This window comes from Mustela putorius, unplaced genomic scaffold (assembly GCF_011764305.1).
Source record: "Mustela putorius furo isolate JIRA1106 unplaced genomic scaffold, ASM1176430v1.1 tig00003858_pilon_pilon_pilon, whole genome shotgun sequence".
In the NCBI taxonomy this organism is placed as follows: domain Eukaryota; kingdom Metazoa; phylum Chordata; class Mammalia; order Carnivora; family Mustelidae; genus Mustela; species Mustela putorius.
Window position 1 is genome coordinate 2,868,960 of NW_025422010.1, and position 284,711 is coordinate 3,153,670.

Sequence of the window (284,711 nt, forward strand, 5' to 3'; positions counted from 1 at the left end):
AAAAGCATATGAAAGCATGGGCCAACTATATATGTAAATGTACCAATATACAAAGTGTAAGGACCTGTTTAGAAACTGTCCCTGCTCCCTTTCCCCCAGGGGATTTACTTGGAGTCAAGTCCTAGAAACCAGCTTCAGGTAACAAAGCCCAGATACAAAGGTGGGTCAGGGCAGGTGGAGACGTCTGATCAATGGCGGGGGGGGGGGGGGGGGATGCATACTGTCTCCCTGGTTACCCGGGAGTATGGGCCCCCGTCCTTTGGGCGCCAATCCCAATCAAGGCATAATAGGCTGGTTCAAATGTCTACTAGGGTAAATTGTAACTGAGTTGGTCACCTAGCATCACTGTGGAGTTTCCTATGTGTGTTACAATCTCATTGGCCACCTCTGCGTGGCCAGGTCCAACCGCATGGCCTTTGCCCTTAAAAGCTAGTCTGTGAAACAGAGAAGGGTCGCCCTCTCTTGCGAGGGGTGCGTCCCCGAACGTTCGGTTAGATTCTTGATGTTTGGCGCGAAATAAAGCTCTGCTTGACCTCCGCTTTGTATCAGTCTCGCTCCTTTAATCACGGACCCATTATTGGGGCATAACAAAAGAAATGTATATATCCTGTACACATGTAGAAAAGGTTCAAAGGAGGGGCCCCTGGCTGGCTCAGTTAGTAGAACATGTCACTCTTGTCTTGGGGTTGTGAGTTGAGTTCAAGCCCCATGTAAGGTGTAGAGCTTACCTCCCAAAGGAAGGGGCCCTGGTTTAGTTGAGTTGGTTAAGCATCTGCCTTCGGCACAGGCCTTGATCCCACGCCCATGCTTCTCCTGCTTCCTATGCCTCCCGCTTGCCTTGTGCTCTCCTTCTCTCTCTCTGTCAAATGAATAAATAAAATTTTAAAAGGAAAGAAAGAAAGGCCTAAAAGAATGACCACAACTGGAATCACAATTACCTCTAGGTGGTAGGATGTCTGTTTTGGTTTTGCATTACTATTTTTGTATTTTCCAAAAATTTGGTAAGTACGTTTTACTCTTAAGATCAGAAGGGGGAGAAAAAAGCTTTAATGTTATTTCAGGACACCCAAACAATTTATTCCTTCCCAAGTGCTTGCTTGCTGAGACCGCTCAGACTCCAGAGTGCAGAATCTGGGGACAGAGGCCCCTTCTCCTGGGTGCACACCTTGATAAAAAGTAAAAAGGCCCTGGGGTGCCTGGGTGGCTCAGTTAGTTAAGTGTCTGCCCCCTGCTCAGGTCATTCCGGGGTCCCACCATTGAGCATCAGTCGGGCTCTCTAATCAGTGGGAAGTCTACTTCTCCCTCTGCCTGTTGATCCCTCTGCTTGTGTGTTCTCCCTTTCTCTCTGTCAAATAGATAAATAAAATCTTTAAAAAAAAAAAAAAAGCACAAAGGCTCAGGCCAGACTTTGGGTGCCCCCCACCCTGCCCGGGCGGGGCCAGTGTGCTTGGGAGCATCCAGAAAGCTGATAGGGAAGGCCTCCCAGGGAGGGAGGTTCCAGCAGTAGGGCTGTGGAAGGAGCTCTAAGGTGGCCACAGGGCTGTGGAAGGAGCTCTAAGGGAAGCTGAGTGAGCCCTTGAGGAGGTCGGGAGAGAGTTAGCACTTCTGAGCGTGCCCCCGGTGGGCGTGAGAGCCCCTACCGACCTCATTCAGTCCTGAAGGTCTTTGTGATCTCTGAGGAGAGGCTGGGGGCAGCAGGAAGGCAGACAACACAAGGTCATGGCCAGTATGCTGCAGAACCCAGGCAGCCTTCTCCCAGAGAGTCGGGAACAGAGCTTCCCCACTTCTGGTCATCACCTGCTGTGGTAGGGACTGCCAGATAGCTGTGGGGGTGGTGATGGCTGTGGTGGTGTGTGTGTGTGCGCGCGCGCGCGCGCGCGCGCGTGTGTGTGTGTGTGTGTGTCCGCGTGCGCGTGTGCGCACCTGCGTGTGTTAGAGACAGATCCCGCGCTGCGTGGCTGTCCATGTGGCTGAGTCAGAATAGAATAGATGTGTTAGAATTCTGTGTGTGCTGGCACTTAGCCTCCAGCAGGCTTTACTGAAACCTCACGTCTCCCCAGCTGACCGGTTGGTTTCTTTAGAAGGTTAATACAGAGTCAGCAAAGGTTAATACAGAGTCAGGGGGTGAAGGGCACGGGGGTGAGGGGGAGGGCCTGTTCCCGCTGTGTGGCTGGAGCAAGGGTGTGGTATGTGCAGACGTCGGGGCGGACCAGGGGCCTCCAGGGCTGCACCCCAGGGTTTGTTCTCTATTCTTCAGCGGTAACAAGCCCTCGATTGTCTCTCGGGGTGGGGGCGGGGCAGTAACTGCATTCACATTTTAGCGAGGCCTCGGTAACTGCTGGAGGTGGTGTGTGTGAGCGCTTGGCAAACGGTTCCAGAGACCACGCTGTGCCGGCCCCATGGGCAACCGTCCTGCACATGCAAATAGGCTAATCTGAGTCTGATAAAGGGACTATTTACTCAAGTGTGGGAAAGGTGGAGGGAAAGCACAAAGGACTGGTCAGTGGGGGGAGCGAGCGAGAGCAGGAGCGTCTCCCCCCCGACCAAACCCCCGCCCCAAACCCCGCCCCGAGCCTGGAGGGAAGCGAGGAGGCTCTGGGTGGAGAGCGCCCCCTGCAGGAGCTGTGAGGTCGTGGCCGGCCAGGTGCAGCCCGGCGGATTAGCGAGGTCGTTAAAGCACCCAGAACTCACTCTCCTTCACCTTCCGAATCCCTGCCCGCTTACCCTGAGCGAATCCGGGCTGAAACCCCGCCTGCCGATGCTGAACAGGGTTCTGAGGGGGGCAGTGGTTATAAAGGGCGTCCGGCACCAGTGAAAGTTACCCTTAAATACAGTCAGTAGGTCAAAGGATAAATTACTGTACATTCTTTTAATGGATTCCAATATGTCTGTTTAAAGATTGTGGCAGATGTGTTATGCTCAGACCCAGAAAACAAGCAATGAAAATATATCAAACTATCTTATGAATATTTAAAATTATATAAATATCCATGAGTGTGCTCTTGGAAGCAGGGGAAAGAAGTCTGGTTATGTCTTGGAGCTGGGGGGCAGGGCTTACACTTTCAGGCTTTGCTTTACTGCGTTGCATTATTTGAATTCTTAAAGATGACCATGAAATGTTTTTGTAATTAAGAAAAAAAAAATCCTGGGGCGCCTGGGTGGCTCAGTCCTTGAGCGTCTGCCTTTGGCTTACATGATGGTGCTGGGGTCCTGAGATGGAGACCCGCATCGGGCTCCCTGCTCCGCGGGAAGCCTGCTTCTCCCTCTCCCACTCCCCCTGCTTGTGTTCCCTCTCTTGCTGTCTCTCTGCCAAAAAAAAAAAACAAAAAAACTTTTTTTTTTAAATCGTAAAATGGAAAGAAAGATGCTCTCTCGGGAGCAAGAAGAAGTGAAAGAGCTGAAGCGGAGGGTGAGGCAGGGAGAACAGAGGGCTCCTAGCCACAGAGAGGCCAGGGGGGGGTGTCAGCATGGACTAAAGCAGGGGAAGTAGGAGGGCCAGTTTGCAAAGTGCTTGCAACCCTCCTCCACTCCCTCCCCTCCCTCCCTCTGCCTTCCTTTCCCTTGGAGATGGCAACATGGCTGGAAGCCAAGGAGGCAGCTGGAATGGTTGGAAAATCAGTTACACACAGGGGACTGAGCAAATGTATTGAGGATAAAGGGAGCCAGGCTTTTCTCGCTGTTGGAGGAGAATTACAAATGTGGAAGGGGGGCAGGCCTGAGGAATTGGAGCTGTCAGAGTGAACTGTACGCGTGTGTAGGCATTGTATGCATGTGTACATATACACATATAGCATATATTGTATAATTACATAACCACATGGATTATATATTATATTATACAATATATTTGTATATGTGTATGTATATGTGTGTTTGTATACACACACATATGTTTGTGTGTGTGCCCTTTTCCCCAGCGCAGCCCACTGAGAGGGCCTAGAAGCCTTGCCATCCCATTAGCAACAAGTAAATCAGGTACCCAGACCCTCATTTCTAAACATCATCCTTCGCCGAAAGGAATTAGGTCTTCTTGAAGGAAAGGATGATTCCAATGTCAGTGGGGCACCTCAAAGATAAGAAACCACTTAAAGAATTATAGGGATGGAGCATTGGGTGGCTTAGCCTGTTAAGCACCCAACCCTTTTTTTTTTTTCTCTCTTTAAGATTTGATTTATTCATTTGTCAGAGAGAGAGAGAGCGTACAAGCAGGGGGAGTGAGAGAGCTCCCGCTGAGCAGGGAGCTCGATGTGGGGCTCAATCCCAGGACCCTGGGATCACCTCCCAAGCCAAAGGCAGATGCAGAGGACTGAGCCACCCAGGCACCCCCCAACTCTCAGCTCAGGTCTTGATCTCAGGTCTTGATCTCAGGGTTGTGAGTTCAAATCCCACACTGGACTCCATGCTAGGTATGGAGCCTACTTTAAAAATAAATAAATAAATTAATTAATTAAAATAACAGAATAATAGTGACATGCTAAAAGGAAATAAAGGAGCTCCCACCGATCATGTCAGGGACAATTAGAGCATCAAAATAAAAATAACTGAATAACCTAAGACTCCATGAGTCATATTGACTGAGGAGAAGGGAAAGCTCTTCCTTACAGTACAAAGCCAACCAATAAAAGTAGAGGGGGTGACGGAAATCAAGAAACCATCATTAAAAAAAAAAAGAAAGAAAGAAACCATCATAGTGGTAGATTGATCGAGGCTCGAGAATTCATGGATACTCTAAGGCTGGTAGGTGAAGGTTTGACGAGGAGCAGAATACTGCAAAATACAGAGTGTATTTTTAAAAAACAAAATTGGTTTCAACAAAATCTCCCCACCCCACGTGCTCTTCCGGCACACCCTTATCAGGTGGTGAATAGTTTCCCTCTCTTTGACTCTGGGCAGAGCATAGGGAGTCACTGCTAATCCAAAGAACATGGCAGGAGTGACCCTGAATTCTAAGGCCAGACGACGAGAACCCTGCAACTTCTGCCCTCATCTCCTGGAACATTCTTTCCGGTGTTCTTGTGAACTTTCAGAACTCCCTGCTTAAGCTATAAAAAGCCCAAGTCATGGGGAGAAACCACATGTTGGTGACAAGAATCCCCACTGAGCTGGTCTATAAGCCACCCCAGCCCAGGTGCCATCTTGGAAGCGGATCCTCCAGCCACCAGCCATTTAAAGACACTTCTGGCAGTTTAAGTCATTTCTGCTGAGGCCCCAGATCATGGAGGAGCAGAGACAAGGCTGACCTACTGTGCCTTGTCTGAATTTCCGATCCACAGAATCCAGAAGCACAATACAATTATTTTTGTAAAGGCATTAAATTTGAAGGTGGTTTATTAGACAAATAGAGACAACTGGAGAATTAGCAAAACCTCAGGTATCTACCCACCAAATACTTATACAGCACAAAGGAGAAAATGCTAACTTTCTGGAGGAAAAGCGCTGCAGACAGCAATTTGACAATGGAACCAAGGTTCCTATGACCAACTGAAGTTCCCATGATGATCAAGTCGTCTTGATATGCTGAGAATAACACAGTATCACTTCAGCAGCACTCTGACACGTCCTGGGTCTAGTCTCGAGGAAACATTGAACAGACCCATATTGAGACACTGCCAATTTAGCCAGGATATTTTTAGAGACCCACAAAAATATTTTAGTCTTTTTTAAAAAGATTTTTAAAATTTAGTTATTTAATTGACAGAGAGAGACAACAAGAGAGGGAGCACAAGCAGGGGGAGTGGAGGAGGGAGAAGCAGGCTCTCTGCTGAGCAGGAAGCCTGATGTGGGGCTTGATCCCAGGACCCTGGGATCGTGACCTGAGCTGAGGGCAGATGCTTAACGACTGAGCCGCCCAGGTGCCCCAGAAATATTTTAGTCTTAATTTATTTTGAAATCGGAAGAAATGAATGTTAATGTAATAAATGTAACCTAGATTATAGTCATCTTTGTACCAACACGGTATAAAATGTATTTTATTTTTCTTCTATAGAGGAAGGAGCCCACAAATGCAAAGGTGCCTAGGACCTACCACAGTCATCATGCATCCCTGCTTTGAGGACATCCTACAAAATGAAATGTTCCAGATGAGATGGAATCAGCACACTCCACCCTGTCTCTCCCACTGAATGTAGATATAAAACCCGCAGAGAAAAAGTAAATCATAATGGGCGCATTGGGGAAGAATGCCAGAATTCAAAGTGTTACTGGACCAGTAGTGAATTTCCTCCTTTTCCCAAACCTCAAGTATCCCCAAGTCTAGAGTCAACACATTCTGAAATCTGGAAATGCACGTAGCGTGAATGGAGAGCCCCAGAAACTAGCAGAATGGGAAAGAGCACTCTAAACATGGAGAGAGATATGGAAGAGGGGAAGATACCATTTTTTCCTTTTTGTCTTTTTTCCTGGTCTTTCTTTTCTCACCCTAGGCAATTTTGAGTTGATGGTGGCAGCAGCAGGGGGGCTTCAGGAGCCTAAATTCTGAGCAAGGAAAATCTCCACCTTTGATCAAAGGGGCTATGATTCCCAAGAGAGTGAGCTTTAATCTCTCTCTCTTTCTCTCCACCCCTTCCACTGCTTGGCTCTAGATATGGGTCCAGTCATGGGAGAATGTGGTCCAGGGGACCACAAAAGGGAACCAACCCCGAGGAAGTGGAAAGGACTGGGAAGATTGCAACGTGGTTTATTTTCTGTGTGGGTCTGACTCCACACCATGGATTTTGAAAACTAAACTAGGACAGACACCATCCGGGTCCCAGACTGGCCACTGGATGGCACATCGGGAGGACGGAGCTGAATAACCCTGTGAAGGCTTTGTAGATGGAACTGATACCAAATCACAACCCACAGAAAACGGGATAAAACTTGCAGCCTGAACTCCACCAAGTCAACTGCCTTTTTAAACAAGAATAACAACATTCTCACAGGATTTAGACAGAACACAGAGTCCCATGACATAAGATTCAGTGTCCAGGATACAATCCAATGATTTTGTAACAGTGAACGTGTATTACTCAGCCTAAAGAGAGCCAGGAAAATCTCAATTTGCCTGGCAAGAGGCAATCAATAGGTGTCAACGCTGACATGGCATAGATGTCAGAAATGTCTGACAAAGACGTTAAAGCGGTTCTCGTGTCTATCTGTATGCCAGTATGTGTTGGTGTCGTTTTAATTACTGTAGCTTCGTTGTAAGTTTCAAAATCAGGATGCATGAGTTCTACAATTATTATTTTTTTCTTTTTCAAGGCTGTTTTGAGTAGTTGGAGTCCTTGGAATCCCATGTGAATTTTAGGAGGGATTTATCTATTTCTGCAAAAGATATCATTGGAGTTTTGGTAGGGATTGCATTGAGTCTGTATCTCATTTTGGGTAGCATTGCCATCTAAACAATATTGTCTTTCAATCCATAAACATGGGATGTTTTTATGTTTATTTGTGTCTTCTTTATTTTCAACAATGCTTCGTAATTTTCAGCATACAAACATTTGGTCTCCTTACTTAAGTTTTTCCTAAGTATTTCATACTTTTTGATGCTATTATAAGTGAAATAGTTTCCTTAATTTTCCTTTTGAATCATTCATTGTTAGTGTATAAATATGCAATTATGTTTGTGCGTTGATTTTGTCTCCTGCGACTTTACTCAATTTGCTTATTGCTTTAACAGTATTTTGTATGATCTGAAGGGTCTTATACTTACAAGATCATGCGATGTGCAAACAGAAATAATTTTATTTCTTCCTTTTCAATTTCGATGCCTTTTTCTTTTTCTTGGCTAATTCCTCTGACCAGGGCTTCCGATAGTATGTTGAATAGAAGTGCTGAAAGCTCACATCTTTATATTGTTTTGATTTTAGAGAAAAAGCTTTTAATCTTTCACCATAAGTATGAGGTTAGCCGTGAATTATTGTGTGGCTTTTATTATGTTGAGGTAGTTTCTTCTATTCCTGATTCGTTGAGTATTTTTTTTTTTTAAATATTTATTTATTTATTTGACAGAGAGAGATTACAAGTAGGCAGAGAGGCAGGCAGAGAGAGAGAGAGGAGGAAGCAGGCTCCCTGCTGAGCAGAGAGCCCGATGCGGGACTCGATCCCAGGACCCTGAGATCATGACCTGAGCCGAAGGCAGCGGCTTAACCCACTGAGCCACCCAGGCGCCCTCGTTGAGTATTTTTTTAAAAGATTTATTTATTGGGGTGCCTGGGTGGCTCAGTCAGTTAAGCATCTGCCTTCAGCTTGGGTCATGATCCCAGGGTCCTGGGGTTGAACCCTGCATTGGGTTCCTTGTTCTGTGGGGAGCCTGCTTCTCTCTCTTCCTCTGCCCCTTCCCCCTACTTGTACTCTCTCTTTCTCTCTCAAATAAATAAATGTCTTTATATATATATATATATATTTATATATATAAATATATATATATAACATTATTATAAATAAATTACATTATTACAAATAAATTTATTTATTTGAGAAAGAAAGAGAGAGGAGACAGTGCACAGGGAGAGGAAGAGGGAGAACGAGAGAAGACTCTGCTAAGTGTGGAGCCTGGCACGGGGCTTGATCCCATGACCCCAAGATCATAACCTAAGCCTAAATCAAGAGTTGGATGCTTAACCAACTAAACTATCCAAGTGTCCCCTTTGTTGAATATTTTTATCATGAGGAGTATCGGATGATTATGTAGTTTTTCCTTTCAGTATATTAGTGTGATATATTGATTGATTTTCTTGTGTTGAACCACCCTTTCATTTCAGGGATATTCTCCCTCAATCATGGTTAATAATGCTTTCGGATTTTATGTACTAATATTTTGCTGGTGATTTTTCCCTGTATATTCATAAGGGATTTTGGTCTGTGATTTTCTTTTTTGTGATACCTTTATTTGACTTTGGTATCAGAGTAATACTGGCTTCATAGGATGAAATAGGAATGTACCCCCTCTTCAATATTTGGGAAGAGTTTGGGAAGGATTGGTGTTAACTCTTTTTTAAATGGTTGGTAGAGTCAGCCCTGTCAGGACCCCTCTCACTCTTGAGAACGTTTTTTGTATCTTCACCTGGTAAATTCCTTTCACTTTACTCACAAAAAAAAAAAAAAAAAAAAAAGTTTGGTAGAATTCATCGGCAAAGACATCTGGTTCAGAGGTTTTGTTTATTGGTACATTTGGTTTTTTGTTTTGTTTTTTATTTTTTAAGTTTTTAAAAGATTTTACTTATTTATTTGTCAGAGAAAAAGAGAGAGAGAGTGCATAAGCAGGAGGAGGGAGAGGGAGAAGGAGAAGCAGACTTCCTGCTGAGCAGGGAGCCTGCTCTGGGCCTTGATCCCAGGACACTGGGATCATGACCCAAGCCGAAGGCAACCACTCAACCAACTGAGCCACCCAGGCATGCCTGTTTTTATTTTTTAATTTTAAGTAGGCTTCTTGCCTACTTAAGCCCTAACATGGGGCTTGAACTCATGACCCTAAGATTAAGAGTCACATTCTTGGGGCTCCTGGGTGGCTCAGTGGGTTAAAGCCTCTGCCTTCGGCTCAGGTCATGATCCCAGGATCCTGGGATCAAGCCCCACAGCCCCACATCAGACTCTGCTCAGCAGGGAGCCTGCTTCCTCCTCTCTCTCTGCCTGCTTCTCTGTATGTCAAATAAATAAATTTGACATAAATAAATTGTGATTTCTGTCTGTCAAATAAATAAATAAATAAAATCTTAAAAAAAAAAAAAAATGAGTCACATGCTCTACCAGCTGAGCCAGTCAGCTGCCCCTGCTTACTGGTAGGTTTTGATTTCTGATTCAATCTCTTTACTTGTCACAGGTTTGTTGAGATCTGCTATTTCCTCTTGAGTCAATTTAGGTTATTTGTGCATTTCAAGGAGTTTGTCCATTTCTTCCAGGTCACCTAATTTGTTAACATACAGTAGTTATTCATAGTATTCTCTTAATATTCTTTTTCTTTCCTTAAAGTCTGTAGTAATTGCCCCAGTTTCATTTCTTTCTTTCCTTCTTTTTTTTTTTTTTTTTTTTGAGAGAGAGAAAGAAAGAGAGCACCGCTCTTTCCTCCCACGTGAGCAGTGCGAGGGGCAGATGGGGAGGGGGATGGAGAGACTCTCAACCAGACTCTAAGCTCAGCATGGAGCCCAATGTGGGGCTCGATCTCACAACCCTGAGATCATGACTGGAACCCAAACCAGTAGCTGGATGTGTAACCAACTGAGCCACGCAGGCACCAATGCTTCCCAGCTTTACCTATGATTTTATTTGTGTCTACTGTCTTTTTCTTTTTTTCTCTTTTGTCAGGCTAACTAAAGATTTGGCAATTTTATTGATTTTTCTCTTCAAAGAACCAGCATTTGGTTCCACTGATTTCTTTATTGTTATTCTACTCTCTATATCATTAATCTTCATTCTAATTGCTATTATTTATACTCTTCTCCTAGTTTGTTCTTCCTTTATAATTATTTTATTTTATTTTGTTTTATTTTATTTTATTTATTTGACAGAGAAACAATGAGAGCAGGAACACAAAGCAGGGGGAGTGGGAGTGGGAGAAGCAGGCTTCCTGCCAAGCAGGGAGTTGGATGCAGGGCTCATCCCCAGGACCCTGGGATCATGACCTGAGCTGAAGGCAGATGCTTAATAACTGAGCCACCCAGACACCCCTCTTCCTCTGTAATTCTTTTTTTTTTTTAAGATTTTATTTATTTATTTGACAGAGAGAGATGACAAGCAGGCAGAGAGGCAGGCACAGAGAGAGGAGGAAGCAGACTCCCCGCTGACCAGACAGCCTGATGTTGGGCTCGATCCCAGGACCCCAAAATCATGACCCGAGCCGAAGGCAGCAGCTCAACCCACTGAGCCACCCAGGCGCCCCTTCCTCTGTAATTCTTTAAGGTAGCCAATTGATCTGAGATCCTTCTTCTTTTTTAATGTAAGCATTTACAGCTATAAACTTCCCTCAGGGGGCTTCTGGGTGGAATGTGGAGCCTGATGCAGGGCTCCAACCCATGACTCATGAGATCAGGACCTGAGTGAAATGAAGAGATGGACACTCAATCAACTGGGCCAACCAAGTGCCCCTTAAAAATAAAATCTTAAAAAAAAAGAGAGAGAGAGAGAGAGTTTTTGGGTTTTGTTTTTGGGGTTTTTTTTGGTGGCCAAAACACAATCTATGCAGGAGAATGTTCCATGAACACTTGAGAATAATATGTGTTCTGCTGTTGTGTGGCATTCTATTTATATCAGGTCTAATTGGTTTACAGTGCTGTTCAAGTTCTCTATTTCTTTATTGTTCTTCAGTCTGATTGCTCTATACATTTTTTAAAAAGATTTATTTATTTATTTATTTATTTGACAGACAGATCACAAGTAGGCGGAGAGGCAGGTAGAGAGGGTGGGGAAGCAGGCTCCCCGTTGAGCAGAGAGCCCAATGGGGGGCTCGATCCCAGGACTCTGAGATCATGACCTGAGCCAAAGGCAGAGGCTTTAACCTACTGAGCCACCCAGGCGCACCAAAATTCTGTCAATTTTTGCTTCATATATTTTGTAACTCCTTAATACATATATACTTTATTTTTTTAAGATTTTTATTTATTTATTTGACAGACAGAGATCACAAGTGGGCAGAGAGGCAAGCAGAAAGATGAGGAAGCAGGCTCCCTGCCTAGCAGAGAGCCCGATGTGGGACTCAATCCCAGGACTTCAAGATCATAACCTGAGCCAAAGGCTTAACTCACTTTGCCACCCAGGCACCCCCATATATACTTTTTTAAAAGAAAGATTTTATTTATTTGGTGGGAGGGGGAGAGAGAGGGAGAGAGAAACCAAAGCTGACTCCATGCTGACTCCAGAGCTTGAGAGGGGCTGGATCTCACGACCCTGAGATCAGACCTGAGCCAAAACCAAGAGTCAGATGCTCAACCCTGCACCACCCAGGCATCCCTAAGTGCATATATATTTATTATAAATGTTATATATTCTTGATTTGTTAACCTCTTATGAATATATAATGTATTTCCTTGTCTCTCATAAACTTTTGATTGAAAGTCTATTTTGTGTGGTAATAATACAGTCACCCCAAGACTTTTATTTACTACTTTCATGGAGTACCCTTTCCCATCCTTTTACTTCCAATCTCTTTGTGTCTTTATATCTAATATGGATGTCTTGTAGACATCATAAAAACACATCTCTTTAAAAAAGATTTATTTGTTTATTTGAGAGAGAGAGAGCAGGAGGTGGGGCGGTAGGGAGAGAGAATCTCAAGTGGGCCCCCCAACTGAGCGTGGAACCCAACACTGAGCTCGATTTCATAACCCTGAGATCATGATGTGAGCTGAAATCAGGAATCAGATGCTCAACTGCCACTCAGGTACCCCAACAAGTTTCATTTTTAAAAATCTATTCTGCCAGTCTCTGTCTTTTATAATAATAGTTTAATACATTTACATTTAATGTGGTTACTAGAAAACAAGGACTTATTTTTTTATCAACTTTAGACAGTATTTCTTATTCTGACATTGAGGAATTAGCTTTCTTGTGCCATTTTAACCCTCATTTTTTCTCCCCTTATTTTCACATTATAGTTTTCCGTAGTTTATCACTGAAGCAACAGTTTGCATTTACATTATTGACCAAATAAACATTTTTCACTCAAGCTATAAACTACCTACAGTTTCTAATTGTTTCTCTTTTTTAAAATATTTCATTTTCTGAATACCTGGAGCTATTTTCCACATAGCAATAATCCTTCTAAATGTTTATTCCATAATTGATCAGTTCCCTCTTTTCCCTGCAGACCTCTATCCCACAGAACTATGTCCTTGTGCTCCAGTTTGGACTGGTTCCTCACTAAGCCTGGTACACAAATGTCCTAGAATTTCCTTTTGCTAGTCAAGAAGGATTTATTTTTTGTTATTTAACTATTTGTTTTTTGTGTGTTATATATCTGGATTGATAGATATAATCATATATATGTACAATGCTTATATAGATATATTACTCCTCAATTCCCCCATTACCATCACTTAAAAAAAATTTAGTTGATTTTTTTTTTAAGTGTGTCATTTTAATTCCCTTATTTTTTTCTTTTCTGTATTTTAAGTATTTTCTTAGTGATTATCCTGGGAATTATGATTAACATCTTAAACTTATAATAATTATAAAATAATTATAGAACTTACAAACAATTATGATTAAATAACAATTAAAAGCAATTATAAGATAAGATTATAAGATAGCAATTATAAGATAGCCTGGGTGGCTCAGTCAGTTAAGCATCCAGCTCTTGATTTCAGCTCAGGTCATGATCTCAGGATCATGAGACTGAGTCTCATGTCAGGCTCTGTGCTGGGTGGGTGTGGGGCCTGCTTGAGATTCTCTCTCCCAGGCACCTGGGTGGCTTGGTTGAGCGGCTGCCTTTGGCTCAGGTCAGAATCCCAGAGTCCCAGGATCAAGTCCCACATTGGGTTTCCAGTTCCACAGGAAGTCTGCTTCTCCCTCTGACTTTCTTCCCTCTCATGTTCTCTCTCTCAAATAAATAAATAAAAATCTTTAAAAAAAAAAAAAAGATTCTCTCTCCCTCTACCACTCACTTCCCTTTCCTCTCCTCCTCTCTAAAAAATTAATAAAAAACAAATATATGATAAAATAATTTGAATTATACCAACTTATTTTCCTTTTTTAAAGATTTTATTTATTGGGTGCCTGGGTGGCTCAGTTGTTAAGCATCTGCCTTTGGCTCAGGACATGATCCCACGTCCTGGGATTGAGCCCCACATTGGCTCCCTGTTCAGTGGGAAGTCTGCTTCTCCCTCTCCCCCTCCCCCTGTTTATGTTCCCTCTCTTGCTTTCTCTCTCTTTCAGATAAATAAGTAAAATCTTTAAAAAAAGATTGTATTTATTTATTTGAGAGAGATACAGAGTGAGAGAGAGATCATAAGCAGGGGGAAGGGTAGAGGGAGAAGCAGAATCTGCACTGAGCAGGAAGCCTGATGCGGGACATGATCCCAGTGGGATCATGACCTGAGCTGAAGGTAGATGCTTAACCAGCTGAGCCACCCAGGCACCACCCCCCTCAACTTATTTTCAATAGTATATTAACTATATTACGTTTTCAACTCTCCTCCTGCATATTTTTGCACAGATTACTCTTTATACATTGTATGTCCCTTAACATAAATTTATAGTTATTGCTTTATGCATTTACCTTTTATTTTTTAAAAGATTTTATTTATTTAAAACAAATTTTAAGATTAAAAACCTGTTTGAGAGAAAGAGCGTTTAACAGACTGAGTTGCCCAGGTGCCCCTATGCATTTACCTTTACATATATAAGAAAAAGAGGTAAGTTATAAGTCAAACCAAGAGTACAATAATATTAGCTTTCTATTTGCTTTTGAAATTACCTTTACTGGTGTTTTTTAATTTTTTCTGATATCTTCAAATAACTATCTTTTTTTTTTCATTTCAGCCTAAAGTACTCCCTTTACCATTTCTTTAAAAAACATATATATATATATATATATATATATATATATATATATATACTTATTTATTTGAGAAAGCATGATCAGGAGGGCCTGAGGGAGAGAGAGAGAGAATTTCAAGCAGACTCCACACTGAGGGAAGAACCCCACCCAGGGCTCAATCTCAGAACCGTGAGATCATGACCTCAGCCAAAACCAAGAGTCAGATTCCTAACTGTCTAAATCACATAGGTGCCCATACCATTTTTTATAAGGTAGGTTTACCCTAATGAATTCCCTCATCTGTTGTTTATCTGGAAATATCTCCATTTCTCCTTCATTCTTTAAAGGTAATTTTGCTGGATATTGAATTCTTAGCTGACAGTATTTTTCTTTCAAGGCTTTAAATTTGTCATTCCACTGCCTTCTGACCTGCATGATTTCTGAAGAGAAATGAGCTATTAATCTTATTTAGAACCTTTTGTACATAATGCGTCACTTCTCTCTTGCTGTTCAAAAAAAAATTTTTTTTTCATCTTTGAGTTTCCACTGCTTGAATATAATGTGTCTCAATGTGAAACTCTGAGTTTACTCTGCTTAGAATTCATGGAGTTTCTTCGATGTGTATATTCATATCTTTCATCAGATTTGGGAAGTTTTCAGTAATTATTTCTCAAATATTTTTTCTTCCCTTTCTCTCTCTCTTTTCCTTCTTGAATTCCTATAATGCATATGTTGGTATGCTTGATGGTATTCCAAAAGTCTCTATGCCTGTTATTTTTCTTCATTTCTCTTTTCTTTTCTTTTTTCTTATTTTTTATTTGACAAACAGAGATCACAAGTAGGCAGAGAGACAGGCAGAGAGAGAGGAGGAAGCAGGCTCCCTGCTGAGCAGAAAGCCCAATGCGGGGCTTGATCCGAGGACCCTGGGATCATGACCAGAGCCAAAGGCAGAGGCTTTAACCCACTGAGCTTTAACCCACAGGCGCCCCTCTTTTCTTTTTTCTTCATCCTTTTCTCTTATTGTTCCTCAGTCTAGATACTTTCAAATGTCTCATCCTCATGTTCAATGATTCTTTCTTCTGCCTCCTCAAATCTGTTCTTGAATCATTGTACTTTATAGTTTCAGAATTCCTATTTGGAACCTTTTTTTAATAATTTATTTATTTATTTGACAGATAGAGATCACAAGTAGGCAGAGAGACAGGCAGAGAGAGAGAGAGGAGGAAGCAGGCTCCCTGCTGAGCAGAGAGCCTGATATGGCTCCATCCCAGGACCCTGGGACCATGACCTGAGCCGAAGGCAGAGGCTTTCACCCACTGAGCCACCCAGGCACCCCAATTTATTTATTTTTAAGATTTTATTTATTGGGGCACCTGGCTGGCTCAGTCATTAAGCATCTGCCTTTGGCTCAGGTCATGACCCCAGAGTCTTGGGATCAAGCCCCGCATCTGGCTCCCAGCTCAGCAGAAAGTCTCCTTCTCCCTCTCCCACTCGCACTGCTTGTGTTCCTTCTCTCACTGTGTCTCTCTCTGTCAAATAAATAAATGAAATCTTTAAAAATTAAAATTTAAAAAGTTTTTATTTATTAGAGAGAAAGAGAGAATGAGAAGTGGGGAGGGGCCAAGGGAGAGGGAGAAGAAGACTATCCCTGAGCAGGGAGCTCAACGTGGGGCTCGATTCCAGGACCCTGAGATCATAACCTGAGCCAAAGGCAGACGCTTAAATGACTGAGCCACCCTGGGGCCCATGGTTTCTTTTCTTTTAAGTTTTTTTTATTTATCATCCAATGTGGGGCTCAAACTCACAACCCCCAAAATCAAGAGTTCCATGCTCTTTCAACTGAGCCAGTCAGGGATCCCTTTTATAATTTCTATCTCCTTATTGTTATTGCCATTTGTTCAGACATCATTTTCCTGATTTCTTTTTGTCCTTTTTCATGGTTCGCTTCAGCTCATTGAGCATGTTTGAGACAGGTGATTTAAAATCTTTGACTTATAATTCCAATGTCTGGACTTCCTTGGGAATGATTTCTGTCAAATTATTTTTTTCCTGTGAATAAACTATTTTCCTATTTCTTTGTATGTTTTGTAATTTTTTGTACAGAACTGGACATTCTGAGTCCTGTTTTGTGGTAATTCTGGAGATCTAATTCTCTCACTCTTTAGGGATTGTTGGTTTTGTTTGTTGATGGCTGGACTTTTCCAAGCTATTTTTGCAGTGTGAATTCCTTGTTGTGGTGTCCACTGAAGTTTCTCTTTCATTGTTTCTAAGGTCTGCTAATAAGCTGATGAAATTTACTTAAATGTCTGGCTCCCAAGAGTGGAGAAATAAATGTGTCCTATCTCTGTAAATACTATAGGAGTTGGGAAGCTGCTTCAGCCTCTGGGGTTTGAAACAATGGACAACCTCTTACTGGCCTCTTAACAATCAAAAGCCGCAATTAGTAATCAGACCTCACAGTCTTGATTTTTGGAAGACAAGGTTGTTGTTGATCACCTTGGGTCCAAAAGGCTGTGCCAGGAATGCAGGCTACAGTTCCTGCAGCTGCCTGCTGCAGGATAAGGGATAGGGATGGCATCTGCTACCATAGGAAAAAACTTAAATTGACTGAAATTTACCAGACTCCTTATCAACCCCTCCCCTTGCTACTGCAAGTGTTCTATTAGACTCCAGACTTCCTAAATAGTTGCTTCAGGCAGTTTTGCTACTTCAGTGGTTTCTGTAAATAGATGGAGTCCTGAAACTCCCTACTCTGCTCTCTTCTCTGATGTAATCTCTCGACAATTGATTTTGACAAAACTGCAAAGGCATTTTAATGGCAAAAGGACAGTCCTTTCAACAAATGGTATTGGAAAAACTGAAGCTTCATTGCAAAAACAAAAATTAAAATTAAAATAAGAAAGAACCTCAATCTAAGCTTCACAGGTTATGCCAAAATCAACTAAAAATGGATCATAGCTCTAAATGTAAAATGTAAACCTATAAATCTTACAGAGTAAAACATAAAAAATATTACTATATACCTATTAGAATAGCCGAAATAAAAAATATTGACAATACCATGTACTGGAAAGGATATAAAGTTACTAGCACTCTTTGATGTTGCTGGTGGGAATGTAAAATGTAGCGGAAAACAATCTGGCAGTTTCTTATAAAGCCAAATATATACTCACCATAAGACCCATCAATTCCTCTCTTGGGTATTTTCTCTAAGGAAATGAAAACTTCCGTTCAAAAACCGATACACAAATGTTTATAGCAGCTCTATTCATAATCACCCAAAACTGGACAAGAAAAATGTCCTTCAGCTGGTGAGCAAGTAAATACACTGGTACATGTATACAGTGGGATGGAATACTAGCCAGCTACAAAAATGAACAAACTCTTGAGACTCGTAACAACTTAGATGAATTTCAAAGTCATTATGCTGAATAAAGAAGATCATTGGAAAAGGTTGCATATTTTATTATTCCATTTATATGGCATTCTCTCTCTCTTTTTTAAATTCTTTTTTGTTTGTTTGTTAATAGTTTTCATTTATTTATTTGAGAGGGAGAGGTAGCAAGAGAGAGAGCATGAGCAGGGGGGAGAGTGAGAAGCAGGTTCCCTGTTGAGCAGGGAGCCCTGACATGGGGCTCGATCCCAAGACCCTGGGATTGTGACCTGAGCCAAAGGCAGACACCTAATTGATCAAGCCACGCAGGTTCCCACCCACTTTTTTTTTTTTTTTTTTTTTTTTTTAAGCAGGAAAGAGAGAGAAAGTGTGTGTGAGCAGTGGTGAAGAGGGGCAGAGGGAAAGGGAGGGAGAGAATCTTAGGCAGGCTCCACATCCAGAATGGAGCTCAATGCGGGACGTGATCTCACAACCTTGAGATCATGACCTGAATTGAAATCAAGAGTCAGATGCTTAACCAACTGAATCACCTGGGTGCCCCATGTGGCATTCTCAAAAAGATGAAACAGTATGGATACCCAGGTGTCTCAGGCCTCTGCCTTCAGCTTGAGTCATGATTTCGGGGTCCCGAGATTGAGCCCCACATGGGGCTCCCTGCTCAGTACGGACTCGGCTTCTCCCTCTCCCTCTGCTGCTCCTCCACTTGTGCTCTCTTGCTCGCTCACTCTCTCAAATAAATAAAATCTTAAAATAAATATAAAGGGGTAGCTGAATGCTTCAGTCAGTTAAACCTCTGCCTTCAGCTCGGTCATGATCTCAGGGCCCTGGGATCAAGCCCTGCATCACCGCCCCAGAGGTGGGGTGATAAAGAAGCAGAAGAGTCTTCTTCTTGAAGAAGCAGAAGAGTCTGCTCCTTCCTCTATTCCTAGGTTGCTGTCTCTGTCTCTCTCTCAAATAAATTAAAAAAAAAAGATGAAACTGTAATGGAGGAAAATACATCAGTGGGTTGGAAGGGTAAAGGATGGGAGGGAGTTTGACTATAGTGCAAGGGAACTTTTGGGGGGCTCGCTGAAGTGTTCTATAGCTTTATGGGGGTCATAGATACATAAATCTATACATGTATTAAAATCCATAGAGCTGTAAAAAAAATCCATAGAGCTGTAAATTTTATTTTTATTTTTATTTTTTAAAAGATTTTGTTTCTAAGTAATCTCTACACCTAGCATGGGGCTTGAACCCACAACCCCAAGATTAGGCTCTACCAACTGAGCCAGCCAGGCACCCCAGAGCCGTACATTTTATTTATTTATTTTTTAAGATTTTATTTATTTATTTGAGAAAGAGAGAGCAGGAGTGGGGTGGGGTGATATGCAGAGGGAGAGGAAGAAGCAGACTCCCCTCTGAGCAGAGAGCCTGATGCAGGTCTTGATCCCAGGAACCTGAGCGGAAGGCAGAGGCTAAACTGACTGAGCCACCCAGGCATCCCAGAGCTGTACATTTTATTTTATTTTTTTTTAAAGATTTTATTTATTTATTTGAAAGAGAGAGATCACAAGTAGGCAGAGTGGCAGGTAGAGAGAGAGAGAGAGGAGGAAGCAGGCTCCCTGCTGAGCAGAGAGCCCGATGCAGGACTCGATCCCAGGACCCTGAGATCATGACCTGAGCCGAAGGCAGTAGCTTAACCCACTGAGCCACCCAGGCGCCCGAGCTGTACATTTTAAAAGTTAATTTTACTGTGTGTCAACTTAGAAGATTAAAACAATTTAAAAATAGTTTACTAAACATACAAACAAAGCAAAAACACATGGTCATGAATGACAGGGAAAGACCAAGGACTGTTACATCCTGAAAACTAAAAAGTCACAACAACTAAATGCAACTTATGATTCTGGATTGAATCATAAACTGGAAAAATAAGAGGCATTGTGCAGCTGTCGGTGAAATTTGAAGAGAATCAGGATTGGATGCCAGTGTTGCCTTGGTGTTGAGTTCCTGATTTGGGTGAGAATACTGTGGTTACATAGGAACCTTCTTGTTTGGAAAATGTACTCAGATGTATTTAGGGATGATGAGGGCATCAACTCTTTAACTTTCCCTCAAATCGTTCATGAAAGAATTATTATAATAATTATATATTAATATATTATATATAAATTATATATCTTTATACATTATTTATAAATTATTTATCTTTATATATTATATTATATTGCATATATGTTATCTACTATATACTAATATATATTAATGTATGTTTATTAAGATACACTATATTATTATATGCATAAATTATATATATGTATATATGGAGAGAGGAGGATAGAAAGGAGATATGGAAGTTCTTATACTATTCTTATAACTATTAAGTTTGATATTATTTCAAAATAAATTATAAAAATCAAATACTAGTGGTGCCTGGGTGGCTCAGTGGGTTAAAGCCTCTGCCTTTGGCTCAGGTCATGATCCCAGGGTCCTGGGATCGAACCCCGCATCAGGCTCTCTCTCTGCTCAGCAGGGACCCTGCTTCCTCCTCTCTCTCTGCCTGCCTCTCTGCCTACTTGTGATCTCTGTCTGTCAAATAAATAAATAAAATCTTTTAAAAAAATCAAATACTGTTGAGATGAAGCTCCCATGCAGAAAAATTCCAACTAATTCTTGCAGCTACACGACCTGCAAGGAGAAGGAACGTGACTTCCCATTCCTTAAGTGTGAGCTGTGCATCACGACTTCCTTCAGAGTGTACTGTCTGGAAAGGGAGAAAAAAAGAGCAACTTTAACCGGGAGAAATCTGACAAACACTAACTCAGCCAGGTGATCAAGGTCAACATCAATAGTGATGTCATGCTGGTAGCATGTAGCCTTGATATTATGTAATGAAAATGGCACTTTAGCTCTTGTGGTCTTCCTTCCCAAAATGCACATATGAGAAAACCATTAGGCAAATCTCAGTTGAGGGAAAGTCTACAAAACACTCAACTAGTGCTCAAAACTGTCAGGGTCATCAAAAGCGTGGAAAGTGGGGCACCTGGATGGTTCAAATAAATAAGTAAAATCTTTAAATAAAAAAAATCTCGGAAAGGCAAAAGACTGTCACAACCACACAACGAGTAAATATAATGTGGGATCCTGGAACAGAAAAAAGGACCTCAGGTAAAACACTATGGACATTTTAATACACTATGGACTTTAATTAACAACAATGTATCAATACTGGTTCATTAATTGTACCAAATGTACACACTAATAAAAGGTGTTAATGACAGGAGAAACTCAGTGTGGGATAATAGGAACTTTGTACTATCTTTGCAAGTTTTCTGTAAATCTACAAAATGATGTTTACTTAAAAAAAAAAAAAACAAGCACTATTTAGACAGTCCAGTGAGGAAGATTTGGGTATGAATTAGATGCTGGGGTTGGTAAGGAGTGAGGTTGAAGAAGGTGTTTACTTTTTGGCGTGGGGAACTGAGAAAGCAGAGGGGCCCTTGGGTGAGCTGGAAACAGAGTGGGCAGGTGGGAAGTTCAAGGAGAGATTTGTAATGAGGGCCTGTGCTTGAATGCCGAACTGGTATGTGCAATTTGGACTAGAAAGGGAGACTCGGGTGAAGATGATGGCTACTCTGGGATAAGTACATCCTGTAAGAGGAGTGGGATAACCCTTTTGGTGGCTTGTCCATTCCCTCTTTCTTTCTGAGTACCCATTTGATTGGGGTATCTACCCTTCCCCATGCAGCTTGGTGAGGGTCACCCTCTTCTAGTTTTCAAGGGTAAACCTCGATTGGCTTAAGGCACTCATGGTAGTCTCCTTATTCCTAAAGATTTATTTATTTATTTTAGAGCAAGGGAAGCAGAGAGAGAGAGTCCCAAGCAGACTCTCTGCTGAGCACAGAGCCACAGGTAGGGCATGATCTCATGACCCTGAGATCACAATCTGAGCCAAAACAAGAGCTGGATGCTTAACCCACTGCACCACCCAGGCACCCCATCCTTCTTAAGGATGATTAGAGTGGGTAGGCATATAACCCCATCTGTCAATGAGGCATGAGCAGAACCCTGCCGGGTGGCTCTGTAGTTTCCTGTCTTCTAAGGAGACTCCCAAAGACACAAACCCTTTCCTGCCTTTGGGTAATGTAACACCATGGGCAGGCTGGACATGCTACAGCCATCTTCTTGTTTGCCCGAGGATGATGTCAACACTCAGAATTGGGTAGAGGCTAGAAAAGGGCAGAGAGGAGGAGTGAGAACCTTACCTGTGGGATTCCTGTTAGATGAGAAAGTCCTTACTGTTTATCACTATTTGGTTTGGCACGGCGGGGTCCAGAGGGAGGCAATGGAGGCACCTGTGGGATGCAACACTGAAAGAGGAACCCTCCCTCGGATGCTGCAGCCGTATTTGCCTGACGCCGGGAGTGATTGTCTCCTTAAATAGTGCACCTTTGGAGCCTCGAAAACCTCATCCTAATCCTGGCTCTGTGTGATTCAAAGTTTTCTGAACCTACAGCTGAAAGCTTCTATCTGGCAAGCAGAGGACACTGAAATTTAAGGAATGGACAGATAATGAGGAACCCACAAAAGGGGATGAGAAATAGCTGCTCTGTTTGGACCAGAGTGATGTTACATAATCATGGTGCCGGTGGCCAGCGCAGCCTTCAGCCTAATATTAAAGAAATTGCCCTCCAAGCTTGCAGTAGTAGCCATCTCATTTTCATGATTTTCTTTTCTTTCTAAGATTTTATTTATTTATGTGACAGAGAGAGACACAGTGAGAGAGGGAACACAAGCAGAGGGAGTAGGAGAAAGAGAAGCAGGCTTCCAGCTAAGCAGAGAGCAGGATGCAGGGCTCCATCCCAGGACCCTGGGATCATGACCTGAGCTGAAGGCAGATACTTAAGAACTGAGCCACCCAGGTGCCCCTATAGTTTGTCTTTTGATCCAATCTGAGATTTTCCTATTTTTATATAAGAAATTTAGCTATTTCTGTTTTTCATATTTATTTACATTTGCCTTATTTGTTAAACCTAGTTTAACTTCCATCCTCTAGTATTCTGGTGTTTCGATGTTTTGGTTTTTTAAATCTTCATTCTGTGGTGAAACACTGTCTTCAGTGATTCAAAAAAAAATTGTGGGGACCCTTGGGTGGCTCAGTGGGTTAAGCATCTGCCTTCAGCTCAAGTCATGATCTCAGGGTCCTGGGGTCAAGTCCTGCATCAGGCTCCCTGCTCAGTGGAGAGTCTGCTTCTCCCTCTCCCTCTGCCCTTCTGCTCTGCTTGTGTTCTCTCTCTCTCATTCTATCTCAAATAAATAAAATCTTAAAAAAAATAAAAATTTTAAATTTTTAAAAAATGTTTAAAGATTTTATTTATTTATTTAATTTTTTTGTGGGGGGAAGCCCACGAATGGAGAATGGGACAGAGGGAGAAGCAGACTCCCTGCTGAACAGGGAGCCCAATTTGGGACTTGATCCCAGGACCCTGAGATTATGACCTGAGCCTAAATCAGACTCTTAACCAATTGAGCCATCCAGGTGCCCTAAACCTTTTTTTATTATTTTTTGATTCAATTATAATTAACATATAGTGTTGTATTAGTTTCAGGTGTACAATATAATGAGTCAACAACTCTATACATTTCGCAGTGCTCATCAAGATAAGTGTACTGTTGGGCGCCTGGGTGGCTCAGTCGGTTAAGCAACTGCCTTTGGCTCAGGTCATGGTCCCAGCATCCTGGGATTGAGCCCTGCATGGGGCTCCCTGCTCAGCGGGAAGTCTGCTTCTCCCTCTCCCACTTCCCCTGTTTGTGTTCCCTCTCTCGCTGTGTCTCTCTTTGTCAAATAAATAAATAAAATCTTTTTTTAAAGGCCTTTTTTTCTGGTCTTTTTTTCTTTGTTCATTCATTTATTTTGGTTCTTAAACTCCATATATGAGTGAAATCATATGGTCTTTCTCTGACTGACTTCTTTCACTTAGCTTTATACTTTCTAGGTCCATCCATGTCATTGTAAATGACAAGATTTCATTCTTTTTTATGGCTGAAGTAATATTCCATTGAATATATACCATATCCTTGTACATTCATCTATGGAAGACACTTGGGTTCCACTCTTGGCTATTGGAAATAATGCTGCAATAAACTTAGGAGTACATGTATGTTTTCAAATTAGTGTTTCCATTTTCTTTGGGTAAATCCTCAGTAGTGGAATTACTGGATCATAGGATAATCCTCTTTTTAATTTTTTTAAAAGATTTTATTTTTAAGTAATCTCTAAACCCAACATGGGGTTTGAACCTACAGCCCCGAGATCAAAAGTCACATGCTCTACCAACTGAGCCAGTCCAGGCACCCCTCTTTTTATTTTTTTGCAAAAACTTTATACTTAGACTATTTTCCACAATAGCTGCACCAATCTGCATTCCCACCAGCAGTGCCCAAAGATTCTTTTTCTCTACATCCTTACCAACACTTGTTGTGTCTTGTGTTTTTTATTTTAGTCATTCTGACAGGTGTAAGGTAACTATCTCATTGTAGGTTTGATTTGAATTCCCCAGATGATGAGTGACGTTGAGCATCTTTTCAAGCATCTGTTGGCCATCTATATGTCTTCTTTGGAAAAATGTCTGTTCAGGTCCTCTGACCTTTTTTAAATAAGATTATTTATTTTTTTGGAGTTGAGTTGTATAAATTCTTTTTGTATTTTGGATATTAACCTATTATTGGGTTAATATATCATTATATTATTATATAATAATTGTAAATATCTTATATTTACAAATTATATTATATATTATTTATATCATTATATACATATCATTTGTAAATATCTCCTCCCATTCAGTAGGTTGCCTTTTGTTTGTTATTGATGGTTTCCTTTGCTGTGCAAAAGCTTTTTATTTTGGTGTTGTTCCAATAGTTTGATTTTGCTTTTCTTTCTGCTTTTCTTTCCCTTGCTCTTGATGTCATTTTTTATGATTCCTTGCTATTTCTTTCCATTTACAATGTGACAAAAGTGTCTGGTACGCTTCTTGGTAAAGGCTCTTGATTTTTGTTGCACGAATTATACCTTCCTTTTTATCTGTTATAATGATTTATAAGATAGAGATAGAACTTCTTACAGTGAAAAAATATATGGAAATTATACTACCTTTAAAATAACTTTTGGGGCGCCTGGGTGGCTCAGTGGGTTAAGCCGCTGCCTTCGGCTCAAGTCATGATCTCAGGGTCCTGGGATCGAGTCCCACATCGGGCTCTCTGCTCAGTGGGGAGCCTGCTTCCCTCTCTCTCTCTCTCTGCCTGCCTCTCCATCTACTTGTGATTTCTCTCTGTAAAATAAATAAATAAAATCTTAAAAAAAATAAAATAACTTTTAACTTCAGTGTATGTAAAACAAAGATTTAATAATTTGCCTTTTCTTTTTTCTTTTTTTTTTTAAGATTTTATTTATTTATTTGACAGACAGAGACCATAGTAGGCAGAGAGGCAGGCAGAGAGAGAGAGGGAAGCAGACTCCCCAGCAGAGAGCCCGATGTGGGGCTCAATCCCAGGACCTTGAGATCATGACCTGAGCTGAAGGCAGAGGCTTAACACACTGAGCCACCCAAGTGCCCCTATAACTTGTTTTTTCTACCTTCTTTATTCTTTTCCGGTTTTCATTGCATTAATCTGAGGTTAAAAATCCAATTTTTACAAATCCTCTTACTCAGTTTTTTCTTTTGCATTTTGTTTGTTACCATAGCAACAAAAATGATTTCAACTTATCAGCATCAAACAGTCTCTACTGAGCGTTGTTTTTATTCAGTTATTGCTCTATCTTTAGCTGGTTTCAAGGCTTATTGCCAGTTCTTTCCTCTCGTTTCATCATTCATGAGTTTCTGATTCATGTCTCAGTGGCTTATTATACAATTCTGAACAATTTTTGCAGAATAGTGAGTTAATTGGGTAGTGTATTCGTCAGAAACTCTTGTGGTTTCAAGTGACAGAGACCTACTTTAAACTGACTACGGTAAAAAAAAAAAAAAAAAAAAAAAAAAAAAAAAAAGAACATATTGGCTCATGAACCTGTCAAGTCCAGATTGGGTTGACTATGGCCTCAAAACGTGTCATCAGGAAATTGTCTCCATTTCCGGGCTCTTCTTTCTCAATCTTGCCTTCATCCTCAGAGGGCATTTTTCACATTGTGTCATGTTTCACTCCAACTCATACTCACTACCCTAGAACCCCAGCAGAAAGGGAGCACTTTTTTCCCAACTGTTTCTGTAAAAATCTGAGCCAAGTGTCATTGGCCTGGATTAGGTCACATGCCCATCCTTTGAACCAATGTCTGTGGCTCTTATTGGAGAGCCCTGGGTCACATCCCTACACTTGATTTGAGAGTGAGGCCAACCCTCCAAACCTCCTAAACCTCCTATGAGTATAGATGGGACAGTTCACCAAAGAAAAATTGGGTTGTTGCTTCCAGAAGGAAGAGTTGATGCTGGGCAGGCAAAAATAACAGACATCCATTGTTTTCTAATATTCTATAGTTCTATGAACTGTTACACTCTAGACAGACAACACAGAAGACATCCACGTGGTCAGCTGCCCATCTAAGCAGGGTTTTGTTTTTTGTGGTTTTTTTTTTAAGATTTTATTTGTTTATTTGACAGATAGCACAAGCAAGGGAAAGAGCAGAGAGAGAGGGAGAAGCAGGCTCCCCCTAAGTAGGAAGCCGGATGCGGCGTTCAATCCCAGGACTCTGAGATCATGACCTGAGCTGAAAACAGATACTTAACTGGCTGAACCACTCAGGTGCCCTTCTAAGTTTTGTGCTTAGATAGTGATTTCATACGGTCTCACAGTGTTCCAGAACCTACTTCTCAGCTTTGTGCTTCCAAGTGTTGGTTGCTGTCAGTGTAGCTAGATGGTTGTTCCCTCTGGGCCTGACTCATGCTAACCTGACTCAGCAGAGACTGATGTCTATCTAATTCCCATCTTAGAATAAATAGTGATTGCCAAAGGACCTGAACAGGGCTGTCCTCTAGTTAGTAAACTTTCCCTGTTGAAAACCACCGGAGAAGCCAAACTGTAATCATAAGGTTATTCAGTGCGCATGGAACCAGGCAAGAGAAGTTCTCTGGAGAAAATTAGTGGTTAGATGGATCATAGCATGATAGTGTGGTGGCTTTAAAACGTCCACAAATATGCTGAAAGACTGAAGAGAGAACATGTTACAGGAAAAGAGATAGGTATGTGGTAAGAAAGAAAGACAAGAGAGAACTGAGAGTAGTCCAATCTGGCCAAAACATGGAAGGTAGGGAGCGCAAATTAAGCAGAGTTGGGGTAGACGGGTGGTCAGCAAAGGCCTCACTCTCAGTGCAATGGGAAGCCTCTGATTTGCTTTAAGAAGGAAAGAGACATGGTCAAATTTGTTATGGAAAGATCGATCTGGGTACAAGAGAGGCATTTGGAGATGGGAAACACTGAAAGCAGAAAGACTAAGGTTATGGTGGTACTCTAGGTGAGAGAGTTGACACAGCAGACTTAGCAGAATGGCAGCAGGGATGACATGGGAATGCCTAAAACAGTGCTTTTCAAAAGTCTGTAACCATGTGTGATGCTTAGAGTTAATTAGACTTATGGTGATCATTTCACAATATTTACGCATATTGAATCATTACGTTATACATCTGAAACTAATGTGATATTGTATGTCATTTATACCTCAAAAAAAAAAAGTGCTTTTGAAGTTTATTATGCACACAGACTACCTGGGGATCTTGTTAAAGTGCAGATCCTGACTCAGTATTTCTGGGGTAGGGCCTGAGATGCCACATTCCCAACAAACTCCCACGTAATGCTGGTGCTATAGGTCCAGACACCATACTTTGAGTAACCAGGATTTCAGAAATATTATTATTAATTTTATTTTTAAAGATTTTATTTTGAAGTAACTTCTATACCCAACGTGGGGCCTGATCTTCCAACCCCGAGATCAGGAGTCAAATGTTCCACCAACTGAGGCAGCCCCAGAATTTCAGAGATATTTAAGAAACAGAATTTACAGGAGTTTGTGACTGGTTGGATTGGGCAGGGTGGGGGGGAGTTGGCAACCAGGGAAAATGAGTTGTTCAGGATCATACTCAAATTTCCAGTTTGAGTATCTGGGTGGTGATGCTATCCACAGATACAAGATGAGGAACAGGTTTGGGTGGGGTAGATAATAATAAAAGATAACATTTATTGAGTACTTGCTATGTTCCAGGTTGTTTACATATGTTGTCTTACTCTCTACAAAAAACTTACCAAGTAGGTACTATTGTGATCTTCATTTTAAGAGTGAGGAAACTGAGGTAGAGGTCATACAAGTAGTTAAGTGGAACTGCCAAGATTGAAACGCTCTGGCACTGAGTACAGACGTCCTTCAGCTAACCATGGGAAGGTTGGATATGTGGAGTTGAAACACCTGTGGAGATGTCGCATAAAGCTGTTCAGGTAAACAAGCTCGCCTGGAGTTCAGGCATGAGATTCTGCACAGTGGTTGAAGACCTGGGAGTAATTTAGGATTAGAGAGAATGAAACCATCCGAGGAAGGTTACAATCTACCATTCTGAGTGCTGTTTTGTTTATTTATTTGACAGAGAGAGACACAGTAAAAGAAGAAACACAAGCAGGGGGAGTGGGAGAGGGAGAAGCAGGCTTCCTGTGGAGCCAGGAGCCCGATGTGGGGCTCAATTCCAGGATCCTGAGATCATGATGTGAGCCAAAGGCAGACACTTAATGACTGAGCCACCCAGGCACTCCGAGTGCTGTCAGTCTTGTTGATTTTCCTTTTGCATTTGATTATTGCAAAGGAAGAATCTGGAAAAAAAAATAAAAATATATATTTTTATTTATTGGATAATGTTAGTGTTTGTTCTCAATATCCCTGAAATTAAAGAAAATTTCCAGATTAGGTCTTAAAGTTGGTTTCTGCTGATTAGTTTTTCTAGATCTCAGTGAATTTACTCAAATTTCTACCTGCAGTCAGATCTTTTCAATCCTAAGGAAAATTTTATTGTAATTTAAATTACTGCTTGTAGTTGATTTACTCTGTCTTCTTTTGAGGAGGGATGCCTATAGCTTGAATCTTCATGACATTCTCCTACTCATTTTTTTCTCAAAGAATTCCAGCACTTTGAGTATTTCTTATGCTTGTCTTCTATATTGCTGATTTGCTCTTCTGTGTTGTCAAATCTGCTTTTTACTGCATTAACTATTGGATTTTACTATGGTTACTATGGTTTAAATTTCATAATACTCTCCATTTATCTTGGTCTGTTCTTTAAAAGATGCAATGTACTCTTTTTTTTTTTTTTAAGATTTTGTTTATTTGACAGAGAGAGATCACAAGTAGGCAGAGAGGCAGGCAGAGAGAGGGGGGAAGCAGGCTCCCTGCTGAGCAGAGAGCCCTGTGTGGGGCTGTATCCTAGGATTCTGGGATCATGACCTGAGCCAAAGGTAGAGCCTTTAACCCACTGAGCCACCCAGGCGCCCAAAGATGCAATGTACTCTTATAATCAAGAATAAAAATAAGATGTATCTAAAACTGGGTTGTGCTTAGTGGACTAAATATACTTCAAAGGAGTAATTTTTGGCTCTAGCACTTTATTTCTCATCTTACATGCCACGTACCTTTTTCATACCAGGTTTTTAAATAATTTGCCTATTCAACTTGAGATTGACTAACTGAATTTTGCTGACCTCTAGAAGTCCAGAGTTGAGGGCTTTCAAGATCACAGTGTTGGACAATTGAGATGCAGGATCTTACATCCTTAGTTCCCCTCCAAAGATGGCCTGGGAAATGTTCCGAAGCAGTGGTTGTTTCATTTCTGTCTCATTGTCTTAGCCATTCTTGGTATTCACGGGCTTTAGGATTGATCTTTATTTTCCAACCTCTGGTGTTTGTGTGTACTTCAGGGCCCCAGTGTGTTTGTCTCATTTTCTCTAGATCTTAATATTTTAGTTTTGGTGTTTACACCTTTGCATTCTTGTTTTGGCATGTCCTAAGTTTCTACCCATCTGTACCAATCTGGGTCTCAGGCTCTGAATCTCCCTTTCTCCACTACCCTCTTACCCCTTACTCTGCTTTATGTTTTTCACAATATTTATCACAACTTGAGCATATATATATATATTTTAACCCCTCTTCCCTCCTTTCTTTCTTACTACCTATCTCCTCACTCTAGAATGTGGATGCCCAGGAACAACTTAGATGCTCAGCAAACAGTGATTGAACAAACGTGTGTGATTAGTGGATCCTGAGTCTCTCGCTTTAGTTTCAAACTTTTGTGTTTTACACTTTCTCAGTATGCAAATATCGTTCGCGGTCTCGGTCATGTCTTTCTGTTTCTGTCCTTGTCTCCAGGCCTCTAAGTTTGTGTGGGGGCCACCGAGTCGCGGAGGCCCGCCCCACGCCTGCGGCCGGCCTGTGGCTCCCCGGCGTCGTCCCCCACGCGCTATCCCACGTCAGTACCGGGCTCCCGGGTTTTCCCTGCCCCAACAGCCTCTCAGGCTCAGTGGTACACCTCTCGCTGTTGCCGATGCCTCGGGTTTTTTGTTTTTTTTTTTAATATTTTATTTATTTATTTGAGAGCGAGAGACAGAGAGAGATCACAAGTAGAGCAGCAGGCAGAGAGAGAAGGAGAAGTAGACTCCCGCCAAGCAGAGAGCCCGATGTGGGGCTCGACATCAAGACCCCGGAATCATGACCCCAGCCGTAGGCAGACGCTTAACCCACTGAGCCACCCAGGCGCCCCCTTAGGTGTTCTTCTGCGTCTAGAGAGCCTCCTCCCGCGCCAACTCCCCCACGAAGGCACGTGACCAAGCAGGGCGGTGACTCTACCGCCGCCGCAGTGCTCCGCCCCGACCTCGCCGCTTCCGCCGGCCCGTGCAGCCCCGCCCCCAGACGGTGGGGAGCCAATCCGCCTGCACGCTTATTGGATCCTCCCCGGCGCCCTCCACGGCGCGCGCCCCTCCCTCCGCCCGCTGGCCCGTCCGTCAGTCAGTCAGGCAGGCAGTCGGTCCGAGTGGTGGTGTCCTCTCCTGCTTTTCTAAGCGGTTCCGCCCTTGCTCCTTCCCGGTCGGCATCGGCAGCTGCCCTCGCAGCGGCGCGGTCCCTCCGGGAGGCGCGGCGTGGGCCGAGCGGCGGCTGCAGAGCGTCGAGCCCTTCGCGGCGGAGGCGGCGGCGGCGGCCCGGCAGCCAACATGGCGGCGGCGGCGGCGGCGGGCGCGGGCCCGGAGATGGTCCGCGGGCAGGTGTTCGATGTGGGGCCGCGCTACACCAACCTCTCGTACATCGGCGAGGGCGCCTACGGCATGGTGTGGTGAGTGTCCGCGCCCTCTCGCAGGCCGGGCCACGCCCGCCCACCCGACCGCCCGGGGACACAGCGGACGCAGCCGCGGCCTCGTCCGCGCCCCGGCCTCCGGGGCCGCCTCGACCCCAACCCTTGGTTTCACTGCGGTGGGTGCGCCGGCGGCCTCTGGCGGAGTCCGGGGGCCGGTCGAGGTTGGAGTGTTGCTCGCGGGCGTTTCGCCGACCGGCCTTCGCTTGCCGCAGGGAGGGGCATAGGGGGCGGAGGCCAGTACCCGCGTACCCCCCAGATACAGGCGTAGCGCAGATTTTACAGCCAGGATCTCCGGGAAGAGAACGTTAGGGTTTCCCGTCCCCGCATCCTCCGGTTCGCGAGCATCGTGGCTTTCTTCTTGACATCCGATTGTTGAGCCGGGAATTCCTTCAGAAGCTTGTCGGTGGTGGTGTTGGCCACGGTCTTAAAAGCGCTTCGCCTCGGCATGTGTGCAGAACGCAGAAAATAATTACCTTCCTCTCCTCGCCTGTATTCCGCGAACGGCTTTCATTAAATATCTTCAGTAGTGCTAACGGTGTTTTCCTGCGCAGGCTTTCTATAAAAAGCGTTAGTAGCATCACTGTTGGTTGTGAACTGTTTTAATCTTGAAGTTTTAAAATGGATTTTAATACCCATTTCATTTGTGTTTCAGAAAGGATAAGCCCGCACGGCTCTCTTGATTTATTAAAGAGTCGATTGGAGTTGGGCCTAATTTCACTTTTTTTCTTTACCCGGAGTGAGCTCTCTTACTAGCGTAAATGTATTCAGATGTTTTAGCCCAATAGTTGTGGACTTTCCCTGTTAATGTTTTAGTGGTCAGTAATTATGCAGCCTTAATAGAGTTCTTGCAGAATTACAGGCACTCTCCCTTATCTTGATCCATATTCCTCAGAAACGTTCGTGGTTCTGTTTATTAGAATTAACTATATTGTTTTGTGCTGATGAGGACTTAATGAAGTGTAAACTCCCTTACACCTGTTTTTCTTGTGAGTGTGCCTTGCGTTGAGTGAAGGAGGCAAACTAATATTTATTGAACACTTGGTGGCAGGTACTGTACTGGATATATCATCTCATTTTATTTGAACAGCCACCTCGAAGGAGTAAAGGGCTTGATACCCCTCTTTCAGGGGAGAATGTATTTTTCAGGTGAAGCAAATTCTTCAGGTCATACTACTGAAGAGCCAGACCTGAGATTGTAGACTGAGATCCTGTCTCAAATGCTGCAGCTCTGTTATATCCCGCTGTCTTTAAATAGTGTTATTAATAGCTTTAGAGTTGGGCATATTTTACTGTTGTAAGCAAGTCTGTTTTATAAATGTATTCAAATTTGAATGATTGTGATTGTAGAAATGCCATAAAGGGCATGTTTTAACAAGTATCTTAGACTAATTAAATTTTAAAAAGCTAATTAAATCTTGACTATTTTCATTCTCTTGAGGAGCAAAATGCTTCACATATGCAACTGTGAAAATTAATGTGAACTCAGAGGTTTAGGAACCAAAAGAGGAATTAAATTAGGTCAGGTCTAAAAGATATAAGGCCCTAGAAAGTACTGCCCATAGCATCACTTCTCTGTGATACATCTGATTGCTATTCCATCTGCTGGTAAGTATGCCAGTACAGGTGTCATGAGGTTCAGAGCTGCCCATAACAGCGTTCAGCTCTTTTTAAAAATTTAACATCTAAAATAAAGACTGAAAAAAATCTTTAGATTTAGAATACTTTATTTAATATTTATTTATTTAACAGAGAGAGAGAGGTCGATCACAAGTAGGCAGGCGGGGGGCGGGGGGAGGAGTTCATTTAAGAAGCCCTCCAAAAACCCAGCATTCTTAATCAACATTTATTAAATGCTAATAATGTGCAACACAGATTACATTCTTACTAAGATGAGGATTAAAAGCAATAATCTGGACCAAGGATTCTACTTCCAATTATACTGGTATTTGGAACTTAGCAAAAGAAAATTACTGTGAAAGTACTTGGCATCTCCCCCGACTGAGACTTGGAAGGTCAAATGTCTACAGCAATGATAGAAATAGTTACCGTATCTAAATTATTTTCAGACTAGTAAGAATCTCTTCAGAGGGAAAAAGAAGAAGAAAAAAAACCCTTTCAATTAAAGTATCCTAGGGGTGCCTGCTCTATGCAGGGCTCAGTCCCAGGACCCTGAGATCAAGACCTGAGTTGAAGGCAGAGGCTTAACCTACTAAGCCACCCATGCACCCCTAGGATACTTTAATTGAAAGGTGTTTTGTTTTTTTTTTTTTTTTTTGCTGGGTTTTTGGAGGGCTTCTTAAATGAAATGTTAATGTTTAAATAGTGATTTTTAAAAAATGTAATGCTTCCAGTCAGATTTGAAGATTTTCAAGAATTGAGAATTTTGCCCTTTTTTGTTCAGAGCCCTTTCTTAATCATTATATGGAGGGTATAAAGATGAAGAGTGGAGTTTGAGTTCCATCTTTTAAGAGTGGTTATGATTTTGATGGATGATAGGCTCAAATGATAGATTGAGCTGTGAAATCTAATCCTAGAAAAGTAGGTAGAAAATTGTAGAGGACTGTAAAGGCAAAACTGAATTTGCTTCTATATTTGTGCAATGAAGAAGTATCTATTATTTTTATTTTATTTTATTTTTAAAGATTTTATTCATTTATCTGACAGAGAGATCACAAATAGGCAGAGGCAGGCAGAGAGAGAGGGGAAGCAGGCTCCCTGCTGAGCAGAGAGCCCGATGTGGGGCCAGATCCCAGGACCCCGAGACCACGACCCGAGCTGAAGGCAGAGGCTTAACCCACCGAGCCACTCAGGCACCCCTAAGTATCCATTATTTTGAAAACAGGCAGTCATATGATTAATTCTGGGATTTTTGGAGTGTAGACCAACACTGGTGGAATTGATGGAGAAAAAACTGTGATATTACAATTAAGCTGTTTTAACTGTCTAGAGGTGAAGTGATATAGTGGTATTGGAAGGCAACAGATGGAGGTGCTGAGAGACTTTATTAAGATAGAATCCATTGGGTGGGTGTTCCTAAGTGGCTCAGCTAGTTAAGTGTCCAACTCTTGATTTCAGCTCAGGTCTAGATCTCAGTGTTGTGAGTTCATGCCCAGAGTGGAGGCTACTTTAAAAAAAAAGGAAAAAGAAAAAAAGAATTCATGGAGTGCCAGGATAGCTCAGTCAGTGGAGCATGTGACTCTTTATCTGAGGGTTGTTAAGTTTGAGCTCATGTTTCGTATAGAGATTACTTGAAAATCAAATCTTTAAAAAAAAAAAAATGAGCTCTTTATCAGAAGAATGGTAGAAAGAACGAATTACAGCAAGTATGGGAAGAAGCAAAGGATGATGAGGTCTAGAAGGGCAAGAGTCTTAATGAGGTGGGATTTGGATTTAAGAGGGATTTCACAGACAAGGATTTTTCAGTTTGGATATGGGTATATTTGTTAATTCCAAGGCTTCTAGTTTGGGAGTCTGGGAGGATGGTGTTGCTGTTGTTAGAGAAGAAATATACTGTAGACAAAGAAGGTTTATTAAGGAAAAATAATGAGTTGAGACTTACTAAGTTGTGATGACTGTAGGCCATTTAGGCTATATCCAGAAGGCATCTTGAAATTTAGAAGAGGGAATCTGGAGATGAAAATTTATGAAAGTGGTAGTCTTTTTTTTTTTTTTTTTTTAAGATTTTATTTATTTATTTGACAGGCAGAGATCACAAGTAGGCAGAGAGGCAGGCAGAGGGGATGGGAAGCAGGCTCCTCCTGAGCAGAGAGCCCAATGCGGGGCTCAGTCCCAGGACCCTGAGATCATGACCAGAGCCAAAGGCAGAGGCTTAACCCACTGAGTCACCCAGGTGCCCCGAAAGTGGTACTCTTGTGTGGATGAGCACAGATTCTTATCTGAGGTGATTGATGAGGTGAAATTGCAAGCAGTTGTGTATATTCATCTTTTTAGTAAACAATCCATACATTCAGTAGATTTTCAAAGGGGTCCATTGTCCCAGACAGGTTAAGAACTACTGAGGTAGAACAGGAAGACCACAGAGGTAAACCATACAAACTTTTAAAAAAGATTTATTTATTTTAGAGGGAGGGGGAGAGTGAGTGTGAGCATGCGCAAGGAGGGCAGAGAGAGAGGAAGGGAGTCTTAAGCAGATTCCTTGATGCGCGTGAATCTGACCCCCATTTCAATTTCACCACCCTGAGATCATGGCCTGAGCTGAACCCAAGAGTGGGATGCTTAACGGACTTTGCCATCCACATGCCCCCTTGACAAATGTGTGTATATATATATATGTATATACATATACATATATATATATGAGAGAGCACAATTGGGAGGAGCAGAGAGGGAGAAGCAGACTCTCCATTGAGTGTGGGACCTGAACCGGAACTCCCATATCATGACCTGAGCTTAACGGATGTTTAACCGATTGAGCCACACAAGCACTCCCCCTTGAGACATATTTTTAAGAGGTAGGCAAAGGAATGAGAGCCTGAGGACTAGTGAGACATGTTAGAATCAGGAAAAAAAATTGTATGAAAGGAAAAACTGAAGCTGTGTATGCTTGATCACTTATTAACCAAGATAAGTAAATTTTGAGTAAGTTGAGTTTGAAACACTTTCTGAATATGATTGGAGAGGTCATAGGGTTATCTCCATAGAGATACTAATTGAAGTAGAGATACTTTGAGAGTGGATAAGATTGGAGGAAAAAATGTGAGAACTGAGCCACAGGAATGCCTGACTTTATGTGTCAACAGAGGACAAGTTACAAAAGAGAATAGAGGAAGTGTGGCTAAAGAGACCAGTCAGGAGTGTAGATCATCAGAGAAGCCAAGAAGATTGTGGTCAGAAGGGATTAACATTGTATAAAGGACAAACAAACAATGCAATTTGAAGACAAATTATTGGACTTTGTGATTTTCAGCTCTCCTTAAAAAAAAAAAAAAAAAAAAAAAAGATGGCTCCAAGCAAAATTTCAGTGTGATCACCTTCTGAATGGTGCAATATCCTGTCTTACTAAGTTTTTGATTGTGGCAGACTAGTAGAACTACCATTTAGTCAACACTTTACTTTATATGCATCAGTTAATCCTCATAACCACACTGCAAACATGGTTACTTTGTACAAAAGTGAGGAAACTTGAGACGGAGAGATTGACTTGCCCAAGGACACAAGCTAATAAGTGATAATGCATCCCAGTCTGTCTGGTTCCTAAATGATACTCAACCAAAGATTAAAGTTGAGAAGGTATATTCTTTCAGTAATAGGAAGTACCTATTGTCTGCTTTTGCTTGTATCCCCTTTTAGCCTTGTATTTTTTATTTTTTAAAGATTTTTAAAATTTATTTTAGAAACAATGTGAATGGGTGCGGGCGTGAGTGGGAGGGGCGGAGGGAGAGAGAATCCCAAGCAGACTCCATGCTGAGCCTGTAACCCACTGTGGGGCTCAATCTCAGGACCCCAAGATCATGACAGCCAAAATCAAGGATCAGATGCTCAACTGTCTATGCTACCCAAGCATCCCAGTTTTTAGTCATTTTTTTATTTGTTAAAAGATTTTTTCTATTTGAGAGAGGGGGAGCACAAGTAAGGGGAGTGGGTGAGGGAGACGTTGACTCCCTTCTGAGCAGGGAGCCTGCTGCAGGGCTTCATCCCAGGGATCATAACCTAAGCTAAAGGCAGATACTCACCAACTGAGCCACCCAGGCTCACTCTTTTTTTTTTTTTTTTTTTTTTTTTTTTTTTTTAAAGATTTATTTATTTATTTATTTGACAGAGAGAAATCACAAGTAGATGGAGAGGCAGGCAGCGAGAGAGAGAGAGGGAAGCAGGCTCCCTGCCGAGCAGAGAGCCCGATGCGGGACTCGATCCCAGGACCCTGAGATCATGACCTGAGCCGAAGGCAGCGGCCCAACCCACTGAGCCACCCAGGCGCCCCCCAGGCTCACTCTTTACAGCCTTTTAAGAAACATGGGGCGCCTGGGTGGCTCAGTGGGTTAAGCCTCTGCCTTCGGCTCAGGTCGTGATCTCAGGGTCCTGGGATCAAGCCCCTCATCGGGCTCTCTGCTCAGTGGGGTGCCTGCTTCTCCCTCCCACTCTCCCTGCCTCTCTGTCTACTTGTGATCTCTCTCTGTCAAATAAATAAAATCTTTTAAAAAATAAAAATAAAAAATAAAAAACTTCCATGCAAGGTCATTCGCTCAGAAAATATTTACTGTGTACCTATTATGTGCTGGGACTCACATGGTCCCTGCCTTTTAGTATCCTTCAGTCCAAATGGTTGGATGGAATTGGGCAATAATAAAGAGAATATACCAGTCCATTCAGAAAGAATGTATGTAGTGCTATGAGAAAAAGAAGGCCTGAGTGATGCGGGGCTGTCTTTGTATGGCTTTATAGACTTTTGACCTGGGTGTTGAAGTATGAATAGGAATTCGCCTTGAGATATGCATTCTAGGTGGAGGAAAATGTACATGCAAAGCAACATACCAGGCCAGGAAAACCACAAGTTTTTTGGGATGGCAGGAGTGTAGTGTGTCTTTTTAGGAGAAAGCTGTTGACAGCTGTTGATAGCCAAATCCTGAAGGACATTGTTTACTGAGGAATTTAGACTTGATTTTGTAAGTGAGAGAGTTATTAAAGGATGGCCTTGTTTCTGCCAGTTCCTCTTAAATTTTGTGAATTATGTTCCCCTCTTTGTGTCTCTTATGCTTTCTACCTGCTGTGCTTACTTTCTTATCCTTCTTATTTTGGGCTACTCAGTGGGTGTGACTTACATCCCTTTTCCAGGGGCATTTTGAAATGTAGGTGGGTTTTGTTTTTTGGTTGTTACATTGGTTGGGGAGTATTATAGGCCTTCCATGTGTATATGGTGGAGGCAGGCATGCTAAACGATCTGCAGTGCATGGTACAGTCCCTGTACTAGAGCATCGTCCTGTCAAGATGATAGTAAACCCCTCTAGTCCATCCCCCCAAAACATTGGGCCCTGTTTAACTCTCGTGTTCCTCTGGCTCATCTCCTTCATAAACTTACCCTTATTACTGTTGGCTGTAGCATTCCCTCCTTTCCTGAGACTCTGTTGGGTATTTGTACCACCTGTTTGAAAGGCAAGACCAGCAGTAGTATATATCATCTGTAGAAGCTCAAGACTTACAAGTATATCTGGATTCAGATTCTTAGTTTTGCCTGTTAATTTTAAGATTTTATTTATTTATTTGACAGAGGGAGATCACAAGGAGGCAGAGAGGCAGGCAGAGAGAGAGGGGGAAGCAGGCTCCCCGCTGAGCAGAGTGCCTGATGCAGGGCTCATCCCAGGAACCTGAGATTATGACCTGAGCCAAAGGCAGAGGTTAACCCACTGAGCCACCCAGGCGCCCCTGCCTGTTAACTTCTAACAGTGAAGTGTCTTGTATGCATCTGGGAACTCAGTGATCTGGGCAGGCCATCTTACATGAGCAAATGAAAATTCAATGTTTCTGAACACTTACGAGTACAAGTAACTCAGTGAAATGAATTTTGGTATTAATAACAACCCTTTTGATGTGTACAATTCTGGTAGTTAGCTATGACTGATAACCCATTTCCGTGAATTGCAGGTTTTCACTTCTCAAGTATTATATGAAAAGTTTTATGAAAAGCATCTGCATTTTCTTAGAAACCATATATAATTTATTCTCTACCTTTTTCACATTAAGATACCTGCTAGTTAAAAAAAGAACTGATTCCCCAACAAACATCCAGAGCTGTTTCACCTTGTATCCAGTCCACTCTACCCACCCACCTAACCCTGAGGTGCTGTTTCTCCCCTTTGTTTCTCTTTCATTACTTGGGGCTCCCTCACATTGGAAAGCCAGCAGGATAGATATTCTCCAAGGTCCTTTTTGGATTCTCAGTCTTCAGTCTCTGTGTTCTGAATCCATGGCCAATAGGAGTTGGTTAATAGGGTGTGGGGTATACCATGGTCAATTAAGTGACATTGGTTGCATGCCTACCTTGTTTTAGGTACTATGATTCCAGGTTAATTTTCATTCTCATCTTTGAGATAATTTGCTTATTTATTTATTATTATTATTTTATTATTATTATTATTATTGCTTTATAGATAAGGAAACCAGGTCTCAGGTAATTTGTCCAAGGTTCACAACCAATAAATATATAGCAGAACTGAGATTTAGCTATATATACCCCAAACCTGTGAGTGAATGAGTGATAAATAAATAAATAATATTTATTGATTAAAAAAATATTTATTTATTTGGCTTTACTCTGTTACACCAAGCTACCTGAAAAAATGCTTCCTACAGCCTGGGTTCTTGACTGCATTGGCACCAAAGTATAAAATGATAATTGTTATAGATGACTTGGGTCTGTAGGGAGGTAGAAGAGGGAAAAACTGGATACCTGGAAAGGATGAGAGAGGTAGGGTTAAACTTAACCTTTAAAAAAAAAGAAAAAGATTTTATTTATTTGACAGACCACAAGAGACGGAACATAAGCACAGGGAGTGGGAGAGGGAGAAGCAGGCTTCCTGCAGAGCAGAGCATGACCTGAGCTGAAGGCAGAGGCTTAACGACTGAGGCACCCAGGCACCCCCAGGTTAAACCTACTTTTTATCAGGAGGGTAGTGTTGATTTCTTCTCATCTTTTCTACTTTCTTCCACAGTTTTTTCATTTCCATTTACTTAATAGCGTGTATCTGACCTATGTGCCCAGCAGTACGATCAAAGTGGTGAACAGAAAGAGTGGTTTCACTCTGTGGTGTTGACTGAGTTTGAAGAGCTGCACAATGCTACTGGAGAGCTTAAAAGGAGAGCTAGGGTGGTTTTGAGTAGTCCCGGAATATGTCCTGGCAGAAGTGGTATTTAAGTTGGGATCTGAAGAATGACTTGGAGCTAACTAATTGAAAGGTGGTATAAGGTGCTGGAGTGTTTAATGTACTACCTTGTAGAAAATGATTGTGGAAATTGAGTTTGTGATTAAAATTCAGGGATCCTTCCCATGGTAATGCAGGGATGGGAAGCGCATTTACAACGTCAATATACAGTTGTAATCGGGAACTAGAAAATAGACCAAGTCCCCTACCTCCCTCTGTCTTGATGTATCCAAAATCTTGCACTCTGCATTTCTGCATGGCTGGGGATTTTTTCTTTTTTCTTTTACCACATCCACATGCATTTGGCAGAAGAGAGCTTATCCTAGCTTCCTCAAGGCATGTGTCTTTAGTACGTTGACTACCAGAGGCTGAGAGCACACTCTGAATCCAATTCCTGGGAGAGAGAATTTGATCCAGCTTGGGATAGTGTCCATCTCTGGTCCAGTCAGCTGGTGAAGTCATTTGAAAAGGCTGAACTTCTCTAAGGGATGAGGGATGAGGTGGCAGTAGTCAGAAGATGTCTCCTGCTGAATGCTGACTTGCCAGGTTCAAGTTCTTGGTGCTGCTTCCCCTGCTCTTCTCAAGGCTGGGATTTTTCCTTGCCTTTTGGAGTCTGTGGGGAAGGAAGAGAGGAGAGGAGAGGGAGAAGTAGTTGAGACAGAAGAGCTTTGGGTTGCTTTTAGGGTTCTTTTGTTTTTCTGTCTCTGGTATAATGGGGGTGGCACCTAAACTGGGCAGTATCTTTCAGCTTTATTTGGTATTTGATACATATGTAGCATGTGTAAATTATGTAACCTAACAGTAAACACTTAAGAACCTACAACTCTGTGAGTAACTTTTTTTTTTTTTAAGATTTTATTTATTTATTTAAGAGAGTCTGCACAAGTGGGGGCAGGAGCAAAGGGAGAGGAAGAAGCAGTCTGCCCACTGAGCAGGGAGCCCAATGTTAGGGGTGGGGGGAAGCTCAATACCAGGACCCTGAGATCATGACTTGAGCTGAAGGCAGAGGCTTAACCTACTGAGCCACTAAGTGCTCCTCCCTCAGTGACTTCTTCTTCTTCTTTTTAATTTATTTATTTGATAGAGAGAGAGATTACAAGTAGGCAGAGAGGCAGGAGGGCGGGAGCAGGCTCCCCACCAAGCAGAGAGCCTGACGAGGGGCTGATCCCAGGACCCTGAGACCATGATCCGAGCCAAACACAGAGACCCAACCCCCTGAGCCACCCAGGTGCCCCTACCCTCAGTGACTTCTTGATCACATTGTTTTGGCCACAGCCTTCACTTCAAGGTTTAACTTCTTTCTGGAAGTCTATACAGTGGAGTGGGTAAGGGCATGGTTTTTCACCATTTGTATATCATATATATATGCAGCTATGGCAGATTATCCAGCCTGAGCCTTATTTTCCTTATCTGTAGGAAGGGAGTAGTGGTGTATACCTCAGTGTTGTGAGGATTAAATGAGGAATGTAGGTGAAAGTGCTGAGTGCTCAGTTATCTGGTTAATGCTCTAATCATAATTCCCTTGAAGTGAATGGGCCTGACAAGACCCACCTCAGTCTCTTGGAATATCCTTTTCTTTTAGAAAAAGAAAAATATTTATTTGAGAGTGAGTGAGTGCATGAGCGGGGAAGGAGTGGGAGGCGGTTGGGGGGTGGTTGTGGTGGTATGAATCTCAAGTCAACTTCACACCAAGCTCATGGAGCCCAACTCTGGGCTCAATTTCATGACCCTGAGATCATGGCCTGAGCTGAAAGCAAGCGTTGGATGCTCAATCCACTGAGCCAGCCAAGCATCCCATGGACAAATCTATTGTTTAAGTGGGTTATTCTTTCAGTTGTTATTAAACAAAAATAAAGCATCTCTGAGCAGTTTTTTAAAAAAATATATATATTTTTTTTTTTTTTAAAGATTTTATTTATTTATTTGACAGAGAGAGATCACAAGTAGGCAGAGAGGCAGGCAGAGAGGAGGAAGCAGGCTCCCTGCTGAGCAGAGAGCCCGATGTGGGACTCGATCCCAGGACTCCGAGATCATGACCTGAGCCGAAGGCAGCGGCTTAACCCACTGAGCCACCCAGGCGCCCCTAAAAAAATATATATTTTTGAAGATTTGGTTTATTTATTTGACAGAGACACAGGGTGAGAGGGAACACAGCTGAGGAGTGGGAGAGGGAGAAGCAGGCTTCCCACTGAGCCGGGAGCCGGATGTGGGGCTCCATCCCAGGACCGGAGGATCATGACCTGAGCTGAAGGCAGATGCTTAACGACTGAGCCACCCAGGCACCCCCTCTGAGCAGTTTTTATACTAAGCAGATCATATTTGTTTCCTTTTTCTCACATGTCCCCAAAATAATTTTTGAGAATTTGAAGCCATATCAGAATAGTCCTCCCTTATGTAAGAATCTGTTGTAAGAAATAAAACTGTGGTTAACAACTAAAAAGTTATAGGATATCCTAACCAAGAAAATTAATAGTTTCTTTCTAAGCCAGTCAGTGCCCTCTACACAAACTCCAAACTCTTTTAGCTCTAATTTTGCAACTTTATTTCAATTACTAGCTTTAATGGGTTTGTTATTCCAAGGGTAGGTACTCCCAGAGCCTTTTACCCTGGGTGTTGAAGAGATGGCCAGGTATGAGTCTGATGCAGATTCTGAGAATTCCCTTTAAGGCCAACTTGAGGGGTCAAACAGATAGAATATGAGGGTTGATGGGGCGCCTGGGTGGCTCAGTTGGTTAAGCCACTGCCTTTGGCTCAGGTCATGATCCTGGAGTCACAGCAGGGAGTCTGCTTCTCCCTCAGACCTTCTCTCTCATGTTCTCTCTCTCTCTCTTTCTCTCTCTCTCTCTCATATTCTCTTACATAAATAAATAAAATCTTTTAAAAAAATATGAGGGCTGCAGCTTCCACTAATTATCAGGGTCTCCGTTTTTGCAGTTTGGACCTTAATCTGATTTAACAAGCTCTTATAAAATGCTGATATCTCGGGGTGCCTGGGTGACTCAGTGGAGTAAAGCCTCTGCTTTCAGCTCAGGTCATGATCCCAGGGTCCTGGGATCGAGCCCCACATCCGGCTCTCTGCTCAGCAGGGAGCCTGCTTCCTCCTCTCTCTGGCTGCCTCTCTGCCTACTTTTAATCTGTCTGTCAAATAAATGGATAAAATCTTAAAAAAAAAAAGCTGATATCCCACTTCCAGGATGTAGCTGTGTTCATCCTTTTAAATGAGACTGATTTTTAAAAAATTGACCAAACCGCAAGCGAAAGGAAGCTGTATCTAGCCTTCATTCTACCTTTTAAAATAGCTATATCAATACACTATAAAATTCATAAAATTTTAAGTATTCTGTTTAATCATTTTTGGTACATTTACAAAGTTGTGCAACCATCACCACAATCCAGCTTTAGAACATTTCCATCATTCCAAAAAGTTCCTCCTTGTCATTTGCAGTCAGTTCCCACCCCCACTGCCACCCCCAGGCCGCTCCTGATCTGCTTTCTGTTTTGCCTCTCCTTGAACTTTCATGAAAATGGAATCATGCAAGATACATTTTTTTGTATCTGGTGTTTTCTTCATTTTCAGTGGTTTTGAGATTGATCAGTGTCATTGCAAGGATCTGTAGTTTCTTGGATTTTTTTATTAAATAGCAATTACCTGAATAGATACACCAGATTATGGACATGTGGAAGTTTTTGGGTTTTGTCTATTATGGATAATGCTGTTATACATTCATCTGTAAGTTTTCCTGTGGATATTTGATTTTATTTCTCTTGGTTACTTGGGAGTTGCTGGGTTATAGAACAAGTGATAATGTATGTGTGTGTTTGGGGAGAGGATGGTAAAATGATTTTATTTTAATCCATAACAAGACTACAGATTAATTCACTGAACAAATATGAATACCCTATGTATGGGCCACTATTCTGGGCACTGAGAATGGTGTGGTAAACAGAACTTAGTCCCTGACCATGAGGAATTTACTCTTCAGTGGAGAAGGTAGACCAGCATTTCACTTACTAGTATGTGCTGTGAAGAAAACTTCTATAAAATAGGTTAAGAGTATAGAGTAGAGGGGTACCTGGGTAGCTCACTTGTTAAGCGTCTGCCTTTAGCTCAGGTCATGATCCTAGGGTCCTGGGATCGAGCCCCACATGGCGCTCCAATCTCCATGGGAAGCCTGCTTCTCCCATTGCCACTCCCCCTGCTTGTGTTTCCTCTCTCCCTATGTCTGTCTCTGTCAAATAAATAAATAAAATCTTTAAAAAAAAATGTAGAGTGGAAAGAGGAAGGCATTTTTTTTTTCTGTAAACATTTTCAATGCTACACATTTAAATTTTTTAAAAAGATTTTATTTATTTATTTGTCAGAGAGCGATCACAAGCAGTCAGAGAGGCAGGCAGAGAGGAGGAGGAAGCAGGCTCCCTGCTGAGCAGAGAGCCCGATGTAGGGCTCCATCCCAGGACCCTGAGATCATGACCTGAGCTGAAGGCAGTGGCTTAACCCCCTGAGCCACCCAGGCGCCCTTTAACAATTTTTTAAAAACAGTCTGAAATGTTTAGAAATATTGTAAGGACAGTACAAAGAAGGTATTTGCCTGCACCACTTGAGAGTAAATTGCTGATACAGTGCCCCGTCTCACCGGAACACTTCAGTGTGTATTTTTTTTATCAAACAGGGAATGTCTCCTACATAACCATAATATAACCATCACTATCAGGAAATTAACACTGACACATTATTACTTCCTACTCTTTAGCCAGTGTTCAGCAATCTCATTTCATTTAGTTGTCCTGTCTTTGGTCTCCTAGCTGGAGCAGTTCGTTAGACTTCCTTTGGCTCTAGTACCTTGACTCTTCTGAAAATTGTTGTATTTTTACTTTTGAAGAAAGACTATTTTCAGACTATTTTCCAAAGTAGATACACCATTTTACATTTCTATCAGCAGTGTGTGAGGCATTCTAGTTCTTCACAGCCTTATCAAAATTTGGTTTAGTCAGTCTTTTTGATTATATCGTTATTGATTGAGTATTGTAAGTGGTATTGCATTATAATTTTACTTTGCATTTTCCTCATGACTAATGATGATTTTTTCTGTGCATATTAACCAGTTGTATATCTTAATTGATGAAGTGTCTGGTCCTAACTGCCCGTTTAAAAAAAAATTCTTGTCTTTCATTTGGTTTTGGTATATATAGCTTTGCTCTCTCCATGTTTTCCTTTAATAAGCTAAAAATTTGAAGCATAATCCAAATCTAATCTTGAGGCAACACCAGAAAAATCTTGCTCTCTTGCTCAGATAAAATCTTTAAAAAAAAATTTTTTTTTTTTAATTTTTAAGTGATCTCTACATTCAGTGTGGGGCTCAAATTTATAACTCTGAGATCAAAAGTCACATGCTCCACTGTCTGAGCCAGTCAGATGCCCGATTACAAGTAATTTTGAAAAAGAGAAAACTTAGTACAATCTTATTTATAGAAGAAAAATTTTTAACTGTACAGCTGAAGAAAATAAAACAAAACCAATGTATTTCCCAATTAATATCTAAATTTCCACTGAACACAGGCTTACAAAGTGGGGAGCAAAACCTACAGAATTTACTGTGGCCACCAGGTTTTATCTTGAGTCAGAGTTGAGGATACTGCTATTTATTCCCTCAAAAGAGATGTGAAAATGTTTAGTTTGGGGCTTACTTAAAATGTTCCTTCCCTTTTCAATCTGGCAATGCAGACTTATCTTCAAATAAAACTTTATTTCCTCCATTAAATCATCTTTGTTTCTGTTCCATAGTTGAAGATTTTTTTTAGACCAATGTAATCTTTCCCATAAATCAATTTTTGCAAGACCATATAGACATATAAAAATGCTTGATATGATGTTTAACATCAGCAAAAAAACAGTTGACAGCAACACTGGATTAATCTAGGACTGTTGCTAGGAACAATTGTCCTCTTTTTGGGGATACCTGTCCCATATTTGCTGATGTTTTCAAGCATCCTTTTAGGACAACTCTGATTCTTTACCATCCATGTGATGATAAAAGTGATATTCTTTAGAACTGTTGTAAATTCCTTCCTTAGTCCAGGAGGAGCTGGAAAGAAAGGACATTTGTGATTCTTGTCCACTCTGATGTAACTGCTCAGAAGAGCCATTTATTTCCGGTCTCCAAGAAAGTGTAAGACGGAATGGTTATAAGAAGTTTATAGAAACTTCAGGAATGTTTTTGGTTACCCCAGCAGGCAGAATGTAGTTTCCAAGACCTGGTAAATGTCTGTGTAGCAACCTAGAATTTAATGCTAATCTATACAAATGTAAATTGGATGATGTTTTGTGGCTTCTCATGGTTTCTGATTTAAACAGGAAAGTCTCTCATGCTTCCCTACTAAGTAAGCTGCTGGCATTGCGCCGAGGTATATTTTATTTATGGAAGGAAGTATCCATCACTTCCTATTTTTGTTTTTTAACATAAATGGGTGAATTTTGTCAAATGTAAACTTTTCTGCCTCCGTGAAGATGATCCTGTGATTTTTCTTCTCTAGCATTATATCCATATTAATGGATTTCCTTAATATTGAACCTCCCTTATATTCTTAGAATAAATCCTGCTTGGTTAGGCTGTATTCTTCTTTCTTATTTATTTGATAGAGAGAGAGATATCACAAGTAGGCCGACAGGCAGACGGGGGGGTGGGGGCAAGCAGGCTCCCTGATGAGCAGAGAGAGCCCGATGCTGGGCTCGATCCCAGGACCCTGAGATCATGACCTGAGCTGAAGGCAGAGGCTTAACCCATTGAGCCACCCAGGCGCCCCTGTATTCTTCTTTCTAATGTACTATTGGATTCTGTTTGCTAATGTTTGAAGATTTTGTGTTAATATTCACAAATGGTGTTAGTCTACTATATCTTTTTTTGTGCAGTCTTTTGGCAGGTGTGGGGGTTACTGTTACACTTTCTTCATAAAGTGAATTTGGAAGTTTTCTTTTTCTGTGTTCCAGGATAGCATTAGGATTACCTTATCTTTCAGTGGCAGAATTTCCCTAAGAGACCATTGGTCTGGTGATTTTTTTGTGTTTCCTTGAGGTTTTGTTTCTGCCTGGTCTCTTTGCCATTACTTTCTTGCTCCTCCAGTTTGTTCTGCAGAACTACCACCATGACTCTTATTTCTAACTACCCATTAAGCACCATCACGTGTATGAGTGGGATCATACCATACACATTCTTCAACTAGCTTTTTTCACTCATTGTTACGTTTTTGATACCGTTACTCATTTTCATGGCTTAATAAGTCTCATGTATTAATATACTGCAATATGCCCATTCAGGGATTGGTGGACATTTGGGTTGTTTCTTTTTATTACAGTGGTTCTGGTGTACAAGAGTTTCTTTGGGGGGTGCCTGGGTGGCTCAATGGGTTAAAGCCTCTGCCTTTGGCTCGGGTCATGATCCCAAGGTACTGGGATCGAGCCCCGCATCGGGCTCTCTGCACAGCGGGGATCCTGCTTCCCCCTTTCTCTGCCTGCCTCTCTGCCTACTTGTGATCTCTCTGTCAAATAAATAAATAAATAAATAAATATTTTAGAGAAAGATTTTATTTATTTATTTATTTGACAGACAGAGATCACAAGTAGGCAGAGAGGCAGGCAGAGAGAGAGGGGGGCAGCAGGCTCCCTGCTAAGTAGGGAGCCCGATGTGGGGCTCGATCCCAGGACCCTGGGATCATGACCTGAGCCGAAGGCAGAGGCTTAACCCCCTGAGCCACCCAGGCGCCCCTAAATAAATAAAATCTTAAAAAAATAAAAGAGTTTCTTTGGACACATCTCCAGTAATAGAACTGCTGGGTGGTGGGGCATATGCATATGTATTCACTAGGTAATGCCACCCTGTTTTCCTAAGTAGTTTTTCCAGCAAATTTTTGTGCTATTATTTTTGTATATCATTTGTTAAATTTGTTCCTGGGCTCCTGGGTGGCTTAGTTGGTTAAGCATCTGTTTTTAGCTCAGGTCATGATCCCAGGGTGTTGGGATGGAGACCTCGGTAGGACCTCCCTGCTCAGCAGGGGGTCTGGTTTTCTCTCTTGCCCTGCCCCTCCCCCCTACTCATTTTCTCTCCCCCCTAAAATATTAAAATCTTTAATATAATAAATAAGTTTATTCCTTGGTACCTTATATTTGTTGTTGCTGTGGTAATTTTTTTAAAGTTGTCTTTTTTTTTTTTTTTGGAAGATTTTATTTATTTATTTGACAGAGAGCGAGAGGTCATAAGTAGGCAGAGAGGCAGGCAGAGAGAGAGGGGGAAGCAGGCTCCCTGCTGAGCAGAGAGTCTGATGTGGGGCTCCATCCCAGGATCCTGAGATCATGACCTGAGCCAAAGGCAGAGGCTTAACCCACTGAGCCACCCAGGCACCCACTGTGGTAATTTTTTTTTTTAAAGATTTTATTTATTTATCAGAGAGAGAGAGGGGGAGAGAGCGAGCACAGGCAGACAGAATGACAGGCAGAGGCAGAGGGAGAAGCAGGCTCCCCGCCGAGCAAGGAGCCTGATGTGGGACTCGCTGGGATCATGACCTGAGCCGAAGGCAGCTGCTTAACCAACTGAGCCACCCAGGCGTCCCCACTGTGGTAATTTTTATCTGTTTGCTAAACTTCGCTAAACTCTTACTGCAATAATTTGTGTTTAAATATTTTCAAGACAAGCATATCATCTGAAAATCCTGACAGTTTTTCTTCTTTTCATTACTTAAATTTCTTTTCTTCTCTCTCTCTTTTTTAAAGATAGATATATATGTATGAGAGAGAGAGAGAGAAAGCATACGCATGCACACATAAGCAGAGGGAGAAGCAGGCTCCCTGCTGAGCAAGGAGCCTAATGCAGGACCAATCCCAGGACGCTGGGTCTTGACGTGAGTCAAAGGCAGACGCTTAACCAACTGAGCCACCCAAGTGTGCCCATTACTTAGATTTCTTTCATCTTGAGAGCAGTGGTGATAGTAGCATCTGCAGAGTTGTTCTGATAAAAGGAAAGTGCTAATCAAATGGGGGAGGGGCTATTTTAGTGTAGTTTTCCTTATTAGGTTTTTTTTTTTTAAAGATTTTATTTATTTATTTGACAGAGATCACAAGTAGGCAGAGAGGCAGGCAGAGAAAGAGAGGAAGGGAAGCAAGCTCCCCACTGAGCAGAGAGCCCGATGTGGGGCTTGATCCCAGGATCCTGAGACCATGACCTGAGCCGAAGGCAGAGGCTTAACCCACTGAGCCACCCAGGCGGACCAGGGTTTTCTTTTTCAAGGTTTTTCTGTTTCTTTTTTCCTGAGTGTTGAATTTCCACATGCTCTTTTACTGTATCTATAGAAACTTTCATGTAGATTTTTCTCCTCTCATCTGTTATAAATTTCAGACTGCATTAATAGGTTTTTTAAATGCTGAGCCAGTTTTTCGTTTCTGGGATTAAGCCCAGCTTGGTCACAGTGTATTATCTTTATTATATATTGCTGCATTTGGTTTGCTAAGAAATAGAGTTTCCTCGTTGTGTTCATGAATGAAATTGGCCTGTTGTTTTTCCTTTTTCATGCTTTCATGTTCTTGTCTAGCTTGAGTATCAAAATTAGATTATCCTGGGGCACCTGGGTGGCTCAGTCAGTTAAGCATCCCACTCTTGATTTCAGCTCAGGTCATGGTCTTGGAGTTGTGGGATTAGGCCACATCTGGCTCCCCACTGAATGAGAGTCTGCTGGAGATTCTTTCTGTTACCCCCGCCCCATTCACATGCCCTCTCCAATCTTTAAAAAAAAAAAAAAAAAAGACCACCCTTACAAAATCAGGAAGTGTTTCTTCTTTTTTCCCATTATTTCTATTTCTGTAAAATTGGAATGATTAATTCACATAAGTTTGGTAGAATTGACCTATAAAGAAGTCTGGACTTGAGTGGTTTGTTGTTTTGCTTTTATTTTGTTTCTGGTGGGAACATGTTAAAGTACTGATTCAGAGATCTTTAAAAAATGGTTATATAACTTTACATTTTCTATTTCTTCTTGATAATTCATATTTTTCTAGGAATTTGTTTCTGTATTTATTGGAGTATTGTATTTTCTTACCTCTTATTTTTATTTTGAGGTATTCAAACATATATACTGTTTAAAGAATAATATTTAAGTACATGTAATTATGCAAGTCATAAACTAGAACATTGTTAGTACCTTAGGAATGCCTCTTGAAATCCCCTTCTGGAGTCAACCACTAACCTCGATTTTGTGATGACTGTTCTTTTCAGCCTCCCACCCCCTTTTTATTTTTTACTTTTATTGAAGTATAACATATTCAGAAAAGTGCACATATCATAAGATTACAGCTTAATAAATTTTCTCAAACCAGGCACACTCATGTAAATAACCAGTGTCCAGATCAGCAGAACCTCAGCAACTCAGAAGCTCCCCTTGAACTCCCTTCCCATCATTCTCCATAGATATATAGGTGACTCTGTCCTGATACATAGTATAGATTCATTCTGTTTTGTACTTTACTTGAATAGAAGCATATAACATGTTTCTTAAAAATCTGGCTTCTTTTATTCAGCATCATGCTTTTGCAGTTGTGAATAAATCATTCTCATTGTAGTGTTAGTATTCTGTGGTATGACTATACCATAGTTCTTCATCCGGTTAATATTCATTTGGATTCTTCCTAGTTTTTGATCATTATTAGTAGGCTACCATAAACATGGTAGTGCAGTGTGCTTTGGTGAGCATGTATACACATTTCTCTTGGGCATATACCTAGGAGCAGAGTGGCTGTATCCAGGGTATGCATAGATTCAGTGGGGAGTCCACTGTGGCTACTGCCATACAGTTTTCTAAAGATGTTAAGTCATATTCACACCCACTGGCAGTGTATTAGAGTTTAGACTGCTCTATATCCTCAAAAGCATTTGATATTTTCTAAAACTAAGGTTTTAGCCATGCTGGTAGGTGTGAAATGGTATGCACTGTGAGGTCTGTTTGCCATCTCCCTGACCTTTTTAGCTCTTCAGATTACTTTTTGGTTGTTAGCCTTTTGACCATCTTGTGAAGTGTTCAGGTTTTTGGCAGATTTTTATATTGAGATTTCTTGGATTTTTTGTTGTTTTTTGTTTCATTTTGTTTTATTTTTGAAGATTCTGTTATTTCAGAGAGCATGTGTGCACACAAGAGGGGGACGGAGAGAGAATATCCAGCAGATTCCATGCTGAGTGCAGAGCTGAACATGGAGCTCCATCTCAGGACTCTGAGATCATGACCAGAGCTGAAACCAAAAGTCGGACACCTAATTGACAGATTTGTGTCTTTAGTATGTAATAGGAGTTCTTAATAGTCCTAGACAGTGTCTTTTTAGATTTATGAATTACATATACCTTCTCCATTCCAGGAGTTGCCTTTTCATGCTCTTGATGGAGTCTTTCTGATTCTGCTTCACAGATTCAATTTCTTTTTTTTCCTTTTTTAAGATTTTATTTATTTGACAGACTGAGAGAGATCACAAGTAGGCAGAGAGGCAGGCAGAGAGAGAGAGGAGGAAGCAGCCTTTCCACTGACCAGAGAGCCCAATGCGGGGCTCAATCCCAGGACCCTGGGATCACGACCCAAGCCGAAGGCAGAGGCCTTAACCCACTGAGCCACCCAGACGCCCCCCCACAGATTCAATTTCTTTAGTGAACTTAATCATCTTGTCATATATTTTCTGCTGGCTAGATTGGCAGTGTTAGAAGAGGGGATATTTGTGGGAAGAAGGCCCCAACGAAGGAAAAAGGAACAGGCCTTTGACAGTTGTACCTTCATTATCTCTGGTGCAGTTTTGCAGGATGCTATGGGAACAGATGTCACTGTAAAACCATGCCAAACTGAGTATATGTAAGAGATTTTTTTTTGGCCAAGTACCATTAGCTTCTGAGTCAAGTAGAAGGTAAGGTCAGACATCTGTTACAAGTGCATTGTATGAAGGGTCAGAGGCTTGGAAAGGGGGAAGAAAATTAGAGACAGCTCTTTTGTGCTTGAAAGTCAGCTAGACATGAATCAAGGGACTGGCTCTACTCCTTGAGAGAGATGACTTTATTCCCTGATGCATCCCCAGCACCTAGTACTCACATTGCACATAGCAGGTGCTCAGCAAATATTCCTGGAATCAACCAGATAGAACAGTGCCAGTGATGGTACATTGAGGCTGGCTGGCTCTGTGCTGTTCATAGTTTTCACCTTCTCACATTTCCATTCTTTTCCTTATATCATTTGAAAATTCCCTCAATTTGAATTCAGGGAAGAAATAAGTTCCTTACTAAATTATAAGCCTCTTTAAGAGCAGCAGGGAACATGTTTCATTTATCAATTTAGAAACTTCATTTAAAATCTTGGCTTTGGTGTTAATAGCTGGGTGACTTAGAGCATGTCATTTAACTTCTCAGAGTCTCATTTCACTTTTCAGTGAAGCAGGGATCATGTCTTATGAGTGTTGAAATGACTACATCAAATAATTCACTATTTAATCCTGAGAGCAATTTTTCTTGCATCCCAATATGAGACTAGAGAATAAAGCATTGAAATGAAAACTGGGAGGTACAGGCTGGACATCTGTATAAGTAGGTAACTTGTAAGGTTGGTTTGGGGGTTTTTAAATTATTTTTTAGTGGTAAAATGCACATGACATAAAATTTACCATTTTAGCCATTTTTGAATGTATAGTTAGTAAAAGTATATTCACGTTAATGTACAAATCTATAGAACTTTTTCACCTGGCAAAACTGAAACTCTGTCCATTAAACTGCATTTTCTCCTTCTCTCACCCCTGGTGACCACCATTCTACTTTCTGTTTCTATGAATTTTACCTTATAAGTGAGCATAATGTCGTCAAGTTTCTTCCATGTTGTTGCAAATGGCAGGATTTCCTTCTTTGTTATCCATTTATCCAGTCAGGCACACTTGGATTACTTCCACCTTTTGGCTGTTGTGAAAATACTACTTTTAACATAGATGTACAGATATCTCTGTAAGACCCTGCTTTCACTTCCTTTGGCTATGTAGTCAGAAATGGACTTGCCAGATCGTATCATAGTTCTAGGTTTACTTTTTTGAGGAACCATCATACTGTTTTTCAAAGCAGTTGCACCATTTTACAGGGCCACACATAAGTTCTGATTTCTCCACATTTTCACCATCACTTATTTTCTGTTTTTTGGTTTTGTTCTGTTTTGTTTTCTTTTTTGTTTTGATAGTAGCCATTCTGATAGGTGGGAGGTGGAGAGCTTGTTTTGATGGATCTTGTGCCTTGTATGTTTGATGTGCTTTCAGTCAGCAGTGGCTATTTGGCAGTTAAAATGGGAGTGACTCTCTTAATAAATGGTGTTAAGCACTTGCTGGGATAAAAATATGAGTCAGGCACAACCCTTATCTCAGAGGAGCCTTCAGCAAATAAAGTAGGCCGCTTACAATTTAGATGTCTGCTTGTGTATATGTGTGTGTGTTTTCCGTAGCGTGCCCTTTTTTCCTAGATAATTATAAAAGTACTTCTCAAAGTAAGGGTCAAATAGTATCGCCATGGTTAGTGAATTAATGATGTTAAACATTGAAAGTTAAGCAATATTTTATTTTTATTCCTTAGGTTTTCAATTAAATTTGAAAGACCTTATGATAATAAATTTTCCAATTATTCAGGTTATACTTCGTAAGTATTCTGGAACTTATAATCTTAGAATTTCCATTTTCCTCAGCCTCGTGATGAGGATGGAGCCTTCAGGGCTTACAGCCTTCCTGAGGGTGGAAAGATGGGCTTGCCCTCAAGTTCTTCATGATCACTTAATGGGGCAGAGGGAAAGGGTAGTACCCAGAGGATAGTAGTATGTATTGAGAGGGTAGGGGAAAGTCCAGCTTGCTTTATCTGTGGGGGTGGAGTGTGAGGATACAGGTAGAGGTGGAGAGGTACTACTTTCTTGCCTAAGAATCTCACAGTTTTCTGCATAGAAAGCATTCATCTCCTTGTTGCTGTAGTGAGTATGAACTTGATTTTTTTGTGTGTGTGTGGCTTAATGTATAGGGTGAAACTGTCAAATTCCTTTTGTGATAGTCAGGTTTTTTATGAGAAGCCTGTAGCTGAAGAAAAACATTAATTATGGGTTTAGTTATTATTTCTAGTACCAGGAATAACTGATATTTTATTTGCTCAAAGATTTTTTTTTATTATGTTTTATTGAAATATACAGTTAGCCAAGTGCTATACGTATCTTAATTATTCCGCCCAATAAGTTTTTGCAAACTGAACACACCTAGGTAATCAGTACTCAGCTCTAGAAACAATGTAATTGGCATTATAGAAGCCTGCCTATGTTCCCCTGCACCCCTTACCCACCAGTAACTATTTTCCTGACCTCTAACATGCAGATTAGTTGTCTGGTTTTGTATTTTACGTCACTTGGCCCTACAGTTTGTTTTCTTTTGTGTCTTTTTTTTTTTTTTTTTAATTTGGCATTGTGAGAATCATCCATATTGTGTATGTCTATATTTCAAAGTTATTTTACTTAAAAAAGGCATACTACTGACAGTGTAGGAAAAGACTTTCCTCATTTTTCTGTCATTGATCATGTGGCTTTGCAGTGCTGTTAATATTCCATATCTGGAGGGAAGAAGTTCTTGAGTACTCTTTATATTCTTACATTTCTTTTCCAGACCACATGGTGTCTATAAAGTTTTCTGTTATCTTGTTTTCCTCATTCCATTGCTCTATTGCTAATCTAATGCTATGTGATAAATGCTGTACAACTTAGTGACTTAACAATAAAAATTTGTTACCTCATACTTTCTGTGGATCAGGAATTGAGGAGTGGGGCTAGCTGGACAGTTCTGGCTCAAGGACTCATGATATAGCAGCCAAGATCTCAGTTGGGGCTACAGACATCTGAAGAGTTGTCTGAGGCGAGGGCATCTGCTTCTCACTCACAGGGCTGACAGTTGTTAGTGGTAGGGGGACAAGAGGTTAGGCCTCCCTTTCTCCCCCTGGAGGCTTCTCCAACTAGGCTGTTTGAGTATAGTCACCACATTGTGGTTGGCCAGGTTTTCCCAGAGAGAAAGAATACCTTTATGACCTAGCCTGGAAAGACATACCATCACTTCGACCCCCAACCTCTACCCCTTCTTTTGTTGTTAGAAGCAAGTTCCTGAGTTTGGCCTATATTCCTTTGGAGGTTAGGACAGTCATTTGCTGTAAGACTCATGTAATGGAATTGTAACTAATACAGCAGCTGTTTTTGCCTTTTTAAACTCTCTTAAATAGAATAGAGATTTCAAAGATTGTTGGAATTATAATGTCTACTACTTTGAGTGGACACCATATTGCTTGTTGTAGCAAAGCCATGTTAAAAAAAGTAAGCCTATATTAAAAAGTAAGTCTGGGTGGCTCAGTTGTTAAGCATCTGCCTTTAGTCAGGTCATGATCCCAGAGTTCTGGGATTGAGCCCCATGTCAGGCTTCCTGCTCAGTGGGGAGCCTGCTTCTCCCTTTCCTGCTCCACCTGCTCGTCTTCCTTCTTATGCTGTCTCTCTGTCAGATGAATAAATAAAATCTTAAAAAAAAAAATAATAAAAGTAAGCCTATTGCAGCGATGCCTGGGAAGCTCAGTCTGTTAAGCTCCGAGTCTTGATCTCAGGGTTGTGAGTTCCAACCCCACATTGGACATGAAGGCTACTTAAAAAACAAAAACAACAACAACAAAACACCAAAAAAAAAAAAAAGAAAAAGAAAACACACATACAAATTAAAAAAGTATGTTTCTACAGTACAGTGGAGGATGATGTTTTATTTACATTTTATATTTGTAAATCAACACTATGAAGTAAGTAAGTTTAAGCAGGAAGTTAATGTTAAGTGTTTCTGTCTTCTGTAACCATTTGAGTGCTATGTTTATTCTCCATAAATTTCACTTGTTTTTAAAAATGTGCTAATAATTCTTAGCATTTTGAATCTTTAATAAGTGGGTCTGTACATCTAAATTTTTAAAAATACATATGCATGCTGGCTAGATCTACAAGGCTCAGCAGAGCCATGAAGTGACACAACTCAAGTAACTATCAGACATATCAGAAGTACAGTCTTGATGGGCTTAGTTGAAATTATGACAATCTTCAGAGAGCTGCCTGGTAGCCCCCTGTGCTCTTCCTCTGGCAGGAGACCTGCCTTGCCCTTTGCACAAGTGCATTCTTGGGATGCCTGGGTGGCTCAGTGGGTTAAGCATCTGCCTTTGGCTCAGATCAGGATCCCAGGCTCCTAGGATCCAGTCCTGCATCTGGCTTCTTGCTCAGTGGGGAGCCTACTTCTCCCTCTGCCCGTTGCTCCCCCTGCTTGTGTGCTCACTCCCTCTCTGTCACAAATAAAATCTTTGAAGTACATTCTCTTTGCCCTTTCCTATCTCATCATCTCCGAATATGGTCTGTACCCCTCACACTTGGAAATACTGAGTTCTTGTTTCAGCAAAGCCATGAGGGGAGGGGCTCTTAATTGTTGGAATTGGTTCTATGGGTTGGAAGTCCACCTTCAGACCAGAAGCCTCCTCTACAGGTCCACTGTCCTAATTCACAGTTTAAAGTCTCAAGCCTTTTTGGATTCTTTTGTAACTCCTTCAGGGTAAAACCTTGAACTGTCAAGAGGGTATGTATAGCCTTTATTTTTCCCATTCAGTAGGAATACTAATATTGAAATACTAGTGTTGGATTGTTGGATATGGCACCAGACCTTGCCAGGGGTGTCGTATGCCACATCTGTACGCATTCTGTTACCTTTGTAAAACCTGAAAAGTACTGAATTTTGAAACACCTCTGATTCCAAAGGCTTTAGCTAAGAACTGATGAATGTGCTCTTCTGAACTTGGTACAATTTGTAACATCCAAATAAATAATACGATTTGAGAATTGTGTCAGCTTTTTATTATAGAAAATCTGGAAATACAGAAAGGCACATATACCCCCAGAAATTTCACCTGTAGTCTAGTAACTAAGGATATCTGCTGTCAACATTTTGGCACATTTTTCCTAATAAAATTGGGATTACATTACAGTTGATTTTTGTTTTTTTTTAAGATTTCATTTATTTATTTTACAAAGATTACAAGCAGGCAGAGAGAGAGGAAGTGAAGCAGGCTCCCTGCAGAGCAGAAAGCCCGATGCGGGTCTCGATCCCAGTACTCTGGGATCATGACCTGAGCTAAAGGCAGAGGCTTTAACCCACTGAGCCACCTAGGCGCCCCTACAGTTGACTTTTGAAAACAGCATGGGGTTCAGGGTACCAAACTCTCACAGATTCAAATCTGCATATAATTTTTGACCCCCCCCCCAAACTTCTCAACCAGATACCTTGCCAGTAACATAAGCAGGTAACACATATTTTATATGTTATATATGCTGAATTTTTACAGTAAGCTAGAGGAAAATAGTACATGTACAGTACTGTACTACATACCAAAAAAAAAAAAAAAGAGCCACGTGTGAATGGACTCATGCAATTCAGACCCATGTTGTTAAAGGTCAGTTGTATATAATTTGGTGTTCTGATACTTTCATCCAACATGATGTATTTTCCAAGCTCCTGAACATTTCTTTGAAAACAGTCAAAATTTTAAAACCATATCATTCATGTATTACAAAGCAATCTATTTAAATACTAAAATTAAAAGGGCTTAACTTGGGATGCCTGGGTGGCTCAGTCAGTTAAGCCTCTGCCTTCGGCTCAAATCATGATCCCAGCGTCCTGGGATCGAGTCCCACATCAAGCTCCTTGCTCCACAGGGAGCCTGCTTCTCCCTCTGCCTCTGTCTGCCTGTACTCTATCTTTCTGACAAATAAATAAATAAAGTCTTTTAAAAAAAAGGGGGCTTAACTTTTTAAAAAATAGTTTTAGATATATAGAAAAATTACAAAGATAGTACAGAATTTTCCCATAAAATCCACAACACCCAGTTCCCCCTTTTTTTAACATTTCACATTTGTTGTCACAATTAAAGAAATCAGTATTTATACACTAGCTAAAGTCCCTGCTTGATTCATTTTCCCCGAGTTTTTTACCTAAGATTCTTTTTCTGTTTCGGGGTCCCATCAGGGCGTACCACATTATATTTAGTTGTCATGTCTTCATAGGCTTCTGTGGGTTGTAACAGTTTCTGTTTGTTTTTGATGACCATGACTGTTGGGGGGAGTACTGGTCAGATATTTTGGGATTTATCCAATGTTTTTGTTTCAATTAGACTGGGGTTTTGGGAGGAAGACCACAAAAATAAAGTGCCGTGTTACTATGTTATATTGGCTGTCAACATGACAACACTGTTGACATTGACCTTGTTCTACTGAGGTATTGTTTGTCAGGTGTCCCCATCATAAAATCATTTTTCCTTTTTCATAATGTACTCCTTGGGAGCAAGTTGTTTCGTCTACCCCTTAAGGAGTGGGAAGTGTGAGAGTATTTACATAAATTATTTAAGATTCTGCTTAGGAAGTTTGTTCCCATATATATCAGTATGACTCATGGCTATTAATTTTACATTTTGGGTTATAATCTAATGCTACTTTACTTTTTTCTCAAATTGTTGGAAGTTTTGGCCATTGGGAGCTCTTTCAGTTGGTTCCTATGTCCCTTTGACTTACTCCTTCCTTCCTTCCTTCCTTCCTTCTTTCCTTTTCTTCTTTCCCTCCCTCCTTCTCTTTCTTCCCTTTTTCCTTTTTCCTTTCCTCCCATTCCAAGATGCTCCAGGCTCACCTAGTACATTTCCTGCCTCAGGGACTTAAGTTTAAAAAAATAAAACAAACCACACTTTTTGAAATAAAATTTGTGGGGTGCCTTGATAGTTCAGTCAGATGAGCATCTGACTCTTGATTTTGGCTCAGGTCATGTTCTTGAGCTCCTGACATCAAGCGTCAAGTCCTGTCCTGTTGTACTTCTCCCCCCTCAGCACAGAGTCTGCTTGGGATTTTTTTTCCCCCTCTACCCTGTCCCTGTGCATGCCCGTGCGCTCTCAAATAAATAAATCTTAAAAAAGAAAAAAAGAAAGAAAGAAAGAAATGTAATTTGCATACTGTATAATTCACACATTTACTATGTATGGTTTGGGGAGCATCTGGGTGGTGCAGTGATCTCAGGGTCGTGAGACTGAGCCTGATTGAAGGTCTCACACCCCCACTGGGCTCTGTGCTCAGCTTGGAGTCTGCTTAAGACTCTCCCTCCCCCCCTGCTCGCTCACACTCTCTCTAAAAATAGTTAAGTCTTTAAAAATAAAGTGTATAAATTTTAATATATTTTTAGTATATTCACAGATACGTGCAATCATCATGAGAATCAATTTTAGAATGTCTTTATCATCTCAGAAAGAAACTCTGTACCCTCTAGTTGTCACCTCTTACTGTCTCCCCCTTGTCCTAGCCCTAGGCAACTCCTAATGTGCTTTCTGTCTCTATAGATTTGCATATTCTACACATTCATGTAAATAGCCTTATATAATATGTGGTTTTTTGGTGACTGGTTTCTTTAATTTCTCATGTTTCTAAGGCTCATCCATGTTGTATTTATCAGTACTTCATTACATTTCAGGTTGGATATAATATTGCTATAACATTTGTGTGCAAGTTTTTGTAGACCTATTTTTCATTAGCTAGGTTCATATGGTAGCTTGATGTTTAACCATTTGAAGAACTGCCAGACCGTTTTCCAAAGTGGCTGCACCATTTTGCATTCCCACCACCAGTGTGTAGGAGTTGTATAGGGTTCCAGTTTCTTCTTCACTAACACTTGGTATTTTCCTTTTTTTTTTCCCCATAGCTGTCCTGTTGGGTGTGAAGTGGTATCCCATTGTGGTTTTGTTCTGCATTTGTCTAATGACTAATGATGTTAAATATCTTTTCATGTGTTTATTGGCCATTCGTATTTGGGGGGGAGTGAGGAATGTCTCTTTATTTAGAGTCTTTGCCCATTTTAATTTTATTAAGTTATTTATATATTTTAAAAAAATACTTTATTTATTTGATAGAGAGAGAGTGTGCACAATTAGGCAGAGTGGCAGGCAGAAGGAGAGGGAGAAGCAGGCTCCCAGCCATGCAGAGGGGCCTGATGAGGGGCTTGATCCCAGGACCCTGGGGATCATGACCTGTGCTGAAAGCAGATGCTTAACTGACTAAGCCACCCAGGCACCCTTCCTTTGCCCATTGTTAAATTGGAATATTTGTCTTTTTATTATTGATTGTTAAAGTTACTTATATATTCTTTATAGATTCTTTATTAGATATAATGATTTACAAATATTCTCTCCCATTCTATGAATTGCCTTTTTACATTTATTTATTTATTTATTTTCAGGTAAACTCTGCTGCCAACATGGAGCTCAGACTCACAATCCCAAGATCAAGAGTCACATGCTCTGTTTACTGAGCCAGCCAGGCCCTCCTACCTTTTAACTTTGATAGTGTCCTTTGAAACACAAAGGCTTTAATTTCTTTTTAAAGATTTTAAAAACACAAGTAGGCAGAGCAGTGGGGGAAGAGCCATCTCTCTGGTGAGCAGAGAGCTGGATATATTTGGGCCTTGATCCCAGGACCCTGAGATCATGACCTGAGCTGAAAGCAGAGGCTTAACCCACTGAGCCACCCAGTTGCCCCAAAGGCTTTAATTTTGACCCAATCAGATTTATCTTTTTTTTTTTTTTCTTTTGTTGCTTGTGCTTTTGGTGTCATTTAAGAATTTATTGCCAAGTCTAGGGTCATGAAGATTTACTCCTGCAATGGTCTGAATTTTTGTGTCCCTCCCTTCTCCCTTAACCCCCAATCCAAATTTATTTGGTGAAGTCCTAATGCCAACTGTACTGGTATTTGGAGTTGGGGCCTTTGAGAGGTTGTTAGTTCATGAGGGTGGAGCCCTGAATCCTCATGAGTAGGATTAGTGCTCTTATAAAGCAGACCCCACAGAGCTCCCTAGTTCCTTCCACCATGTGAGAATACAATGAAGATTCTACAAACCAGGAAGAGATCCCTCACCCTGATCTCAAACTTTGAGCTTCCAGAACTTTCTGTATGTAGGCTACCTAGTCTGTGATGCTTTGTTTTAGCAGCCCAACTAGACCAAGGCAGGCAACCCCTGCTTTATTTTAAGAGTTTTGTAACTTTAGCTTTTAGACTTAGGTCTTAAATTTATTTTGATTTTTTTGTTTTCGTTTTTTTTTTTCCTCAAGATTTATTTTTATTTTTTATTATTTTAAAAAAATTTTTTAAAGATTTTATTTGTCAGAGAGCGAGAGAGCAAGCACAAGCAGGGAGAGTGGCAGACAGAAAGAGAGGGAGAAGGAGGCTCCCTGCTGAGCAAGGAGCCCCATATGGGACTCAGTCCCAGGTCATGACGTGAGCCGAAGACATATGCTTAACTGACTGAGCCACCTATGTATCCCTGGGATTTTCTGTATACAACATTGTGTCATCTACAAATAGAGATAATTGTATTTTTTTTCCTACTGTGGTTCCTTTTTCTTTTTTCTTGCCTAATTGCCTTGACTAGAACCTCAAGTATAATGTTGAAGAGAGGTGGTGAGGCCAGACTTAGACATCCTTGTCCCTTCCTTTTTTCCTTTTCCTTCCATCCATCTGTCCTTCTTTTCACTTAAGTAATCTCTGTATCTGGCATGGGGCTCAAACTCACAACCCTCAGATCTAGAATTGTATGCTTTTCCAACTCAGCCAGCCAGGCACCCCTGACATCCTTGTTTTGTTCAGGAACAAGACCTTAGAAACCTAAGTGACTAGGGATTTGTACATATTTCTTTTTTATTTAAGATACTTTTTTTAAAAAAAGATTTTATTTATTTATTTGACAGAGATCACAAGTAGGCAGAGAGGCAGGCAAAGAGAGAGAGGAGGAAGCAGGCTCCTTGCAGAGCAGAGAGCCTGATGTGGGGCTCGATTCCAGGACCCTGGGATCACGACCTGAGCCAAAGGCAGAGGCTTTAACCCACTGAGCCACCTAGGGGCCCCTAAGATAATTATTTTTAAATTATATTCTTTTTCTGAAGTTGTGTTAGCCAGTTTTATGGTGAAAAAAATTTTAATAAAACAAATCTTTTGCTGTAAAACTTTCTTTTTCTTTTTTAAAGATTTTGTTTATTCATTTGACAGAGAGAGAGACAGCAAGAGAGGGAACAAAAGCAGGGGGAGTGGAAGAAGCTGGCTTCCTGCAGAGCAGGGAGCACGATGCCTGCCAGGCTCGATCCCAGGACCCTGGGATCATGACCTGAGCTGAAGGCAGACGCTTAATAACTGAGCCATCTAGGCGCCCCTGATATAAAACTTATTGAAAATACCAGTTTTGGGGGCACCTGGGTGGCTCATTCGGTTAAGCAGCTGCCTTCGGCTCAGGTCATGATTCCAGGGTCCTGGGATCGAGCCCCGTGTCAGGCTTCCTGCTCAGTGGAGAGCCTGTTTCTGCCTCTCCCTTGCCTACTTGTGCGCTCTCTCTAACTCTCTGTTAAATAAATAAATGAAATCTTTAAAAAAAGAAAGAAAGAAAATAGCAGTTTTTGTTATTCTATCCAGTGCTTTTTCATTGGTTAATTTAGTCTTGAACTTTCCTTCACTCTGTCCAAGAATCTGAAAGATGGAGAAAGAGAACTTTTTGTTCTTGCTATACCCAGATTCTCTCAGGAATGGTCTCCTTCCTCTGTTTTCTGATACTTTGGGCTTGCTACTTGTCCACACTGCAGTCAGACTTCACACCCAGCACTTCACTCAGAACTGATGCTATGTACATTAAGAAATGTGCAGTATTTTTCAATTTTGATCCTTCTATATTTGGTGGCTTTTTCCCAGAGGTCACCTTCATCACCACATCACCTTGTCAAGATTTTTATTTTTCTGGAGATGTGATGTTATAAACCATTTCCTTTTTATTTTTAAAGATTTACTTATTTGACAGAGAGGGGGAAAGGGAACATAAGCAGGGGGAGTGGGAGAAGGAGAAGCAGGCTTCACGCCAAGCAGGGAGCCCGATGTGGGGCTTGATCTCAGGACTCTGGGATCATGACCTGAGCCAAAGGCAAACGCTTAATGACTGAGCCACCCAGGTGCCCTTCCTTTTTATTTTTTAAAAGATTTTGTTAATTTGTTTGACAGAGAGCGAGCAAGCTCGAGAGCACAAGTAGGTAGAGTAGCAGGCAGAGGAAGAGGGCGAAGCATACTTACTGCTGAGCAGAGAGCCTGATGTGGGATTCAATCCCAGGACCCTGGGATCCTGACCTGAGCCGAAGGCAGATGCTTAACCAAATGAGCCAGCCACCCAGGCGCCCGACAATGGAATTTAAAAAAAAATAAATAAAAGAGAGACCATGCTTTTGTGGGGTGGGAGGAAGTATCTAGTATCAGAACATTTTCATCACCCCAAAAAGAAACCCTGTAACCATTAGTGGTCACTCCTTTTCTCCCTTAACAGCAACCCCTGTTTCCTTAATAGTACATAGCCTGCCCTGCTGCTGTGGAGCTCCTTGAGTTTACTATGTGTACTTTTGCACTCTTGCTTCTTTATCCTTTCTACATGCATTATACTTTTTGTTACTTGTCTGGATTTACTTTTCAGAGTCATTAGTTACCATTTGTCAGTGACTCCATAAAATCTACTTGGAGAGTAATCATTACACTTAGAATTTTCTTTAGTTGGGCCGAGGTGTGTTGTCTTTTCATTCTTTTTACATTCTCAGATCTGTATTTTTTTCTTCCTGTTTAAACTTTGTTATTTTCAATACCCTTTTTTTAAGCTTCTTTCTTTTAGGGTTAACCCTGATTAGTAGGCACACTGTGTTCTTTCATTCTTGCCAGTGATGCCCTTCGTTTTTTGTGGGTTTTGTTCAAATTAGAAAAATATTTGATTATATCCTTTGTGATTCTAAACAGTTAATCTTTGCTTTGTCTGTGGGCCTCTATTATTGCATGTTAATTCTTTTTTCAGTGATTTCCAGCTCTGATTTCTTTTTTTTTTTTTTTAAAGATTTTATTTATTTATTTGACAGAGATAGATCACAAGTAGGCAGAGAGGCAGGCAGAGATGGGGGGAAGCAGGCTCCCCGCTGAGCAGAGAGCCCAATGTGGGACTTGATCCCAGGACCCTGAGATCATGACCTGAGCTGAAGGCAGTAGCTTAACCTACTGAGCCGCCTAGGTGCCCCTCCAGCTCTGATTTCATTTGCTTTGTCTTCTATTTAGTTGCCTGGTTTCTGTCATTATTTTATAAGTTGTCATCTTATAATTTATATTCTGCTTGGCTCAGTGCCCCCTCCCCTTAATCCCATTCTGCCATTTGCTGCCTTCAGAGGTGTTTTAAATTCTTTCGTAATATGTTATGGTTCTGCAGTATATATTGTAATCTTTTTTTTTTTTTTTTTAGCAGTTCCCCTTATGTGTAACACTTTAAATGTTGTTCAAGAGCCCCATTCTGTCTTTATTCTTCTCCATTCTTGTAGACTTGCCTTGGCCAAGCCTGCTGCTTTTCTCCTGGGCCTTTATGGTTTGTATTTCGTTACCACTCCCAGCGCCTGTGTTGCCCTTTAAAATATGCTTGCTGTGTTCCTTCATTTGAGTCTCGTCTTTGTTCTTTGTTTGTAACATGTTTGTTTATTTTGTTGGGTTTTGAAGGAGGCATTCTGTACCATTTCTCAGTTAGCGCTTCCCAAAGTTCTGTTGTATAAGGCTTTCTGAGCACATTTTTGTAGAATAGAAAGAACATAGAATTCAGGTTAAAGACCAAGTGTTGATCCTCACCCTTTCATTGGGTGCCTTTGACTCAGTCACTTAGACTCATCATATGATAGGACTTTAACTCTTAAAGTTTTGTATTGTCGTGTTCTTTTTTTTTTTTTTTAAGATTTTATTTATTTACCCGACAAAGATCACAAGTAGGCAGAGAGAGAGAGAGAAAGGGAAGCAGGCTCCCTGCTGAGCAGAGAGCCTGATGCCGGACTTGCTCCCAGGACCCTGAGATCATGACCCGAGCCGAAGGCAGCGGCTCAACCCACTGAGCCACCCAGGCGCTCTGTATTGTGTTCTTAAAAATGTGTATTTTAATGTGTAATGGAAATAAAAGGAGAATTAAAATATGCAGAGTTTACAATGGTCAATAGAAAATTGATATTATTATTAGTGATTTAATTTTTTTATTAACATATGTATTATTTGGTTCAGGAATACAGGTCTCTGAATCATCAGTCTTACACAATTAATGGTTATTTTTAAATGGTAATAAAGTAATAACAGATTGTTGGGGCTGGGACTCATAAAAATTGTCTCCTAGGTGGCAGTGGTATTGTTTGCATATGTACTGAATTGATGAAGTGAGTTCACAGATGCTTACTCTTCCAGATAACCCTATACAGTATGTGAGAGTTAAGTAGTGGTTACATTTTGCAAGGGAAGATACTGAGGTTCAGCACAGTTAAGAGACTTGGCCAATGTTACAAGCATGGAGTTGTGACAGTGTAAGTAAGATCTTGAATTCAGATTTCAGGACTTCAAGACCAGCCTTTGTAACTTGACCCAAAATAAAACCCGAGTAGCTTTAAGGTTATTTCTTCAAATACATGCAGCTCTGTCATGTCAGTATGTTTTCTGGAGTGTGTAAAAGCAGGAATTTCAGCCATTGTCCTAGATCATCAGTTACTTTGCATATGCTGTGGGTCAGTATTGGGCGTTATCTGTGGGCAGCCTCTCTCTGGCAGTATTTCCCTGCCTTGATCTTTGATTGTGTTTGGGCACAGATACATTTATGGCTCAAAGGTGAAAGTGAGGAGATAATATGGAGAGAAAAGAAACTGATTTCAAAAATAAGATTTCCACAGTAACTTGAGCAATGAAGAATTTGAGTAATTTCACAAAATTCATAATTCTGCTGACTAGTATCTTACAGAATTCTTGTAGGTCTCTGAAGTCCTCAGGGGATCCTGTGTGTACACTCTTGGATTATTGAAACAAAAAACTGAGGCCAGGACCTGAGGGATGGAAGACTAGATTAAGGAATTAGGAAGTCATCCAGAATCAAGGCAGCGCTCTTGTCATTACCTTAGGAGCAGCAGGCCCTTTCTCTGTGGTTCTGTCTGCTTCATACTCCTCTCTGCAGAATGAAGTGTGAGCATGTGTGACTCATCCCAGCATTCTTTCTCCACCCTCCAAACATATATTTTCGCAGAAGAGAAGCTAGTTGATCCAGCTCAGCTTTTGGATGGTTTCTCTGTATGCTGGGTGTTACTTAGTCACCCTGGCAACGGGGCAAATCTACATAGGTGAGGGGAATGTGAGCTGGCTGGATACCCTAAAGGAGGTCTCACAGAAGGTCACTTTGGACAAAGAATTCCAGGCTTCACTTCACAGATGTTCTCTTCAATCAGTAGGTGTGAAATAGAAACGGGTTTTCCACACTTCTAAAAGTTCCCTGAGTGACTCTGATGCCTACTTAGGTTTGGAAATCACTTTACTCCAATACATGTAAATAAATCAGTATGTCTTTGCATAAGGAAATAATGGAAGAATAAACAGAAAACTCAAAAAGATGTTTATGGCTTAGGGGTGGATAAAGACAGGGATGGGAACAAACAATTAGAAAACAAAACCCAGGGCACTTGGATGGCTCAGGAGGTTAAATCTCTGACTCCTAATTTCGACTCAGGTCATGATCTCAGGGTCATGAGATTGAGCTGTGAGTTGGGCTCTACACTCAGTGGGGAGTCTGCTGGAGATTCTTTCTCCCCTCCACCCATACCCCTGCTTGTGCACTGTTTCTCTCTCTTTCTGTTTTTCTTTTTTTCTCTCTCATAAAAAAAAATAAATCTTAAAAAAAATCCAAAAAAACTTCTTGTTTAAGAAAAAAAATTGAAGATACTGAGGACCGGAAGTGACCAGTTTTCCCATCTGTGAAGTAATGCCAATTTTTGGTACTTATTACTTGAATTTCATTTTTCCTCCTGAGTATAATCCCATAGAAGTTAATTCTGGTAGGTTGGAGAAGATAAGGATAGTGTAATGAGCACTGGGTGTTATATTACGTGATGAATCACTAAATTCTACTTCTGAATCCAGTACTACACTATATGTTAACTAACTTGAATTTAAATTTAAAAAATGGATCTCTTAAGGGCATATGGAGGAAGGAGGAGCTAAAGAATATGAAATTATGAATTTATGTGACTCAGTAAGAATTTTGTTCCTGATAATGGCAATAGCAGTCTCTAAATTTCAAAGTCTAGATGGCTTTACATATTTTGGGTTTACTGCGCTTCTCTGCCATTATCATAGAGAACTAACATGTATGCAATATGTAACATTTAAATGCTGTTGCTATTGAATAATTCATGATAAGTCAATGTTAGGATGTACTGATGCTTACAGGTAAGACCTGAAGATGATTAAAGGAACTGTCAGTGATCCAGAAATACCTAAGTTGTTTTTGCGTGTACATGAAATTATAGTTTGTGGTTAATCCCTGATGTACTCAAAGAACTGAGTTATTTACTCTTGGAGAAGAGATTTAGTGTATATATCAATTTTTTTTAAAGGATTTCATTTATTTGATGCAGAGAGAGAGAGCACAAGCAAGGGGAGCAGGCAGAGAGAGAGAAGGAAAAGGAGACTTCCACTGATCGGGGAGTCCAGTGGGGTAACCAGTCCCAGGACCCTGGGATCAGGACCTGAGCCAAAGGCAGACGCCCAACCGACTGAGCCACCTAGGCGCCCCATATATATCAGAGATGTTACAGTCATCTTCATCTATCTCATGACCAGAACCAGTGATTGCTTGTATCTATACAACACCAGCTATTTCAATATAAAGTGAAAATCTAAAAAAATAAAAGAGAGAGAAAGGGATAGTGGAAGAACCTGTGTTCTCTTGCCTTTTCTGTTCAGTAGGGAGATCTCTCTCACAGTAACCTAAAACCCAGGCGAAGTAGACTTAGAAGAAGGTTGGAGCAATAAATCTAAATCTTAGTTATACATTAGAATGATTCAGGGTCCTTAAAAAAAAATTCCAGTGTGCAGAACTGTATCCTAGACCAAGTCAGTCAATTTCTGAGTGTGAGACCAGACATTAAAGAGGAAAGTTCCATGTGTAATTCCAATGTGCAGCCAAGGTTGAGAACCACTGGGCCAGTGCAACAGGAAACTTGCCATCATCATGGCTCTGCCCATTTCCATTTTTATTTCTTTTCTTTGTAATATATGAATCAAAAACACTTATCAAGCATTTATTTTGTGCCAGGAATTAGTCAGTCCTTTATTTAATTTATTCTTCCATATTATGTCTCACTGTTAGCTATTTTTCTCACCAGGAACTTTGTTCCTTTCAAGTCTAGTATCCCTTTATTTTCACATTCTTCCTTCTTTTTCTGCTTGTTCTTTTTAAAATCTTTGTTACAACACACACACAAACAGACGATTTTTAACATAAGTATGTAAATTTTTAGACTTTATTTTGATGTAATAGATGTCTGTTGCTAATAATAGAAAAAGTGGCAAAAATAGTCCTCAGAGTTTCCCTGCATTCACCTTTTTCTAATGTAACATCTTCTGTATCTGTAGTGAAATTAACAAAACCAGGAAAATAAAACTGGTACAGTGTTGTTAGTAACTAGACAGAAATCTTACTCAGGTTTTCCCATATTCCCAGTAATGTCATTTTTTTTCTTCTAGGATCCCATGTTGCATTTAATTATTATCTTTCCTTAAGTCTCTCCACCATGCCATTTAGTCTGTCCCTGTCTTTCACAACCATGCCACTTTTTTTTTTTTAAGATTTTATTATTTATTTGACAGAGATCACAAGTAGACAGAGAGGCAGGCAGAGAGAGAGGAGGAAGCATGTTCCCTGCTGAGCAGAGAGCCTGTTGCAGGGCTCGATCCTAGGACCCTGAGATCGTGACCTGAGCCAAAGGCAGAGGCTTTAACCCATGGAGCCACCCAGGTGCCTCATGACCATGACACTTTTAAAGAGTACTAGATTGTTATTTTGTAGACTGCCCCTCAGTTTATTTTTGATGTTTTCTCATGAGGGGAATGAGATGATACAGTTTTGGCAAGAATGGGGTAGAAGTGATGTTTTGTCCTTCTGAATGTATCAAGTTTGGGAGTTCATGATGTTGATACGTGTTTTTTCTGGAGATGTTAACTTTAAGAATTTGGTTAATATGGTGTCTACCTATTTCTCCCTTCATAAGGGAGTACATATTCAGTACATGTTTTTTCACAGATTTTGGGTTGCACCCTCTTAAAAAAAACCTTTACACTGGCTATCTTGGTTAGTAAATTATGAGAGAATCAAGCTGAAGTAAGGAATACATTTTCTTTTAAAGCAGTTATTTGTATTATCTATCTTCTTATTTTTGGAACATTAATTTGGATCAGTCTAACTCACTTAGCATCTGAAGACAAGTTAATTTTTATCTGTGAAACAAAACGAAATACTGTAGTTTTGTTCAGATAATTAAAGTTCACCAAAATAGGTAGCTTGGAGAACAGCTTAATAGCTTTCCTAAAAATAATCCATTCACAGCTGATAGGTAGCATTTTAGTTGCTTAACAACGTGTACAGTATGTGGTGCTTGTGCGTGGTAAGATACTTACTTTAGACAAACTTTATTATCCACAAATATTATTGAGCTTCTGCTAAGAAATGACTATAGTGGACTGGGGAGGATGAGAAAACCTGAACATACCAGACATTTCATATTTATATTAAAGCCTCAGAAATGACTATGGAAGTCTGGGCATTTATTCTGATGATCTTGCCATTGCTCAAAACCTGTTGGTAACATTTCTCTTGAAATTGCCTTCAATATGAGCATATGAACTGTGAAGGAAAACCAACCTTGTAATTTTGTAGCCCAGCTCAATTTTTAAAATCATCTTTGAGGTGTAATTTATATATAGTAAAATGCACCTCTCTACATGTCCAATTCAGTGAATCTTGGCAAATGGATCTACTTGTGTAGCCACCACAGCAAAGATAAAGAACGTTACATAACCCTAGAAAGCACCCCTGAGCCCCTTTGCAGTCAGTCTTCACCTCAGGCAACCACAGATCAGCTTTCTATCACTATAGCTCAGCTTCATCTTTAGAAGTTCATGTAAATGGAATTTAAGAGTCAGTACTCTTGGGGCACCTGGGTGGCTCAGTTGGTTAAGCGCCTGGCTCTTTATTCCAGTTCAGGTCATGATCTCAGGGTTGTGAGGTCAAACCCAGTGGGCTCTGCACTGGGTATGGAGCCTACTTAGGATTCTCTCTCCCTCTTCCTCTGCTCCCCACCTTCTCTTTGTCTCCTTCTGGGGGGGGGCAGTGGGGGAGGAAAAAAAAAGTCTGTGCTCTTTTTGTGCCTGGCTTCTTTCACTTTACATGGTGTTTTTCAGATTAACCTTTGGTGATACATTAGTCCTGTACTTGTTTCCTTTATGTTGCTGAGTACACTTCCATCAGGGGTTGATGGTGCAGTTTACTTCTTCTTGTTTAAGAGGTAATGGTTGATGAATGCTGGGTTGTTCCAAGTTTGTGGCTACTGTGCGTGAAGCTCCTGCAAACATTTGTATACAAGTCTGAGTGGACATATATTTGTATTTCTCTTGAGTAAAGCCTTAGCCCTGGAATTGCTGTGTTGTGTGATCAGTGTACCTTTAACTTTTCAGAAATTGCCAAGCTTTTCCATGGTGGTTGTACAGTTGCACCTGCAGTATGTGAGAGTTCTAGCTTTTATACATCCTTATCAGCACTTGATATGACCAGTCCTTTTTATTTTAGCCATTGTAATGGGTATGTGGTTTTAATTTGCATTTTCCCCTATGATTCATCAGTCATCTTTGCATGTGTTTATTGTCACACAAAAAAAATGTTTATTTTATTTTTAATACTGGGCATTTTGTCCTCTTGTTTTGAAGTTTTGGGCTTTATATATTCTGAATAGAAGTCCTGTATGTTGCAAAATTTCTTCTCCCATTTGCCCAGCTTCTTTTGGACCCCAGTGTTACTATCTGGCTTGCTCAACCATCTCATTGGCCTTATCGTACTTGGCAGTCTTTTCAGTCTTGTTAACTTCCTTCTGTCTCCTTGCCATTGTTCTTATACATTTAGGGGGGCTTTACCACTCCCCTCAGAAGGTATGGTAGTTTTTCTTTTCTCTTTAAAATTATTTTCCTGCCTTGGGAATGCTGGTCATTCATAGTGCCTTTTGGCCTGGGATGCTAAATGTCCTGTAGTAGGTGGCATGGTTTCACACCGTAACCAACCTGCTTGAAGTGTCACTGATGTTTTTGCTTAGTCCAGGCTGCTGTCCTGTCTCACTGATACCACCGGAGTGCTTCAAATGTTGTTGTTGTTGTTGTTTTTGTTTTTGGTTGTTGTTTTTTACTTTTTACCTTTTTACAATTCATTCTGCATATTACAGCTGGAGAGATTACTTAAAAATATAAATTGGGCACTTTTCATTCCCAGATAAAGGGGAAGAATACTTAAGTTAAATCTTCACTTAGCAGAACCTTAGCAGAACTGCCAGATCCACTGCCTATTTCTTCAGCTTCTTTCTGAACCATACTGTATCTGCTTGGTAGGCTTTAGCCACAGTAGCCTTCTTTTGAGTCCACAGATACTGCAGCCCAACTCCTCTCTTGTAGAATATTTGCTTTCTCTGCCCTTCTTCAGCTTACCTAATTCCCACTCATCCTTCAGGTCTGTTGTGTGTTTTTTGTTTGTTTGTTTGTTGTTTGCTTGTTTTTTTTTTTAAAGGTTTTATTTATTTATTTGACAGAGATCACAAGTAGGCAGAGAGGCAGGCAGAGAGAGGGAGAGGGAAGCAGGCTCCCCGCCAAGCAGAGAGGCTGATGCAGGGCTCCATCCCAGGACCCTGAGATCATGACCTGAGCAGAAGGCAGAGGCTTTAACCCACTGAGTCACTCAGGTGCCCCTTCAGATCTGTTTTAAATGCTACTTTCTTAGAGAGGAAAAAACCTTTTCTAAACCATTTAAACCAGGTTGTCTAGTTATCCATAATGGCATTAATTATACCAATTGCATTTTTTCTTGGTATCCATCCAAATTTATTTAGTCACATAATACAGTATTATAAATAAATATATATTAATACATTCTCTTTATATTTCCCCCATATTGTATAAAGTTAATGATACCAGGGAGCTTTCTGTTTTCACTGCTTTTTCCATAGCAGTCAGTGCTCTGTGGATAGTTAGTAGATCTTTGATGAATAAATAAAATTGATTTTAACATTTGAGTGTTAAACAAATGAATGTTTTTAAGGTTATCTGGTGTGCCTCCTTCAAGATCCTAAACTATCCTTTCTCTTTTTCTTTTTAAGATTTTATTTATTTATTTGAGAGAGAGCGTGAAGGGGGAGGGGCTGAGGGAAAGGGAAAAGCAGACTCCCCACTGAGCAGGGAGCGCAGTGCAATGCAGGGCTCAATCCCAGGACCCCGAGATCATGATCTGAGCCGAAGATGGAGGCTAACCGACTGAACCACCCAGCTGCCCCTGTCCTAGTTTTCTCTTGATTATAAATTGCTATAATAGTTTTCTGTCTCTGTCATTTCTGGTGAATCTGTAAATTGCCATGGAAACAAGACTTCTTAATCTTTATCTTTTAGGGAGTCAGTGGAACAAACTAAGTAAGATTTTATTTTAATTCCAGTATAGTTAACATGTGGTATTATATTAGTTTCAGGTATACAGTATAGTGATTCAGCAGTTCTATCCATTACTCATTGCTCATCATGATAAATGTACTCTTAATCCTGATGGATGTGCTTCTTTATTAATGCCTTAAATAATAAGATCAAGCAGCAGGTCTCATAAACTCTGTAATTTTGGAGTAGGTTTTCCTGTTTCTAGTTTTAGTCTCCTTCATCATTTTTACTTACTTTTTTTTTTTTTTTTAAGATTTTATTTATTTGACATAGAGAGAAAGATCACAAGTAGGCAGAATAGCAGGCAGAGATAGAGGGGGAAGCATGCTCCCCGCTGAGCAGGGAGCCCAATGCAGGGCTTGATCCCAGGACCTGAGCCAAAGGCAGAGGCTTAACCCACTGAGCCACCCAGGTGCCCCATTACTTACTTTTTAAAAAAGAATTTATATATTTGTCAGAGAGAGAATGTGCAGCAAGCTCCCCTCCAAGCTGGGAGCCCCATGCAGGACTTGAACCAAGGACCCTGGGATCATGACCTGAGCTGAAGGCAGATGCTTAGCTGACTGAGCCATACAATCCCCTACATCACTTTTGTATCATATTTTTGATAGTGTCACTCTTGGGTCCTGAGGATTCTATTAGAAGAAGAAAGCGTAGATTTCTCAGCTTTTTCAGTCTGACATCACCTTTTGCTCTTTCTCTGGATGGGTCTTAAACTCCAGCCATATGGAAGGATTCAGCACTTGTACTCAACTTTCCATACTTTGGCTCCTAGAGCTCCTTCCTCTTACAAGCCCTTGTCATATACTGCCTATTTTAAAATTCTGCCTGCTTTTTTAAAAATATCACCTTCTGAACGAGATCCACAGATAGTAATATAGAGCAGTGCCTGACATATAAGCACTCAGTAAATTGTAGCAATTATTTAAAAAGAATTGTTCATAAAACTTTTCATTATCACCACCACTTAGTTCCTGGTAAGTAAACTGTAAACATTTTGAGTGATACGCATAAAGGGAACAAGGCAGAGCAATACATCAGTAAGTGTAAGCAAGCATAATATAAAGTGAGTGCATAAATGATTAATACTTAGAATATTGTTTTGATCTTGGTTTGAATGGCTATCATTTTCCATCAGAGCACAATGAGAAAATGATTTAGTAGATATTTCTTATCCTTTATATTTGGTCACCCAAAAATCCACCTGGAATTCTGATAGACATGGTAGATTTAGAGTACTGTCAATCATCAAAAAAAAAATTACTTTTTTAAGTAGGCTCCACGTCCAGCATGGAGCTTGATATGGGACTTGATATACAACCCTGAGATCAAAGACCTGAGCTGAAATCAAGAATTGGATGCTTAGCCGACCTAGCCAGGCAGACATCCCCAGTCATTTTTTAATAAAACAAAGCCATCAAGTTCCTAAGAATTCTTTTTCCTGCATTTTTAACGTGCTTTAATTGCTGATCAGTACTTACCTGCTTCATATATAACATACACCAAAAACAGAAACTTTGGCGTGGGGCAAGCAGGAGTTGAAAGTACTATAGCAACCGTGTTAACTGTTGTTGCTTTTTATACCATAGTAAATATGACCTAGAAAGGAGGAGATGCGATCAGAAACAGAGAGTATGAAAAGTTCCCAGTATAAACCAGCCATGTAGAGCAGTTCAAAGCCTAGATGGCTTGTGTAAGAATGCAGTTAGTGGTAGAAGTAGTGTAGCTATAGGGATCAAATTGACTTACTGCTTGCTGAGCTTATACGGGCACTACTAGGACTGGAAAGTGGTAATAGTGTGGAGCACCCTACTTTCAGGCCCAGATGTATCTAGGAAAAAGCAGGTACATTCAGGATAGCAGGGGGGGGATATTAATGTTAAAAGAAACAAAGGGGCGCCTGGGTGGCTCAGTGGGTTAAGCTGCTGCCTTCGGCTCAGGTCATGATCTCCGGGTCCTGGGATCGAGTCCCACATTGGGCTCTCCGCTCAGCGGGGAGCCTGCTTCCCTCTCTCTCTCTCTGCCTGCCTCTCTGCCTACTTGTGATCTTTCTCTGTCAAATAAATAAATAAAATCCTTAAAAATAAATAAATAAATAAATATCTTTATTAAAGAAAAGAAACAAATACTATCAGTGAAAGGAACTATACCACAAAGGTAAAGCTATCCAAATGAATAAAGTCTTAAAAATAAAATTTAATTCCTAAATTCTAAGAACCAAATAATTAGAAATTTGAAAATATTTTAAAGATTTATTTACTTTTATGTGAGAGAGCGAGAAGGGCAAAGGGAGAGGGAGCATCTCAAGCAGACCCCTCCCTGAGCTTGGAGTCCAGTGATGATGTGGAACTCAATCCTGCAACCCCTAGATCACGACCTCAGCTTATCAAGAGTCAGATTCTTGACTGACCGAGCCACCCAGGCACCTTTAGAAATCTTGAGATTTTGAAATAGTGCCTTTTTAAAGTACAAAAGTTACCGTTTCGTATGGCAATTTAGAGAAGGCCGTATTTTTTTTTCTCCACTTGTTTTTCCCCCTCCAAAGAAGACTGTTTGTGTCAGACCTAGTTGGCAAATGGAAGATTTGAAATGGTTCTACTGATTCTCAGAGTCCAGAATATATAAAAAGTATTCCTGTGTTTCAAAGTGGGAATGTTAATAATTGCTTCCTTTTATAGTCTAAGGTATATATTTTAAGTATGTAACTGTAACCACTCGGCTTTTACTTGGACATCAGAATACATTTTTCACTCTCTGTCATGACAGTGTCTTTCCTCTTTTAGCTAGTGCCTGTTGCTTAGTTTTAAAACCAGTGTTGAGAGAGAACTATGGTTTTTTTTTTTCCAATACTTTTATAGAGATAAGTTACTTACTTTCTCTCAGATTTTGTAGTTGTGAAGGTGTTAAATCCCAATTAAATGTACAAGAAGCCATTGATCTTGTCCCACAGCTCAGTGATGCTATTTTTCCCCCATGCCCAGTCTTTTTTCTCTTGATATTACATTTTGACTAGTTTCTATTGCTATACCTGCTGAGTCACCAGTTTTGGGTTTTTTTTTTTCCTTTCTTTTGGGTATAATCTGTTCCTAACTCCAGCCATTGTATTTTTTTCATCTCTAGAAGTTCAGTTTGAGTAATATCTTCCATTTCTCTTTGTGATGCTCTACTTTCTTTTTCTTGTTATATTTATAATTGTTTTAACATTCTTGTCTATTCTGTCATCTCTAATTTTGGGTCTTTTTTTATTATTGGCTTTCTCCTCATTATGGATTGTATTTTCCTGGTTTTTTTAATATTGGTAGGTTTTGATTAGATGTAAGACATTATGGATTTTACATTACTGAGTGCTAGATTTTTTTTTTTTTTTGTATTAAATATTTTGGGGCTTTTCTCTGGGATGCAATTAAGGTACAGTTCAGTTCTTTCAAAGCTTACTTAATAAACATTTTTGGGGCCCATGTGGCTTTTTTCCCAGCCTTAGAATTTCATTGTGCATGTGCTTCTGATCATTACTCAGCTGAGGACTCGAAGGGAACCTGTTTGCTGATCTCCTCAGCCTTCTGAAGTTCTCTCCTGTCCTGTACTCTGCCCAGCAAATTCTTACTTGACTTTCCGAATTTGAATTCTGTCCGAGACTCAGCCAGGCTTTGTTTGGGTTTCTCTTCTCTACATTGCAGCCTGGAAACTCAAAGCAGTAAGCTGGGGTGGCCAAAGGACTGACCTCCCTGCTCTGTACTGGCCATTGTTAGATATCCAAAAACTTGTTTCACATACATACTGTCTGGATTTTTTTCATTGTTTAAGATCGGAGAGTAGGGGCGCCTGGGTGGCTCAGTGGGTTAAGCCTCTGCCTTTGGCTCAGGTCATGATCTCAGGGTCCTGGGATCTGCCTTCGGCTCAGGTCATTATCTCAGGGTCCTGGGATCGAACCCCATATCGGGCTTTCTGCTCAGCGGGGAGCCTGCTTTCCTCCCTCTCTCTCTGCCTGCCTCTCTGCCTACTTGTGATCTCTGTCAAATAAATAAAGATCGGAGAGTAAATGAGCCTGTGTTCCTTTGTCATAGCTAGGAGCAAAATCCTGTGAAGGTGTTTAGAACTTTAGGAAGTCCTTCAAACCTCAGGTTATTGCCTTATTTTAAGCTGTCTCTTGTTTTATATAACCTACACTTTATTGGTTATTTTTTTCTCCCAATGGAATAGACAGAAATGGTGAGACAAAAGACAATTTGAATTATGTCTTAAATCACTCATGATCCCACCATCCTAGCTTGTTTCATAAATTGCCTCTTCTAGGTAATATTTTAAAGCTTCAGTCTTTTATTTTATTTTGAATCTTACCTTTAGTTACTGGAGTATTCATTCTCAGTTTAATAACTGCACAGTGACCCTTTAAATTAATATTCCATAATGTATTAATCCTTATGTTTGATATTTGATAGTACAGCTTTGTTCTTTTAGGTAGTGCTACAGTATATATCTTCATTTATTGTCTCTATATATGTATTTTAAGACTTTTACTTAGGGCGCCTGGGTGGCTCAGTGGGTTAAGCCACTGCCTTCCGCTCGGGTCGGGTCGTGATCCCAGGACCCTGAGATAAAATCTTAAAAAAAAAAAAAAGACTTTTCTTATTTAATTAACAGAGAGAGAGAGAAAGAGAACACAAGTAGGGGGAGAGGGAGAAGCAGGCTTCCTGCTGGAAGCAAGCCCCAATGTGAGGCCTGATCCCAGGACCCCAGGATCATGACCTGAGCTGAAGGCAGCCGCTTAGCTGACTGAGCCACCCAGGCGCCCTGTCATCGCTATTCTTAGGATGCTCAAAGGGAGAAAGACAGGTGGAATGTTTTATTTATTTCAGTTTGCAGTGAATATTTAGACAGTGTTAGGTATTTATTAGTAAATGTTTATCAAATGATTGAGGTGGAATTTATCTTATAAAGTTCAGTTAGGGTAGGTAGGGGTTCCTGGGTGGCTCAGTAAGCATCTGCCTTCTTCTACTCAGGTCATGATCTCGGTCCTGGGATCAAGCTCTGGATCGGGCTTCCTGCTCAGGAGAAAATCTGCTTTCTCTCCCTCTGCACCTCCACACTACTTGTTCTCTCTCTCTCAAATAAATAAATCTTAAAAAAATAAAAAAATGGGGGAGGAGCCTGGGTGGCTCAGTGGGTTAAGCCTCTACCTTCTGTTCAGGTCATGATCTCAGGGTCCTGGATTGAGCCTGGGATTGAGCTCTGCTCAGCAGGGAGCCTGCTTCCCCCTCTCTCTCTGCCTGCCTCTCTGCCAACTTGTGATTTCTCTCTCCGTCAAATAAATAAATAAAATCTTTTTAAAAAAGTTCAGTAGGGTAAAGTTTTCAGTTACCTTTTTAGGAATAATTTAATACTAGCAAACATTCACTTATGAGAAATTAAAATATGTATTTATGAATTGCTTATTAAATTTAGCCCATATTATCCACATACTAATCACTTCATTTGTTTTGGAGTTATCATTTAATAGAATAGCTTTTTCAGATAAATTTTTATGTTGGAATAATTTTAGGTTTATAGAGAAGATGCATACAGAGTACAGAGGGTTCCCATTGCCCCTACCCATTCTGTTTTTCCTGATGCTGACATCTTACATTGCTGTAGTAAGCTTATGAAAACAAGAAACCACCATTAGTATGTTCTAGCTAAACTCCAGACGTTATTCTGATTTCACTTTTCTGTTCCCAAGATACCACATGCGTTTAGTTGTCATTTTGGCTTCATCTCCTCTGTTCTGGGACTGTTCTGCACCCTTTCTATTCATGACCTTGATGGTTTTAAGGAATACTGCTGAAGTGTTTAGTAGAATGTTCCTCAGTTTGGGTTTATCTGATGTTCTCTTTATTAGCCTGGGGTTACAGGTATTGGGAAGGAATATTACAGAGGTGAATGCCTTTCTTGTCTCCTCCTGTCAGGGGATTGGCAGTATTCACTTGTTATCAGTTAAGGGTATAAACTGTTATCTCCTGGTTGAGGTGGTATCTGTCAGATTTCTCCACTGTAAAGTTACTATTTCTCCCATATCTAATTCTAGTCTAGTCTTACACCTCCAGCCTCAACCCCAGCATGTCCCTTCCCATATCCTACATCCCATTACCCCGGGTTCCTTTAGGCCTCTGCACCTTCGCACATGCTTTGCTTGAAAAGCACTCTCGCTCATCCCCCTAGCTAGCTCTAAGGAACCTTTTCTTTCCCTCCACCTGGTGCCCCAGCCTCCGACCACCCACTACTTTCATAACACCCTGTGCCTCTCAGTTGTTCACCTGGATTTGCTAGTTGTTCTCCTCCTCCTTGCCTTCTTTAAAAAACAGTCAGCTGTACTTTTTCCACTGCTGTCGCCATTCTCCTCCATTTACTTACACCCACATTACCACACATAAATTCAGTCACTGCTTTGCAGTTTTTACCTTCCTTAGCCTCTCCTATTTGGAACTCTTTCCGTCCTTGGCTTCTGAAACACCACCTTCTCCTGGTTCTTGGATGTGGTTTAGCATGTGGTTTTGGTGTTGGACAACAAGGGTTTTCATTCCATTATTACTTATACTACTTTCTCTCTTCAGCCATTTCCTCTTCCTCTGACTGTTTCTGAATTCTGACCTCAGATCCCTTTTCATAACATCAACTCTCCTCAGCTGTGCTGCCCAGTTGGCTTTTTTTTTCTTTCTTTCTTTCCTTCTTCTTCTTCTTTTTTTTTTTTTTTTTTTTTTTTTTTTTTTTTTTTTTAGATTGATTTATTTGAGAGAGAGCACAGTTGTGTGTGTGTGAGTGGGGGAAGGGGCAGAGAGGGAGAGAGAAAATCTCAAGCAGATTCCCTGGTAAACATGGAGCTGGATGCGGGGCTCGATCTCACAATCCTAAGATTATGACCTGAGCTGAAACCCGGAGTCAGATGCTTAACCCACTGGGCAACTCAGGTGCCTCTACCTGGTTGGCTTCTTTTAAAGATTCCTATATCTTATTCTCAACTTTGATCTCTCCTTAATGCTCTTGGAAGAAGAGAATCTTCACTTCCTCCATCTTTATCACCCACAAGCATCCTTAGATCTTTAAAATCAGGAAGTTAAAGACGGCTCTTGTCTTTCCCAGCCCCCACATCTTCATTTTGTACTTCTCAAACCCAGCTCTAATGTGTGCAAGGCCTGAGTCAAGAATGCAAGTGGGAAAAAAAGAACAATACAAATGGAGCCGCATGTACCATATACATCAAATTAAGAAACCTTAAATATAGTCTCTCCTCCTATCACACAGATAAACCCTTTTAAAGACCTGTAAGATCAGCTTCAAATTGGGGTTCTTGCGTGGCTCAGTCAGTTAAGCGACTACCTTCCACTCAGGTGATGATCTCAGGGTCCAGGGATGGAGCCCAGCGTTGGGCTCTCTGCTCAGTATGGAGTCTGCTTCCCCTCTGCCCTCTGCCACTTCCCCTACTCTTGCCCATGCTCTCTCAAATAAATAAAATCTTAAAAAAAAAAAAAAAAAAAAGATGAGCTTCAAATGGAAAATTCTTGGGCTTCTTGGAAGTTCGGTGTCAGCAGTTCCAGAGCCCAGACCCATGCCTTTGCCATGAGCTTGAGCTGATGTGTGTCTCATAAGCGGGATACCCAGCTTGACATGACAGTGCAGGTGCAGTGCACACCCTGCAAACAGCTACCCTTTGGCCACTCTGTGATATAAAAACTGGAGGACCATTCTCCTCTCAGCAGAGCTGCTGTGTAAGAGACTTGCACAGCCTTTGATGCAGACTCAGGCAGTAGGGAATTTTGGGGCTCCTGATGAGCATGTTCTTCAGACCCTGTAAATACCTCCTTGTGAAGAGGGGCCCAGCTAGGTGAGGCCAGTGGTCCCCATAGATGTTCTGCTTGTTTACCTATCCATGTGTTAACTCTTGTGTTTCTTGGTGCCCTTGCGCCTCTTTCAGAAGCCTGCTCATCCTTCAGGGTATGGTTTCTATAGGTCTCATCGTCTTTTAATCCTCTCCTAAGACCCTTGTTTGGACTTAATCCAAATCCAGCTTTGCCTTTTCTTTCAGAAGTGCTTTACTATGTTAAAGGCAGTGTATGTTGTCTGTTCCTGTTGCACGTTTCTTAGCTTCTTCAGGGCAGGATCGTTACTTGTTTTTGTCACCAACCCTAACATGAAGTCTCACAAATGGGAAGTACTTGACAAGTGCAGCTTGAGTCCACCACAGCTCTGGTGTCACTCTCGTGTTGTTGTGGTAACCCTATCAAAACAGGAAATGAAGTTAGTTTAGCATGACTTGTTCATAATTGACTCATGCTGGTTCCCTTTTCTTCCCTAAGTGATCACAAAACATCTGTTAAATAACCTACTCCAGAATTTTGTGGGCTTCTACTTCCACATTTACTGATTAGATATGTTTCTGGAATCTGTTCCCATCCACCCTGTCCCAGAAATTGACCACATATCCAGGGAGCCTTGGTTCCTTTTTTTAGGAACTTCTCTCTTGAGAAACAATTGATAAACAATATACTACACATATTTAAAGTGTACAGTTTATATTTTGACATATTATACACCCATGAATCTATCAACACAACCAAGATAAGGAATGTATTCATCACCTCCAAAGTTACTGGGTCTCTATTTGTGTAGTCTTTCTATCCCACCAGCCTCCCTCCTCACCAGCCCCAAGCAACCCAAAAATCTGCTTTCTGTCCCCAAAGATGAGTTTGTGTTTTCTATGAATGGAAGTACTTTTCTGGTAGTCAGGCTTTACTCAAAATAATTATTTTGAGATTCCTCTGTGGTGTTTATATCAAGTCCATTCCCTTTTATTGCTGAATAGCAGGAATTTGTTTTAAATATTGAGTATGCTAACCTCCAGCCTTAGACCTATACCTTCCCCACGATTTATGGATCTCAGGATTTATCTGGAAATTGAGGCTACATTTATGTGAGATGACTGGCTATCAGTAGCTTGAATTCCTCAAGAGCAGAGTAATGTTGGGGTACCTGGGTGGTTCAGTCATTAAGTGCCTGCCTTCGGCTCAGATTATGATCCCAGGGTCCTGGGATTGAGCCCCATATTGGGCTCTCTGCTTGGAGGAAAGCCTGCTTCTCCCTCTCCCACTCCCCCTGCTTGTGTTCCTTCTGTCTCTCTGTCAGTTAAGTAAATAAAATCTTAAAACAGGGACGCCTTGGTGGCTCAGTGGGTTAAGCCTCTGCCTTCAGCTCAGGTCATGGTCTTGGGGTCCTGGGATCTAGCCCTGCATCGGGCTCTCTGCTCAGTGGGGAGCTTGCTTCCTCCTCTCTCTCTCTCTGCCTACTTAAGATCTCCCTCTGTCAAATAAATAAATTATTTTTAAAAAATTTTTTTAATTTATTAAAGATAGAGTACACTATTCTCTCAGGTGGGAACAAAGTTAAGTAAAGATATTTTGCACCTCTTTCCAATAATTTTTCAAGTATTTTTGTATTGGTCAGGAATTTCAAAATAATTGTGCTTCCTCTTTTAAAGATTCCAGTATTCCACTGGTATCTCTTCTGTACATTTTTTCCCCTAATTAAAAAGTTGTGGGACTTTTTTGTTTTGTTTTTTTTGAAGAGGTTCACATGGCTCTTCAATTAAGAGGTATACAGTAAAGGGTTTTGCACTCCTTTCTGCCCTACTCCAGCCTGGCTGTCTGTGCCTGCACCACTGATCCTTTCTTTTCTTTTCTTAAGATTTTATTTATTTATTTGACAGACAGAGATCACAAGTAGGCAGAGAGGCAGGCAGACAGTGAGAGGGGGAAGCAGGCTCCCTGCAGAGCAGAGAACCCCATGTGGGGGCCTGATCCCAGGACCCTGGGATCACAACCCTAGCCGAAGGCAGAGACTTTAACCCACTGAGCCACCCAGGCGCCCCGATCCTTTATTTTCTTGTGTATCCTTCCAGACTTCCTTTATGCAAACACAGGCAAATATTAATATATTAATATATATCTTTTATTATTTACTAGAAAAAGATAGCATGTTATTCACTGCTGGACCTTGCTTTTTTTCCACTTAACAATCTCGAAGATCTTTCTATTCACTCTTTCTCAGCTGCAGAGTTTTTCACTTTATGAATAATGACTTCCCTGTTGTTAGATGCTTTTTTAAATTTAACGTTTTATTTTGAGATGGTTGTAGAATCACATACAGTTGTAAGAAATAATACAGAAAGGGTCACTTTGGTGGCTCAGTTGGTTATGCTACTGCCTTCAGCTTGGGTCATGATCCTGGAGTCCCAGGATTGAGTCCCGCATCAGGCTCCCTGCTTAGTAGGGAGTCTGCCTTTCCCTCTGACCCTACCCCCAATTCTCTCTCTCTCAAATAAATTAAATCTTAGGAGGAAAAAAAAAAAAAAGAAATGATACAGAGAAATCCCAGTTTCCCTTGCTGGTAACATCTTGTGTTACAATCATACATTACAGTATACATTACAACACAATACCATAGCTGGGAGATTGGCATTGATACACTCTAGAACTCATTCATATGTCACTAATTTTAAAATGTGCACTCATTTCTGTGTATTTTCTTTGCAATTTTATCACATATGTAGGTTCATAAACCACAAATTTTTTTTTTTTTTTTTGACAGATTGAGAGAGAGCACATGTAAGTAGAGTGGCATACAGAAGGAGAGTGAGTAGAAGGCTCTCCACCAAGCAGGAAGCCACACAGGGCTCAGTCCCAGGACCCCGGGATCGTGACCTGAGCCGAAGGGATACACTTAGCTGACTGAGGCACCCAGGTGCCCCTAAACCACTATCACTCTTTTTGACATCTTGAAATGTTTAATTTTTTCCTTGTTATCATGTCTCTTTTTTCCCCTTAAATTTGTTTCTAGTTTTTTTAATTTTAGTTTTTTAAAAGATTTTATGTATTTATTTGACAGAGACACAGCAAGAGAGGGAACACAAGGGGAGTGGGAGCGGAAGAAGCAGCCTTCTTGAGGAGCAGGGAGCCGGATGTGGGGCTCTGTTCCAGGACCCTGGGATCATGACTCAAGCCAAAGGCAGCTGCTTAACGACTCAACCACCCAGGCACCCCTGATTTTTTTATTTTTAAGTAGGCTTCATGCTCAGCATGAAGCCCAGTGCAGGGCTTAAACTCACAACCCTGAGATCAAGACCTGAGCTGAAATCAAGAGTTGGACATTTGACTAACTGAGCCACTCTGGCACCCCTTAAAATTTTTTTAATTGAAATATAATTGACAGTATTCTGTTCTGTATTCAATTCTTCTCTCTCTTTTTCTTCTTCTTCTTCTTCTTTTTTTTTTTTTTTTAAGATTTTATTTATTTGAGGGATGCCTGGGCGGCTCAGAGGGTTGAAGCCTCTACCTTCGGCTCGGGTCATGATCCCAGGGTCCTGGGATCAAGCCCCGCATCGGGCTCCATGCTTGGCGGGGAGCCTGCTCCCCTTCCTCTCTTTGCCTGCCTCTCTGCCTACTTGTGATTTCTGTCTGTCAAATAAATAAATAAAAATCTTTTAAAAAATTAATTTAAAAAGAAAAGATTTTATTTATTTGAGAGAGAGCATGTGGATGAGTGAGAGGAGGGGCAGAGGGAGGGGGGAATGCCAGGACGACCTGAGCCAAAGTCAGATGCGTAACCACCCAGGTGCCCAACAGTACTCGATTTCATGTATACACTGTAGTGATGTAACATTTGTATACATTGCTAACTGATTACCACAATAGTTCTGGTTACCATGTGTTAACCATGCAAAATTCATACAGTATTATTAACTGTATTCCCCATGTTATACATCACATCACCATGACATTTATTTTAAAACTGAAAGTTTGTATCTTTTTATTCCCTTCACCCATTTCACCCTGCCCCCAACCCCTTCCCTTCTGACAACTACTACTCAGTATCTATGAGTCTAGGTTTTATTTTATTTTGTTGTTTAGATTCCACTTAAAGGTGAAATGTGTGTATATACATATGTACATATATATTCATAACACACACATATATCCCACATCTTTATCCATTCTTCAGCAGACACTTAGGTTATTTCCCTGTCTTCACTATTGTAAATAATGCTGCACTGAAGAATGGTTGCACATATTTTTCTGAATTAGTGTTTTCATTTTCTTTAGGTAGATACCTAGAATGAAATTACTGGATTGTATGATAGTTCTATTTTTAATTTTTTGAGGTCCCTTCATACCGTTTTCCATAGTGGTCATACCCCCCCCCCTTTTTAAAGATTTTATTTATCTGTCAGAGAGATAGAGCACAAGCGGGGGGAGTGACAGGCAGAGGGAGAAGAAGCCTCCCCTTCTGAGCAAGGAGCCCTATGCGGGACTCCATCCCAGGAGCCTGGGATCATGACCTGAGCCAAGATCAAGATGCATAACTGACTGAGCCACCCAGGTGCCTCTGTCTTTAGTTTTAGTTTTAGTTCTTTTTCATCATCAGTTTTTATTTACTGTTAAAGTTTATTTGCCTTATAGAGATGAGTTAGGAAGATTCTCCCTTTTTGTTTTTTAAAGATTTTATTTATTTGAGAGAGACAGAGAGCACAAGCAGGGGGAAGGGGAGAGAGAGGAGCAGACTCCTTGCTGAGCAGGGAGCCCAGTGTGGGGCTTGATCCCAGAACCGGGAGATCATGACCTGAACTGAAGGCAGATGCTTAACTGATGAACCCACCTGGGCACCCTAAGATTTTCCTTTCCTTAATATTGAACAACTTACTTAAATTTTTGATTTTGAAAAGAGCAAGTTTATCAGTTCAAAGAAAAAATTTGAATATCTAAAATCAACTCATCCAAAGACAGTATAATCACATACTGATTGAGGTCCTAAACTGTACCCATAAATTGTTTACAGAGGCACATTTCAAGTAAAAGTTGTAGCATGGTATCAGTTGTGGGGGGAGATGGAGGTGAGCAAAGATTAAATTCTTAGAGGAAAGAAAAAAAAGAGTTGGTAATGCCAGAGTGATTTTAAAACAAAAGCTAACACCAAAAAGTCTATGATAAGATATAGCAAAATAGAATATAGAAAACGAAACTGAGAAATCCAAGGAAAAATGAGTAAATATAGAGTTGTTATGGAAGAATATGGAAAAGAGTTTTAATTTCCAAAAAGAGTATTTGTGACCAGTTCTATGACAGATTATATAAAACAAAAAGGAGCTAGAAAACCGATAGGAAATGACCCAACTCCATGGACAGAGTCGTGTCTTCTTTTCAAGTGGGAACCAATGAGGAGGATCTCATGCCTTCTCCCTTAAAAGGGATCAGTTGGTTATTTTATCAACTAGTGTTGATACAGTTGCTGGGGCATGTTAACCATAAGCCCCTCCCCCCAACAGTCGTGCTCAGAAGCAAATTTTATGGCCATGTTTAACTGCCCTGCTTCAGTAAAATAAGAAATTTATAATGTTGAGTTTAAACCAATATTTTAACCTGTAAATTCTCTTTTGGTGGACTCATGCTCTATGATTTTAATTACCCAAAATGAGTTTTAATTTCTAAAAATATTCATTATCATTATCAAATTGGATTGTTTGAATGACATATCCCTCTGCCTGCTGAGCTAAAAATCAGTGGTTTAGGCCCTCATGCAACAAACCAAAGATTTGAGTAGTGATTCTTTTATTTAAGGAAATATATTTCATATCAAAGTATCAAGGGCACCTAAGTGCAATATATTAACAGTAGTGTGGGAGAATTGAGGTAAATAAAAGTAAAGTGCCTCCTACAGCATTGTTCTACAGCATTGCATCAGTAATTCTCAGAATAAGCAGACTGACAAATACCATACAGAAGCACAAATTTGAGAAAAAAAACTTTCAATTTTACTGTTTTGTATTTCTAGCACTTGAGGAAACAAGCAATGTTTTATTGCCTGTCAGTGTTATTGCACTGCTTCAGTTCAGTGGTCCAGGTATTGATACTTATTAAAATGGAAAGCTCTTATAGAAAAGATTAAATAGAGTACTGATCATAAAGAGAGTGGTAACATTCAAGATTAAAATGCATTACAGTGGGGCCCCTGGGTGGCTCAGTTGGTTGAGCATCCAGCTCTTGGTTTCGGTTCAGGTCGTGATCCTCAGGGTCATGGAATTAAGCCCCGCACCAGGTTCCACGCTCACTGGGGAGTGTACTTCAAGATTCTCTTCCTCTGCCTCTCCCCCCAACTCACTCACTCTAAAATACATAAAACCATCACAAAATTGAAGGCATAATTATTATTGCTTCTACCTGAATTCTGTTAAGTCAGACCTTGAAGTCAGTTTGGAAAGAACTGAGCCGGCCCTGTGTGATAGCTATGGAACTTTTTTTTTTTTTTAAAGTTTATTTTTTTAGTAATCTCTATACCCAATGTGGGTCTCCAACTCATGACCCTGAGATAGTCCGTCACATGCTCTGCCGAGCCAGCCAGATGCCCTTAGAACTCTTTTTTTGAAGAATATGTTACAGGTTTTGTTGTAAGATTACCCAAATATTGGGATGCCTGGGTGGCTCAGTTGGTTAGGCTGCTGCCTTCGGCTCAGGTCATGATCCCAGGGTCCTGGGATCAAGTCCCACATCGGGCTCTCTGCTCAGTGGGGAGCCTGCTTCTCTCTCTGCCACTTTCCCTGCTTGTGCTCTCTCTCTGACAAATAAAACAAAGTCTTTGCGGGGGGGGGGGGCTGGGAGATTACCCTAATATTTTGGTTAAGTGCTTTGAAGAAAAAAAAAGTAAGAGCCACTCTGGAAAGCAGTATGGAGATTCCTCAAAAAGTTAAAAATAGAATTACCACGTGATCCAGTAATTCCACTACTATTTACCTAAAGAATATGAAAACACTAATTCAAGGACATATGTACTCCTATGTTTATAGCAGTATTTTTTATAATAGCCAACCTACAGAAGCAACCCAGTTGTCCCTCAGTAGTAGGTAAGTGGATGACAATGTGTGTATATACAATGGAGTATTAGTCGAGTAGCCTTTAAAAAAGAGTAAAATCTTGTTATTTGCAGTGACATGGATGGATCTAGAGGATATTATGCTAAGTGAAATAAGAGAAGACTTGGGGCGCTTGGGTGGCTCAGTGGTTAAAGCCTCTGCCTGCAGCTCAGGTCATGATCCCAGAATCCTGGGATCGAGCCCCACATCGGGCTCTCTGCTCAGCAGGGAGCCTGCCTCCCTCTCTTTCTGCCTGCCTCTCTGCTTGCTTGTGATCTCTCTCTGTCAAATAAATAAAATATTTTTTAAAAATAGGAGAAGACAAATTCTGTATGATTCAATTCATATGTGGAATTTAAGGTACAAAAGAAGTGAACAAAGAAAAAAGGCAAAAAAATAAACTCTTTCTTCTTACTCCCTCCCCACCCCAACCCTGACACTCTTAAATATAGAAAACAAATGTTATCAGAGAGGAGGTGGCTGGGGGGGGACGGATGAAATAGGTGAAAGGGCACTTATCATGTAGAATTGTTGAAGCATAATCAGGTGTTGTACACCTGAAACTAACATAAACTGTTCATTACTTATACTGGAATTTAAAAAAAAAAAATTTTTTTTCAAAAAGGAAGGCCTAGGATGGGGCACAGAAACTAGCTTTTTAAAAATTTTTAAAATATTTATTTATTTGAGGGAAAGATAGAGTGGGGGTGGGGGGAGAGAGACTCTCAGGTGGACTCCCCACTGAGCACACCAGTGGCTGCAGGGCTCAATCTCACAACTCCGAGATCGTGGCCTGAGCCAAAATGAAGAGTCAGATGCTTTACCAACTGAGCAACCCAGGTGCCCCGAAACTAGCACTTTTAACAAGAATGTCAGGTGATCCTTATGCAAGGGTCTGGAGACCACAGTTTGAGTAGCACTTTAGTTAAGTGATGGGACTCATCCACTGGTGGCAGCCTGTCAGTGCAGCATGTACCCAGATAGAGTGAGATGGAAGGACAGCTTCCTGAGAAGAGGACATAAACCTAAGGTACTTTGGAAAAAGAAGGCCTAGGGATATTAGTCCTTTGGGTAAATGAATTATTCTTTCTATATCTAAGGGAATCTTACCTGAGCAATGTACATAAAAACATTGCTGTCCTCTACTTTTTAAAGATATTGTGAAGACAAAATGTAATTAGGTATATGAAAAGAACTTTGAAGGGCAAGATGTTTTTTTTTTTAATGTGTTACAGTAGGTTTCAAAACCATGCACTATCTTACCAGTACTATCTTAAAATGTGATTTTTTTCCCCCTATAGCTTTTGTGTTTTATGGTTAAAACCCACCTTAATACACATAGAACCACCATTTTTCTTCAAGAATAATGTGCTTATCATTTATATGACGTCAGTCCTGGCACTATATGAGCCTACATTAATTTGTTACTTAAAACAGTTAGGGACGCCTGGGTGGCTCAGTGGGTTAAAGCCTCTGCCTTTGGCTCAGGTCATGATCCCAGGGTGCTGGGATCCAGCCCCACATTGGGCTCTCTGCTCAGCAGGGAGCCTGCTTCCCTTTCTCTCTGCCTCCTTGTGATCTCTGTCAAATAAATAAGAAAAATCTTTTTTTTTTTTTTAAAGATTTTATTTATTTATTTGACAGAGAGAAATCACAAGTAGATGGAGAGGCAGGCAGAGAGAGAGAGAGAGAGGGAAGCAGGCTCCCTGCTGAGCAGAGAGCCCGATGCGGGACTCGATCCCAGGACCCTGAGATCATGACCTGAGCCGAAGGCAGCGGCTTAACCCACTGAGCCACCCAGGCGCCCCAAGAAAAATCTTTAAAAAAAAAAAAAAGCTGTTAAAAAAGAAGAAAGAGTCATGTCATTTTGCAATTAAGACAAAGTAGATTCAAGCAATGAAGGCGTCCTCTTGGGTCCATTTTTGTTGGGGCTGAAAATGTAGTTGATGGTCATTTGAATGTTGCTGCTGAGTCAGAGGAATCTGATACAATAGGAAGTTGTTTTGGAGACAAATGATTACTCTCACCAAAATGCAGTTGCTGTTAAAAACTGGGAAAATGTTTTGTGTATGGGTGTATGGCATAAACCATGTTCGGGGGCTCATGACAGTGGGCATCTACATGTTTATCGGGGCTGGGCTCTGTGTTAAGTTTGAGATTGAGTATGTTTTGCATTGTGCCAGCTACATCCTTCCTAGCTTGTGGCTTTTTTGTGGATAATATACATGCTACCTTCACCTGTATGAAACAAGTATTTACCCAGAGTGCTAAACATTTAATACTTTACCGATTTTTATTCTTTCTGCCAAGATGTTCCTAAACTATTTTAAATGCCATCTTTCCCCTCCCCCTCCTTTTTGTTTTTGTTGTTGTTTTTTTTTTTTAGCTCTGCTTATGATAATGTCAACAAAGTTCGAGTAGCTATCAAGAAAATCAGTCCTTTTGAACACCAGACCTACTGCCAGAGAACCCTGAGGGAGATAAAAATCTTACTGCGCTTCAGACATGAGAACATCATTGGAATCAATGACATTATTCGAGCACCAACCATTGAGCAAATGAAAGATGTGTATCCTTTTCAGACAGCTGCCTCCACTGATTGATCACCTTATTGAAGAAATGTAACTTGAAATACCTGGATTTATCAGAGTAAAGGAAAAGTATATAAACCACATTAAAGGGAAAATTGTAATCTGCTTGCTATTAGACTTGTATAATTTTTTTCTTTGATTCATTTTTATGAGTTGTCAGTAACTCTTTTTAGTGTCTTTTAGAACCTGTATTTTTACTGTCCATTATTTACTGTCCATTCCAGTAAAGATTTTGGTTAAGTATAGTTATGGAAAATCTTAACACCATTTCCAGTCATGTTTTTTCCATTCTAGATATTGTTTGTTGAGGTAAAAAGAGCGGGAATGAATAGTAGAGTAAGAAGGAGGTTGTGCTGGATATCACCTGGTCAAATCCAGACTGTCCTGATCTTAGACAATGTCATTTACCTTTAGGTCTGTTTTCTCATTATTAAGGTACTAGCCTAGCCTTCATGGTCTTTAAATTTGACTCAGCTCTGAAATTACGTTATTAACTATCAGCAGCATTTAGAAATCTGGTCCAGAGAATGCTCCGTGGTTAAAGACTGCATTTGAAAGATAGAAGCATTAAGTATCTGAAGAGAGTCTGCCAGAGAAAAGTTACTATTCAGGCTAGTACAGCATTCCTACCAGTTTTCCCAGTTTGCTTTTTGCCCAGCTGGGGACAGGCAGCTCACTGTCTCTAGGCAGCCCCCCCCCTTTTTTTTTTGAGATTTTATTTATTTATTTGGCAGAGACATAGCGAGAGAGGGAACACAGCAGAGGGGGTGGGAGACAGAGAAGCAGGCCTCCTATAGAGTAGGGAGCTGGATGCGGGGCTTGATCCCAGGACCCTGTGATCACGACCTGAGCCGAAGGCAGACGCTTAATGACTGAGCCACCCAGGTGCCCCAGCCCTTTCCATTTTTTTAAACAGCTCTGTTATCAAGTTGTAGTGTTAAGTGAAATGCCTCCTGCTACCACCTGTTGTCCTCCTTTACCTTTTACTAGGAAAATCAAGTCTGTTTCAAGATGACAAGTTTTCAAATTCTGTTTCCTCTGAATCCCATACTGTGTCTCATCTAACATAAATCTGTAGGGGACATACAATAATATTTACACAGAAATGAATAAGAGATACACAGAAATACTGCTAATGAAATAATAATCGGGTGAAGTTAAAGCTAAAGAGTTCTAGAATGTAATTTCTGTAAGAAAGAAATCATCCACAGATAAAATTCTAGGTGGCTTAGATATGTGGGTAGGCAAGAAAGCAAGAGGAGTAAAGGCAGCGTGAGCCCCTTAGCATGACTTCCCAATGCTCTCATTTATTTAAGATCTTAACCTTAATTAAGAGTCAAGCACATAGGGCACCTGGGTGGCTCAGTGGGATAAGCCGCTGCCTTCGGCTCAGGTCATGATCTCAGGGTCCTGGGATCGAGTTCCGCGTCAGGCTCTCTGCTCAGCAGGGGGCCTGCTTCCCTTCCTCTCTCTCTGCCAAATAAATAAAATCTAAAAAAAAAAAAAGAGTCAAGCACTTAGAAGGCTGCATTTAGTAGTAGTGTGTTCTAGGTCTGTGTTTCCGAAGGTTTTATTCTTCAGGAGAAGGAGGGGGGACAAGAAGGGAGGTAAAAGAACAGTGACATTAGAAGTTGTTGCTGGATTGCACTATTGGGTATTTACCCTAAAGATACAAACATAGTGATCCAAAGGGGCACGTGTACTCGAATGTTTATAGCAGCAATGTCCACAATAGCCAAACTATGGAAAGAACCTAGATGTCCATCAACAGATGAATGGATCAAGAAGATGTGGTATATATACACAATGGAATACTATGCAGCCATCAAAAGAAATGAAATCTTGCCATTTGCGACAACATGGATGGAACTAGAGCGTATCATGCTTAGCGAAATAAGTCAGGCGGAGAAAGACAACTATCATATGATCTCCTTGATATGAGGAAGTGGTGTTGCAACATGGGGGCTTAAGTGGGTACGAGAAGAATAAATGAAAGAAGATGGGATTGGGAGGGAGACAAACCATAAGTGACTCTTAATCTCACAAAACAAACTGAGGGTTGCTGGGGGGAGGGGGTTTGGGAGAAGGGGGTGGTATTGTGGACATTGGGGAGGGTATGTGCTTTGGTGAGTGCTGTGAAGTGTGTAAACCTGGTGATTCACAGACCTGTACCCCTGGGGATAAAAATATATGTTTATAAAAAATAAAAAATTATATTAAAAAAAAAAAAAAGAAGTTGTTGCTGGGCCAAAGAGAAGAGGGGAGTGTATGATGCCGGCTGGCCACCCTTGGAGAGGGTTTGTTGACAATGGACTAGGATGAAAGATTATCCAGTATTTGTATTAACAGCCTGTCTCATCTCAGTCTAGGCCTGTTATTGATCATATCAGGCAGATATTAATGGCTATTTTTTCCACAGGACTTAAGAAGGTTAACTATTTCAGATTCCTTCCATAGAGGTAAATCAGATTTTCATCAGTTTCTCATTTTCCTTGCAGGCCTCATGATATAATAATGGATTGTTTGGGGAGAAGGTTCGTTTTGATTTCAGTGTGCTTTGCTAAGTGTAACCAGATAATTTGCTCTGTTACCTTAACCTGTCTAAACAGATATATAGTACAGGACCTCATGGAAACAGATCTCTACAAGCTCTTGAAGACGCAACACCTCAGCAACGACCATATCTGCTATTTTCTTTACCAGATCCTCAGAGGGTTAAAATATATCCATTCAGCTAATGTACTGCATCGTGACCTCAAACCTTCCAACCTGCTGCTCAACACCACCTGCGATCTCAAGGTCAGCCGGTTGTTTACTCTTAGGGTGATACATGTTGAGGGGAAAAAACAGTCCTCCTTCACTGGGCTTAAACCATTTTTATGTACCCCCCCCCCACACACACACAAGTAAAAAGCGCTAGGTCTCTTCTCCATCCAGTTCTACCATCTAGAGGTAACCACTATAACATATTGGTATATTTTCTTCCAGAGTTCTTGCTGTTTTCTTACATACATGTGTACATTTATGCTTACATGTATGAAAGCAGGATCATGTGCATTATGTATAAGTTAAAAAATCATTTCATTGGTAACCTTTTTCTTCAATAAGTTTTATACAAAGAATACTCAGAAAACAACTGAAAACTTAGCCTTTATGACTTTAGTAGTTAGGATGTTCCCAATTGATGTGAAAAACCCTAGATCCTTAAAGTCCTCAGAGTTCTCATAAAAATGGGCAGCATTTGGGACACCTGGGTGATCTCAGGGTCCTGGGATCAATTCCCACATCAGGCTCCTTGCTCACTGGGGAGCCTGCTTCTCCCTCTGCCTGCTGCTCCCCTGCTTGTGCTCTCTCTCTGACAAATAAATAAAATATTTTTTTAAAATGGGCAGCATTTGCAAACATATATTTGTTTTAACAGTAGCAGAGCTAAACAAGGAGGGAAATCTAAGGCTGTATTAGATATGAAAGAATGTGGATTCAGTCTGATAAAAATGCATGTGAATCCAAGAAGACCTAGATAAATGGAAAGATAGCAGTGTCTGGATTGCAAGACTTAACACTATTTAGGAGGCAGAGCTCCCCCAAATTGATCTACACAGTGTGATCCCTGACAAAGCTCTAGGTGGCTTTTTTGCAGATATGGACAGCTTGGTCCTGAAATGCATATAGAAATTCAAGAGAACCAAAATAGCCAAAATCGTATGAAAGAACAAAATTGAAGGACTTATCACACTTCTTGATTTCAAAACTTAACAAAACTATAGTAATCAATTAATCAGTGAGTAAATAAACCTGTATGTTATGATAACTGATTTTTGGTGAGAGTACCAAAGTCATTCTTTTCAACAAATGATTGAAGTGCTGGGACAACTGAATATATGCTCATATCATGTATAAAAATTAACACAAAACAAATCAAAGACCTAAAAATTTTTTTTTTTTTTTAAAGATTTTAATTTGAGGGGAGCCTGGGTGGTTCAGTCAGTTAAGCGTCTACCTTTGGCTTAGGTCATGACCCCGGGTCCTGGGATTGAGCCTGGCATCCTCAGGCTCCCTGCTCAGTGGGGAGCCTACTTCTCCCTCTCCCTCTGCCACTCCTCTTGCTTGTGCTGTCTTGTGCTTGTGCTCTCTCTCGTGCTTGCGTGCTCTCTCTGTCAAATATATAAATAAAAACATAAATTTTTTTAATTTGAGAGAGCAAGCATGCACTTGATGTGTGTGCACGAGCCAGGGGAGGGGCAGGGGGGAAGGAGAGATGAGTAGACTCTCTGCTGAGTGTGGAGCCAGTTGCCAGCCAATCCCAGGACCCTGAGCCGAACTGACTGAGCCACCCAGGTGCCCCTAAAGACCTAAATTTAGAAGCTAAATGGAAATGGAAAACATTGGAGTGAGTCTCTGCAATCTGGCATTAGGCAGTCCTATTATACATTACACCAGAAGGACAAGCAACAAGAGGGAAAAAAGCTGGGATTTTTTTTTTTTTAAAGATTTTATTTATTTGACAGATCACAGGTAGGCAGAGAGGCAGGCAGAGCTAGAGGGGGAAGCAGGGTCCCCGCTGAGTAGAGAGCCTGATGCGGGGCTCCATCCCAGACCCTGGGATCATGGTGAAGCCAACAGCAGAGGCTTAACCCACTGAGCCACGCAGGGCACCCCAAAAATTGGATTTCATGTAGATGAGGAACTTGTGTTACAGAGTAAACCATCAAGTGAAAAGACAACCCACAAAATGAGAGAAAATATTTATAAATCATGTGTTTGATAAGAGATTTATATCTTGAATATATGAAAAACTCTTATAACTCAACAATTAAAAATAAATAGCCCAGTTTAATATTCGGCAAAGAATCTGAATGGACATTTTTCTAAAGAAGTTAGGCAAATGGCCAGTAAGTACATGAAAAGATGTTTGTTATCATAAGTCATAGGGAAATGCAAGTCAAAACCACAGTGAGATACCAGTTTATACATACTAGGTTGACTGTAATCAAAAAGTCAGGTGATAAGTGTTGGTAAGGATTTCACTCAATGAAAATATGTCCACACAAAAACTAGTGTACAAATAATCTAAAGTAGCATAATAGTCCAAAAGTGGAAACAGTTTGAATATCCATTTGATGGTAAATAATTAAAATGTGGTAGATCCATACAGTGGAATAAAAAGAAATGGAATACTGGTATATGCTATAATGTGGATGAACCTTAGAAAATTATTATGTAAGTAAAGGAAGCCAGTCTTGGTTCTATTTACATGAAATATCTAGAATAGATAAATCTGTAGCACAGGAAGTGGATAAAATAAAATAAAATCCTAGGCAGGTGGGATTGGGGAGGATTGGGGAGACTGCTGATGGATACAAGATTTCTTCCTGTGGTTACAAAAATTTTCTAAAATTAGAAGGGGGTAACAGTTGCGTGCCCTGTGAGTATAATACCAAAACCATTGAATTATAAACCTTAAGTGGATGAATTATGTGGTATGCAAATTATATCTCAGAGCTATTTTAAAAGTGCATTTAGATGTATAAAGTGATCATTTCTTGGACTTCAGTTTAACAAACATTCCTGTGAGAAGCCCTTAAGGAGTACCTGGCAAGGGAGAGGGAGGAGTGTCTGTCTCTGCAATCTGAAAACTCATAGGTCAGAAGTCTGATAAACAATAGATTATTGTAATAATATCTGCTGTAACTGAGATACTGAAAAGAATAGTGTACAAATGCAAAGGAGAGAGTGGGTTAGTTCTGGCTGGGGCTTTGAGAGGCATCAGGAAACAGGTGGTGTCCATGCTTGTCCTCTAGAGATGGGCAGGCTTTCAGTAAGGGAGTGGCTGTGTTGAGCAGAGTATCATAGTAGGCAAAAGGAACAACAGAAAGGAAATAAGAAGTTAAGGGATAAACACTGAGGCCTGCTTTGTGTGGCTGCAGCTTTGGATGAGAATTAGGAAGTCATTGATACTAAGCTGGAGCTGTTGGTTGAAGGTAGATCTTGGAGAACCTTCTGGAACTATCTGAAAAAAAAGGCGGTGGGTTCTGCTCCAGGTAGTCGATTAGCTTATTCACTATCATTGAGTGTTTGAAACAGGGTGACCAACATTCTGTGAGATGTAGTAGAGGGTAGCTTCCTACATTAGATATAGTTTGGTTGGACTCTGTCACCTCTTGGGATCTGACAGAATTAGATTCTTGTCTTACGTGGGGTGTAACCAGATCCTTTCCCATCGATCTGCAGCTAAAAGCCAGGTGGGCACAAAAGGAATGAAGCTGCTAATAGGAATAGCCACTTAGTGATTTTCTTGAAAAATTACAGTATTTTTGTCTCCTAGTTCTTCCTTTTTTCTTTCTATTTCTTACTACAACTCTGTTATGACAGATTGCTTCCGTTTGTTTTTGAAGAGATGTTCTCGATCAGTATTTTCAGTATATAGTATTTTTGGGAAAAGTTGACTCCTAACTTTGTTTGAAAATGCTCATCCTTAAAAAGAAAACAAACAGAACCAGACTACTTTTTTGTCTGTTCACTGTTTGTGGGCTTCTCTTTACCTAGGGCCATTTTATTCATACTTACCAAAATTTATACCCACATTGATCTGTGTTGTTGGCCATCCACACAATCTGTGTATTGTTTTCAAAAGCCAGAATAACACAGAAGTTCAGAAACACAGTGGGATTATATAGATATTTACAATAGTGCAATTCACCCACATTTTGAAATGTATGTATGGGGTGTGCTTAATTCACATGGGCATAAATATTCAGGAGGTATGGCTTGTCATCTCTGATTTGTCATGGTGAGCATGTCCCAAAGGTAGGTCAAGGGACAGTGACAGTTTAGGTGTGTATATAAGAGTTGAGAGCACCAATGGGGAGAAGGTCTTGTTTGCTTGAGCTCTGAAATCACTGTATCTATCACATCCTCAGTACCCTGGGGTGACCATGATACCTGTACTACAGGTCCCTGTGCCTAGAAAGTTTATAACCGGTGATCTTGCCTCTTGTCATTTAGGGTTTTTTGAATTTTCAAGTAGACAGTCATGTCATTTTCTTCCTTTTTTCCATTGGTTTCTGTTAACTAAAGTATTTCTTACTCTTGAGCCCTCAGGATATCAGCTGTTATTAATGTCTTCAGACTTAACTTTTCACGGTCAACAATAGTAAGATTTCTTTCTCACTTCCATAAACATGCTTTGCACTTGTTATTTGAAGCCCTGAGACAAATAGATGTTGTCCTCTTAGAACCTTCTGGGAGCCTCTCTTATAGACTCCCATTTTATTTCTCAGGGCCACAGAAACAGAAGGGTTGTAGATCTATTTGGAGATTATGCTGGCATATTTCTAGTGGTACTACCAGGGGAATTAGGTCTCTAGCAGTCTGTGTCCTTAATGTTCGCTAGACAGAGCCCACAGAAATCGCAGTTGGAGTCCCAGGTTGCTAGTATCATAGCCTTTTTAGTTCTGGTTATGCCTAGGAAGGAGGATTCTGGAACACAGGACATGAAAGCTATCTTTGCGGTTTCCTTTGTTTAATGAAAATCTGAGTTTGCAGAGCCTATAAAGTAGCCAGGTAGAAGTGCTAGAGCTCATTTTGTGTTTCTTGTACCATATGCAATTTGTCCATACCTTCCTTTGTATGGAATTATGATGAATTTTTTTTTTAAATTTTGTAACCTTTGTAGTTTTTAGTCAATATCATATAAATTTGGCTAGGTCTGTTTTTTAAATCATATGAGCTTTTCATTGATGACTATGAATAGAGTTGTGAAATCTAGAGGTTTAAACCCCACATCTCCCTCTGTATTTTAAATTGTAACCAATAACTTTTGAGAACCTACTGGTCTATGTCCTGTGCTAGGCTGGGGGGATATAAATAGTAAAACGAGGTCACCCTTATACCAACTTACTATTCTGAACATCGGTCACTAAATGAAAGGGATGAAACATTTTCCTGTCTTTCTAGTATGGTTTGTGCATCAGGGTAAACAGCTCCAATTGATGAAGAATTGGCTCTTTTAAAAGAATGCCAGCTAGTTAATGCAGAACAAATAGTAAACTAGAAAACTCATCATTTTGCAGCTTCCAATGAAATAATTGGTTTGTACAGTATCATCCATGGATCCTCTGCTCACTTTGCTCAGACTCTCAGACCTTAGGTGGGCTGCTGCTGCCTCCCCATATGAATTCCCTCTTCATCTCACACATCCATTCCCTGATCTGGAGCTCCCTCTTATTTCTGCTTGGGTTCCTCATACCCCCATGGGCCACTGTGGTTCTCCCACAGAGATCCTTATGTCACATGGCCAACCCCTTAAGGGTGGACTGGATTTTCTGCAGGGAGAGGATGAGGAAGAACAACTGCACATTTAATTTTAATCCTAAGAAGATAGTTGTATTGCAGCATTCAGCATGATAGGTTATGTTGTCCTTCCTAGTAAAGGAATACTAGGAATTCCAGCTTTTAATTTTTCCTTCTTCTTCAATATTGCCACTTTGAATAGTGTAATTTTTTTTAAGTTATTTATTTTTTTGACAGTGAAATCACAAGTAGGCAGAAGTAGGCAGAGAGGCAGGCAGATAGAGAGGGAGAAGCAGGCTCCCTGCTGAGCAGAGAGCCCAATGTGGGGCTCCATCCCAGGACCCCAGGATCATGACCCGAGCTGAAGGCAGCGGCCTAACCCGCTGAGCCACCCAGGTGCCCCGGAATGGTGTAATTTTACTAACATTAATTGTTTAACATAAGATATTAACCCTGGTAATTCTGTACCTTGATTTTTTTTTTTTTTTAAGATTTTATTTATTTATTTGACAGACAGAAATCACAAGTAGGCAGAGAGGCAGGCAGAGAGAGAGGAGGAAGCAGGCCCGCCGCTGAGCGGAGAACCTGACATGGGGCTTGATCCCAGGACCCTGAGATCATGACCTGAGCTGAAGGCAGAGGCTTTAACCCACTGAGCCACCCAGGCACCCCTTGATTTTTATTTTTTAAAAGATTATCAGTAATTCAGATATTGTGAAAAATGGTCACCACTAGAGTCTGTGCCAGTTAATCCACTCCAGTTGTGCTTCATAAACATGTGAAGTAAGTCATTTATTGACTAAACATCAAGTGTCCATTATGTATATAACATTTAGGAATAACCAGTCAGTCAAGTGTTGCCTTTTTCTAGGGACTTGATAATCTTTTAGCTGGGGAGATGAGCATATGCTCAGCTGTCATGGATTGTGGGAGATACTTTAATATGTGTCTAACAGAGTATTAGAGGAGTTTGGAAAAGTGAGCAGTGAGTTCTTGGGTGGGGTGTTGTTGATTTCTGGGGAACTTCTCAGAAGGGGTAACATTCAAGCTGGATTTAGGGTAAGGGAATGGAATGGATAGGGCACTCAGTGGAAAGGTCATTGCACAGTTAGGTCATAAACGCAGATGTAGTATTGAGTCAGTAGGAGCAGATGTGGGCAGAGAAGGCGGTAGGAGAGAGGAGATTAGGAAGATAGTTTGGTGGCAGCATGTGAATAGTCTTGAAGGTTATGCTTAAATAATTAGGGTTTCGGGGTGCTTGGGTGCCTCCTTCGGTTAAGCATGTGCCTCCAGCTCAGGTCATGATCTCAGGTTCCTGGGATCAAGCCCCTGCTCAGCGGGGAACCTGCTTCTCCCTCTCCCTCTACCCTTCTTCTCCTCATGTGCGCTCTCTCTCTCTCTCTCTCTCAAATAAATAAAATCTTTTTTTTAAAAAAATTGCATTTTGTTCAGTAGGTGAAGGGGATTGGTTAAAGATTTTGAGCCAGAACGGTGACTTATATTTTAGAAGCAGCATTTAGACAGGAAGCTAAAGGATGAATTAGCTTGCAGGCAGGTAACCAAGCTAGTTTTCCTAATTCCAGCAAACTAAACTGAATCTCAGCTAAGGTCGTGACAGTTGAGATGTGGAAGCAGTCAATTCAAGAGCCGTTTTAGGAGGCTTCAGGTCTAGTTGCCACCTATGCCCCTCATACTTGCCCAGCTAGATTCTTTAGGGCATGCTCTGGCTTTCCCCCTGTCTTTCCATAGTTAGCATCTTTTCAATGGTTCAGTATCACTTCAGAGGGGCCTCCTCAGAGTGCCTGTCCCACCAAAAGTAGTGTGTCCACTACCGCTGTATTAGCTGTTTCTTCCTCTGTAACAAATCACCTGAAAAGTAGTGGTCTGAAACAATAGTAATCATGTACTAGCTCATTGTTTCTGTGGATCAGGAATTAGTCAAAGGGTAGCAGTGATGATTGGTTTCTGCTCCCACATCTGGATATCAGCTAGAAGATGTGAAGTTAGGGACTGGAATCCTCTGATGTACCTGGCAATTGATACTGGCTGTCACCTGGAACAGCCACATACAGCCCAGGTGTCCTGGGTTCCCTCCTGAGGGTTCCAGGTACCCCAGTAGAGAGAGAGAGAGCCCAGTGGAAGTCGTGTTGCATTTTATGATAGCCTCCGAAGTCACATAGTATCACTTCTGCCATCACTTTGGTTGAATTCGAATCAGATGAAGTGTTAGCTCTCAAAAGAAAAACTGGGTTACAGATACATTGAAGAATTCAAGCCACAGAATTAAAAAAGATTGGTGGTAGGGCAATGTGCCAGGTGATGGCTCGGAATGGCTTAGAGGACTCACCTCCAGATTGTAGGAAGAAATCATCAATTGTTGCTTCTCTGAGTTGGAAATCATGCCAAAGAGGACCATGTTGCTAGCTTCCTGGGCATGACTACTAGGAATCCTTCCTGCAGTTGGTGTCACTGGAATTAGTAGCAAAGGCTTGAAAGAAACAATCAGGGTGCCAGGGACATTGAAAGCCTCAAGATCAGCCAAGCCAAAGTTAGTATTTACTGTGAGCCCACATAAAAGCTTATGGCCATACATCAACCAGGTTCTCTTACAGGCCCATTACTATGAGGAGTGTAATGGCATTGATTGGCAAGCCAGCTTTGAAAGGTGAGGGTGGTGCTTATGATGGATGTTAATGTAGACTGAAGTTACGAGAGTATAGTAGCCAGAGTTAGTGTCAGAGCTACAGAGCAGGACCAGGATTTCCTCATCAGGCCACTCAATACACATAGAAAATTGCCTCTGGTAGAGGAACTTGGCAAAGCAGATGTGACATTTGCTTCTTTTAAAGATGCAGTAGATTGATGGTGATTGTTCAGCCACAGATACATAACCCTTCCTCAGTGGTGTAGTCGAAGTCTGCTGCAGGACTTGTGGGATCAGAGGCACTGTATGGCAATCCCCGGGTCCAAGGCTAGAGGAAGACATTTGTGCAGTGAATGGGAGCTTTCCGAAGTTGAGTTGAGACACCCAACTCTGGGATATTTAAGCAAAGATTGATATCCATTTAAGAATATTTCTTAAGCATGTCCTTTCCTCCTTGTCTCCATTTTTATGGCCTGAGCTCAGGCTTATATTCTTTTTTTTTTTTTTATTTTATTTATTTAACAGACAGAGATCACAAGTAGGCAGAGAGGCAGGCAGAGAGAGAGGAGGAAGCAGGCTCCCTGCTGAGCAGAGAGCCTGATGCGGGGCTCTATCTCAGGACCCTGGGATCATGACCTGAGCTGAAGGCAGAGGCTTTAACCCACTGAGCCACCCAGGCGCCCCTCAGGCTTATATTCTTAACTGAATTAAAGTAGTAATGCTCCAAAACAGTGTGTTTTCCAGGCTGCCTTGCCTTATACTCTGGCCTGTATTTATTAACGTGTCTCCCGCTTTCTCAGGTTAGTTCTCCAGATGCTGAGGAATTAAAACATCCTCCAGTTGTGTGAGCTGAAGTGCAGTTGACCCTTGAAAAACACAGCGATACGGGACACCAACACCCCATCACCCCCCCATACAATAAAAAATCCTCATTAAAAAAAATTCTGTGTATAAGTTTGACTCCCCCCAAGTTTAATAACCTTCTATTGATCAGGAGCTTTAACCAACAACATCAAGTCAATTAACATATTTTGTATGTCATATGTATTATACACTGTATTCCTGCAATAATACCTAACTTAATTTTTTTGGTATTTCTAGGCTACACAGTTCATCTGTGAGGTTTTTTTTTTTTTCAGATTGTTGCAGATCTCCAAAAAGTTTTCCAGTATATTTTATTGAAAAAAAGTCCATGTGTGAGCAGACTTGGATAGTTTAAACCCATGTTCTTCAAGAGTCAACTGTATATTATAGTTAAATTTCATATGTTTGGGAGTCTGGAGTAGCACCAAAGTATTTGGGATGCCTGAGTGGCTCAGTCGTTTGGGTGTCTGCCTTCGGCTGGGGTTATGATCCCCTGTTTCTGGGATTAAGCCCTGCATTGGGCTTCCTGCTCAGTGGAGAGCCTGCTTCTCCCTCTCCCTCTGCTGTTCCTCCCAGTTGTTTGCGCTCTCCTTTCTCTCTCTCTGTCAAATAAAATCTTTAAAAAAATTCGTCTTCAGCATATGAGACTTCGTAAGGCTTTGGGAGTAGATTTGACTACATGGAAGAGGAGGAAAGTGGGAAGAATTTTTGGAGGTTGGGGTACCTCGGAGGCTCAGTCGTTAAGTGTTTGCCTTTGGCTCACGTCGTGATCCCAAGGTTCTGGGATCAAGCTCTGCATCAGGCTTCCTGCTTGGCGGCAAGAAACCTGCTTCTCCCTCTCCTGCTCCCCCTGCTTGTGTTCCCTCTCTCACTGTGTCTCTCTCTGTCAAATAAATAAAATCTTTAAAAAATAAATAAATAAAAGACCCTTTGGAGATACCTACATTTGTGGAACAGGTAAAAGAATGGCAGGAAGTAAAGTCTGAGAAGCAAGGCAAGTGTAGGTCAAGGAGCCGATCTAGCAGTGTTATCCTCAGGGACCAGCAGGAATAGGCCCGAGAAAGGACCCTGGGCAGTTTCTGGTAACTTTATTTTTACCCAGAACAGTTTTTGTCAAGTGACCTAAGCAAGATTTCTTTGGGATAAGCAGATAATGAAAGATGAGTATGCCTCTTAACAGAGTCCTCCAGCCTGTTCTTCATCTCCAACATGTTGAATGGTCATCACTACCTTCCAGGTTGTTGTGAGGATTGTATAAGAATGAGTATATAGGGGCGCCTGGGTGGCTCAGTCGTTAAGCGTCTGCCTTCAGCTCAGGTCATGATCCCAGGGTCCTGGGATCGAGCCCCGCATAGGGCTCCCAGGCTCAGCGGGGAGCCTGCTTCTCCCTCTCCCACTCCCTTACTTGTGTTCCCTCTCTTGCTATGTCTCTCTCTGTCAAATGAATAAATAAGATCTTTAAAAAAAGAAAAAGAGGGGCGCCTGGGTAGCTCAGTGGGTTAAGCCTCTGCCTTCGGCTCAGGTCATGATCTCAGGGTCCTGGAAACGAGCCCTGCATCGGGCTCTCTGATCAGTAGGGAGCCTGCTTCCCCTGCCCTGCCTCTCTGCTTACTTGTGGTCTCTGTCAAATAAATAAATAAAATCTTTTAAAAAAAAAAATGAACATATAGAATTAACAGGGAAGCTTCTGCCACATAGTAATGGTAGCATCTGCTTATCATCATCATTATTGCTATTATCTTTTTTATTTTTATGATGTTTTGATACTAATTTCATTAGCGTCTCTAAGGTGTCCCATTTTTTTTCTCTTAGATCTGTGACTTTGGCTTGGCCCGTGTTGCAGATCCAGACCATGATCACACAGGGTTCCTGACGGAGTATGTAGCCACACGTTGGTACAGGGCTCCAGAAATCATGTTGAATTCCAAGGTAAGGATCATAGGTTTTCATAAAAAGAAAACCAAGAAGCAAAAGAACTTTGGATATTTGTTGCCAGTAAGCCTCTCTACCTAGCTTGAGGCTTGACCTGTCTGGCCAGAATCAAGCTGCTGCCTTAATCTCCAGTTCAGCATTAACCTTCTGGGCCCTGGGTTTTGGCCTCTGTCTCTCTGCTGGAGTAGTGCTGATGATGTGTTGTAGAGTTGGGGGGCATGCCCATCTCTTCACTGTTAACAATAAATGGTCTGTGTCCTAGCCCTTGGTCAACTTTTCTAAAGTCCTACCTATGGCAGCTCTTAACACCTGCTGCTGCCACAGATGAGTGCAGGCTGGGTTTGTTACAGGTTATGATAGTGCGTATTTTTTTGAAGGTGGACCGGGGCTGTTCTACAAAAGTCAGGTTTATCTGGTAATGAAGAAGGTCTCTTCAGCAAAATTACAACCATAGTTGGAAGAAAATGTAGGTATGGAAAGAATAGGAAGTATTATGGATTCTTTCAAAATTGTATGGTAGTCCTGCTTCCAGATAGATGTACCTCTGCATCTCAGAGTGGCTGTATAGAGTGCATACAGGTGGAAGGCAAACATTTCTAACAATATCTGTGTCTTGGTTGTAAGAAATGATTGAATAAATTTATAAAAGCAAGAAAAAGTGAAGTATGACATCTTTTTTAGGTTTATGAGCCAGGTGGCAATCATTGAGGGCTGCTGTGGAGATTGAGATTCAGTATTTTTAATACATCATTTGCAAATAGTGTATGAATGAGTGTCAGATTTAAGAAAGTAAGTGGACCCAACATACTTCTATATCTAATATCTCAAAATTAGGAGATTTTGAACTTAATTCTATCTCTTGGTTTGCAGACTACCCCCAGTACTAGGTGGGCAAAGAGAAAATAAAGAGGCATACCACTCCAGATGGGTAGTGGCAGTCTTAATATGTAAGGGAACTTATTACAGGGCTCGTCTTGGGCAGCCACAACATGAGTAAATCTCGGCACTCATCTGCCAAACCTTTAAAGTTTATATAGAGCCCTTAACTGGGCTCAGTAACGTATACAGCCCAGATAGTCTCAAAAACACGTATTCTTTCAAGGCTACATCCTTGAAAATGGCTGCTGTGGGAACGGTGGGCAGAGCACATATTCCAAGGCTAGAGGAAGGGTGAGGAACTTATTACCAGGGTCCAGCCCAAGGATTAGCTGGGAGTCATGTTATCGTGATGATCTTCAACACCATCTACTGTTAATGTAATGTTAAGATCCCTGAAGAAAAGCAATGAGAGTAGACATGGGGCCTTGTGTCTCAGATCTAGGAACCAGAAGTTGACCCAGGAAGCTTTAAGAGAATTAGTGAGCCCATGGGCTTCACACTCTTCCTGCATCCTTCATATAGTAGAAGGGCTTGAGATGAACAATAAGTTGTTTTGTGAGCAAATGGAATTTGTTTAAAGCAGTTAGTTATTCTTGATATACATTTGTTCAGTTTGGTTATAAAAGTAAAATTCCATTAAAAGAAATTCCATTATAAAGAAAACTGTAGTGTAACAGATGTTTTGAAGAAGAAAATGCCATGTTGATTCTCATAATTCTGTATCACACATAATCCCAAATAGCAGGTTCTTTCTTTGGACTGGCCATGTGACAGGTATTCCAAACCAGAAGCATTTGCACGCGCGCGCGCGTGTGTGTGTGTGCACGCGCGCGCGCACGCCCGTGGTGCCTACTGATTGTAAAACAGAGCAGATGGTATGATTTTTATCCTGGTGCCTTCGTGGCCCTACAGTCTCCATCCCAACTTGAGATGACTCCACTGTCTGCATGCTGTGCGGGGGGGCGGAATAACCAAAAAAGGATGACCTCTGTTCTCCACAGTGCCCAGCACTTCTTACTTGTAGAATTAGCTAAAATAAAACTGAGTGTGAATTCTTTTTATTTACAGCACCTCTAGCCTGAGAATGTTCTCTATTTATTTTTTTCTTTTTATTAATTTAGAACAATTTCAAACCCGTAGAAGAATTGAGAGCACAGTGAACACCCATACACCCCTTCCCTCGGTTTATGAACTTTCAATATCTTATTACTCCTTCCCTGGCTGTCTCTGCCTGCCTCTCTGCCACCTTTTCTCTTCCGTCTAGTCAAACCTTCTGATACTTCACCAACATAAACTAAGACTTTACTCCTAGACCCTTTGGGCCATACTAATAATACTCATTAAAGACAGAGCAGTGTTCTTTCCCCACAGCCATAGTACCCTTAGCACACTGAGACAATAGCATTAATTTAGTGACATCACAGTTATCCCGCCCAAAAGTTCTTTACAGCTGTTTCTGTTTTATTTTCAGTCTATGATCTCACTCTACAACGGTCCTCCCGCCCTTCCTGTCTTCTTCATGTCCTTGAATACTTTGCAGAGTACAGATTGGTTCCTTATGATTAGGTTTAGGTCACACTTTTCTGGCAGGAACCCCGTGGATTCTTGGAACTCACATATATGGAGCTCCTGTTTCTCAGCAGTCTTACCCTGGTGATTTACCCCATGATGACCCCTTGCCTCTATCATTATATTGGGGGGTGCAAAATGGTGATTTTCCAAATGTGTTATTCCTTCTACATTAATGCACTGCCATTCTTCTATGAAGAGCTTTCTGTTTTTTCTCTTTCTCTTCCTATTCCCACCTTTTTTTTTTTTCTTTTAAAGATTTAGTCATTTTAGAGAATGTGCACAAGCAGGGGGACAGGCAGAGGGAGAGGGACGGAGTAAGCCAACTCCCTGCCGAGGGGGGAGACCAAAGCAGGGCTTGTCTCAAGACTCTGAGATCACAACCTGAGCCAAAATCAAGAATCGGAGGCTTACCTGACTCTGCCACCCAGGCACCCTCCTACCTTTGTTTTTAAAACATTATTGTGGACTCATGAAATACATCCTGTCCATTATCATCTTTTTATTTCTATACTCATATTGTCCCCATTTTGGCTAGAGTGCTGTGTATTTATAACATTTTATTTTCATAGAATCTTCAGTTTGCAAGAAAAGTATAAGGCAGTGGTTCTCAAACATTTGAACCCCAAGATTCCTTCACTCTCTTAAAAAAAAGTGTCAAACTAGGGGTTCCTGAGTGGCTCAGTTGATTAAGCGTCTGACTCTTGGTTTTGGCTCAGGTTAGGATCCTGAGGGTTGTGGAATCGAGCACTGTATTGGACTCCACACTCAATGTGGCATCTGCTTAGGACTCTCTCTATCTCCTTTTGCCCCTCCTTCCCGCTCGCTCACACGCTCTCTCTCTAAGATAAATCTTTGGGGTTCCAGGTGTCTCAGTCGATAAGTGTCTGCCTTCGACTCAGGTCATGATCCCAGGGTCCTGGGATTGAGCCTGGCATCAGGCTCCCTGCTCAGTGGGAAGCCTGCTTCTCCCTCTCCCACTCCCCCTGCTTGTGTTCCCTCTCTCACTGTGTCTTTCTTTGTCAAATAAATAAATAAAATATTTTTAAAAGATAAATTTTTTTTTTAAGATTTTATTTATTTATTTGACAGAGATCACAAGAAGGGAGAGAGGCAGGCAGAGAGAGTGCAGGAAGCAGGCTCACCGCTGAGCAGAGAGCCTGATGCAGGGCTCGATCCCAGGACCCTGGGATCATGACCCAAGCTGAAGGCAAAGGCTTTAACCCACTGAGCCACCCAGGCGCCCAAAAAGGTAAATCTTTAAAAAAGAAAAAAGAAAGTATCAAAGACCCGAAGCAAGATTTGTTTATGTGCATTATATCCATCAGTATTTACTATATGGAAATTAATACGAAAAAAAAATTTTTAAGATTTTATTTATTTATTTGAAAGACAGAGATCACAAGTAGGCAGAGAGGCAGGCAGAGAGAGAGGAAGGGCTGCCGAGCAGAGAGCCTGATGTGGGGCTCGATCCCAGGACCCAGGGATCATGACCCGAGCCGAAGGCAGAGGCTTTAACCCACTGAGCCACCTAGGTGCCCCAATACTGAAATTTTTAAGAAGTATTGATATCTAAATAACAATAATAAAGCTACTGTTGTTGACATAAGTATTTTTCATAAAAACGTATGTTTATTTTCCATCACAGAAACATTTTAGTTAGAAAAGTGACATTGTTTTCATTTTTCACATTTCATGTTGCCTAATAGACTGTTGCTGAATTCTTTCCTAGTTCTGTACTCAGTCTGGCCAGTAGGTTGTTTGGATTTAAGTCTGTGAAGAAGAGTCTTCACATAGAATTGGGAAAGGGAGTATGTTAGTAGTCTTTTTAGCTACTTGTGACTATTCCTTGTTGATATTGTAGTGAAGAAAATGAACAAAATGAAAACTTGGTTGTGGAGTCTGAAACCATGCCACTGAACTTTTTGTACAGTCTTATTAAAACCTATTGGTCTAGGGGTGCCTGGGTGGCTCAGTGGGTTGAGCCTCTGCCTTTGGCTCGGGTCGCGATCTTGGGGTCCTAGGATCAGGCCCCGCGTCAGGTTCTTTGCTCAGCTGGGGGCCTGCTTCCCCCGTCTCTCTCTGCCTGCTTGTGATCTCTCTCTGTCTCTGTCAAATAAATAAATAAAATACTTTAAAAAAAAAGGACCTCTTTGGCTACCTTACATTCACTGACGCATGGTTTTGTAATATTTAGCCTTTGGAAAATACTAGTTCACTGACTTAAGCAGATGTTCCAAATATTGTCATATTTCATGGACAGTGTTGTCACATGCTGTATAGCCTCTGGAAAAATTTCTAGTGCACTTGTGAGAGAATAAATGGAAAGGAAAACACCTTAGTAGTACAAAAGTAGTGTCACCTCTCAGATCCTTAGAGGGAAGCCACTGGGGCTCTGGACCACCTGGGAGAACTGCTGGCTAGAACTTCTGTATATCCTTCACCTGAGATTCAGGCTCAGCAGTTCTTTATTCTTTGTCTTGTTTGTTGTTTCATTCTCTCTGTATACGTGTGTAGATTTTTTTTTTCCTTTGAATCTTCTGAGAGTGAATTATAGATGGGCCCCTTTATCCCTAAGCATTTCAGCATATATTTCCTTAGAATAGTGTTTTGTAGAATGCACCTCCGGTTTTCTGTTTTTTGGGTTTTTTTAAGATTTTATTTATTTATTTGACAGAGAGAGAGATCACAAGTAGGCAGAGAGGCAGGCAGAGAGAGAGAGGGAGGCAGGCTTCCCACCAAGCCCAGAGCCCAATGTGGGGCTCGATCCCAGGACCCTGAGATTATGACCTAATCGAAGGCAGAGGCTTAACCCACTGAGCCACCCAGGTGCTCATGCAACTCAGTTTTATGTCATGTATTCTGGGCATGACTACCACAAAAACTATATTTTGTTTTCAGTGTGTTGTATCAGGAGGCATGGTTAATGTCCGTATTGGTGAAGTTCATGTTGATATTTTGGTTCAGTGATATCCTCTGGTTCTCTTACCATATACATATAGCGGTGATAGTTATAGTTAAATATGGTAATAATTATTATTAGATTAATAGATTAGATTATTGTTAAATTAGAAATTAGTGGGGAAATACTTCAAGGTTATAGAAGTTATCTTCTTCATCATACTTTGAACCACTACTTTTACCATCTGTTGATAATTTTGTAGCTCTGTCATTCCCTCTTTGTTTCAGTTCTCTCCACTTATTAATTCATGGTTATCTTATTCATTGGCTTTAGTTCCATACCTACCGTTCTGTATTTGATGTTCAAGTTGTCCTGAGTTTTCTAACGGGAGCCTCTGTGACATGTCCCCACTAATTTTGAGCAATTCCTTACTTTTTGGCACTGGACGCTCCAGGCTTATAGTATGTTCCCTGTCCCAGACTTAGAGCAGCCATTTCTCCAGGTAGCCCTGGTTCCTTTTAGTTATTTTGTGTGTGTGTTTTAAATGTTCCTCTTTATTTGGTTTTGGCTCAAAGCAAAAGCTATTTTGGGTTACAAGAATTTGGGGAATAATCTTGAAATTCAACCTAAGTTTATCATAGTTGCAGATCGGATCATTCTGTGTTTGATTTTCAAAAAAAATTTTTCCCACTGTGTTTCTCTAAACTTTAATATTTGGCTGAATTTTTTTTCCTCTGTTCATTTATCATTATACCTTGCATTTTCCATAAAATTCAACTTACACTCCTTGGAGAGCTATGTTTTTTACACTGTTGTATGATTTAGACAGATAATTATTACAAGTCTTTTCACAGAATTCCTTTAAAAGAAAAATTATACCTAAAAATTGAATAGAAAAAGACGACAAATACAAATTAGTAAAATACGTTGGAGCCAGCACACACCACACACCCCATAGCCCCACTAGAGATCAAGGATTTTCAGCCTAACTTTTTTGAAAATGATTTGCAAAACGGACAAAGAAACTCTGGAAGTATAGCAGTGACTCTGAGTGCCTTGAGTTGGTCTCCAGGTTTTTCAAAATAAATAAATTGGCCACAGATGTCCTAAAGCAAGGGATATTAATGTTTTTTCCTTTTGCCAGCTTTAGCTTATATGGTTGCTCTCTTTCAAATCATTTGAGGAAAGGAATGAAGTATACTTTGGAAATTCTCATTTATTAGTAAGTTAATCAACTTTGAAGAGAGAAATAAAATCAAGTAATCTTGGTTGTCCAACAACTTAGAAGAAAGCCAAATTATTATTTGTATCTGCACACTCTCTTCTCTTATTTCTGAATTATAGAGCCAAAGGAGAAGGTAAAATTCCTGTCAGCCATGTACCTGTTCTGTAGGAGGATCTCACTGTGTCCTGTAACATTACATATCATTCTCAGTCTTTTCTCCCTTTCCACTACAGGGCTATACCAAGTCCATTGATATTTGGTCTGTAGGCTGCATTCTGGCAGAGATGCTGTCCAACAGGCCCATCTTCCCTGGGAAGCATTATCTCGACCAGCTGAACCACATTCTGGGTAAGGTTACCAAACATTTTAGGAGCTAGATTTACTCAGTTCACCTGCCACAGTTTACATAAGAGTCATTTCATGAAACTAGAATAGTTCTGACATCCCTTTAACCTATGAGTCTGTAATCTTGCTTGATTCCAAATATTAAGGATCCTTGTGAAAACTTTTAAGAAAGGTAAGCATGGGGAGATGGTAAGAAAACAGTTATCAGGGTCCATTGTGTCCACAGCCAGAAGGTCAGTCGGCCTGAGTCTGTATAATTAACAGCTCATTATTTTATCTGATAGGTATTCTTGGATCCCCATCACAGGAAGACCTGAACTGTATAATAAATTTAAAAGCTAGAAACTACTTGCTTTCTCTTCCACACAAAAATAAGGTGCCATGGAACAGGCTGTTCCCAAATGCTGATTCCAAAGGTAAATATTATTTTATTGATTATTTTTCTTAGACTTAATTTTTTGCTTGCTTGTTTTATTACTTAAATCATTAGGTCACTGGCCTGAAAAGTTAAGTCTGGGGCAATTGGGTAATACCTTATTTAGTACTTACTCTTTTTTACCTTTTATTTGCAAGCAGGGGCAGTAGGGTACAGGAATTTATGAATGATTGTATAGTTTGCCACCTTTGCTTTTATTTTTATTTTATTCTTTTTTTTTTAAGACTTTTCTTTATTTGAGCAAGAGAAAGAGAGAGTGCAGGAGTTGGAGGAGCACAAGGAGAGGGGCAAGCCGACTCCACACTGAGCATGGAGCCTGACGTGGGGCTTGATCTCACAACTCTGAGATCATGACCTGAGCCAAAATCTAGAGTCATACACTTAATCAACTGAGCCACCCAGGCATCCCTTATTTTATTCTTTTTTGTAGTATGCTCTACACCCAACATGGGGTGCAAACTTAAAATCTTGAGGTCAGGGGTCACATGCTCTACCCATTGAGCCAGGCAGGTGCTCCTCTTTGCTCCTTTCCAAAAAAGTTCTTTTTTCTTTTTTAAATTGTAGGTAACATACAATAAAAAATTCATTTCAGGTACACAGCATAGTGATTCTGTAATTATATACATTATGAAATGCTCACCATGATAAGTGCATTACAATATTATTGACTCTATTCCCTATGCTCTGTTTTTTGTTCCTGTGACTTATTTACTTTTAGGATTGGAAGTTTGTGCCCTTTAATCCTCTTCACCCATTTTTTTTTATTTTAAAGATTTTATTTATTTATTTGACAGAGATCACAAGTAGGCAGAGAGGCAGGCAGAGAGGGGGAGGAGGAAGCAGGCTCCCCGCTGAGCAGAGAGGCCGATATAGGGCTCAGTCCCAGGACCCCGGGATCACGACCCGAGCCGAAAGCAGAGGCTTTAACCCACTGAGCCACCCGGGCGCCCCCTCTTCACCCATTTTTGCCACTCCTCAACCCCCGTCCTCTTTGCTACTTTTTTTTAAAGAGTTACCAGTATTCATTCAATCATTCATTCTTTCTTTCTTTCTTTCCTTCCCTCCCTTTCTCCTTCCTTCTTTCCTTTCTTGAGAGAGCACACATGTGTGCAAGCATGTAGGGCATGGAGGGGCAGAGGGAGAGAGAGACTTTTAACCAGGTTACAGGGTTCGATATCATGACCCTGAGATCATGACCTGAGCCAAAATCAAGAATTGGAAGCTTAACCAGTTGAGGCACCCCAGGCACCCCGAAAGTTATCAGTATTATTGCTTATGTCAGTTTCTTCAACAAATGATGCAGGAAGACTTAAACATCTATATTGCCCCCAAATAAAACCTAAAAATGGAACATAGGCCTAAATATAAGGCCCAAAACTATTAAGCTTTGAGAAGAAAACAGAACACAATCTTCATGACCCCAGGATAAACCAAGATTTCTTAGATAAAATACCAAGAGCCCTCATCCATAAAAGAAAGAGGCAATGTATTTCATTTTACCCTTTTACATTTTAAGTTACCTTTGTTTAATAATTATGTTATCTTTTATCCCCATTTAGCATGTGTCTGTTAAATATATTAGGTGGTTGGGTTGTTTGGTTTTTAATAGCTGGCTGTTTTAAAAAACTTTATACTATTACAAAATTGTGGTAGGCAAAGTAATGACCCCCTCCTCAAAGATGTCCGCATCCTAATCCCGAGGATCTGTGAATATGTTAGGTGACATAGCAAAGAGAAATTAAGGTTACAGACAGAATTAAGGTTGCTTATCACCTGATTTTAAGAAGAAGGAGATTGTGGATTATCTCAGTGGTCCCACTGTAATCACAAGGGTCCTTCAAAGTGGAAGAAATCAGAATTTGAAACCAGAGAGAAGAAAGCAGCTTGCCAGCACCTTGGTGCTTGTTCTTCCACAGCTTTATCTTCATACATATCTATATTTTTATCTAAAATTTCCTTTCTATAAATAATTGTTTTATAAGCTAACATTTTTGGTAAAAATTCAGAAGTTTTAGGAATATTCAACTAAAAAGGTAAAAATCTTTTATAATTCCCTAAGGGTCACTGTTAATAGAATTGTGTTTGAGTGTCCTTCCATGTTAGTACATAGATCTGGCTTTTCTTTAATGATTTTAAAACATTTCATTCAGGGGCACCTGGATGGCTCAGTCCGTAGATTATGCAACTCTTAACCTCAGGGCCATGAGTTCAATCTCCATGTTAGGTGTGGAGCCTAGTTAAAAACAGCAACATTTCATCAATCTTGGAAATTCAGCTTTTTCTAACTTTTGCTACTGTGTGTGTTTCTTTATGTGTTTACTTTAGTAACTGTCAGCTTAGATGTTGAATTTGTTTTATGTACTAACCTGAGCCAAGGCTCAGAATCACTCTGTTGTCTAAAATAGAATTTGTTTTGGGGTGGCTCAGTCATTAAGCATCTGCTTTTGGCTCAGGTCATGTCCCCAGGGCCCTGGGATCGAGCCCCGAGTCAGGCTCCCTGTTAAGCAGGAAGCCTGTTTCTCCCCCTCCCACTTCCCTACGTGTGTTCCCTTTCTCGCTGTCTCTCTCTCTCTCTGTCAAATAAAATCTTAAATAAAATAAAATAAAACTGAATTTATTTTGGATATTAGAGGAACTGTCTTTTAAAATCTTTGATATAAAGGTAGTGTATTATCATGGGCGACAGTTTGGAAGTATAGAAAGAATAGGTAAAAGAAACACCCTTAATTACCAGAATCCCAAAGTAACCTTTAACATTTGCTGTTCCAGGGTGTGTGCAGCTTTTACCTATTTAGTTATACTTTTGTAATTATGTAATGCATTATAATTATAAGATTTTTAAAAATTATACTTTCAAGTGCATTGCATGTGTTACTGATTAGATTGGTTTGTATTCTGTATTGTCCCAAGCATGTTACCTAAATCTTATTTCCTAAGTTGCCTTTTTTTAAGAGGTGGATACATAACAAAATTGCATAATTAAGACTTTATAATAGGGGCAACTTGGTGGCTCAGTGCGTTGGGTCTCTGCCTTTGGCTCGGGTCGTGGTTCCGGGGTCCTGGGATCGAGCCCTGTGTTGGGCTCGCTGCTCAGCAGGGAGCCTGCTTCCTTCCCCCTCTCTCTCTGCCTGCCTGTCTGCCTACTTGTGATCTCTGTCAAATAAATAAGTAAAATCTTTAAAAAAAAAAAAAAAGAGTTTGTAATAAGTAGATCTCCAGGCTTCCCTCCTGTTTGTTTACTCACTTTTTTATTGTTAGTTGTGATTTGTATCAAATTATTTGAGATTTTTATTTGGCTTACTGTCCTTAGGTTAAAGCTATGAACTCTGAGATTTGTTCATTTAGATAACAATAAACGTTACTAAAATTCAGGAAGTTAATTTTGAAATGTAGTCCTTGGGTGAAAATAGTGAAGCAGGGAGGGACTATAACTAGAATAAAGAAAGGGGGAAATGGGAATTGGTAGTGCCAGAGTGAGCTGTGTAGCATCATGTGTTCGAAACTGGAGCTTTCCAGCTAGAGCTCCTAGTTTCTGTTCATAGTCCAGCTACTTCCTAGCTGTGTGAACTTTAAACAAACTACTTAACCTCTCTGGGCCTCAATTTTTCCCATTTACTTACTTATTTATTTATTTAAAAAAAAATTTTTTTTTTTTAATTTATTTCTTTATTTGAGAGAGATCGTGCCTGTGTGCCCGGGGAGGGGTAGAGGGAGAGACTCTCAAGCTGAGAATCTTTGCCCTGAGCTCAAAGTCTGATACAGGGTTCAATCCCAGGACCCCAAGACCCATGACCTATGCTGAAATCAAGAGTCAGAGGCTTAACCTACTGAGCCACCCAGGTGCCCCTCCTGTTTATAAAATAGTTAGTGGTAGGACCTGCATCACAGGGTTATATAAAAGTCCAGACCACTGGAATTTGTAGGTCTGGATTCTGAGATCTCAAGACTGAATTTTTTTTCATTAATGTATCTTGGAGATCTTTCAGTATCCCTAGTTATGAAAAGTGGTACATAGTATTCCCTTGTAGTGATGACTCAGAGTGTCTTTAACTAGTCTTATATTGGACATTGAAGTTCACTTTAGTTATCTGTTGCCGTGTAACAAACTACTCCACAGTCTGGCACCTTATAAGACCACCATGTATTTGTTCCTAAGTCCATTGGCCCAGGCACAGCCTAGTGGGTCTGCTCATCTTGCTCCAAGTTGCATGGTCTGAGGTGGCCTCACCATATCTTACAGTTGCTTCTCGTTTATGTCATTTCCTGTCATCTTACAGTAGACCCAACTGGGCTGCTTCTGATGGCAGAAATATTCCAAAAGAGAAAGAACAGAAACTGCAAAGTCTTAAAATAGCAGACACTTCTGCAGCAATCTGTTGGTCAAAGCAAACTACAAGGTCAGCCCAAATTCAGTTGGTGGAGAAATAAATCCACCCATTGATGGGAAGAGCTGCAAAGAATTTTTGGCCATATTTAATCTGCCACCAGGTTGTTTCTAGTTTTTTACTATAACATACATAAATTCATTATTTAATAAATAGATCTGAGTGTTCTGTGCCATTGGGGTTCCAAGGCCCTGGACTTAGAACAGCAATAAAACTGATTACCTGCCTGCAGGGAGCTAATAGTCTGAATCTGTACAAAAATGACATAAGTAGATGAATGTAAGACTTCAGGGACTCACAACACTAAAATTCTGAAGCGGAAACACTGGCACTTTTAAGTCCGGTTAATGATAGTTTTTAAAAAAGGAAATGTAAATATCTCAAATATGAGGGAAAAGGTACTCATTTTTATTATATGAGGTGTGAACATTGAAAGATCGGTAATCCCCCCCCCCCCTTAAAAAAAAAAAAAAAACACTCGTAACAGTAGAAGAAAGCATCAAAAGTTTGATGACCAGGGCACCTGGGTGGCTCAGTGGGTTAAAGCCTCTGCCTTTGGCTCAGGTCATGATCTCAGGGTCCTGGAATAGAGCCCCACATCGGACTCTCTGCTCAGCAAGGAGCCTGCTTCCTCCTCTGTTTCTCTGTCTGCCTCTCCACATTCTTGTGATCTCTATTTGTCAAATAAATTTTTTAAAAAAGTCTAAAAAAAAAGTTTGATGACCCACCATGTGGTCAAGGCTGTGCGAAAAAATAGATGTTTTCAGAGACAGCTGATAGCATGTAAATTGGTTGAGTCTCTCTGGAGGGCAGTTTGGGAGTTCTGTACATCTTTTGTTCCAGCAGTCTTTGGGACCAACCAAATGGAGAAGTGACATTTTAATTTGTTTTCTTTAATTAGACTGAGATGGGACACCTGGCTGCCTCAGACAGTAGAGCATGCAACTCTTGATCTTAGGGTTGTGAGTTCAAGCCCTATGTTTGTGTAGAGCTTAGTTTATTAAAAAAAAAAAAAAAAGCCTGAGATTGAATATTTTTCACATATTTGTTAGAAATTTCTGATTGCTGAATCCTTTGAACAGTAGTATTGTAGATTTTTCTTCAAAGGAGTGTAGCTTAGGATTCTCTCCAAAATTACTCCAGTGAGGGGGAAGAAATTATTATTCAACAGATGGTACTGGGCTAGTTGAATAACTGTTTGGAAGAAAATGAATTTAAATCATTACTCATACTTCAATGTGAATTCCAAAAAAATTTTTTAAAAATCATGGCATTAAAAGCCAACGATACTTAGCATATTCAGTATTTTAGAGAAAGACTATCTTCCGAGGCTGTAAAAACATACAAACCAAGAAAACAAACATAAGAGAAAAATAGTAGATTTGATCACATAAGGTTTAAGACTTAAAATAGATTAGCTAGGTCAAGTGTGAGCAATAGGTATAAAATGTTCCAAATTGAAAAGCATTTGACGGATCCCTATCCTAAAACTATTAATGTTAAGGCAACTTAGCACCGTGGTTTAGGTTGTGCTCTAGAATTGGCCCCTGAATTCAAATGGACCCCACCACCTCAAATCTTTGACTTCGGACAAGTAATTTAACTTCCCTGTCTCACAATTTCCTCATCTCAAAATTGGAACAAATTGCATTTCCCACCTCATAGGGTAAATTTGGGAGAGTTACATGAATTATTAGTTTATTGATGTTGGACTCATCATTAATATTAGTTGTGCCTGAAGAACAGAGAGAAATCTAAGACCTCAATGGATAAATAAATGAGCAAAGGATAAGAATACAATTTACATGAAGAAAGAGGTGAGGAAAGTAGGAAGAACGTTTTAGAGAGTAGCAGTTGAGACTTTGATTTGGGCATATTAAATTTAAGGACACCTAAAGGCTAAATGTTAATTGAATTGTTGAGGTAACTGTGTTGCCTCTGCTTAAAGGAATATCATAAAGTCACTAAAGGTAATTCTTAACAAAGTTTTTATAGCATAGGAAAATATTAATGAACAGTATTTACTGGGGAAATAATACAGCATTTTTTATATAAGGTATGATCTCAGCTATGTAAAAGAACATGCAGAGAAAAATTCTAAAAAATATTTCAGAAGATTCAGTGTTACATTGAGCGATGGGGTTGTGGGTGCTGAGAGATGGGATCTTGGATGACTCATTTATGGACTAGAGGGTCAGCTGTTTAAGGCTTTCTTGGTTCCACTTCACAAGAACCTACTGCCAACGGCTTAGGCCTGAAGGAGGACTGTACTGGCTCTCATAACTTGACAGGTTCCGTGATGTTTGGATTCCAGGGGATAGCCACTTTGACAAGAAATCTGGACCTCTTGCCTTCTTCTCTGATGTCTTTATTGTTAGCTCTTTTCTTGTGGTGACAAGATGGCGACCCAGCAGCTCCTGATCACATTGACCTGTTTCCTGATAGTTTCGGCCCCACTGTGGGACTCACGGCTTCTTTGTACTCATACCTGACCACTCTTTGTGGCCAAGGGAATCAAGTTGAAATGTGGCTAGGCTATTGTCACTATTCTCATGGCACAACCAGGAAGTGTGGGTGAGCCTGAGATTTTCCCATGGCAAGCGCAGCTCCACAGAAAATGAGGGGCAGTGGGCCCTGACAGGAAAGCAAACAGTTCATTTCTTCTTGCATCTATTTATTTTTGAAATTAAGAAAGTGCAGTTCGTGTAAGAAGTCTGTCTCCTTTTCTCAGATAACCTGTTTGAAGAGCTTCCAGACTCTTGCTGCACCTGTAAATACATATATTAGTTGTGAATGGGTCATAAGCTAGATACTTTTACTGCCTGCAGAGAGTTGTATTTATCAGTCTGCTTTGGAATCATACAGGAGGTTGAGAGGGTAAGAAGAATGATGTCTCAGAGCTTGAGAACACAAACCTTCAATGGCCAATGGAATAGAAGTAGGAACTCTTGAAAACTGGAAAGAATGATGGACAAAGAAAATAACTAGTGCATATTTCACAGAAGCAGTAGATGGCATCATGAGAAAGTGGACATGCTCAGCAGTCTCCATGGAACAGAGGCTTCCAGCTAAGGGATCATTGGTGACTGGATAAAAGTATTTGAGGGGCACGTGCATGGCTCAGTTGGTTGAGCATGGGACTCTTGGTTTAGGCTTAGGTCATGATCTCAGGATCGTGAGACCGACTGCCAGGCTCCGTGCTCAGCTGGGAGTCTGCTTGAGATTCTCTCTCCCTCTCCACCCCTCCAACTCATGCATGCTTGTGCTCATGTGCTCCCTCTTTCTCACATAAGTCTTTAAAAAAAAAAAAAAAAGACTAGTTGAAGCACTCAGTGTGAATGGGAAGTTTGAAATGGAAATTGCAGACAGAAACAACTGGTCCAGATGAGGGGGAGCTGGGCTACACAGTCGGAGATTTGATTTCGATCAGGGAGAGTCTCCTCTTTCTGCAGTAAGGACATGTGTGAATCTGGTGGAAGGACATCCAGGAGGGTTGCTCCTGGGGACCTCTGTTTTCTCAGCACCCTCAGTAATACCTGCACAGAGTAACGAGGTTCACGGGGCAGGAAGGGTATGATTCAAGCTGTGTGAGTTGGGAAGAATCTTAGACTAGAAAAGCACCTGAGCAGAGGTGCCCCAGAACATCGGGAGCCCTTGTTAAGATTAAAAATCTTGAGTTTGGGGGTGCCTGGGTGGCTCAGTGGGTTAAAGCCTCTGCCTTCAGCTCATGTCGTGATCCCAGGGTCCTGGGATTGAGCCCTGCGTCGGGCTCTCTGCTTAGCAGGGAGCCTGCTTCCCTTCCTCTCTCTCTCTGCCTGCCTCTCTGCCTACCTGTGATCTCTGTCAAATAAATAAATAAAATCTTTAAAAAAAAATCTTGAGTTTGTATGATACACAGTTCTCTGTAGTGTGTTCCTTAGACCTCTGAGGTCCTCCACAAGTCCTTTCAGGGTGTCCATAGGGTCAAAACTATTTTTACAGTAACACTAAGGTGTTCTCACACTTTCTCTGTGCTGCCAGCTGCACTCTTGGTGCTGAAGCAGTGGTGAGCAAGACTGCCAGCACCTCAACCCAGGGCAAGGCAGTGGCAGTGCCATGCCCTAATAGCCAAAAACCAGTGCCAACTGCACCTAAGAATGTCCCTGACAGAGCAGTAAAAAGTACTTGCTTTATTAAATCTCGTCCTTCTCACACGTTTTGTGCACATTGTGTGTGACAAAATGAGAACATAGACACATAGAGCATGTCTGCCACATGCCAATTGCAGTGGTTTTTCCTCAGAGAAAAGTGCTTGTACAGTTTGAACTGTGACTGAACTAACTGCTTCTTAAGATCAATCATCAGTAGGTTTTAAGAGCAGGATTCTAAGACTGGGAAATTTGAGAAGCATTGTTGCAGTGGCACAGTTTGAACAGCTAGGTCTTTTTCTCTGGCCCTACTCAGAAATTCAGGCTGAGGATGGGAGTGACAGGTTGCAGCCTTGATATTGGATGAGAGTTTTGCTGGATAGGTGAGATGGACCCGCAGTAATGCTGTGGAGAGCCAGTCATATGACTCACCCCGGGATCTGGGCTGAGAAGGGAAAGAAAAAAGGCTGAAGGACCAGACGGGCAGAGCAGGGTCATGTTGCTGTGTACCCACTGAAGTTAAAGAGAAGGTATGGGGTTCTAGGAGGCTACCAAGGAGAGTCAGGGATCGTGGTCAGATTTAACCCCAGCCTTGAAGGGACTTCCAGCCTTTTAGGGGAAATAAAACCTGTATCCAAGGAAGCATATGCACAGGCAGAATGATTCATGCTATCTGAGTGGTGCCAGTGGATTGCTGTGTGACGTGGGAGGAGGGAGGCTGGGCACTCTGACTGTGGGATCAGCACCTGCCAGCTGCTTCCCGTTTCTCTCCTTTTCCCTTTCTGTAGCTGTGAATAATGCAGAAATAGCACTAGCAATAAAAGGAAGCTGGAGATCCAGTTATTTTTCAAGTAGCAGAAAAAAGCTATCTTCCTTTGCGATTTTTGCCTATAGGTTTAAGGGCCTAGAATTTAACTTGAGAGAACGAAAGGTCTATTTTAGAGCTGCTTAAGCTGCCAAATACCAGCTGCCTTGAAGTGCTTCCCTATTAGTATCAACAAGGTTTGGAGGGGGAAAGTATGCCCCAATGGCTTAGAAATAATGCTGTTAAGATCTGACTTGTGGTCAGACCTTCCTGGATTTTTCCTGACAGATGGTGTCTAATTGGACAAAAGGCCAAATGACTTCTAATCCCTCAAGAAAGTTCTTGGGGAGAGGTTCCTGGATGGCTCAGTTGATGAAGTGTTTGACTCTTGGTTTTGGCTCAGGTCATGATTTCAGGGTCATGAGATTGAGTCCCACATCAGGCTCTGCGCTCAGTGTGGAGTCCGCTTGGGATTCTGTCTTTCCCCCCTCTGCCCCTAGACGCACACGCACGCACACTCTCAAATTTATAAATAAATAAATCTTTTAAAATTCTTGGGGAATGTCTCAGTTCTTTTATGGTAGCAGGGAGCAGTCAGTGGTTGGGAACAGTAGATGGGATAGGTTTATCACCTGGGTTACAGATAGTAGGACTGGAATGTGCAACAAGTCTGAAAAACTGGTATGTCATGTGTTCATATATCTGCCTGGGGTTCTGTGGGGCCTGGCATTAAGGCCAGAGGTACCTGAGTTATTGACCATTGTGCTGTACTATCCTGACTTTGGAGAGAGCCGCCTCTGAAACCTAGCCTGTTCATGGACCCTGAAACCTCGCATCATGGCAGTGGGGATGTAGATCTTTCCGGTCCTGACAGTGCTTCATTCAACACCCTAAGAGCCTCCTAGATTCCTAAGAGCCTCCTCTGCTCTGAAAAGTTCTCTAGCCCACAAAGTAAAATGTCACTGTTCCCTAATTTCCTATGGTAGACTCATGTGTATTGAAAAGATGATAGGGAGGCAAAAACAGAAAACATACTATTTGTAGAAATGCACTCTGTTGGGCGCCTGGGTGGCTCAGTTGGTTAAACAGCTGCCTTCAGCTCAGGTAATGATCTCAGGGTCCTGGGATCAAGTCCCACATCAGGCTCCAGGGAGCCCACTTCTCCCTCTTCTACTCTCCCTGCTTGTGCTCTCTCTTTCTGTCAAATAAAAAAATAAAATCTTTTATTTAAAAAAATATGCGCTACATAAAAAATTTTTTAGTTTTGTGGACACGAGCAAAGTTATGTGTTGTGTGGAATATATCATGACAGTCCACAATGTAGCTTACCACATTTATCTCCCAGTTGTCTTAAAGATTGGATGGGTGACATGCAACAAGGGAAGTCACAGGTAGGAGCCAGAGCTGAGTGCACATGCAGGCACGCACACACGCGTGCACATGCACACACATCCTCTCATGCCTGTTCTTTCAATGACCTCAGGCAGTAAGGTTCTGCCTCCCGGTGCTCTCCTGAGGTTGACTTCCTTGCACACAGCGGTTAGGCACTGTGTAGGTTAGATTGTGTACTGGCCTGCTGCTCTCCAGGATTGAACACAGTTTTTAGTGAGTAGATAATTAAAATGATTTTCCTTTTCCATTCTTCTCAGGACTTAGTGATAATGTGCTGATTTGCAGATGGATGAGATCAATGACCTAATAAGTTATCACTGTAAGAAACAAGGTTTCGTTGAGGAAATGGCAATGTTTTCATCTTTGGTTTTGTTTATTTTATTGATAACTACATTCTCTAAAAATAAAAAGAAGAAGAAAGAAAATATTCTTTATTCTGCTAGTAGTTTTTCAGACTTGGAATAGATTATCAGACTTGTTCCTTGGAGTTCTTCAATTTTTCAGGGGTGCCTCAGAGCTGCAAGCTAGGACTTAAGAGAGCTGGGTAGCTCCTTACCTACCCCCTGTCAAGAGCCTTCAATTTGAGGAAAGGACCTGCTACCTAAATTGGAAACCCTGTTCTGAGCATCATTAAATAAAAGCACACATTTTTTTAAAGAGCAGTAATATCTTTTCTAGCATGTATTCTTTCTCACTGAAACCCGCTCCTGATACTAAATATAGGAACTATTTGGTCATATTTTCCTTAACCCATGTTGCAGCCACTGTCAGCCATGACCTTTGGCTTTCTTCATGGCTTGAAGTAGTGCATGAACACTAGCTATGGAGGCCACCAGGGTAAGCCATTCATTAGCTGTCCCTCCCTCTTGGTCCTTTTGATCCCACACTTTCTGTTCCTGTACTCTATACAGGGAAGAAATGTTCAGCTGCTGACTACCAACTAGATCAAGAGAATACTTTAGGGGTGCCTGGCTGGCTCAGTCAGAAGTGTGTGTGACTCTTAATCTAGGAGTCATGGTTTTGAGCCTCATGTTGGGTGTAGAAATTAGAGATTGCTTCAGTAAATAAACTTTAAAAGAGAGAGAATACTTCCTTTTGGATCTTGGAGAAAGATGTCAAGCTGCAGAGTAGGCCAAGGGGCCCGTGCTTCACACATACGGAAACCACGCAGGAGGACAAGTGACCATTGTCTTCTATGGCCTTAGAGGCCTACCATATGTGTTGAAAGATAAATTGGCCATTGCGGAGAGGACTTTTGAGTTGACTTAAGAGAAATATATAACACTTTTCCTTCAGATGTCTGCAAAGCAGAATGGTGGTTTAGGAAAAGTTCAGTTTTGTAGGCAAAATTGACTTTGAACTATGGTCTTCCATTTTCAGCATTTGGCTGATTATGTCACCTTTCTAAGTCTAGATTTGTGATTGTCAAATGGTCATAATCTCCAGAAGCCCAGATAATAGTCACTCAGTGTGTTGGCTGTTCTCCCCATGGTGATGCTTAGTTCCATTTTTTTGTCGGTCAAGTTTACTTAAGCAGGGAATGGAAAGTAATTCAGTAAATGTTCCTTTGGCTTCTCACTACTGCAAAACCTTTCTTTTGTAGCTCTGGATTTACTGGACAAAATGTTGACTTTCAACCCTCACAAGAGGATTGAAGTAGAACAGGCTCTGGCCCATCCGTATCTGGAGCAGTATTATGACCCAAGCGATGAGGTAAGACCAATACTCCTGGCTGCTTCTCCAGGGATATCTATCAGCCAGCAGCAGGCCCAACCAGGAAGGGCCCAGATATCATACTTAGACTGACCCCAAGAGGTATATGGTGCCACCCCTGGTCCTCTCAGTAGCCCACATCATCTGCCTTGAGGAGCAGTACTGTCAGCACAGCTTGAAACCTCTCCCCACCCCACCCACCAAGCCCCTTCTATCTTAGAAAGTTTCCTCCAGGCCACCTGCAGCAGGGATGGGGCTGCAGGAATGGATGAATAAAGGGGAGCACAGATAAGGGGTCCAAGACTAGAGACCATTGTCATGGTTTGTGGCAGGAAGAGGAACCTAAATCAGAGTGCCTTCCTGAGGGTGGAAAGGAGGCCAACTGCCTGCTTGGGGAGGGGCATTGCAAAGTGAAGGGGGGGTGCGCAGCTTGGATAGTTCCCACTGTGACTTGATGACTTCATGTCTGGTGTGCCTCCTTGGGGATGGGGATACAAGAGCCTCTTGTGGTGAGAAATGAGTCCAAAGATGGATGTGGCAGGCCTCTGGAACATGCTGGACAGCCAGGTAAAGATACTGTGTGTCATGTTCTCTCCAGGAAAGTCCTAGTTTCCTGGCCTCTTTGACTCTTCTGAGGCTTTATTCTCTGGACAATAATAAAGAAAAATGCAATATATACCCAAGTTTGGGTCTTTCTGGTTGAGGCTCACATGTAGAAACCAAGCCTTCTTCACACTCTTGTTTTAAAAGCGGGGAGAACCAAGCAGAGTGTGTTAAAGGGGAAAATGGAAGAGGGAAGGAGAAGGTATAAAAGCTAAAAACTGATAAAGAGAAAGAACAAGTCAAAAAGAGAAAGTATTTCCTAACCAGTTCCCTTCCATCTCTGTCCCCATCCCCTCAGAAATACTGGGGGCAGCTTGCAAAGATACCTCTAATTTTATAAATGGGAAAGGAGGGGATAGTGTAAGGTTTGGAGCTCTGACTAGCCCTGTGAGCCTCCCATGTCCTAATCGCAAGCCTGGGTGGTACCCCAAACCCAATTAGGGAGTTGGGAAGACCAGAAAGATGGCATATGTAGGACACAAGTGTGACCCCACATAGAGCTGTCCTTGAGAGAGAGAACTAGGTATTGTTTTTGTTTCATGGACATGAATTCTCTACCCCCTTTCAAGAAACCAGTGCTTAGTGCAGAGTTTGGTGTCCCATGTTTCCTTACCCTAAAGGCCTGATTTGAGGATTACAAGGAAAATTTAGAATTGCCTGGTAACTACTAGGCATCCACTGATTGACAGCTGGAATCCTCATCAGATTAGTTCTAGAACATTATGTTAGTTTGGGGGTACTTAAAAATCAAAATATAAATAATAGCAATTGACTGATTTCCTTTTTCATATATATATATGGGAATTCCTTAACAGAGACATTTTAAATATGTACTTTTTTTTTTTTTTTAAGATTTTTTTATTTGTTTGAGAGAGAGCAAATACACAAGTTGTGGGAAAGGGGCAGAGGGAGAAGGAAAGGAGACTCTCCACGTAGGGCTCGATCCCAGGACCCTGAGATCATGACCTGAGCCGAATGCAGACTCTTAACTGACTGAGCCACCCAGGCACCCCTTTTTAAATATGTACTTAAATAGCCTTCTGATTAGTTATAGAGTGTGCTGAAAAATAAAAATGAAAACTCACATAAAACTATGACACAGATCACTTTGTAGTCTTGTTACACAGGTATTAAGATTTTGGAGTATTTTCGGGGCGCCTGGGTGGCCCAGTGGGTTAAGCCGCTGCCTTCGGCTCAGGTCATAATCTCAGGGTCCTGGGATCAAGTCCCACATCGGGCTCTCTGCTCAGCGGGGAGCCTGCTTCCTCCTCTCTCTCTGCCTGCCTCTCTGCCTACTTGTGATCTCTCTCTGTCGAATAAATAAATAAAATCTTTAAAAAAAAAAAAGATTTTGGAGTATTTTCTTCTCGGTCTTATATTTCTGTATCTAAATTTAAAAAAAAACAAAATAGGCTTCATGTTGTTTAACACAAACGTGCACATTTCCCTCTGATATTAATCTTCCTTACAGCTTCATTTTTTAATGGCTTCATAATATTTTTTCACATAAAAATAATGTATTTAAGTACATTGATTTGAGTAGCCTGGCTTTTGATTATATAAACATATCATTACCACCTACACAACAGTGAATTTCTGTTACTTCAACACCTAGTGCCTTAAAAATTTGAAATTGATTTTGGTTTTAGTGATAAATTCAGAAGAATGTTCAAAATGGATGTAGTTGCTCCCCATCCATTTATTACATGTTCATACAAAGTGTGCCTTTTGGAGCGTGTAGGTGGGATATGGGTGCGTAAATGCTTTATCAGAGCTCTTGGTTTCCATCGATGTCAGTGCTGCTGTATACATTTCGGAGTGTAAGCCACAGACATTATGATCAGTACATGATTACCTCTGCCATAACCACCCTTGTCTGCTCCCCATCCTGTGCTCTCCTACAGCCCATTGCCGAGGCGCCATTCAAGTTTGACATGGAGCTGGACGACCTGCCCAAGGAAAAGCTCAAAGAGCTCATCTTCGAAGAGACAGCTAGATTCCAGCCGGGATACAGATCTTAAATTTGTCAGGTACCTAGAGCTTTAGCCACATGATAAATCCTGGTGAGGGAGAGAGAATATGAGTTAAATGTTATTAAAAAGAAAGATTTCCTTGAGTTCCATGTGGAAACTTCCTGTGCTTAAGTCAGAAAGTCTGGTGAGCAAGGCAGTGGTATCAGTAAGATTTTCAAAAAATTGTGTTAAAAAAAAAGGAAATGCAGATCTTGATTTTAGAGAACATCCATAAAGAGGGGAAAGAATAGTGTGGAAACTCGAGGGAGTGGAGGAGTGAGAATAGTGTTCAAGTCTGTAGAAATGAGCAGCGAAGTCAATAATTACAACCAGGCCTGAAGCATTTGCTGGAGAAATGCTTTGGACAGAGCAGCCCAGGAGAGGCTGGAGGTGTTTCTCCGTGGACAGCGGGGTCATGCACAGCCTGGTGACTGGTAGCTACATGGCTGCTTTGCTTGCAGCAAAACGGGAGGCTCCGTGAGGGTGGTGAGAGAAGAGTGGCTTCTGTGGCGGTATGCGTCTGATAGAACTGTGTCTCTGCTCCATTCTTTCTGCCCTGTCCATTCTGTTTTTATACGTTGGGATCTAGAGACAGTGGTTCAGGCTGAGGGTTGGCAGTTGCAAGGCTCAAAAGCAGAAGCTGCTTGGGGTGTTTCACACAGACACCGTGTAACTGGTCAGAGGCCTTTAGAATGGCTGGATAGGAAAGGGTGGGGTTACCTGCAGTAACTCCAGGAAGCTGTTCCCAGGGACCTCCAGCTAAAGGAGCAAAAGTAAAACGGTTTTAGCCAGGCTCCTTGATCATCACACAGCCCAGCTAGGGTGCTGGGCACCTGCTGTAACTGCAGCTGTTAGAGCATCACTATTGCTGTGAATGGGGCCAGGAGCCTGTACTGCCACTGATGGGGGCACCCTCTGGAGCCTGAAGCTGCCGTTAACTATCCAGTGCCTATGAAACCAGGAGCCTCCCTTCTCCTCAAAAGTCGTGTGTCACTAAGAAGCAGAAAAAAGGAAACCTAGCTTTTCCTGCATTGCCGGCCTTTGGCAGAATCTCATCAGAAGCCAGTCACCAGTGAAGTCCAGCAGTACAGTTGACAGTCTCCCAGCCCTGTCATTAAGGACAGAAGACAAAGGAAGGGTAGAGAGAATTGAGGACTGACATAGCCAGCTCAGCCTCAGGGGGCCGAGGAAACCATCATCAGGCAGAGTAAGGCTGGGAACCAGTAGAGAGTACACTCTTCTAGTGTGGAGGAGAAAAAATGGGGTTTTCAGAAGTCTGGTGACTTTAGGGTGCCTGGGTGGCTCAGTGGGTTAAAGCCTCTGCCTTTAACTCAGGTCATGATCCCAGGGTCCTGGGATCGAGCCCCGAATCAGGCTCTCTGCTCAGCGGGGAGCCTGCTTCCCCCCCTCTCTCTGTCTTTGCCTGCCTCTCTGCCCACTTGTGATCTGTCTGTCAAATAAATAAATAAAATCTTAAAAAAAAAAAAGAAGTCTGGTATCTAAGCATGAAGGGTTGGAGGAGAAGACTGGGTGGGAGAAGAGCTCAAAATGAATCTGTGAGCTTCCAGACCAGAGGGCTAGAGGCTTGGACGAGGGCTGTGGAGGCGAGAAGTGGTGTTCGGCAGAGTGGAGGAAATGCAAAGTCTGAAAGACTCCAGATTTACTGACCCTAGCACCTGACACTAGACATGTCCTAAAAGACAAACTCAAAGTGAAGTGTGGAAGAAGCACCAGCTTGTAGGACATTAGGAACAAGCTGATAAATAAGCCCTTTGGGATGAGAAAGAGGCTGAGGAGGACAGAGTCTAGCAAGGCTTGGATTCATTTATCCTTTCATACCCCATGATGTTAGAGTCTATTAAAGTATTTATGTATAATGATATGCAGGGTCACTCACTGACAAAAAGTCAGACCCCAGGACCCAACCGCTTTGACTACTTGAGTCTCCTTGGGTTCTCCATCCTGGTCCCTTTGCTTTGGTGCTCACAGTGGAAAGGGTCCTGTCTCTCCCAGAGCTTGTTTCCCTGTGTCTGCACAAGGTCAGATCAGCTGCATCAGGGTTTTGGAAATAAAGTTTTATCTGGCCCTTTACAAGTACAGGTTTTCTGACCCCTGGCCTAGAATATTGAGCCGAGCTACTTCGGTTGCTTTTCTTTCTTCACAATCCTTTTAACAGCTCATTTTCCTGAAGTCCGTTGGTGGCCTCTGTTTTTCTCCATCTTTTTCTTGATAAGCTCACACATACTGCATACTTCTTCTGGGACAGGCACATGTTAGACTCTCTAGGGAGCAGAGCAAACCTAAACCTGGCCCCGAAGGAGCACACAGTTTAGTAGGGGACAAAGACCAACAGAACTGCCACACATATTTTTAGTGTGAGAGAGAATGCCAGGAAGGAGGTTGGTGCTTGGCAGTGTGGGGCTGGGGAGTCAGGTCTGCATGGGAAGCTGAAGCCCAGGCTTACCAAGGAGCCCGCCTCTCTCTCATAGGCCTCTTCAGTTTCTGAAGCATCAGGAAGGTGATTCTAGGGCACTAAGGATGTTGGGTGACCCAGAGAGCAAGGTACCCTTGGGACTACTGGTGCAGCTGCTGGAGGAGGAGGGCAGTGCAGCTGCCACGGGAGAACGAGACAAAGGCAAATGTGCTCCTAGGGCTTCAGGGCGCAACTGCTGGCCTGATGTCTCCTGACGGAGACCACAGCGGCTGCCAGTGTCCACCCCACTTTATGAGAGTCCAGGATTAGGGCTTGTTACCAGGGAAGGGGTGGCAAAGACAGTCACTCTGTGTTTAGTTCACTTTCGCCACGGTACATGATTATAGCCTGACTTTTTTCCCCCAACTTTTTGTTACTGAATCATAATTGACATATTAGCTTCAGGTGTACAGCATAATGATTTGATTTTTTTTTTTTAAGATTTTCATTCATTTATTTGACAGAGATCACAAGTAGGCAGAGAAGCAGGCAGAGAGAGAGGTGGGCAAGCAGGCTCCCCGTTGAGCAGAGAGCCTGATGCAGGGCTTGATTCCAGACCCCTGAGATCATGACCTGAGCCAAAGGCAGAGGCTTAACCCACTGAGCTATCCAGGCACCCCTGATTTGATTTTTATACATCACAAAATGATCATCTCTATAGATCTAGTTACCCAGTGTTTCTTAAATTACAATTTTTAACTATTTTGAAAAGTTGAGTTTTACAATAGAAACCCGTTTTCCTCCCATATCTGTTCATCTGTTCTTCCATCTGCCTGTCAGTCTATCTTACTTCTTTCTTAATGCATTTCCAAGGAGGTCCCAACATCTAGATTGGCTTATAATTTAGTCATTAGAATATAAAAGTAAATCCAGAGGAAGGTGGAGCTGGGGGCACTCATTAAATTCTGGGCCAGGTTCTTTCACAAACATTTTATTTTGTTGCTCACAGCAACATTGACTGAAGTCAGTATACAGCCCATGTTTATGACTGAGGAAACTGAAGATTGCACGTGTTTAAGCATTTTGCTGAAGATTATACACTGTTGGCAAAGTTAGGCAGCTCTGGGTCTTTGGTCTCGGAAATCCCATTTTCTTCTAAGTTCAGTATGCTGCCTTGGAGTAGTAGTTCTGTGCTCTGGAAAAGGCTGAGGAGCTCATTCACAATACTATACCACAATGTTACTGAGTTCCCAGCCTGCAACAGTGAGATTAGATGCTACAAACTGGAGTGTCAGGGAGGTACAGGTGCTGGAACATACAGGGACTTTAAAGAAAGGTGATGTTGACTGCCCAGCCACATAGGAAAGAACTAGAAAACGTGCCCACACAGGACCTCAGAGTACAGCCATGGGGACACCTTTGCGGGAGGGGATAGCAAAGCCTACTCCAGGAAAAGCCCCACGTGTCCCCTCCTTGACTCAGCACAGGCTTTACTGATGCCCTCAGTGGTCTGAAATGATCGGGGGTGTTCATTATATTTCGTTTAAGTGGGTCAGTTTTAGATAATGTGTCCAGTGAAAAGTTAAAAAATATGTCTGTGGTTAACTTTGTGACAAGCCTCCTCTTGCTAGAGGCTGGTGAAGGTAGGTGCCTAACTTCCTTCCTCTTCTGCCTGTTGGTGAATTTTCTCAGACCGATTAATTTCTCCCAGACAGTAGATTTGGCTGCAGTTCAGAAGAGCGTATCTCTAGAGGGAGGTCATTTCCCATCTCTGAGTCCATCTCCTTGTCAGAGAGTTGGGTTATAACAATCATTCTTCCTGCCCTGACTCCTGAGTGGTAGATGAACTCCCATTTTGCCTGAAAGTGCATTGTGAAATACCAAAGTGACATTCTGCTAGATCATACTAGCAGACATTTCACAACAGTAAGGGTCTCTCCAAAGGGAAGATCTATTTTGTTTGCATTTTGACACACTTACGTTACCCTCCAGCCATCTCAAGCAGACTTCCTCATCAGAGCCAAGAACACAACGTGATTGGAGTAGTAGTGTTTCACTTCTCCACAGTGTGATGCAAAACCAATGGAAACCTCTGGATGAACCTAATTCATTACATATGGATGCCTTAGGCAGTGGTTCTCAGAAGTGTGATCCATCTGTGCCTTGCCCCCCAACAGTCTGTGTTTTAACAAGCTCTGCAGAGGATTCTGATGCTCACCCTTGAAAACTATTAGCCTATAAAGGGTTAGAGTAGATTTGATTTGTAATATAATCTCTTCATGTAAAATAGAGATATTACCATAATGAAGGGGGGAAGGTGTGCTTCTTGTACTTTGATGGTGTGACACTTCTAGTAGACCTCTTGCAGGTGGGTCCTGTCAAGTCTAGAGAATGAGTGAAGACTTGTCTGCAGGATGCCACCTGCTGTCTCTCAGGGAGCTGTCCTTCAGGACTGGTGGGGCCACAGCTGTCAGATCACCCCAGACCTACGTGATCAGAACTATCTGCTGCTCCTGGGAACCATGCCATGGCTCCCTGCCTCACCAGAATCCAAGCCCACCAACCTCACACTTCCAGCCAGTACTTCATTTTGCTTGTCCTGCTTTGTTGCAGTTGTAGGGAACTTGACTGTTACAACAACACGCTTGGCACTGTGTGGTTGATTCTGTCCTAACTGGACATCCAGAGAGGGAAAGAGACCTGGTAAGAAGGGGAGGTAGCAGGAGTGCCTGGCTGGTTCAGTCAGTGGAGCGTGTGACTCTTGATCTCAGGGTGCAGGTTTGAGTCCCACATTGGGTGTAGAGATTGAAAAAGAAAAAAGAAAAAGAGGTCACAGATGAATGTTTTGCGTGGTGTGTGTGTGTGTGTGTGTGTGTGTGTTTTTCAGAAGGGCGTGGAGAGAGGGAGAAGGAAAGAGTCTTAAGCAGGCTCCATGCCTAGCATGGAGCCCGATGTGGGGCTTGATCTCATAACCCTGAGATCGTGAGCCAAAATCAAGAGTTGGACACTCAACCAACTGAGCCATGCAGGCTCCCCAAATGTGTGGGGTTTTTTCCCCCGAGATTTTATTTATTTGCGAGAGAGCGTGAGCAAGAGACTACAATCAGAGGGAGGGGCTGAGGGACAGGGAGAAGCAGACTCCCTGCTGACAGGGAGCCTGACCTGGGGCTCAGTCCCAGGATCCCAAGATCACCACCTGAGCCTAAGTCAGACGCTTAACTGACTAAGCCACCCAGGGACCTCCCAAATGTATGTTCCTTCTTTTTCTTTTTCTTTTTCTTTTTTTTTTATAAAGATTTTTATTTATTTATTTGACAGAGAGACACAGCGAGAGAGGGAACATAAGCAGGGACAATGGGAGAGGGAGAAGCAGGGTTCCCACTGAGCAGGGAGCCCAATGTGCAACTTGATCCCAGGACACTGGTACCATGACCTGAGCCACCCAAGGACCCCCCCCCCCCAAATATGTGTTCTTTACAAAGACCTTCAGATCCTGGTTTTGACCATTGGAGTGGTGGATACCGTAGTTAATAAAAGGCACCTGAGGAACACTGAAGTCTGCCAAGCTGCAAGTGTGCATGAGTGCGTGTGTTCCCTATTTCACAGAAATAGGGAACCTCCTCTGAGGTGCCCAGGGAGAGGCGCCTGCAGACTGGAGGCCGAGCCCAGTCCTTCAGAGCTGCCCTGTGATGCGCACGCCCTCGTGGTTCCAGGTGAAATGACCTTCCCCCTCTGCTTCCCATTTTTCCAGTTTTCGTAATGTTGGTACATTCTTTTCACTTCTCCATTTTCCTAATATTGCTGCTAATGTTGTTTTAATGTGGGTCATTCTTAACTCATAGGCTTGTTTGTTTGTTTGTTTTTCAATAGGACAAGGGCTCAGAGGACTGGACATGCTCAGACATCGGTGTTGTTCTTCCCAGTTCTTGACCCCGGTCCTGTCTCCAGCCCGTCTCGGCTTACCCACCTTGACTCCTTTGAGCCGTTCGGAGGGGCGGTTTCTGGTAGTTGTGGCTTTTATGCTTTCAAAGAATTCCTTCAGTCCAGAGAACTGTTCCTGGCATCCCTGTGTGTGTCACCCACTGGTGACCTGTGGCAGTATGTACTTTCAGTGCACCTACTGCTTACCGTTGCTTTAGTCACTAATCGCTTTCTGGTTTGAAAGATGCAGTGGTTCCTCCCTCTCCTGAATCCTTATGTGCCGCCCTGCTGACCCATGCAGTCACACCAGAGATAGTTCTTTCCAAATTGGCTCTCGTCACTGGCCTCTCACTTTATGATAGGGAAGGCTACTACCTAGGGCACTTTAAGTCAGTGACAGCCCTTTATTTGCACTTCACCTTTTCACCATCAGCGTTTCCCCGGAGCAGGAGCATGTGGAAACACCTGGGATGTCTTTGCAGCCTGCAGCAGGTGCTCCCATCTCGGGAACCTTTGGGGGCACTTGCCCGTGTCTTTCCTCATATCATGTTAGTCACTAGCATATTTAAGGTTTGTGCTGTTTGCCCAGCTTTTAGAAAACTCATTTTTCTAAATAAAAGAAAGAAGTACTGCACCCAGCAACTTCACTGTCTAGATTTACTGTGGTTTCTCACACTATTCATAGAGGTAAAACACTCACCCAGATGTGTTATCTGCAGTACTGTTTGCAAGGCTTACACAGAAAGATTGAAAGTGGCAGCTGCACTCGGGATTTAGTGAGAGATGGACACTGGAGCAGGGCACTAAGGAAGGCATGTGGAGAAGCAGCCCGCAGGCCAGCTGGATGTCAGGGCAGAGCTGCACACGCAGGGGTACACATGCCCCCAAGCTCCTTCACATGGCGTGCCACGTTCAGTGTAGCCACGTCCAATGCCTCAGGATTTAGCAGAGAGGAGCCCTGCGTCTTTAAATAAGAAAGTGTACAATTCTTTTTCCTCCTCCAGCATGTCAGCATCTCAAGTTCATTTTTCAACCTACGATATAACAATTTGTAATAAAGCCTTCATGAGCTCATGACATGAAGCACTGTTCTGTCATCAAGTACTCTCCAATGTTTCTGATACAGCTGAGCTAAGACCATGAGAAAAAGCTAGCACTAAGTCATGTTTGGAGCTCTAGCCCATATTATCCTGATCTCTTTAAGTATTTGTTCCTGCCACTGCATACTGTGGCGTTGACTTGGTGTTCTGTCCCAGTGCGGTGCCTCCTCTTTACTCCCCCACTGCTCTCTGTGGTGAGAAATTTGCCTTGTTCAATAATTACTGTACCCTCGCATGACTGTTACAGCTTTCTGTGCAGAGATGACTGTCCAAGTGCCACATGCCTATGATTGAAACGAAAAATTTATTGTTACCTCTGAGTTTGTGTCCCACGGAAATGCTATCCAGCAGATCACTTAGGAAAACTAATTCTATTTTTAGCTTTTCATTTCTCAGCTGTCCTTTTTTTCTCGTTTGGTTTTTGACAGCAATGGAGAATGGGTTATATAAAGACTGCCTGCTAATATGAACAGAAATGCACTTGTAATTCATGAAAATAAATGTACATCTTCGATCTTCATATTCATGTTAATATTCAGTGTCGATTTCCTCTGGATCAGCGTGTCCAAATGGACAGTCCGCTCCACTCTGTGCTTGGAGCAGAAATGCTTGGGGGCCTCCTCTTTCCACCCAGGGAACTGCCCCAACACTGGTTTATATAAAATGATTTAGAGGGCATTTCTGGTTTCCCTTTGCATAGCAGAGAATCGACTCTCTGACATGTTCCTTTACTCAAATCATAGGTCTAAAATAATATGTCAAACTATGGTGAAGACGCCCAAACGTCAGGTTGCATTCTCTGGTTCTCGTGTGCCCCAGAAATGCTGCTGGGCACCATCTGAGTGCTGGGAAGGACTGCCCAGTATCACTTGGCCCACACCAACCGGCCAGGGTGCTGATGTTCACACCTCACAGGTGAACAAAGGACGGCTGACGCAGCCTCAGAGATCAGAACCACATCTAGATTCTTGCCCTAAAGTACGTGATTTTCATCTCCGTGCTCAGAGCTGCCATGTAAAGGTCTGCACGGCATTGATAGGATAGAGGTTTGACTGTTACTTGATATATTGGTGAGTCAGTTTTCATTTTCAAAGAAGCATTGACAGTTTTCTTACTCTTATTTCTTTGTCCTTTTTAAATGGAATGTTAGTATTATGAGGTTAATCTGCAGTCCTCTAAATAGAAAGCCATAGCCTTGGTTACTAAATACCTGGGGACTGCAGGCTGTTCCATCCCCCTCGCTGGTACTGTGGAGTCAGATTGGCATGAAACCACTAACTGCATTCTAGAATCACTGTAGTCATAAGTTGTGTGCTTCTTATTAATCATGCCAAACTTGGTTTAACAGGTCAGAGAATTGTCATAATCAAGGTACCTGTGAAAAGTACTAGCTATTATGTGTGATAGGCTTGTCATTTGGAATCTTCTTCCATCTCTAAAAATGTACTGCTTAGATCATCCAGATTCCTTATTGGTGATACTGAATGCCTCCATTTTTAGTATGCTCAGATAAGCTTTCAGACTAATGGCTTTTTTGGTGTCTAAAAAGTAAGCAAAAAACTCCTATTGAAACATTCCAGTCTTTTCATTTAGTGTGAAACAAAATACCTAACGAAGCCAGTGGAATGGATTTGAGAGAACTCATGACGACTCTGTGCTGACACAAGTCTTCAAAGCTGAGGGAGACACGCAGACCATTTTGATGCATGGGTAGAAGAATACCATTGTGTTTGTGTGCAGTACACAGTGCGTGGTGTGTTCACAGTCTGTCCTGCTGCTGCAGGCATAGGTGATGGGTGTGCAGGTTCCTGCTGGCTTTTGGAGCCACACGTGGCTCATCACTGGTTGTGTCTAAGTAAAGAGTCACACATGTATGCTGCCCACACCGCATGCCACATAACGTTCAAACCATTTAGAGGAGACTATTTGACCTTTATTTGCTTATATGTTAATACGGTTTTTAAATTGGTAACTTTTATATAGTATGGTAACAGTATGTTAATACACACATATGCACACATGCTTTGGGTCCTTCCATAATACTTTTATATTTGTAAATGTTTTGGAGCAATCCCAAGTTTAAGGGAAATATTTTTGTAAATGTAGTGGTTTTGAAAATCTGAGCAATCCTTTTTGCTTATACATTTTTAAAGCATTTGTGCTTTAAAATTGTCATGCTGGTGTTTGAAATATGATACTCGTATAGTGCAGATGAGAAGCATGTAACAGTAGATCTGTGGTCTCTCTCACTGTAAGCCAGTTCGGCATCATGGATCGGAAATGACTGGGAATCCAGAGGGAATTCTCTAGGGTTGCACCAGGTTTACCTAAAGCTTGTTGCCTTTTTTGTGCCGTTCATCCGTGTAGAGCACTCGAGAAAGTTCTGAAACTGCTTTGTATCTGCTTTGTACTGTTGGTGCCTTCTTGGTATTGTACCCCAAAACTCTGCATAGATTATTTAGTATAATGGTAAGTTAAAAACAAATGTTAAAGGAAGATTTTATTAAGAATCTGAATGTTTATTCATTATATTGTTACAGTTTAACATTTATTTGTGGTATTTGTGATTTGGTTAATCTGTATAAAAATTGTAAGTAGAAAGGTTTATATTTCATCTTAATTCTTTTGATGTTGTAAACGTACTTTTTAAAAGATGGATTATTTGAATGTTTATGGCACCTGACTTGTAAAAAAAAAAAACTACAAAAAAAAATTAGAATCATTAAATTGTGTCCCTGTGTTACCAAAATAACATAGTACTGCGCATGTATAGCTTAATTGGAATTTCATATGTGAACATAAGAAGTCGTCTAATCCTTTATTACAGTGCTTCCCAAATGAGTGTGTTTGTAATTTGACTTTGCTTATAGTAACCAGTGATAGAACCATATGCTGGTACTCTGAAGGCCAGTGGGATTTTAGTGCTCCATCAGGTTTTCCAGATTGTTCTTCAGATGCTTGGCTGTAGAATGGGGAAGAAGGCAGTGCTGGGAATTCAGACACGGTGCCCATGTGCGTCTCTTCTCATCTTCCTAAACTTCAGCACCACTGCTGCCGAGGCAGGTGTCCTTGGCCGCCTCTTTTTTCAGACCAAGATAGCAAGAATGTATTAGGGACTCTTGGACATTTGGTCCTTCTCAATACTGGGCATCGTGCAATGACTTACAGAACAGAAATACTGGACAATGTTTTGGTTTGGTGGTATAGAAAGAGCACAAACTTTGGGCCCATACATGTGGGTTCAAAACCCACCATCTGCTGATAACTGCAGCTGGCTTTGGGCCATTGTGCTGTTCTCTGCTTCAGCCTGTTGTACACTCAGACCTTCGACTGGAAAGTGGAACTTGGTATGTCATAAAGATTATACAAATACATTTTAAGTTTCTAGCTCAGTACCTCAAAAGAAAGTAAATAGTAGATCTTTCAAAATGCTTTATATATTTATTTGTTTTTATTTATTTGTTGTAAGGTAGCACTAAGACATCTGTTAACTACCTGCTTTCTATTCATCTGAGTGGGGAGGACCGTGTGAACATTTTTTCAGGGAAATGAACTGATCTCACCTAAATTGATCGGTATTTGAAACATTCATGGAATTATTGCATTAACTTTCCCTTTGAGAGGTCAACACTATTGTCTCCCAAATGCTGTGGAAATCAATTGTAATGATCATCTTCCTTCAGCACAAGGAATTAATAATCTTCTTTTTACACATTAACTATGATGAGCTCCTTGTCTTGGCAGTGGTGCAGCCATTCCAGTTGGCAGTATAGACTCAGATCTTGGTTGGTTCTCTGTATTTAATCAGAACCAGAATGTTCAGAGTTGACCAGTGACCACACTGCTCTTCTCTTGGGAGAGCAGAAGCCAAGCCCAGGTCACGGGGTAACAGCAGGTAGAGGCAGGTGCAGACCTCCCTGAAGCCCCAAGTGTGGAGGAAGGACAGAGATTGGGAGGAAGGACAGAGATTGGGGGTGTCCACGGGGAAGCAGTCAAGGGAAGGTTTTCATCAACGATGGCTTAACCACATTTGAATCTGAGGAGACCAACCCAGAGAGGGGACAGTGTTACTGGGCCTCACAGGGCTGAGGGCCAGGGAACGGGGTGGGGGGTGGGGGTGTCAAGGTGGACGTGGCACAGGGGGCTCGCTCTCTCGGAGTCTGGCACCAAGGAAAGCTGAAGACAAAGGTCCTTTGAAGAAAAGGTAGAGAGGAGGATGTGGAATGAGGTTGTGCCCCATGACAGGTGTTTTTTAGGCGAAGTGGGAAACAGGGTCTCTTGAGAATAAGAAAGAGCCAGTATGAGAAGCAGAAATGAGAGGAATGCGTGTCCCTGGAGGCCTGGCTGAGGTGATGCCCGTAAGTCTGTTGTGCAGTGCCAGGGCAAGACAGGCCCAAGGAGGCTGGGGGAAGTGTGGGAGGGAATGGAGCGCAAGTCCCCTCACCTCTTGGGTGTAGAGATGCTTTTCCTTTTTAATTTCTTGGTCAGAGGAGCAGGGAAGCCATTGTGCCGTATTTAGTAAGACCAAGAGGTAACAAAGCCTATTGTCAGCTGTGGAAATGGTGGGAGGACTGGGAGGGCACATCTGTGGTGGGAGAAGGAGCGAGGGGATGTGCAGTGACCTGGAGCACGTGGGACGCCAGGGCCAAGGCTTCCAGGCCCCGGCACTCGCAGGATGTCTGCTGCAGACTGGTGGTGTGGGCACATGAGCTGGCCTTCTACTCACAAAGTGTCACCAAGCTGGCAGAAACCACCTTGGAGAGTCAGGGACCGGTGGCCCTCTTGACCACTCCCAGAAATCCAGGCTCCCTTTTTATTCCCCTTCTAAACTCTAGAGAGTGCCTTTGCTTCCTTCCCAAAGTGACTTCCACACTAAAATATCCTGTTCTTGGGGAGCCAGCAGACTCTAGAGGCTAGAAGATGTAGGCTTTCCATGATGGCGCCAGCTGCCAGGGAAGGAGGACCGGACCGCACTAGTGCAAGGCCCAGGAAGGGGAGGCAGGAGCCGCTCCAAGGAGCCAAGGTTGACTTCTTGCAAGGAATTGCGTTTTTAATTGCTTTTGAAAGTCTTTGCTGTGTGCACACATCCCACACAGCAGTGATTTTTAAATATTTTAATCACCAGAGCCCTTTCATGAAATCCGTAAAATCTGCCTGCTGTGAATAAGCAAGGGTGGGACAGCCCAGCGCCTCCCAGGGGTGGCATCACGCTTACACCAGAGAGGAATCAAAGAACACTCAGAGGCACTGGAGAGCAGAGCAAGTGCCACGGAAGGGCATCATTGAAGAGGTGGAACAGGACCCCACGTGACTGTTAGCATTGCCCAGTGGGCCAGCAGCTTGGGAGTCCCTGGCAGGAGGAACCCGCGAGTAGGTGTGGCGAGGTCCCCCTGGTTTGAAAGTGCAGAGAAATGCAGACCAGTGGAGAAGGACAGATGAGGTTGGATGGGGCAGTAGGTAAGAAAGATGAGCTTGTAAGGCAGCAGGAGGCAAAGCTCGCAGAGCTGCCCTCGTGGCACCATCTGTGGCAGGGAAGACAGGCATTAAATGAATAGTTAAAACTACAGACTTAATAAGTGCTTAAAAGAGAACAGGAATGAGAGGCACCGTCCTGCTAGATTATAAAGTGTGCAAAGGCAGCTGCATTAGCCCCAAGTGTTTTTGAGCATGAAATGGAGGCACATTAGAACTGGATGGTACCATGGGGACAGTGTGTGCAACTCGGGCCCCCAGAAGGCCAGGATGGTCCCCAGCAGGGAACTCAGGACCAGGAGAAGTCACAGGAGTGCCCAGGCTCTCAGTTCATCCTCCAAAAAGACGTTGCTACTGTCAGTGATGAGCAGATGAGACCAAGTATTTTACTGAAAGAAGGATGAAAAAGGCAGATGATGTCATGGCAGACGAGGAAACAGGATGCTTTGACCTGTCCTGCCTTTTTTTCCTCACAGATGAAGGCAGAGGGGGCCTGTGCATTCATTCTGCGGCCACTCCCCGGACCCTCAACTGGGTTGCCACACAGGAGGGGCGGGGCTGGCCCTGGTTGAATTCTGTCCGATTTAATTCAGTTCAGTCTGCAAGAACGAGGCAGACGTCCTCCTTTCTCAGCTGTGGCCGTGAGACGGGCATGCCCGGCAAACACCGGAGATGCTGTTTGATGGCTGATTCTCTCCCACAAGTGTGGAGTGGAGTGCAGCTGCACTGACCTGGGGCTGTAGGGAGCCCACCAAGCCGGCCCTGGCACCCCCTTAGACCCCGTGTTGTGCATGTTTCCCACATGCTGCAGACGAGTTGGTGTGCCTGTGCAAGCTCCTATCTTGATATAAGAACATGCCCTCATCAAGGTTGCATGCCTCACCTGGGATGGGAGAACACAGGTCTCCCCCCATCCCCCACCCACCGCACATGGAGTAGCTCCTGAAGGGGAAGCAGACATGCACCCCACCTCCTGAGGGGCCCCTGGCAGGTCGAGTCCTAAACTCAGCTCCACTGCCAAGTGGCAGAGGGCCTTCAGCCAAGGCCATGGGGGCGTCAGTCTGCTGGTGAGATTGGGATGGCAGTCACTGCCTCCTAGTGGCCCCCAGGACTCTGGAGGAAAGGTGTGTCCCATGCCTACAGCAGCTTCCACAAGAGCTCTCTCCCTCCCCTTTCCTTTCTTTGTCTTTTCCTGGTCTGGCTTTGTGTTTTGTTTTTCCTTGGAGGTAACAGGTATCTGTGTCTGGGTCTGGAGGCTTCATCAGGGGCCCCCAAGGGTACCCCCTCAGCCCTGGTCTTCTGTACCACGTCCCTGCCTCCATCTGACCCCACACCCTTCTGGGCTCTGCCCTCCACAGCCTTGAGGGTGAATTGGCAGTGTTGGAGCACAGGCCCAAGGCCCCAGAGCAGAGAGATGAAGCCCCTTCCATGAAGCACCCCACCACTTGGGCTGTCGGTCCCACTGCCCCCCAGATTCAGGTAGCACTCCTGGCACACAGGGATTTCTAAAAAGCAGTTGACAGGTACCAAGAGGTTTAATACTTTGTGTTAGTCTGGCAGTTGGAGAAGGGCAATTATTACAGTTAGAAAACATGGTGTGGAAGATGCCCTATCTGTGCCTGGGGGAGGGGGGGAGCTGCAGACAGGTGCTGAGAATTCCAGAACATTCTGTCCCCCAAAAATCAATTTAGTTCTTCCCATTGCTGGTTTCTTACGTTTACTCTGTGCATAAAGTAGACCTTGAGTTGTGTGTTTATGACTCCTTTTTTCTCCCCAGGACTCTAATACATGCATTAAATCCAGAAAGCAGTCAACTTACCCTGCCAGAATTCTCTTGGATCTTGGGACACCCTGTCTCTCACTGGTGGTTCTCAAAACAGCTTAGTCACTTCCTGACCCCCCGCATCTCCCAAGAGCTCCTCTCCACCAATTTGGGCCACTCAGCCCCTTTTGGCTCATATCCTTATTTTTTTCTTTTTTAGTAGACTTCATTGTTTTTAGTAGTTCAAGAATGGCAGGATAACTGAGCAGCTAGCCGGCAGAGCTCCTAGTACCAGCCCCGCCCCTCACCACGGGCAGCCACAGACCCTTTTGCTCTGTTGTCTCTATACGTTTGCCTTTTCCAGAATGTCATGTAATTGGAAATATAAAGAGTGTAGCCTTTTCAGATTGGCCTCTTCCATGTAGCAATGTTGTGTTTAAGCCCACTTCATGTCAGTTTATAGCTTGATAGCTCATTTTTCCTCCAACTTTATTGAGATACAATTGACAAGTAAAATTGTATATATTTAAGATGTACAACATGAAAAAAAAGAGATGTACAACATGATAATTCAAAATACATGTGCTTCAAGGGATGATCACCACTACCCTGTTAACACATCCATCACTTCACAGTTTCTCTGTGTATGTGTAATGACAACACTTAAGATCTACTCAGCAAATTTCAAGTATACAGCACAGTATCACTAACTACAGGCACCATGCATCCCCAGAAGTCATTCATCTTATAAGTGAAGGCTTGGACCCTTTGACCAGCATCTCCCCCTCTCTCCTACCCCCCCAGCCCTTGGTAACCACCCTCTCCTCTGTGTTTATGACAGCACATTTCTTTTCATCTTGGAATAATGCTACATTGTATAGGCATCCCACAGTTTGTTTACCCATTCACCTATAAAGGGCATCTTGGTGGTTTCCTCTGGGGGAATTATGTATAAAGCCGCTGTAAACCGTCTGCACATTTTCCTGTGGATGTAAATTTTCATCTCATTCAGGTAATACCTACCCTTTGGTGCATGATTGCATCAGACACATACAATTAAAGGAAGAAATGATTTCTCTACAGCCTCTTCAGAGGGAACACACCTGATTCTATGAGGCCAGCATTACCCTAATGTACCAAAATCAGGCAAAGATGTTGCAAGAAAAAAAGCTATCTTTCATGACCGTAAGTGCAGAAATGTTCAACAAATATTAGAAAAAAAAAAAGAAAAAATCCAACAACATATAAGAAGAATTATAGGGGAGCCTGTCTGGCTTGGTCGGTGGGGCATGTGGCTCTTGATCTCAGGGTTGTTAAGTTCGAGTCCCACATTAAATGTAGAGATTACTTTAAAAAATCTTTAAAAAATTAAAATAGTATTACACTCCATGACCAGATAGGATTTATTTCAGGTATGCAAGACTGGTTCAACATTAGGAAATCAATGTAATCCATCATATCAACAAACTAAAGAAGAAAAATCACATGATCATACCAATAGATGCAGAAGAAGCATATGGCAAAATCCAACACCTTTGCTCATAAAATCTCAGCAAAGTAGGAATAAAGGGGACTTTCCCAATTTGACAAAGAATGTCTACAAAAACACAGGTGTGTGTCAACTATACTACAATTAAATGACCAAAAAAAAAAAAAAAAAAAAAAAAAAAAAACAAACCTAGAGGTAACATTATTAATGATGAGAAGCTATGTGTTTCCCCAAAGTCAGGAACAAGGCAAGGGTGTCCCTTCACACTATTTCTGTTAAACATATTGAAAGAGGGCGCCTGGGTGGCTCAGTGGGTTAAGCCACTGCCTTCGGCTCAGGTCATGATCTCAGGGTCCTGGGATCGAGTCCCGCATCGGGCTCTCTGCTCAGGAGGGAGCCTGCTTCCTCCTCTCTCTCTGCCTTCCTCTCTGCCTACTTGTGATCTCTCTCTGTCGAATAAATAAATAAAATCTTAAAAAAAAAAAAACATATTGAAAGAAAACAAACAAACAAAATACCACCAAACCTAGGATTTTGTATTCAGTGAAAGTATCCTTCAAAAATGGAGAAATACTTTCTTAGGCAAAAGCTGAAGGAATTCAGGGCCCCAGGCTGTTTCAGTTGATAAGAGTGTGGACACTTGATTTCAGGGTCATGAATTTGAGCTCCACATTACTTGAAAAAAAATTTTAGGGTGGCCTGGGTGGTTCAGTCATTGGGCATCTGCCTTCTGCTCAGGTCATGATCCCAGAGTTTTGGGATCCAGCCCTCTATCAGGCTCCCTGCTTACCAGGAAACCTGTTTCTCCCTCTCCCACTCCCCCTGCTTGTGTTCCCTCTCTTGCTGTGTCTCTCTCTCTGTCAAATAAGATAAATAAAATATTTAAAAAAAAAAAAGTTAGAGGAGCCTGGGTGGCTCAGTTAGTTAAGTATCTGCCTTTGGCTCAGGTCGTGATCACAGGGTCTGGGCATCATTCCCCATGACAGGCTCCCTGCTCAGCAGGATGCCTGCTTCTCCCTCTTCCCTCTGCCCTTCCCCTTGCTCATGCTCGCTCTCTCTTTCAAATGAATAAATAAAATCTTTAAAGATAAGAAATAAATTGATTAATTTATTTAATAATTAATTTAGTATTTAATTAAATTAATCATTCATTAATTTAATTAATTAATGATCACTTATTATTTATGTAATTAATTGAATTAATTATTAATTATTTATTTATTTGATTTATTATTTATTATTTACTTAATTGATTGAATTAATTAAATAAATAAAAGTATTTTTAAAAATATTTTTTAAAACAAATACTTTTTTTTTAAGTATTTTTTAAAAAATTTTATTGCCAGTAGAGCTTTGCCAGAAATGTTAAAAGAAGTTCTTCAGAGAAAAGGAAAATTATTTAGGTCGGAATTTCAGCTCTACATAAGCCTTTTTTTTTTTTTTTTTTTTTTTAAGGGAGAGAGAGGATCTTAAGCAGGTTCTATGCCCAGCATGAGCCTAACACAGGGCTTGATCTCATGGCCTTGAGATCATGAGCTGAGCCGAAATGAAGAGTCAGCTGAAGAGTCAGCCGGCTGAGCCGCCCAGCTGCCCCAGCTGCCCCACCTTTTTAAATATTCTACTCCCTCTCACTCCTTGCTTGCATGGTTTCAGACAAGAAATCTGAGGTGATTTTCATCGTTATTTCTCTGTAGGTGAGCTGGGGGTTTTTGGTTTTGTTTTTGTTTTCTTGTGGCTTCTTTCCAGTTGTCCTTTTGTCTTTGGTTTCCTGCAGTTTGAATATGCCTAGATGGGCTGTGCTGCTGAGTGTTGTCTAGATTGCTGAATTTCGGGGCGCCTGGGTGTCTCAGTGGGTTAAGCCTCTGTCTTCGGCTCGGGTCATGATCTCAGGGTCCTGGGATGGAGCCCTACGTCAGCGGGAAACCTGCTTCCTCCTCTCTCTGCCTGCCTCTCTGCCTACTTGTGATCTCTATCTGTCAAATGAATAAAATTTAAAAAAATTGCTGAATTTGTGGTTTGGTTTCTGCCATTAATTCTGCAATATTCTCTGTTTTTTGCTGTTATTTTGGAGAGTTAGTGTTTCGGTTTTTTGTTGTTGTTTTGTTTTTTTCCGTGATAGAGACACACCGAGGCACTCACACTACCTTCTGGGAAGCCAGGGCCCCACTTCATTTTTCGCAGCACTTTTATTTTTTTTTTTAAGATTTTATTTTTAAGGGGCACGGCATCTGCCTTTGGCTCAGGTCATGATCCCAGGTCCTGGGATAGAGCCCCGCGTTGGGCTCCCTGCTCAACAGGAAGCCGGCTTCTCCCTCTCCCACTCCCCGTGCTTATGTTCTCTCTCTCTCTCTCTGTGTCAAATAAATAAATCATTTATTTAAAAGGTTTTATTTTTAAGTATTCTCTACACACAAGTGGGGTTCAAACTTACATCCCCCAGATCAAGAGTCACGTGTTCCACCAACTGAACCAGCCAGGCACCCCTCCCAGCACTTATCTTCTTGCAAAAATGAGTTCACAAATACCACTTTGTAAACATCTTATCTCACTTATGGGAAACTCATTTCTGTGCTGAGGACAAGAGCTCACCATCCGTTAGCAGCCATGCTGACCTCTGGCAGAGGGGATTTGGGCTCCCACCTGCAGCCTCTATGGACCTATCTGTCCCTTCCTATGTCCTGTTCCTGTGAGGCATCCATACTGTGGGCTCATGCAGAGAAGGGACCCAGGATGCCTGATGGATTTTGGGGGCACGGGGCCCTATTCTGTTCAGCTACACATTCCTGGATACTGTTAGTGGACATTTCTCAGAAGGCAAATCGTGAGCATACCAGCCATGCCACCAGAGCTTGTGGACATACTTGGGGCTCACACTGGTTCAGCCACAAAGCCCAGAGTGCCTGGTACCTGAACCCACTGATGAGGCACCCTGAGGCTGGTGCCCACCCCCACACCACTGCCTGTGAAGGGGGGCTAGTTATTCAGCCTCTGTCCCCAAGAGTGAGTGTGTGCTCACTGGGCCCAGAACGGCTGCGGTGGGTGCCCGCACCTCAGAGTCACACATCCGTCACCACTGACACCACACGATGTGGGCAGTGAGTGTCAGCCATTATTCCTTTAAATGTTTCTTCTGCTCCTATCTTCTTCCAGAACTCCCATTCTGTATATGCGGCATCTTTTGTAATCATCCTGCCGTCCTTGGACATTGTTGTTGTTGTTGTTTTAACTTTTTTTTTTCCCTTTGCATTTTCATTTAGAAGGTTTCTAGTGACATATCTTCAAGTTCATGAATTCTTTTCTTGGCTGTGCCTGGCCCACCTATGTGCCCACCAAAGCCATTCTCCATTTCTGTTAAATTTTTTAAAAATTTCTACCACTTCTTTTTGATGCTTTCTTAGAGTTTCCATCTCTCTGCTTACATTACCCATCTATTCTTGCATGTTGCCCACTTTTTCTGTTAGAGCCCTTAGCATATGGACCATGGTTGTGTTAAATTCCCCATACAAGGGGGCATACTGCTGGCTCAGTAGGAAGAGCAGGTAACTCTTAGTCTTGGGGTTGTGAGTTCAAGTCCCAAGTTGGGTATAGAGATTACTCATAAAATAAAATCTTGGGGCACCTAGGTGGCTCAGTTGGTTAAGTGTCTGCCTTTGGCTCAGGTCATGATCCCAGGGTGCTGGGATCGAGTCCTGCATCGGGATCGCTGCTCAGTGGGGAACCAGCTTCTCCCTCTCCCACTGCTGCTCTCCCTGCTTATGCGCTCTTGCTCTCTCTCTCTGTCAAATAAATAAAAATTTTCTTAAAAAAATAAAATAAAATAATAAAATCTTTAAATTCCTGCCAATAATGCCAACATCTCTGCCATAGCTGAGCCCGGGTCTGAGGCTTGCCTTCTCCCTTCAGACAGTGCCTTTTTTTTCACAAGCTTGTAGTTTTTGTCAAATTTCAAACAGATGTTGAGTAACTGTGATAGCGCTTTAATGAGAGGTTTATATGTTTTTCTGGTGAGGAGTTAGGCTCAGAGGCTGAGGTTTCCTCTCGTGTCCTTGTTTATGTTTCCTCTGTGGTCTTTGGATGTCTCTAGAAACTGCTTTGGTGGAGTCAGTCTTGCACTGGTATTCACTTAGGCAACACATGTGTTAAGACTGGAACGACATCAGGCAGCTGGGTGGCTCAGTTGGTTAAGCATCCAACTCTTGATATCAGCTGAGGTCATGATCTCAGGGGTATGGGGTCGAGCCCCTCACTGGGCTCTGCACTCAGCAGGGAGTCTGCTCAAAATTCTCTCCCTCTGCCTCTGTCCCCTCCCCCTGTTCTCTCTCTCTCTCTCTCTCTCTCTCAAGATAAATAAATAAAATCTTAAAAAAAAAAAAAAGGTTAGGGGCGCCTGGGTGGCTCAGTGGGTTAAGCCTCTGCCTTCAGCTCAGGTCATGGTCTCCCGGTCCTGGGATTGAGCCCCACATCGGGCTCCCTGTTCAGTGGGGACCCTGCTTCCCCCTCTCTCTCTGCCTGCCTCTCTGCCTGCTTGTGATCTCTGTCTGTCAAATAAATAAATAAAATCTTTAAAAACAAACAAACAAAAGGTTGGAATGGCAACAGAGATCAGCATGACCCCTGTGCAGGGATGACACACGGATTTGTGAAGAATCAGCCTTGTAACAGTTGTTACAGCTGCCAACTCTCTTAGAAACAGGAGCCCTGCTTGGGGCTGGAAGACAGAGGGAGGGGAGTTGTCCCAGGATCAGATGATTAGGTCTGTCTTCTTGTGGCCTTGTGGCCGCGCCCGTGATTCTCACAAGGGCTGCTTCTCGGGGCTCTTTTGCCTCCCTGGGTAAGACAAAGGCTACAGGGGGCTGGAGTCGCCATGTTGGATGAGGCTCTGGGGAAGTTGTCTCTGTCATGGGCTGGACTCTGTGTGTGTGTGTAGAATAAACCATCTAAGCATATTTCTTTTCTTTTTTTTTTTTTAATTTTATTTATTTGGCAGACAGACATCTCAAGTAGGCAGAGAGGCAGGCAAAGGGAGAGAGAGAGGAAGGGAAGCAGGCTCCCCGATGAGCAGAGAGCCCAATGCGGGGCTCGATTCCGGGACCCTGGGATTATGACGTGAGCCGAAGGCAGAGGCTTTAACCCACTGAGCCACCCAGGCGCCCCGATCTGGGCATATTTCAAATGATCACATGTCCCCTCTCCCTTGCATCAAACACAAAAGAATTTTGTTCCAGTCTTCACTGTGAGGACCTGCTGGGGCTCCTTGGAGGTAAGACGTGGAAGAGTGTGCTTCCCTGCCCCCCCTTTGACTGGTTCACTGAGGGTGAGTTTCTAATTCTCAAGCTAGTTCTTGCTCAGCCTCCAGCATTTCATGAACATTACCATTTAAGCAGTCATGTAGATGTTCCTACCACTTCCTGGGAGCCTGCTCCTGTACTGGTGAGTTGGGATACTCTGTCTTTGCCTGAGTCTACAGTTTGAGGGAGGAGGTGTTGCCCCCTGACCTCAGTTCTCTGCTCAGTCTAAGAAGAGATCCTTGATTCTCAGTTTTCTGCAGCTTTTTTCTTGCTTTCGAGGGCAGGAGGGATCCCGAGTTCCCTATGTGTTAAAGTTTAACCTGAAGGCCTTTCCTACATTTGTGCTTGCTCCGCAATGCCTTTCTAACAAGTGTGTCTAGACAAGTGTTCACTCCGCAGGTGGTGTTGGAGAAAACTATTCAGAAATAGCTCTGCCTCTGATTTTAACACAGGTCAATGTGGACAACAGTGGGGGGTAACCATAGGAGCTGGGACACATCTGCCATGGGTGACCAGTAATAAAATCTATTTTCCAAAATATAAAAAAATCCTAGAAATACAAAAACCTTGCCTCATTCCCAACTGTTAATCAAAAAATATTATCTGCTTGCATGAAAAAAAAAAATCCAGTGCCATTAGAAATCAGAAAATGCAAATTAAAGATGAAATGTGAGGCACCTGGGTGGCTCAGTCAGTTGGGTGTTGTCTGCCTTCGGCTAGGGTCATGGTCCCAGAGTCCCAGGATTGAGACCCTGCTCGGGCTGGCTTCCTGCTCAGTGGGGAGTGTCCTTCTCATTTCTCCCACCCCTCTCCACCCCCTACTCCTGCGCTCTCTCTCTCTCTCAAATAAATGAAAATCTGTTTTGAAAGATTTCACTGGGGGCGCCTGGGTGGCTCAGTTGGTTGGGCAACTGCCTTCGGCTCGGGTCACGGTTCTGGAGTCCCAGGATCGAGTCCCGCATCAGGCTCCCAGCTCCATGGGGAGTCTGCTCCCTCTGACCTTCTCGCTTCTCATGCTCTCTCTCACTGTCTCTCTCTCAAATAAATAAATAAAAATCTTTAAAAAAAAGAAAGAAAGAACGATTTCACTGATTTATTTGAAAGAAGGAGCAAGCGCAAGCAGGGGACATGGCAGAGGTAGAGGAAAAAGCAGGGAGCCCAATGTGAGGCTCCATCCCAGGACCTGAACTGAAGGCAGATGCTTAACCAACTGAGCCACTCAGATGCCCCAAATAAAAATCTTTTTTTTTTTCCAAATAAAAATCTTAAAAAAAAAAAAAAATAGAAGGTGAAGTGCCAGTTTGTGTATAACCTATAGGCTTTCTGAGTTTTTTGTTTTGTTTGTTTGTGCATCTGTTTTTAGCAAAAGCAAAATTATAAAAGCCAAATGTGAAGTTGTAAGGAAACATGTGTCCTTTGGCATTGCTAATAGTGCTGTAAATGAATACACTGAAATCTGGCAAATGTGATGAACCAGTCAGACGTGTTTTGACTCAGTAATACCATTACTGGGATTTGGGGGGAGGGATTTTTTTGTTCCCTAGACAATAATCCAAGAGAGAGCAGCCACGTGGACAAAGGTGTTTGTACCAGCACTATTTGAAATCCCAAAAAGAAGACAAATAGCCTCCATGCCCTTCTTTAGGGAATGGTCTAGCAAATTGCAAGTCAATACAGCAGTTACCAGAGTCTTCATGTCACTATCCCCACCCCCACAATTTGATCTTCCAGCATGCAAATCCCAGACCCACTTGTAAATCAGACAGTTTTCAGTCTGGTCCTCTGAAATGACATTGCCCCTTCTCTTGTCCACTTGCCAGAAAGTTCCTGGAAAAGCACACTGTGTGTCTTGCTCATTTTGGTACGCCTGCCACCTACTTCAAGCTCTGGTACAAAGAAAGGCTCTAAAAAGGCTAATGTGCAAAACATAGGTCACAGACCCACTGTATCACCATCACTGGGAGACTGTTAGAAATGCAGAATCTGGGACGCCTGGGTGGCTCAGTTGGTTAAGCAGCTACCTTCGGCTCAGGTCATGATCCCAGCGTCCTGGGATCGAGTCCCACATCGGGCTCCTTGCTCCGCAGGGAGCCTGCTTCTCCGTCTGACTCTGCCTGCCACTCTGTCTGCCTGTGCTCGCTCTCACTCGCTCTGACAAATAAATAAAATCTTAAAAAAAAAAAAATAATAATTAAAAAAATGCAGAATCTTTGTTTTTTTTTAAGATTTTATTTATTTACTTATTTATTTAAGATTTTATTTATTTATTTGACAGGCAGAGATCACAAGTAGGCAGAGAGACAGGCAGAGGAAGTGAGGGAAGCAGGCTCCCTGCTGAGCAGAGAGCCCAACTGAGGGCTCAATCCCAGGACCCTGAGATCATGACCTGAGCTGAAGTCAGAGGCTTAACCCACTGAGCCACCCAGGTGCCCCCAAGATTTTATTTACTTATTTGACAAGGAGAGACAGAGCAAGAGAGGGAACACAAGCAGGAGGAGTGGGAGAAGAAGAATGAGGCTTCCAGTGGAGCAGGGAGCCTGATGTGGGGCTCAATACCAGGACTCCAAGATCATGACCTGAGCCAAAGGCAGATGCTTAGCTGACTGAGCAACCCAGGTGCCCCAGAATCTCTCGTTTAAGAGGGTAAATTTTATGTTATCTATATATGCTACCACAATAAAAAAAATCAGAATGCAGAATCTCAGGACCCACCTCAGACATGCTGCCTTTCAGCAAACCCTTTTGAACAAATTCAGGTGATCTGTTTACATTTTGAGAAACCCTGTATGTTAGATGGATAGTTACTCTTAAAATATAAATTCCCATCATTAGTTACTATTTCTAATCATAACATATACTTTTTCTCCCTCACTGTGGGAGGCTGCTCTTCATCGTCTCTTGGACTCCTTCCTCTGCACGAAGAATGAAGAAATCACAGTGGCAGCTGGCAGACTCCAAGGACAGCACGATGCCATGGCAACGTCTTCCATCAGTAACTTAATTTCATCTCCTCTTTTACATCTTGCTCTCCTCAGCCCTGAAGCTGGGAATTTTTTAATTTGGAAAGAACCAAAGATGGCTTGTGGTTGCCATGCCAACAGCAACTGCACCCTTCCTAATGAGATCCAAATCTCATAAAGGAAACTTATCAGCAAATCAGAGAATTTTTAACCCCAAGGAGCTACAGAGAGACTTGCATCCCCTCACTTGGCCATGGAGGGCCCTGGGGCTGGGAGGTGAGTCTCCCTGTTTGCTGCATGGTAAGCTGCCAGCCTGCTTTGAAGTCATCCCTAGGCAAGCTGCTCAGCCTGGCCAACCCAAGGTGTCTAGGCAGGATTTGGGGACAGAAAGCAGCCTAGAGGACCCTTTAGGAAGACTGTTTTAGGTGCCTTTTTTTTTTTTTAACTGAGCATTATACCCAACGTGGAGCTTGAACTCATGACTCTGAGATCAAGAGTTGCCTACTTTACCGACTGAGCCAGCCAGGCACCCTACTTTTGGTGTCTTGCTACTCCCAACCCCAGCGTATGTGCTTGCCTAGGGCTGTCAAAATAACAGGCCAGGTGGCCTCAACAACAGAGATTACTGTCTCACAGTTCTAGAGGCTGCAAGTTCAAGATCAAGGTGTTGGCAGCTTTGGTTACTTCTGAGGCCTCTCTCCTGGGTGTGTCAATGGACAGTCACCCTCTCCCTGTGTCCTCACATGGTGGGTCATCCCTGTATGTGTCTGTGAACTGATTTCCTTTTATAAGGACACCAGTCAGACTGGATCAAGGCACCTTCCTAATGACCTCATTTTGACTTAATCACCTATTTGAAGGCTATCTCCAGATACAGTCACATTTGGAGGGACGCAATTTAGTGTGTAACAACTGGCTAGACCGGATCCTCCAGGGACGCGGACAGTACCCTACCCCATAACCATCTCTGTATGTGAGAGCCTGTGTGGGTCCAACTCCAGCACGTGATCACAAACACACCACTGTGTCCACACATGGGTCTGGAGAGCCTCCCATGGGCAGTTAGACAACTGCAGTGTCCTGGATCCCATACTGCATTCCACCTTTGATAAGTATAGCCTGATCCATCACCTTTGTGGGCTTGAGTCCGTAATCACCAAGCAGGCTTGCTGGCAGCAGGTGTACAACACCATTGAGCACCAAGGCACTGAGTCATGGTGCACCAGGTTCTCATGGACTCTCTCATTCCTTCTCCTCTGTGGTGCACTTCCGGTGCACTGGGGTTCTGGTGCACTGGTCTTCTGGTGCCCTGGGCAGCCCAAGCAAAAGAGCTGAGCATCTTAGAACTCATTTACACTTCAGTCGTCCTGCAGGAGTGGCTCATTCAACAAATTATGTTGCAAGCATTGCAGATACAGCTGAGGACAAACCCGGACCCTGCCCTCAGTTGGCACACATCCTGGTGAGAGAGACGGACAATAACCCAAACAGAAGAAAACACAGGCCAGTTGTGGTGGTGGTGGCTGGGGTTGCTGAAGAGGAAAATCAAAGCTGGGTGAGGAGGGAGAGGGAGTGGTGGGTAGGAGCTTCTGGTCCGCCGAGCCTGGAGAATACTGCTTCTCTGGTGAGGACACATTTGAGCAGAATCCTGAAGAAAGGGGCCTTCCAGAGGAAGGGACAGCAAGCACAGAGTCCCCAAGAAGAGGAGGCAAGGAGGTGGTGTGTCTGAAGAGTAGTAAGCAAGGGGAGGTTGTCGGGAAGAATTTAATCTCATCCCCAAAGAGTGCCATTTGCCTTCTGCTTTGGGGAGGCGGTTACTAAGCTCTACCAAGAGTGCCTGTTTGGGGTGGGGGTGGTGGTGGTGGTGGTGGCTTCTAATAGCCTAACAATGAGATTTCAAGTAGGGATGTGGCACAAATTATATTCGGGCTGGAACTGAACACACAAGAAAGACCAATGTTGTGATGAGGGGGCTGCAGAGTGAGATCACTAGGAGGACACTCAATTAATCACACCTGTGCAATGAACTCCAGTAAAAGCTCTGAGCACCTGGCCCTGAAGAACTTCCCTGTCGGCAGCACCGTGTGGGCCATCCCTCACGGGCGCTGAGAGGAGGGTTGTGTGCGGCTCTAAGGACAGAAGGCAGCTCACCCCTCAAGTCTGATGCTCTCCTAGACCAATCCCTGGGTGCTTTTCCTGCAGCTGGTCTTAATCAGCATCCTTCCTGTGCTGTAAACTGTAACCGTGAGTAAAGAGCTGTGAGTCCCTCCAGAAAATTGTCAACCTTGGCTAAGGGTCCGCTTGGGGACTCCCAAACGCGCCATTGGTGTCAGAAGTGGAGGTGGTCCTGTGGGGATTGTTCCCTCTGAATGTTGTAGTTGGCCAAATGCTGGGGTTGAAGTAGGAAATCGAGAGGGACAGGGAGGTGCCAAGTTTTGGGGGGCCATTGGAAGTACTTTGTTTTTTAGTCTGAGTGCAATGGAAAGCTCCTGGAGGCTTTTGACGAGAGACAGGTCTGGCTTTTGTTCTTAAAGAGTCAGCGTGTGAGGAGTAAGGAGACAAAGCTGTGGCAGTCATCATCATGAGAGAGAAGAGTGGCCCCAGTGTCAGGCACTGGTGGCAGGAGAGGGACTTTCTGAGGGCCCACTGTGGGGCATGATGGGGAGACCCGAGGTGAGGGGCTCAGAGGTTTTGGCTGTCCTGGAAGTTTGGCTGTGCCTTTTACTGAGGTGGTGATAGCTGTGGCTCGATTGAGGGTGCCCTGGCTTTGAGGTGTCCCCTAGAGCTCCAAGGGTGGTTCAGAGTGGGCATATGGACTTGGAAGCCTATGATTTGGGGGCTGGGGGTCCGTGCTGAGGCACACCCTGGGAGACATCAGGTGGTGTGAAGTGCTGCCTGACCACCACAGAGATTTGGCTGAACCTGGATGTGAATTCTGGCAAGGAACAGGTGGAGTGGAGGGAGCCCAAGAGTGGGGAGGAGCCCAGCCGAGCTGCTCCTGAGCAGTTTTGCTCTTGAAGAATTAGAGAGAAGCATGATGATGGAGAAAATGGATATGGAGATGACACCACGTCTCCCATCCTGATGGGACAGCCCAATAAAGCAGAGACTGAGGATGCAGGAGAAAGAGGGTGCTGTGACTGAAGCAGACCAGCTAGCATGTGGGGTGGGGTAGACCCGATGCGCCAATGACATGCAGGTCTTAGAGGACAGAGCAATGTGTGCATGGTGGTGGGAGTGGGCCAGTGGAAGGTTTAGGATGGAAGCAGTGAGAAACACTCCTGCTGATGCTGATGTCTTCAGTAAAGCAGGACACAGAGCTAGCACAGGCAGAGGGCAGGGGCTGGTGTAGGATTATCTTCCAGGAAGGCAGAAATCTGAATGGCCACAGCAGGCAGGCAAGGGTAGGATTGTCAGGAGGACAGTTCTGCCCTAGAAAGTGGTCACCCCAAGGGAAAGCATCTCTCCAGCTGTAGCACAGAGAGTCACATTTACCCAGGACTGGGGTTCACTGGGCAAGTCTGTGATGTGAGAAAGGTGCTCAAGGGAAGTGAACAAAAGGAGGAGAAGAGCCACCGGTGGGTAGGTGGTGAAGACAGGGAGTTGTGTGGCTCCCAGTGCTGGTGAAGGCAGCCGTGGTCCTCCTAACAGGAGAGGGCCAGAGAGCACAGTGTTGTAGCCCAGAGTGGGCTTCTGGAGGGTGGTGACAACAGGGACCATGCAGTGGGTGGCAGACCACAGGCCAAGGTTGATAGCCTGTGAAATCACATAGAGAGTCACATGCAGGATGTCATCAATAAAAATAAAACTGAAAAGAACAGTGTTCCGGCGTTACACAAGACAAGACTACGTCTTAAATCGTGAAACTTTTTCATACGTATGTGTACTAGATTATAATGTAAAATGGGTTTTTAAAGCTTTAAATTTTCCATTTTAACTGTTAAGTGTATAGTTCAGTAGCATTGATACATTTACATTGTTGTGCAGTCATCCACACTACCCTCCAAATTTCTCATAGAAACTTTGTACCCATAAAATGTATTCTTTACTGTGGTCATAGTTAAAAACATTTAAAAGGCACTGGTCAGTGGTCAGGAAAGGGATCCATCCTGGGGATCATGCATAGGGCAAAATTCTTGCAGGAGAGGGGGCAGTGAGCTCACAGGCCAGGGTACAGGATTCACCTGCATCACATGCATCAATCCCTTAGATTTTAAGGAAAAGATGTATTTCTGAGGATGAAGCTAGGAACCACAATGCCAAGCACAATAGGAAATCTGGTGCAAAAATATTCCAAGAATGCAGGAATCCAAAGAAATGGAGCAGAAATCATCAACGTGCCTAACGAGCACATAGTTATTTGGATATGTTAAATTCAAAATTCTGCAGCCACTAAAATCATTCATTAAAAACTGCAGTAAGAGTAAAATGCCCCTTCTCGAAGCAAGATACAAAATTACATAAACGTTGACTCACATAAAAATTGGGATTTTTTTCAATAGAGGACTGGCTAAGATACTTGCTGTAGCAAAAACAACAAAAGCATAATATTTAAGACAATCTAAGGAATCTCTAAATTTTACAAGAGAAAGGAGCCCCCCTACACTCAGTTGCAAACTGAAGATCTGAAAGTTGGAAATAGAAGCTATGAAAGACTTAACAGTTAATGAAGAGTTGCTAACACTCCTCTGAAAAGTGCATCTTAAAAACAATCATGAGTTCCCCCTTTGCAGCCAGGTTTGTAAAAGAGGGGGAGCTGGAGACATTGCCAGGAGAATGGCTGAGTTCTGACAAATGGATAGTATCCAGAGACCTTCTAAGTACGGTAATAAATCAGATGCACATCCAAAGACGCTGAGAGATCTTTACAGATACACTGCATTGCAAAAAAGAAACAAGATCTAAAGAAGGCTATTTATAAAAATGTTATATACATTGTGACCTCAACACCGTGGTTTTTAAAAAATTATGTAACTTAAGAAACAACCTATAGTGGAAAGCTGTGGGGCCAAAAAAATAATGACTTGAGAGTCATAGAGGGATGGGGTGTGGACATGAAGATGGGATGGGCTGCCTGGGGGGGCCAGGAGGGCCACGTGGAGTATGGAGCTTCCTGTTGAATCCGATCTGGAGCAGAAAGCCAGATGCAGAGGTTCTCAGGCAGAGTGACTGATGAGGAGGATGGAGTGGGCGAGCGCGGAGGACCCCATATTCTGGGAACGGAGTCTGCGAGTGGTCCAGCCAGGGAAGCCCAAGTCCTGCGCACGGCCGACCCATGAGCCCCGCTTCGGCTCCGGAAGCTGCGGCCCTGACGTCCATGAGCCGACCCAGGCGTGCGGAGAGATCGAGTGGCCCGCGGGCTCCCCACCGCGGGGGAAGCCTGCGAGCGAAGACCGTGGGCTGAACACCCAAGTTCAGAACAGACCGCGCTTGCGCACTGCGATCCTCCTTGAGCCCGCCCCAGGGCCCGCCCCTCCGCGCAGGGCCCCGCCCCTAGGCCCTTCAACCCTCATAGGCTGGCTCCGAGGCCGCGCTCGGCAGGCCGGCCAATGGGAGCGCGGCGCGCCCCGCGGCACGTGCGCCCCCGCCCAGCCCGGTCGAGTGCGAGCGGGTCCAGCTCCGGGGCGCGGAGCGCGCGGGGAGGGAACGCGCGGGAGGGGCGGGGCACGGGGCGGAGCGCGGGCGGGGGGGTCGCGCTGATTGGCCGACGCCGCGTTCCGAGGCCGTTAACGGCGGCGCGGCGGGGCCGCGGCTCCAAAACAAAGGGCAGGCGGCCCGCGGGGCGGCGGCGGGAGGATGCCTCGCGCCCTGCGGAGGCGCCAACGGCCGCAGCGCGTCCCGGGCCGCGCCGGCGCCGCCTGAGAGCCGAGCCCGCGCTGACCGGGGCCCGGGCCGGATGGGCGCTGCGGGCCGGGGCGCGGACCGCCGAGCGGCCGTGAGTACGGGCGGGCCTGGACACTGTTGCGCGGGCGGCTACTTTGTGGCGACCCGAGGCTCCTGCGACAGCGGGCGGGGCCCGGAGGCACCTGTTGGGCGTCCGGGCCGGCGGGCGGGGCGCGAGCGGGCCGCACCTGTGGATGTTTTTGTTCTGATTGGATTTTTTTGTTATTTGGCTCACTCCGTGTTGGAGCAGACCACAAAGCCTGAGCTTTGATTTTGCCCTCCTTTCTTCCTTCCCTTCCCTGCCTCCTTCCCACTTCAGCCACGAAAAAAATTTACAGAGAGAATGAACTAGATGCCTGCTGGTAATGGGCTTTTCCCTCTTTAACAACAACAAAAAAATGTTGCGACCCGGAGTGAAATGAGGACAAAAGAGGGCCCCTAGGAATGTTTATTAGAAGAGGGGGATGTTTTCGAGTTACCCACAGAAAGATCGTGACTAAAATGAATTGTTCTCTGTATCAGTTCCCTGCTTGTAGCACTAGGATTTTTTTTTTTTTTTAAGCACAGCTTGCAGGAGCCATAGCTTGGGGAACCTGCTCAGTAGGGTCCCCCTCCCCCAGGCCTGCCTCTGATTGACATCTTTGATGTCCAGATAATGTGCTGAGTTCCAGGATGGGGAAAAAAAAAAAGGCTATAATTTCATTTTGCAAAGATAATGGCTTTGGAAGACCTCAGTTTCCCCACCCCCAAGCTTTTTTGTTCAGTTGCATTTCTTCTTCCTCTTTCTGGCCAGAACACACACTTTAACCTGTTGTTTCCTTTGCCAAGAATGTTGTTCTTTCCACCCACCTCCCTCCTAAACTAAGCAAGCCTCAAGAGGAGGCTTACCTCCTCTAGGGAACTCTTCCAGGTGCCTCACCTGAGCAAGCCTGGCTCTCTCCCACACCTGTGCACGCTCCAGCCTCTGCTCCGTTCTAGTAGAAGAGTCCCTGCTCGGTGCCAGGAGCTGTGCTGGATGCTGGGGTGGTTGAGTTTTGTAATTGTGTGCTGATTCCCTCTTACCCCTGGCCCCAGGTTCTTGGGTGACAGTCGTGGTACACTTGAGGAATGCTAATACTGAAGCTCTCCTGGACCCTTATGCTTCCTTCCCTTGCATCTCACAGGGTTAGAGTGTCTTCTCCTTGCAGGAACCTCTCAGGGGTAGGACCAGAGCGAAATCCTGCCCCACCACAGACCTGTAGCGCGGAGTCTGGCTTCTTTTGGGCACTTAAGAAAAAAAATAGCTGAATAATCTTAATTACCAATCTGAGCAATGGCTTTTGCTTTGCTTTGCTTTCTTTCTTTCTTTCTTTTTTTTTTTTTTTAAAGATTTCATCTTTAAGTAATCTCTACACTCAGTGTGGGGCTCCAGCTCACAACCCTGAGATCAAGAGCCACAGTCTGCACTGACTGAGCCATCCAGGAGCCCCTGTAGCCTTTGCTTTTTAAATGAACTTCTTGTTTTGTAATAACTTTAGATTTCTGTGAAAGTTGCAAGGATAGTCCAGATAGCCCTGGTATGCCCCACGCCTAGTGTTCCCCAGTGTTAACGACCCTCTCCTGTCATGGTGCTTTTGCCAACATGAGCAACTGAAATGGAGACATTCTTGTAGTCTAAGTCCAGACATTAAATCTTACCATTTTGAAGCCTTGGAATGTGTAAAGCTCTTTAGATTGGAAGCAGCATTCCTATAAAATCTCTTCCTGATTTTCCTGCCTGTCATCCCTAAGTTTCACAAGAACCTAGTGTCAAGGGACAGAGAGTGGAGAGGGCGAGGGGCTGCCATAGAGTTTGAATGTATCCCTCCGCACCCCCGGGAGACTGAGAAACTAGAATATGAAGAGGCAGTATTCTTAGTTATTCAGTAGCGTATATATCCACTTCGTCCTAGAGAGCTGTTCTGACGTGGGGAACCAATCCTCAGCCACTGGGAGTGCTTGAAATGCTGAGGTCAAGTTGCCAGTAGAATCTGCCTGGGTGGATTTAATGCCAGGAAGATATAAAATTGGCATTTCAAGAAGCTGCTGTGCCAAAGTTGAATAACACAGATTCTGTTAGCCTCAGAGCCCCGACACAAGAAAGGGAGAAAAGCCCTCTGGTTAACTAAGTCCATTTTGCCTATTTATTGCTATCACTTAATTTGTGAGGGCACGGCAGACTGCGTAATGACACCTGTCCTCAACTTGCTGGGTTTTTTATTTTTGCCTTTTCCATGTGTTCTGTTAGAGCTACGTAGTGACTTACCTCTGTTTGTAGAAAATATGAAAACTTTGAAAAAGAAAAAAGCAGCAGCAATGGAAATCTTCCTCTCAAACTCTTCATTTGAGGTTCATTTAGTTTTCCATCTGTAGAAAAGTAGTTAGATCTGCTAATCAGTGAAACCTCTAGGGAGTGGAAATCTTGACATGAGATTTTGGGGGAGGTTGGAGAAAGTTCTGAACAACCAAGACATAGAGGGCTAAGGGTTCTGGAGAGGACAGCAGAGGTTGGATTCAGGAAGGAAGTCCCTGTTCCTTCTGTGATAGAAACCCTCTGAAAAGCTGTCTGCTGGTGAGAGAGAGATGGAAATCCTGGAGCCAACACAGTGTCGTCCCCACCCAGGGAACATCCTCTTAATCTGGCTCCTGAAGAGCCTCAGAACCAGAACCAGGACTCCTGGTGGGGAGATGCGCTTACCATCCCTCTGTCCTGCTGTCCTATAACGATGACACGACCTTTTGTGCGATTGTCTGGACCACCTTGTGAATCGCAATTTACCCACATTTTACAGATAAGGCAACAGCTTGGCTTGCAGTTCCCTGGCCACCAAACACGGGGCACAGTTTGAGCCAAGCTCTGTTGCAGCTTTGTCCCCCCTCACCCCCAGCAGCCTGTCTCTTGCCAAACCTCCCCTCCTGGGTCCCTTGTGCTGTCACCTGGCTTCCCAGTGTTGGCACTCTCACCCCCAAGCACTGGCCCCCTTCGATTGCTTTTTGCATCTCTGGTTTTTCCTTCTCTTGCTCCAACACAGGCCTTCAAATATTTGATTATGTCCTTATCCTGCCGTGTGTCCTGCTTCCATCAGCCTTCTGGGTCCCACCCTTTCAAGTGAGAAGGGCAGTGGTGTGCGTGTAGCTAGCAACTTGGTCTTTCCCCCTGTCAATAGCAAGCAAGCCAGTAAACTCTGCTAGGAAGTGTCCCCAGGCCCTGACTGTGGGGAACTTTGTTACTAGTGGGAGAAATACAAAAGAATGTATTACAGGTTGTTGGAAAAGAAGGGCTCAGTGCAAACACATTAATTATTAGCCTTGCAGGAGACAGTTGGTGGAGGCAGAACCTAAGGCAGGGGGGTGGAGGGGTGAAGCCAGGACCTGGAGGGCAGAGGAGCTAGGCCATGAGGTGTTGAAGTTGCACAAACACCCCTGCCCGGATTCTGGAGAGGCTGTGGGGCTTCATCTGGGGCCAGACAGACAGGTGGTAGGACTGAGGAAATCCTGCTCCTCCCAGTGGGTCCACTGATCACCAAGCCTGCAGTCCCTGAAATGTGTGGAGAAGAGTGTTTCATCCTGTAACGCCAGTGAGAAGGCAGACCACGCGTGTGAAGGGAAGCTGGTTCCACCAAAGGCAAACTGGCCTCCTGCCATTGCCCTTTGACGTGAATCCCTCCAGGCCTTTCCACACCTGTGCTGTGTGTATGTGTGTGTGTGTGTGTGTGTGTGAGAGAGAGAGAGAGAAAGATTGAGAGAGAGAGAGAGTGAGTTTGAGTAGTTGGTACATACCTTCGGTATCAAAAATCTAAAGTCACCGGGATGCCTCGGTGGCTGTTGGTTAAGCGTCTCCTTCGGCTCAGGTCATGATCCCAGGGTCCTGGGATCGAGTCCCACATCAGGCTCCTTGCTCAGTGGGGAGTCTGCTTCTTCCTCTGCCTGCCACTCCCCCTGCTTGTGTGCTCTAATAAATAAATAAAATATTTTTTAAAAAATCTAAATTGTTCAAAAAGCAAATGGTGAAAAGGGAGTCACCTTCCCCGTGCTTCCTAGCCCCCAACTGAGGTCCAGGGGCGTGTGCCCAAGAGCGCTGACAGGTGTTACCAGATGGCTGCAGCACAGCCAGCCCTCGCCAGTGGTGATAGCAACTTCTTAAAAATTTTTGCCCATCTGCTAGGTTGTAAGACCTACCAAACTCCCTTTAATTTGCTTCGATGAATGAAGTTCACATAGGTTCATGTGTCTGCAAGGCACAGCGGTCCAGGGTGTAGACTCTGGCTTTGAATCCACTGCTTTACTAGCTGTGCAACCTTGGCAGGTTGGTTAAGCTCTCTGGGCCCCAGTTTTCATATCTGCACAGTGGGACTCAGGAGAATCCCCACCTCCGAGGGTTGCTGCCAGTTCGTCTGGTTCTTGTGAAGTCTGCTACTTAGAATAGTGTTGGCCTGGATGGGGGGGGGCAGGGGGTGGGGGGGGGTCTCTGCAGAGCCCCCATGTTCCCTTTTCCATGGAAGATGTGGATGTCCCTGCCCGAGCCACTCACCCGGGGTCCCACTTCCACCATGAACTCTGGCTAAATGCTTTGAATGCCTGGTGCCTCCCTTCCTCCTCCTTCCTGGGGGAAGTAGAGGGCTGCGACTGAGCCTGTCACCAGGTAGTGGCAGGGTGGGGAGGTGGTGTGGAGAGTAGGGGGAATGGGAGGCCCAGGGTGTGGGGCCCTCAGGAGCCTCCATGCCATCCCGGAAATGTCAGAGCTGCCTGGCTGGGGCTTTATTTCTCAATGTTTTTGTCTTTCGAAGTGTGGTAACAGCACCATATGGACATGGGCCTGATTCACGTTCTCTTAAAATAATTATGCGTGTTTATTTTAGGAGAGACATTTCTGGAATCCAGAATATTGCTTTTGCTCCAAAAAATTACCCCACAGTAATATCTTCTGTGAGGGTGGGGGGGATGGTTGCTGCCCTCCAAACCCAGGGGAAACATAATGTCCTATAGTAAACGTGATTCACAGGACCCATCGGCCTTTCTATGACTTCACGGAGGCTCCTAACTCGCCAGTAGCTCTATGTTGTAAAAGCCCATTTTGCTCACTGGGTGCCTGAAAATTTGGCCGCGATCTTGTCAGCGCCCCAGCAGATACCCAGTTTAGAAGCCTAGTGGAACCACCACCCAAAATGCTTCTCCGGAACCACAGATCCAGGCCTGGCCGCTGCCCTGCCTGGGCCCCCTCTGCTGGGTGGCGACAGGGGTGGCAGTCAGGACGGGGACGGTGGAGTGTGTATATGTAAGGCACACTCCTGCCTTGGAAGGGTTGGCCGTGAGTGCTGAGCAAGGACAAGGCTCAGTCGAGGTGAAAGGAGACTATGAGGAGGGCGGTTCCAGAGACAGGCCTTCGGGACACTGGCCGCTCCTCAGGCTGAGGTCAGCTGGGGCGAAGGCCATCCTTGGAGGCCTGCAGTGGAAGGACACACAGCTGTGTCATTGAGCAATTCACGATAAACAGAAAAGCCTTGGCGAGTTGCCACTTTGAAAGGTGGTATCCCATACAAAGGGAACTGCATGTGAGCTAAAAATAAGAGGTGTTACCCCCTTTATTATTATGAATAAAAGTGAACTCCCCCTGCCCCTTTTTAAAGTAATCTCTGTACCCAGCATGGGGCTCGAACTCACAACTCTGAGATCAAGAATTACACACACTGCCAACTGAAGCAGCCAGGCACCCTGAAATCCCTTGTTTCAAGGCTGGAGGGAGTTTCTGGGAGTTTCTCCATTCAGTCACAGGGGGCAGCGTTTCTGCCACTAAAGGGGCAGGACTCTTGAGACCTACCAGGCAGCTCGTGAATAGTCTGAGATTCCTGTCTCTTGGCCCCTTTACTGCGAACTTTTATTTTTTTATTTTTATTTTTTAAAAGATTTTATTTATTTATTTGTCAGAGAAAGAGAGTGCGCACAAGCAGGCAAGTGGGAGGCAGAGGGAGAAGCAGGCTCCCCCCGGAGCAAGGAGTCCGATGCAGGACTTGATCCTGGGATCCTGGGATCATGACCTGAGCCGAAGGCAGTGGCTTAATGGACTGAGCCACCCAGGCGTCCCTACCGCATACTTTTAGAGTCTTCATTGAGGGAATCTGAGGAAAGAAGGGACAAAACTGAAGACTCCCTTCAATAAAGGGGAAAGACTCAGGTGAAGGTATGAAACCAGACTCAACATGAGTTCAGTAAGAAGTCAGGTCAGGGGCGCCTGGCTGGCTCAGTTGGTAGAGCGTGGGACTCTCAGTCTCTGGGTTGTGAGTTCAGGTGTAGAGCCTACTTTAAAAAAAAAAAAAAAAATTTTTTTTTTTCTTTCCTTCCTTATGAGTCATCACCAAATTGTGGGGGTGGGGGAGGTTGCATGTGTGGATTGACAATACCTGTGTGGCCCGTGTGGGACATGGGGTGGGAGCTGGGCTGCTGTGGGTGGGATCCATCCGGATTGACCCCCATCCCTATAACCTCAAATATGGGAGGGATGCCAGGATTCCGATTCAGAGTGCCCAGTAGTTTGGGCAACGAATAAAACCCAATAGAATGTATCAGGGCTAATGTGATGGCTTGAAAAGGTTAAAGTTTTGGGAATCCCTGATGGGGAATATCTAATACAATCAGACTTCTTCAGAGGCTCCCTTAATCCTTGCTTGAGAAGACTTTGAGTGGAGAGAGAAACAGAGCTTCATTTTGGAAGACAGATGTGTAGGCGTTCGTGTGTGTCCCTTGTGTGGAACTTTCCTCCACGATATTCTTGCTGGCTGATTTTCTCTGTTGGGAAATGGGACAACCATTAATTTCTGTTTCTGGTATAAAATAGGACCCACCTTTTCCTTTTCCTACAGATGGGTATCCATAACGTCCAGCACCGTTTTAGGAAACTGCTCTCTTGCAGTGAGCTGTGTTACCACTGTCATTGTATCTGGTGTCCTTCTAGGCATAGGTCTGTTTCTAGGTTCTCTTTCGAGTCCCATCAGCCTGTTTTTCTGTCCCCTGCCAGCACTGCTCTGTCCCCCGTGACTGTGGAAAATGGCAGGACGGCTCTCTGTCAGACTCACGTAGCAAACGTGTTTCCATCACGCTCTTCGAGAGCGCCCTCATTGGTTTTGACCTTTGACAGGATGGGGCTCAAGACACACTACACTAAAATATGTCACCATGCATGTTGACTATCTTAAGCTGGAGGGATTTGAGAAAATGACGGAAGGAAGGAGGTCATTCTGACCTCTCCCTTTGCCCTTACTCCCTGACACAGGTCATAAGATCCTCCTGGGAAAGGTGTCCTCCCTGTACGAGGAGGAGGGAAGACCTTCCTATCAGAGACAGAGAATTTGGGGCCAAGAATTCTGCACAACCTTATTAAACCTACCCTTCTTTCTAGTTACTCTTCACCACAGAATACCCCCTTGACGAAAGACCTCTAACTTGTTAGTTCTTCACAAATAAATTGTTTCTTTGTCTAAGTGATAGAAAAGCTTCCTGCTCTGTTGCTATTGGTTCTTCATTCTCTTGTGGAAACATTCCATAAGATCTGTGTGCTTTTTGCCTGCTGATCTTTCTTTGCCAGTTTAATTTCCAGACCCAGTCAGGGACCCTGAGAGGGTTGAGGAAACATTTATCCTCCCCTATAGACACTTTTAGGATAAATTTTAGAATCCAGTCTCGCTGCCTCTCACTGGCTTGCATATGCACATGTACACACACACACACTCAACACATCTTACTGGATTTTGATTTGAATTGCATTTTTTAAAAGATTTTATTTATTTATTTGACAGACAGAAATCACAAGTAGGCAGAGAGACAGGCACAGAGAGAGGAGGAAGCAGGCTCCCTACTGAGCAGAGAGCCCGATGTGGGGCTCTATCCCAGGACCCTGGGATCATGACCTGAGCCAAAGGCAGAGGCTTTAACTCACTGAGCCACAGGTGCCCCGATTTTAATTGCATTGGATTTAAAAACTACTTCTGGGGGTGGGGGGCGTCCCACTGGCTTAGTCAGCAGACAGTGCCACTCTCGGATCTTGAAGTCATGAGTTTGAGCCCCATGTTGAGTGTAGAAATTACTTAAATAAAATTCACCTGTGTCTGGGTGGCTCAGTTGGTTAAGCATCCAACTCCGTTTCAGCTCTGATCATGATCATTTAGGGTCATGGGATCAAGCCTTGTGTTGGGCTCTACCTTCAGCATGTAGTCTGCTTGAGATTCTCCCTCCCCCACAGCCCCTGCCCCTGTGCTCATGCTCTCTCTCTCTCAAATAAAATAAATACAATCTCTAAAAACAAATACAGTTAAAATAATAAAAATAAAAATCACTTTGGGGAGAATTAATATGTTTACAATATCTTCCGGTCCTGATCTTGGTTTATCTCCATTTATTTAGGTACTCCTGATTGTCCCTCAAAAACGTATGCTCTCTCTGTAAAGATGTTTCAGGTCTTTGAATTTATTCTTGTACTGTAACACTGTTGCCTAAGTGTATATTTTTCTATTCTGATCTTTTTTTTTTTTAAGATTTTATTTATTTATTTTTTAAAAGATTTTATTTATTTATTTGAGAGACAGAGATCACAAGTAGGCAGAGAGGCAGGCAGAGAGAGAGAGGAGAAAGCAGGCTCCCTGCTGAGCAGAGAGCCTGATGATGTGGGGCTCGATCCCAGGACCCTGGGATCCTGACCTGAGCCAATAGCACAGGCTTTAACCCACTGAGCCACCCAGGTGCCCCCCCCTTTTTAAAGATTTTATTTATAGATTTTATTTATTTATTTGACAGAGATCACAAGTAGGCAGAGAGGCAGGCAGAGAGAGGGGGGAAGCAGGCTCCCTGACAAGCAGAGAGCCTGATGTGGGGCTTGATCCCAGGACCCTGGGATCATGACCAGAGCTGAAGGCAGAGGCTTTAACCAACTGAGCCACCCAGGCGCCACTCTATTCTGATCTTTGTCTTGTTGCCTTGTCTTGCAGAGCTGGCTGGAACTTGGCGGGGGGGCGGGTAGGGCTGTGTGGAAATGGTGGTGTAGAGGCTCATTCCTGATCTCAAAGAGAAAGTTTTCTAAATCTTACCCGAGAAGCTGATGTTCATTGTGGGTTGTTCCGTTTTTATAGATGTCTCTTAACAGATAAGGAAGTTCCCTTATTTCCTTAGTCTGCGCAGAATGTTGCTAGAATTGTCAATGGATGTTAGGTTTTGTCAAATGCTTTCTCTGCATTATTGAGATAAACAGATGGAGAGAACAATACGTGGTACATTGTATTAACTGTATTTCCTAACGTGAAATGATTTTGAATTTCTGTAATAAAGTCAACCTAATTGTATTTTATTATCCTTTTAAAATAGTATTAGATTCCCTTTGGTAAACTGATTTCGGGGGTTTGCATCTTGGTTCATGAGAAGAAAATTATAGCGAATTTCATTCTTGCGCTACCCTCATCGAGGTTTGGTATCAGGTCAAGCTGCTGGGTCATCCCCATTTCTTTAATGTTTATCACATTGTTCGGGTTTGTTGTTTCTTCCTGAGTCCTATTTTTCAGTTATATTTCTTCTAGGAATTTATCTGTGTGATTTACGTTTTCAGATACATTCAGTTGATCACAACATCCTCTTACCCTATAAATCTCATCCAAAAAAAGTGATATCCCATTTCCATTTCTGCCAGGTTATTACTTCTATCCGATCTCTCCCTCCCACCTCTTGCCCCAAATCAGTGGAACAGAGCTTTCTCAGTTTTATCTGCCTTTTCCAAGAACAAACTTTTTGCTTCGTTGATCCTCTCTTGCATGTTTTCCTTGCCTGTTACATTACATTTTTTCCTGTTTATTTCCTTCCCTATATTTTCTTTGTGTTCTCTGTTGCTTTTTTTTTTTAAGATTTTATTTATTTATTTGACAGAAAGACAGCAAGAGAGGGAACACAAGCAGGGGGAGTGGGAGAGGGAGAAGCAGGCTTCCCATCAAGCAGGGAGCCTGATGCGGGACTCGATCCCGGGACCCCGGGGTCATGACCTGAGGCGAAGGCAGACGCTTAACTGACTGAGCCACCCAGACACTCCTCTCTGTTACTTTTTTAACTTCTATTTTTAAGAATATATATTTTAAAAGATTTATTTATTTATTTGACAGAGAATGACTGTGAGAGAGGGAACACAAGCAGGGTGCAGAGAGAGAGGGAGAAGCAGACTTTCCGCTGAGCAGGGAGCCCAGTGTGGGGCTCGATCCCAGGACCTGGCATCATGACCTGAGCCAAAAGCAGACGCTTAACAACTGAGCCACCCAGGCGCCCCTACTTTTTTTTTTTTTTTAACTTTTAAAGATGGGTGTTTACTGTTGGTGAGAATGCAAGCCGATGCAGCCACTCTGGAAACAGTACGGAGGTTCCTCAAAAAGTTGTAAATAGAGCTACCCTATGACCCAGCAATCACACTACTGGGTATTTACCCCAAAGATACAGATGTAGTTATCCAAAGGGACACGTGCACCCCAATGTTTATATCAGCAACATCCACAACAGCCAAACTATGGAAAGAGCCTAGATGTCCATGGACAGATGAATGGGTAAAGAAGATGTGGTCTGTGTGTGTGTATACATGCACACAATGGAATACTACTCAGCCATCACAAAAAAACAGAAATATTCCCATTTGCAATGATGTGGATAGAACTAAAGGGTATTATGCTAAGCGAAATAAGTCGGAGAAAGACAAATATGGTATGATCTCACTCATGTGGAATTTAATAAACAAAACAGGGATGCCTGGGTAGTTCAGTCAGTTAAGCATCTGCCTTCGGCTTGGGTCATGATCCCAGGGTCCTGGGATCGAGCCCCACAGTGGGCTCCCTGCTCCACAGGAAGCCTGCTTCTCCCTTTCCCACTCCCCCTGCTTGTACACCCTCCCTCTGTCTCTCTCCCTCTGTCAAATAAATAAATTTTTTTTCTTTTTTTTAAAAAAGGAAGGAAGGAAAACAGAGGATCAGAGGGGAAGAGAGGAAAAGAAAATCAGATGAAATCAGAGAGGGAGTGCTCGCTTCGGCAGCACATATACTAAAATTGAAATCAGAGAGGGAGCCAAACCTTAAGAGACTCTTAAAATCATCAGAAACAAACTGAGGGCTGCTGGAGGGGAGATGGGTGAGGGGAGGGGGTAACTGGGTGATGGGCATTACGAAGGGCACGTGATGTAATGAACACTGGTGTTACATAAGACTGATGAATCACTGAACTCTACCTCTGAAACTAATAATACACTATATGCTAATTAATTGAATTTAGATTCTAAAAAATTCTCTGAGGGAAAAAAAGTCAACCTTTAAAAAAAAAACCCGTCACAGCAAGATTCCCTGTGTTGCCTTTTGACATCCACACCCACTTCAGCCCCCTCTTAACCCCCAGCATCCTCTAGTCAGTTCCCCATTTCCATGATTTTGTCACTTCGAGAATATTCTACAAATGGAATAATACAGTATGTCACCTTTGGGGGGCTGCCTTTTTCTTTTTTTTACTTAGCATAATCCTCTGAAGATTCCTTCAGGTCGTTGGGCTTCCTGCTCAGCAGGGAGCCTGCATTTCCCTCTCCTTTTCCCTCACCTCAGCTTAGGCTCGCTCTCAAATAAATAAGTAAAATCTTAAAAAAAAAGGGGGGGGGTGTTTAGCTCATCATTTCAACCTATCCTATTTTCTAGTCTACATCCTGTAAGATTATACATTTCCCTTTAAGTACTAGAAAGTAGTTATTTTATTATTGTTTAATAATATTAATAAAAAGATCTTTTAATTTCCATTCTTAGACCCATGAGTATATAGAAATACCTTCCTTTCTCTCCTCAGATTATACTTTTTTAATGCGAGAGAATAATTGACACACAATATCCTATTAGTTTTAACTATATATAATATTGATTGGGTATTTTTATATATTATGAAATGATCTCCACCATAAATCTAGTGTCCCCTGTCCCCATACAAAGTCATTAAAAAGTTACCATATTCTCTATGCTGTACATTATATCCCCATGACTTCTTTATTTTGTGACTGGAAGTTCATACCCTTTAATCCCCTTCACCTACTTTGCCCACCCTGTCCCCTCTGGTAACCCACCATTTGTTCTCTGTATCTTTGAATCTCTTTCTTTCTTTCTTTTTATTTATAAGATTTTTATTTATTTATTTGACAGAGAGAGATCACAAGTAGGCAGAGAGGCAGGCAGAGAGAGAGGAGGAAGCAGGCTCCCTGCCAAGCAGAGAGCCCGATGCGGGGCTCGATCTCAGGACCCTGAGATCATGACCTGAGCTGAAGGCAGAGGCTTAACCCACTGGTGCCATCCAGGCACCCCCAGAGACTTTTCTTGTTAGGTTTTCTTATTGATTTCTAACTTAAGTGTATTGTGGTCAGAGAATATACTGTGTTTTAAGTTTGAGACTTGTAGGGTGGGCTTTTGTAAATGTTTACATGCTGTGCATGAATGTGGGTTCTGCAGTTCTTACAGTTTTCTCCATGTCTTTTAGGTCCAATTTGTTCATCACATTTTGCATATCCTCTCTGCCCATAATCATTTGTGTTTGTTCTATCAGTCACTGAAAGGCATAGTAAAAGAGAAATGTATTTATACTATATATGCTATGTTTCAAGTATAATATAAATATGTAATAATTATACCATATTTACACACTATAATCAGTGTTCCTATTCTTTTTTTTTTTTTAAACAGTTTTATGCCCTGTGTGGGGCTTAAACTCACAATCCTGAGATCAAAAGTCACATGCTCAATGACTGAGCCAGCCAAGCACGCCCAGTAATCCTATTCTGAGTGAAGATTTATTTCTTACTCCTTGCAGTTGTGTCAGTGTTTGATTTATATATTTTGAGGCTATGTTATTAAGTGATAAGGTTTACACTTGCTATTTTTCTTCCTGCTATTTTTATCATTATGAAGTAACCCATTTTTCTATCTAGCAAAAGTCTTCCCTTAAATATTTATTTAAGGGAAGTGCTAATGTATTAATATTTTTTCATTTGAGTATCTACTTTTTCGGTCCTTTAGCCACCTTTTTTTTTTTTAGATTTTTTTTAAAAAAATTTTTATTTATTTATTTGACAGACAGAGATCACAAGTAGGCAGAGAGGCAGGCAGAGAGAGAGGAGGAAGGAGGCTCCCTGCTGAGCAGAGAGCCCGATGCGGGACTCGATCCCAGGACCCTGAGATCATGACCTGAGCCGAAGGCAGTGGCTTTAACCCACTGAGCCACCCAGGCGCCCTTTTAGCCACCTTTTTTTAAAATAATTTCTACACCCAACATGGGTCTCAAACCCACAACCCCAACATCGAGTACTGCCCTACCAACTGAGCCAGCCAGATGCCCAATCCTTTTACTACTTAAATTTCTTTATTGTGAATCACATATATATAATACATAAGACAAATCTATTGCCAGCAAATAATTATAAGCCCTATGTCTGTGTTGCCACCACCCAGGTTTCTAGCCTTATCTTTTAGCCACTCTGTGTCCTTACTTTGAGGTATGTCTCTTGTAAATTAAGTCTAGGTGAGTTGTTACTCACGACTTCAAGATCAAGAGATGCATGTTCCCTCAGCTGGGCCACCCACTTTCTTGCGTCTTTTTAGACTGACATTTTATCATTCACTGATACGCCCCTTTGTAGGTTTGGAATTATACAGTTAGGTTTTGTTGTTCTAGAAATGTAATCAAAATAACATTTATCCTTACTTTCCCAGAATCTGAAGCTTAACCAATACTTATAGCTACTTTTTTGAATAATACAAGGACTCTAGAAAGTTTTCATCAGAGCTCTCACCCTGAGTTACTGTGCTCTTGTATTATGGTGATATATTTTCTTTTTCTTTTATATTTTTAGGGGAGAACTGGGGGGGAGAGAATCTTAAGCAGACTCCATGCCCAGCGCGGAGCCTGAGACAAGTCTTACGACCCTGAGACCATGACCTGAGCAGAAATCAAGAGTCTGACACTTAACTGACTGAGCCACCCAAGCGCCCCACACAGTCCTATTTCTTCAAAGCTCTACAAGATACTGCTGTTCTGTTTACCCACGGACTTACCATCTTCTTCATTCCCATTCTTTTTTTTAGACTCTCACGTTTAGTGCTGTTTTTCTTTTGTCTGAAGCACATCCTTGCGCTTCCTCTAATGATACTTTGCTGAAGTTAAACTTTTTAGTTGTCTGAAAACATCATTCCGGAATTCTTGAAAGATATTTTCACTGGATGTAGAATTCTGGAATAGCCATCATTGTCTTTCAGGACCTTAAAGGTACCTTTCCTGACTGCCTTCTGGGTTCTGTTGTTCTACTTAGGAAATTGTTCTGTTGCAAGGTAATTTTCCATCCCCTTCTGGATACTTCTAATACTTTTATTTCTCTTTCTTTGGTGTTCTACAGGTGCTCTGCCCCATTTTCCTTCTCACTTTACCATCCATCAGTCTGAATATGTGTCTGGGCCTTCCCCGTCATTTGCAGGCAGTCAAGCCCCATTGATGTTGTGAATGCTTTCCCCTGTGGTTTCATCTAACTGTTTATAGTTTCCATTCTTACACTGATTTATTTTTTAATAGTTAGGGTTTTTTGTGTGTTTGTTTTTTTATTTTAATTTTTTTTTAATTTTTATTTATTTGACAAAGAGAGAGCCAGAGCAGGAACAACACAAGCAGGGGGAGCTGCAGAGGGAAAAGCAGGCTTCCTGCCAAGCAGGGAGCCCAATGCGACGCTTGATCCTGGGACCCTGGGATTATGACCTGAGCTGATCGCAGATGCCCAACCGACTGAACCACCCAGGCACCCCTCATTCTTACATTTAGGTCTTGGATCCAGTTTGAGTTATTTTTTGCATATGGTGTTAAATAAGGGTCCAGCCTCATTTTTGTTTTGCATGTGGATATCCAGTTCCTAGCGCCGTTTGTTGAAAAGACTGCCCTTTCCCCATTGAATCATCTCGGTGCCCTTGTTGAAAATCAGTTGAGCATATAAAGGGTTTGTTTCTGGATTGATATGTAACTTCTTCACGATTAATTAAACTGGATCCCTCTTGCGTATTCATAAATGTCACGGTGCTTTGAGTCATTAATTCCAGGATTTGGAACAAGATGTGTGCCATCCTGCTGCTGGGCTCACTCAGACGGGAGGCTTGTTGGCTGCTTTTTCCTTTATGTTTCCAGAAGTCACACACAGCCTAAAATGCACTAAATCAGATGTTTTTCTCAAGTGATCTGGATGTAAAAGTAGTTCACTCGCCACTTCCAATGGCATCTAGAATGAAACCGTGACAAATAGTAAAGAATTCGATCTTCTGGGTCTGCCTCTCCCCACCCTGTTCCTGGGAACACACAATTCCCAGGCATCCCTCCTCGAAGTCTCTTGTCCCCTCCATAACCCTGTGCTTTGTCATGGTTGGTTGACAGGTTGTGACGCTTTTCTCTCGTCCCAACTGTGTGGACAGTGCCACACGCCCTCTGAACGACGACGGCCCTTGCGTGCATCTTCCGCTGTTTCTCTTGTCAGAGGGCCCAGCAGAGCCGCCGGCCGTCCAGTGCCAGCCCTGAGCTGAGCGAGGAGCGCCCAGCCGAGATGGTGAAGATGACAAAATCCAAAACGTTCCAAGCTTATTTGCCAAACTGTCACCGAACCTACAGCTGTGTCCACTGCAGAGCCCACCTGGCCAACCACGATGAGCTGATCTCCAAGGCAAGTGGTTGGTGTCCAGGGAGCGATGGGCCCCCGGTCACTGTGATTGTACCTCCCTACCAGATGGACATTTGACCACATGTGAATTCCGGGGTTGGTGGCGTCCTAGTAGTCTAGGGCCTTCTGAACAGCACTGATGAATGTTTTGTGCGTGATTGAGTGTGACTGACTGCTATCTTATTATCTCGGTATGACTGTGATCTTGGTGTGCCATTGGGCATAGTGTTGGCACAGGGGGTGGATGCTGGAGGGCTAGGCAGCTGGGACAGAAAATCACAGAAAGCAAGATGAGTAGGTTATTTGTCAGAGCAATAGAGTTCACATAAGACCAAGAAACACTGAAGGAGCAAAGGAAGTCTAGAAGATCTGTGGAAAGAGTCCAATAATGAGGAAATTAAATGTTAACTCGGAATACTTAAGAAGAAAACAGGGTATCGTGGGGGGATGGGAAAAATTGGATCTTTTAGAAAAATACCCATGAGGGAAGCTGTGAAGAGGGCTATCTTTGTCATTAGTCAGTGATGCCCCGGCCTGAGGGAGCCGTTCCTTGATGCAGGCGGGTCTCGTGAGAAGGCTCTGGTTTTATCTGTGGGCCACCCCCGGCACCCCACCTGTTCCCAGGAAGTTTTATTGGGCCACAGCCACATTTGTGTGCTTCCACAGCACCAGTGGCTGCTGTCGGGCTGGCCAGAGCACCAGCATCCTTACCGCAGAGGCCTCGCAGCCCCCAGGGCTGAAAACATTTCTCAGCTGGCCCTCGTTTATGGAAGTTCGCAGACCTCCTGCTCTAGTCTGACTTCTGTCTCACGCCCACCCACAAATCTTGCCACATCATGGATCCAAGCCCTGTTTAAAAAATAAGGATTTGTGGGCCGCCTCAGTGGGTGAGAGGGTTATGCATCTGCCTTTGACTCAGGTCATGATCCCAGGGTCCTGGGATCGAGCCCCGAATCAGGCTCTCTGCTCAGCGGGGAGCCTGCTTCCCCCCCCTCTCTGCCTGCCTCTCTGCCTACTGGTGACCTCTGTCAAATAAATAAATAATCTTAAAAAATTTTTTTTTAAAAATAAGGATTTATAGGGGTGCGGGCGGAGAATTTGAAGAGCAGGCAAGAGAATTAGGAAAATCCGTCTACAGAACTGAAGGCTAATACGGATGTGAGGAGAAGCCCATAACAGGATTATTTCTTAAACTGGACATAAAGTAATATTCTTAATTCTGGAAAGCCCCTGGAAAGGAAAACTCTTAAAAAGTGTTTTTCTTTTTCTTTTTTTTTTTAAGTCTGAAAGCTGTATGTTTAGATCAAAACCCACTAGCCTCAGGCCAGGGTATGCGGCAGTAACAAAGGGCCCCCAGTGGCCCCTTAGTGGCTAGCATGAGGGTCTCTGTGCTGCTCCAGTGGATGTGTGTCCCTGGTCAGCAGGGGCAGCTGCCGTCTGTGCCCGTGCAAGGGACCGCAGGAACCAGCACAGTGCGGTGTCGTGTGCACGGGAGGCCGGGACGGATCTGCTTTCCCCTCCTCACCCCTGACTCCATTCCTTCTGCTTGTCTCTGTTAGTTGTGTGGCATATGTGGTCTCTTTCTGGCCTATAAGATCATGGTTTTCCCTTTATCTTTTAAGATTTTATTTTTTCAAGAGTGTGTGAGAGAGTGGGCGAGCACAAGGAGGGGAAGGGGCAGAGGGAGAGAGAGAAGCAGGCTTCCCACCAAGCGGGGAGCCCGATGTGGGACTTGATCCCAGGACCTCTGGATCGTGACCTGAGCCGAAGGCAGACATTTGATTGACTGAGCCACTCTGGTGCCCTGTGGTTTTCCCCTTAATTGAAGGGCCCCCACAACACGGCACAGCACAGCGTGTCATGGCCAGCTCTCCTTCACTTCCCAGTGTGACTCTCTCACCACACACGCTCGTGCCCAGTTGCTTCCGTCCCCTTCTTAATGTCTGCATGTGTCCTGGATGTGAGTGCTTTCGTTTGCTCACTGTGTGGGTACCCACGTGTGCCATGCTTTTGCAATTGCAAATACTTACCAGTAACCAATCTTGTCACACATTTCCCTGTGTGCTCCGGTTGGTTTGTCTTGACAGTGAATCCTTAGGAGTGGAGTGGCTGGTCACACAGCGTGTGCTTCTTCCATTTACAGATCCTGTCCCCCTCTGCTCCAGTCAACATTCCTCACAGTCTTTTTTGAATTTGTGCTGAGGTGGTAGGCAAAAAAACCTCAAACAAACCCCAAAACAGAAACAAACTAAAAAAGCACTCAAAGAAGTTCTCTTCATTTGGTTATTTTTGAGGTCCCTGTGTTCTGCTCGGTCATTTGGACCTGGCACCAAAGCAGACGAGCCCCCCGTCTGTCTACGAGGGAACTCATATTCCCTCTTGTTGCTGAGAGTGCAGGGTGCGGGCGCTAAGTCTGGAACTGACCCAGCGGTGCCCCATCCTGCCTCCATTATCATCCCAGACTCCGTGGGTATGCTACAGGCTGCTCCTTGGCTTAAAGCACTTTCCTGGGGGAGATGTCATCGGAACGTCCCTTCGTCCAAGGAAGGCGTCATCTTGGGATGGGGTTTTGCTTTCAGTTTCAATGGCAAAGCATGGGAATGTCCCCTCCCCCTACTGTCTGACTGACGGGAGCTAGTCCAGCAGAGAGAATCAAGACACTGAGCGGCCCTTCTGGGGCTCTAGGAGCGCTTTGACTTCTGGGTCCTCTGTGGGTCTGGGGTCCTGTAGGCCTGTGGTCAGCGCTCCCCTGAGTGCTGCTCGAAATGCCCTACAAGGTGGCCCTTCCACCCACGTTGAAGTCCGTGACCTGAAACAGTCTCTCCATCTTCATCCCTAAATGCCAGACTTTTCCTCTTACCGCAGTACATCTGTTAAAATTTTTTTCTTCTTTGCAGTCTTTTCAGGGAAGTCAGGGACGAGCCTACCTCTTCAATTCTGTGTGAGTACTGCCATTGGCCTTGTGGACATGGCTGTGTCCATGGTCCGATTACATTCAGTGCTCCTGTCCATCCATGCACAATGGTCACATAAAGCTGGACTGCAGAATTCCTTGATGAGCCAGAATGATCCAGCGGTTTTGGTTTTGGTTTTTAAGATCTTATTTGTTTGAGAGAGCACGAGCCGGGGGGGGGGGGGCAGGGGCAGAGGGGGCGGGGAAGCAGGCTCAGGAACCGGGAATCATGACTGAGCCACCCAGGTGCCCCTAGAATGACCCAGTGTTTTGATAGCTTAAAGAATTCTGCTCTCTTTAGTGGGAGAGTTTGCGGGAAGGGTGTGCTCTTACCTGAGACCTAGCTCCCACATGAGGCATGGTCTGTGACCCATTTGTGGTGGGTTTGATTTTTGACGGTGCTCCGTGCAGGATGGTGGTCATGGCCCCCACAGCCCATCCCATCTTGGGATTCTGGAGAAATAAGTTGATCCTTCCCCCAAGGGTGGTGGTGGGCGGGGCGGGGCCTCTGGTCTTCAGCACAGTCCCACCTGCTCCCCTGCAGGGTCAACGTGGGCTGTGGTCCAGCGGAGGAGAGGGTCCTTCTTACTGGGCTGCACGCGGTCGCAGACATCTACTGTGAAAACTGCAAAACCACGCTGGGGTGGAAATATGTGAGTACCTGTGCACTCCGGGCCCACGGAGCCCGCGCCAACTCACCGCGGTTCCGAAACACGTGTTAGTCAGGAGCAAAATTTGCAAAGGAGTAAGACCTCCTGCCTGAAGTGTCCCTTGTTCTCGTCGTAGAGTGTCTTTCTAGCCGATTGAACGTGGAGGTCCTCACATGGTCTTACCCACGCTCCCCTGACTCCCGGAGGTGGGACGTGGGTAACAGCCATGCTGGTTGGTGGGCATGTGGCCCTGCCCTCCGAGGGTCCTCTGGCAGGAGGCGAGCGGCCCACCTATGCAGGAGACACTCCCTGGTGGCTGAGGCGGCCCCCAGCAAGGCCTGGCCTCACCGGCCCACCTGGGGCTTGGCCCACAGGCAGCTTCTGCCCGCCCAACCCCCCCCCCACACTCCCTGATGCCATTGTGCCCCACCCCTCCTGTTGACTCCCAAGTCTGTCTCCTGTGCCCCCGACCAGCGCCAGCCGTGGCACCTGAGAGGTGCGTCTGGGTGTGGCTGGTGCCTGCCTGTTGTCCGCTACAGCCATTCTGGTCATCTTGGTCAGGGATGCCTGTGCTTCCTCTTTCTGGAATGCCTGACTTCCTGTCCTCCACATGCCTCAACACACATGAGGAGACACAATCCCCGGCGTGGAGATGGGCTCCAAGAGGCCTGTATGTGCACGCACATACACCCTGCCAAACCCCATTCCATTTCTACCTTCACTGCCCAGCCACGGGCCTTCTCTCTCCCTCCAGCATCTTAAATGACCCCCCGGTGCTAGCTATAGTGGCCTCCACTGGCCTTTTACCTGCAGTCCTTGCAAGCAGGATCTCACTCCCCTCCCCTCCCCCCCGGATTGTCTTACTCATGGTAGATGCTCAGGGACAAACTTGAATTACCCTTTCCCTGTGAAATGGATCTGTAAGGTTAAGGACAAGTAGAGGTGGGCTGCCCTTCCGTGCCCAGGCTCATCACAGAGACAGACCCCTCCCCTGGCCCTGGTCTGTGGAACAAGGGACACCTGGGGAGATTTGACCCCATATGCTTGTTTTCTTTGCCAAGAGTGTAATGAAGTTGAAAAGTGAAGTTGATTCTGTCCTGAAACCTTTCTACTTTTCTTCTTTTTTTCAAGGAACATGCCTTTGAAAGCAGTCAGAAATATAAGGAAGGAAAATTTATTATTGAGCTTGCCCACATGATCAAAGACAATGGTTGGGAGTAAAGTGAAAACTTCGTTCTCTTCTGAATACTAGTTTGTGGAAGAGACTGTGAGTGTAACGGAGACATAGGAGCACCCTGGACGGCCGGATTTCTTGAACTTGAACCTTGCGGCGGGTGGGCCTTTCCCGGCTGTTCCAGTGGTAAGGTGTCCCTCCAGCCTCTGTCCTGTTCACGTACATGGCTGTTTCTGAAATGTTTCAGTGACCTTTTTCCCAACTTCTCAAGTTCTAGAGACAGAATTAACCAATTGATGACTTCCCTATCTAGTTAATACCTTCTTTTAAGCTATGCCTTTACGATAGAGTTTGGCTGTGCTCTTTCATGTTTGATAAAAAACAAACAAACAAAAAAACAAATTTCTGCAGACCACAGGGTTAGGGAGCTTTTCAGAGAGCGAGTTCACACCGCTCTTTTTGAGTAAGGATACTGTAGGCCACTTTTTCTCCTAACTCCTGAAACTACAGATGAGTTATTCCTTTTGCAGATGAGCTGTTAAGGCATAGTGCTCATTTAGGAATCTTCCAGAAACAGTCAACAAATCTGTACACCAAGGGGCCTTTTTTTTTTTTTTTTTTTTTTGAAGGCTTGCTCAGAACTAGAAGATACCACTGATTACATTTTAGACAAGCTATAAATAGAGAAATCTGTCTAATGGAACATCTTGTTTATTTAAGCCAACGCTTCTTTATCTAGAAAGCAAGCATTAGCAAAGGCTGTTCCAAGGGGCCGCAGGTGCACCTGTGCAGAGGCCACGGTCCGGCAGGGTGCTGGAAGTGGAGCTTCTGTGTCAGTCGCTGACAGGGTGGTCTGCGCAGTGAGGGATGAACTCACTGGACGGAATCAAAATGGATTTCCTTTTCTGTTCTGATGTACTTGAAGAAAAAGAAATACTTTTGCATATGGAAGAGGCCAGAACTAGCTGGATGAACTTCCAAAGTTGAGATTTGGGAGATCATTTTAAAATTTTTTTAGGAAAGGTTAAAGTTTCAAAACAGATTTAAACTTCGTAAATGAATATGGGTCTCCCGTGCCCCACTGGTTCTGCCCCTTGAGGTGACACAGAAGGGACCTGGATGGTCGTCTACACCTTGTGTCTCAGCAATGTATTTTAAGTTCCGATCCACCAGCGCCTCCGCAGGGAGACAGCACTACGCAAGGTTCTGGCCAGTTTTCAGAGAATGAAGGCCAAAAGCCATTCCCAAATCGGTTTTGGTTTTCAAGTTTCCGACCTGACTCCAGCTGCCTGGCCCGGCCTGCTGCTCCAGGAGTCTGGCAGGACCTTGGGTGTAGCATGGCATGAAACTCCTGCGACCTCACTGCCGAGGGGCAGGAAAAGGGCCCAGCGAGGCAGGGAGAGAGAAGGGCAGCGTACCCAGACGTTTCTCAGCCCGGCCGGTGGCTCTGAAACCACTGCAGCAAAGGTCAGCCCAGGGGCGAGTGTGAGCTGGCCAGGAAGGGCGAGAGAACGGCTTTCCAGTCCTGTGGGAGGTCCCGGCCCTCCCCGGAGCCCAGAGCCTATGACCAGGCACTGGGCTCCCCTGACTGGTTCTGGCACAGCTACTCACCCAGAGCTTCCCTTTTGGCACCGTCTCTCTGGCTAAAAGCGAAGCCTTAGAACGTGGGGAGATGCAGCGCCCCACCCTGGGACGGGCGCCCAGGTTAGTGTCCGCGCATATCCCAGCGTCAAGGGCAGGTCTCTGTACAGCTGTGTGGGCCTCTGCGCGTGCAGGTACTCCAGCAGGCTGTTGCTTCCCCAAGCTGGCGTCCCCCGCAGTTTAGGTTGTCCCAGCACAGTCCCCATGTGTATAAGTTCACGTTCAGCTGTACAGCCTTCAGGCGCCCCGGGGGCCTAGGCCTGCATGCGTGGCGCACTCGCTGCCAGGCTCCGAAACCCGAAGACGCTTCACCCTCGAACTGGCACAGGCAGCGAGGACATCTGCGGCTTCGGACCTCAGTGGCCGCTTTGGTGGCTGGCAAGGCCCTTTAATTTGAGGAGTGAGCGCTCCTCATTGAAAACTTCGCCTAAACTGACATTTCCCTCCTTGCCGTGGTTCCTCAGCAAGCCTCCATGCTGCGCCCGAGGCCCCGAGAGGATGAGGGCTGGGGGGCGGGTCCTCGGGGCACCGAGGGTCGGGCTCCTGAGTGTTTCCCCACAAGCTCTTCGTTTAAACTGAAGAATCTTCTCAAATTCTTCTGACCGAGTTTTGTATATACTAAACTATATTTAAAGCTTTTATATGTTTTGGGCAAGTTTACTGCTCCTTGGATTTGAGCACTTTGGTTTTTGTATTGTCTTTTGTGATGGCATTGAAACATTTTTACTAGTGGTCTTAGGCTTTTTTTTTTGGTAATTAATACCAACGAAAAACTCTTTACCACTTTTATTTGATGGTCTTCTGAAAAATCCAAGCTCCTTTCAAAACCAAATGAACAGACCGTGAGCTGGCTTCAGGGGAAGGACATTCGGGAGACCACACACAACCAGACGTGCTGGTGAAGTGTGGGAATGTCCCACCCTCTTAAATTCTGAGACACTAAGTATCATCCTGCAACTTTTATTTAAATTATTTAAAGTATTTGTTTCCTTAAAGAATGGGAGATGATGCCAGGACCAGAAATGCATTGAACTTCAACCATGTTGCATTCTCTGGCATGGCTCGTCTGCTTTATCAGTGTGGTTTCATTTTGTTGCTGTTTTATATATACATATATATAGTATTTTTGTACCTTAATGCTTATTCTTGATGGCATCTGTCAGATATTAGGCGAGATCAGACATGGGAATTTTTCCAAAAGCCCTTTTAATTTACCTGAGGACCTCACCAGGTACTTACAAAATCCAAGCGGTTTTACTATTTAGAAAATTAATTTAAAAGTTCCAAAACGACCTACAGAAATGTAAACCCTCCTTTGTCAAAGGCTTTTGGGTGGGCCTGCAGCCAAGGGTGGGCTGGCCATGCTTTGGGCCAGGTGGGTGTGGTCACTGGGTGCAGCTGAAGGACATACAGATGGACAGCAGCCAGAAGGTTTGCCCCTTGGAACAGGACTGCCAAGCTCACGTGCACAAGCCTCCTTCAGCCTCTGCGTCCAGCCCTCTGTCCTCTGTGTCTCTGTGAGGTTGAAAAATAAAGCTTCCACTGTCAGATGTGTCCTTTCTGGTAGCACCTCCTGTCTCAGGCGCCATGCCCCAGTGCTGAGGGGCCCTGGGTTCCCGTTGGGAGCTTTGCATCTCTGAGCTCCTCCTGTGGCTGCTCCGGTCCTGTGTGGTGGCGTGCAGCCTGCCGTGTCCTAGAGCAGGGTGCCACCAGGCTCCCCACCAGGCAAGTCTGGAGTGTACACGCAGCCCAAGAAAGCTTCACTTGAGCTCCCCATCCCCAAACTCAGAAGGCTGAGGAGCCCGGGGGCCCTCTGGAACCTTCCCTCTCCAGGGCCACCTCCTCACCCATCCACCCGCACCCTGAGTCACCAAGAGCTATTCAGAGGTCTGCAAGTGTGTTCACACGGCTGTCCCTAATGCAGCCCTCTCCTGGGCGAACCAGGTTCCTGGAGGCATTCTGGGCACAAACAGCAACTCCCTGATGTTTCGGTGTAGCTGGGAGGGATGGTGGGGAGGTCAGGGAGAAGGGTGACGAGGGCCTGGCCCCAGGTGCAGAGGGCTGAGCAGGTGCTCTCTAGAATCCCGGTCCCTGGCTACAGTCACAGGCAGAGGACTGCGGAGGGACAGGGTGCGTGGGGAGCACAGACTTTGTTCACATACAGGACGGCCAGTGACTGGTGTGAAACGAGGACGATGGCCGGACAAGCTCTGGGAAGGGGCCCAGACGGCACCTGGAGGATGTGTGCAAGAGGCTTGAACAGAGGCAGGCTAGAGAGCAGGCTTGGGTCTGGGGTTCAATATCAGAGGTGGAAAGAGGGGAGCCCTGGGGTGCCTGGGTGGCTCAGTGGGTTAAGCCTCTGCCTTTGGCTCAGGTCATGGTATCAGGGTCCTGGGATCGAGCCCCACATCGGGCTCTCTGCTTAGCAGGGAGCCTGCATCCCCCTCTCTGCTGCTCTGCCTACTTGTGATCTCTGTCAAATAAAATCTTTGAAAAAAAGGGGGGGCACCCAGGTACATTTGGAAGCTGCTATTGACACTGATGGATCTGAGGTTTGGGTAAGGGAAAGAACCACCAAGGACAGAGCGTTAAGTGAGGTTTGCAGTGTGACAAGCTGGAGGGGGTCGTGGCCCGTGCCAACATGAGGACGACAGGCCTCAGGAGTGGGTGTGAGGAGGTGTATAGCTGTCCCACGCTTCTGCAGAGGCACTCTGGGAAAGCTGAGGTAGTGTTGTCAAGGTCAGGAGCAGGGAAGCCACATGGGGACAGGCTATAGAAGAAACAGAAAACAAAGGGCAGACAAGCAAATGTAAAGGATTTTTTGACATTTATAGAAAAATAAAGAGAAGGGATTTTTAAATCCATAAACAATGGTGAGGCTGGTCTGAAAGCCATAGTGCTGGAGTAAGGAGTCAAATGTTTGAGCCCAAAGTCAGGCCCTAAGGGCGGGGGGTGCGTGGGGGCAGCTGCTCCCATGGGCTCTTCTTCCCATCCTGAGGCAGGGGGGCCAGAGCAGGCCCACGGGGGAACATGGCTATGACCGTCCAGAGTCCTTGCGGGGGCGGCAGCGGGGGGGGGGGCAGGCCTCAGCTAGTCCAGGCAAAAGGCAGCAGGAGAGTTTTTAGGAACTCGGGTCAAGGCTCTGGTCAAGGGTCCTCAAGCCACAGGCAACAGGAGCTCCCTAGTCTGTGGCAGCACCCAGGAGCTGTCCTCCCCACGGCCTCAGGCGAGGAGGTCGGGCTCTGCCAGCCTGTGTTTCTAACGAGGTCCCAGGTGCTAACGCTGAGCATACAGTACCCAAGGGAGACGACAAAAATGGGGCCGGGGAGGAAGGCACAGCCTCTGCCTTCTTCCCCCACCCAGGCCCACTGTGCAGGTGGGCCTAAGGGCCACAGCCCCCGCCTGGTGGTCTGAGATAGCATTTGGGCTTGGCCCCGGCCTGGGAAGAGGGTCGGGCCACTGTACCAAGTGAAGGCGGGGAAGGCCTGTGGACTCCGAGGGCCAAGAAAGGGGACTCCTGCAACAAGCAAGAGCTTTAGTGAGCTGTAGTCAGAAAGGCGGAGACCTCCGTGGTGTGGATACAGGTCCCCAGCCCTGAGTCCCTCTAGGGCTCCAGAGGGGCAGACCTGCTGCTACCAGGAGCTGAAGTCCCCAAAGCCTCGGCTGGGCTTTTTCTTGGCTGCAGGGGCAGCTGTGCTGGTTGAAGGCTCTTCCTCTGCTGCCCGTTTCCTGGGAAGAGGGGAAGTGCTTGAGCTGCTGGGTGTAGATGAGTCCCCCGCGCTGGGAGCCCATGCACACCCACAGCGCCTGCTCAGTGTGAGGTCACGCAGTCACATATTCCCCCCCCAACCCCGAGTCCTTGAGCGCCAGCCTACACAGTGGCCCCCACGGCACCTGCTCCCCGCCATTGTCTGGTTCTCTCGCCACGGGTGGGCTCTAACCATGGGCGCTGGGAAGCCCCGCAAATGGGACGAGCACCCTCATTGCACTCACGTGGCTGCTGGGTTGATGTATTTGCCCACCCCCTGGCGGTACGTCTGGGGGCCTTGGCTCCCCGCCTTGGGCTGTTGAGTTTTTATAGCGCTTTCTGGGGCCGCCTCCTCGAGCTGTGTCTTCTTCCGTTCCTCAGCAATCTGGGACGGAGCAGGGCAACAGCTGGCTTGGAGCCCCACAGGCTGGGTGGGGTTCCTGCAGCCTCCCGCCGTCCAGGTGTCCTCCTCACCTGAGCATCGGCCTCCTCGTAGGGGTCCACAAACACGGTGGTGGAGTCGATGCGGATCTCCTCCTAGCAACAGAGGGAGACAAGTGAGTGGGCGGTGGGAGGCAGCAGGCCCCTCCAAACCCGCCTGCCCCGTGCCCATCCTGGGCAGCAGTTCCCCCAGTCTCCCTTGGCATGTACCTTAGGGCGGTCGGTTTTGGGGTCACTCTCCACGTTCTCCATGGCGGTCAGCGTGTCAAAGCCCCCAACAACCCTGTAGCCAAGGAACAAGGGTACCTCTGAATGTGCCCCAGGGAAGGATACCCCCCCAAAAGCATGGCAAGAGGGGCAGAGGATGGGCCTGAGAAGGGCCACATGGATGGGGGCGTGGCCTGGGGAGTGGAACCAAGGGGGGGGCAAGTTTGGACAGGGCAGCTGGCCAGAAGGGGCTGGAGTGGCCCTCCCCTCAGCCAGGAGGTCCACAGAGCCAGCCATCCCCTGGCTAACAGAAAAGGCTGTGACCTCAGCAGTGATGGTGGTTGTGAGACCAAATGAGCACTGAGCCGGGCATGGGGAAAGGCAGTGAGAGGGTCCCACTGAGAAAGGAGCCCTCCCACACCAGCACCCCCAACCTCTTACCGCCCAAAGATGGTGTGCTTCTTGTCCAGGTACGCACAGGATCGAAAGGTGATAAAGCTAGGTGAGGAGGAGGGGAAATTAGAAGAGCCTGTGAGCTTCCCCACCCAGCCTGCTTGGCCCCCAAGGTTTCTGGGCACCCACTAGGCATCCCTGTCCCCCAAAAGCAGCTCTGAGAAGCTGGTGCTTCACTTGTATGCGTGGACCCCACACATATACCTGGTTGGGGCAGGCCGTCAGGCAAGGCCACTGAGGGGACCGGAACCCCGGTTCCCCAGGAGAAGGCCTGGGCAAGGCCAGGGGAGGCTCTGCCACCAGATCAGGCTGCAGCCAACTTCTGGTGGACAGACGCTGCCAGAGCCTGCAGGCAGAGGCTGCTGGGAGGGGTCTGAGGTGGGGGGAAGGGAGACTGGACACCAGAGACCATCCCACTGTGACAGCACGTGAAGATGCACGGACTCTGAACTGGAAGAGAGGAGACGGGCAGGAAAGGAAGCAGAGACCCTGAGGAATGTGGGTAAACACCCATAAATGCTGACCTAGTAAATTTTCAAATCTAATTTGGTGTAAAAATGAGTGAAACTTAAATATCCAACTATAAGAACATGTGAGCTGGCTGGGCTGGGGGGATGGCACAGGCAGGGTTTGTCTGCGAGAGAGGGAGAGAGATTAAGTGGTAAGTGCAGACTTTAAATAAATCTACTTAAAGCCAAAAGTGACACATAACTTCCAAATCAGGTGAAAGAGAAAAGGAAGAAATGAAAAGTATTTTTAAAAAGGGGAAACTACGCATGCCTGGGTGGCTCGCTCAGTCAGTTAAGCATCTGCCTTTGGCTCAGGTCATGATCCCAAGGTCATGGGATCAAGCCCCACATCGGGCTCCCTGCTCAGCGGGAAGCCTGCTTCTCCCTCTGCCTCTGCCCCCGCTTGTGTTCCCTCTCTCGCTGTCTCTGTCTCTGTCAAATAAATAAAATCTTTAAAAAAAAGGTGGGGGGTAACCAGGAAGTACAAATTAAGATAATAGAAAATACAGATACTGACTAGAAAGTTAAGTACACGCCTACGACTGTCAGTTTGAATTAAAATAACCCCAAATCTAGGTGTGTGCCATTAAAAAAACACCCCTAAAACCTCAAGAATCTGGAACGCACCAGGTAAAAGCATGGAAGAAGAGGCCCAAGAAGAGCTGGGAGAGAAGCCTTCTGGGGCAGGGTCTCTGGAAGAGCAAGAGGCCGGAGAGCCCTCCTGGGACACCATGTTACCCACATCCCCGACAGCCCACAGCACACAGAGTCAAGCAAGGGACAGAAGCTGAAGCCCATTCCACTGGGGTCAACACCCCTTCAGACCCGACCAGGCCTGACCAGACGCGGCCAGCAGGACAGTCTCCACAGACACCCACAACTGTGCAGACCTGAGCTCTGGCCATCAAGTGGGTCTCTTGGCCATGCGTTGCTAAGACAGGTCAGGAAGCTTAAAAGGGAATGAAATAGTCCTGAAGGAAAAAGGAGGAAAGAAAAGCAATGACAGGGCAAACAAAGATATACCAGAAAGGAAGTCAAGTCTACAATTCGTTATATGACCTAAGAAGACAGCGAAGGAAACACGAGCCGTAGGCATGCACAGCCTCGGACGTCTGCGGTGGTGGCAAGCAAGATGGGAGCCTGGGAGAGGAGAGAAACGGGAAGAAGAAGCCAGTGAAGATGGAAACAGAAGGAAATCGCATAAAATAAAAACAGGAAAGCCTTCCGTAAACCATTAAGGAGAGCGGGAATGCAGACACAGTGACGGACAGGAAGGGAGATGCCGCAGAAGTCTGGAAATCTAGAGACGGACCAGTTCCATTCTGGCACAACAGCAGCGACCCAGATGGCCCTCAAAGCAGAACCCGAACTGAGGAGTCAGTGTGAAAGATCCGCAAAAGCTGTCCCTGGCATGTTACCTCACCAAGCAGACCGGAAGTGAGCTAAACCCACCCCAGGCGGTTCACGCTGGGCCTCAGGCCCGACCAGCCCAGCTGCCTTCCAGGACAAAACAGTGACAAGCCAGGCTGGTCAACCCAACGCTTCTGTCCACAGATTCCAGAAGGAAAAGAAAATGGTCTGATCGTAGTAACAGATGCTAAGAGAAAAGCCACTGGAAACACAGCCTCTCCCAAAGAGTCGGGCCGGCAACAAATTTGATCAGATGGCAAAACAGCACGGAACCTGAGAGCAGGACGCCCACGTGCTCTCCTTACAGGCCCGACCGTGAGGGAACTAGTGTCCCCGCCGGAAGAGCAACAACACCTTGAGCTGATAAATGCTGAATATCTAGGAAACCCAGGACGCTTTTTTTTTTTTTTTTTAAGATTTTATTTGTCAGAGAGAGAGAGAGAGAATGAGTGAGTGCACACAAGCAGGGACAGAAACAGGCAGGAGAAGCAGGTTCCCTGATGAGCAGGGAGCCCTATATGGGATTTGATCCCAGGACCCTAGGATCATGACCAGGGGCAAAGGCAGGCACTTAACTGACTGAGCCACCCAGGTGCCCCAAACCCAGGACACTCTTAATAAATTATTTGAATAAAGTAGTTAGATATAAAATCAACTTTTTAAAAAAAAGATTTTATCTATTTGAGAGAGAGTGTTAGGGCACACAAGGAAGGGAGAGGCAGGGAGAGAGAGAAGCAGGCTCCCCACTGAGTAGGGAGCCTGACACAGAACTCGATCCCAGGACCCTGGATCATGACCTGTGCTGAACACAGATGCTTAACCTACTGAGCCACCCAGGTGCTCCCCAAAATAGACTTTATATGAGCAACTGAACTGGAAAAGAATTTTGATTTTAAAATACCAAATAAGGGGCACCTGGGTGGCTCAGAATATATACTGTATATTTTAAAATACTATGGACGATTTTTCCAACTGGGAATACCTGGAAAAAGTATCTGGAAAACAGATGCCTAATCTAAAAAGCTCTGAAGAAAAATACAAACCTCCTCAAAAAAAGTGAGCAAAGAGGAAAGAGTTGACAAAGAACAAGGAGAAACAAAAGAAGAAGCAGGAAGCCCATTCCAGGTTTCTTGACAAGCAGAAACCAAAGAAGTTTTAAAAATCGGAAATAATGGAAGTCAGGTGAACTACAGCTCCCAGAGAGCGAAGGACAGACAGATCAAGAGAAACTCTGGTTGGTGGGGCACCCCCATTCCACCCAACGGTACGGTGCTGCAGGGGAATCCCATCAAATGTGCAGGAACCCCCCCACCGCTGCCCCACCGCCGCCCCCCGACTGCCGATGCCACCATCACCGGTCACCGGGCCCCATGTTGCACAGACAGATCTCCCCTGTCCTGCCCACTCCATGGCGTGAGGCTCCTCTGGAAAACTGTCTTGCCTCCACTCCTGCCCCTCCCAGGCTGGGTCTGGCTACTCCCCTCCCCACACTCACTCCTGTGGGGCCCTCACCTCCTACCTTTCCATCAGGACACAGGGCCACCCAGGCCCAGACTTCCAGCACTCCATGTCCTGGGCTACCCCCTCTCTGCGGCCGGAGCCAGCTTCTGCCACCTCCCACAGCCTCCCTTGGGCCTCTGAGCAACCACCCAGGCTTAATCCTTCATGGATGCATGCACAAACACAGGGGTGGGGTTGGGGGGATGGGGGTCCTCTCCCCCAGGGCGCTGCCTACTTTCTGGGCAGGATTCGGGTGGAGCACGCCCTGGAGGGCAAAGCTGAGAGAGAGGACCCACCCACAGGTGCCCAGTGACTCACAACTGAGACTTGTTGGCGTTGGGCCCTGAGTTGGCCATGCTGAGGATGCCCCGGCCCGTGTGCGAGAGGTTGGGCCGGAACTCGTCTTTGAAGGGTTTTCCCCAGTAAGACTCCCCGCCTGTGGGAGGAAGGGGCAAGGCTAGCAGCAGCAATGCCTGGATCCTGGCCAAGTGTGACCAGTGGATGCAGCCCAGTTCCACAGATGTGCGCTGAGTCCCGAGGGGCCCTGCTGAGTACTCCAGGGGGCAGCCCTGCTCTGAGGGAACCTCATCACCATCTCCCCACGGACCTCCCCACGGACCTCCCCACTTCTAGCCCCCAGGCCCCTCAGAGCCCTGCATGGGGCTGGACCCCTAGGACAAGGAGGACAGGGTGAGAGCTACAGGTCATGCCCACTCACACCACACTGGGTGAGGACACTGCCTGGGCCCTTGGAGCCGATGGACCCAGAGGAGGCTCCAGAGCAGCCAGAAGGCACCGCATGGCCTCTCCAGCCCATCCAGGCTGTGCAACCATCTCAAAAAAAAACAAAAAACAAAAAACAAACCAAGGGATGCACCTAAGGTCACCCCTCAGGCTAGTGGCTGTCCTATCAGAATCCACATCTGGAACTCTCTTGGCGGCACAGCCCCCACCCAACTACCCCCCCACCCACCCCACCGCAAGGCCTACAGAGCAGCCAGAGCTGCTGAGGAAGCCCGCGCACCGGTGCCTACCTGTGCCGGTGCCGGTGGGGTCACCCCCCTGGATCTGTGAGAGGAAGCAAGGCCAGTCAGCAAACTCTGCCCTGGGAGCCCGAAGTCCCCGCCAGCCCTCCACTTGCTCCCCACCTGCCTGGCAGGCCTGAGGGCGACTGAGTGCCTGGTGAGGACACAGCCCTCCTGGGCCAGCTCTCTGCACGAGCCCAGCACAGCCCGGCTGGGGACTCACAGGGGTCAGTCTGCATGCTCCCCGCCCGGGGAGAAGGGGCTCACAGGTACGACTCTCAGCAGTCCCCACAGCCCTCGCCCCGGCCAGGAGCCCTATGGCCCCCACGGGGGCACAGGTCTGCGGCCAGCGCAGATCCCCGTCACTCACCACAAAGTTCCGGATGGACCTGTGGAAGATGGTCCCATCGTAGTACTGCTTCTTACAGAGCTTGATAAAGTTTTCACAGGTCTTCGGCGTCTACACAATAGCCCAGATGCCTCCGTGAGGCGAGGAGCAGACCGTGGGAGGATCACAAGCACCACCCAGGGCCCGGATCAGGCAGGGGGGCTGGTCAGCTGCCCAGGCCAGACCCGGTAAAGCAGCACCGTGAGGCTGAATGACAGGACACGTACATCTGCCATGACCCTGAGTGAGGGCCACCAAGAGACACCTGAGCAAGTGGGGGGGGCAGGGGGGTGTGCATGTGTGGAGCCTGACCCCTTCTGTGGGATGGGTATGCATGCCCCATCCAGAACACAGGCCCAGGAAGCACCATGCGCAGCTCCCAGGGTCCCTTCTGGGGAGGGGAGTGTGGGCACTGGGCCTTCTAGGGGGCGGGTGGAACATTCGTTCTCCCACAAGCGCATACAGGTGTGACTACGGACTGAAAAGCTGGGCAGGCGTGCGGACTCTGGTGGGGACGGCCACACGCACCATGTCGCAGTGCAGCTCCAGATTGAGGTCACCCTTGTTGGTGTGCAGGCGCACATAGCCCTTCTTCTTCACAAACTGGTAGCGCAGCACGTCCTCATCAATGGCGGCTGCAAACCAAGGCCTGAGTCCGTGCTGCCCTCCGGCTGGGGCAACAACCCCTACCCATACCAGGTCTGGGGGGAGCCCAAGGATGGGCCCTGGCCAAGCACGGGCTCACGGTGCCCAAGCCACAGGACAGGGTGGGTCTAGGGGCCGGGGGACACGGCAGGGCTCGGCAGGTAAGGTGGGAGAGCCTGGAAAAGCCTGGAATGGGATGTCACTGGATAGGAAGGGGACAGTGGGGGCCAGGTAGGCCGAAAACACGAGAGGAAGAGGCATGGGGCCACTGCCAAGGTGGGGTGTAGGCTGGAGCCCAAGACAGGACAGCCCTGGTGGGTGGAAGGAGGACCTCCGACCCCCCGGCTGGGCCCCCACTGCAGCCTCTGCCCCCCCAGACACACACACACACTTTCAGAAAAGGCCTGTCGCTGCCTAACCACACCGGAGCCTAACCACACCAGAGCTGCCTAAGCACCCATGAAGGCCAGGCACGATGGCATGTCGCAGGGTGCAGGGGCAGGATGCCCGCCCTTGGCCGCTGTGAGGCAGCCTGCTGGGGACGGACATGCAAGGGCAGCTACCTGCTTCGTGCGTGGTCTCCGGAACCATGGCAGTGGAGGTAAAGGAGGCGCTGACCTTCCCGGTGGAATAGTGTGCCTGCAGAGAAAACGAGGTGGCCCATGAGCAGTGTCCCGGGAAGCTGGAAGGCCAGGATCCCACCTCTTGGGGCCCCTCAGTGCCCTTCCTCCAAGAAGCCATCCCTGGCGGCCTCCCACAGAGCCCAGCGGGGACTTCTGGGCGGCCTGGCTCTTTCTCTAAAGGCTCAGGGAGTGAGGGGACTGACCGGGGGCATGTGCGACAGAGGGCCCTGACCAGCCAGGAGGCTGAGACCCAGGTGGCCAAGGCTCTCATGGTAACTGAAACCCTGGACAGAACTAGGAACCAGTCACTGCTGGGGTTCACAGTATGAGGGACGCTAGTTTCTTTTCAAAGGTTTCAATTTCCTAGAGTAAACACACTGCTTTTTCAATCAGGGAAAAATAAGCCCCAATATGTTAAAAATATTTTTATCAGAGACAGAGAAGAGGAAAAAAAAGGTATTTCTCCCCGTCAGAATGAAGTACACCAAAATGCTAAGCACTGCTGTTTTAGAGACATGGGATTGTGAACAACAAACTTCTCTCTTGTGAGTTTTCCAGGATAATCCTCTGAGGGAGCCTCAGAGCCCTCCCTCCCCCATCCCCTGGAGCCCTGCCTGAACAAAAGAACAAGCAGCTTTGGGGCCTGACAGGCTAGGGCACAAATCCTGTCACCATCACTGCCAACTGGGGGCCTTGGAGCCAAAAGTGGGTATCATGAAAAGCAAACATGACACCCAGGCAGAGGCCCAGGCGGTGGGCACCAGCTGTCCCCTCCCCTCAGCACCATGGTCCCCCGAAACACCCCTGCAGTCTCTCCCTGGGCTTCCTCTGGGCAACAAGTGATCTGCTCTGCAGGGCAGTGACTGCATCCCAGGGGCTGTCCCGTCCCTGCTGTCCTGAGGCTGCAGCGCCACATGGTAAGCAGGCAGAGGTCCACCCAGCCTATCCGCTCCAGGCTGCCGAGCTTGGGCCAGCGTGAGACACAAACCCCGTGGGCCCCCAGCATATGCACCAGCCACCTCCAGCCTCCTGAGGCCCAGCCTCAGTGCAGGCCGCCTCTGGGCCCCCAAGGGGCAGCTGGGCTCTGAGGGGTCCCAGCCACCACCCTCCAAAGGTATCCCAGGGCCCCCACGAGCCCCTTCCCCCAGGACCTCTCTGAGGAGCTGAGATAGGCAGGCCGGCTGCGCTGGCAGCTATGTAGCCCTCTGCCTACTCACAGCATTCAGCTTGTCCACTTTCTTCTTCTCGGGGACCTTCATGGTGGCCGCCAGGACCTCGTCCCCTTTGAACTCCTTGTAGAGCTCCTGCAGCGTCTCACGGGTCTCGGCGTTCGTATTTTTCAAATAATAAGATGGGTCCTGTTTGGCCTTTTCTTCATCTACAAAACAGCACAGTGACCCTGCTCAGACGATCCCCCAGTGATGTCCCCAGACAGGCGCGACAGGGACAAGAGGCCAGAGCCAGCTGCAACAGCAGAAGCCCAGAACAGGATGCAGGCAAGTAAGCCGAGCCCCCACACAGTGACTCCTGGGGGCCACGACACAGGGGAGGGGGACGGGGAAGAGTGCGAACAACAGCTCGTAAGGGTGGCAAGATAGCCCACCCGCAGGCGGTTTCCACTGTGGTCTACTCTGGACTCTGTCCCTAGCCACGCCCTGGCCACAGTCACCCCTTACCCTCCCAGGACCTGCCTCCGTGCCAGAGGGACCCAGCAGCCTGCACTCATGACCTGTCCCTGAAGTGGGAACAGAGACAATTTCTAAGGAGCAAGGGGAGGACTTGGGAGAGGACATGCACTCAGGGGGCCTGAGGCAGAGTCCTGAGTGGGGAGGAGGTGGGGCCCAGGCCTCCACCATATGTGGCTGTGGGCACCAAGCATATGGGCCCCAGCTGGGACTCCCCACATCATGCCCCCCATGGACAGGTGTGGGTGAGTGCGGTCGTGCCAAGGTCGGCACAGAAGGGAGCATCGGCCAGTCTGGGCTCAAGCAAGATTCCTGGATGTTCCCACCCCCAGCAAGGGGAGGGCTTTACCCAGAAGGCATGGACCTATTTCACCCAAACCCCTGGCACCAAAGCCAGCTGTGCTTATACTTACCAGGATCTGTCATCTTCATGTTATTCTTCACATGAAAGAAATCAGAGACGTTGAATTTGTCCAAATTGGTGGGATCCTGAAGCAAAAAGAACATGTGCAGCAGAGTGAGCCGGGCTACAAAGGACAGCCGGGCGGCCCCAGGGGCATAGGCCCGGAAAGAGAGAGGGAGGGGCACCATGGAGATCTGGGGTGTCAAGCAGGGAATGGAGGGCACCTGCGGTCAGGAGTGGGCTCTGCCAAAACAGGGCCAAGAGCAGGGGTGGGCGGGGGGTGGTGGACAGACACTGGCATACTGTGTCCCGTTCTCCCCAGCATACGGCCGATGAGCATGGATGGACGTTCATCTAGGGGGTGAGGGCAGACGTGAGGCAGCCAACTTAGGCCTCCCACACACACACACCCCCTCACCACACTCCCTTCAGCCCAGCTGCCAGACACAGAGCCCGCAGCACCTCGGGCCCACCCCGTGGGAGGGAGCATGCGTGGACCTCTGATAAGGATGGGGTAAGTAAGGATGGGAATGGCCCACGAGGCCACCCCCAGAGTTTCTAAGTCCAGGTCTTTCAGGAGCCCGCTCAGGGCTGACACCTAGAGGCACGTCCTATGCTCAACACTGGAGTAGAACACATACCAGCCTGTCCTCTCTGGATATGGAGATGGCTTTGGGGGCAGAGATAAGATACCCTGGCATGGCAAGGACAGGGATCGGAAGGAGAGATGTGAGAGCCAGACAGAAGCGGCCGTGCAAAGGCCCAGGCGGATAGAGAGCAGGGGTGCTGGAGCTGGGGGCACTGCCAGCAGTGGGGGGCAGCTGGGAAACCACAACCAGGCATGCCCAGAGCCTGTGCAGGGAGGTGGGGTTGGCAGAGGGCATCGGGGTCCACCCTCAGAAGAGCAGTGGCAAGGGGATGCCCACCTGAAGGGTGATGATGTCCTGCCGAGAGAAGGGCTCGTCCGTCAGCAGGTCTCGGAAGTTCTTGGCCTTGATATTTAACTGTTCCACTGCCTGCAGCCAGGAGGGAGCCCGCTGTTAGGGTGCCTGCCCCAACCCTGGCCCTGGGAGCCAGGAGGTCACCCAGGTGCCAGTGCCATTCCAGGGGGGAGGGAAAGGATGGCACGACCGTGTACCCCCCCACCCCAGAGGGTGGAGCCAGCTGAGCCGCAGAGACTAGAATCCGCCATCTCAGCAAAGCTCACGGAAGGACACTCGCGCGACACACAGCAGACATCAGCAAACGGGCTCTACAAGGCCAGCCTTGCAGCTCTACCAAGCCCCTCAAGCCAAATCTGTGCTCTGTGGGCAGCAGTGACCCTCAGAGCCTCTAGGGCAGCACTGGCCACCCAGACCCTGCCCACAGCCAGGGACAGGTGGGAAAACAGCTCAGAGAGGGCTTCCGTGCAACATGGTGCCGTGGCGACTGCTGTGGTACCCTCTGCCAGCCCACCCGGAGCAGCCGCCTGTGGGGTAGAAATCGGGGCCTCCCCTCCCCACCTGCCCACCAGCCTGCGTCTGCTCCTCCTGGGGACTCCAGCAGGAGGTGGGGCGGTGGGTGCTCAATGCTCCCCTCAGCCCTGGGCCTGCCCTCAGAGCACAGGTTCCCTCCCAGGGCCTGATCAATGAAGACAAGGACTGCGGGGCGGACCCCTGGGGTACAAAACCAACCCACAGGTTTCAGGTCTGGAGGCCACCAGTAGGGCAAACCTCTTCTTGACTGCACTAGTGGCTCTCAGAATGCAGGCTCCACAGAGACAGGCTGTGCCCACGGTGCCCGGGGCAACCTCAGCACCAGCCCAGGGTTTGCCCTGAGACACACCCCTAAAGAGCCTACAGGCGACACGGTTCCCAAGAACCCACCTCGTAGGTGTAGACATTGCCGGTGGTCCTGACAGCTACAATGTGGGTGTTGTTGGTGAACACGGTAAACAGCACTGGGCAGTGGTACTTTCCTAGAAAGAAGGCACATAAAAAACCAGTCGGAGAAAGGGCCAGGGTCAGAGCAAGGGAGGACACAGAACCCTGTGTCAGCAGGCCCAGAACAGAGACCCACAGACAGTAAGCTGCTCAAGTCCCCGGCTCCAATCCCAGTGGGAAACTCCTAATCGTCCTCCAAAACCCAAGCCCCACACGGCCATCATTGAAGGCGTCTATGCCATCAGCCTGCTGCTAGCAGCCACTACCCTGGTCTCCTCCTCCTCCACCTCATACCCTGCCACATTCCCTAACCCCCTGTACCCGTGCCTGCGTTGTTGCAACAAACTCCCACTGCCCTCCCTGCCCCTGCCTTGCCAGCTCTGCACCAAGCAGCCATGAAGCCCGTTCAAATAAGTCCCAACAAATACACTGCGGAAAAAGGGGGGAGGATATTTACAGATTGAGACTCAGGACAAAGCAAGCACACAGATTTGTGTGGGCTTCTAAAAAATCTTGATTAGAAAACTAGAAGAAAAAGATTATGAAAGTATTCCAGAATTTTGACCACAGGCTGGATATCTGATACTAAAGAATTCCTGTTAAGTGTTTAGGTGTGATGATGGTACTATGATGACTTTTTAAGTCCTTATCGTTTAGACATACACACTGAAGCACTTAAGCATGAAATGACATGGTATCTGGTATTTGCTTCAAAATTACCTAAGGAGGTGTCACACGGGAGCACAGATAAAACCACACAGCTCTGAGTGGACAGGAACTGAACTGGGTGATGGCTACGGAGCAGGGATCACCGTACTAATTCTACTTTCATTTGTCTGGAGTTTCCAATTAAAAGCAAAGCCAAAGAGGCGCCCAGGTGGCTCAGTTGGTTGAGTGACTGCCTTCAGCTCAGGTCATGATCCTGGAGTCCCGGAATCAAGTCCCGTATCGGGATCCCTGCTCAGCAAGGGGTCTGCTTCTCCCTCTGACCTTCTCCCTCTCCTGCTCACTCTCTCTCATTCTCTTTCTCTCTCAAATAAATACATATTAAAAAAATAATAATAAAAAAAAATAAAATAAAATAAAAACAAAGCCAAAAGGGGGTCTGGGTGGCTCAGTTGGTTAAGCGTTCAACTCTTGACTTCGACTCAGGTCATGGTACCCGGGTCCTTGAATTGAGCACCATGGCAGGCTCCGTGCTCAGTGTGGAGTCTGCTTGAGGATTCTCTCTCCTCCTCTCCTTCTGCCCTCCCCCTCCTCATACACATGTACATGCCTGTGCTCGTACTCGCTCTCAAATACATCTTTAAAAACAACAACAAAGCAAAAGGGGCACCTAGGTGGCTCAGTTGGTTAGACATCCAACTCTTTTTTTAGTTTTGTTTTGTTTTTAAAGATTTTATTCATTTATTTGACAGAGAGAGAGCATAAGCAGGCAGAGTGGCAGGCACAGGGAGAGAGAAAAGCAGGCTCTCTGCAGGGCAGGGAGCCCAATGAGGGACTTGATCCCAGGACTCTGAGATCATGACCTGAACCAAAGGCAGATTCTTAACCAACTGAGCCACCCAGGTGGTCCAAGCATCCAACTCTTGATCTCAGCTCAGGTCTTGATCTTCGTACTGAGTTCCAGCCCTGCATTGAGCTCCATGCTGGGTATGGAGCCTATTTTTTTTTTTTTTTAAAGGATTTTATTTATTTATTTGGCAAAGAGAGATCACGAGCAGGCAGAGAGGCATGCGGGAGGTGGGGGCAGGCTCCCTGCTGAGTAGAGAGCCTGATGTGGGGCTCAATCCCAGGACCCTGAGATCATGACCTGAGCTGAAGGCAGAGACAACCCACAGAGCCACCCAGGGGCCCCTTGAGCCTACTTTAAAAAAAAAAAAAAAAAAGAAAGTAAAAAAAAGGTGCTGGCTGGTCGAAAATGTTAAAACAATAAAACCAGGTGAATGTCCGGATGGTCAGATCTTATCTCTCCTCTCTGGCTGGCAGCTGGGAGTCCTGTGGGTGCCGTGTCCTGCACGACTGCTCTGCACCATCCCCACCCTGGACCCCTGCTTCTACCCCCACACTGTCCCAGCAATATAGGCCTCCTCAGGGCCTTTGCACCAGCTGTGCCCTCTGCCTGGAATGCTTATCCCCACATCCCCTCACACCTCCTGTCTCATCGGATTTCCACACAAACCCCATCAGTGTGTCTCGCTGTGACTCCCTCACCTCCCCGCTCCCTATCTTTGGTTGCTGGCAGAAGCAGCATCTGACACACTATGGTGAACCATTGTCCAGTTTCCTCCCTCACCGTAATGTAAGCTCCTTTTACTCCAGGAGGGATGTGGCCTGTTTTGCTCTCTGCACGTGGCAGGCACTCAGTAAATATGTGCTGAATGAGACACACAGTGGGCCTCTGAGTCAGCGGATCTCCGAGCTCCTCAGAGCTCAGAGCAGGAGGTCTGCAGTGCTTATCTATCATCATGGAGCTCTGAGTCCCCAGGCCATCCACAAAGCGCCTTGCTCCAGTTTTGTCGAGGCCTACCCTCATTTACAGTGAGCCGGCACCTACTGTGGGCCAGGCTCTGGGGCAAGATGGGCGTGTCAAGCCCCAGCATCTTCCCCGGGATGCACGCACCCATTAAGCGCTCTCAACAACCTCAGCCACAGCACCTGCACGGGCTGCAAGAACTGTGCCAGGCCCACAAAGAGCCAAGAGCAAGGTGGGAGCCCGTGGGGAAGCACCTCAGCTCTGGTATCTGACAAGAACAGTGGAGGGTGTGGAGAGCTGGAAAGCAGGATCCCTGGGCTAGCGTGGGGCTTCACAACCAGTGGTAAGAAGCCCAGCAGAAGAAGTCCCCAGCAAACCCAACACACTCCCCCACCCCCACCTGCCCTGGGCCTCTGAGCAGCTCCTGCCTCAGCAATGAGCAGACCAGGGTCGCAGCTAAACAGGGTCCATGCCCTCAGGGCCCAGATGTCCACACAATGGCCATCCGCAACCCTCACGGCCCCACTGCCCTTGTGGGAAGCAGTGCCCCAAACTCAACATTTTACCCTCTCTCCCCTCCCCAGCTTTAAACCATCTGGACCTTTAAGGAAAAATTGTTACATCTTTTTTTTTTAATTGGGGCAAAATACACTTAGCTTTTGCCACTTCAACCATTCTATTATTTTCAGTAATCTTTACTGCCAAGGTGGGGCCTGAACTCACATCCACGAGATCAAGAGCTGCGTGCTCCACTGACTGAGTCAGCCAAGGCGCCCTTACATATTTGAAAAATTAAGGGGCGCCTGGGAGGTTCAGTCTGTTAAGCAGCTGCATTTGGGTCAGGTGATGATCCCAGGGTCCTGGGATCGAGCCCCATGTCAGGCTCCTTGCTTGGTATGGAGCCTGCTTCTCCCTCTGCCTCTCCCTCTCCCTGCTTGTGCGGTTGCTCACTCTCACACAGACACAAATACATAAATAAAATCTTTTAGTAAAAGAAAAAGAAAAAGAAAAATTAAGTGTCCGTCTTGATCAGACAGGAATGATGGATTCTGCAGAAAATATGGTGAGAGGCAGGGGCGCTGGGGTCCGAGCACAGTCTTTAAAATGGCTGTAAAAGGGGGCGCCTGGGTGGCTCAGTGGGTTAATTCGGCTCAGGTCATGATCTCAGGGTCCTGGGATCGAGCCCCACATCGGGCTCTCTGCTCGGCAGGGGGCCTGCTTCCTCCTCTCTGCCTATGTCTCTGCCTACTTGTGATCTCTGTCTGTCAAATAAATAAAATAAAATCTTTTAAAATAAATAAAATGGCTGTAAAAGGGATCTCTCACCTTCCTTGTTCTTTGCAAAGTTCAGCCTGATCAGGGACCTCCCATCCAGTTTCTGGAAGAAAAATTAATAATTAATAAGGAGCAAGTGGCTGATGTGAAGAAATGCAGGGCCTATGAGGATGGGTGAGGCAGAGAGATGGGCAAGGTCTCTGAGCACGCAGAGCCCTCACAGCAGCAGGCAAGAGGAGAGCCACAGGGGCCGCCCGGAGGGCCCTGAGACCCAATAGTCACATGGGTAAGAGGGGCTGCTCCGGAAACCCCAGCCTCTGAGCAGCACACTGACCTGCTCACAGGGCAACCCCTGCCTAGAGGCCGAGAGTGGAGGTGTGTTTTATACTTCTCAAATGCTGACACATTTTTATTATGAGCCCTGATGTACTGACTACTTCTGAAGTTAAAAATGAATGTTACCATGAGAGACTATGGACTCTGAAAAACAATCTGAGGGTTTTGGAGGGGCAGGGCGTGGGAGGTTAGATGAGCCTGGTGGTGGGTATTATGGAGGGCATACTGCATGGAACACTGGGTGTGGTACAGAAACAATGAATTCTGGGGGCACCTGGGTGGCTCTGTGGGTTAAACCTCTGCTTTCAGCTCAGGTCATGATCTCAGGGTCCTGGGATCAAGACCTGCATCAGGCTCTCTGCTCGGTAGGGAGCCTGCTTCCCCTTCTCTCTCTGCCTACCTCTCTACCTACTTGTGATCTCTCTCTCTCTGTCAAATAAATAAATAAGATCTTAGAAAATAATAATAATAAACTGAATTCTGGTATGCTGAAATTTAGAAAATAAATAAAAATTAAAAAAAAAAAAAAAAAAGAATGTTATGGGGACACCTGGGGTGACTCAGTTGGTTACGTGTCTGACTTCGGCTCAGGTCATGATCCCAGGGTCCTGGGATGGAGCCCCGCATTAGGCTCCCTGCCCAGCGGGAAGCCTGCTTCTCCCTCTCCCGCTCTCCCTGCTTGTGTTCCCTCTCTTGCAATGTCTCTCTCTGTCAAACAAACAAATAAAATCTTAAAATAAATAAATAAATGTTACTTCTTCACCTAGCTGCGGAGTACATGAGTGTGCTCCTGCTGTTCTGCAGTAGGACTAGTTTGTTGAGTGGGGGAGGAATCAATACCCCCACATGCGGAGTGACTGTGATGAGATCCTCCAGTTTTCAAATTTCCTGCGCCATCTGCAGTTTACCTCTTCTATCAGCGACTTTACAATAAAACAAGGTCCAGGCAGCCAGAAGAAAAGGCTGCCCCGAGGTCGGGGGCTTGGATTGGAACAAGAGAAGGGGACTGCAGAGAGACCCCCAGAAGGGGGAGGGAAAGCTGCATGCCCAGGAGCACCTAACTGAGAGCCCACATCCTGGTGGCGCCTGGCCATTCCAGTGCGGGCCTGGCCTAGCCCTGCCTAGCCAAGCCACAGAGGAGATGCTGGCCAGGCCCCCATGTCCTCGCCCTCCTGCAGTGGCCAGCCCTCACCCGCTCCTCCACGGCTGGTTTCATTCCTGCGGTGGCCCCTCAACTGCCCCCGCCCCACCACCAGTGCAGTGAGCATTCAGCAACGGGGTCCTCGCTCCCAGGCTGCTCCCATCAGACAGCCCTCCTGCTTCAGGCCCAGGCAGCCTGGGTACAGGATCCTGCACACAACATGCTCCTCCTGGGTCCCCAGGAAGTGACATGGGCCAAGCCAGTTCCTGGTGAACTGCCCTTGGTTTAGCTGCCACGTTAGGCCTGGCCAGAGGCCGAGCCCAGAGCAGCTACAAGTTTTGGGGCCCTAAAGAGCACCCATGAAGCAAAAAACCTGAAAAAAAAAAAGTGCCCTCGATGCAACCAAATGACAATATCCATGGGGAATGAGACCGAGGCCATGACAATGAGCAGGGACAAGAAGACCTGAGGCAGTCCAAGGGTAGGGTAGAGGCGGAAAGCCACCACTGGGAGCGCAGAGCACGGAGCCTTGGCCATGGACGAGCCCCGCAGACTCGTCTGCTGCAGACGTAACACTCTTGTCAGGGAAGGCAATGAACCCCGAGCACAAGCCAATCACGGGGCACAGGCAGGCAGCACAGACCCCACAGGAAGCCCCTGGAAGCCCACAAGGGCTTCCCAGCAGAAAGCCTCACAGGAAAACACTGCCTAGTCATGCTTTTGAATGACAAAAAGTGAGGAACAACACAGCAGACACCTGAAGGAGAGCGCTCTTCTTCCGGAGACCAGGGTGCAAGCACCACCTCAACCATCTGAGAAAAAACCCCACAGGCTCTGGGTGGCTGGGCCCAGAAAGCACGACCCCCCCAGTCTAACCCCCTTTCTTCCAAGGGCAGGGAAAAACCGCTGTGAGCCACCCACCTGATCCGAGAGGCCAAGGGCACCCTACACTCTGTCACAAGGGCCAGAGGAGCCCAGACAGCACAGAAGGGCCTCTAGGAATCAGGTAACAAGACCTCAGCTAAGTAATAAACCAGTGACTTTTCACCTGTCCTAAGCTAGCGACCAGGACACTGCTCACACTGCTCGCCCCCTCACTAACCTCCCCCTCAAGCCTCACAGCACCCAGGTCCTCCTGGGCCTCCCTGAAGGTGGCCTCCACCCTGCATGGCCACCAGGGTCTCCGTCACAGAGCCGACCAGGCCTCAGCCAGGTGCTGTCTTCCCCATCAGGGCAGGGCCTCATCTTAGCAGATGGGCTCCAACCCCCTGGCTCCGGCCGGCTCTCCGCTCCATGATGCCAGAACCGGCTGCCTCACCCAGCCCGCTATTCCTCCTCACACAGGCCATATTTCATGAGGTGAAAAACCTCTCGGCCTCCAACACCTCCCCCTGGTGTTGACTGTCCTCCAAGGACCCACAGAAGTCCCTACCCTCCCTGCTGGCCCTCCTCATCCCACCTCCACCCCAACTGCCTGCCCCACTCCATGCACCCAAATCCCTCCTGCTGCTCAGGGTTCTACTTCGAAGGGATAGACCTTTCTGCTGGAGCCCCACTGGCCTGGAACACCAAGCAGAGGCTGGATCGCCCAGTTCCACCTGCCTGTCCCAGGCACCTCTGGCACAGGATGTAAGTGACCCAGTCCTCCCAAGATGGGACTGCACTAAAAGATTCCTACTGGGCTCTCCCAGCCCCGGAGAAACAGAGACCCTCATGTGACAGCCCCACAAGGCCCACAGGTCCATCTGTAACAACCATGGGTCCAGTCTCTCTGTGCCCCCTCCTCAGCCTCCATCCTGGTCCAAGTTCACACAGCACCTCCTGCACAGACAAGGGCACAGCCCCCTGGCTGCTTTCCCACCCTCCACCTTGCCTCCCTGTAGTCCTGTTTCCTACACCACAGCCAAAGTGAGCCTTCAAAACGCAGGCCAGGGGCGCCTGGGTGACTTAGTCGGTTAGGCTTCTGCCTTCAGCTCAAGTCATGATCTCAGGGTCCTTGGATCGAGCCCTGAATCAGGCTTTTGCTCGGCAGGGAGCCTGCTCCTCTCTCTGTCTGCCACTCTGCCTGCTTGTGTGCTCTCTATCAATAAACTCTTTGAAATAAAACAAAGACACAGGCCAGATCACAACATGCTTCTGCATGAAACCCTGTCCAGCTTCCAGCGCCCCCAGAACAAACCCAAACTCCCCCCTAGGGCCTTCAAGCCCTGCCTAACATGGCCTCTGACCATCTGCCACCATCCCCGGGTCTCAGCTTCAACGGTGCTGCTCCAACACCCTTCCCCAAGGCCCTCACCCCCCATCCCCGGCTCCCTGCTGGGGAGTGCCCCCACTTCCCACAGCTGATAGCTCCCAGGCCCTACCTGTTGCAGCTGTGGAACTGAAGAAATGGGCCTGTGCCGCAGTGTAAGGGAACAAGAGGGCCCCAAGAAGTAAGGGGACCACCAGAGTATGGGAAAGGCAGCAGCCCCACAGGTTTATGATGGAGGCCCACAGTGGGGGGCAGAAAAGGTGACTACGCTGGAACTTGGCTCTGGGGTTCTTTTCCCGAGTGGCACAGAATTCCTGACACTGGGCCTGTGTGCGTGACAGAGAAGGAGCTGCTTAACCTTAATCATGATAAAAACACAAATTAAGGGGCACCTAGCTTGCTCAGTCAGTGGAGCATGCAACTCTGATCTCAGGGTTGTAGGTTAGAGGCCCGCACTGGGTGTAGAGATTATTTAAAAGTAAAATCTTAAAATGTTTTTTTAAATGTTCTCACCCTGAGGCAAAGAAAATTTCTAAAAACTTGATCCTTGTGGTTATTGAGGGTATGGGAAAACAGGCATTTGCCACTTCTCTGGAGGACAGTTTGCCAGTAGCTGCTGAAACAGAAAACACACCCTCCCCATGACCCAGTAGTCCTGGGAGGACCCCCATATATGTGTCCAGAGATGGGCAAAGGGTGGTGGCTGTTTGCTGTAACAGCAGGTGACTTCCAAAATGCCACAACAGCCCCACAAGAAGACGTGGGCAGCCATGACAGGACATGGAACAGCTCTACACACTGACGTTCAGATCTCTATCACCCCAACAGGCGAGGAAGCAAGGTACAGTGGGGTTCACGCGTGGGACTGCATCAGGACCCAAGGAAAGAAAATGGACATCTGTACACACGCATGTACATGTAAGGAACATTTCCAGAAAGGAACAGTGTGGGCAAGAGAGGGGAGGAGAGTCCCACTCATGGTGCCCCACGCACAGTCCTCTACCGCTCTCATGTGTACACAAAAACCACAGAACAAAGGACAGACGAGAGGACAGCGTTCAATCGGCATTATTTAAAAACTCATGCCCCGCCACCTACCTCACCGTTGCTGGGGTTGGTCCCATACTTCTTAAGCCAAGGGACGATATTACTAAAGGGAAGAGAAGAGAGAATGTCAGCCAGGTGGCCAGGTGCAGCCCGGTGACGAGCCCACCATCTACCAGGGCCACGTCCAGGTGAGTGGTGTGAATGGGCTTTGCTCCGCATCACTTCTGCTAGCCCCTTGCCTTGACCAAGGAAGTGAGGAGTGTTTCTGGATACATGGGTTTCAACGTATATCCAGTGTTTTTATTGTGGTTATGGATAAACAACACAACGCAGCAAAAAAAGATAAACGTAAATGTTGATACGTCCACACAGTGACATACTGGGCCAGCACCAAAAGTCAGGCTTCCAGAGAATTCTGAATGACACAACTGGGTGAAAAATGGATTCAGAATTGTCTTTGCAGTACTATCCCAACCATGTACCACAAATAAACTCACAGAAAAAGAAGGGTATAAATGTTGACCATAGTTATCCCAGATAGTTTTATTATGGCAAATTTTTCCTTTAACTTCGAAGTATTTTCCACATTTTCTAAATAGAGACTGAAGCATGAAGAATTTACAGAAGCTGGTTTATGCTGGAACATAAAACACCATGCTTCAAAACACAGTATGGGGAAAGTGTACCTCAATTATGGCTCTACTTTCATAAATCGAAAAGTATTCAAGTTCGTTAACATTTCTAAACAGGTATAGGTAGGCCAATTAGAACCCTAGGTGCCCCCTCCCACGGATGGGGAGAGGTCAATGCTACCCCAGGCAGGGACAGTAGTGCCTGCCAGCAAGGCTGCCTGCTCAGGGGTCACAACAACACTATGGTCTCATCCCCGAAGCTCCGGAAGTCTCCTGGGTCCCCAAGAGGCCACCCAACACTCCCGAGGCTGCCAACACCCCAGCGTGGCCTGGCTTGGCAGTGCCTAAGACTCAAACCCCACAGCTGGTTCCATACCCCCTTCCTGAGTGGGTGTCAACAATCTCGCCCCCTTTGTTAGCTCAAAAGTCGAGGGAAAACTCACAGCAAGTCGAAGACGACACCTTCAGGGGTGCAGACTGGGTAGGCGAAGGGCTGCAGAGAGAGACTGAGAAAAGGGCAGAGTCACTCCAGGTCACACAGTGGCTCCCATGACTTCTCCCTTTGTTTCTTCCTTCTTCCCTCCAACAATTCCAGGGATCCTCTGCCCAGCCAGGGCTGGGTGTCAGTTCAGAGGTGAACCCCCCATCCCTGCCCCTCAGAAACTCCCTGCACACACCAATAAATACAAGGCAAGGGTCCCAAGAGGTGCTGAGAGCACCTTGGGGCAACAGCAGCCTCTCTTTCCCCACACTCTCTGCTGTGTCATTTGACATGTTCGAGCCCAAAACAAGTTCCTGGAGGCAGCCTTGGACTAGAATCCACTCCCTAAAACCTCACACAGCAGGCAGGCCACACTCTTCTACTGAGAGCTGCCCTCTCTCATCCCAAGAGACTGTGGTGGGCCTATCCTAGTCTGGGGGTGCTGGGCCCACTCCTGCTTAGAGTATGCACACAATCCCCCCCACATTTCCAAGGGGTAGGCATGTGACTCAGGCAAGTGCCCTAGGGGCCCTGGGTAAGTTCTAATACACGGATATGGGGGTAGATGGGTCTGCAGAGTCCCAGACTGCCACAAGCCATTTACCACCTCGTAGAGGGTAAAAAGCAGAACCCACAGATGAAGGGAGATTATACCTGGTGAACTTCCTTGAGCCAATACCCTTTTCTCTTGCACGGGGTTTCCATCGCCAGCCATCAAGAGCCCCGGCTGACCTGGCTTGTTTGTAAATTGGTCATCTCTAAGTTGGATCAGCACAGGTCAGTCCCCAGGACCTGGAGAGCCTGGCAATGATAGGGTCACCTCCCCAGATGCTGCTCCAGAAAGCCCTCAAGGAACAAGCTCACCACCTCCAACCAGTGGTGATCCTGCTGCTGCTGGGGGCTGATGACAACAGGGTCCAACACCAAAGCAAGCTCCAGACGGCAAGCTCCATGCATCTTCTCCAAAATGGGCATCAAAGGGCCTATTCTCAAAGTGCATTTTTACCCAGAAACCAAGGTACTTAAAAAGTGGATGAAACACAGTTTAGAGATCTCTTGGAGGAACTGGAAACCAAGAATGAAAGTATTTCCATAAAATCCATTCATGCACACTCTGAATGAGACCAGATTCCTGGGAGACTGATGACAAATATCCGTAGGGAGAAATCTAACCAATGATGCCTCTGTCTCACTTGTGGACCCTCCCTGAGCAAGTGCCAGGAGGAGAGAAAAGCCCTCACTCAATGCAACATGGGATCTTCCTAGGGCAGACCGAGTGGCTGCACCCTTGGCCCTTCCTACATGCTCACTGCCCTGTGGTGTCTATCTGAGAGCACTAGGAGAGCTCTGTCAGTTCTCAAGGCCCATCATGACCTATGGAATCAGAAACCGAGACACACACATACACCCACACCCACAAAGCATGTGTCCAGACCAGGGATGATCACAGCTTGAGCTTGGGGAAACTGAGGCCCAAGTGGCCCATCTCCCCAACCCCCAATGTCTGGGGTTCGTTAATGCTAGTCCCACTTCTCCAGCAGACCCACCTTCTGTTCATACACATACCAACCATGGCGGGAAGAAGCATCTGGGAGTGTCTACATTTGGGTCTCTCCCCATCCCCAACAGTAACCTGTGTTCCCAGGGAAGGGGGAAGGGGTTCACAGTATCATGACTACTACTGTTGCTGTTACTACTTAGACCCTGGACTAAAAGAAAAGCACAAAAGACATGGGCCCGGAGTCAGACCACTGGGTTCAAGCCTCAGTGGCATCACTTTCTGGATGTGGTGCCAGGGTGAGGGACTTCCCACTTTTAAATACTGACTCTCTCAAGTGTAAAACAGGCTGAACAACAGAGTCTACTTACCTTAGAAAGAAAGAAGCTAAAAGAAACAACGCATAAACATACAGACAGAATGAGCATAAAGTTAAGTATTAATTCTTATCACTCTTAGGTCACCTTCTCTCAGTTCAAGGAAGATCTAGGTGGGGGAATACAGACGGAACCCACATATGCCTCCCCAAGGACCAGATTCACTGTCAAATAACGAGTACCAGGAAATAAGTAGGAGGGACAGATTAACACTCGAAACTCTTACCTGCAGTGATCAAAAGGTAAACGACGAAAATTGGCTTGTGGGATATCTGTTTAAGATGAAAATAAAAGAAAGCTTATTCTATAAATAACTTCATGTATGTGTTCCTACCACCAACGCAATCCCATGTTAAGAAATAGTTCATGTTAATCATCTAGTGCAAACACTAGTATGGGTTAAAAAACCTTTCAATAGGGGCACCTGAGTGGCTCAGTCATTAAGTGTCTGCCTTCGGCTCAGGTCATGATCCCAGGGTCCTGGGATTGAGTCCCGCTTCGGGCTTCCTGCTTGGCAGGAAGCCTGCATCTCCCTCTCCCACTCCCCCTGTTTGTGTTCCCTCTTCCAAAAAAATAAATAAAATCTTAAAAACAAACAAAACCTTTCAATAGGTAGAACACATGGAGTATATCAAGAACGAACTTAGAGCAATAAGCCACTGAGGTTGGGTTTCTCCCACAACATTGCTGTGGGGCTTGGCTTGGCTTTCCAAGACGGCTGTGCTGGTTTTACCCCCATCAGCAATTAATGAGAATGTGCTCTTTTTAATGCAGCCTTGATAAACTTGAGTATTATCATTCTTTATTAACAGAAAAAAAGAATGTTTATTTATGTCAAAAAATATCACCACCAGGGTGTCTAGGTGGCAGTCAGTTAAGCATCTGACTCTTTTTTTTTTTTTTTACAGATTTTATTTATTTATTTGACAGAGAGGGAGATCAAAAGTAGGCAGACAAATAGGCATAGAGAGAGGGAAGCGGTTCCCTGCTGAGCAGAGATTGTGATACAGGGCTAAAACCCAGGACCCTGAGATCATGACCTGAACTAAAGGCAGAGCCTTAACCCCCTAGGCCACCCAGGTGACCCTAAGCAACCAACTCTTGATTTTGGCTCATGAGATCTCAGGGTTATGAGATCAAGGCCTTGTCCTCTCTGTGCTCAGCATGGAGACTGCTTGAGTCAGTCTCTCTCTCTCTCTCTGCCCCTCCCCCCACCTGCAATTGCTCTCGGGCATGCTGTCACAAAAATATATATAGATATATATACCCTCACCGAGATTAATTTTCTCATGCGTTCAGTGTTTTTTTGTGAATTATCTGTGTTCTCAACCCATCTATCTGCTACACTTTCTGTGTTCTTGTTCATTGTTAACTTTTACAGTCTCACTGTGTAGTGAAGACCATTATTACTTAATTACAAACCCCTCCATACACACACATCCACACCAAGGGAAAAAGAAGGATTTCATGCCTTACCTGGTTTCTTGCCGCCATAGAAGTGAGTGTATTCAGCACAGGTAATGTACCTGAAGAAGAGAAAGAGAATCTTACTACCAACACCCTTTATAAAGAGGACAGTCTCTGGAAGTAACCGATGACTGAATCGTTTCACTCATTCAACAAATGCTTATAAAACACCTGCTACGTATCAGACACAAAGTGGTTAATGCAACAGAACACAGAGATACACAAACTAATAAGCAAATACAAATAGTCCTGCTCTCCTCTGAAGGAAATGAACAGAATTTAACAGAAGGCTTAAAGATGCAAAGGAGCTAACCATGTGAAGATCTGAGGGAAGAACTTTCCAGATAGAGGGACCAAGCAGGCTTATCACATATAAAAGCCCTGACATAGGAAAAGCTGTTGTGTTTTCAGAAAAGGGTGAAGTCGCTGAAGAAAAGCACACAGGGGCATCCAGGAGCAGATGAAGAAGGGTGGTGGTCAGATCATGCAGGGCCCCACAAGCCGGGTAAGGGCTAAGGATTCGCTTTAAACAGTATGGAAAGGGGCGCCTGGGTGGCTCAGTGGGTTGGGCTGCTGCCTTCGGCTCGGGTCATGATCTCAGGGTCCTGGGATCGAGTCCCACGTCGGGCTCTCTGCTCAGCGGGGAGCCTGCTTCCTCCTCTCTCTCTGCCTGCCTCTCTGCCTACTTGTGATCTCTGTCTGTCAAATAAATAAATAAAATCTTTAAAAAAAATAAAATAAATAAAAAAAAATAAACAGTATGGAAAGCTGCTGGAGGGTTTTGAGTAAGGCCCTGGCATGACTAACATAAGTCCTCAAAGCATTTCCCTGGACCCTGTGTAGAGAGGGACAAGCAAGAGAGGCAACAGAAAACCAATCAGAAGGCAACTACGAAGGTTCAAGGACGAGTGCACATAAACTCCTACGGGACGGTTGCTGGATGAGTGAGAAGTGGCTCTTGGAAGAGCCACAAGGATTTACTGATGAACAGGGGGAGGAGAGAGCCGCAGAAAAGAGGCCTCAAAGCTAACTCCCAGACTTCTAAGAAACCCAACGGCGGTGTGACCACTGAGAGAGGGGAGATGAAGGAGGAGCACATTAAATTTGAGATGTCTATCAGACCTCCAGCTGGAAATGTTGAGTAAGCAGCTGACTACTACAAGAGAGGAGATCACAAAGAACACAAAGGGAAGAAAAAACGTGGAGGACATGGATGTATGAAGTCTGGGAGAGGAAAGAGGATCCAGCAAAGGAGGCTGAGGATAGCGACGCCACTGAGGCAGACGTAAAACCAACAGCCTATGGTGTCCCACATACCAAAGAAGGTGTTCAGAAGGAATGAGGTGGTCAGCTGTGTCATGCTGTTGAGAAGCCCAACAAAATGAGAACTGTGATCACTAGATTTAGCAACAGAGAAGTTACTAGGATCCTGACAGGAGTAGTGCTGGGGAGTCAAGCCTGCCTGGAGTAGTTTCAAGAAGACATCAAAACGCAGCAAGCAGACGCAAGTCTTTCACGTCTTGTGAGAAAAAAACCAACAAATCACAGTGGCAGCTGAAGGGGAGCACGGGGCACGACTAGTTTTGTTTTAAACTGCAAGACTCCGGGACATGAGTATAGGCGGATGAACAAGCATACAGGGAGACTGGAGGTGCGGGAGAGGCAGCGGCTGATTCGGGAGCAGAGCTCGGGAGTGCAGAGGGGCCCGTGCTCGCCCAGCGCCAAGGCAGTGGGAGGGCACGCTCAGAAGAGGGCACCAACGGCGTGTTAGAACCGGGAGCCCGAGAGACCTCGGGGGGGGGGGGTGGACGGGGGTTAATTCCCCGCCTGAGGAATGGGCAGAGGCTTCCGGGACAAAGCGCCATTTACGAGCCGCTCTGAGAACCAGCTCTGAGAGAGGGAAGAACGGCGGCGCGGAGTGCGGGACAGGCGGGCACTGAGGCCGAGCGAGGCTCCGCTCCGCTCCGGCTCAACTTACATCTTGTCCTTCTGATGCTGTCGCTTCCCCATGGCGGCGGCAGCGGCGACGCTGGCAGTGCCAGGACTAATGAGTACGGAGAAACGACGGCAAACAATCCAAATTCCGACTTCCCGGCCCAGCTAATTACTTCCGGGTTTCGTGGACCCGCCCCGGAAGCGGGCGCGGTGCCTAAGGGAACTGGGGCACCTGTTGCCGAGTGCGCATGCCCAGCAAGTACAGCCGGGTTCTAGGGTGCCTGGGCCGAATTCACCATAAGGCTTAGGTGATGGTGAGGCAAAGGATACCTATCTCGAGGCCCCACTTTCTCAGGCGCTGGGGGTCCTCCCTCTGGATCTTTCGCGTTCCCATCCAGCTCTGGCTACGTGCCGTTCCTGCTCAAGCGCGCCCTGGTTTCACCTGGGCTCTCAGGTCTTTAAGTCAGCCAGGCACCTTAAGTCCCACCAGCCTCGGGCTCATCTGTTTCCTTTCACCGCAGACAACTCCAAAGGCACGTCCGCGTTCGCTGTGTACCCGTTCTGCTCCCCCTAATCAGTCCCCACCGACTCCAGGCCCCTCTTCTGGGCGAATTAGGAACAAGTAGCCATTAAGTCAAAAAATCTAAAGCCCTCACGCATCTCTACCCCTATGGACCCTTCCCTTGACCAAATCACTATGTTCATTTGCTCCAGCCTAAGCCCTGGGCCTCCATCTACACCCACGCACTGGATGATCTTACGGAGGCTCGTGTCTTTAAATAATACATGCATCCCTTGATTCTCATCATTAGACGGCCAACACTCCAGATTCCTGATCTCTACTTAGATATCCCTGATCTCAAATTTAACGTCTGGTCAAAACAGAATTCTCCATCCCCCTTCTTTCCCCTACTCAACTGTACCACCAGCCAGTCACCCAAAGCCAGCTTCCTTGGCCTTTCTCATCTCATGGCTGCCTCCCTGAGACGCCCTCCCTGACAGCCCATTGCATACATGTCCAACTCAGCTCCCACAGGACTTACAATTAGATCTCTGCACTGGTTACACACATACAGACACACACAGGAGGACAGGATGTAAGCTCCTTAAGAGCAGGGACCCCCAACAACTTGGCTTATTATCTCCAGTCCCAAGCAAGGTGTGGGGCATACACAAGGGTTCAGTGATTATCTGTAATGTCCAGCAGTCACCTAGCATTTAGTGAGGACTCATATCTCACATGCAGGTTGGATTCTCAGGTTACTGTGTGAAGGGAGTCACTGTCTCTGAAATTCCTTAGGGAGGTGCCAAGTTGGAAACTTATACACCAGCTTATTTTCCTCAAGAGAGGGAACAGATCACTGTTTTTAAACCCACACCTGGATAAGGTTTGAGTTTAGAGGCCAAGTATAGGGAAAAATGATAGACTTCCTACTCAGTGGGGTCAAGCAAGACCCAAAGGGGCCAGAATCACTGTAGGGAAGGACAGCCCTGTCTCATCACTCATTTCTTTCAAAGCGCCATGGCTGGGGTGCCTAGGTGGCTCAGTTAAGAGTCTGACTTGAGTTCAGGTCATGACCCAGGGTCCTGGGATTGAGCCCCACATAGGGCTCCCTGCTTAACGGGGAGCCTGCTTCTCCCTCTCGTCCCCACTCATGCTCTCAAATTTTAAAAAAATCTTAAAAAAAAAAAAAAGTACTGTGGCTCAATTCCCATAGGAGAGTGCAAGCAAGGGGACTACACACTACCACCAACTTGACCAATTACCGGATGCAAGCTCAGGCCCCCGGGGCCTCAGGCTTGCACCACCCTGACCACCTCTTCCAACTGGAGGAAGCCCATGGGACTGTACAGCTTCTAGGGAGCCCAGCACAAGCAAGCACCTCCACAGGAACTTTATTCACTCCTCTAGCCATGGTCTGTAGGGAAGAGGTTATGGGCCCCTCTTGGGAGGCACAGACTCTGTGCTGCTGGGGTCATTCTCAGAGTCATCCTTGGGTCTTGGCACAGGCTGGAACTTGAGCAAGACAGGCGGGGTGAAGATGGAGGCCTTCACAGGAGAGAGTGGTGTCTCTTCGGTCTTGGGGGAGCCACTACAAGCCGAGGTCCTGTGAAGGAGATAGCCACGACATGTCCATGAGGTGGGATACTGGCACAAAGAGCCACCAGAAGTACACATAACAAAACCAGAGGCTATGGCATGGCTCTCAGGGCATTTCTACTTCCAGAACTCTCTCCCAGGATGGTTGTTCAGGCTGTTCACCGCAGCAATGTTTGTGATTGTGAAAACCTGGAAACCACCTAAACATTCATCTGGGAATGGCTAAAGGAACCATGGCTGCCATGTGGCAGGCTGCTCTGCAGCTGTTGGAAGGACTGAGGTAGGTCTGGAGACCCCAGCAAGTAACGATGCCCCAGTGATACGGTAGTGGAAAAATGCCAGCTGCTGGGAAGTACATGCAATATAATCCATGTGTTGGTTACAAAATTAACCAGTGTATTTGTGTGTGTGTGTGTTAGAAGGGTACACATGAAACTCTTGTCAGTGGGACTCTGAACAGGGGCCTCTTGTATTTTACATACTCATTTCTCTATTACAAACTTTCCCCCATAGAACGTGTCCTGCTTTTGTAAACTTTTTAAAGCCAATTAAAAATACCCCAGTTTTGATGACAGCATCAGGAGAACACAGCTCACTCAGAAAGCAGTATGTAACAAGAGCCTAAAATTGTCCCCATCGGGGCAATGTTTCAATAAGCAAGAACAGTTGAGGAAATCTTCCATCCATACAATGGAGCACTGTGCATCTATTTTTGGTTAATATAAGTCTATTTCTAAGGACATGAGAAGAAACACATTCCACAGCTGGCTATGAAACTGCCCAACAGGACAGTCCCAATGAGGTAACAGACTACCAGACGTGTATAGATATGCATCTCCACAGGGAAAAGATATTCTATGCTAGTGCTGGTTATTTCTGGCAGTAGGAATAGGGGTGGTTTGGTATGGGTTTTCTTCTCCTTTGTGTGTGGTTTTCAGATTGTCCACAGTAAATACGTATTGTTTTAGAGTCTGGAAAAAAAAAAAAAGGCTTTTGAAAACTGTTCATACCATTTCCCTTATAATTCCGCTTCAGGAAAATCATCTGAAATTCAGGAATGGTTTAGCACATAAAATTTAATCCTCGTGGAAAAGGAACCAGAAGTACTTCGTGTGTTCATGGAAGCCCCAAGTGGAGTTAAGTAAGGGACTGCACTATAGACAAAGGGTATCATACAGCCAGTGAAGCTTGACTTCAAAAGACCATGAAGAGGGGGGTTGGGGTTATGGACATTGGGGAGGGTATGTGCTATGGAGTGCTGTGAAGTGTGTAAACCTGGCAATTCACAGACCTGTACCCCTGGGGATAAAAATATATGTTTATAAAAAATTAAAAATTTTTAAAAAACATGAAGACGTGGACCTGTCCCCATGGCCTTAATGATGAGTGACAAAGGCAAGATTAAAAAAAAAAAATGACATTGTCTAACTGAATCACACCTTTATAAAATGATGCCTAGAGAAAGTTAGAAGGTATCTTGAAAGCAATGCCCTGATAGTGTCCAGCCCCAGTGCATGGCCCCATAATTCTGTGAGGATCTGGTAAGGCCAACGCCTCACTTTTACAGGTTGCTTCATGACAACACTGTGCGTGTTTGCTGACAACCCCTTCTCTGTCACCCAGCTGTCAGCTGTCAGTCCCCTCCTATCCCTTCATCCCACCTACTTCTGATCTGACTGCATAGCCTACTGCTTCCACTTAGACAGAATTCATGAATCTACATGATCAGGTTTATAATTTTATGTCTGCATAATATTCCATAATTCAGTGAATGCACATTTAAGCTGTTTCCAGTTTTTCTTTTACATGACACTGCCCCAGACATTTTGGTACACAATCGCTTTTTTCTTTCCCTTCATCATCTCCTTGAGGCCAGCTTCCAGGACTGAAAATACCAGAGCAGGGATGCCTGGATAGCTCAGCTGGTTAAGCGTCTGCCTTTAACTCAGGTCATGATCCTGGTGTCCTGGGATGGAGCCCCATGTCGGGCTCCCTGCTCAGCGGGAAGCCTTCTTCTCTCTCTCTGCCACTCCCCCTGCTTGTGCTTTCTCTCTCAAATAAATAAAATCTTAAAACAACAGAGCAAAGAATTTAAAAACGCCTGTGGGTCCTGATGTTACTGATAAACTGCCTTTTGAAAGGACTAAGCTTACACTTTTGTGCTTCAAAAGACACCATCGAGAAAGTGGGAAGACAACCCGCATAGTGGGAGGAAATATTTGCAGATCCTATGTCTGATAAGGGCCTTGTGTCTTTGGCAGCTGCTCAAGATACAGACTTACCATATGACCCAGCAATTCCACTCTTATGGGTATACCCAAGAAAACGGACAACCATGTCCTCACAGACACTTGGCCACAGTTGTTCCTAACAGTATTATTCACAAGAGCCAAAAAATGGAAACAACCCCAATGTCCATCAGTTCATGGACAGATAGAGAAAACGCGGTATTAGAGCCATACAATGGAATACCATTCCACCATAAGAAGAAAGTCAACCCATAGAAGGTACAGCACCAAAAGGGAACCCGGATGGAAACTATGACTTTTGGGTGATAATGATGTCAGTGCAGGCTCTTCCGTTGTTAACACACATCACTCTGGAGCCGATGTTGTTCATGAGGGCAGCTGTGTACATACTGGGGGCAGGGGGCACGTGGGAACTCTCGGTATTTTCCTATCAGTTTTGCCGTGAACCTGAAACTGCTCTAAAAAAGATTTGTCTTGGGTGCCTGGGTGGCTCAGTGGGTTAAGCCTCTGCCTTCGGCTCAGGTCATGATCTCAGGGTCCTGGAATCGAGGCCTGCATCAGGCTTCTCTGCTCAGCAAGGAGCCTGCATCCCCCTCTCTCTGCCTGCCTCTCTGCCTATTTGTGATGTCTCTCTCTGTCAAATAAATAAAATCTTAAAAAAACAAAAATTTGTCTTAAAAAAGACATTTAAGAAACAGGAAATTTGTATGTTAACTCAAATTTAAATTTAAAAAATTTTAAATAATTTATTTATTTGACAGAGAGAGATCACAAGTAGGCAGAGAGGCAGGCAGAGAAAGAGGGGGAAGCAGGCTCCCGCTGAGCAGAGAGCCCGATGTGGGGCTCGATCGCAGGACCCCGAGATCATGACTCGAGCTGAAGTCAGAAACAACCCACTGAGACACTCAGGTGCCCCTAAATAAAAATTTTTAAATTTTTTAAAAATTTTATTTAGTTATTTGACAGAGAGAGAGTGCACAAGCTGGTGGAGTAGCAGGCGGATGGAGAGGGAGAAGGCTCAACCCCAAGCAAGGAGCCCAACATGGGGCTCGATCCCAGGATGCCAGGATCACGTCCCAAGCCAAAGGCAGTTGCCCAAACAACTGAGCCACCCAGGTACCCCTAAATACAAAAAATACCAAAATAAATAAATAAATAAATTATCCCCAAGGGTGCCTGGGTGGGTCAGCCAGTTAAACATCCAACTCTTGGTTTCGGCTCAGATCATAACCTCAGCCTTTTGAGATCAAGCCCTGCGTCAGGCTCCACGCTCAGTATAGAGTCTGCTTGAGATTCTCTCTCTCCCTCTCCCTTCCCTCCCACTACCACTCGCATGCACGCACTCACTCTCGCTCCAAAATAAATAAAATCTTTAAAAATAAATAACTAAAAATAAATTATTCTGCCAACTCAAACAAACATACAAACAGGAAATTCGTAGTTAACACATGCTTTGACATGGATGAACCTTGCAAACGTTATGCTAAATCAAAGAAGCCAGTCGCGAAGGATCGTGTTATTGTATGGTTTCATTTATATAAAATGTCCAGAACAGACAAATCCACAGAGAGTAGGTTAATGGCTGCCTAGGGCCAGGGGATGGAGGAACTGGGGTGGTGACAGCTAAGTGGTGCTAGGGTTTCTTGTTTGTTTTCTATTGTAGTAAAATATACATAAAAATTTATCATTTTAACAATTTGTGTGTACAATTCAGTGCCATTAGATACATTCACAATGTCCTGTGACCATCACCACTATCTATTTCAGGAACTTTTTCATCCTCCCAAACAGAAACCATACCAATTAAGCAACAACCCACTTTCTTCTCCCAGTTCTTGGTAACCTCTCATCTACTTTTTCTTGAGGACTCTGGAACCATACAGTAATTTGTCCTCTCGTGCTGGCTTCTTTCACTTGTTTCAACATTCTGTTATATGGCTAGATCACATTTTGTTCATCTCAGATACACTTGGGTTGACTCCTCGTTTTGGCCACTGTGATGCTGGTGCTATGGAGATTCATGGGCAAGCATCTGAGTCTCTCTACTTGACTTCTTTCAGCCATATACCTGGGAGTGGAATTACTGGGTCATATGGCAATCCTACACGCAACATTTTGGGGAACCACCATGCCTTTTTGCCATGGTGGCTGCCCCATTTTACATCCCCACCAGTCACATGCTAGAGTTCCAATTTCTCCCCATGCTCATCAACATGCCATTGATGTAAAGAGCCATCCTGGGGGGTGGGACGTGGTATTTCACTGTGTTCATTTGCATTTCCCTGATGTCTAGTGATGGGGAGCATCTTTTCCTGGGTTTATTGGCCATTTGTATGTCTTCCTTGAAGAAATGTCTATTTGAGTCCTTTGCCCATTTTCTAGAATGGGTTTTTTATCGTTGATTTACAAATCTTTTCTCCCATTCTATGGGTTGTCTTTTCACTCCCTTCTTTTGGACATGATGGAAATGTTCTAAAATTGGACAGTGGGCATGTTTGCACAAATGTGAATACAGAAAAGGCCACTAAAGTGAACATTTTAAATGGGTGAATTCATATATACTAGGCAAATTATCTCAAAGACCTTTTAACAGGAAAAAGCCAGTATATAGTATTTTCACAACAAAAATGATTCTCTTCCTAAAGCCTTTATAGCACTGGATTCTCTTCACTTGGGTTTTTCTTTTTTTTTCTTTTTTTAAGATTTTATTTACTTATCTTTCAGACAGAGAGAGCAAGAGGGAGAACAGCAGGCAAAGGCAGAAGCAGGCTCCCTGCTGAGCAAGGAGTCCAATATGGGACTTGATCCCAGGGCCCTGAGATCATAACCTGAGCCGAAGGCAGACACACAACTCACTGAGCCACCCATGAGTCCCTACCTGGGGCTTTTTTTTTTTTTTTTTAAGATTTTATTTATTCATTTGACAGACGGAAATCACAAGTAGGTGGAGAAGCAGGCAGAGAGAGAGAGGAGGAAGCAGGCTCCCCGCCAAGCAGAGAGCCCAATGCTCTCTGGGACCATGGCCTGACCTGAAGGCAGAGGCCTCAACCCACTGAGCCCCTACCTGGGGCTTTTTGATAGGCAGAGAACACACATCCTAGCAACCTTAACATGTACATCTTTCATTACTAAGGAAACCAAAAACATATTTAAAGGTTTGTTTACACTTTGGGTGTCTACGTGAATAAACTTTCCATCAACTAAATTTAGAATCATCTCTGGGGCACCTGGGTGGCTCAGTGGGTTAAAGCCTCTGCCTTTGGCTCAGGTCTTGATCTCAGGGTCCTGGGATCGAGCCCCGCATTGGGCTCTCAGCTCAGCAGGGAGCCTACTTCCCTACTCTCTGCCTGTTGTGGTCTCTTTCAAATAAATAAATAAAATTTAAAAAAAAAATAGAATCATCTCTACAGAACTGTGCAGGTTTCTCACATGATAAGTCATTTGCGTTCTCACTCACTGCTAGTGGGAATCCATAATGGTACAACCACTTCAGTCGTTTCTTTAAAATGACAGCAGGAAGCCTGCTTCCCTACTCTCTCTCTCTCTGCCTCCTTGTGGTCTCTCTCTTTCAAATAAATAAATAAAATCTTAAAAAAAAAATAGAATCATCTCTACAGAACTATGCAGGTTTCTTACATGGTAAGTCATTTTTTGTGTTCTCACTCACTGCTAGAGGGAATCCATAATGGCACAACCACTTCAGTCGTTTCTTTAAAATGAAACATGGGGCGCCTGGGTGGCTCAGTGGGTTAAGCCGCTGCCTTCGGCTCAGGTCATGATCTCAGGGTCCTGGGATCGAGTCCCGCATCGGGCTCTCTGCTCAGCAGGGAGCCTGCTTCCCTTCCTCTCTCTCTGCCTGCTTCTCTGCCTACTTGTGATCTCTCTCTGTCAAATAAATAAATAAAATCTTAAAAATAAAATAAAATAAAATGAAACATATGATCACCATGTGCTCTGGCCATCGTGCTCCTTGGTAAGAGAGTTGAAAACTTTTGTCCATACCAAAACTTGGAAGCAACCAAGATGTCCTCCAGCAGCTGGATGGATAAACTAGTGTACCCAGTTATTCAGTGCCGAAAAGGAACGAGCCAGCCACGAGAAGACATGGAGGAACGGTACATGAAAGAAACCCATCTGGAATGGCTATATACTGTACGATTCCAAGTATGTAATATCCTGGCAAAGGTAAAATCATGGAGACAGTAAAAAGATCAGTGGTAGTCAGCGGTTAAGGGGGAGGGAGGGAAGAACAGCTGGAGCCTAGAGGACTTTGAAGGCAAGCAAGCTATTCTGCAGGACACTATGATAGGGGACACCTGTCAGTATAAATTTGTCCAAACCCATAGAACATACAACACCAAGAGTGAGCCCAAACATATGGACTCTGGGTGATGATGTGTCAATGTAGGTTCATCAGTTGTAAGGTAGGAGATGTTGATGGTCGGGGGGAGGAGGTGGTCTGTGCCTGAGTAGGGGGAGAGGGATCTGAGAACTCTCAGCACTTTTCCAGTTGGCTGTGAATATAGAACTCCTCTAAAAAATAGCTATTAAAAAAAAAAATCATCTGATGCAATGAAGGAGCCAATCTACGTACATACTTTGAAATAACACTCCACGGAATGCCATGGGAAATACTCACCACCACCATAAATGTCGAAAACAGGTGATTAAAACAAACAAACAAACCACATAATCAGTAAACCCCTGCTTTGCAAAACACATGTGTGTAAACCTTAGGGCTACCCACAGTCGATGGAATCGTTCCCTTTCTGGTGCATCTTTGAGCTCCTTGTTGCCCATTCTCAGCATTTACACACTCTAGGAAGGGGGAGTGACTTTTCCAGCACCCGATTACATTAGGGCCCTTTCAGGAAATGCGAAGGACCACCACGCAGAATGTTTTTTGGCTCTCACTGCCATGATGCCATCCCACCCCAGAGAGGCTCAGAGGCACGCTTACCAGGGGAAGCCAGGGCAGTGGAGCTTGTGCGCACTGTTTCCAGCCAGGTACGAGAAATGGAAGCCTCCGGGATTGAGGACCAAGGGGGTCAGATCAACCATGTGTCTGCAAGGCAGGGTGAGGAGGGGAGCATCAGCTCTGGACTCCTCCTGGGCAGGCCCTCTCACAGGGACTCCCGGGCACAGAGCAGACCTCTAGGAGCCTTGACCCCATCCCTATAAAATGGGGATAACTCCTCCTCAGGACTGTGGTGAGGATGAACAAGGTAGGGAAAAATGGGAGCCAAGCATGGCCCACAACGTGCTCCCTAAAATGCTCTTTTCATTTGCCCTGAGCCTAGAATCCATTCCTTCCACCTCTTTGGGTTCGATGACAGGCCAGCCCAGTTCAGTTTCACTTCTGACCTTGCAACCTCCAACTTCTCCATCTGCAGGAAATAAGGGAAATCTTAGGATAAGTTTGGGGGCTTCATGGGGAAGAAAAACACCTTATACAAGAACTAGAGAAACAATGTGACTGTCACTCATTCAGCAAATGCATCGGGGTCCTCCTTAGTGCCCACCTCAAGCTTGGTGTTAAGAGGGACAGGATGGGGGAGCTGGGAACGGAGAGAGGACGAGGAGGCTGCCTGGCTTGAGAGTGAGGGATACGCAGGGGCCAGGAGAGGGCAGTAGTTAGGAAGGCACTGCCGAGGCACTTAAAGAGAGTGGGAAGGAGAACACCAGCCATGAAGTGGGACAGGCGTGAGGCTGGAGATGTTGGGGGTATGGCAACCACGGTTCTCCACCTGTCCTTTAGGCCCCCCAAGATTCTGCCCCATGGCGGCTGCCTTGTTCAGCAGGTAAAACTCCATGCCTCCAACCCTTCAACTGGAGCAGACCCCTTTTATCTGCTTTATCTATCAACATTCTACCCAAAATTTAGCCTCCAGACAGTGTTGTGCCGCTTAAAAACAAAGTTCTGACAGTCACTGCCGTGGGCCCAGGAGAGCCTCGGAGTTGGTTCTGAGCACAGGGGCGGAGGCTGCCCCTCCCAGGGCCACACAGAATGAGGGATGAGCTCACTGACCGACTTGCTGGGCAGTGGAGGAAAAGGACCAAAGACCCTAGGCATAGTATAGACAGGAGGCGATGGGGCCACCACGGAGGCCATGGTGGTGGCGGGTGACGGCAGTGGGGGAGGTGGCAGCAGGGCTGGTGGCAGGCATGGGGAGGTTGATCGGTCTCTCAAGAGGATGGGTTCTGGTTTCTTCAGTTTTGGCTTTCTTCTCTTCTTCTTGGCATCTGTGACAAAAGGGACCAATGAGGACCTCCGCCGTGGCCAGAGCAGGGCAGAGCAGAGGTTGAACAATGGTGTAGGCTCTTCACAAGCTTCCTCCCACAAAGGGCACCATGTAAGAACGTCCAGAGCCACTGCTGACAGGAACCAACATGTACCCACAGATAACCCCACAAGGAAAGGGTATTTTTGTCTGTCTCTCTCACACAAGCAGAACTGGAAGCTCCCACTGTACAAAGCCCAGGCAAGACCCACACCCTGATGGGCTGATTTCAAGGCCAGAGTCTGAGGAGATAGAACAGAGTACTGCCCTCTAGGAAGGCTGGGCTTGTCCCAAGCAGGTCAGTCTGCTGCCTCCCCCAAACCTTGTGGAAAGCTCCTGATTTAGCCAGGAGGTATCCAGGCCCTGGAAGGTGAGTTCACCAGCTACACCCAGCCCCAGGGCCATCCTGGGGGTGTGCAAAGGCCCTCTCCTCTGTAAGGAAATCCTTCTGTAGAAGTGGGCTCAGGGAGAAAGTCTTTGAGTAACAGGACTCTGGGGCCCGCCCCCTCTCCTATTTCCACGTTAGGTTTTCTTCCTATATTCTGTGAGTCTGAGTATTTCTACTGGACACCAGCAAAATGGGTATGAACAAGTGCCTCATACAGCTCAGTGAAAGGGCTCATCTAGGGGCATCTGGGTGGCTCAGTGGATTAAAGCCTCTGCCTTCAGCTCAGGTCATGGTCCCAGGGTCCTGGGATCGAGCCCTGCAATGGGCTCTTTGCTCAGCAGGGAGCCTGCTTCCCTTCCCCTCTCTCTGCCTGCCTCTCTTTATATATTTATTTATTTATAAATAAATAAATAAATAAAAATCTTGGGGAAAAAAAAAGAAAGAAAGGGCTCATCTAGAATGATGATCACTACCACCGTGAGCACTGACCTGGAGGCGAAGAGCCTGAGCCCTAGAGCAACCCATACCTGAGTTCCACTCTAGACTCTACTGCTTACTATGTGACACTGTTGTCACATTGTTCGCTAACCTCCCTGGGCCTCTATGTCCTCATCTGTAAAATGAATTTAATAGCATGGACACTTCCTCGGGAGGCAGTGTGAGAGCTTACACATGCTGTGGGCCCATCAGATGAAATGTGGAGCACTCACACTGAGCATCATGGAAAGTGAGAGATCCAGGTAAGCTGGGCCTCCTGATACAATGAAGAAAGCCACTCCACCACTAGCTAATGTATCACTGAAGGCAAATGAACCACAAGAACTGAAACTGCATCTGATCAAGGTTTTAGAGCAAATGCCCAAGAAATACAGGGAGAGGGGGACAAGACAAATGACACCAGGGGACCCTAACAACAGATATAAATCCAGTGAGCGCAATGTCCCAAAGGACAACACAGTTCTTCAAGTTGATGGCATGGGGAGAGTAAGGGGAGAGCATCCCACTTCAAACGGACTCCAACAGACATGGCCATCCCTCACTTGGCATCCCTATGTGGTCACTAGTGTGGCCCCCTTTCATTTTACCCTCACAAGTGTGCCAACATGGACACGAAGTACATGGCCATCCTAGTGAAAAGGAACCTCAAAGGACCTAACACCCAAATATTAAGTATCAGCTAATATTAAGAAATTGTTGTCGGGTGCCTGGGTGGCTCAGTCGGTTAAGCACCTGCCTTCAGCTGGGGTAGTGATCTCAGGGTCCAGGGATGGAGCCCCATATCAGGCTCCCTGCTCCATGGGGAAACTGCTTTTCCTTCTCCCTCTGCCCCTCCCCCTGCTCCTGCAAGCGTGTGTTCTCTCCATCAAATACATAAATAAATAAATCTTTAAAAATAAAAAAAGAAATTGTCAACATCTAGGTAACATCGTAATTATAAAATGTCTTATAACATATCAAAAGCACGCTAAAGGATCCAAGATTACAATAATGTCTGAGATTTCTCCCAAAACGCTCCAGAAAAAGGGGGGGAACAGAGCCCGAAGCAAGCATGGCAAGATGGGGATACTTGCTGAAGCTGAAGGGTAGCTGGTCCCTGAGTGTTCCCTGTGGTCTCCAGTTTTGTATATGTTCGTTTTCCTAATACTTCAAAAATTAACACCAAATTAAAAAAAAAAAAAAAAGTGCCAAGCAGAGAACCAGGGATAAGGGAACCTGAGTCAGGTTTCCTGGGTTACTGAAGTCTGGCAGGGGCTGAACCTCACCCTGGGAGTAGAGGTGCACGCGGTGGATCCCCCTCTTCAGCTGCTCTAGGCGCTGGTGCATCTCCAGGGTACCCATGCTGTTGCAACAATTCAGCTCCCCTTGAACTGCGCAAAAGAACTTGGCCTACGACAAACGGAGAGCCAGAGCAGGAGCAGGCCAGACAGGTGAGCCGCCTGCCGGCTGCACTCCCCAAGCTGGGCAGCCTGGGCTTCAGGAAGAACCCCACCCTGTAGTTTCAGCTAGGCCCGAGGGCTCCCACCCCAACCCAACCCACCCCCAATCACCTACCCTCGGAAGAGGAGCAGGAGCGGTGCGAGCACCCGCCCTCGTGGTCACCACCCCGCCTCCCCCCTTGCAGCCCCGCCGGCTCGCACCCAGAGGAAGGAGAGGAGCCCGCGCCCCTCGTACTCGGCCAGCTTGCCCTTGCGCACCACCCTCTCGGCCAGCGCGGGGTTGCGGTCGATGCTGCGGAAGAGGCGGCGCAGCGCGCGCTCCGTGTAGGTGGCCGCCTGCCTCTCGAAGTCCTCCTCGGAGATGAGCTGGCAGAAGGTCACACTCTGGGGTAACTCGCTGTCGAACTCGTCCAGGACCTCCATCCCAGAGGGGCTGCAGGCGGCCCGGGCGGCCTGGGGGCGGAGCGGCCGTCGGGGCGGGGCCACCGAGCCTCCAAACGCGGCGACCCCCCCCCCCCCAGCTCGCCTCCGACCGTTGGGGAAAAAGGGCAGGTCCCAAGGGGCAGGGATCGGGTCGCTGTAGGCGGCGGGGGCCCGTCGGGGCGGGGACCGCAGGGGACTCACCTGCTCGCTGCCCCACAGCCGCCGCTCGGACGCAGCCTCCCTCAGCGTGCAGCCGCCACAGCCCCGACTGCTCTAGCCAATCCCACCCCCGGAGCTGGCGAGCAGAGGGGCCAATCCGCTGAAGGCAGCCGCACGTGACAATGCCCCCCACCCCCGCTCTGGGCATGCGCTCTGAAACCTTCGACGGGGCAAACGCCGCCGCGCTCCGCGGAGGCCCCATCCCTCTGGTGTGTTGCAGACCTTGATCGGGGAGCTGGCGGTGGCCGCGCTAGGAACTTGGCCAGCAGCCATACTCTTCAAACTTTAAGGCTCTCCCCCCTCCCCATTCCGCCTGCTCGCCCTCCCTCCTTGAGGTCTGTAGACAACACCCCAAGGGCTTCTTCACTCAGTCCCTAACTCTTCTACTCAGACTTCACTCTCCTTCTCCTAATTTACTCTCCAGCATTAAACCCAGCCCTCCCCAGCTTCTGTCTTTTCTCTTCCCCTGTATAACCACTCGTTTACTCTGTACTCGCAGTTGCCTCTTCACCAGCATCTCCAGCTGCTCCTGACGCATTTGAGAAGGTCCCATCCTCCCGGTACCAGCTGGGTCGATCCTACTCCACTTCTTGGTCCCAATTCGAAGCTGACTTAACTCTAACCGGCGTCTCAGGCTTAGACCTCCCTTGAATTCCAAAACCACATCCCAGTTTTGGCTGGAGACGTTTCTTGGGCGTCTCATGCTGAACATACACCCACTTAGGCATACAGCTTCTTCCCTCCCAACCCCAAACCGGCTTCTCTCCTCCCTCTCCTACTAGGTCGGCGATGTCACCACCATCCACCGCAGCCACACTGATAAGGGGGTCCATCCTGGATCGCTTCCTCTCTGTCACCTTCCAAACCCCTTCACCCCCATCAACCTGAGATCCATGGAGTGTATCTGAGAAGTCTAAAGAAAATTTTCACCTCCCACTACCAAACCACCACCCTCTAGGTTCTGCTGTCCCCGACATAGGAGATGGCCCTCACTTCCTCCCACTTTGAGGTCAGAGAGCAACCAAGGAGGAAACAACCAAAGAGGAAAAAAATTTTAGCCTAGGGGTGCAAACAGATATGATACACATGGGTTCAAATCTTCATTGTACTTCCTGATGCCGTGTGACTTAAAGACTTTGAAATATATGTGCCTTTTTATATACAGCACAAGTAACCTCTGAGGGGTCAAGCAGACTCCTAATTAGTCCCCCCACCATGTTATGCTAATAATACTTCACACTTCATGTACTTTTTTTTTTTTAAGTTGTATTGGTCCCCTCCTCTGTGCCAGGCACTGCCCAGAGAGATATAAAAAGGGACATTGTCCCTGCCCTCAGGGCTCCCAGTCTGATGAGGACTTCAGCCACAATGAGAAATTTCAATCTAGCAGGCTCTGCTGGAGGGATACTGGATGCTGTGGAGCCCAAGAAAGGCTTTCCCTGGGAGGGAACATTTGAGCAAAGCCCTGAGTTCACAAACATCCCCCGGCAGGGGCCAGAGACATCTGTATGAGGGTCTCCAGCCAGTGCGTGCAAAATCTGCACAGAAATAAGGATGGCTACCACCAGCCATGGATGCCTGGTCTTCTACCCTCTCCCCAGGGTGGGGGTGAAGCTGACATCTTGATGTGCTTAGCCAGGGGTGAGGGGTACTCCCAAATGCCCATCTGGAAACCTAGGCCTCCTCTCAAAGGCGGCAGGCTTGAATGACTGTCCCTGGGCACACAAAAGCCTTTTGCATTGTGGTAGGTCCTGATGGAGGAGGTGACCTTGCAGGCACACCTGGGGCCTGGCTCCTTGGCAACCCCCCTAATTGTAGCCGTTAGGATGGGCATGCCAGGCACCTCTTGGTCCCTCCTGCAGTCTCAGGGCAGCATACCTCCCTGTAAGAGAACAAGCTGGCATGGTTGATGGGTATCACCTAGGGGCTTCATGGCCCAAGTCCACCCACCCACCCCACATAGTGCTGTTGCTAAGAACCCAGGAGAATGTTCTCTCCAGAGTCTGACCTTCCCCAAGCCCTCAAGGAGGGCGGGGTGTAGTCCGCCTGTGCATGGTCAAAGTTGAGCTGGGTCTGAGCCAGGCAACACAGTGGGTCTCCACTTCTCCACAAGGACCTGACCAAAGCTGAAGTCCCAGTCTTACCCAGGGAGTTGGTGTGGAAAGATCTTCAAAGCAGAGCTTTTCTGAATCCGGGGCCTATGCCCCTGCTACTGTCCAGCCATAACCCAGAAGGTCCCAATTCGAAGCTGACTTAACTCTAACCGGCGTCTCAGGCTTAGGATCCCCCAGCTCTGCACTCACCTAGTCCTCTGATGGAGGGGTCAGTGCCGTTCCACACCTACTCCTCACTGCTAGCAAGCAGACTGAGGCAGCAAAACTCCCTCCCTTCAGGCGCTATGGGTGTTGGGCTAGGCCTGACTGATGCCCTTTCATCATTGCACTGCTTCTCAGCGGCCCACAGTAGTGCAACAGGGAAAGAGTGTCAGGCAGGCCTGCCAGCGCCTCTCCCAGTGGTGGTCTGTGAGGATCTGAGACCTGGAATGCAGGCCCACTGGGGTGGGGCTTCTGCCTGGGGGGAAGGGTGCCCTCTGACCCTAGAGGCCCAGGCCTGGCCAGGATCTCAAGTTTCCATGGAGAAGGGAGGGAGGCCAGGGATGGGGGGGAGGGGAGGTCCTGTAGGCCCAAGGGGCCCATCCTGGGGAGGGGGTTGATAGTGTGGGGAAGGGGGGTTTCCCAAGGCTGGTCCCAGATGCTTTGACAATATCATTGCACTGCTTCTCAGAGCACAGTAGTGCAACCTCGTCAGAGCACCTGAGGCCAGCAGGAGGGACCCCCCACAGTCCCCAATAAGCCCAGAGCGGGAAGCTCAACCGTGGGTGGGTGGGTGGGTGGGGCTAGATGCCCAGTCCTGGACCTCAAGGCGGGGAGGGTTTCGGCAAGGCTGCGGTCCTAGAGGTCGTCAGAAGGTCCTGGACCCTCCCCAGCACGCTCCACATTGCAGTGCGGGAGAGACCCCAGACCGAGGGGTAGCTCCAACCCAGGAGCGGGAGCGGACGGGGGAGGGGGCAAACACACAAAGGAGAGGGACCCGCGCTCCGCCGCAGTCCCAAGCCCACTCCCTCAAGGAACCAGAGTGGGTACAACCCGACGACCCTATGGCCTCATTCGGTCTGCGGCTTCGAGAGGAGGGTGGACCCATTCCGAACGGCGCGCCCCTGCCGGCTCAGGCCCCCATCCCTGGCCCCTAGCCCCAACTTGGGTTCCAGTCCTAAAGATTCTCTGCCTGGCGGCCCAGAGCGAAGCAAAGGAACAAGGGAGGCTTCCCGCCCTTCTGGAGTCCCCTGCACGGACAGGGCGCCCGGGGTCCGGGCTGCGCCCCTCTGCACAGTCCCGCCCGGTAGGGCCGCTCTGCCGGTGCCCTCCGCCTCGGACCCTGCTACTCACGCGGCGGGACTCCCCTTCCAAACCAGGCCGGGGGCAGGACGCGGAAGGTTAGCGAGAGAAAGGTCCTGGCGGTTGGTCGCCCCCGTCGTCACCATCAGGACGACCCCGCACCTCGTGGCGCCCTCTCGCTAGCCGGCTCCATCTTTAACCCGCTGACAGTCGGTGGGGCCCGGCCCCCGGCTTCTTAGCATAACGCCGCACTCATTGGCCGGAGCCGGCGCGGGGCTTCGCCTCCTGCACGCCTATTGGCTAAAGCCGGAGCGATTTCAAAATAGCCTCCGGGTTCCGATTGGCCGGGAGCGGGCCAAGTCCCCGGCTCCGTGGTTTTAACAATGAGTACTACAAACACTTTCTCCCCATTCATAACTTATCAAAAGGAATTTTGCCCGCCTTTTCTCAGCTCCAGTCTCCGCGAGTTTAATAGCGGCGCCGGCAAGAGCGCTTGGAAGCACGGAGGCGGGCGCCGTCCACGCAGCTGAGCCCACTGGGAAGAGGCCTGCGATCCTGGGAGAATGCCCGAAACCTCTGTCTAGTTCTCTGTGGAGCAGGGCCTCGGGCTGCTTCATTTTGCGTTTTGATATCTCTCCTTGTGCTTCCCGAACAAGATGCTCGGCTGCAGTGGGCTTCCCTGCTAGGGTAGCCCCCGCTCCGCACCCAACCCCACCTCATCCCTGGCTTGACCTGGAGCCACCGGGTTAGGCCTGAGCTGCAGAGACCTGGTCCTGGAGCCAGTGAAGCCTTGTGGATCTGTGGGAGGTGCGGGGAAGAGGGTGTTGGCTTGAGTCCCCCGCAATTATTATCCATTTTGTGGAAACGCATTAAGAGCCTGCCCAGAGCTGATGACCCAGAAAGATATACACCGTTCAGCCCTCACACAGCTGCAGTGTGTGTGTTGTGTGTGTGTTGTGTGGGGGCGTTACTTAGACTATAGTGCATCGCTGCTTGCCCCCCCCCACCCCATTTTATTCTCTCAGTCCAATGGCGGAGAGCAAATGTTTCTGAGGCAGGTACAGCTGGGTTGAAACTTTATACCACCCTGCTGTCTCAACTGCAAAATTAAGACAATTGATCCTGCTTCATAGAATTGTTGCCAGGAGCAAATGAGATGCTGTATAAATCGTTGGCCAAGTGCCTGACACTTAGTGTTCAGGAAATGGGTGCTCTGCTGCTGCAATTTAATTTTTGGTCTTGTCCTGCATTCTGCCTGGAGCCATCTTAAGTGTTCCTACGGCTTCAGACTTGGTTCCCCAAGAATTCCTACGTGCTGTACAGTTTGATTCTGCTACTCATCTAGGCATACTGCAATCATGTCGCGGGGCAGGTGAGTGATGGGAGAGGAGCTTAAACTTGTAGACAATGCTTGAGGGGTTTGGCAGGAGAGGAGTCAGAAGGCCTGTGTTTGACCAGAGCAGGAGCTCATGGATTGAGAGGGTGGGCCAGTAATGGTCCAGAGCCTACAGTGACTTCCCAACAAGTCTCACAATTGGCTAGAGCTTTTCTCACACCCCCATAAGACCAGTGGATTTCTCACCTGTAAGGTGCTCTGCCCACACTCCTCCAAGCCCCTTCCCGCCAGCTGCTATCTCCCACTTCTCCTTGGGCTCTTGTGTTCTCATTCAGGAAAGTGAGCAGGTCACTTAAACCCCTCCCCTCCTACATAAACAGCCCCACATAGGCCATGTTAGCAAGTTCAGGAATCCTGTAGTCCTCCTCATAACCTCTAGAGGTCACCTACGCACCAGCAAAACTGTTCCCTTCCATTATTAGGGCCCTCCTGTTTAGCGTTCCTACCTTTAAGTTATAAAGCTTTGCCTGCCAAAATTGTGCCTCTCCTTCCAGGAAGCCTTCTCAGATCTCTGCAGGCAGCAGTTCTTTGTGATTACATTCCCTTGCAAAACCTTTCAAAGTTTTGTTATCTCCTTAGCACCCTAGAAAGTTGTAGTGGGGGCTTGAGATGCCACATTGCCCAGGCAGGCTAGGGTGTGAGGCCTTAAAGCAAAGGTTCATGAAGCTCAGGGGCTAGGGAACTGGGGTCACCTGCCATCAGACCATGTAAAGGTGGAGAGAGTTGTTGTCTTGGCAGTGTTAGAGTACCTGAAAGAGCATCAAGGTGTGGATGAGTTGAGCTGTCATTCCATGCTGGAGACCAGAGGTTTTGCACTAAGGAAGAAATGGTGAACCAGGCCGAGGAAGCCAGCACCTCCTGGTCACCCCGAGGATTACAGCAAAACACGATCACAGACTAACATTCTTTAATCACAAAGGCACTTGAGAACCCCTACAAACCCAAAGTCTTCAGAGAGTGGTCCTGCAGATGCCCCACCCTGCTACCCTCCATCCACCCACCCACAGCACTCAGAGTTCATCGTGACCTGCAGAGGGATCCATGCTGGGCTTGATGAAGATGCCTTCCATGGCCTTCCACATATTGTGTGTGTTGGCGCTGGACATGCCATGCACTTCGTGCTGCCCACGGATGGGGCTTCCGTACTGCTCTCCAGTGACGGACAGGAACACAGAGGTGCCTACGTGCTGGAAGCGCACAGCAGCCTCTCGCTCCCAGTGCTGCCCTGAGCAGCGCACTGTCCACAGATCCAGGTCGTCACCCTCGCCGTCCTCCCCAAAGGCGCTCACCTCCTATGGGTGCAGGGGGTAGAAGGACAGTGCTTACTACAGAGGGCATACTGAATCCCCTGCGGTCACTTTGGCAGCAGCACTCACACCCAGGGCACTGAGCCTTGGGTTCTTCCCTGGATCCTTCTGAGCCTCAACTTCCACAACTGCAAAATGGGCCACAACCGCCACCACCCCCAGCACCCGGGGGCTCTCCCCAACACGGTCTCTTCAAACACATGCATACCCTACCCCATCTGTCTGGGCGGTAATCACTGGCCCGCAAGTAGCTAAGGCCTCCTCCTCTCTCCTCCATGTTCTTCCTAACCTCTCTGAGCCTCACTCAGTATGACATCCAGCCCCTAGGCTGACAGGCCTCTATTTCATACTCCTTCTTCTCGCAAGTCCCCCAGGCAGCCTCTGTTCCTCCCCAATACCTCCCTAACCCCAGTAGCCCCTTCTACCCCAACACTACCCCTCCACTTCTCCATCCCCCAGTTTCACTGAATTCCACTGGAGCCCAAGCTCTCCTCCAGGCTTCGCAAACCCCTGTTCTCCCCCTTTGTGGCCTGAAGAACTCCTACTCATCCTTCCAGACCCAGCCTGAGTTCCTCCTCCCCTGCTGGGTTTCTGATTCCCTACCCCAAAGACCCTGTGAGTCTGCTTCCTGGGTCCAACTCAACCCCAGGAGATAAGCCCAGCAGATCTCTCTTCCTGTCGGTTGCCCCGCAGAGCTGGCGCTCAGGAAACATTTCTGAACTGAAATTCGCATTTCACACAGGAAGCTGACGCTCAGAGACACTGAGAGGAAGAGTCTAGATGTCTAGATTCTGTTCCTGACACCCCCCCCCACACCCCGCGTCAAACACACACATACACACTCAAGGAGCGAGGCGAGGGCTCACCTGGTTGTTGGACAGCGGCGACGGAAAGTGGTGCGTGTGCAAATTCTTGCCGGTTAGCACGTGCGTGAGCCGAACCGCCTGCCCGCAGCGCACCGGGGCCCCGCGCGGGCAGCCGCCCTCCGAGCCACCGCGGATCCGCCAGTAGCTATTGGCGTCGTCAGACGCCTCCACGCCAGTCACCGACTGTTGGCCGCTGCCTGAGGGGCGACATCCCACCCCACCCGGGGTCGCGGTCAGTCTTCGAATTCCCTACCCTTGACCCAGACACCATAAACATTCCACGACAACCTCAATCCTGGGGCCCCCAACGGCTCACTCCCAGCCTCCATCTCCAGCCCTTGGCCCCTGGCTGAACTCCCAAGTCCCTTGGCCTGCAGCTCCTGGACAACTCTCCTCGCCCCCAATGTCCCGACGACCCCCTTAAAACGGCCGATCCTTGGCCCCCCCCCCCCGATTCCCCAGCCAGGCTCCTTGATGACCCCGAGACTCGTAGCCCTGCAGACTCCCCCAAGGCCACCCCACCTTCAAACTCCCAGCCCCAGGCTCCGCCCCCTGACTATACCCCAGTCCCTGGCCCAGCGCACCGGATCCGTATTTGATGTCGTGCGAGTGCAACCGCACCCTGTGCTGCGTGTTGAACAGCTTCAGCACCGACCCGCAGGTCACGAGCCCTGCGCCGGTCTTGGCGGCACAGCTGTTCGGCACCAAGAGCGTCAGCAGCAGCCCCAGGAGCGCCCGTCCGGCAGCTCTGCCTCGGCCCGCGCTCCACATCGCCCCGGCCGAGCTCCGGCAGCTCGGGCCCATGGGACGCTTCCGTCTCCAGCACCGGCCAATCCGGCTCTGACAGAGCCAGTATGGGTACCCAATCGTCAGCCAGCACGGCACCACGCCTGCATTGCCATTGGGTCAGCATGGAGGGGACCCGCCCCCAGCTTTCCAGAGCGGCGACGGGGGGGGGCTGGAGACACGAGGAGGGTTTTGATTGGTCCACGCTTCCGAGGACTCACCAATGAATGCTAAGGGAAGACTGGTGCGGCGCCCAGTGGTTAAAGAGACGCTAGAGAGCCGCGCTACCGCTTTGGGCGCCCCATCCAAGGACCCCTGGCTGGGGATGCCAGAACCCTGCGGGCACGTGTTCACAAAACCCCTTGATCTTGGGTCGTCAGGCTTTCAATCACGATCTTTCCTCTCGGACTATGGGTCCTCAGCTTCAGAGTTGCTGGACCACTAGGTTTTGTGGTCACATTGCGGTCGATGGATCTCAGGTACTGGATAACTTGGTTTTTCAGTCCCTGGGTCCCGGGATTAGTTGATTCCCCAAGTCATCGGTCATTGCCTCCTTTTTGGGAATGGATTATCTCAGTCCCTGGACTCTGGTTTTTTAATTCCCCTGACAACTCACTGACGCTTCCCAGGGCAGAATCACATGCTGTCGGGCAGCAGAGGGCAGCAGGGATCTGCGGTGCTGAGGATGACGATAGGTTCTCACCAAAAGCTCCAAAGTTTCTTAGGAAACCAGAACCCTGGGAGACCAAATGACTGTGGGCGCTAAGTGTGCCAGGTTTCCGATATGAGTGGGACGCTGTCTCAGTGCCTTCCCAGAAGTCTGTCAGCTCGATCTTTAAGCGAGGAAAACTTATACGACTATTGATTTATTCATTTGTGGAACGTTCTTATGTTGAGTTAACTCCAGGCCCTGTTCCGGGGGCCACTGGGGAACTGGTGGGCTGTCCCATTACTCAATAGGCAGACTACCCATGCACATGAGGCACCAACAAAGCAGTGAGAATAGTTTATATTTAATTAAGTCATTCAGAATTTTGCACTCAGAAAATCCAGAGCAGAGCCATTTTAATTACAGAAACATGTTATTTAGGAGTTTTCATGTTTAATAGTGTTTTGATTTTGAATTACATATGGGAGAAGACACATGATCTTTTCAGCGCTTAGGTTGTCTAAATTGCTAAAAGTCTGCCCTGGCGCTGGCAGACCCTGCACTCACTTGAGGGGCCTCCAATCCATGGTGGAGGGACTAGAGTACAATCTGAAAAGCAACAGATATGTCCATCCCAACAAGCATCTCAGACTTACTACTCCAAAGCAGAATTCTTGGTCTCCTCCCTCAAACTTCTCTCCCCTCCCCCAGGCTTCTGAGTCTCAGGAACAGCACCTCCATTCGCCTTGATTCAGCCCCCAGATTGGGACTCATCTTTAAGTCCTCTCTTTACCACAGTCTCACATCTTATCCAACACATCTGGATGGCGCTAACTTCAAAACAGATTGTAAAGCATCTCTCCAACATTCCTTATCACCACCTGAGTCCAAGCCACTCTCCAGATGGGTATCTACTGATCGATATCTCCTCTCCAGATATCGACCATGGCCTCCTAACAGATTTCTGTACTTCCACTGCTCAGTCCCCTCCAAGTCACTCTCCACACAGGAAAGTGATTTATACCTTAAATAGCGTATAGCGGGGCGGTGGGGGGGGGCACCTGGCTGGCTCAGTCAGTAAAGCATGTGACTGTTGATCACAGGGGTCATGAGTTCATGTCCCATGTTGGGCGAGGAGCCTACTTAAAATTATTATTTTTTTTTTTTCTTAAATCAGAGGGGTCTAGCAGACTCAGTCAGGGAGCACACAACTCTTGATCTCAGGGTTGTGAGTTCAAGGTCCATGTGGGTATAGGGATTACTTAAAAATCTTAAAAACAAAACATATATCAAATCATGCCAGGCACCTGCTTAAAGAGACCAACAGCTTCTTGTTGCATGTAAGACCAGAGGATGGTGAGGACACAGCAGGCAATCTCCCTGGCAGGCAAAAACAGGATTTCAAGTACAGTACAGACCTCAAAAACAGAGTAGGAGAAGCCAATGTGGCTCTCCCTCAACTTTCTGAGGGCCTCATGCCTTCTCAAAGCTGTTCCCTTTCTCTGCCTCCCCCTTGCAGACCACCTTCCCCAGCTCACCCTATGGACGGATGCTCAGGGCGAATTATGGTTTCTCCACAGACCTCCACTTTCCACCCACAGTTTGTCTTCAGGTTCAGATGCTCATTTGCTCAATTTGGTTCCAGGGATTGCTCAAGGTGCAATCAGCTGTAGGGGTGCAGGAGGGGGGTAGCTGTCCTCCAAATATGGCTACTAACAATTCCTTCCATCCCCATAAGGGTAAGCTGCTTCTTTCATCAAGACATGACTCCCAGGTGCCTGGGTGGCTCAGTGGGTTAAGCCGCTGCCTTTGGTTCAGGTCATGATCTCAGGGTCCTGGGATCAAGTCCCGAATTGGGCTCTCTGCTCAGCAGGGAGCCTGCTTCCCTTCCTCTCTCTCTGCCTGCCTCTCTTCCTACTTGTGATCTGTCAAATAAATAAATAAAATCTTAAAAAAAAAAAAAAAAAGACGAGTCCCAAGATGGATGGCTCAGTGGGTTAAGCTAAGCATCTGCCTTCAGCTCAGGTCATGATTCTGGAGTCCTGGGATCGGCTCCCTGCTCAGCGGGAAGCCTGCTTTTCCCTCTCCCTCTGCCTGCCGCTCACCCTGCTTATGCTCTCTCCATTCTCTTTCTCAAGTAAATAAAACCTTTAAAAAGAGAGAGAGAGAGTCGTGTCTCATGTCTGGGCTTTCACTTTGACCAAGAGAATGACACAGAAATGCTGTTTTGGGACTTCAAGCCTCAAAAGGAGTATTGGTTCTTGCTTTCTCTCCCTAGGAATCCAGCTGCTGCCCCGTGCTGTAAGAAGGGCAGGCTAAATGACTGCATGAATGAGCAGGAATCTTGGGGAGAGACCTTGGATGGGGAGAGGTCATGCAGAATGTTCTGGTCTTAGTCATGCCCCCAGCTGGAAGCAGCCACACACAGACTGCCTACACCATGGTGAGTCAAGCCTGCCAAGCTCCAGCATCAGGAAAAAGAAGCCACTTAAACCTTGGAGTGGTTACATGGCCATGGATACCTGAAACAGATGTCTTTAGCACAGTATACCAGTAGTTCCCAAAGGGGCTGCTCCCGCTCCAGGGACATTCTCTGGGCATGTGCTTCTGAGGCCAAGGTGGGGGTATGTTCTCTTCACCTCCCAGCTGCTGTGTCTTCAGAGCCCCAGGGCTCCTCTCCAGGTTCTTTTCTGCAGACAGGATTTCCCGCCTCTCTGCGGAGGTTTGGAAGATGGTCATGCTTGTCTTTAGCACTCAATGCAAACTGCACCAGAATTTCTCAGTCTATCTTGGGGCACCTAGCAGGCTCAGTTGGAAGAGCATGTGACTCTCGATCTCGGGGTTGTGAGTTCAAGCCCCACTTCAGATTTAGATATGACTAAAAAAAAAAAAAAACTTAAAAAAAAATCTCAGTTCATCCCAGTTATAAGCTCCTGGGGGGGGAAATCCTGATTGGCCTAGCTTGAAATAAGAATGTGGCAAGAGGGCTAATCGACTGTGGCCAAGTGGTATGGCAAGAAGGTATAAAAATGTGGGCCCACACTATGGTCGTGGTGGCAGTGGGTGGCCCCAGGGAATGGGCCTTATGAGTTGAGCATATGCCCTAAAAGATCCTTGCCACAAGATCTTTCTGGAAAAAAAAAAATGGGTCTCTGACCCATCCACTTTAGGGCCCTGGTCCCTCTTGACTAGAGCAGAGGAAGTCTTTTTCCCCAGAATGGCAGGGCATGGATGTGATGTGGAAGGTCCTCCCTGCCCAGCTCTAGAGCAGCTCTGCGATTGCTTCGTCTTACCACGTGGGCCACTGAGCACGTCCAGGCTGGGTTGAGCAGATTCGGGCTCTATACACCCAGATGGGGTCCAGGGGGATGTGTGGGACCCCTACCGGTCTCCCTGCAATGGCTGCCTACACAGCAAGGCAGAGTGGAGCATCGTCACCTGCTCTCTTGGCCACAAGGGCAACAGGGTGGTGGCGAGAGGTCAAGGAGCTCTCTGGGTGAAGATGCCTGGATGGGGGAACAAAAAGGCTTCCCTGGGAAGGCAGAGAGAGGGAGGGTGCTGAGCTGGTGGCACAGGACAGCCAGAGGTCCCGGGAGAAAACCTGGGAGATGAGACCTGCCAATCACAGCACCAGCCTTGTCTGCAGACCCTTCCAGAGGGAGCTGTCTGGCCCAGTGCCTCTGCTGAAAGGGTGATCCCATGGCCAGCCTGGGGCAACCAACACACAGCTTGCCAGACCAGCACTCCCATGGGACCTAGCTTGGACCCTCCAGATTTGGGAGTTGAAGCTGAGAAGCACAAATTAGAAAGACAGAGGGCCATGGGGAAAGGGCGGCTGCATGGTTCTTGGAGAGGAATGTCAGAGGGAGCAGGATGTTGCCCCAGCAGAGGAGGAACCTTCTGGAAGCAGGAACTTCGATGCCCAGGGGCTGTTAGGGAAAGGGACCACGAGTCCTAAAAGGCTGGAAGAGCCAGGAAGGTGCACACTGGAGTGGGAAAGAGTCCTGAGCAGGGCTTTGTGTTCAAGCAGAGCGTGTGTGGGTTGTGGGGGTGGTGAAGGTCAGGGCTTGGTAGCTGCCATGAATGCCTGGCCGAGGTGTCACCCCAGGGCAGGTGCTTAGGTCTGCGGATGTGGGCCTGCGGTCTGTGGTTGAGAAGACGAAGACGGTGTTCCATCAAGACAAGCTTTATTTCTCCCATTGGCTCCCCTGACAGGCCAGCAGAGCTCCTCATGGGTGTCCAGCCCACCCTGACCTCTGCTCAGGATGGAGACCAGCTGGGGGTGAGGGGGGCAGCATTGGAGCAAGAGGAGGAATAGGGAATCAAGTGCAGCTTACAGGAGGCCTCACGGAGGGTCACTGTGGCCCACATTTGTAGAGTGGGTGACCCCCACCCCCACTTGAAGTCCTGGGTAGCTCTGGGATGTGTCATTGTCCCCTAAGAAGTCATCGTCCTCATCCTCACCCTCTTCCTCCTCCTCGCTCTGACTGTCCATGTCTAGGACTTCCTGATGCTTATTAGAGCCCATGCTCGTGCCGGAGAACATGGAGGGCTTGGGCTCTTGCTGGCTTGCGGGCTCCTGGCCCCCAACTGGAGAGTCCTCCTGAGGTGGAAGCAGCTGAGAGCCTGGAAACTCACTGTTGAGGCTGGACTCCATGGCCTCCTCCTGATCCACTTGGGGGCCCGGCTCCAGCAGCGTGGAGGGCGACTCTGTGCTGCTCTGGGGTGGCCTGTGGTGGGGGGCCTTGCGGTGGTGGGGTTTGTGGTGGGGGGCTCTGCGGTGGGAGCTGCGCTGGGAGGAGGAATCATGCTGGGACGTGTGTCTGGATAGCTGCTGGGCCCACTCGGCCTGCTCCAGCCTCCGCTGGAGGCAGCTCCAGTCAATCTTGGGGGACAGGCAGATGTGGGAGTCCTTCAGCTTCCTGAAGCCCAGGAAGAGGTCCATGAGCATCTCGGTGACTGGGAAGGAGATGAAGCCCAGCTTCTTGGAGAGGTTCTTCTCAAACTTGTACTTGTAGGTGAGCAAGGACACAACCTGGTCCACCAAATAGCTGACGAGGTCCTCGTACAAGGGGTTGGAGAGGTGGGACATGCTGGAGTTGGAGGAGATGGAGGGCAGTGGCTTCTTCTTCATGAGCTTGTAAGTGGGGCTCTGTGCAACAGCCAGGGAGGGAAAGGGAGATACGTCATGCCACTCCTGATGTCCTAGGATGCCCCTCACCCCCAGAGCACTCTCCACATCACCCACACGGATGCCACACTTGTCACTGCCCTGGCACTATGGCTCTGTCACATCTGCCACGCTTTTCTTGGTGACAGGTGAGAGCAGGTCCTGCGTGTCAGCCACACCCTTGCACTTACCACACTGGCCTCACACCAATCATACCAGCCAGGCCTGCAGCCAAGCTGGTGATGTCAATCATGGTGTCAGCCCAGCTGGAGCCGGGATCACTGGTGCTCTTGTAGGTTCTCCCCCAGGCCAAGGTTCAGAGGAGGGAAGCCTGCCTGAGCCTTGATCAGTGAGATGAGGGTCAGGGGCTGTGTGGTGGGGGAATCTATAAGGGTGAAGCCACCTATGTCTTCTCCAGACCCTGCCTGAGCAACTCCCTCTCAGCAGATACACCAGAGAGTCCTGCTCTAGAGAGAGGAAGCAGAAGGAACTGGACCTAGGACCCAGTGCCCCACTCTGGCTTAGACTGCTGTCCACAACAGACAGGATGCTGCCTGCATAGAAGGGCTTCTGAGATTCACAGGCAAACATTACAAAACTACCCAGGATAAAAAATAGGCTTTATTCATCTTTGACCACACCTGGCAGGAGCAAGGCTGGGATTTCTGCTCCACATCAGCTTGTCATCTGCTCAGGTGGCTTCCACCACTCAGGGCAAGATACCTGGGACCATGGCTGCTAAGGGTGGTAACTAAAGGAGCCTTTCGCACGAGAACCTTTCCCTAAGCCCCCTAGCTCCACCCTTGAGGTCCTCTCTGGATACAGGGGAACAGGAGATGGAGAGAAGCTTCTTACTGAGGAGGCAAGTGGTGAGAACACAGGGAGGCGGTGGGAGAAGCCAGGGTAGGGGGAGATGAGAGGAGCTATGCCCCGAATAGTGGGCTGGGTCTGCCTGGAGGACCCTTCCACCACAATCCCAGGGACAGGCAGGGTGAGGTGCAGGCTCCGCCAGGGATGGGCCTTTTGGCTGGAGCTCAGGGGCCCAGAAGAAGGGATGGGTGGTCTCTGTTCTTCAGGGTTCTGGTCAGGAGACTGCTGTCTGGGGTGGGGTGAAGGAACCTTGGATTCTTCTTTGGGTGTCACCTCGATCCTGTATCTTGTGGCCACCTTGGCACTAGACACAGGGGAACCACCTTCCTTGGGCTTGCCCTGTCCTCTGCCCTTCGTGCTCTTTCTTCGATCTGTCTTGGAGCTGGAGACTCTGGGAAGCACATCGTAGGGGTTCTCCCCATCGGTGGGTGTGGCTGGCTTGGAGCCTATCGCAGAGTCAGAACTGGGATCTGTGGCGGGCTCCCATTCTGATGGGAAAAGAGGGCAGCCATCATGGCGGCAGGCGCCACTGAGCTTGTCCACAGCCTGGCGGACTACACTCTGCAGGGCAGGGAAGAGGTGGTGATCAGCCAGAAAGTCCAGGGTCTGATGGGGTTCACGGAATGAACAGTAGCCGGGCAGGTCAAAGGACACTGGCTGGTTCAACAAGGACTTGATCTCCTTATCGAACTCTCGCTTGAGAAACGTCAGATCCGGTTCTCCAGACCCGGGCTCTGATGTTTGGGGTGTGCCTATGTTTGAGTCCAGCAGGCTTGAGAACCATGACTGAGGTGGCTCCTGGGTCCACTGGCTGCTAGACTGGCTGGCCAGGGAGTTCCACAGCAGGGAGTCCCTCCGGATGCAGGATGGACCCAGGCCTTTCTGCAGAGAGAGGAGGAACTTTCAGAGGCATCCAAGAGCAGCCAAGCCAGGCCTAACCCTGGCCCTGTGCTCTGGACCAGGGTCCATCCCGCCCACCCTGGGCCATGGCGCTAGATCTCACCCCTCGGTTCTCCAGCTTCAGAAGCCGTTTGAGGTTCTTCTCCAGCAAAAGTCTGTCCCTCATGGGTGGCAGTGAGCCCATGCCACGGGCGCCCAGGTCACTGTCCCAGCTGTGGGAGCCCTGGCAGCCAGCTGTGAAGCTGCTATGGGAGTCGGACATGGAGCTGGAGGAGGAGGGGTAGTTGTTGGGCTGTCCAGTGCAGAGGCTGGGCCGGGCCCGGTGCCGGTGCACGGTACTGAGGCTGGGCCGGGCACGCGCCCGCCGCCCACCCCTCGGCACCTCTATGGGGTCCTGCACCTCCACCAGGGGCACCCCAGCCTCTGTCTTCGTGGCAGTCATGCGCTCAGTTGCCACTTCCACCACCGTCTGTAGGCTGTCTAGCACCTGACCCTCGACGAGGAAATCCAGGAAGGTACCAAAGGGCTGAGGGTCCCTTGGGTTTCGTCGGTGGCCACGGAGCCCTAAGCTGTCTGTGGGGGTGTACCTCGATGGTGGGTGTGGCGTGTGGCCCAACTTGGCGGCTTGCCCCATTCCCGGAAACAGTGGCTTCTTAGGCAGCTGCACCAGAGCAGACAGGCATGTCACATAGGGCAGGGATGTACCGCAGGGATAGGGGTCTCTGCGGGTCCTCTTGGGGTACCAGGAGCTAAGTGGGAGGGGACAGTGGGAGGCGGGTGTTTTGGAGTCAGGAAGTTTCTGGATTTGGAATCTGGCTCTGCCACTGTCAGCTCTGACACCATAGGCACCATGGCCCTTCTTGAGGTCCAATTTCCTCTTCCACAAAGTAGGCATCAATTTCGGGTTACTTTGATGTTTCCCTAACACATACACTGCATATATATACAAGATGTGGTCGGGGAGTCTGAAAGCCCACTTCCGCTCTCACACAGGGCAGGAATGGGCAATCACAAACCCCTTGGAGTCCTAAGTGGGCTTCTCATCTGTATTTTGAGTGGACCAATCCTGTCTCCACTATACAGACCACCTGTAGTCCTGACCCCGTGGTGCCTCCATTGCTGCTTCTGAAACTTTGAGCCTTGGGCTATGCTAGACACCATGCTCCCACTGGGGTACCAGTCTAACAAGCTCCTCCAGAGCTGCTAGAGGTCAGAGGACAGAGTGAATGAAGTTGTGGGTAACTAGGGCCCAGCAGGTCAGAGGAGTGGTCAAGGTGATAAGGATGTCACTAAGAGGCTGGGAGGTGAGGTCAATAGGCACTGAGGGGTGTGTGTGTGTGCTGTGATCTGGGGTGCTGGAGCTGGAGGGGAACATTTGGGGGGAATCTCAGGAGTCAGGGCCCTGCCGGACACACTCACCCGGGCCACGTAGGTGGTGTGGCCGGCCTCGTCGTCTGCCAAGTACCCGGAATGGTGGCGGCAGCTGGTCATGGTGAAGGCGGACGGGATGGCTATCCTCCTCCTCTCTCTCCGGTTCCGCAGCGCAGCCATGGATTCCTCTCTGCGCCAGGCGGGAGATGGCGTGAGGGTCTCCCTAGGCCTCCATGAGTCCAACTCTCCCTTCGTCTGTCAGCCACTGCGTCAGCGGTCCCGGCGTCCACGGATCCCTCGCTCCCCTCACCCGGCGTCCTTCAGGCATCGGGCCCTTTCCTCTGCTCAGCGTTCCCTGGGTGTCTGCACACCGTCTGTGTCCAGAGTCGTCGGGGGTGGGGTCCTCAAAGACGTGCGCATGCTGTCTCCGACCATCTCTGGGCCTGAGTATGTCTGACCCTCCCTCCTCACAGACCCAAAACTCCTTGGCATCTGCCCCTGGCCCAGAGCCAACCTGCTCACCAGAGTCCACGCCTCCTCGCGACCAGTCAATGTAGAATGTAGTCTGCGCCCTCGCCAGGGCGGCGACACCGAGCTCTGGAGTCGCCCCCAACCTGCCCGTCTTGCTCATTTACATGCGACGTCCTGATTGGCTCGAAGTGCCTCCTAGCTCCCCCGGCACAATGGATGGGGGCGGGAACCAGGCCAGTCCTTTCCGCGCTTCTGTCTTTGCTCCGCCCACATTCGCTTTAGGAGCCGGGTGGAGGGGAAGGAGGGTGGAGTCAGTGGGTGCTTTTAACTGCTCACCCAAGCCAGGAGCAATCCCAAGACCGGGCTCGGATCCGCGCTCTGCACACGAAGGGATCCCTAAAAAGATCAAAGCCACGGCCGCCTCTGGTGACACAAGCACTTTCCTCGACTCCACTCTGGTCGCTGCGTTGTCCTGTGCCTCCTGCTCTCTGACTGCTCCTTCTAGGGTTCTCCCCTCCCCAGGGTGGACAACCACAGCGGGGGGGCGTGGGGGTGGGTGGTGGTGGTGGTCGGGGTCTTCAGCCCTCCCATTGCGCGATGTCCTTGAGCGCAGTATTGAGTCCCAGTTGTAAGACACAGACCTAGCTTCAATTCCTAGCTCTGCTGTTTCCTGACAGTGTGACTCAACCTCTCTGATCATCTGCTCTGTCTCTGTAAATACTTGAGCATCCTTCCATATGGGAGTATGGAGATTAAATAAAATCTGCGTACAACACATCCCGCATGCCAGTAAGAGCCCTGGGTATCTTTCCTTCTTTTCCCTCCTTTCCCCCTCTGCCCCGTAAACTTCTAAAGTCCTTTCCAGGTGTCACTCCTCTGATAAGCCTTCTCAGAAGGCCTGCCACCCTAAACAGAATTAACAAAAACCCTATTCCAGACTCTGCCTCTTGTATTGCTACTTGTCAAACGATGGTGATGTAGGAACTGAGGGACTCCTCCCAATCTCTCATATGTCTAATACCAGTAGGTGCTGAATAAATGTCAGTTTTCTCTTTCCAATCTGCTTGCCATTGGGGCCTCTGGCTTTCCAGGATCAGCTTCTCAGGGGAGAAAAATAGTTGAAGTCCAACAATTCAATAATTACGACTGAATGCAACAATCCTTACACCAAGAGTTTGATGAAGAGCACTGTGAGGCCTCTGATCTTTACAACATCCCAGGAGGAGAATATGGTTATGTCCACGCTCAACTCTGCCCTGTCTGCCCCTGACCCAGGGGAGAGCTAGGGACTAGACAACCAGAGTAGGTCCAGAGCTTTGGAGGGAAGTCCCAGCTCCACTACTCCTGGCAAGCTCACTTTGGGCAAGACACTTCTCCCTTCTGAGCATCAGTTTCCTCATCTGTAAAACAGGAATGATTTTACCAACCTCTTGGGCTGGACTCAAATTCTGCCCTTTGCATTGGGAACACCAAAGCAGCCACATCACAATAAAAATGCTCTGTCAACCATGGTGACTATTTATATAGTCATCAGTAAGGAAAGTTTTTCTGGACTATGAGGGGGGAAAAATGAGATTATGAATGTAAAAGTTGTCGCCTGGAACAGAGCTCAAGTTGTAGAATCAGGGACTAAAGCATCCTCAAACGAAGCCATTGGTATACATGTTTTATTACTTAGAACTTTTATTTTAAGAAAAAGAAAGAATGAACGAAAGAAAAAAAGCCTTTTCCTAGAAAAAAAATCACCAAATAGGCAATTAAAAAAAGTTCATAGTCACTATCAAAAAATGAAAAGTTACAAGAATGAGATAACATTGATGTGATCATTATTGTCTCAAAACTACTCAAAAACTTTGGGGTGGGGGAGAAAATGAAACGGGTTTGTTTAGTAAAATACTGGAAGGGCACTATGGTTAAGAGATAATTTTTTTCCAATAGGTTTTTTTCCCTCTATTATTCATATTTCTTTTAAAGTTTTTTTTTTTTGTTTTTGTCTGGGTTTGTTTGTTTGTTTGTTTAAATTTGGGAGAGCACAAGCAGGGAGGAAGAGCATAGGGAGAGGGAAAAGCCGACTCCAGGGTGAGGATGGAGCCCCACTAGGGGCTGGATCTTAAGGTCCTTGAGACTATGACCTGAGTCGAAGGCAGACTCTTAACCGACAAAGCCACCTAGGCGCCCCTGTATTTTTCATACTAGATAACATTTTTGCAGTTACTGAGAGTTCTTCGTTACAATAAATGCAGCAAACAAAATGGTTTGGTTAGGGCCAACTCACTGTGAGGTGGGAGGGGACTGCTGCAGTTCCAATTGGGACCGGTAGGTGGCGAGAACAAAGACGAAGGGCAGCCGCGCCGGGACGTGCGCGTCGGGGCGGAGCCTCGGACAGAGTTTAGGGGCGGGGCCTGCATCCAGTGCTCTGGAGTCCTGAACAGTCCGCGGAAGTACCAATGGCCGGACCGCGCGTGCGGCTGGTAATCACCGCAGATGACTTTGGTTACTGCCCGCGGCGCGATGAGGGCATCGTAGAGGCCTTTCTGGCAGGGGCTGTGACCAGCGTGTCCCTGTTGGTCAACGGGGTAGCCGCAGAGAGCGCGGCGGAGCTAGCTGGCAGGTGAGTGGCGGCACCGTAGGGGGTCTGGGTGGGCTTGGGCAGCCGCCTCTCGCGGCCGCCAGTGCTCCCGCTCGCGCTCCGCCTGCAGGTATCAAATCCCCACGGGCCTCCACGCAAACCTGTCCGAGGGCCGCCCCGTGGGCCCGGCCCGCCACGGCGCCTCGTCGCTGCTCAGCCCCGAAGGCTTCTTCCTCGGCAAGATGGGATTTCGCGAGGCAGTGGCGGCCGGAGACATAGCCTTGCCCCAGGTGCGGAGATGCGGCTGCAGGAAGAGGCTCGCGTTAACCCCCAAGGCTTGTCCGGAGGGTACCGTGAAGCCATTAGGGGAAGGGGCGCGCGATGGATGCTTTCCTGGTTCATAGTGGAGCAGGCACGCAGAGGCACCTGGAGGGAGGCCTTCTAGGTAGCTGCTCCCCGACATTCAAGGTGCCTTGTCGTTCTCTCTCCAGGTGCGGGAAGAGCTGGAGGCCCAGCTGATACGCTTCCGGGAATTACTGGGCGGGGAACCCACTCACGTGGACGGGCACCAGCACGTACACGTGCTCCCAGGTTGGGGTGGGGGGCGTTGCTCCCCGGTGGGGGGCTGGGGTAAGAGGTGATTCCAGGTAGTAGGACGGGCTGCTTCCTGACTCCTCCCCGTCCGCAGGCGTGTGCCAGGTGTTCGCAGAGACGCTGCAGGCCAACGGGGTGCGCTTCACACGGTTGCCGGTGGAGCGCGGGGTGGGCGGCTGCGCGTGGCTCGAGGCCCCCGCACATGCCTTCGCTTGTGCGGTGGAGCGCGACGCCCGGGCCGCCGTGGGCCCCTTCTCTCGCTACGGCCTACGGTGAGGCCCTCCGCCCCTTTCCCGCCCCTATCCCAGTGCGTCCTGCTGAACTTTCACCTGACAGCTATGGCCTTCCTTGGGTGATCCCTGTCGTGGCCCCCACCCCTGCCCATGACAGCTGTGCTGGCCCTTGCCGCTGATGCCCCTACATCCACAGGTGGACGGATGCCTTCGTGGGCCTGAGCACCTGTGGTCGGCACATGTCTGCTCACCGCGTATCAGGAGCACTAGCACGGGCCCTGGAAGGCATACCCACAGGCCACGCCCTGACAGCTGAGCTGATGGCACACCCCGGCTACCCTAGTGTGCCCCCAGCTGGGGGCTGCGGTGAGGGCCCGGATGCCTTTTCCTGCTCTTGGGAGCGGCTGCACGAACTGCGTGTCCTCACCGCACCCACGCTTCGGGCCCGACTTGCACAGGACGGAGTGCAGCTCTGCACACTCCATGACCTAGACTCCAAGAGGCCTGGGGAAGGGGTCCTTGGAGAAGCCACTCTGGAAGCATTCCTGGAGCCCTCCCCACCATGCCCCTGACAGCCAGCCAAGCACAAATGTCCTTTAGTGCACGGACAGGGGGCTGGTGTCAAGCCCTGGGACAGCGTGAAACCAGGCCGATAGCAGGGGTCCAGTAACATACTTCCCTGGGCAGGCCCCTGTCATCTCTGTGTCCAGGTCCTCATGGCTCAAAATGGTGGCCAGAGTTTTGGCAACCCATCTTGGCTGCCGGCAGATAGGTCCTATGACATCTGAGCCTGGGGCCTGCCAAAGCACCCTCCTTGTTCAGATATAGTAGAGAGAGATCACTGTATTAATAAATGTATGTCTTGTAAACTTGGGTGCTTTTTTTAAAATTTCAATTTTTTAATTTTAAAATTAAAAAAAATTTTAATAAGGTTTTATTTGTTTGAGAGAGAGAAAGAAAGAATGAGTATGGAATGGGGAGGAGCAGAAAGAGAGAAGCGGACTCTCCACTAAGCAAGGAGCCCAATGTGGGGCTTGATCCCAGGACCTGGAGATCATGACCTGAACCAAAGGCAGTCATTCAACCTACTGAGCCACCTAGGGACCCCAAATCTGGGTGGTTTCTTTTTTTTTTTTTTTTTTTAAAGATTTTATTTATTTGTCAGAGGCAGAGGGAGAGAGAGCGAGCGAGCACAGGCAGACAGAGAGGCAGGCAGAGGCAGAGGGAGAAGCAGGCTCTCTGCCGAGCAAGGAGCCTGATGTGGGACTCGATCCCAGGACCCTGGGATCATGACCTGAGCCGAAGGCAGCTGCTTAACCAACTGAGCCACCCAGGCGTCCCACTGGGTGGTTTCTTAAACTGTGCCCTGTGAACTGTGAAAATGTTCACATGTGACACGTGACAGGGCAAAAGCAACTCCTTTGGGGCACAAACCTGGTCATTATAACAGAATAGATAATACAGAACATACTCCAAGTTCTAGTTTTGTCCATGCTTAATTTTATTATTTTGGGGGGATGGAGGATGGGAGAACAATGTCTCACCAGGCTACTTTTTGGAAGGTAATATTATCATCTCAAGTTTTATTTAAAAAGTCACCTGTTTTGTTGTTTTGCGGGGCTTGAACTCACGACCCTGAGATTGAGACCTCAGCTGAGATCAAGAGTCAGAAGCTTAGCGGACTGAGCCACCCAGGCACCCCAAAAGTCACGTGTTCTAAGCAGACATCCCTTTGCCATCCTAGGGGCAGATCTAAGGAAGTCCTGCAAGCCTATTCAGATTTTTCCAGGAGGAACAGTCTTCTGCAGAAATGGGATCCAGGACTCCTCACCAGACCTGGTGATGTGTGTTTGCCCTGTCACTGCGGCTCATGGGTCTTGGATCAAGGAGATGCAGGGAGTTCTTGGGAGCACAGAGCCCTGCCCCGCTCTGGCGTGTGGAAAGGCAGATTGAACAATGATCTAGTATCTCCATCTTAACAGACCGAGAAGTAGAAATGGCAGAGCAGGGCTTTAAAGCTACCTGTTCATTTATTCACCATGCACCGTGTCAGGCAAGGGGTCAGGCGACCAGAGAGCTCTCTCAGCCTAGGCAGCCCCGAGGGATATACAGCTTTCTGAAGGTGTTAAGGGTGGGATCTTGCTTCTCTTTCCTGCTGACCCCATCCTACACCTCTATCCCCTTTACTGTGACTTCGGCCCACTCTTTTGTGGCTCCATCTTTCACACCAACCTTCCCTTGACCATGGTTCTTTCAGCATCAGGCTCTTTCCTCCTACCTTTCCTTCATGGCTGTAAACTGGAATCACTTAGTTCCTCCTAGTGCCATGCCCTCACCTCCTTGCCTCAGCCCAGTAGGGTCTGGCCACACTCCTGCAGGCTGCTGACTGGAGCGGGTAGAGGGGTGGTGGGAAGGCAGCCTGTTGGCACAGAGGCACCTCCTTTGGGGAGAAGGTGGGGTTCTGCTATTTTGCGAGGAGGCAGCTGACTGTGTGGCTCCGAGGATCAGGAGAGAGGTGTGGGGAGACAGGAGAGAACTGGGATCTGCACAGAAGCAAGATGAAGCTGTGGGGGCGCCTGGGTGGCTCAGTGGGTTAAAGCCTCTGCCTTTGGCGCAGGTCATGATCCTGGGATCGAGCCCCACATCGGGCTCTCTGCTCAGTGGAGAGCCTGCTTCCTCCTCTCTCTCTGCCTGCCTCTCTGCCTACTTGTGATCTCTGTCTGTTAAATAAATAAATAAATAAATAAAATCTTAAAAAAAAAAAAAAAAGATGAAGCTGTGGACTGGGCTCCTATTGCTCATACAGGGAGAGGAGTGAGCAGAGCTGAGGGCCCAGATCAGCCCTAGGGACCATGACAGTGGAGAGAAGAGAGGGGCCATGGTCATGGCCAGACTGGTAGAATCATCTGGAGACCAAGGTCTGCCTCACAAGGGGAGGGAAAGTGGTAAGGCAGAAGGCTGCAGATAGCACAGGGCCCAAGGTCACTAGCACTGCACTGGGGACATGGGGATATTCCTGTCAAACCTGCTGTGCACTGGATGGCTTAGGCGAGTGGGAGCTACTGCTCTCCACCCATTCATCAGTCATGGACGGAAGGTCTACTGTGGGCCAGGTGGGGGCTGGGTGCCGGGACAGCCCAGCCTGCTAGGAGCTCAGTCTGGGACAAACACGGGGATAACTGGTATGATCCGGACTGCAGTGGGATGGGGAAGGGGAAGGAACACAAAGCAGACTGTGGGGCAAAAGGGGATTCCTAACCAAGCCAGGCCTGCTGGGAGAACACTCTCCGGAAGAAGTGACTTCTCTAGGCCTCGATTGTGGTCTCCACCCACTGTTGGGAAGTCCTTTCTACTCTGATCCTCTGACAGGCAATGTCTTGCCGGAGGGCTCCTAGGAGCCCCTAGGAGCCCTCCTGCAAGAACACGTTCCAATCACCCAGGAAATAGCTATTTAGCAAGAGTCGCCTGAGCTAGGCCACCTTCAGCTCTGCTCCTTCTCCGGCTGGTGCCAGCACCCTGTGCTGCATGATGGACACAGGGAGAGGAGGGAGAGCCAGTGCAGGGAGGGCAGGAAGAGCCAAGACCCAGATCTGGCTTTGCCTCAGATGGAGTCGGGTGGCTGCCCTGGCAGGGTGGGACACGGAGGTGCTGGCCCACTGAAGGAACAGAGTGGGGCCGGCAGGCCGCCAGCGCGTGGACTGCACAATGAGGAAGTCCAGGGCCCTTGCCAGAGGAAGCCTCAGGGAGCCAGGGGCAGACAGGAGCCAGGCTGCAGTGCGCACCGGAGTGATGAAGGAGATACACATTTTGAGCTGAACAATTAATACAAGAGTGAGGAAGGTGAGAGAGTGGTGGCTCCAGAGTTTAGAAAGTTGAGAAAAGGTCCTGCAGGGCTCTGGATTTGGGAAGGGTTGGGCACCAAGGAACCTGAGTGGTGGAACAGGCTCTGAAACCAGACTGTAAAAACCCAGGCCTGGTTTCCTTGGCTGTCACTGAACCGCAGTCTCTTCCTCTGTAAAAATAGGGATCGTGTCCGTGGGGTTGTCTTGAGAGTCACAGAGGATGAGATGCTAGAAGACAGCAGAGTACCCTGCTGATGACCAAGGGAAAGGACCAACCGGCTCCTTGCTTCCTGGTAAAATGATTTCCCAGAAGGGCTCCTCCTGGACTCCTGCAGACCTATCTGACAGGTCTGGTCTCCGCTGGTGTCAAATTCCAGACAAGGAAATAAAAAAATCAGCATCACGCCAATGCAGAGTCAATACAACAGGAGGTCCCTGGGGCTCCAGGCAGGTTCAAGGAATGGCCTAGCCCCACCCTCGGGCACACCCTCCTTAGTTCTGGGACAGGAACATGACAGCCACCTTTCTCAGGGCCTCAGTCTGCTCCTCTGCTCTATGTGGAGAATATCACTCTCTGGGTACTGACAAGTGGACTGAAATGAGGCCTGTGGCACAGAGGCCACTGTCCCCTCCCTGATACCCAAGGTGCCCTTCGCAGGCCCTGATGGTCTGGATCTCCAGTCTTTTCTGCTTCCCTTGCAGGAAGGCCACACACCTCTGTGCGCCTCTTGGAAAAGCTGGGCATGGGGAGAGAAGCAGGCAGAAGAGCGAGCCTGGGCCCTGGCCACCCCCCTCCCTTCTATAAGAACATAGGCCCCTGGCTCTGCCCACTCCCAGTCCGGAAGAAACCCACAAGACCAAACCAGTGTCGGAGAGCATTTTTATTAAGGGCAGCAAAAGGGGATCGCAGCATCTTAGAAAGCCTATTCTCCACCATGGGTATGGTGGGGAGGGGCAGGGCAAAGGGGGTGGACCCAGCGCACTCCGAGGAACCTGGCGGACGTGAATTCCTGAGTGGGCTCAGGTCAGCAGTGGCTGCTCAACAGCTCTCCCCTTCTCCAGAGGGCCCAGCTGTTTGGGTGTGGAGCAGCCAGGACTGCTGGCCAGCATGTTTCAAAGCCTGTCCCGGGGACTGCCCAGGCTGGAGGGTACAAACCGCCTAGGTCTGAGGGAGGAACCACCCACTGCCTTGCTCTCCCAGGGCCAGGCCTCTGATGGGGCAAACCGTGGGCTGCCATGCCAGGGCTCAGAGTCCCCGAGTAGCTGTCGGCTTGGACAAAGGTATCCTCCCACAATGAGCAGAGAAGTGAGAGGGGGACAGGCGGGCAGAGCTACGCTGGTAGAGAGAGATGAAGCAATGGGACAGTTCCCAAGAATGGCAATATTTCTGGGTTCAGAGAAGCAATGAGAACAATTGGTGGCTTATTTGTATAGCTTCTGACAGAATTTGGCATTTTATTACAAACCTGCGTGTGAGTGAAATTAAAGTCCATCATCACCTCTCTGCTAATGAAGAGACAGATGTGGAAACACTGGCCCGGCACTCTTGCGTTCCTGGGCACAGAGAAGTCTCCAGAACCTGCCCCTGGCGTACCTAGGACTAAAGAAGCGGAGTTCACTGACATACTGCAGGGGCCACGCACCTGGACAACTAAACAACATTCTGCTGCCTAACCTACCCATCACACCCACCTCTGCACAGGTGAAACCGTCTTACAGGTCTGTAAGCCCCGGAAAGATCCCACGTTAAGAGAGCTAAAAACACAAAGCAGTTTCTTTACGTCATCTTGTCCACAGGATCTAGTTCCCCCTGAGAACCAGAAGGGCAGCCGCCAGTGGCAGAAGGAGGAGTTGGTGACATAACAGCGTTTGGACCATCAGCTTCCTCCGGGTGTCAGTAACATGCATTTTCGATTTCAGGGGCAGTCCCACTTGCTTTGAAAAGACAGTAACATTCAAATCCTTACAAGTTCATCTGATGATAAATTCTAAGGTCAATTTTTATTTCTACAAAAAAAGGCAGTCAAAACAATATAAAACATATGTAAAGGATATTACTGAGTGAGCTTCAAGTGGAGCTTGACTCTGCAAAGGCTGTGAGTCCAGAGGGAGAGGGAAGGCCATCTTGTTCCTGGGCTGGCCGGCTGCTCCGAAGGGGCCAGCAGGGCGTCGGCAACCCCAGCCTGCTGCTGGCTACAGCCGAGTCCCGCCAATTCCAACCCCGCAAAGGGTCAAACTGTGCCGAGGGAGGGTCACATTGGGGCTGTGCTGCGCTGAGGAGCTGGGAGCGCGAGCTCCGTGGCACATTCATATGGAGCTCGGTGACAGGTGAGCGTGAAATTTCACGTGGACATTCTGGCTTCAGCGTTGTCAGCAATGACCAGCACGTCTTCTGCAGTGGCTGCAGGGAGGAGCGTCAACATTTGGCCTCGAGAGCCTCTCTGGCGAGGAATTTCTCACGCAAGTGCACAGCGTCCTCCGGTCGGCAGGCCCTTCCCTGGCGTGGCCACAGACCTGGGTTCCCCCAAGCAGGCCAGGCCAGGCTGAAGTTCAATCACACATACAGACATCAGGGTTTGCCCATTTAATCAATGTTACTGTGGTAACACTGGCCAGATTTTTACATAAGAACTGGGCCTCCCTTTTCATGGCTGGTTTTTTTGTTTTGTTTTGTTTGTTGGGTTTTTTTGGTGGTGAGGGGAAGGTGGTGGGATGGTGAGTGGTGGTTTGCTTGTTTTAAAATTTTTTTAAAAGGATGTTTAAATTGGAGCCAGGAGAATTTGAACCAACTCCCACACAGGGCAGTGCAACATGGGAGAGAAGCCACCACAACGGCCAGGAGCGGTCTCTTCCCCTTTGCAGAGGAGATAGCCCTGGGTCTGGGGGAAGTGAATGGGTGAAAAATAAACCAAATGGAAGAAAGTGGGAGCTGCAGGGGCAGGGGAAGAAAGGGAACTGCAATCTTTTTTTTTTTTCCTTTTTTCTTAACCTTAAGGGCTAAATGTAAATTGAAGGTTCTGGATCAATTTGGACAAGAAAAGAAACACCATTCTTTTAAAGTAGATTGAAGCAGTGATTTTTACAAAGAAAGCAGAACTAGAACATCTTAAATTTTTAATCCTTTCTTTACAGGTTACCTAGACCACTTTTGATTAAGAAAACTGTAGAAAGTTAGTAACTGCCACAAGCAAACGCCAGGCGGCGGCACGTGTCAATTTTCCACAGAGTCCTGCTTTGCGGGGTGTCTGAATGCGCTGTTCAGGGTCTCCGCTCACACTCGCTGGAATCGGTCGCGGCAGAGTTTAGTCCACAGGTCGCTTCTCCCCGTATTTCTTTGTAAACTCTTCAGCGTTCTTACAGAATTTTTTACGGTCCTTAGAGTATTCTTCAGCTAGGTCAGCCCGAAGTGGGTGCTCGGGCTGGGGGTCGTTCACCAGTGCTATGAGGGACTGGATTACTGCCAAGAAAAGGACCAGGCACCGCTGGTTAGAACAGTCTCAGAAAGGGCAACTTTTGACTGCAACACTGATTTACATCAATGTGCTTTTAAGATAAAGCGGCCTCCCATTTATCCAAAATTCTAACCACCAGGACGCAACCCATCTTTCCTCTGTAGCTGGGAGAAAGTGCTGGACCACAAGCTGCTACCATGACAGTGGGTAACTGTTCAGAATGACACCTCAGCCTCCTCCAGGAACCTTCCTGAACTGACATCTCAGGGCCCCCCAGTCACTCTCACTCCCCCTTCTCCCGAACTCTGGAGCTCTCGGGCCTAGCACAAACACCCCCTCACATACATATACACACCTGCACACACAGGTGGAGCTTCTCTAGGGTAGGGACCGGGTGACATGTCCCATCGCTACGAGTGGTTCAGGGGAGCTTGGTGTCTGCATGGTGTAAATGCACAGTGAGCCCACTCCGGAAGACCCCTAGGAGCTCGTGAACTAGCTGAGAAAGGTTCACCTGACACCCTGTCTTAACTACCGGAAGGTAGAAGATAACCCTCACTAGAGTTATGCTCTCGATTCCACAAGCAGAAACCACACCAAATGCTTGGGGTGGGTCCCACAACACTCTCCCAAAGTTCAGTAAGGCCTAGATGTACTGGAAGGCTGGCCCTGGGGTGGCAAGGCCACAAGGGAATGGAATGTGGGGAAGGGAGATTGAGGGGGAAACGGAAGGTCCAGGAACCCCAGGCCCCCTCACCTCAGAAGTGGGCTGCATGCAGCCACTTTGCCTTCTCACACATGCTTCTCCTCATCCAGCCCTGATTAGGACCAGCACCCCCCAGAATGCTGGGTTCCCTCCCACTGCCAAATTCCTAGCAAAAAGGCATCTCTCCTCTAGATTACAGATGCCACGGGTTCCTCTGCTGGGGACCATGTTCTCCCCGCTGCATTGCAAGTTATGGATTAAATGCTAATGATGGCTGAGCGAGGCACAGCCACTAGCTCACTCTGAGTGGGAGGAACAGCACTAAGCATTCCTGGCCAGGCACCCAAAGACCACCTGCCCTCACCTCTGCCTGTCAGTGCTACCAGGTGAGACGGAGCAACAGGTGAGGCGCATGCAGGGCTGGCGGGGTCCAGGCTGAGCAGGGAGGAGGGGCTGGAGGCCAAAGAGGATAGACTGTGAAGAGCAAGCCGGAGTGAAGGGCCTGGAAGCATCTCTGCAGGCTGAGGCAGTTCCTACTCCAATCCCCACAGCACCCTCAGGGGCAGGCATTATCACCTCCCACCTGTAAATATCTCTAAGAGGAAGTAGGCCCTGGAAGTGCATTTTTTTGGTCTGTTTATTTAAGATTTATCCCTTTCATATTTGATTCTTCTATAACAGCACGAATGATAATAAAGCTATTTTGTTTGTTCCTATTTGTCCCTATTTCCCCAACTCCCTCCACTGGGATTCTAGTGTTTGCCACATACCCACATATGGCCCAAATGATTATTTACCTAATATTTTCCTCTAAGTCACCTCATTTTTTAAAATACAATTTTTCTCAAAGAAAGAAAACTTTTCTCAAAGAAAAAGTAAATGTAACTCCAATGGAAAATCACTTTCACTTGCTAGAAACAGAAGACATGCATCAACAAACATTAAAATGAGCACCCCTGTCCAGCCAGGGGAAGCAACTGCACTGGGACCAATACTCTTCCAGAGGACACCTTTCAGTTTCTCGCAGACACTACCCCAGCTTGCCCGCCATGCCCTCCTTTAGCAAGCTCCCAGATCCTCCACCCTGTGCTCAGCTGTGAGACTGCTCCACATCCCTCCATCGTCTCAACTTCAGGCGGGAATCCTGCACCACATGTGGCTCAGGGCATGAACAGATGGCTTCCTGTCTTCTGCTGTGATCAGAGACTGTTCTCTAGCAGAACCGCTGCTTCATTAGCATTTCAGGAACCTCAAGCGGTCCTTGCCTGGATAAGTGCAGTGGGGGTGTGTGGGGAGGGCAGTGAGGAGTTTTCAAGGTTTCCTACTCACCCTCTGTGAGGGTACTAAGGCTCTCTGCTTTTCACTACGATCATCTTCACAGCCAATGTTTCAGCAGAGAACCCTTTGTTCACTATTTAGGGTGGCTCTTCAAAAGCTAATCAGTTTGCAAGTTTACTATATCTATTTAATTATTTTCTGGGAACTTGCTTTCACTTATTGATCAAGTCAAAATATTTTCCAATTTATTTAGTAGTTCTGGCAAGTATTTCATCCTTTCTCTGTTCCTCTGGGTGCATTTCTGGCTCTTCAGTCAACTGTAATAAGAGCCAGCTGAGCTTAGCTTGTTTTGCTAGTGAGGACCCTGACAGCTACAACTGCTTTTCAGACTACAACTGTGACCCCATCCCAGGATTTTCATACTTAAAACAGCACACTCATTATATTTCACAAATGGTCTAGCCCTGTCTTTTTTTTTTTTAACCTCTCTTTGACCCAAATATTCCTCAGAAGTATTTTATTTTCTCTCCAAAATGGAAGAGTTTAAAAACATTATCAAAATTTACCTCCTATTCTCAATGTATAGGATCAGAGAATAAAGGCTATAAAATTTCCTCATTTTTGTTCTTACAGTTTCTTTGTAATAGGGGATGTAAATAATATCCGTGATTCAATGCCCACCCTTTTTCACGGAGATCCAGGGGCTCCGTTTTCAGAATAAGATGTGAATAGAACTTTCCCTCAACCTGAAGGTGTGCAGTGCATAAGCAGCCTTCCCACAGAATGTGCTACAAAATCTAATTAGTTTTCTGCTGTTTATTATATTTCTTGAATCCTCTAAATTTTATCTGCTTGATTTGTCTTAAGATAATGTAGGAGGAACTGAAACATTCAATTTAGGAATTATTTGATTTTTTTCTTTATATAATTTTGTTGCTGTTGTAGAGTCCATATTATGCTGGCTTTCTTTCTTTCTTTCTTTTTTTTTTTTTTTAAAGATTTTATTTATTTATTTGACAGAGAGAAATCACAAGTAGGCAGAGAGGCAGGCAGAGAGAGAGAGAGGAGGAAGCAGGCTCCCTGCTGAGCAGAGAGCCCTATGCGGGACTCGATCCCAGGACCCTGAGATCATGACCTGAGCCGAAGGCAGCGGCTTAACCACTGAACCACCCAGGCGCCCTTATGCTGGCTTTCTTGATGACTCTATATGGCAAATCTTGTTCGACCACCAAACTAAGCTCTGATTCTGCTGCTGAGACATCTACTAGAACACATATACTGCTGAAGAGAACTCTTGTCTTCAAGTTCTTTTCTTCTGCTGTGATTATCACCAACTTCTACTACATCTCTGATAAAGTTGTGCTTTGTTTCTTGACTTTTCTCCTGCTATTTCTGCTCAGTTTTTAATGCTTTACTTTGTAATTAAAAATTGAGATACTAAAAATACTGAGATATAAAAAAAACTTTTGAAAGAGTACAATTAAGTTGTTTTTTAGTAGATACACAAAAACTGTGTCATACCAGCATTTCTGGTGAAAATGTTCACCAGAACATCTTCATCATTCCGAAAACACCACCCACTCTCACACTCACTTCCTAATCCCTCCACATCAGCCCTGACAAGCACTACTCTATGTTCTCTGTAGATGTGCCTATTGTGGACATGCCATGTACAGTCGATTCTAGGGTTTTCTGCACTAGTTATATACCCTGAAGTTGCCATGAATGCTGAATTACATAGATACTGACCCGTGAGTGACCTCAGGAATGACCAACTGTAGAACCACCCAGCTGATCCCAGCCAACCCAAAGAATGAGGAATACCAAATTCTTGTTATGTTAAGCCGTGAAGTTTTGAGGTGGTTTGCAATACAGTAATAGCAGAAGCAAGGGAACACAGCAGCAAGTGCCAGGGACAACATGCTTGACGTACATGAGGACAAGGAATTTCTACAGGAAAAAAACCCAAGGGTGTGCACTGAAGAACATACTTTGTCAAGCTTTTATAAATATCAGCCTGTACATGACCAAATGTCACGTCCACTGGAGATCCTTCTTTCTATTCTGATTCAACACTGAAACCCAGTCCTTTCTATGACTCATCTGTGAAACCTGGTGGACACATTTCATGGCGATTATTTCAAATAAGGAAGGCTCAACTTCCCGTGCAAAAGGTTTTCAACTCCTTCTTCCAGGGGTTCCACCAAAAAATGACTATACTGGTCACTGAAAAACCACCTTTGGCCTCACAAATTCCAGCCTCATCCACTCCCTTTAATCTGTAAAGACCATACAATGGTTCAGTTAGCTATACATCAGAAAGCCACTAAAATTATGAGATGAGGCGTTCAAAAGAAAGTTCTGGAGTTAACAAATAAAAACTGGACATAGTCTGTAACAAAATCTAGATATTTCCAATTTCCACAGGACAAGAGGAAAGCTAACCATAATGATCAATCAAGTATCCTTCCCAGAAAAATGAGCACATGGATGTTCACACAGAGGCATGTGACCACACATGGCCAACTCTGTACTTTTGTCAGGGCACACAGCCCACAGGACCATGCCTTCCCCGCCACGCCACCTACTCTGAGCCACCAGCATGGTGCTGCCCACCACATGGATTTGCCTTACGCCCTTCGTTTAGTCTGGCAGGACCTCTCTAACCTCCCTTCCTCCTTCAAGTCTAAATTCATGTGCTAACTGCTGTGTGAGGTCACCTTAAACACCACTCACCCTTTCTCATTCAGAGCAGCCCTGCAGTCCTTCATGAAAACTTGAAGGGTGGCCCCTTACTGCATGGGCAGCCAATGCTGGGCTGGTCTCTCTACATGTGTCCCCACTGATCAGAACACAGGAGGGCCTCCTCCAATACCTACACAGGTCAACAGTTTGAGATGTGTCCTGTCCATGAGAAATGGTGGGACCTCAGCAGCACTTCTACGTGCACTGGAGTTGGTCAGGTAAAAATTTCTCCGGACTGTGACACATGGCCCCAGCCCCCACAGCAGCACCATCTGGGAAGACATAAGAAGCATGCCTTACCTTGGTCGGTTTTGGTTGCTGGCTTCCAGTTTTCAGCACTAATTACTGGCAGACAGACCTGCCCCTTTTCATCGATGTTTGGGTGATAGATCTTTGTTTTAAATGTGATCTTCGGTGGTTTGAATGGGTACTCTGCTGGAAAGTTGATTTCGATTCTGAAGGCCCCCTTATCATATGGAGGGTTGTCCTGCAGGGAACGAGGAAAGGGCAAATGAACACACCACAGCTCAAAAACCTGTCGCTGAGACAGAACTGCTCTGTTTACTTGAAAAATTAATTTATTTCAAGAAGTATGCCAATTGAAACCTTGTCACCTTGAGGGCCACCAATAATCAGTATTTCTACAACAAGATGTCTGCTAAATTCCAGAAAACTCTGAGATAGACGGTGTGGTCTCTTTATCTTTATACCCTTAATAGCCTTTGTTTGTGTAGTTTTAGGTCTACAGCAACAGCAAGAGGGAAGTACAGGTATCCCTCGCTTTCCAAAAGTTTGAGTGACGCCACTTCACTTTCATCAAAGGCCTACGTTAGTAACTATTTTGCTAGCCAACGGAAAGACATCTGAAGAGGATTTTCACTTTTATCGAAAACGGCAAAAAAGTGAAATATAGCACCCAGTGGTTGTTTTGCCGCAATCCTTTATACACAGGCAATGAGCACCAGGAGCCGCCAGAGTGGTGGCGCCGCCCAGAGCCACCCCCCAGGAACTACATCCAGTGTAGCTTGCAGGGCGCTGAATTCAGATAAAGCACCTGTGCTTTATCTGATTTATTTTGTGTTATCTGTTAGCAAAGTGTGTCCTAAAGTATCAGACAAGCCTGAGAGAGGTTATTTTGGGGGTCTGGGAACACTATACGTTTTTTCCATGTAAGTTAATGGTAATTAAATGTTTCTTTGCTTTACACCACTTTGGCTTACACAAGGTTTCCTAGGAATGCTCTACTTTTGTTTGTGTGGTTTTTAAGATTTTATTCTTATGCAATCCCTTCACCCAATGTGGGGCTCAAACTCACAACCTGGAGACCAGGGGTCGCGGGCTCCAGCCAGGTGCCACAGAATGCTCTACCTTTGGAAAGCAGAGGAAAGGTGAGCTGGGTTCCTCTAAGTCCCCTCCTTCACACACAGCCTCCCCCACAGACTGGTTTGTTTGTTACAATCAATGAACCTACATGGACACCTCATTGCCACACACAGTCCAGTTACACTAGGGTTCACTCTTGGTGTCATGCATTCTATGGTTTGGGTAAGGTATCATACATTAGTTAGAATCCGACAGTATATATAGCCTTTACAGATGGCCTCCTTCTTAGTAATATGCATTTAAGGTTCTGCCATGTTTTTCATGGCACGATAGCTCATTTCTTCTTAGCACTGAATATTTCATTGTCTGGATTTAGCACCACTTATTTATCCATTCATCTGCTGAAGGACATCTTGGTTGCTTCTGAGTTGGGCAACTATGAATAAGGCTGCCTTACACACCTGTGTGCAGGTTTTTGTACGGACACCCCTTTCCACCTCCACTGGGGAAACACAGAGCAGCATGATTCCTGGATTGTAGGTTAAGAATATGTTGTTTGTTTTTTGTTTTTAAGATTTTATTTATTTATTTGACAGAGAGAGAGAGAGACAGTCAGAGAGGGAATACAAGCAGGGGAAGTGGGAGAGGGAGAAGCAGACTTCTCCAATGTGCGGCTTGATCCCAGGACCCTGGGATCATGACTTGAGCCCAAGGCAGAGGCTTAATGACCGAGCCACCCAGGCGCCTCTAGTTTTGTTTTGTTTTTGTTTTTTTTTCAAAGACACTTATTTTATCTATTTTTAAAGATTTTATTTATTCAGTTGTCAGAGCACAAGCAGGGGGAGCAGCAAGCAGAGGGATCGGGAGAAGCAGGCCCCCTGCTGAGCAAGAAGCCTGATACAGGACTTGATCCAAGGATCTTGGGATCATGACCCAAGCCGAAGGCAGACACTTAACTGACTAAACTGCCCAGGCACCCCTTTCTTGCCCATTTTAAAATCAGACTTTGGGGCACCTGGGTGCCTCAGTCAGTTAAGCATCTGCCTTCAGGTTATATAATCCCAGGGTCGTGGGATGCAGTCCCACATCTGCTTCTTCCTCTCCCTCTGCCCGCCCTCCAGCTTGTGCTCTCACGCTCACTCTTTCTCACTCTCAAATAAATAAAATCTTTTAAAAACATAAAAATAAAAAATAAAATCTGCCTTTTTTTCCTTTATTATTGAGTTTTAAGACTTTTTTGCTTAATTTTGGATAATAGCTCTTTATCAGACAGGTCTTTTACAAATATCTCATCTTTTTTGAAAACAGAGGTGGGGGCACCTGGATGGTGCAGTTAGTTAAGGTCATAATCTCAGGGTCATGAGACAGTTCCCTGTCAGGCTCCATGCTCAGCAGAGTCTACTGGAGAGTCTTTCTCTCTCCTCCTCCTCCCTAAAATAAATAAATAAATCTTTAAAAACAATAAATAAATCTAAAAAGGTTAAAAAAGAAAAAGAAAAGGAAAATATGAGGAGTCACAGCAGGGCTAAATAACAACCCAACCAAGACTATACCGCATTCTGGGAGACCAAACAGCCAGGGCTTCAAATTCTGGCTAGATAGATCTCCTCAAAGTAAAGCCAGTATCCAGCTGGATGGCTAGACTCTGGGGAGCTCAACTTGCCCCTAGCTGGTAGCCAGTCAAGGCCAGAACCATGCCCCACCTCCCTGTTCCTATGATGGCTTGAAGATCTAGACCTCAGGGGCTGGACACCCTGATGGGCCCAGGAGCCCCTGAGAGATGACCCAAGATAGAGCCCCACCCTCCGTCTACGTTCAGGAAGTGGAGCAAACCCTTCATCTACTGCCTTCTCCTAGTACTCTGGCTCTCCCGCTGTATCACACCCAACCCAAAGAAAGCTAAGCTTCTCAGAGTGCCCAGGAATGCTGTTGAGAGCCCTCACACCATGGCCCTTCCTCTTTAACCCTCAGACCACCTGGGCATCTTCCAGCAAACACAGCTCCTCTGCTGGGGAACAGGGTTGGCAGGTACCAGGTCTCCACACTGACCCATGTTCTAATCCTGCCCAAAGAAGGGAGGCATGGTGCAAGGGCTTTGAAGACAGGTAAAGTTAGGGAAGGCTGAGGGGTAGAAGAGGTCTTCCAGGCAGAGAAGACTAAAGACTAGGATGGTGGGGCTTGGAAGGGGCGATCTGGGCCAAGACAAGAGGCTGGGAGCCACCAGACTGGCTGAGTGCCTACATGGGGTCTTCCCAAAGAAAGGCTGAGGCCACTGAACTCCCCTCTGACCAGTGTATACCCTGTTAGAAGATTAATCTGTGGGGAAGCTTGTGAGGAAGCTGGGAGACTCAGGGTCTGGAATAAGGTGGAGATGTTAGCAAACAGTCCAGGCTAGGTGCCTATGTGGGGAGACACCTGGCACATACCTGAGAAAGGTTAGGAGAAGACAGGATTGGAAAATCATTTTTATCCCAACAAAACCTTTGCTAATCCCTTCTTCAGAATTCTCTAGAACACTCTCCAGAAGTTAAAGCGGCAGTAGACCCCTCCCAGGCCTTGTGCCTACCCAGAGTCACTCACTACCAAGGACAGCTTGACTCACTGTTACAAATATACAGATTTGTACAAATTACCAATGGGGGAACTCAGAGAAGATAAGATGGCTTTTGGTTTTCATTTTTGGTTTTTAGGGGTTTTGTTTTTGCTTTTGGTTTTTAAGAGAAGTTTAAATTTTCTAAGTAAAAATCATGTTCACGGGGCACCTGGGTGGCTCAGTTAAGCGTCTGCCTTCAGCTCAGGTCATGATCCCAGGGTCCCGAAATCAAGCCCCACATCAGGCTCCCTGCTCAGCAGGAAACCTGCTTCTCCCTCTCCCACTCCCATGCTTGTGTTCCCTCTCTTGCTGTGTCTCTGTCAAATAATAAATAAAATCTTTAAAAAACAAAAACAAAAACCATATTCACTTCTACCACTTGAGCCATGTAAAAAGAGCTTTCCTGTTTGACTTTTGTTTGGCTGGCCATATCTGCCAGATTTATTTATTCATTGCCCCAGACTGATCAACCCTGAGGCTTACCTGATGCTGGACCCTGCACTAGGAGCTGGGAGACAAGAATGAGCCAGGTCCGGTTAGCAGTGCTAACCTCGGCTCTACCTCCTGCTCACTGGGCAAGCCTGGGACCTTCCCGGATGGCTTTGATGTGGGTGTGTAACTGCAGTGCGCACTGAGGAGGAGGTCTGAGCACACATGGTCCAACATGCCTGGCCCCGGTGCAAAAAGCTCAAAGAAAAGCAGCTCTGTTGCTGCCAGAAGCACTACAGGCTGGGCCTCTCACCACTCCCCACGGAACGTGGCTACACTCACCTTACCTTCCCTGAGCCTCTGTCCTTGTCTGGGGCTCTGGGGATGAACAAAGGAGTAGATCGGGGATGTGCCAATCACACAGACTGTCCACCTGTGCCAGTGATTTTTGCGGAAGAAGGCGTGCAAAAATTAAAACACAGGATATACGTTCTGGAGAAAGGCCTAAAGCACCACATGTGAGTTTTTTACATTTCAGAGCTAAACTTACTCTGTGGAAGGTAGCTCAGAAACTACAAGGGACCTTAATGAAAAAACATGTTTGTGCAGTAGAGAGATATTACACAACTATCCAGGAATTTGCCTCACACCAAGATCAAGCTGTAACACCACTCCATTGTCAAATTCACCAAAGATTCTAGCACTTTTATCTTTACACATGACCCTGAGCAATGTTTTTCTGTTATTCCTGCCTATATGGGTGTCTTGCATTCCTTTTAGCTGATACCACCGTGTCAGGGAATGTTTTTAGATGTAAAATTAATTTCTTCTTCTAATTTTACATGCTCTCAGTTAGTGCAAAGCCTTCAAGTTTTATTTCTCTCTCTCCTCAAGACGCTATAGGTGATTAGCCAAACATGTATCCACTCTCCCTTTATAGACATGACTGGTTTTAAAGGGTTTACTGTTTATTTTATAAACAGTACAGTTGAGGAGAAAAGGAAAAAGAAAACTAACTTTGGTACTGCTTTTGTGCTTACAATCCATTTTTCTGCCTTTGCTTCTAGTCATGATACACATGCATGTACAGAAGATTTGACCACTCTTTACCAAGGATTTATGACATGCTAGCTGCTTCTCTGTCTTCCCTCCAATTCACCTCCCCCCACAGCAACCTCAAGCAGATGCTGTCATCAGCCACATCTGGAAATGAGACAAGTCAGATGGAAATTGAGCAATCAGCCGAAGAACCTAAACTCAGACCTCCTCTCTGGTAACACAACTCACTACACGTGCCGGAACCCTCCAGGCCCATCCTCGTCACCTCTGTGTGACCTGTGGGCCCAGGGAAGCCATGAGCATGTGCTGTTGTTCACGCTGCTTTTGTGCCCTGAGTCCCTCTGCCTCTGGACTAGAAGTCTTATGTCACCTGCCGCATCCAATAAGCTGTAAGCTTGCAAGTAGGGTAAAAACTTGAGATCCTTCACCGTTCCTAACACCCACTGTACAAGGCACAAAGCCATCCTGCAGCGACTAAGACCGACTTCACCGAGAGGAAGCTCCTCCACACAGGCACCAAATCCACCCCCCACCCACCCAGGCTTTGACCTGTGCATCCTACCCCTAACCCTAGGGCCAAGCCTAACTTTTCCTTCCCAGGGCAACCCTTTAAGAATCCCAAGACCCCATTGTGTTTCATGTCTTCTCTTCCTTAAGTGAAGACCGACTCCTTCAATTATCCCACAGAAGTCACCGTTTGTGTCACTGCTGTGACTGCTTTCTCTGTGCTGCAGTGAGGACACCACACAGTTCTCTGGCAGTGAGAGGAAGTCAGGCCAGTCCTCCCACTCCCTGACATGGACTGCTGCCACACGGCATGTCCCCACAGCGTGTGCACAGCTAACTGACACCACACACAGGACTCATGCCTGACCTGATGTGAACAGGAGGATCCTGGTTTAGAGCTAATGACCGTGCTGTCCCTTCTTCAAGGGTCAGATGGACTGAAGGCTCTGTGTGTTGCATCCACTTCTGCCCCCTTTAGTGACGACCCCTCAGCAGCATCCTTTCCCTATGTTTCTCCCAGCAAGTTAATGAAGCCAGAGATTCACTACGACTAGGATGCCAAGCCCAGTCAGCCCCTAGAACGGAGCTCTACTATGCGCTCAAGCCTTCAGGGTCCACTTTAGAATCTTGTCATGGGTCTTCTCTGAACAAAGAAGATGTAAATTGTCAAGTATTTATTCTTTCGTATCTGTTATGAAAATGCACTTTCTGGTTGCCTGAATCACAAAATCTGTTCGATTAGTAGGCTCATTCTGCGTTAATGTTGCTTTCTAAAGAGGAGTCGTTTGTACTGTCTCCAATGGTTTTGGTTTGTAGTGCACTTTGCAGTATAAGTCTTTGTCAACAAATACCCGATGTTACAGAATTCCATCATATTAAAACTTATAAGTGTGAGAGAGTATTTTTATCTATTTTTATTCATTTTTTAAAAAGATTTTATTCATTTATTTGACAGAGATCACAAGTAGGCAGAGAGGCTGGCAGAGAGAGGAGGGGAAGCTGCTCCCCGCTGAGCAGAAAGACGGATGCAGGGCTCTATCTTTCGGGATCATGACCTGAGCCTGAGGCAGAGGCTTTAACCCACTGAGCCACTCAGGCGCCCCATGAGAGAGTATTTTTAAAACCTGTTTTGTCTCTTGTGACCAAGCTACCTTTTTAATTATATCTAAATTTAAAAATCACAATCTCCATGAACTGAATTCAATAAGGAACTTTCTCTGCTCTCAATTCATATGTACGTCTCAACACAATCCACTTTCCCCCCAAGAATGGAAGTAGCTGGGATGCCTGAGCAGCTCAGTCGGTTAAGCATCTGCCTTCGGCTCAGATCATGATCCCTGGGTCCTGGGAGTAAGTTCCACATTGGGCTCCCTGTTCAGCGGGGAGCCTGCATCTCCCTTTGCCTGCTGCTCCCCCTGCCTGCGCTTGCTCCCTCTCTCTGACAAGTAAATAAATTAAAGAAAAAAAAAAAAAAAAGAATGAAGTAGCTAACATTCGTACCCTGAAGTGTATTGAACATCCCATCCCCCAGGATAAGAGCTGTTAGTCCCCTGCAGCATGGCCCTGGTATGTTCTCTACACATATGTAGTGTAAACAAAGGCATTTTATTCTGGACATCTGTACGTATTACTTACAAGTAGTTACGAAACTGGACTCATACTGTCTCTATCCTTTTGTACTTCTGTTCATGTTGCTATACACGGTCTCCCACCCTGCAGTCCAGTTGTTGCCCACTTCTTAGGCCACAGAGCCTTGCAGGTGGAGCCACACTCAATGTCAAAGAGACCACAGAGGGCAGTACCCCTGTGGCTTCTGTCCACAAAGCCTGCAGCTGGCTTTGACAGGAGCACAACAGTTCCCACCAATATGGAGGGATGCTCTTCCCCAAAAATATCTCCAGTGTAATGTGAGATTGGCGACAAAATTGTTTTATGTAGGGATCCCCTCATTTGGCTACAACCATTAGAGCGACAGAAAGGCAGAAGTGAGAAGCTATAGGAGAATCAGCAGGAAAGCAGAGAAGAGCGGAAAACCCACCGGGGCTGGGTCCTGAGAGAGGCAGGACTTGGCTCCATCTCAGTCCAGAGAGGCGATGCGGAAAGAAGGAAGGGGTCTGGCAGGTGAGGATTTCCGGTGAAGCGGGCTGTAAGGTGAGTAAGGACCCAGAAAGGAAGGTGAGAGACTGGAACTACGAACGCAGGAACAAAGAGGTGAAAGAAGGAAACCAAAGCTTCACATGTGCTCCTGGGAGTCAGGGTGGACTTGTGAGAAATCTTCCTTCTTCCAAACTGAAAAAATAATCTAGCATTGAAGGAGCTTTTATACTTTGCCTGGGACAGTCCCAGATACTTTTAGTCAAGAACAGTATACCAGTCACCAGAGGGCAATGGAAGAAAAAAGGAAGGCGGGGGTGCCAGTGTCACAGATACCCAAGCACCCTACTAGCTTTGGCAAGTCTTTAGGTTTTGTCACAAGCAGGAAAAAAGTGTTATTGTTGTTGTTTTATAAAGATTTTATTTATTTATTTGACAGCGATCACAAGTAGGCAGAGAGGCAGGCAGAGAGAGAGATGGAGAAGCAAATTCCCTGCTGAGCAGAGAGCCTGATGCGGGGCTCGATCCCAGGACCCTGGGATCATGACCTGAGCCGAAGGCAGAGGCTTTAACCCACTGAGCCACCCAGGTGCCCTGGAAAAAAGTGTTTTAATTGGGGCAAAATTCACGTAACATACAATTAACTATTTTGGCGTGTATGATTCGGTGGTATAATGAATTCATAATGTTGTACCTCCTCTCTCTAATTTCAAGACTTTCCTTGCCTTCAAACATTCTGTATCCGTTAAGTAACAAACAGAAAATCGAGGCAATAAAACTCTGTTGAATAGATTACATTTCTGATTCAGTGGCGGCTGAGGGAGCTGCGCCAGGGGTGGCTAACTTCTCCCAGGAGGGAGAGGAGAGGAGCTCAAGGTTGAAGGAGGGCAGGGAAGCCAAGAAAGAACACACGCCGCTTTCTAAAAGCTGGCCTCCAGAGCTGCTAAAATGACATTCGGTGCTATCAGAGAGAGAAATCTGTGTTGTGGTAGAAAACAGGCTACCCTTGTCTCTCTCCCTAACAGAGAACTGGGGCCAGCACCCTAGCAGGTGGCACTCCTTTCCGTTTTCTTTTAGGTGAACACATCAGCGCGCACTCTCTCACATGCTGGGATTTGTACGTGCGGTGCCATAACACCTTTATTTTTATTTACATTGCAGTGTGCTACCGACTTTATCTTCCTCACCCATACACTTAGCTCCTCAATCTTCATAATGGTTTGGATGCACCACAATTTCCTTACCACCGCCCCTCTGCAGGGCATGAACTCCTCTTCATTTGCAAAGATGAAATCAATAGTAACATGAGTGTCCGCAGGAGCAGTAAAGACCCAACATACTTTTTAAATAAAAACAAAGCTACCATGTGTTCCCAAGAGCACTGGCTAGCTCCCCTGGCTGAAAAGCAGGAAAGCAGAGCTGGCAAGGCTGTAGGTAGCCATGAGGACATGGTGGCAGCACCCATTCTGGGAAGCCACAAAATCAGAAATGATATTTCTTCCATTTTCTTTTCTTTCTTTCTTTCTTTCTTTCTTTCTTTTTTTTTTTAAAGATTTACTTATTTATTTTGGAAAGGAGAAAGAAGGCATGGGTTCGGGTGGTGGCAGAGGGAGTGAATCTGAAGCAGACTCCCCAACGAGCAGGGAGCCCCTTGTAGAGCTCAATCCCAGGACCCTGAGATCGTCATGACCTGAACCAAAAACCAAGAGCTGGACACTTAACCAACTGAACCACCCCAGCGCCCTGAGGATGTTTTCATATAAGGAAGAAGCCTGGTTTCATCTAAGAGAGAAGTGATGGCAAGGAACCTTTCTGTTCTGATGAGCTCCTTACTGTGTTCTCCTAGTTGCATTTTGATCACCTGTCTTCCCCCATTAGTCCAGGAGATACGTGAGAGCAAGGACCCAAGACACCCTCAGAAACAAGCCTCAAATGTTTGCTAACTGAACTGCTAAGCCAACAGATTCTCTTCTTGATTATAAACCATCAATGTCAGGGTTTATGTTATGGCCATGAATGTCAGCTCTCAAAATAATGCTTTAATGTGCCTGAAACAGTGACCCCAAAAGCATGTACACAGAAAACATTTCCACATCTCTGAATATCCCAGGTACAAGTCACAGCTTAGAGTGGCTAATAAAGTAGGAAGTATGAGAACCTCACAGCCAATCTAGGAGGCAGGGAGTCGATTCCAGGTCATTCACATGGAAATAAAACAAGTTCTTTTTAGGAAAGAAAAACTGAGGGGCAGCTGGGTGGCTCAGTTGGTTAACCACTGGCTTTTGGCTCAGCTCACCATCGCTAGTCCTGGGACTGAGCATGACATCAGGCTCCCTGATGTCTGCTTCTCCTCCCTCCTCGCCACTCCCCCTGCTTGTGTGCTCTCTCTTTCACTCTCTCTCTCAAATAAATAAAATCTTCAAAAAAAGAAAGAAAAACTGATATTACTGCTTTTTTAAAAAACCAAGGCTAGGGGGTGCCTGGGTGGCTCAGTGGGTTAAGCCTCTGCCTTCAGCTCAGGTCATGATCTCAAGGTCTTGGGACCAAGCCCCTCATGAGGCTCTCTGCTCAGCGGGGAGCCTGCTTCCCCCTCTCTCCCTGCCTGTCTCTCTGCCCACTTGTGATCTCTGTCTGTCAAATAAATAAATAAATAAAATCTTTTTTTAAAAAATAAATAAAATATTAAAAACAACAACAACAAAGCTAGGGACGCCTGGGTAGCTCAGTCATTAAGCGTCTGCGTTTGGCTCAGGTCATGATGGGATCGAGCCTTGCATCAGGCTCCCTGCTCAGCAGGAAGCCTGCTTCTCCCTCTCCCAGTCCCCCTGCTTATGTTCCCTCTCTCACTGTATGTCTCTATTAATTAATTAATTATATAAATAAAAATAAATAATAAGCTAATTACAACTGAATTTTAAAAAATAAAAACACACATGCCCAAATAACCCAATTTTAAAAATTGGCAAGATAACTTGAACAGACATTTCTCCAAAAAAAGATATATAAATGTCCAATAAACACAGGAAAATATATTCCACATTATTAGTCATCAGGGAAATGCAAATCAAAACCACAGTGGGATACCACTCTGCACCTACTAAGAAGGCTGTAACAAAAAGGATGGACAGTAGCCAGTGTTGGCAGAGATATAAGGAATTAGAGCCCTTATAGTCTACTGGTAGAAATGTAAGTGGGGCAGCCACTGTGGAAACAGTCTGGCAACTCCTCAAATGGTTAAACATAATGTTACCATATAACCCAGCAACTCCACCCCTAGGTAAATACCCATAAGAAATGAAAACATTCCACATAAAAACCTGTATGTGAATGTTCACAGCAGCATTATTTTTAACAGCCCCAAACTGGAAACAATCCAAATACCCATCAACTGACGAATGGATAGGTAAACAGAATATAACAATTATAATGGAAACTTATTTGGCAATAAGAGGAATGAATTTCTGATACACGCTACAACATGGGTGAAGCCTGAAAGCATTACACTAAGGAAAGAAGCCGGACACAAAAGGTCATACATTGTAAGATTCCATTTATATGAAATATGCAAAATAAGCTAAAGCTACAGAGACAAAGAAGCTTTTTGGTTGCCTAGGCCTAGGGGGATGAGGGTGATGGCTATGGGTAGGGGTGGTTCTTTTGGGAATAATGAAAAATGTTGTAATAGTGGTTATAGTGGCACAACTCTAAATATACTAAAATCCACTCAATTGTACCCTTTATTTTTGAAAAAGATTTATTTGAGAGAGAGAGAGTGAAAGAGAGAGCACAAGCAAGGGGAGAGGCAGAGGGAGAAGCAGGTTCCCTGCTCAGCAGGGAACTGTGGCGTTCATTCCCAGGACCCTGGGACCCAGGACCTGAGTCAAAGGAAGACACTTAACTGACAGAGCCACCCGTGCCCCCAAATTGTATACTTTAAAAGGAGGAAATGCATGGTTTGTGAATCTCAACAAGACTTTAAAAAAAACTGGGGCGCTTGTGTGGCTCAGATGGCTGAGCATCCGACTCTTGGTTTTGGCTCAGGTCATGATCTCAGGGTCCTGAAATCAAGTTCCCCCATCAGGCACTGCGCTAGGCAGGGAGTGTGCTTGAGATTCTCTCCCTTCCTCTATCTCCTCCCCCTGCTCGTGCAAGTGCACGCGCTCGCTCACGCACTCTTGCTCTCTGCTTCAAAGAAATAAATCATCCCCCCACCCCACCACCGCCAACCCCCTGTCCTGCCCAAATCAAAGCTAACACAGAAATAGTAATTCTCGACTAAGGGTAGTGTTATTCCTCCCTCACAGGTTTATAAATGCCTGGGCAGGGGATGGGGAGAGGGGAGGAGGGACGCCTGGGTGGCTTAGACAGTTAAATGTCTGCCTCTGGCTCAGGCCATAATCTCAGGCTCAGGCCATAATCTCAGGCTCCTGGGACAGAGCCCTTCTTGGGCGGCTCCCTGCTCAGTGGGGAGTCTGCCTCTCCCTCCAGCTGGCTAGTGCTCTCTCTCTCTCTCAAATAAATAGAATCCTGAAAGAGAGAGAAATACCTGAGGGTGTCCCTACATTGTCCCAATGACAAAACTGGCCACTGGCACCTACTGGACAAGAAACAAGGATAATCCTACACAAATAATCCACAGGCACACACCAAAATGCAATTCATAATGCAATTGCATTGAGAAATACTGGTTTTGGGTAACTACAAGTTCAATTTACAAACTGTTTGGGGGGTGCCTACTGTGTGTGACGTATCAGTGCTAGGGGCAAGAAATGTTAAGGGAAACTGATACAGGCTTCTACCTGACCCAGAACTTGTTGAGACAGATATTCATATCACAATAAAGCAGAAGTCACACTGTGAGGAGTGCCCAAAAAGATGGGGGGCAAAGTGATGTGGTGCAGGTCACAGCACACCCCTACAAGCTGTCAGCCAACAGGCATTCCTCCATTTCTTTGCAGGCAAAACCCCAGTTTTGTACGTGGTCATGCTGCTCCCTCACTGTGATCTAGAGGTAAGTCCTGACTGGTCTAAACCTGTCCAACAAACTGCACACTTGGAATGTGACTCTTCTGGGGCGCCTGGTGGCTCAGTTGGTTAAGCATCAGACTCTTGATCTCAGCTTAGGTCTTGATCTCAGGGTCAGGAGTTCAAGCCCCACAGTGGGCTCCACATGTGGAGCGGGAAGGGAAGAGAAGAGAAGAGAAACTCTTCTGAATTGAGATGTGCTATGAGGGCAAAATACCACCTGGATTTCAGAGACCTTGTACAAAAAAAGAATTTAAAATATTTCAGTAATAATTATTGGGATTATGTGTTAATAAATATTTTTAATATAATTTATCTAAACTATTTTACCAAAATGAATTTTTAAAAATACTAGAAAACTTAAAAGTACAGCTGTGACTCACAGGATATTGCAATTGGACAGCACTATCATCCATTGTGGGACTTTCCTACCAGTGATAGACGGGGTTGGGATTGGGGCAGGGGTAAGCCATGTGTCCTGGTTCTGGATAATGACATGTGGCGGCCTTTGGACAGCTTCCAGGATGGGTGTCTTTGTTCTTGGTCACAGCAAACTACACATACGATAAAAACTACACAGACAAGGGGCACCTGGGTGGCTCAGTGGGTTAAAGCCTCTGCCTTTGGCTCAGGTCATGACCCCCAGGGTCCTGGGATCAAGCCTGGTATCGGGCTCTCTGCTCGGCAGGGAGCCTGCTTCCTCCTCTCTGCCTCCTCTTTCTCCGCTTGCCTCTCTGCCTTCTTGTGATCTCTGTCTGTCAAATAAAACCTTAAAAAAAAAACAAAAAACTACACAGACAAAAACACACACATACTAAAATTGGAGAAATCTAAACAAGGTCAGTGGACTACATCACTGTTATTTTCTGGTTATGATACTCTGCTATGGTTATGCAACAGGTGAAAGGTACTGCTGATCTCTATTACTATAATTACATGAGAATCTATGATTATCTCAAAAAAACCGTTCAAAGAGACAGAAAAGAAATGAAGGGAAGAGGAGGTCCTCTTGCTACCCTGGCCACTGTGGGCCCTGCAGCAGACCCCAGTACTGCAGCAACTATGTGATGAATGGCTGAAAGTCAGGCTGAATAGAACCAAGAACTGGAGAAGAGGGACAGGTCAAATTCAGGTCCCTGCTCCCATCACGGAGCTGCCGGATTAACCAGCCCAGAGCATGCACCACAGGACTTTCTGGAGCAGTTAACTTTCCCTTTTCGAAGCAAAGCTGAGTTGGGGGTTTCCTTACTTGCAATCAAAAGCGACCTCACCAGTATGAACGGTGACTGCAGAGAACATGGAAGGATGTGATTCACTGAGACCAGGGGATGGGGAGTTTCAGAGAAGACTCAGGAGGACGGGTGCCTTAAGTAGAAGAGGCTTCCCAAGCAGGAAGAGGTGTGATGTTCCTGGGAGAATGTGATGCCTCTCCCTAAAGTTAACAGGAATTTAACTCAACAATTAGCTTCGAGTACCCTAGCCACAGTCCAACTTAGAGTCAACTGGTGGTGGGCACTGACGTGCAGCGCACGAGACAAGGGGGCAAAGCTGTTCCAAAGAGGCTGGTATCCAGCCCAGGTGGGGGAGATGTGATGGTGAGCCTGGGAGGTGCTGCAAAGAACTTCTGAAATGAAAAAGCCTGCACAGAGACAGAAGTACTTCCAGTTTCTGAAAGAGGGTATTATCAGTGCAACTCATGCCCATCCCCAAAACTACTCCAGAGGGGTTCACCAGAACCTGGTGTGTGTGTGTGTGTGTGTGTGTGTGTGTGTGCACCAAAAGGAGAGCAGTGAGCCCCAGGAGCCAGCGTGGAAGCCAGAGAAACTGCCATGTCAGAGAGTCTGCTTCCTCTCCCACCAGCTGGCAGGGGAAACAACAAGGAAGTACAAGGCCTCTCCAGAGGGCCTTCATTTCATTTTAAAAACAATTCTTAAGGCAGCCTTTGATATACAAGGCCTCAGGGATACAAAGATGACTCACAAGTCTGTGGTTCTGAAGCCCAAAGGCGAAGACATCCAGGCAGCTGACTCGAGCATTAACCACAGCATTAGCTGTGTGCCAGGCAGGAGCACTGTCAACTATTTTTAGTCCCCTGCCCGCTGTGAGAGGCAGGCACTTATTAGCTCCATTTTACAGATGAGGAACTGAGGCACAGGCAATCAGAAGACGACTACTGTTATTGTTTAGATTGTTTCCATCCGTGCATGTCTTACCTGTACCTGAGTAACAGGTAAAACTAAAACTAGCAGCAGCAGCACCACAAGTTCAGGGTGACAATGACAGGGGACAGAAGTAGCCTAGGCAAGAACAGAACTCAAGATGGAATGAATTCTTGGGATGCCTGGGCAGCTCAGTCGGTCAAGCACTGTGGGTTTCAGCTCAGGTAGTGATCTCCAGGTGGTGAGATCGGACCCTATGTCCAGCTCCGAGCGCAGCCCTTTAACTCTGCTCCCCCCCCCATTCTCTCTTTCTCTCTCTCCCTCAAATAAAATCTTAGGGGGAAAAAAAAAGATGTAATGAATTCCTGCCTTAAAGAATGCAAGCACTCAAATCACAAAATTAGAAAAGGACAAAGAGCAAACACCAAGAAAAATAGAAGACATCAAAATATAAAAGCGAAATTACAAGAAAAGCAAAAATCAGCTACTCACAACACAGGAAAAGAATGAAATTGCTACTTCATGATACACGAAGTCCATGTGACCATTTACCCAAATCCACTAGCACACAGAACACACAATCCAATCTCACATATAAACAGAGGCAAAAACACTAAAGACTAGTAAACTTAATACGATGGAGTTTTTATATTTTCACCTTTAATTTTTTAAAAAATGTATTTTGAAGATCTACTTATTTGAGAGAGTATGTGTGTGCACACACACAAGCAGTGGAGAGGGGCAAGGGAGAGGGAGAGAAGCAGACTCCCTGATGAGCAGAGCCCCACGCAGGGCTCAATCCCATGGCTCAAGATCGCGACCTGAGCCAAAATTAAGAGCCAACGTGCAGACGATTGAGCCGCCCAGGCATCCCTACAATGGAATATTTTAGAAGTAGCTCATGATGAAGGAGGGGTTAATCCAGAAAAGGAAGAGACTTGAAATTAACAGGCCACTTTGAAAAACCCATATCATAAAATTTAATTGACAGTAATATGGCCTTTAATGAAATCCACTCATTCCTGATTAAAATTTACAAATTTAGAGAGCAACATCAGCAAAATGGCAAAGCAAGCAGCTCCAAACTCCCTTCCACAGAAACATAAAACAAAACAAAGAAACAAAAAACCCACACCCACAGAAACTGTCAGAACCAACTTCATATGAACTCTGGAAAACAATCCAAAGTTTACAGCAATGGAATGAATGCAGAATCAAGAAAAAGGCAACTGAAAACTGGCAGGAAAGCTTTGTGGCAATTTTACTTGCTTTTACTCCACCCGCTCCCTAGCAGGACTGCAAGAAGTCTGCAAGAAGGCAGCCTCTATTTCCAGCGTGGGGCCCTGGTCCCTGATTCCAGAGGGAGCAGAGTAGACCTTACTTGGAAATTACTGCGTCTGTCTGTTCAAACTGGTCTTAGAGCAATCTGAGGGGCTGACTACAAGGCGCTTACCTTTGTTTTGCCTAACTCAGAATCCACACAAGGGTGGAAAATCCCGGCCCTGCTCAAAAACACTGAGGCAATGAAAAGCCCACAGCACAGCAAAGAGAGTGACTGAGACATATAATAGACTTCCTAAAGCAAAGAGGAAAAGCCAAGGAGAAACCGGGGAAAACTAGGGCCTTCAAATGTGCCCTGGGATACTGGGGAATTGAGAAAGTCACGCATATGCCTAGGGCAGGCTACCTGCTGGGCAGTCACAGGCCCATCTGTAGCTTTCAGCACTGGCTAACTGTAGCATCAATGTAAGCAATAAATAAAGGCTATGGGAATATTGCAGCTGACATGGCTACGCGTTAAAGTACCCCAGCACGGAGCCAGTCTGCACAGACTGAGAGAAACTCTTTATTTTATTTTTTTAGGCTTTTGAAATTCAAGGAAATTACAGCCCTAAAAGGGGTAAAACACAAATGAAACCTTCAACAATCAAGAATAGCAAACCCCAGGGCACCAGGCTGGCTAAGTCAGTAGAACATGTGCCTGTTGATCTTGGGGTTTTGAGTTCAAGCCCTACCTTGGCTGTTGATATCACTTAAAAAACAAAACGAAAAAAACCCCAGCAAATCCTGGGCAAGGGGGAGAATCTGATTCCACATTATAATATTCAAATATCCAGTTTTCAACACCACCACCAAAAACAAAGACCACGAAGTACACAAAGAAAAGGAGAGGTGCCTGGCTGGCTAGGTCCATAGAGTATGTGATCCTAGGGTTAAAAATTCAAGTCCAACCCTGGGTATAAAGATTACTTAAAAATAAAATCTCAGGGCACCTGGGTGCCTCAGTTGGCTGAACAGCTGACTTGGTTTAAGCTCAGGTCATGATCTCACGGTTGTCAGCATGGAGTCTGCATCCCCACTCGGTCTGCCCTTCCCTCCACTCATGCTGACACACACTCAAATAAATCTTAAAAAATAAATGAATAACAAAATAAAATCCTTTCTCCCCCCCCCCAATTTAAAGTAGGCTCTATGGGGACGCCTGGGTGGCTCAGTTGGTTAAGCGGCTGCCTTCGGCTCAGGTCATGATCCCAGCATCCTGGGATCGAGTCCCACATAGGGCTCCTTGCTCGGCAGGGAGCCTGCTTTTCCCTCTGCCTGCCATTCTGTCTGCCTGTGCTCGCTCTCTCCCCCCCCTCTCTGAGAAATAAATAAAATCTTTTAAAAAAAAATATTTAATAAATAAAGTAGGCTCTATGCCCAGCATGGAGCCGAACCCAGAGCTTGAACTCATGACCCTGAGATCAAGAGTCTGATACTTGGGGCACCTCTGTGGCTCACTGGGTTGGTTAAGTGTCTGCCTTCAGCTCAAGTCATGATCCCAGGGTTCTGGGATCAAGTGCAGCATCAGGCCCTTTGCTCAGCAAGGACCTTGTTTCTCCCTCTCCTTGCCGTTTGTGTTTTTTCTCAATCAAATAAATAACATCTTTAAAAAGAAAAGAAAAAAAAAAAGAACTCAGATATTTAACCAACTGAGCCACCCAGATGCCCCAAAAATAAAACCTTAAAAAAAAAAAAGAGGGGCGCCTGGGTGGCTCAGTGGATTAAGCGGCTGCTTTGGGCTCAGGTCATGATCTCAGGGTCCTTGGATCGAGCCCCGCAACTGCCTCAGCATCCCTGCTGAGCAGAGAGCCTGCTTCCCCCTCTCTCTCTGCCTGACTCTCTGCCTACTTGTGATCTCTCTCTGTCAAATAAATAAATAAAATCTAAAAAAAAAAAAAAAAAGAAAGAAAGAAAGAAAGAGAAAAAGTGTGACCCATCTAAAGGAATAAAACCAATTGACAGAAACCATCCCTAAAGAAGTCTAAACACTGGACTTATTAGACAAAGAATTAAAATCAACGTTTTTTTTTTTTTTTAAGTTTTTATTTATTTATTTATTTAAGTAATCTCTACACCCATGTAGGGCTTGAACTCACAACTCCAAGATCAGGAGTCACATGCTCTTCTGACTGAGCCAGGCAGGCACCCCTAAAATCAACAGTCTTTTTTTTTTTTTTTTTTTAAAGATTTTATTTATTTGTCACAGAGAGAGAGAGGGGGAGAGAGGGAGCACAGGCAGACAGTATGGCAGGCAGAGGCAGAGGGAGAAGCAGGCTCCCTGCTGAGCAAGGAGCCCGATGTGGGACTCGATCCCAGGGCGCTGGGATCATGACCTGAGCCGAAGGCAGCTGCTTAACCAACTGAGCCACCCAGGCGTCCCTAAAATCAACAGTCTTAAACATGATCAAAGAGATAAAGGAAATCATGGACTAAGAACTAAATGAAACCAGGAAAATGATTTCTGAACAAAATGAGAACACCAATAGACAGAAATTATAAAAAGGAAACAAATTTTGGAGCTGAAAAACACAATAACTGAAACGAAAGCCACAGCAGAGGCGTGTGACTGTATATTTTGGTAAGTGGAAGAATCAGAAAGAACTGCTTGAAGTTAGGACAATTATCCAGTCTGAGGACCAGAAAGAAAAAGAAATGAAGAAAAGTGAACAGAGCCTAGGGAAATATGGAATACCATCAAGAAGACCAAAATACACATTACGGGACCTCCAGAAGGCTAAGCAAGAGAAAACAGGCAAAAAAATTTTTTTTGAAAAATAATGTGCAAAAACTTCCCAAATTCTATGAAAGATAAACTACACATACAAGAAGCTTAATGAACTTCAAGCAGAATCAACTCAAAGAGATCTATACCAAAACACACAGTCAAACCACTGAAGACAAAGAGATGCTTTAAAAAAAAAAAAAAGATTTTAATTTATTTATTTGACAGATAAAGAGAGCAAGCACAAGCAGGGGTAGCTACAGGCACAGGGAGAGGGACGAGGCTCCCTGCTGAGCAGGGAGCCTGATGTGGGGCTCAATCCCAGGACCCTGGGATCATGACCTGAGCTAAAGGCAAACACTTAATGACTGAGCCACCCAGGCACCCCAATAATCTTTTTCTAAAGTAGGCTCCAAGTCCAGTGTGGAGCCCAATGTTGGGCATGAACTCATAGCCCTGAGAGCAAGACCTACAGCTAATACCAAGAGTTAGATGCTTAACCAAATGAGCCAGCCAGGTGCCTAGACAAAGAGATAATATCGAAAGCTGTAAAAGAGAAGTGATTTCTTGGATCTTCAGTAAGACGAATGATTTCTCACTAGAAACCATGGAAGCCAGAAGGCAGTGGGATGACATATTCAAGGGGTTGAATAAGTAAGACATCAGCAAAAACTATCCTCCAAAAATGAGTGAGAAATTAAAATATTCCCAGATTTTTAAAACAGCTGGGGGGGGGGGCCTGGGTGGCTCAGTCATTAAGCATCTGCCTTCAGCTCAGGTGGTGATCCCAAGGGTCCTGGGATCAAGCCCCACATCAGGCTCCCTGCTCAGCAAGAAGCCTACCTCTCGCTACCTGTCAAATAAATAAATAAATCTTAAACAAACAAACAAACAAACAAATAAAAAGCTGGGAGAATCTTCACTTTCCCTAAAAGAAATACAAGAGTCCAATAGGCTAAACGAAAGGACAGTAACTTAAAGCCATATGAAGAAATAAAGAATAATAAATTTAACTACCAGAAAAATATAAAAGCTAGTAATATAGATTATTGTACTTTGGGTTTTAACTGCTCTTTACAACAGTATCCATATAGAAGTGGGAGGTAGGGACGCATGGGTGGCTCAGTCAGTGAAGTGTCTGCCTTCGGCTCAGGTCACACTCCCAGGGTCCTCGGATGGAGTCCCAAATCAGCCTCCCTGCTCAGTATAGAGCCTGCTTCTCCCTCTGCCTGCCACTCCCTCTGCTTGTACTCTCTAACAAATCAGTAAATAAAATTTTTAAAAAATAAAAAATATAGGGACGCCTGGGTGGCTCAGTTGGTTGGACGACTGCCTTCAGCTCAGGTCATGATCCTGGAGTCCCGGGATCGAGTCCCGCATCGGACTCCCAGCTCCATGGGGAGTCTGCTTCTCTCTCTGACCTTCTCCTCGTTCATGCTCTCTCTCACTGTCTCTCTCTCAAGTAAATAAATAAAATCTTAAAAAAAAAAAAAAATTAAAAAAAAAAATATATATATAAAAGAAATAAAAATGGTACGGGTAAAAATAAGGTAATAGAGAAGTATAGGAGAAGAGTTTTTAAAAACTTAAAATTGGGAAGCCTGGGTGGCTCAGTTGTTAAGCGTCTGCCTTCAGCTCGGTCATGATCCCAGGGTCCTGGGTTCGAGCCCCGCATCGGGCTGCCTGCCTGCTTCTCCTTCTCCCATTCCCTCTGTTTGTGTTCCCTCTCCCACTGTTTCTCTCTGTCAAATAAATAAAATCTCAAAACAAAAACAAAAAACAAAAAACTATTAAAATTAAGCTAGTATTATTCAAACCAAGTTGTTAACAGATTAAGATGTTAATTGTAATCCGCAAGTTAACCCCTAAGAAAATAACTAGTAAGTATACATAAAAGGAAAGAAGGGAATCAAAATGGTATGCTACCAAAAAATCAACATATATGGCAATAATACAGGAACTTAGAAACAAAAGCATTTAAGACACCCAGAAAACAAAGATAAATAACAGAAGCAAACACTTTATCAATAATTACTTGAAATGTAAATGGATAATCTCTCCACTTAAAAGACAGAGATGGGACAACTGCAGTTGAGCAGTGGCTGCCTCAGCGTGGAGATTGCTTCTCCTTCAGTCTGCCACTCCCCCTGCTTGTGCTCGCCTGTGCTAACCCTAACCATAACCCTAACCCTTTGCGCGTGCTCTCTCTGGCAAATAAATAAATAAAATCTTTTTAAAAAGGACAAAAATTACCAGAATGGATAAGAAAATGCCATCCATCTATATGATGATTGCAAGAGACTCGCTTTACAAAGACATAAAGAAGTCAGAAGTAATGGGGCCCCCTGGGAGAAGAGAGGGTTAAGCCTCTGCCTTTAGCTCAGGTCATGATCCCTCAGTCCTGGGATCAAGCCCTGCATCAGGCTTTCTACTCAGCGGGAAACCTGCTTCCCCTTCTCTCTCTGCCTGCCTCTCTTCCTACCTGTGATCTCTCTCTCTGTCAAATAAATAAAATCTTAAAAAAAAAAAATAACTAGAAAATGGAAAAAGATATTCCATGCAATTACTAACCAAAAGAGAGCTACGGGGACTATATTAATATCAAACTAGATAGATTTTAAGTAAAAAAGAATACAAGAAAGGACATTATATATTGACAAAGATTCAATCCATCAAGAAGATACAACAATTATAAACCTATATACAACAAACATAAGAACCAAAATACATGAAGCAAAAATTGATGAAACGAAGAGAGAAATATAAGAAATATAAGTTCTAAAACAATCTTTGGGGATTTTAATACCCCATTTTCTTTCTTTCTTTCTTTTTAAAGATTTCATTTATTTATTTGAGAGCGAGAAAGAACATGAGAGCGGAGAAGGTCAGAGGGAGAAGCAGACTCCCTGCCAAGCTGAGAGCCCAAGGCAGGACTCGATCCTGGGACTCTGGGATGATGACCAGAGTCGTAAGCAGTGGTTTAACCAACTGAGCCACCCAGGCGCCCCCAATACCCCATTTTCAATAAGAGAACAAGAGAGAAGACCAACAAGGAAATGGGAGTACTCGAACAACCAATTAGACCTAACATATACAGAACACTCTAACAACAGCAGAATACACATTCTTTTCAAGTGCCTGTGAAACATTCTCCACAATAAACATTAAGTAACACAAAGTATATTTTTTGGCCGTTGTGGAATGCAACCAGAAGTCAATAACAAAAGGAAAACTGGAAAGCTCACAAATATGTGGAAATCAGACATATTCTTAAAAAACAAACAAGGAGTGCCTGGGTGGTTCAGTGGGTTAAAGCCCCTGCCTTCGGCTCAGGTTGTGAGCCCCGTGTTGGGCTCTCTGCTCAGCAGGGAGCCTGCTTCCCCGTCTCTCTCTGCCTGCTTCTCTGCCTACTTATGACCTCTCTGTTAAATAAATAAAATCTTTAAAAAACAAAACAAAACAAACAAACAATAGTTCAAGGGAAAAAAAACACAAGGGAGATTAGAAAATACCTTGAGATGAATGAAAATTTAAACACAACAGACCAGAAACTTCAGGGATGCAGTGGAAGTTGTGCTCAGAGGGAAACGTACAGCTGTGAACACTAATAATAACAATAAAGGAAGATCTCAAATCAATAACCTAACTAGACACCTTAAGGAATGAAGAAAGGAAGAGTAAACGAAACCCAAAGCTAGCAGAAAGTAAATAACAATTACAGAGGAGATAAATGAAACAGAGTGTAGAAAAACAAGAGATAAAGCAATGAAACCAAAAGCTGATTCTTTGAAAAGATCAACGAAACTGATAAACCTTGGCCTAGGCTGACTAAGGAAAAGAAAGGAGACTCACATTACTCAAATGAGAAATGAAAGTGGAAGCATTACTCCCAATTTTACAGAAATAAACAAGACTGTAAGAGAGTACCATGAACAGCTGTGTACAACAACAAACTCAAGAACTTAGATGAGGTGGACAAACCCTCAGGAACATTAAATCTACTAAAACTGAATCACGAAAAGAAAATGGAAATAAACCTGTAATGACTAAGGAGACTGAATCAGCAATCAAAAACCTCCCAACGAGATGAGTCCTAAATCAGACGGTTTTACTGACAACCTACACCAAATGTGTACAGAATTAACACCGATCCTTCCAGAACTCTTCCAAAGAGGGAACACTTCATAACTCATTATATAAGGCCAGCATCACCCTAACACTGAAGCCAAAGACACTACGAGAAAATTACAAAATCCCTTATGAGTTTTGAGCCAAAATCTTCAACAAAACACTAGCAAAATGAATTCGGAAGCATATAACGATTATACACCATCCCCAAGTAGGATTCATTCCAGGAATGCAAGGATGCCTAAATTAAAAAAAAAAAAAAAAAAAATCAGTCAATGTAATACACCACATTAATAGAATAAAGGAAAAAAACACAGTCATCTCAAGTGATGCAGAAAAGCGCTTTACAAAAACTTAACACACTTTCAGGGAAAAAACACTTTATAAACTAGGTAGAGAACACCACAAAAGCTATATATAAAAAGCTACAGCCGGGGCACGTGGGTGGCTCAGTGGGTTGAGGCCTCTGCCTTCAGCTCAGGTCATGATCCCGGGGTCCTGGGATCGAGCCCCGCGTCGGGCTCTCTGCTCCGCAGGGAACCTGCTTTCTCCCCTCTCTCTGCCTGCCTCTCTGCCTACTTGTGATTTCTCTCTCTCTGTCGAATAAATAAAATCTTAAAAAAAAAAAAAAAAAAAAAAAAGCTACAGCCAACATCAGACTCAATGGTGAAAGTCTGAACATTTTCCCCCTAAAATCAGGAATAAGACATGGATGCTTCCTTTTGCCACTTCATTCAACAAAGTGCTGATGCTTCTAGCCAGGACAAGTAGGCAAGAAAAAGAAGTAAAAGATATCCAAACTGGTATGGAAAATATAAAACTACCCATACTCAGAGAGGACCTGATCTCATACGTAGAAAACCCTAACACACAGAATAAATGAGCTCAGAAAAACTGCAAGATACAAAAGCAACACAAAAATCAGTGCCATTTCTATACACAATGAATAATCCAAAAAAAGGAAATTAACAAGTCCATTCAAAATAACATTGAAAAGAATAAAATACCTAGAAATAAATTTAACCAAGGAGGCTGTTATAGACTGAATGTGTTTCCTCCAAAATCATATACTGAAGCCCCAAACCCCAATGTGACTGTATTTGGGGTAAGCAAATAATTAAGACTAAATGAGGTTATACGGTGGAGCCCTGATCCAACAGGATTAATGTAGAGTAGTCCCCCTTTATCCACATGGTAATCTTTCTAAGGCCCACAGTGGGTATCAGAAACCATAGATAGTAACAAATTCTCTATATACTATGTTGTTTCCTATGCAAACATACCTATGATAAAGTTTAATTTATAAATGAGGCACAGTAAGAGACTGACAAAAAAAAAAAAGAAAAATTATAACAATATTCCATAATAAAAGTTATGCAAATGTGGTCTCTCTCAAAATAGCTCATGGTACTGTATTCACTCTTCTTGTAATGATGCGATCAGATGATGTAAGATGAATCACGTAGACATCAGATCAGATGAAGTAAGGTAAATCACGTAAGCATGCTAACATAGTGTCAGGCTACTATACTGACCTGAAGATATATCAGAAGGAAGATCATCTGCTTTGGGATCACAGTTGACTATGGGCAACTGAACTGCAGGTTAGGGTGGGGAGAACCTATTTACAAGAAGCATCAAAGAACTCCCTTGCTCTCCCTCTCCATGGTAGCACAAAGTAGGTAGCCATTTGCAAGCCAGGACGAGTCCTCACCAGAAAGTGACCTTGCCAAACCCTGATCTAGGACATCTAGCTTCCAGAAGCATGAAAAAATTAATTACTGTCGTTTAAGCCATCCAGTCTATGGTGTTTTGTTATGGCACCCTGAGCTAATTAACAGAGATATAAAATTTACATACTGAAAATTACAAAGCACTGCTAAAAGAAATTAAAGACCTAAATATATGAAAAGACATCCTGGGTTCATAGACTGAAAGACTTAATATTCGGATGAAAATATCACCCAAAGTGATCTCAAGATTCAATGTAAGCTCCACCAAAATCCCAAGTGTTATTTTTACAAAATAGAAAAACCTATCCTAAAATTCTTATGAGATCTCAAAAAACTCCGAACAGCCAAAACAATCTCGTAAAAGAAGAGCAAAGGGGCACCTGACTAGCTCAGTTGGTACAGCATGCAACTCTTGATCTTGGGGTTGTGAGTCTGAGTCCCATGTTGGGGAGAGGGTTTACTTTAAAAAAAAAAAAAAGAAAGAACAAAAACAGTATGGGGCACCTGGATGGCTCGGTTGTTAAGGGTCTGCCTTTGGCTCAGATCATGATCCTAGCCTTGTGTCGAGCCTTGTGCCAGGCTCCCTGCTCAGGCAGGAGCCTACTTCTCCCTCTGCTGCTCGCCCTGCTTGTGCTCTCTCTTTCCCTCTCTCAAATAAATAAATAAAATCTTTACCCCCCCCCCCCAAAAAAAAGTAAAAAAGAAAAAGAAGACCAAAGTTGGAGGACTCATACCTCTGATTTCAAAACTTACTACAAAGCTACAGTAACCAAAACAGTGTGGCTGGTAAACAGACAGACACACAGACCAACAGAATAGAACTCAAGAGTCCAGAAATAAACCCCCACATATATGCTCAACTGATTTCTGACAGAGACGCCAAGATCAAGAGCAGTCTCTTCAACAAATGGTACTGGGAAAACTGGATGTCCACATGCAAAATAAGGAATGTGGACCTTTACATATATAATTTTTACATATAAAAATTAACAAAATGGATCAAAGATATAAACTTAAGAGCTAAAATATAAATATCCTTAGAAAAAAACGGAGCAGGGGTTGGCTGGCTCAGTGGGTAGAACTCTTGCTCTAAGTGTCATGAGTCCAACGCCCACATGAGGTGTGGAGTTCACTTTAAAAAAAAGGGGGGGGGGAGACCTGTATGACTTAGGTTTGGCAATGATTTCTTAAATATAATACTGAAAGCACAGGCAACAAAAGAAAAAACAGACAAAATGTACTTCATTAAAATTAAAAACTTCCGTGCATCAGAGAACACTATCCAACTAATGTAACATTGAGTATCAACTATACATGAATTTAAAAAAAAAAAAAGACACTACCAAAAGTGTGAAAGGACAGCCCACAGAATGGGAGAAAATATTTGCAAATCATATTATCTGATAAGGGTTTAATATCTCTAACATATAAAGGACTCCTATAACTTAAAGAGAAGGAGAACACAAACACCCAACTAAAAATGTTTATAGCTGCTTTATTTATAACTGCCAAAACTTGGAAGCAAACAAGAACAGATAAATAAACTGTGGTATATCCAGACAACAGAATATTATTCAGTGCGAAAAAGAAAGCAGCTATCAAGCCATGAAAAGACACGAAGTAAACTTAACTGTATATGATTATAACTGAAAGAAGCCAGGCTGAAAAGACTACATACTGTATGATTCCAACCAAACAGCATTCTAGAAAAGGCAAAACTACAGAGACAGTAAAAGGATTAATCGTTGCTGTGGGTGGGCATAGGGCAACCAGGTCGGGGAGAGGGGCAGGGAGGAATGAAAAAGTAGAATACGGAGGATTGTAGGGCAGTGAAAATACTCCGTATGATAATATAACGGATATGTGCCATTATACATTTTTCCAAATTCACAGAATTTACAACACCAACGATGAACCCTACTAGGTTTAGGTGATTATGATGTGACAATGTAGGTTCATCAATCATAACAAATGATAAGAAATGGTAAGAAATGTCCATAATGGGGGAGGTTAGGCATGTGTGGGGCCAGAGGGTATGTAGGAAATCTCTATTCTTTTCTCTTAACATTACTGTGAACCTAAAACTGCTCTAAAAAACTTAAATCTTGGGCGCCTGGGTGGCTCAGTGGGTTAAGCTGCTGCCTTCGGCTCAGGTCATGATCTCAGTGTCCTGGGATCGAGCCCCGCATCGGGCTCTTTGCTCAGCGGGAGCCTGCTTCTCTCTCTCTCTCTCTGCCTGACTCTCTGCCGACTTGTGATCTCTCTGTCAAATAAATAAATAAAATCTTTAAAAACAAACAAACAAAGTGGAACATTGTTCATCCATAAAAAATGAATGAAGTTCTGGTTTGTGGTACCACGTGGATGACCCTGAAAAATTATGCTAAGAGAAATAAGCCAGATCGAAAGGACAAGTATTATATGATTTACATAAAACATCTCTAATAGTTAAATTCATAAACAGTAGATTAGAGGTTCCCAGGGGTTGGGGGGCCATGGGAAGTAGGGTATTATTAGTGAATGGATACATTTTCTCTGAGTGATGGAAAATTTTGGAACTAGACAGTGGTGGTTGCACAACATTTTGAAAATAATTAATGTCACTGAATTGCATACTTACAAATGGCAAATGTTAAAGTTTTTTTTTTTTGACAGAGAAAGATCACAAGTAGGCGGAGCAGGCAGAGAGAGAGGAAGGGAAGCAGGCTCCCTGCTGAGCAGAAGGCCCGACACAGGGCTACATCCCAGGACTCTGGGATCATGACCTGAGCTGAAGGCAGAGGCTTTAACCCACTGAGCCACCTAGGCGCCCCACAAATGGCAAATTTTATGTCAAATGTATTTTACAATAAAAAATTAATGAAGCAATGGGGCGCCTGGGTGGCTCAGTGGGTTAAGCCTCTGCCTTCGGCTCAGGTCATGGTCTCAGGGTCCTGGGATCGAGCCCCGCATCAGGCTCTCTGCTTGGCAGGGAGCCTGCTTCTCCCTTTCTCTCTGCTTGCCTCTCTGACTCTTTGTGGTCTCTCTCTCTGTCAAATAAATGAATAAAATTAAAAAAAAAAAAAATGAAACAAAAAATTTTGTAAATTTTAAGAGAAACTTTCCAGTTAAGAATTCTTGAATAAACAAGGAAGGAAAGAAAACAATAAGATGAAAAATATTTTTCCTAGACACAAAGGACTAATATACAGAATTCCTAAAATTCAACAAAGCAGCATACTAAAACTCAGATAACAGATTATGGAAAATATAAACAGTCAATAAATTAATAACAAAACCTTTAACTACAATGACAAAATTAGAAATGCACATTACTGTGGTCTGAATGTTTGTGTAGCCCCAAAAGTCATACACTGAAAACTTAATGCCTAACATGATGGTGTTAGGAGATGGGGCCTTTAGGGAGCTATTAGATTACTAGGGAAGGGCCTTCATGAATGAATTGGCACCTTTTAACAGGCCCCAGAGACCTAGCTTGCTCCTTCCCTCACATGGAGGATACATGGTAAGTGTGTGACCAAGAACAAGGCCTTCCCCAGACCTGCACTCTGATCTTGCACTTCCAGGTCCCAGAACTGTGAGAAGTAAAATTCTGTTAAGTTAAACTCACCAGTATTTGGTATTTTGTTCTGTAACAGCCTGAATGGGACTAAGACATAAATCTAATTGAGTATCTTTGCACCTGTCACACTGGCACAATGATTTCTTTCCTTATACTTTCTTTACAGGCTCTTTGCTACATACCACCAACAGTTTTGCAGGGAGCCCCACAAAGACTTTAATAGTAAGAGTGAGACTAAGCACTTCACACACACACACGCACTTACTGAACTTGGACAACAATCAGAGAGATGAGTACTCCTTTTAGATGTGAGAATACCAGGACAAACTGCTTAACCTGCCAGAGATCCCCAAACCAGTCAGAGGCAGAACTAGGGTTCTCACCTGGGGCAATCATACCGCAGAGCCTGGGGGTTGAACTACTGCCATTCAGAGCCCGCCTTTTTTTTTTTTTTTTAAGATTTTATTTATTTATTTGACAGAGAGAGATCACAAGTAGGCAGAGAGGCAGGCAGAGAGAGAGAGGAGGAAGCAGGCTCCCTGCTGAGCAGAGAGCCCGATGCGGGACTCAATCCCAGGATCCTGAGATCATGACCTGAGCTGAAGGCAGCAGCCCAACCCACTGAGCCACCCAGGCACCCCAGAGCCCGCTTTAATAACACCCAGAAACCTCCACGACGGACAAGGACAAGCACAGGCAGACGGTGTCCGTAAAGTATAAACTGGCACAAACTTTCTGGGAAATAACTTGACAATAAGCTGGCTTATAGATATATATAATATAACCCTCATCCTCCCAGTCAGACTACGGCTATCTTAAGATCAAACATAAAATACGGGGTGCCTGGCTCAGTCAGCAGAGTATCCGACTCTCAGTCTCAGGAGGGTTTTGAGTTGGGTATGGAGATGACTTTAAGAAATGGTGGGTATGCGGCACCTGGGTAGCTCAGTTGGTTAAGCCTCCGCCTTCTGCTCAGGTCACGATTCCAGGGTACTGAGATCAAGCCCTGCATCGGGCTCTCTGCTCAGCAGAGAGCCTGCTTCCTCCTCTCCCTCTTCCTGCCACTCTGCCTACTTGTGTGCTCTCTCTCTCTAATAAAGAAATAAAACCTTAAAAAAAAAAAAAAAAGTTGGGTATGGAGATTACTTTAAAAAAATAA

At 45.6% G+C, this 284,711-nt stretch overlaps 8 protein-coding genes and 1 long non-coding RNA gene across 20 annotated transcripts in view; 3 read left to right on the forward strand and 6 right to left on the reverse strand.

Annotated features, from left to right (window-relative positions):
- Positions 1-30,814: 30,814 nt before the first annotated feature.
- Positions 30,815-136,566, forward strand: MAPK1 (mitogen-activated protein kinase 1). The gene is made up of 9 exons (XM_004742524.3): positions 30,815-31,174; positions 90,054-90,236; positions 92,868-93,057; positions 103,871-103,987; positions 110,799-110,913; positions 111,195-111,326; positions 123,659-123,768; positions 126,276-126,401; positions 132,667-136,566. Exons 1-8 carry the CDS (start codon positions 31,056-31,058, stop codon positions 126,390-126,392), a joined length of 1,083 nt encoding a protein of 360 aa, XP_004742581.2. The 5' UTR covers positions 30,815-31,055; the 3' UTR covers positions 126,393-126,401; positions 132,667-136,566.
- A 19,963-nt stretch (positions 136,567-156,529) lies between these two features.
- YPEL1 (yippee like 1) lies at positions 156,530-180,370 on the forward strand. Its single transcript, XM_045065262.1, has 5 exons — positions 156,530-156,723; positions 172,125-172,407; positions 175,302-175,345; positions 175,902-176,010; positions 177,139-180,370. Exons 2-5 carry the CDS (start codon positions 172,291-172,293, stop codon positions 177,226-177,228), a joined length of 360 nt encoding a protein of 119 aa, XP_044921197.1. The 5' UTR covers positions 156,530-156,723; positions 172,125-172,290; the 3' UTR covers positions 177,229-180,370.
- A 1,262-nt stretch (positions 180,371-181,632) lies between these two features.
- PPIL2 (peptidylprolyl isomerase like 2) lies at positions 181,633-208,898 on the reverse strand. Of its 2 annotated transcripts, XM_013051296.1 has the most exons (21): positions 208,741-208,898; positions 206,772-206,821; positions 205,522-205,567; positions 205,290-205,305; positions 203,383-203,445; positions 202,359-202,410; positions 197,584-197,635; positions 193,725-193,816; positions 192,786-192,875; positions 191,870-191,945; positions 190,989-191,149; positions 189,712-189,787; positions 189,032-189,138; positions 188,486-188,575; positions 188,125-188,158; positions 187,409-187,526; positions 183,660-183,716; positions 183,222-183,294; positions 183,045-183,107; positions 182,816-182,955; positions 181,633-182,551 (listed from the first exon to the last, which is right to left on the reverse strand). In XM_013051296.1, the coding sequence occupies exons 2-21, from the start codon at positions 206,787-206,789 to the stop codon at positions 182,455-182,457; spliced, it is 1,521 nt and encodes a 506-aa protein (XP_012906750.1). In that variant the 5' UTR covers positions 206,790-206,821; positions 208,741-208,898; the 3' UTR covers positions 181,633-182,454. The 2 variants fall into 2 exon arrangements, with proteins under 2 accessions (XP_012906750.1, XP_004742584.1); XM_004742527.2 differs by lacking the exon at positions 205,290-205,305.
- Positions 208,899-210,577: 1,679 nt separating this feature from the next.
- Positions 210,578-225,857, reverse strand: LOC101672192. Of its 5 annotated transcripts, none has more exons than XM_045065266.1 (7): positions 225,742-225,857; positions 221,912-222,106; positions 221,480-221,603; positions 219,076-219,290; positions 218,364-218,434; positions 218,008-218,112; positions 210,578-210,805 (listed from the first exon to the last, which is right to left on the reverse strand). In XM_045065266.1, exons 2-7 carry the CDS (start codon positions 222,074-222,076, stop codon positions 210,631-210,633), a joined length of 855 nt encoding a protein of 284 aa, XP_044921201.1. In that variant the 5' UTR covers positions 222,077-222,106; positions 225,742-225,857; the 3' UTR covers positions 210,578-210,630. The 5 variants fall into 5 exon arrangements, with proteins under 5 accessions (XP_044921201.1, XP_044921200.1, XP_044921199.1 ...); XM_045065265.1 differs by having other exon boundaries at positions 221,855-222,106; XM_045065264.1 differs by lacking the exon at positions 225,742-225,857 and adding an exon at positions 222,278-224,703 and having other exon boundaries at positions 221,889-222,019.
- Positions 214,557-217,995, reverse strand: LOC123387602. The gene is made up of 2 exons (XR_006602033.1): positions 216,994-217,995; positions 214,557-215,115 (listed from the first exon to the last, which is right to left on the reverse strand). It is a non-coding gene; the product is annotated as an uncharacterized LOC123387602 (long non-coding RNA).
- Positions 225,858-227,976: 2,119 nt separating the features above from the next.
- SDF2L1 (stromal cell derived factor 2 like 1) lies at positions 227,977-230,089 on the reverse strand. Its single transcript, XM_004742530.3, has 3 exons — positions 229,844-230,089; positions 229,260-229,456; positions 227,977-228,378 (listed from the first exon to the last, which is right to left on the reverse strand). The coding sequence occupies exons 1-3, from the start codon at positions 230,061-230,063 to the stop codon at positions 228,097-228,099; spliced, it is 699 nt and encodes a 232-aa protein (XP_004742587.1). The 5' UTR covers positions 230,064-230,089; the 3' UTR covers positions 227,977-228,096.
- A 4,775-nt stretch (positions 230,090-234,864) lies between these two features.
- CCDC116 (coiled-coil domain containing 116) lies at positions 234,865-241,690 on the reverse strand. Of its 6 annotated transcripts, none has more exons than XM_004742533.3 (5): positions 239,528-241,690; positions 239,054-239,195; positions 237,738-238,295; positions 236,720-237,616; positions 234,865-235,846 (listed from the first exon to the last, which is right to left on the reverse strand). In XM_004742533.3, the coding sequence occupies exons 2-5, from the start codon at positions 239,183-239,185 to the stop codon at positions 235,040-235,042; spliced, it is 2,394 nt and encodes a 797-aa protein (XP_004742590.2). In that variant the 5' UTR covers positions 239,186-239,195; positions 239,528-241,690; the 3' UTR covers positions 234,865-235,039. The 6 variants fall into 6 exon arrangements, 5 of the variants coding, with proteins under 5 accessions (XP_004742590.2, XP_004742591.2, XP_012906753.2 ...); XM_004742534.3 differs by having other exon boundaries at positions 239,520-241,690; XM_013051299.2 differs by having other exon boundaries at positions 237,738-237,900; positions 238,222-238,295; positions 239,054-241,690.
- A 135-nt stretch (positions 241,691-241,825) lies between these two features.
- Positions 241,826-243,741, forward strand: YDJC (YdjC chitooligosaccharide deacetylase homolog). The gene is made up of 5 exons (XM_004742541.3): positions 241,826-242,087; positions 242,176-242,335; positions 242,537-242,636; positions 242,734-242,911; positions 243,069-243,741. Exons 1-5 carry the CDS (start codon positions 241,924-241,926, stop codon positions 243,442-243,444), a joined length of 978 nt encoding a protein of 325 aa, XP_004742598.1. The 5' UTR covers positions 241,826-241,923; the 3' UTR covers positions 243,445-243,741.
- A 4,949-nt stretch (positions 243,742-248,690) lies between these two features.
- The window catches only part of UBE2L3 (ubiquitin conjugating enzyme E2 L3), a 57,251-nt gene continuing 21,230 nt past the window's right edge, over positions 248,691-284,711 (reverse strand). For both annotated transcript variants that reach the window (XM_045065269.1, XM_045065270.1), the window contains 2 exons: positions 255,196-255,382; positions 248,691-250,171 (listed from right to left, as the gene is read on the reverse strand). In XM_045065269.1, the coding sequence (XP_044921204.1) occupies positions 250,017-250,171; positions 255,196-255,382 (342 nt within the window). In that variant the 3' untranslated portion in view covers positions 248,691-250,016. The remainder of the gene's footprint in view (positions 250,172-255,195; positions 255,383-284,711) is intronic.

Coding starts and splice junctions, on each gene's coding strand:
- MAPK1 (XM_004742524.3), top strand. CDS start 31,056: ATGGCGGCGGCGGCGGCGGCGGGCGCGGGCCCGGAGATGGTCCGCGGG. Junction 93,058..103,870: donor ACACCACCTGCGATCTCAAG/GTCAGCCGGTTG, acceptor TTTTTCTCTTAG/ATCTGTGACTTTGGCTTGGC. Junction 111,327..123,658: donor CCCAAATGCTGATTCCAAAG/GTAAATATTATT, acceptor TTTCTTTTGTAG/CTCTGGATTTACTGGACAAA.
- YPEL1 (XM_045065262.1), top strand. CDS start 172,291: ATGGTGAAGATGACAAAATCCAAAACGTTCCAAGCTTATTTGCCAAAC. Junction 172,408..175,301: donor ACGATGAGCTGATCTCCAAG/GCAAGTGGTTGG, acceptor TCTTCTTTGCAG/TCTTTTCAGGGAAGTCAGGG. Junction 176,011..177,138: donor CCACGCTGGGGTGGAAATAT/GTGAGTACCTGT, acceptor CTTTTTTTCAAG/GAACATGCCTTTGAAAGCAG.
- PPIL2 (XM_004742527.2), bottom strand. CDS start 208,772: ATGGGGAAGCGACAGCATCAGAAGGACAAGAT. Junction 203,446..205,521: donor TTACCTTTTGATCACTGCAG/GTAAGAGTTTCG, acceptor CCCTTTTCTCAG/TCTCTCTCTGCAGCCCTTCG. Junction 183,108..183,221: donor CCAAAACCGACCGCCCTAAG/GTACATGCCAAG, acceptor CTCTGTTGCTAG/GAGGAGATCCGCATCGACTC.
- LOC101672192 (XM_045065263.1), bottom strand. CDS start 222,497: ATGGGGCCTCCGCGGAGCGCGGCGGCGTTTGCCCCGTCGAAGGTTTCA. Junction 222,107..222,277: donor GGCTGTGGGGCAGCGAGCAG/GTGAGTCCCCTG, acceptor CTCCGCCCCCAG/GCCGCCCGGGCCGCCTGCAG. Junction 218,435..219,075: donor CTCCACTGCCCAGCAAGTCG/GTCAGTGAGCTC, acceptor TATTTCCTGCAG/ATGGAGAAGTTGGAGGTTGC.
- SDF2L1 (XM_004742530.3), bottom strand. CDS start 230,063: ATGGGCCCGAGCTGCCGGAGCTCGGCCGGGGCGATGTGGAGCGCGGGC. Junction 229,457..229,843: donor CGACATCAAATACGGATCCG/GTGCGCTGGGCC, acceptor GTCGCCCCTCAG/GCAGCGGCCAACAGTCGGTG. Junction 228,379..229,259: donor CGCCGCTGTCCAACAACCAG/GTGAGCCCTCGC, acceptor CTGCACCCATAG/GAGGTGAGCGCCTTTGGGGA.
- CCDC116 (XM_004742533.3), bottom strand. CDS start 239,185: ATGGCTGCGCTGCGGAACCGGAGAGAGAGGAGGAGGATAGCCATCCCG. Junction 237,617..237,737: donor TGAAGCTGGAGAACCGAGGG/GTGAGATCTAGC, acceptor CTCTCTCTGCAG/AAAGGCCTGGGTCCATCCTG. Junction 235,847..236,719: donor TCTCACCACTTGCCTCCTCA/GTAAGAAGCTTC, acceptor GCTGTTGCACAG/AGCCCCACTTACAAGCTCAT.
- YDJC (XM_004742541.3), top strand. CDS start 241,924: ATGGCCGGACCGCGCGTGCGGCTGGTAATCACCGCAGATGACTTTGGT. Junction 242,088..242,175: donor GCGGCGGAGCTAGCTGGCAG/GTGAGTGGCGGC, acceptor CTCCGCCTGCAG/GTATCAAATCCCCACGGGCC. Junction 242,637..242,733: donor GCACGTACACGTGCTCCCAG/GTTGGGGTGGGG, acceptor CCCCGTCCGCAG/GCGTGTGCCAGGTGTTCGCA.